Below are 257,533 nucleotides of genomic sequence, written 5' to 3' on the forward strand. Positions count from 1 at the left end.
CCCTCCAAACTGCTTTCTGGGCACCAGAACATGACCGCCCACTGCATCTGGAGATAATAATGTGCAGCTCTATGGCTGTGATGTTGGTCCTGGCAGGCCATGACCTGGGCAGCTCTTGTTGTGACACCCTTTGTGGTCATGGGTGGGCTGGTTCCTGTGGACCGATCCCCAAGATGCTGTTTTATCACAGTGTCAAATATGTTTGTTTGCATTTATATTTTTATGCTTATATTCATTTAAGAGACAAGAGTTCATGTTTATGCAGAATCAGGTGGGTGTACTTGCACTTTGTGTGTGTGAAAGAAGACTAGGATCAGGTTTTATATTGTTATGTTATTTACCTGAGTGTGTGAAGACCTGTGTTTATTTATTTATTTTTTTATGCGCATAAATTGTTCTTTTTATTATGTAGAGCACTTTGTGCTGCATTTTGCATGAGAAGTGCTTTATAAATAAAATTTGATTTGATCTGTTTATATATGCATGTAAACAAAAACCTTTCCCAGCAGAATTATCACATCCAAGATCTCATGACAATGAAAAACTGCAGTATGTTGTATAAAAGAAAAAAATCACAAATGAAAAAACAACAATATGTAAAGTGTGTAAAATATGTCTTTGTGTGTGTGTGTGTGTGTGCGTGTGTGAATTGATTTGCAACTTTCACTCCAAAAGGTTGAAGTGAAGTGTTGCTGCCAGTAAACAGAACCTTGTACTCCCCTCACCATGACAATATATGTCAAAAGCTGTGGGTGAGGAGCTGCTCACTGTAATGTTTTACTAAAGTCAGCCACATTGCAAGTTTACAAAACTGATTTTTTATCTCTCCTGGCATGAGCTACTATTAAAGCCCCTAGAAGGTTGGTATTCTTGAGGGCCACTGCCCTGCAGGTTTGAGCTGTTTTCCTGGCCCAAATCAATGGCTCATTACCAGGCTTGTACAGAACCTGAGAACAAGGTGTTTAGGAGATTTGCTTAATTTGAATTAGTTGTGTTGAAGCAGAAAAGCAACTAAAACCTGCAGGACAGAGTAGAAGAACCCTGATCTAAAAACTCAGATACAAAATGTTACTAGGGTGTATAAATGCTTACAGTTCACTTAGCTGAGCAGGATAAATAAATTGTAGGATAGCAGAATTCAAAGCTGCACTTCTAGCAGCACGCACCTGCCTTTTTCTGGCTCAAATGATCCCAAATCATGGCTTTTTAAAAAAACATCTGATATTTTCATTTACACCTTGGGTGACCTCTGAGCTCTGCAAATTTGGAAGGAGTTGTAATGAGGCGTATATTATACTGGACATCAGCTAATGGACCCCCACAAAGAAGCTTCAGTAACAGATTTCCTTCCTTTCATTAATACATTTTGAAGCTGTTTTAGTGCTTGTTGTCTGGCATGTAATTCTCAACAGCCGTTCCCTCTAATCCTCACCCTGAACTGTAGATAGTATATGGCTGTTCAGAGGGACGGTGTAAATGTGCAGGGAAGCAGGTCTCCAGGCAGACTCTGATGTGGGTTTCAGAGCAGGGGAGTGACAGTTTAGTTAATTAGACCACTTTTAATTTGCACTGCTTTGATATCTCGTTTTAGCCTTCTTCAATCTGGGAGCTAGAAGGAATGCATCGTGGTGCATGTTTATGTATGTTGAGCAAGCTTTGTGTCACCTTGTGTGGTAATTCATAAGGATTATATTATTTATAAAGGCTGAAACACAAAATAGCTGTGATTTCTTCTTCCTTTATACTTCACCTGCTGATTTTTTTGGCATTTTAAACAAAGCCATTTTCCTCATGGCTGACATTGTGCTACTTGTTTTCCTGTATCAATTCACAGAGTTTCAGCCATCTCCAGAGCTCTGGTATTTGTTCAGCTTATGATCTTATTTTATTCTTTTTTTTTTTTTTTTTTTTAAAGAAAAATATCTTCTTTTGACCAGAAATATTCCCTGCTGAGCTTATCCTGGATGGTTGGTCCCTTAAGATTTAAAGAGGAGCACATTAGATTTGCTCCTCCAGTCAAAGAGAAGGTAACCAGTGTAACCACTGACCTAATAACTCATGAGTCAATGTGTTCGCCTCTCAGCCAGCCTCGACCTTTCCACAGTGTTCTCTCACTTTGACTCTACATTATTAATGCTGTTATTAATGCTGCTTGGCCTGTGTGTGTAGCTGTGTGTGCATATGTTGCAGTAGGAAGTTGGGCCCTCCCTTTAGCAGCTTGATTTTAATATGTTATAATACAGTGGTGAGAATGTTTCTCATTATTACTCTTATCATCATGCTCTATCAAGCCGCCTTCTTCTACAGGCAGGCCCACATTAATTTGCGATCTCAGAGAGAGACAGCGAGTCTAATTCCAATTTTTTAAAAGAAGGTTATTTCACAAAGACGACCCCCTGGGGCTCTGAAAGAAATCAAAACTGTGAAAATGAGCAAAGAACTGTCTTTCTGTCCTCTTTTATCTTTCTTAGCCCCGTTTTCTTAATTCTTTCTTTCTCCTTTCTGTTTTTTTTTTCTTCTCAGTCTGTCCTCATATATCTGCTGCCCTCCATCCCTGCCGGAAGCTTCACTCTAAATGCCATGTGGAGAATGAAGGAAGGGTTATTGTTTGTGCCTGGGGAGGCCTCTTTTTTGTCACACGAGAAGCTTATACAACTATAAAGAGGAGTAGAAGACAGACTGCACACAGACATAAAAAGGCAGATATTTTGGTCACTGCAGTGACGCCTCTGACAAGCCTGACAACTTTTTGTGTTCCAAGCGTAGATGCTGGAGTAAGCTGGAGGCTTCTTGTCCGTTCCACGTCAGACTACTTTGATACAACTACATGTAGAAAGGGTAGCCCTCAACCTCGGTGTTTCAGTTAATGTAGGATCCCTTTCACCGTGAGCTGCAGCAACACCGTTTGGCTGCCCTTTTCAACTTCTCCACCGGGTCCAGAACCAACATTTTTTATTCTGCCAGCTAGAAGTGCTCTTTAATGAGCTTCCTCATGTCCATGACAGTGTTATGTGTTAATATCATGCATAAGTTTAAAAGTTCAAGAAGAAAATCATATCCCAAAAAAGTTTTATATTTAAATATTTTAAGGTTTAGATATGTAAAAGAGATCTCACCCTCCCAGCATCTATAAACACTCACACAGGCTCAATCACAGAGGGCTTCTGACGGTGTGAGTTTGAGCGGGAGATCGGAGATGCCTCAAAGGAAGAAAAATGAATAGGGAAACAGATGATGTAACCATGGAGACATACCCAATTCACCTACCTTTGGGCAAACTCACACGAGTCAGATGAGAAATAGAAGGGTAATGAAAAGACATGCTTCCTTCACACAGCAGTTTTAAGATGAGGACCACTAAACCTTGTTGATGTATTGAAGTTGTTCGTTTCAGTAGTGCATTTAATGATACAGTAGGACTGTGTTTCTGAATATGAATTAAACTGCTGTTACGTGTGTATGGAAATAATTCACCCTAAACTGCAAGCCTCAGGTCCACACTCATTGTGCCGTGAGACTGTGTCTTTGCCTCACACTCAACTTTGCTTTTAGATGAAATTAAGTGTTCAAACTCTCTGCAGTAAAGTTACCAAATCAAAACTGTTATTGCATGCTGAGCATCCCTTCTTGCTTAATAATATTTTCCCCAATGCACATATATTATAGGAAAATGCTCAGTTTCTTTCTAAAGAGCAGCTAAATTAGATCAGCATCATTTTGATTTTGCGTTGAAAGCCCCTTTCACATTACATAATAAACCCAGTAACTTCTGTTTTTTCTAAAAGTGCATTCAAATGAGTGTAGTAAGTGGTATTTATTGCCTTAGGCTCCCATTGGCAGCAATGTTGACACCTAAGCTTGTGTAAAAAAGGACTTACATTAGCTTCTGATTGCAAGGATTTTCTTGTACACACAGTCATAAGTGTAGTTGTTGTCTTCTCTTGAAACACATTTTCCTTCATTTCGCCTGTGTTCATGCACTTGCATCTCTTTCCTGAAAGCTGAATGTGTCAAAGAGAGAGGATATGCTTTTGATGCAGAACTTCCAGTAAAATAGTTTTTAATGACTTTAATTTGGTGTCAATCTATGTATCTTATAATTGCATAGAAAAAAAATTAAATGCCCCAGTGCTCTTACCATTTTATTGGTAAAGCAATCTGTAGAATTTTTCCAGAAAAGGAAACATATGCTGAATGAAGACACACCAAAGCTGTGACTGTATGCCGTTCAAGCTTTACCTTTACTTCTATTTAAAAAAAAAATTACTTTATTTTGTTTATAATCGCAAGAAATGCATGCCTGAAAGTGTCTGGAAAAATGCAAAACTGTATTTTTGTGAGGGGTCTCTTTTGTTTGTAATCATACATGTACATGCAGAAATATATGAGTGGAGCTTCCTGCGGCTGGCACTTTGATAACTGACAGTTGGTGAGGCAACGCACCAATCAAGGAAGGATGATGCTAATTAGGAGTTAAACATGGAAGTGCTTTAATCAAGGCATGACTTAATATATCAAAAAAGTGCACATAGCATAATGAAGGAGGAACTTTTATAGTCTGCTAGAGCTCAGGAATCAAGGATGTCTTTTCATGGAGACATTTAGGTGTGGAGGTGCTCTAGAAGCAGTTTTCTGTCTCCCTTTCACAATTTAAACCCACTTAATATATCCACATTCTTTAATCATTAAAGGTGAATGCTATTTTTTTCCTATTGGGTTTACAGAGAATTATATGGTGCCATTCCATCTTTTGGTGATCACCAGTTCTGTTGGGGGTCTCTGCTGGTCTTCATATCAGTGAAGACCAGCTGTTATCCTGATATTACAGTCCCAAAGCTTAATATGGAAGGGACCATAGACTTCAGGTTTTAATTTTGTCTTCTCATTACACCTTATCTGGCATATCAAAAAGCCACATTTTCCACTCCACCTCCCAAGGATTTGTGCCCAGAATTTGTAGCCTCCCAGGACTGTTTTTTGAAGTGATGTCCTTAGACTTCTCAGGCCTGTTCAGAAGCAGTAAAAGACATAAACATGTTTCTAAATGCTGAGAATCCTAATGCATATAATTTGTGAGTTCAGCACTGATGCACATCTTTAACAAACTACTGGATGTGACATAAATTTCATATTGTATAAAACAGTAGTTGGAAAAGTAGCTGTGTTTTATAAGAGGGTTAGAACTTATTTCTTGTTTTATCAGACAGTGTTATAACGTCTGCAATGTGTTGCATTGGCATGCTGCTCTGAGCAGTACACTTACCTTCTTCATGTAGAATAAAGCCGCTCATTAAAATCCTCAGAATGAAACTGGATGGTGTAACAATGTGGAAATGGCTGTGTCTATGTGTGTGTGCAGGGGGTAAGTTTTAGACTGCACTGATGTTTTAACTGCTGACAGTTTAACCTCCAAACACATCAGGCCTTTTGTTTGGCACATGACATCCTGAAATTGCTGGATAATTAGGTTTTATCAGCAAGTCTTTGTTGGGAAAAAATCATAAAGATTATTGCACAGAGAAGTGTCAAAATTGTATTTAATGATGCATTTTTTTTCTTGCCATATTGAAAACAAAAGTTTAGATTATGTTTTAAATACATGCCATGCAGATATACTGTCTGCTAAGACAGGTTTCATTAGACTGGTTGACCTAGCCTATTCAGCTCCAGCACTGAATTAAAATTCAGCAAAGAGACATCTCAAGGACACACTCAGAACTCTTCTCCTTTGAGTCAATGAACATGACACAATTTCTTTTATTGCCTCTTTTGAGAGTGAATGCTATTTGAGCTTGTCTATATTTACAGCGGCCCATGTTTTCTTAAAGCAAAATTATTTCCAGGCTGCTCTGTACATTTAGACCCAATAAGTGATCTATTGCATGTTATCACATTTAAATAATAATTAAATAATAATAATTTAAAAATTGGACCTAAATGGATCATTGTGTTTGCATGGTCAGTGTGAGCATGTCAGCATTAGCTTAAAGCGCTGCTGTACCTCACAGCTGTTAGCATAGATGTCAACTCTCGGACTTGCTCAGAGAAGTTTTTGAGAGCCTTGAGCACTTCATATCAAAGCTTGAGGAGGATATTTATACTGAAAAGATACACTTGTACATGAAATATATTTTGATTAACCAAGTGGAACAATAGATACCCCGAGCCTCTTGGTAAGGTTCGTTCTCAAATGTTTTACCTGGTAAAATGAAAAATAAAAAGGTTTATTGTCAAACGCTGTCCAATTAATTGTTTTATGCTTATAATTAGCATGTCAGCTAGGTAGAGAATGAATGAACAACAAAAATTGCTAAGTTTTTCCAACAGTAGCAAGTTATGTCACTACCCTGTATGTATGGAAGTCAAGGGTGCACAACATAAGTTTAAAATGGACCGTTTGACCTGATCAGCTTATATTTTAAGTGTGGTTTACTATTGTGGACATACTTTAACTTTACCAGGATTACGAAAGCAGAAATCTCTTACTTATAACAGAGCAGTTTACCACTGCAGCATTGCCACGTAGAAGGATTTATTTGCCTCTTCCACCACTGACTGTGGGGAGAAATATCTTTTAATTACTGAATAATTCCTTGTTGTTGTTGGCCATATATGATTATTTAAAAATAGATCAAGTGGCTTGAATTTTTTTAGACACAGTCATGGTTGATAAGGTCACATGATTTTTGGCTTCATTTTTTAAAAATAAGCTGTTGCTTTGGGCTTGTTTTCATCGATCAGGCTGTTTCTGTTTGTCAAAAGATCTGAGAACGTCTGCTCCAGTGGAATCATTGCCTGATAGGATGGTTAAGGGTAAAATGAAAACACACTTATGGAATGATGGGTTACATCCGAATAATGATCTGTGTTTTGTGAGGATCTGGATATAATAAATGAGCTGTATGATTATGTGGTAGTTAACACTGTTCCTCCAAGCAAGAAAGTTTCTGGTTAAAATCTTGACTTAGGTCTTACTGCAAGTTCACAGAGAGTATTCTTGCTCTCACAGCGCATCCAGTGTGTACCCTGCCTCTCAGTGGCAGCTGGAATAGGTTCCAGCAGCCTTGGATAAGATTAGGAGAATATGAAAAATGAATAAATAAATCAACAAATAAGGCCCAGGATGATATAATGAGAGAATGATTCATAAAGTAGGCTATGCTAATAAGGCCAGTAGTTAGAATATTGTTGTGCATGTAACCATAGCTGCCGACTGCAAAGCTAGCTTTAGCTAGTGAACAATCTTTTAACAGATATTAGTAGTGTTTGTGCTGCCGATGATTATTTATGTGTCTTAAAGTTTAGTAATTTAATATATTTTAGGTCAGAGGCTTAACAAGTTGCCAGTTTTAAAATTCAGAAGGTGTCTTTGGTTGAATGTTGCATGTGTCATTTCTGGTAAATGCTTAATTAGCAATATTTGATTTTAAACATAACTTTGTCCAAATTGGTGGACTGTGTTTTTATATGGTGGTCTCCATAAATGTGGTCTGATGGTTATAATCGGCACAATGGCAAATTATTTTATTTGTGTGAGTGGACTTAAATTAAGGCCCATTTTAGACAGATAAAACCAAAACCGGATGGAAGAACGCAGCTGATGTGAGGTTGCTAAGTTTGTGATTGAAACTCTTTTTAGATTGCTGACTTTTTTCATGTTTTCACAGAAGCATTGCTGTATAAAAAGACATCACTATCAACATTTTTTACTGACATCACTAAAAATGTTTGATACATGAATTTAGATAAATGTAAAAAGCGGTTGGGAAGTAAATGTCTATTGACTTTTTATATACTGAGCACCACAGACAACATTTAAATTCCCTCTGTTGTATTTATATGAACGTAGAAATCTTAGATCTCGACAAATAACAGCAAATTGTCTATGGCTATGTACCGGAAATACTTTTTGTGATCTGCAAAAAAGGACCCTGTGAACATTCACTCAAAAGAAATTGCACACATCTTGTGTCCTCTGACACATATGTAATTTCAGTAGGACAGGAGACAGTGTAAGGAAGGCTATTTTATTGTGCTCATATTCATTTTTCAACAAGAAAATAAAGAAAGCCTCTGAGAGATCCTATGGCAGAGCGTTTTCTCCCTCTCGAGTTCTCTCCTGCTTTCTCACTCCTGAGACATTCACTAGAAGAATATAACACAAGCTTCCTCTGAGCGCTTCCTTGCAGCGTGCTCCATTGTCATGTCTGGCCGTTGTCAGCAGGACCTCAGTTAATTTCCACTTTCTCATTGTTGTCTCAAAAACACAGTTTTTCTTCATCACGGTTCACAGAATAGGAGCACTGATTGCGGTCACTGCTGACAGGTTTGGCTCGACCGACTTCTCGTTGGTGTCTCGTTCTGAATGAGCTCTGCTACCCTCTGACACATGAAAAACTCAGGCTGTTACTGTTCATCAACAGAATGAAAAAAAACAAAACAGTTTCAATACATCGCTACATTTATGTTACTATGTTACTCAAAGAATGCTCAAGTGAGTCTTAAGAATCAAGCAATTATAAAATTGCAACCAGGAAAGTCTAAGTTACGAAATTGTTTTTTTTTTTTTTTTCTTTTCAATCTTTAAAGCAATGTTAAAGTTAAAAATATAAAAGAAAATCTAATGTTTTAAGGCTGTTTAGTTAAAGCCACAATCTGAGGCATATAATGCAGAACCAATCACAGCTCATAAGTTTTTTATGGGATCAGAGTTGGACTGTTTGCAGCAGGGGCAGAGGAGCTGTGTCACAGCTGCTGCAGGATCAGGACAGAAAAACAGCTTTTTAATGACACAAATTAATGTGGTTTTTTGGCGCTACAAACAGTTGTGGGGATTTTACCAACCCATGATTATGGCTTTAACCAGAATTAATGACTTGAGCATTCTGAACTCATTATAGCAGAGAAAATTCATTTTCTTTTCTTTCTTGTCTTTTTTTTTCCATTTACCAATACATTGTTCACCAGCTCTGTTGTTTCTGCTGTGTTGTTTAAGGTTGGAGTCAGTTTTTTTCAAACCAGGAAGCAAAGTGGGTTCTGTCTATTCAGTTTGTGTATTTTTAATAACAACAACAATAATAAAAAAAATATATATATTGTTAATTATGTAAATACCAAATACAAAACTTGCTTAATTTAAATTATCTTGACTCCATCCCTATATTACTATCTTCTCATATAATTTATAACACAGTTCAGTGTCGAATATTCTACATTACATAAGCACTGATCTTTTCTTTTAAGCCTCAAATAATAAAATCCTGCAGATATTTTAGATATAGTACACATAGTGTCTTCTCGCCACACAGGCGATACTACAGTAATCACATTTTACCATAACATTTCTCAAATAAAACACCGTTGCTATTTCTTCAACAGATGGCTGCAGTGACAGTTTGGTCTTTCATGACAAACTGCTCTTCCATGAGCATCAAATTTTTCAGTTAATTTAGCAGAGCCAATCATTTCTCACTTTTCTACAGCTCTAAAACACAAGTGGCAACCTGAAGTACGTTTTCTGTCAAATGACAGGAAACTGTTTGAGTCCAACTCGTACATCACAATCCACCTGTAAAACAGAATTAAGTCCTCGAAGAATACATTCATCTGTTAGTGGTGGTATGAGGATGTGTGAGATTGTGTGTGTGTTTATGCATGTGCTAGTGTGGTAACTGTAAGGGTGATGGTGGGTCTAAGCTGGATCTTAGTCAGGTGCAAGAGGGCTGTAGGGGTCAATTTACTACCACAGTACTTTGGTCTTAGAAATGATTGGAGGATAGAAGGGAAGCTGTGAGCCAATGATGGAGGATCAATTTGTGGAAATTGTTCGGTTTGGCAAACTGAAGTGTACTGATGTGAAAGAAAAGAGGTCTGTAAATATTTGTATTTAAAATGATTTCACATACTTGTCATTTGTCAAGTTGGCACAATGGCACCACAGTGGAACCAGAGGAATCCCAAAAAGCATAGAAACTTGAGAAGGAAATGAAATGTTAATAAAACACAGTGGAGCTACAGTATATCAGGAACAAAACTGAGAATTTTAGGTCTTTTCCTAAGAGTCGTTTTTTGATTTTGAACAGTGCAGTTATGCTTCCCTTGTGGGAATTAAAGACATTCATTCGAAGATTATTAGAATTTTTAGTTCAATTTCAAAATCAAAAACGTACCAGTGTAAGTGAGCAGGTAAGTAGCTAACTTGGGACTCTGGTCTCAGAAAAGTCTGAAAGATTTCAAAACCATGTTGTAGAAAGAAAACAGTCACCTCTGTTGCAAATATAGAACTTCTCTCTCATCTGTACATCGTTCACTTCTTAGGAGGATGAGTAGCAGGTGTATTAGGGGTTCACAAGAGAAAAGGCCAGTTTGTTTTTGGCTCAGCAGAGAGAGCACATTCCTCTCGTTAGAAAAGGAGGACTCAAATGTCTCTTCCATCGTACTGTTCGTCTCTGTTGTTGTGCACTTCTCAGCTGAGAGATTCAAAACAGTCAAAAAACACAGTCACACAACAGAGCCATGCCATATCCAAATAATAGAATATTAATGATGAGGATCATAGGAATAATATTAAGACCAGTAATGAGAATAAGAATAATGAATAGTAATAACAACATATCATACTTGTGTGTGTTTTTTTAAATGCTGTATATAAAAACAGTGGCGAGGAGAAGTTGGTACACAGTAGGGCTCTACTATCCCCAAGGTTGATTTGGCACATTATATTCACTCTCTGTTGAGAGCTACCTACTCATTCTCAGCACAGTTAAATATTACTATTGCCTGGTGGCCCATCCAGAATTAGTCATTTGGATGTTTTTGTTCTCCAAAATCACAGCAAAGTTTTCAAAATGGCCGCTGTTGTGGCTGTATCGCAGGACGCAATGCAACTCTAACCTCCCCAGCTAAGCAGTTCTCCATCATAATGTAATGTTTTCAAACCCCTGTTTTGGAGAGGTTAGTCTCAGGTAGATCAAAAACATCTCTGAGCTGTTCAGGATGGACTGTCCAGCAACTTTTAAGGTTTCTATTCTTAATGTTGATTCTATTTTTCTTCATTCAAAACTTAGTACAAATAGCTACATAAGTCTGAGCTATGATTTCCATTACATTACAAAAACTAACTCAGTCTCTATAAGTTATGAATTTTTGAGTTCAAGATAATATATTAGTTTGGTCCTCATCCATGATCTGGGAGGAAAAGGCTAAGTTTGTGTAAAGTATGAGCCTGTTTTTATGTGAGTGTGTGTGTAAACATGTATGTGCCATTTGTGTCTGTCATTCTAGTTGTGTGTTGTATGTATTTACAGGTCTTTATTGAAAAAGTCTGTATATCTGTATTAGTATGTTCTGAATGCAGTGTTGTTTTCCTATGTTCAGGGTGTGAGGGGTTTCCACATGTGTAATCAGGCCTTCTGCTGGGCAGACACTCCCTTCCAGTAGTCCAGTATGTCATGAAGATCTTCATCTTTGGCAAACTGAACCTTTCGCCTCAGCGCATGCCCAGCTGCCACATATCCCTCGTCCTCCATCGATGCCTGCCGATGCCTCTTACGGTGTAGTTTGAACCTCTCCCAGAGCCCCAGGGTTGGGGTGCATAGGAGCCCTTCTTCTTCCTCGTCTTCCTCTGGACTGGAGCAGTAGCTAAGGTTGTGGTACTGGGGTGAGAGTGGGTAATGTGATGAAAGTTGGGAGTAGGCTAGCTCACGCTGTTTAGCCTGCCTGCTGAGAGTAATGGGGTCTAACACAGAAGGCTTGCGGGCTCCTGGGTGATGGTGGAGCTCCTGCAGGATCTGTGGATGGTGTTGCAATTCCTGGAGATGCTGCTGAGAGCCGGGGTAGGAATGACGGTGTTCATTGTACTGACGGATTCTCTGGGCTTCAGCTCGTAAGATAACTGCCGCTGGTGTAACGGTTCGGATTACATCTCCTCCCCTTTCTCCCCTTTCTCCTCTTTCTCCTCTTTCTCCCCTTTCTCCTCTTTCTCCTCTTTCTCCTCTTTCTCCAGGTGAAGTTCTTTCAATATAGCGGGATTCTGATGAGTGGTAACCCCCCTCCGAGCGGAAAGAGCGAGGGCTTCTGGCAGAGCCGGGAGAAGAGGAGGTACTGGGCCTTTTGGAGGTTGGGGGAGCTTCCATACTATGGTGTCGCTGCAATGAATGATGGAAACTTCTCCCCCTCTCTTCTCTTCCTCCTCTTCCTCCCTTATACACTGGGGAAAGGAACTCACCTCCTCGTTCTCCTCTTTCTCCTTGGTCAGATAAAAGCACCAGCTGTGGCTCTGCAGTCGAAACAGATCCTCCTCCTGCAGAAGAGGGGGATTTGATTCCTTGTTGAAAGGAGGTAGACTCAGATTTGAGAGCATCTATACAGTTGTTGATGATCTGGTTGACTTTATCCACTTCTTTTGCAATGGTAGAGATCTCTGCCACTGAACCCTGGGGATTTGCTTGAGGGGACATCTCCCTTTCTCTCTCCCTTTCTCGTTCCCTTTCAATGCCTGAGCCTCTAACCTCCATGTAGTTAAGTTTAGCGGGCTTGTGCCCTGGTGTTTCTATCACCTCCTGAAGTTTGTATGGGTCTATCTCACTACTCTGGGGCAGGTAGGGCATTCTGGACAGGCTGTCCCCAGCGGCAAGCTTCTGGGAAACAGATCCTCCGCTCCCTCCCTCAATATCCCCTTCCCCTCCATACTTGAGCTCAATCAGAGTCCTCTGGATCCTGTTCATCTTTCTTTCCTTCTCCTCCATGATTCTTTTCCGCCTTAGGCAGTGGACAAAAAGACCGAGTAAGAGCAGCATGCCAAACAGACAGCCCAAAATAGTCATAATGTAGTGGGTGGCTGATGACTGATCTGGAGCCCTATCAGTTCCAGCTCTACGACCAGTGGAGATGGTCAAACAGGTATGGTTGAACCGCAGGGAATTTCGTATGGAAGCCACACAGTACGTGTACTCAGTATTAGGTTTTAAGTTCTTTAGCTCAATATCCTCTCTATGATGTTTCAGATTCCAGATGTCTGTGTAGAAGCTGTTGTTGTAAAGCATCAGGATGTACATTTTCTTGTACGGGTGGGGAATCTGAACTGTTATGACAGCACTCGAATGTTGCACCTGTTTTATTGTCATTACTGGTTTGGCATCAGAGAAAATGGGGCTCAAGCTGATTACTTCATCAGGAGGGGTCCCAGAGGCACAATCGTCTAATCCGCAGGGAGAGGCGAAATCTGGCGACTGGGTGGTAGAGTCAATGACATAGAAGGGTGTCATGCTACTACCATCATATGTGCATACCAGACTGAGCACGTGCAGAGCATTGCGCTGGGTAGGCAAGCGGGGATTCTGACTCAGCAGGTTGTAGCCAGAGAATCCTTGAGGAGAATCACACACCATCCTCTCACTGGTCCGGTTAGGGAAGGCAGAGAGCCACTGCAGGAAACCCAGTAGCTCACAAGAGCAGTTGAAGGGGTTGGTGTAAAGTTCACATGTGGTCAGTTTGGAGAGTCCAGAAAACAAATTGCCATCCAACACCTGGATTCTAAAGATAGAGAAAGATAGTGTTAATGATTTTATGTTGCTTAACATGTAAGCCAGAAGATCAATTACCAATCATTTAACCAAAAGTGACAACACTAATCTATATGGACTGAGAAAAAGGTGGAGTGGCTTGCTTGTTAGAGGTTTGCAATGTGATCTAGTGAGGATACTGAGCTTTCCTGCATCTTTTGCAAAGTATTTTTGCTGCACATCTGCCTAACATCTGTAAAAAAATTTCACAGATGTTAGGCATCTGTGAAATATTTCACATTTCCTTTTTCTCTAACCAGGTATGTTAAATCTAATTTTCTTACTTTGTCCAGTTACCATAAACATGAACAATGCATAATTCTTCAGCTTTTGCAATATGATTGGGAGTCATTTAACAAGGAAATTGTTTAGTCTATGAAATAAATGTAAACTTGAAAAAGAAATGCATTTATTAAAAAAAAACCACACACACGCACACACACACACACATCCAAAAGTGGCACTTTCAAGAAGATCTGCACTCAGATTTGATGCAGAGGCTTTTTACGTATTTACCAACTGTCTGTCACAATGTGATGTGCTGGCAGTGAGAACAGGTTGTCCTAATATAATGTGGTGTGTCTCTTTCCATCTCATTCATGTATTCAAGAAACTTGCATTTGACATTCTGTCATGTTTGCCACTGTTTCACCCATATGCACCCTTTTATTGGAAATATACCCACAGCCTGGCACATTTTAGCAAACTAGCATGAGCAGATGAATGTTGCTCAGTGCAACCTTTGTTTTCTTTAAATCTCTACAGTGGATGTAATTACTGGAAAGTTAGCATGATACTTAAAGCTACAACCCTCCTGGTAATAGAAAATATTGAACAATTGAATAGTTTTGAACAACAACTGAAGTAATTTTGAAGGTGATTTATCTAGTATATTTTCTTTGTGACGATTTTAATTTATTTTGTGCCTTTTGTGAGCTCTTTCTTTTTCGTGGTGCTGCAGCATGTTTTCTCTCTTTCATAAGATTATCATAAAGAGGTTTAGCGATTGGTTGAAGGAGTACCTGTTCATGGAGAGGTCTATATTCTCTATGTTGGGACATTCCCAGAAGGTGTTGGGTGTAACAGTCTCAATGAGGTTGGCTTGGAGGTAGAGATACTGCAGCTTGCCCAGGCCTCGCAGCATCCCTTCTGTCAGGTTCCTCAACTTGTTAAAGCCCATCTGGAGAACCTGGGGAGACAAAGACAAGTGGGATTATCCTAATCTCCGAAGTATGAATCTGCGCCAGGCATTGCTCACTACAAGCTGGAAACATACAGAACAAACAGATGACAGTTCAGAACAGCTCATGTTTCACATGGTGATCTAAGCCTCTATGCTGCGTTGAATTTGCTCAGCTCTTTCTTGTTCACATTTTACCTCCTGGCACAGCTCCAGCAGGAGGGGTAGATGTGCAAGCATGACAGCTCATTATGGCTCGGTTTTGTGAAAGACTTTTTGAATATTTCTGGAAGCCCTGAATGAGTGGATATTGTCTTTTATTTGTCTGTTTCTCCATTTTTGCACGTTACGCTGGAAAATTTAGGCACTTGTGAGAAAAAGTTGCTTTAACACATTTTGAAAAACAAACCAAAAGATTGGTTTTTGAAGTCCTTAATTTAAAATTGTTGTACTAGCTGTCTCCCAAAACTCTGTTTTAACACTTTCACTGCCAGCTCTAATGTTTAGTAAAGCCAAATTTTTAATAACTATAATGAAACTTATTAGGAATCTGTGAAAATAAACCTGCCAGAGTCATCTCTACCACTTGATTTTGTTATCTATTTCAAGTGTTTATTATTCAATTACTGTTTCAAGTTTGGACTATTTAACTGTTATTATTGTTATTAGCTGTTATCTCAACCACTTCATGTTTCTCTTGCTTTTTCCTTAGTCCTAACAGTAAGAATTTACAGATAAATAAAATCAGAATGGAGTGATCTGCAAATAATTTAAACCCCATTCATCTTAGAAATTTTTGTCTTTGGTAATTTTATTCTTGTTTTAGAAAAAATGGGGCAGAGATATATTTGACATAGTGTTTATCACCTATTTTTTAAGAACAACTGTGTAAGTTTGAGAGGACAACTGCTGTAAAATGTTTCCACATCCCTCTTAGAAAAAGATTTCATCAGCTCTGAGCCTCCTTTGTAGTATTTCTTTGTCAATTGTTTAGATTTTAATGTTTTCCATGTGTGACAGGTCTGGACTGTGGGCAACCCAGTTCAATACCTGGACTTAGTCACCATGAAGCCATGTCTGTGTGATATGTGCAAAACGGGGGTTTGTGTTGTCTTCCTGAAAAAAGCAAAAACTTCTCTGAAAGAAACATTTTCTGGATGACAACATGCACTGTGCACCAACACACCTACATATGATGTTGGCTTGCCTTCATTGATGCAGCAACAAACCTATTCCAGTTTCATGTCTTGATATGTTAATTTTGTACTATTTTCAGTAACGCATAAACCTTAAAAGGTTAGGAAATAATTACAGTCCACAGTCTTGTTTACATTTACACTGTCACAACATTTCATCAAACAGAAATGCACATGACAGTTTTATCAGCAAAAAGCTATGAAATATAAAGTTTTACATCCTTTTAAGATAGTCTTAATATCAAGTTCATATTTCTGCAGTTATATTTCCAGATAGAACTATGTTATATGCTGTTTAATTAGATGAAAAAGAATAATTAACTTTGCCTGGTTGATACAGTTTGTACTTGAAATGATTATGTATAGAAGAGAATAGAATTATCCTTTTTTTCAGGAGGGAAATTTGCATTTAAATTAGTTGCATTTTTAATTAATTAAAGTAGCCTTGAAGAATGTAATGGTGTTGTACATGTTTTGCTTACAAACTTGATGCTCAGTTTGAAATAAATATGTAGTGCGCATATGATGGCTTAAAGTGTTTAAAATCAAACATTTTGTACCAACATTATACCTTTTAGGAACGTCATTTAAATTTGTTTAATATTTTATTACTTATAAGAAACTACTATCCAAATACTGTAGCATTATGTATAAATTTATATCATGTCCCTGCTCACCTGTAGATTGAATTGTGCTGAGAATGCTCCGTCTTCCACATAGCTGATGTCGTTCTTGGTGAGGTTCAGGTAGGTTAGGTTGCCAAAGCGACTGAGTGAAGAATAATGAACCGCTCGGATCTTGTTCTCATTTAGCCTCAGATCAACAATAGTGCTGCAGAGAGATGTGTGAGGTTTGTAAATGCTTGGCAAAAAGTTAAATAAAGTATCTCTGTTACACTGTTGACCATCTTACCTGTTAATGTGGGAGGGGATGGCCTCATAGGGAGGCTGATTCATGCTGCAGATAGCCAACCACACAAAGCCTTTCTCCCCTTCGATTAGCCAACAGTCTGCTGTTACCATTGGCAGCCTCAACACTGACAGCAGGGCAAGCCAACAGAGGAAGGAGCTGGCTGTGGATGGGATCCCTGATGAAAAACCTCCGGGTGTCTTGTGTCTCAGCTGCCCTGCACTCTGGGCCATTTGGGATGTCATCGCAATAAGCACTGGAGAAAGCTGACCAGAGATGCTCACCATCTAACATTTATTCATGTAGACTAGCGCCATTGAAAAGAAATGGGGGGCTTGTTTCATATGCCTATACTTTGGGGTACAGTTATTGTTTTCTTCAGATTTGTCTTGTTGTGACTCTTTTAGGTACTGTTACAGTATGGCTAAAGTTTCTGTTTCTTTTTAACTTTTCAAACCATAAATTTAAATATGAGCAATATTAAACTGATGGACAAGATATTTCTAAGTAAAAATGAGAAAATAGGAAATGTCACTTTTCTGGCAGTATTTGTGTTTAAGTAAACACTATAATCATTTGATTATGGGGTTACATTAAATTTTTTATGTACAAATTGGCAAGTGAAAGTTGTCCTGGCGCCAGGTTGGCTGGTGTTCATGTCTTCTGTGGCCATCCGCATCTCTGATTTGATGGGCTCCTCTTCTCGTAATTCCCCACCACTGCTCTTTTGCCTGGTGTAAGGGCTCGTCTCTGGTGGGAAACAGAGAAAGAGATTGGAGGAGGGTGTCAGAAAGGGATCTCTAATGAAACATTGGATTATTTGTGAGATGCTACAAATGCAACCCCGATAAGAGTTGGCTATTCTCTCTTGTGTAACCATCTGATGCGACACACAAATTCAGAGCACACATGGATTCAACAAGCTCCTGCAGATCTTAGGAGCCTGTTGTTGCTATAAATTCACAAACACATTTTCTGCTCTTTTATTAGCCCCAGGGCCTCGATTGGCCTGAGCTAAGAATGGCCAGAGCTCTGATACTGTATCTAACTGATTTATATGCTCTAAATAAAATTCTTCCTGGGTAAAAAAAAAAAAAAAAAAAAAATAATAATAATAATAAAACAGCTAATATTTGATGGATAAAGAAAGACAGAGGGGAGTAAAAAAAAAAAGGCTGCTCACAGAGAGCCATGAAGACCAGGAGAGGGAAACAACTGGGTGTAGAAAAGCGGTGAGGACAGATGTTCAGGGGAGAAGTGGAAGATGTTACAAAGATTAAAGATTGAGGTGGACAGAGAAATGAGGCAGTCTGCAGAGGAAACTATTCTGTGAGAACCAGGATGAAAAAAACACAATGCAAGGTTCTTTGTTTGAGAAATTTGCAATAAAAAAGGCTCCTTCTTTTCTTTGAAAAGTCTCTCTTTTCAGCTCTAAGAGCACCAAACGGGAAGTGACAACAAAGAAAAGGAGGAGTGGTAAAGAGCAAAAGGTCCAGCCTCCCTGACAAGCATCTTTTGGCTGTGGCTCTCCTCATCGATTGCAGATGAACAGCAGGCATAGAGGTGCAGATTTGTCACCTCGAATCTGAGATGGAGGACAAATCAGATCAATATTTTTTGAGAATGGGATAAACTCTTCTGCTCTTTTTTCTCTGTTTATTCTTTCTTTTTTTGTCCTTTCAGAAAGCTGAAGTCCACTAGCCTCTGTATCTTGGCTCTAGCTATCGATGAGCATTTCAATTATCACTTCCTCTAAAGAAATGTGATGGGTTTCCAGGGTTTTCTTTCCTCCACAGCACTCAAAGCATTTGAGCACAGCGTTAACAGTCAAGGAAGTATCCTGTTCCTCAAATTTAGATATAACATGAACAATTTTTATTAATCGTGAGCAAATATAATGTTATCCTGTATTATCTGACAATAAAATGTTTATTTCCAGAACTAAAATGTTCAAAACCCTTGTTAATTTCCGAGTTTATTCCTAACTGAACAATTTTTACATAAATTAGTTAATATGTTGTTGAATAAATCATTTTGCATCATGTCATTAACATTTTTCTGCAAAAGCAAACATTGTCCATACAAATGTATTACACTACACATGACAGGTGAGCAACTACATGTTTCAGGGACTTTATAACTTTTTTTTTTTCCAACACAGATATTAAAGTGATTTTCATTTAGGGTTTCTGGAGCAAAACCTGTGAGACCCAGTTTAATCTCTCTGTATAAACATCAAAAGTTTACACTTGAACATGTGAATGTTTGTGTGAATGTGGATCTGGAAGGGCTTTCCCACCCAGTCAGCACAATCTATAATTGATGGTGAGACTTCCTCCCATATTGTCAAACAACAAACAACCCAATTAGACCAACAGAAAATGTATAGAAACTGCTGCCAGCCGCTCACACAAACAGGCAGACTCACGCTGGCACAGGAACAGTCTATTGTGCTGACCAAGGGTTAAGCTATGGTAAACAAATGAAGAACATGGGGTGTAGGAAGGATGCAGAGCTGGCAGGGTGACCAGCCAGTCGAGTTAAGATGCAAAGATGGCAGATTCCCACCTGAACTCTTTTTGCACCAACTGGGCAACTGATGTCAGCTAAAAAGCCACAAGACGGAAGCAGAGGAAGGAAGGCCAACAGAGAGATACATCTGCAGTTACTGGCTTGCACTCGTCCTCATTTTATAGTAAATACACTTGTAGTAGCCAACATGATACAGGCAGAAGGAACTGCTAAGAGGCTATCAGCCTCTTTTCCATTTTGCATCATTCATTGCTTTCCTTGCCTTGTTTAGGCGCGCTGTGTGTGCTCACACACAGCACTGCCTTAGCTGTGGAGAACAGCCCTGTGGACTATTCCACCACTCAGCATCATGACTGGCTTACTTTCTTGTCATGTCATGCTCAAACATTTATAGGGTACAAACCATTGTGTGAAGAGAGATATGAGGTGACTACAACCTTGCTTTACTGAAAGGATGGTGTCAGGACTTCAGTAGTTTTAGAATATATTGTGTAGGTTTTTCTGACCCACAAAAAAAGTGTTTTAAAAAACCTGGAGTAAAACTGAGCTGGAAGACAGCCCTCTGATACACAAAGATGGCAGTGCATTACCTCTCTCACACACTGTGCCAAACAGCAGGGTACTGAGCCTTGCTCTTGCACAAAAGCCCTCTTTTATTATGGCAATTCACAAGCCAAAAAATAAAAACCTTAATTGTTTTTCTTATTTAATAGATTTAGATGTCTTTAAACTGGATGAAAAATCATCATACAAACCCATTGATCACAATTTGTGAGGCAGCAGCTTGTTGGAGTATGAGAGAACATAATAAACAGGGTAGTTAATAAAAACATTAACATTTAGCACGCAATAAAACGTACATTTTTTGTCATAAAGCAGTACACATTCTGCATTTCTAAAATTCTGTTCTCCTAGACCTTTTCTGTATTACAGGATTATCCAATAATAACAGAAAAAGATCCACAGTATTACTTGGAGAGTTCTGAGGAGAGACTTAAAAAGCACAACAAAGAGGGTTAAAAGCAATAACAGATCTTGTATCCTGTAGCGGAGGCTAAACGTCCTCTTTTGTATTCTTTCGTCTTCTGCCAGGAAAACTGAAATTTTTGTTGCATTTGTTTGATGTTAAACACATTTCGGAGACATCTGCTTGAAAGTTGTGCTTTGATGCTAGTCCCAGAGAGATTATAAATAATACTTTCATTCAAAAAGTTCAACAGATGACCTTAGAAAGCTGCTGGGTATTGTACTTGAGCTGTGGTTGTCTACCTTTTTCAAAGTCATGACCCCCCAGAAAAACCAGAGAGCCATAGTTTAGCTGAGGGAAACACGTTTTTGGAGAGGTCAGAGGAGAAATGGCAGATTGGTTGGAGCTGAAAGAAAGTCTCCCACAGCTAAAATATTAAGCAAAACTGTGGTGAGCAGCCAAGCATCTCTGAAAGCAGAAGATGATGTCAGGTATGACCCCTGGACTGCTAAAAAAATGTAGTCTGGTCTGATGCGAACCAACTGTTGCCTTGTGTCAACAGTCTGTTGCTGCAGGAACCTTTTCCAGGAACTCTATCCATTTACTTAATGCTTACTGTGCTGATCATTTCTGATTGGCTGCACATTCCTCACATTTTATTCCACCTTTCTGTCTCAGTCACACTGCAAAAGCTATCTTAATCTGAGTAAAAAAAACACCTAAATTAAAATGATTCAGACTATAATCAAGTGAATTAATCTGTCCACGCAGAAAGATAATTACACTTGGTTAAAATTCCTGAAATAAGAAAACATATCTACACTTTAGACGTGTGAGAAACATCTTTAAAAAGTTGTGAAACGCTCATTTTAATCCCCTAATTAAAGTGAAAAAAATCCTCAAAACCACCCAGTAAATACTTCTCTTCAGTGTTGTTTCCTACGTTTGTCACAGCTGTGGCTGAAAATAACGACATTGTTTGGTAGTTAATTCTTCACACTTAAGATTACAACCACGCTGTTTGTAAATTAATTCACAATGTTCAAAGCTTTGGATGAACCCAAACTGAAAGAATAGCAGGAAGCTCCTTTTTGTCAAAACCAGACTTTATTTAATCTCCAAGTAGCTTTTTTTTTTTTTTAATTTTAGATAACTCATCAGATATATTTTATTATCTTTAGGCATAATTAAAATCATATGTGATTACAAGTCAGTGGAGGCCATAAGTCAACTGGACCCTCTGACATGTTCATGAAAGTAATTTGAGAGGACTTCATCAGGGTCGTTATCTTGCTGGAAGAGGCAATAACAAGGCAGGAGCACAAGTCACAAATTGGATCCTTAAATTTTATAACACCTTTTATGAATGTGTTATAAGTGTATCATCAGGAATTGTCTAAAACGTTTGTCAATTTTAAGAACTTTTTTTTTTTTTTTTTTTGATGGAGATTTTTTAATTTAATTTTTTTTTATACTTCAGATTCATCTCGTCTGTAATTCTGTTGTTTGGATTGTGTTCCAATCATCTTCTTGCCTGCCTGCTGTTTTTTAAGCCAATCAGTCTGATCTCTGTTCCTTAAAACAATCTTCTGATCTGTCGTTCACTCTCCAGGCTGCAACCTGCCTCCTAACTATCTCAACCTCCTCCTGATCCCAGAGGAGTTTTATCTGAAATGTCTGCCGTTCCTCCTCTACTCATCCAGACTCCACAGAGATGATGCATCGAAAACTAATCTCAAAATAAAATGGCTTCAAATTTAGCTCTCGTTTATTTATTTATTTAGTTATTTATTTTTACATCTTTTCAATTTATCTCTTCCTGAATGCAGAGATAAGGTGTTGCAGTCATGTCAAGGTAAAGTAGAATTTCAAAGCCTTTAATTTTTTGTAGAATCTATGCTACAGATACCTGAGGTAGTTTTGAGAGAAAATGGCGACTCTGCGTGTCGCTGTCATTCCAAATCAAATACTCAGTGAGCCAAATTTGGCTAACCCTGAAGTTTGTTTCTGATCATCAAAACTGCTTAAGTGTCTTGACGCTGGGAAAAGTTTTTCCCTGTATTGTTATGTAACTATATACACAAAACAACATCCCAACGTCCCTGTTTTGCTTTCATGGGACTGATGAGCAGCAGTTAGGGGATGGGTATCCTCCTGTGCAGGTTGTGACTGAGGCAGAAATATGAACACATTAATAAGAGACACACAGTCATATATGCATCGAGAGCCACGCACATAGAGGCATATGAAGAAATGCTCCCTGCAGATCCCCATCTCAGTGTGTAGTGGGGCGTCACACGCTCAAGCCAGTACTCTCATTACTATTCTAAACCATTGTGGAAAGCAGCAGCACCGACATAGCTGCGAGAAGCCATGATGATGGAGGTGAAGAGAAAAGATGAAAAGAAATGATCTATAATAGGACTGTATATATGTATGTGTGTGTTTGCCTGTAATTGAAATCCATACTGAAATGGAATTAAAGAAACGCCTTTTTAAAAAGAACTTTAATAATAATTATGTAAAACCTTTTCTCTGATTCTACTTGTTGCTGTGTGACACCAGAAAGCAGCATCATCTTGGTCAGAGGAAGCATGACATCTCTACAAGGAACGTTACTCAGCTGTCCTTACATGATAAATTATAGTTTCTTCTTTTATAAAACTTCGTAAACTCATGTAAGATGTACTTTTCCTTGAAAAAGTTACTGGTAAAAGCATGTACAGCAATGCTTACACTGGAATCAGTTTATCCAGTGGGTCAATGTCTTTATGTGCAATGTTATCTCATTGACACAGGGTCTAAGTTGGTCTACTGTTTGTAAAACTCATCTTTTCCCGCTGCATAACAGTGTTCATACTGTAAATTAAGTGGTTCAGGATCTGATAAGGTGGGCTATGTGTCGGAAAGTCGAACGTAGATGGTGAAAAACAAATCTACAGGTTCATTATGACATGTATAAAGAGAAACTTCACTCTTACAATTTACAACTAAGGAATGCAAGAAAGTCCTATTTCTCTGACATTAGCAAAAACTATCATAATGCTCAGGTCTTATTTGCTGTTGTTGACAGGTTAACAAACCCTCATGTGTCAGTAGCACCTGAACTCTGTTCCACCAAGGCCTGCAATGAGGTTGCCAAATTTTTCACAGAAAAAATCCAGAATATCAGACAAGCAGTTGGTTCATCAACAGCTGGTTCAACAGACATACTGTGTCCATTGAAAACCAGTTTAAGCACCATGACACAGTTTAATCCCATTAACAGCAAAGATCTGGGCGACATCTTATGTCAGCTGAACTCCTCCTCTTGCTGCTTGGACATCCTGCCCACAGGTTTCCTCAAAAAGGCCTCAAAGACTTGTATTGCTTTCTGCACCCTGCTGAAATGTTTTACGTAAAGCATTTTGAATTGTCTTGTATATGAAATGTGCTATACAAATAAATTTGCCTTGCTTTGCCGATGAAAAAAACGTTGACGCAGTGTAATAATAATAATAATAATGGATTAGATTTATATAGCGCTTTTCAAGGCACCCAAAGCGCTTTACATTGTGTGAATCCATTATTCATCCACTCCTCACTCATACCTGGTGATGGTAAGCTACGTGTGTAGCCACAGCTGCCCTGGGGCAAGCTGACGGAAACGTTGCTGCCAGTCTGCGCCTACGGCCTCTCCGACCATCACCGAACATTCATCCACACATTCATACACCAGCGATGCCAACACTGGAGGCAAGGAGGGTTAAGTGTCTTGCCCAAGGACACAACGACAGATGACTGCGGGAGCGGGAATCGAACCGCCGACCTTCCGATCATTGGACGACCTGCTCTACCGCCTGAGCCACTGCCGCCCCGTGTAGTGAATAAGTAATGCAAAAATGAAAAAGCTCTGGCTGTGCTTCTTAACTCTTAACTGGTCTGACTCCAAAATACCAACTATGAGACAGTAAATTATATAAAGCGGCTGCAAGAGCACAAACATTTTACATCTTTTGTAAAATAAACCTCCTGGTGGACTTAGCTCACCATCTGTATCACTTGACCTGTCACCAAGTGAAGTGGAGCAACAAAATGTTTTTTTGTGAGACAATATCGTGAAAAGTAAAAAGCTGTGATGCAGAAGTGATATTCAGTTTTTTTTTTCAGCACCGGCAGCGAGAAGAATCAAAAATTATTTTTAATAACTAATTCTAAAGACGAATATAAACACCATAAAATTAAATTAACTTAACTAATACATGTAATTAGCTAATACAGTAGACAGTAAATTAATACATTTAAAAAGGGGTGTGTAAATAAATGGAAGGGGAATATTTACACTCTTGCTTAGGTAATGACTGTGTGATGGACTCACAAAGGGCCAGTGACAACAAAGTAAAACAATAAGATTTATTAGGTTTGTGAGATGCACAAAGGCTGATGTTTATGAATGCTGGTTCTTGGATGAGTCTAAAAATAGATGTAGGTTAGTGAATTTTTGTTTGGCGGAGGTGATCACTTTCATGTATTTATTTAATCATGGCCATGGTGATTCTTCCTCAGGCTGAGATTCAGGAGGTTTATCCATGATGACAATCTCTCTGTGTGAGCACTGAGCAATGCACAGCCACAACACAAAGGTCAAGTCAGTGCAGAGTGGTAGCTGCATGACGAATGCTGGGCCTGGATATGCCCTCACAGCAGTCAGGATAAGAAAGGACTGAATTTGAGCTGGTCACAGGGACTTTAAATACAGTAAATAAGCTAAGCTGTTAAGTGCTGAACAAAAGAGTTGTCAAAGTAGTTGAACTACAATACTACCCAGTAAAATACTACAAAATGCTCTGCTCAAGTTTTGCTTGATTACTTTTGGTGTCTTATGTCCCTACACACTGAACATTATAATCCTTTAGTAATACAGTGGAAATTATCTTTTAAAAAAAGGGTCTTCCTAGATGATGATTTGTGGTCCAACCTTGCTGCATGCTGAGTACTGACATTTTTATTTCCGGACACCAGGGACATGTATAATCTCTGTGTTTGTTGTGTTTCATTTTAAGTTGATTGAAGCATGTAACCTGCACAAGAAAGTGTCCGATGTACAAGCAAAGATGTGTATTTGGAAGTAGGAGATGATCCATGAGATCAAACTTCACCATTGTTTTTTTTCCTAAGTGTCACTTTCTTGTGAGCTGGGAGTAACACCAGCAGTCGGAGAGTGTCAGTCATGGGAAATGCAGGCCCAGAGAATTAGCTTTGCTTTAAAGTTGTTTCTAAAGATGTTCTATGTGTGAAGGCATGGGCGTAGAATTGGTACATGTCCCTACCCTTGTCCAATATGAGCATTAGCTCTCAGAGTTATAAATTAATCTATAAAATTAATTTTAAATGTGATCAAAGACATAATATGGCATTCTGAATTGTTTACCTGACCTTCACATAATACTGTACAGACTTAAAAAGGCATTTTTGCTCAGAACAGATCCCTGTAAAAAAATGGACCATAGTAATTCTAACATAATTTTCAGTTAAAACTAGAACTATAATAATTATAATTTTAATAATAATCATGTCAAAATTAACATTTCCTCTAACATCACCAATTCAGGGCAGTTACAATGAGTCACAGTTATCACAGATAAATTTTCTTTAAAATGATTACAGCTACAAGAATGATGATGTAATTTATAGCAATGGTTTATCATTGTGTTTGCAGTTCTACCTCTTAATGGTCATATTTTCCTTCAAGGTTTCATTAAGCTGATTATTTTAAGCAGTGGTTTTCTTTTACTGTGTGAAAGTAAATGTTGGTTGATGAAAACTTCAAACCTTCTTATACTGTATGAACAGTACTGATGAGAAAACAAATATACCAACCAACGTTTTCATCTCATAAAATCACAGAAATCATTAAGAAAATTAAACCTGGATTCAGTTTAGTCAAAAAAACATAACAAAAAAAAAACACCCTGGCAGTCAATCACTATATAGAATATTTTGCATGGTAAACCTCAGCTTGTTCAGATGTCCTAGCCACTCAATTACATGATACTGAAAATAAATGTCTAGCATAAGTTCAAGATAACACTTATCTTCCTGGGGACTCTGTGGACCACCTTTATGTCACTACCAAAGTCAAAATCAAACTTGTGCCCTTGTATGAGACTCAAATTATCATTTCAGTTTTATTTTCTTGAAAGAAAGAAAGAGACAAAAGAAAAGAACAATAATAATAATTAATGAAGAATTTCAGGTCATCTTAATGTTCTTCTGGTCTGTAACTGCAAGGCTGATTGTATTTACGCTTTCTGGCTGTTCTGCAAACACTGTCATATGCAGCCTCTGTCATGCTGTATGTTAATTTGTTGGGCTATTTTAGGACTGTTACCAAATTATTTAGGTATTTATGTAACAGAGAAATATGGATCTTGGTAGTGAACAGTTCTTCCCTTTCTAGCTTTCAAGCCCTGACAGAGATTTTCATGACTTCATCGTGTAAATTTTTACGCTTTTTAAGGCTTGAAAATGTAGAAGCTCATTTCTTAGCTGGAGTTCAAAGCTTTCATCGGAGCTGCGTGAGATGAGTCCATGAGAGTTGTCAATGCTTTGAATGAGTTTGAAATTTTTGGGGGGATTCTCAGCTTGTGTCTTTTCTTTCTCTTTGTTCTCCTGTCTGCCAAAAGATAGAAAGCTATTCCCTCTCTGTCTTATTTATCATGATCTTAATCCAGGGTTTATGGTTGGTCAGGTCTCTCGTACAGGTTTTGGACTACAAGAGGTGCAACCTTGTTAAATATTTATTTAGCTTAAAATAATAGTGAATTCCTTTATCTGTTTCTACAACATAGCTTACTGATTTCCCAAGACATGGGGGTGTCAAACTGTGGCCAAGCCTATGAAGAATTAATGTTTTTTCAGCGTCTCGGGACTTTGTATCAAACCATCTTACACAGGCTGTTCTGGGCAGCAAAGTATTCCTCCCCTAGTGTGTTTACGTTCACACACAACAAACAGAGATACTTTACAGGGAACAAATGACACATGAGATTTGTGCAATCAATGAAAGTGAGTCATCTGGATTAGATTAGATTACAGGAAAAGGCTAAGTGAAGAGGAAAGGAAGAGGAAGAGGGAGACAGGAGATGTGGGAGTGAAACGGAGGAAGATCAAAAAGCTGCTCGCGCTGAGGCTGCTTCATCTGCACTTCTCACAACTAGGATACTCATGCAAATGTGCGTCTGTCTGTCGCCTGCATGATTCAGAGACATCCATGAGAATGTAATTTGTTTTGACTCTCAGCCTCACCCATCTCCTCTTGTTGGTTAAGAGTGATTGACTTGCAGAAATAAGGCTTCAACATCACATGACATCACAAATCCCTGAGGAGGGATATGAAAGCCTATGTCTTCTCACCCCATTCCCCCTTCCACTTTTTTTAGGATGGCTGGGGTGGGGATGGGGGTTTAATGAGCAGGAAGGAGGGGACGCTGAGTATAGTGATGAAGGGAGGGGTGGGAGAGTTTGAGTGTTAAGCTGACATCTTGACTTGGGGTGATGGACATTTCTGTAAGAGATATGGAAACACAGTGTGTGAAGGACATTTCTATTATAGAAATATTCCTCTTCCTCCTCCAGCCTGTACTGTAAAGGGTATCAGCTGGGACATAATAGGGGAAAAAAATCCCATCCTTGCAAGCTGTTTTACTTTTCTCATCATGGTATAATGTGTTTGGCTTATCTGTCTTCCTCGTTCTTTCCATGGCCGAGTCCCCCGTTACGTGTATATGCTTTTCTCTGTCTTTGCATGGTAGGGGTTCTGCCAGAACAATAGGCAGTTCAGATATAAATCTCCTCCATCAACCCTGCAGCGGTACACTTGTCACTCCCCTGCAGAGTGAAGTGGACATATGAGATGCCGTGGATGAACCTCTGTGGGGAAGCATTGTATGGTTATGTAATGCGTTTAGTATGCAGGGAGGCGAGCAGAAAAAGGGGAGGGCAGGGAAAAGATACGACACAGAGGTGGAAAAAGTCAGAGCTACATGACAGAGGGTTGAGGAAATAAAACTAAGAACCAGAGTGGTGATATGCCATATCATTTTGTTACCTTTGACAAAGAGGCCGTGAGTTAAATCAAACATTTCAACGATGACCTTAAAATGTGGCTGTGAAGTGCAAGTTGGGGTGGTTGATGGTGTACGTTTGGGTGGTTGATGGTGTTAAGCTATGCAAAATAATTACATACACACACAAACACACAAGCATTTTGTCAAATGTAATTAACTCTATCAACAGATGGAACATCATGGTAACTTTTCTTTGTAAACTGCAATTTAAGGCCAACAATGTAGCTTCAGCCACAACCACATGAACTGAAAAATGTCTAAAATAATCAATGGTTTATGTTTATTTAACTGACTCTACTTAGATGAAATGGGTTACTTTAGGATGTTATATACAGTTTTTTCTTAGCCCTTTTAAATTTTGTTCCTTTTACATAAATTTCACATAATACAGGAGGCTAATTATCAACAAGTTAATAACTTTACATATAAAAAATAAAAACAGCATCCTGGACTGGTTGAGTCTTTAGTGAAGAAGAGGAAGATTTTATTACTTTGTATAACAAAGCATTCAACAGAACAACTGTCACAGCCTCAGCTAACTATAGAGAATACTGAACAGACTGAAGAAATACTCATGAAGCAATCTCTCACTTGAAAGTGAGGGGCTTGATGCCATCAACCACCCTACTTTGCCCTCTTATAAAGTATTTGTGAAATGTCAGTATTATGATGGAAGCTGGATCACATTAGAGAGTGGTGGAAACAAAACATACTGGACAATTTTTTAGCCTTTTTCTGAATCAAGGCAGGAATTTTCCATTTTTTCATGAGATCATGCCGCTTGTCAACATAAAATTACCAAAGTACTTTCGATTTAATCATCCAAGGTGCAAAATTTCATTAAAATATTGAGATTACATGGAAAAATCTCTGTGTTCAATAATTTATGCAGCTCCATGTTTATTTCAGCAGAACAAACCCCATCTCTTTGGTAGAAAACTACAATAGCTTGGCTCCAGCAGGAATCACAGAACATTTCAGGCTCTAAACTACAGTAACTGGTCCCATCAGCTCCTACTTGTTATTTAGTTTTCTTAAAAGATAAGTGATGTAATTTAATGGCATAATCCTGTCACAATATGTTGATTTGATATATCTTGCAAAATATAATAAAACCTTTCAGTAGCAATCCTTTTGACACATCTTTGAACTATTTTCAATTAAATGTAGCTTTAAATGTTTTGTGATATAGTTTGCTGTGTTTTTGGTCCCAAAATGGCTTTTTTTTTGGTTTTTTTAAACAAGATTTTTGAACAGCAGCATTTTGAACATGTGTGAAATTCAGCTAAATTATTCTCAACAATTTTGTGCCACTTTAATCTTTTTGTGATCTCAAAAAGCTGTTGTGGAAAGAACAGATGGATCAGTTCCAACTTTGTTGCAGAGATTTGGTCAAGGTCAGTTTCAACATGTTAGTACCACTGTGCACAAAGCCAGGTCCACAAAGACTTTGTTTTTCTAGCTTTGTGTTTAACTGTGTGCACCAGGCCTTGAAATGATCCAACAAAAAGAAACAGACTGAGCCATTCTTTTCATTCAGCATCGGTGGCATATACCATTGATGTATGGCTGTATGTCTTCAGTTTCTTGCAACTAGAATCCACGTGGTTGGAATTACGTACTCCGACCAACATACAATATTAGTTAAAAAACATTGTGTGTTTGTGGTTTTTTTTGTGCACTGCATCCTTTAATTATGAATTAATTTGACACTTAAAACATGTATATGATGCAACATTAAGCACTCCATTGCTCAGCAAAAGCAAAAAGAACCAAGAGACTCCAGACTCTGTGGTATGAAAAATATGTTAGAAAATTACCACATCACCTGACATAGCACTTCTCCAAAAGCTGCTCCACTCCAAACAGACTCACTCACTCAAACACATGCATTCACAGGCCTACACAGAAAAACAAACACATACACAGGTGTGATAACTGTGTGTATGTGTGTGTAGACTTTGTCTCTAAGCAGGCAGTAGGCCAAAGAGGGTTTTAACACACTTAATGGGATTTCACACTCTGAAGTACACACTCATACACACTTTCGGACACACACTAATGTTGAAGACATACATGTCTGAAAGCTGTTTGTGATTCCAGACAAAAAAAAAAAAAAAAAAAAAACACACACGCAAACACCCACACACAGATGCACGCTCTCTGATATAAAGGGATTTGTCAGGCTCAAACATTGTACACATGCAAAACTAATGGACTCTGGTATCCACTCAGAAACATTACTCATTTCCAACAGACGTAGCTTTACACACCTGCCAGAGTGCAGAGACAGAAACACAGCCACCATACAACTCTGCCATTATTTGTCTGTCCATGCTGCTGTGGTCACTCTGACCTGTTTCTCTCATGGAAATGTTAAAGTGGTGCTCTATGTAAGGTCTGCCTCTTGGGCTTGAATTCTGGCTTTGAGAGGTTTGAAAAAAGTCTTTTTTTTGTGTGTAAAGGACAACTGCACTAAGTTCCGTTTATAATATACTACACTTGAAGCATTTATTGAGTTGGAGTCATTTGCTTTAAATTACAGCTATGGAAGTTAAAGCACCACTGCTGAACATGGACAGATTTTCTCACCGATGTGCTGCCTAACGACAGCTAATTCAGCATCTGTCTTTTTTCCTGATCCTCTTTCCAGCCAATAAAAATCAATTAATGTTAACTCTTGTCTCTTGGTCTGTAACTTTCTCTCTTTTATTTTTCTCACTTACTTCTATAATACCTATTTGGGTTTCTTTGCTGAATTGGTCTCATAGTGCTTTCAAAACAGCCAGGGTGTTGCTACCCAGTTGCTAACGTGTCCCAGGGTGCTGTAAAGCAATGCAAGGCATGTACGTATACAACTTAACTCAAAGTGCTTTCCATAAGACATTAAAACCATTACAGCATAGTACAACAGAAACATTAAATAGTAGAAATAAAACATCCTAAAAGTATAAAAGAAATAAAATAGAAACAGAACAAGCTAAAATAAACAAACAGAAAACAGAACACATACAGTATATAAAACAAACAGATGTCAAAGGGAAATACTTCATCATCATCTTCTTCATCATCTCCATAATCACCATCAACACCATCATCGTCATCACAAATACATTAAAAAAGACAAAGAAAAATGTTATATATTAATTAAAAGTGGTGGCAAATAAAATAGTTTTAGGACCCAATTTAAAATAACTAAAGTTTGAAGCAGACTTCGGGTTTTCTGGTAGATTGTTCCAGATATCAGGCGCATAAAAACTAAACACTGAATGCGGTTGTAAAATGATGCACTGAGATGAAAAAAGGGTTGTGAAGTGTGGTTTCTTAGCTTCTAGAAGCAGCAGGGTAATGGCAGCTCCAGAAATGTACATAATTAACATCACTGTGCCATTAAAATGAGTCAACAGCACAGAGTATTAAAGTCAGAAAGTTCTGTAGTTCTACTTTAACAATGCAATAACACAATCACACTTTAAATGGACAAAAGATATCGCTATTATACGAGTGATTTAGATCCCTGATCCCGCCTCCATGTTCTAGTTGTAGATGGCGATGCACCACATTTGTTGCCAACTGCTATAAAGTCTTTCTATACTTTTCAAACCAGTAGGTTTAATTACCACATTATATAGCATTAAATACAAACACAAACCAGGAGGAATGTGTAGGATGGTGGAAGACTGTGCCATCTGAATTATTTTATAGTTTTTATTGAATCTTTAATCTATGGATTAATCAATTTATTTTATATCCCAAGTGGTTCCTGTAGGAATCTGAGACGTCTACACTGAGTGAGTAAGAGCGAGACAAAGATTTCTTAGTAATAGAAAGCTGAGCTTATGTCCTCTGTTAAGTGGACCGTGTTATGGGGCTGTCTGAAAACTTCTACAAAGTTTGACTATGGAACTCCCCAGACAAATTACCATGGCCACATACCATAGCTGACAGACAAAAGCATCTTTTCCTCCTGATTTCTACTGCTGTGTTATTCTTATAGACAAACACACAAAAAACATACACAGCCAGCAGCAGTGGAATAATCATCACTCAGACACCTCAAGCTGTTCATTTCCTTCCTGTCCTGATACATGCAGCCAACTGTAAAATATTATCAAAGTACCATCAGTGTGACTGCTGAGCACATGAGAAAACACACAGCTCCACAGACACACATAGAGCTAAACCAAACAAACAAAAATCACTTATGACTTCCTAATCAAGACATTGTGGTTAAATGTGTTTTAAGTACTGACTCAGTAATACGTACATATTTGTTTTGTTGCATGATTGTCAGGTTCGTTTCTCTAACTCAACAAGTTTGTGAGTGACACTCAAACCTGGAAACTGAACACAAAGAAAATGCTGCTCACGAGTTTTCTTAGTTGCTGGCTTAGTGAGAACATTGAGTGGGAAATAGAATGTAACTAATGGAGCACCATGGTACAAACCATGGTACAGCTTTTTCTTGTGTTCTTCTTGGGGTCGGCAGGTTCGGTCCTAGAGAGCTGCAGTCCTGCGAGTTTTTTCGATGTTTCCCTGTTCCAGCACATTTGATTTAAATGAAGACTCACTGAGCTGAACTTGATAAGCTGTTGGATCTATTTATTTATTTTGGACTGCTGCTCTCTAGGACTTAACTTGCCTACCTCTGTTTTAATTAATCTGAACATAATACATTCAGCTACATGTTGCTGAAAATGGGTGTATTTGGAGGAAAAATTCAGTGGCTCTAGACACAGTTATAAGTCAAATTCTGGTATAAGTAGCTATGAGTTTAAAATAGAAAAACATTGCATCAGAAAGCATTATGAAGCAGGTGCTTTCGTTCTTAACTTTGTGAGTGATTCAGAAAGAATGGTGCGTGGTCGAGAAACTCAGGCAGATTTCCTTTTCTATACAACAAAAGCACCAAAAGCCACCAATTCAGCAGAATACAATAAGGTTTGCCTGGGAAGGAGTTGTCTCAACCTTCTACTTTTCCTCTTAAAGAACCACCCTTAAATATTCTGTCATGCCATCTCATTTATCCTGTGAGGCTCTGAACCTCAGGAACGGAATCATGGATCAGCATTTCTAACACAAGCACCTTTACTGTGTCTCACAGTTGGGTACCTGCTGCTAGTCATTAAATTTCAGCATATTCACATTATCTACTTCTTTAGTGGTGTTATACCCAAACTGTTTAAATGTTGAAAATCCAAAAAACTTTAACAGCAACATATGATAACCCCACGAAGGAGAAAACAAAACACAGTGTGTTGCAGTGTGTTAACTTGATGCAGGCAGTAAGAATAAACAGCAGATGTGCTGTGTGAAACTTTCTTATTTAGATAATGAGGTTAAAATAGGTTTTTGCAGTTTAGTGTCAGTTCTTTTGCAGGCTTGATTTGCAGCTATGGGCTTGCCATTGCAACCACAGCCTATGGTCTACCATAGTTTTTCCATAGTTCTTCGCATGGTTTACCCTTACACTTTATAAATTTGTGCACTGGCATTTTACAATGCTGAACACAATGTCACCATGGGTGAAGATAAACCATTGACATATTTTATAAAAATCTTTGCTGGATCAATTGTTTTAACAGGGTAAACAACATTGAGAAGCAGATAAACATTGCAGGTACGAATACCAAAACAACACAGCAAATGTTGAAACAGATTAAATTGCATTTAGTTTGAGTACTTCTCTGATGCTACTCGGCCTTGACATTTAGTTGGACAACTTGTTTGCAGGTTTGCACAAAAATCCACTTCAGTGCTTCTTTGACTCTAATCAAACATCTCTAAACTCTGAGATCAACCAGTTTACAGCAGCATCCATCATTCTCTGTGTTGACGGATCTAAATTCAGTAATGTCTTATGTATGAAGTCTTAAATCTTTCCCAAGAATTTTACAGTATAATTTTTGTCTGCTCTCCACTAAACTGCTCAAATTCTTCATTACAGTAGCTGCAGGGCTACAGTCTCAATGTCACAATGAGACAGAGGATAACATGTTTACACACAAACACAATTAAGCTCAGTGTAGAACATTAGCATGCCTTTGTGGTTGCTCTTGTGAGTGTTGTGTGTCAGCAGAAATTCTTTGCAAGGTAAACATACAGTATGCACAAAAACACAAAGACCTTAAAGAGCTTAATTTAGTCTGAATCTGTCCGAGAGTGTTCACTCTAAGAATAAACAAGTGGATTTATTTGATATGTTAAACAAGTTTCTTATTTCTTTCAAAGTATACTAAATGGCTTTAAAAAGTATTGGGCCACATTTAGATTTTTATTATGTCATGTGTTTGCTGAAGCATTGTTTGAATAAGTTTATGCAATATCACCTTCATGTTCTTGGTTCTTCTTCCTGGTACCTAGCTGCACCATGCTGGACAAATCCTCTGCTTTGCCTGTTATTCAAGACTGATACACCCGTTACTTGATGCAGTGATAATTTGCTTCTGTGTCAGATATCAGTTTTACTTTTGACTTTATTGGCTGTAATTCTCATATTCTCATATACAATTCTCATAATACTACCCTTGAGCAGACTGTTTTTCTGCCATCATAATACATCTGGCTGTAATACAAATCTGTACTCCAGTTTGATTTTTGTGCACATGGCATGAAAACCTGGAATCAGGTTCCCATCCTATACGTCCTGTACATACCATAAGAGGGTACTGTTACAGTTAAAGCTGTCACAATTCGCTGCTTGCACGTACAACAGGGCTGGGCTTTTTTAAATCTGGGAATTCTGGCTTCAAAACACATAAAATATTCATTTTTCTCATAAAATAATCAACGTTGTATCCGATTAATGTTAATGTTAGGATACGAATGATGCACACGTACTTTAAACAATCCCATTTTCGTGATCTCAAAGCACAAAAACTTGAGGATAAAGTCTTAATTTTTTTATTTCATTCCTATATTGATGTGCTGATGCTCTCAGTCAGTACATACGAGAGTCGGAGTGGGTCTGTGTTGGAAATGTGTGTCTGGATAATGGCGAGACCATGATTGATGGAAAGGTTAATCATTTCAGACAGATGGTATGTGCTGTTAAATCAGCATTGGGTGAAGTCAGAGTCTGTGTGCGTGCATGTGATGTGTGTGTGTGTACATCAAGGCATGCATGTCTGCTTAAGCTGTAATGAGTGGGTGTTTGCCACTTGATTGGCTGCGAAGAGAGGGAGACAAGCCAAGTCAGCCAACATGAGAACCAGCAGCCTCATTATTTTCACAGAAACAGAAACAGTGTATCCACCACCTAACTTAAATGGTGTGTGTGTGTCTTGAGGAAGGCTACTGTGACTTGAAACTCAAGGCAATCCGAGGTCAACACCTCATCATACCAGAGCTTCATTCAACTCCATACAAATCTACTGCGAGCATGCCAAGGTCGCTTCATTGAAACTGTGATTTCAGGGGTGTGATTGAAATGACCCTACTTGGAGAGGACGTGTGTGTATGTGTGTGTAACAAATCAGATGAGACTCAGTGAACCTTTTGTCTAAATCTCATAAAATCTGTTGACCTAAGGACATCTCTTCACTGAATTGGCCAATAAAAAACTGTCATTCACGCCAGAGTGCTCACACAGTCAACACATGTACGGTTTTAATCCACAGCTTGTGAGCTGCTGAGGACATGTATTACAACTCAAACACTCCCATTTGTTTCATACATTAAACATGATTCTGTGTAAACAAGCAAGTCAAAGCAATCGCTTGGTGAAAAATGAGTTATTACATTCCATAAACACTGAAGACAAGGAAGAAGGCTGGAAGAGGGAGGAAAAGATATATGAACCAGCCGCCGAAATATACAGTAGAAATGTATTCACTGCTTGATTTTTTTCTTAATTTTTCAAAGAGCAAAGACTCTTGAATAGGCTCAGTAATCTGTAATTTCTTTGTCGATTCCCCCATAATGTGTGAGTGGGTTCTCTGTTATATTTTTGTGTGTTTTCTGAAATGTGTTTCCAACCTTGGCATTGTTGTTGCTTCTATCTGGTTTTGTTGAGGTTTTTTTGTCTGTTCAGACACAACAAACTGTTAATAATCTGATTGACTAGTGTCGTATTCCAACACTGCCGCTGTCTTTGTTATGCCCACTTCCTCGTGTTCTCTGCATTGGGTCTCTGCCTTTGAATAGTTAGATAATGTGTATGTATTAAAGGGGTCATTCGGCACCATTTGGATCATTAAAATGCCTGCTGCTCTTTTAATACCACAACTGAATGAGACACATACAAAAATTCAGAGGCTGTTGAAGCTGCACAGCTTGATCTGCACATCTGATCAAACAAGGGCCATAAAAAGAATAAATTGCTCAAGTAATATTTCTATTAAATCTCATTAGATGTTAAATCCAAAGCCTGGTACACACATGATTTTTTTAATCTTGTGAGACTTTTTATCTGGTCAAGACCTCACATGTGAAGATAAAAAAAAATCAGTTATGATCTTACTCTGAAAATGTAATCATGGAACAACACACACATGACGATGCAGTCCAGCAACTCAAATACAATCTAGTCCTCCGAGCCGGACAAACGTTGAAACGTAGAAGAAGAACCATAGCAATAACCGGCAAAAAACAAAGAAGAAGAAACATAGTAACAATCAAAAAACACAACACACAGCATGGAAGGGGATATATAGGACGAGGGAATGATGGTGGTCTTGGGACTATTGTTAACAGAAAAAGCCAGAACTGAACAAAATAACAGACTGGAGATGGCGTGAACACGGACGATATTTACTTCCTTGCTCCCCAGCCAGCTCGCTCTCTGATTGGCTACATTCAGTGCCACGTCACCACCCACGCAGTCACAATGCACGAGTCGTCGGCCTTCTTCAGAAATCCCCACTGAAATATTAAACATGTTCAATGTTCCCAATTGTCAGCGACGACCCGTTTCAGAGCAGATGATCGGGACAAATCGGCTCATAACACACCACAGACCAAACGATGATTGGACAGGGAAATCTCACAATGATCGAGCGTTTGCCGTCCGAGGTTGGGAAGAGGCAAAATCAGGACAAAAACAGCCCAAATATTGTTATGTGTGCACCAGGCTTAAGATGTTTTGTATGACCATTTTCCAATATTTCAACCAGAATAGTTTATATATTTTTAAAAATAAACCCAGCTTTGTTTAACTTCAATGCATCATAGAAATTATATTCTTCATAGTTTCTACTTGTATTTAGTTTATGTTTCTTCTTAATTCAGCTTTGACAGCCTTGGAAATTGTGATTTTGAACAATAACCACTTTACATACTACACCAGCACATTTGAAAAAAAAAAAGCTGCACTTATCCTTTGAAATCCTTGTCAAGATTTCAAAATGCAATCCACTGTAACCGCGGTAACACAGACCACTATAAAGGGTCTCCTGCTGAGCATTATAAATCCGTCCTTCAGGATCTCAATACTGCACACACACTTACACACACACACACTGAGACACACACTTGCTTCATGTGCCAGTAGACGATCCTGGTCTTGTAGCAGCAAATGACCTTGAAGTTAAACAAGTAGCTATTTAACACACACACACACACACACACACACACACACACACACACACACACACACACACACACACACACACACAGTATATATATATATATATATATATATATATCCATGTACACTCACCTGTTTTAGTTATCAGTAGATGTGTAGCCACAGACCAACAGACTGTGTAATGTGTTGAGCCTCTTTGACTGTAAAAACACAATACTCTTTTCTACACACCCAAACATATATTTAATATGTGTATTGAGAGCATAAGTTAATCCATCCACAGAATGAATGCTGGGGCCATTGTCAGGCAAGAGGTAAGGTACGAAAAAACATGGATAGGACACAATTCCAAAACAGAGACCAAAACTAGCATTCACTCTCACAATCAATTTAGCAAATAAATAAATAAATAAAAATAAAAATTAAAAACCACCAAAATAAGCCTTATTGTCATGCAGGATAAAAAGTGGCTTGTGCCTGTGCTTAGGGAGAAAAAAAACCAAAAAAGCAAATGTACATTCATAAGGCATTAAGTTATTTTGTGTAAGCATGGGGAAGAATACAAAGAAAATAGCTACTGTAAATATGGAAATTAGACATTGTGCATAATTGTGTTTTTTTCTAGGAACATGAAACGGGAACATATTTTCCTGGCTATTGGGTTATTTCATCCTTGTGGGTACACACAGTTTTAGTTCACCAAAACTGCTGAATCCACACAGTTTTATGTATCTGGCCTCAGGTTCTTTAGCTGTTGATGATCCACTGTTTTCACCAGTTAGTCACTGACTTTTTTTTATGCCTTATAGCTACAGAGGAGGTTTATGTCACAGTGTTTTTCCATTTTGTTCTGTTTTATCTTTTTATGTGACTTCACTTTTAATACTTAATTACTGAGATTGCACCAAACAACTAATTTGTGCCCTAATATACTGAAACCTTTAGCTATAAACTCATGGTGCATACAGGGTCATATGACAATTCAGCATTGTTTTTCATATTTTCTTATATTGTTATATTGTTTTTCATATTATTTCATATTATACACCATTACACTTGATGTAATGCTTTAACAAGATCCACTGCTGCGACTCTGGTTATGGTTTTAATTTTTTCTGCCTTTGAAAATCCAAAACCCTTCAAACCAATTAAATTAGCCTGAAACACAGAAATACTTCATTAGATGAAGAGAAGAATTTTCCTTCATGAATAACTATTTAGTGAAACATTGCCGAGCACTAATTTCCTCTATATCTATTGTAGTGCTGCACATTATTGCACAACTCACCTTCTTTCTGTACCACGAAAACAACACCTTCACAGCTTATTTCTTGTTCTCTCTGCTGCAGATGAAAATTGCTTTGGATTTGAGGGCTTATTCTATTAGTCACTCTTAGTAAAATCATACACAGGAGAAGCTTCAATATGTTTGTATGTGCTGGATGGAAAAGACTTGACTAGGCAGCAGATTTACTGCAAGTTTTCGATCATTTTGCATAATCCTAGAAGACGTCTGTCTAAATCTGTTAGTCCTGCCTATAAAATTTCACATTTGAAGAATTCCAATGAGTTGCTTAAGGAGCAGACATGTGAAGGGACATTTGCAATCACATACAGTCATGGACAAAATTGTTGGTACCCTTCGGTTAATGAAAGAAAATATCACAATGGTCACAGAAATAACTTGAATCTGACAAAAGTAATAATAAATAAAAATTCTATGAAATTTAACCAATGAAAATCAGGCACTGCTTTTCAACCATGTTTCAACAGAATTATTTAAAAAAATAAACTCATGAAACAGGCCTGGACAAAAATGATGGTACCCTTAACTTAATATTTTGTTGCACAACCTTTTGAGGCAATCACTGCAATCAAACAATTCCTGTAACTGTCAGTGAGACTTCTGCACCTCTCAGCAGGTATTTTGGTCCACTCCTCATAAGCAAACTGCTCCAGTTGTCTCAGGTTTGAAGGAAGCCTTTTCCAGACGGCATGTTTCAGCTCCTCCCAAAGATGCTCAATACGATTTAGGTCAGGGCTCATAGAAGGCCACTTTAGAATAGTCCAGTGTTTTCCTCTTAGCCATTCTTGGGTGATTTTAACTGTGTTTTGGGTCATTGTCCTGTTGCAAGACCCATAACCTGCGACTGAGACCAAGCTTTCTGACACTGGCCAGCACATTTCTCTCTGGAATCCCTTGATAGTCTTGAGATTTCATTGTACCGGCACAGATTCAAGACACCCTGTGCCAGATGCAGCAAAGCAGCCCCAGAACATAACAGAGCCTCCTCCATGTTTCAAAGTAGGGACAGTGTTCTTTTCTTCATATGCTTCATTTTTCCATCTGTAAACATAGAGCTGATGAGCCTTGGCAAAAAGTTCCATTTTTGTCTCATCTGTCCATAGGACATTCTCCCAGAAGCTTTGTGGCTTGTCAACATGTAGTTTGGCTTTTTTATGATTTGTTTTCAACAATGGTGTCCTCCTTGGTCGTCTCCCATTAAGTCCACTTTGGCTCAAACGACGACGGATGGTGCGATCTGACACTGATGTTCCTTAAGCTTGAAGTTGACCTTTATTCTCTTTAAAAGTTTTTCTGGGCTCTTTTGTTACCGTTCGTATTATCCGTCTGTTTGATTTGTCATCAGTTTTCCTCCTGCGGCCACGTCCAGGGAGGTTGGCTACAGTCCCATGGATCTTAAATTTCTGAATAATATGTGCAACTGTAGTCACAGGAACATCAAGCTGCTTGGAGATGGTCTTATAGCCTTTACCTTTAACATGCTTGTCTATAATTTTCTTTCTAATCTCCTGAGACAACTCTTTCCTTTGCTTCCTCTGGTCCATATTGAGTGTGGTACACACCATGTCACCAAACAGCACAGTGACTACCTGTAGCTTATATATAGGCCCATTGACTGGTTACAAGATCGTAGACACCTGTAATGCTAATTAGTGGACACACCTTGGATTAACACGTCCCTTTGGTCACATTATTTTCAGTCTTTTGTAGGGGTACCATCATTTTTGTCCAGGCCTGTTTCATGAGTTTATTTTTTTAAATAATTCTGTTGAAACATGGTTGAAAAGCAATGTCTGACTTTCATTGGTTAAATTTCATAGAATTTTTATTTATTATTACTTTTGTGAGATTCAAGTTATTTCTGTGACCATTGTGATATTTTCTTTCATTAACCGAAGGGTACCAACAATTTTGTCCATGACTGTACATGCAAAGACAAGACATCAAAAAAATCTACTATTTATGCAATAATTTCTGTTGTGCCAAAGCATGTTTGAACTTTTACATCTGGTACCATAACCATGTAAAAAAACAAATTTCTGATGTGTGTGAGAGGGAAGAGTAAACGTTTATACCACAAATGGTCAGCTACACCTTTTATTTATCTGTTTGTCACACTGATTATCTTATTTGTTCTTTCTTTGTTGGCTGAACTCAGTGGATTGGAGGCAGTTCCGTTTCAAGCTATGCTAGCCCTTCATACAAACACATACCCAAACATTTCCCTCTTTCCTGTTCCTTATAGTTTGTCGGTGTACAAAGTGAGCCACTTCATATTTTCACTGGTTTCGTTTGTTTTAGATTTTGTTTTACTCGTGTTTCCTGTTACTACAGTTGCCACCTGTCACATCTCGGAGGCGTCGTCGCAGCATGCATGCTGCAGACAAGCATGCTGCAGACATGCACCTTGTGTTAAAGCGAGAAGAAGTTATGTGTCTGATTTTGATCTTCTTTTAGTTGTCAGAGGGCTCTGCATCAACTTCTGTCTTTTGCTCTGTCTGCCTCTCTTTCTACACCTGTCACTGTCACATTGCAGAGAGAAATGAACCATTCGGATGGTGGCAGGATCGTTTCAGAACATTTTTTTCTAGCATGCAAGTGTTATTGCTTTTGCTAAGAGACAGTCAGGATCTCTTTTATTTTGAAGAACTGTGTTAACAAATGTATGAGACTATATATCACTGATTAGGAATCAGAATCACACTTTCATTGTATTGCTGTTGAGCACAAAACTCAGGGGATGCTCCTGATGACCTTCACAAGTCATGTTTTTTCCTTTTTTTTTTTTTTTTTTAGCCTTTTGCTGCTATCGGGCGCAAACCTCCTATTTCCAAAACTGACATTTTTCAAAAAATGAAAAAAAAAACAGTATGGTTTTGTAATAACTGGACACAATGTCGTCAAACTTGGTATTGTGTTTTACATCATAAATCCTTGGTTAAATATTTGTAAAACAACAGACAGACATAAAGGGTGACCAATAGTACTGATTTATGAAGGAAAACAAAAATTATGAATTTTGGACATAGGAGTTTTTTGCCCGACAGCAACGCTTTGTTGTTTGTTCAATTTCATAAATGCCAAAAACTTTAATCACTCATGTAGAAGAGCAGGGAGATGTGGAAATGACTGCATGGCTTGTTCATAATGCAGTTAAATAGCACACCTGTCTTAACCCCGGCAGATCTCTAGAGTTTAAAGAAGAGAGAGAGAGAAACAAAGCCTTAACTAGACCTTTTAAAATAATTTTTATTCAGGAAATTGTCTTGACTGGTTAATTTTGACAGCAAATGGGAGCAAATGAGCTTTATTTAAGTATTATATTATTACATCTTTAAACTGAACAGAACATTAAATACATTCTTTTTTCAGGAAGAATTTTTTTTATTCAAGCCCGAGCATGCTGTTTTTCAGTGAAGCTAAAAATACCTAAAGACTGTCTTCTGTAGAGAAAAAGTGATAATCATATAGTCTAATAATGTGATATACCAGGAGGGTGTTGGTTGGTTTTTCTGACTGTGCAGTGGGTGCTCACTGTATTAAAAAGACTAAATGATTTGTTAAGAGGAGAAAAGTTTTCCATTCATTTAATCACAACCTACAAAAACTGATTCTGACCTTATTTTTCATCGAGCATCAATTAAATGATCTCTTTCTTATCAAAAGTCCCAATTTTTCTTTCAATTGTTTAATTTAATGTCAAAATATATCATTTTTTTTTAGGATGAGCTGAGTTTCTGTGGTCAGTGCATTCTTTTTTTCTGCCTGTTAATGCATGTTCTCTTAAAAAAAAGTGTATTTACTGCACACCAAATGATGTGACGTTATTGATATGCATTTTGGTAGTTCTTGCATATGATTACATGCTGTGTACTGTGAGAGGAAAACTCCCTTCCTCTTGTTTTTATCCCATTGTTAACCATGTGCCATGTTTTTGATACGCATTGTCATAAGATGTTCAGTGAGGCTCAGGCCACAAAGTGTGATTATCTTGAGAAATGAAATTATTGCACCTCTTTAGTTTTATCATTTAAAGTGTATGACATATTTAAAGATAATACATTAATGCCATAGGTTCAGCTAAGAAAAATAGATTTCTAAAAAGGCAGCAGAAGAACAACTCCCAATGTTTTCAAAAGGAAAAGAAGCAGGATCTTTATTATATAATGTCATCCTTTTTCCCTTTATTTATTGTGGTCTCCATCACATAACAGGCAGAGTATTAGGAGAAAAAATATTGATGTTTACAAATGGCTCATATATGCACCTGTTTAGTCAGGTAGATACATGGATAATTAGAGCGTGGTGATTTTGATGGCTGAAATGTGTCTCCTGCTGCTGCGTTTTATCAGTAAACCAAGATGGATCTGCTCTGTGAGCCTGTGTGTCTAACATGGTTTGCTATAGCCTTCACTAGGTGACTTTAATCATGTCACATCAGGCTGTGTGCAGTGTTTATTGCTCGTTTAAATCAACTTGAGCCATATTAAAAGGAAAATTCTTATTTTTATCATGGTTTCTATACAATCCATCAGAATCAGGAAAAGATTAAATGTCCTAAAAAGGCAGTTCATAAGAAGAAAGTATAAACAAATGACTGATATAATAATCTGAACAGGTGACAAGCAAAAAAAGGTTTCTGAACTTGAACTTTTGTGCCACAAAATAAGATTCTGTCTTTTCTCTGCCTTGCATCGTCAGCATTCTCTAACAACCCTGCAGCAGCCATTGCATCGTTAAGCACCATTACATACTGTGAGTCATAACAGCCCGGTGATTGATCACTCAGGAGCTGGTATAATTTACAATCTGATGCTGCTCATTTGAACTGACAATGTGTGAAGCAATTTACTTCTGGCGGAATGAATATCAGACATGTGGGAGTCACTCTATGAAGCTCTTCTGTGACCTCAAGAGTCAAACCTGTGAAAAGATTAAAAGAGAAACCTACTGGTGGCAATGCAAGGTAATAAACTGGATCATGAGTTCTATTAAGATGACACAGCCTTGGAAATTTTTGTTTTCATCCCTGCATTAATAATGTGAGAGCAAACAGTCTAAAGGAGGTAAGCTGTAACCATTTATTCCCTATCTGTTGCTGTCATATTTATCATTACTGTTCCAGGGTTTTACACAGAGATACACCTGGTATGTGCCACAGGTTTTGAGTGAAGTCTAGTCTTTGTGGAGAGCACATGTCTGTTGGGGGCATGTCCCTAAGTCATATCCAGTCAACTCCTTGGTTTTGTGCTACAAACACGTCCAAATGTTTTGAAGTTATCATGTTTATTTCATTCATTTCTGGCAGCAGTTTGACTGTTAATCCACACCTTTGCCTGTCTCCCTCTTGATATGGTCCCCTGGCGAAATCATAGGGACAGAAAATAAATCTGTTTTCCCATTCATCATCTGTGGTGAAACATATTTGTTGCCTGATGTCTTTTTCTAGCCTTTTTCTTTCAGCCAGTTAAAGCATTAAACATGTCTATCTCTTATGTTGACCACAAATGTAATTCAGTACCTGATAGCAGTTCTGGTACACGCCAAGCCAGAACGATGAACGGTTTCATGCTTTATTTGTTAAAGCATTAAACATTTTCTACTTTAGTAAATAAATATATCACAGCAGATTTCAGTTCTATCATATTATATTAACATATAGTATAAAGATTTTTTAGCTTGCTACTTTTCTGTCTCAAACTCTGAGATTAAGTTTTCTTGTTACTAAAATTAAAAACAAAATCAATGTCGAGAGGAGCCGAGCACGCACAGTGTGTAATGTTATGTGTACCGGAACAAATGCCTATCAAGACACAAGCTAACTCACTCACTGACTGATGGAAGAGGAAGAAAAAACAAACAAAAACATGCCCCTCGACTAGAGATCGAGGTGGTCTGTTGTAAAAACAGCTTGGATTATTGTTACTTAGTTTTGGAAGTAATGGTAATAGCATTATAACAATGAGTGATCAATTACATTCGTTACTTAAAAAAAGGAACGGCATCTTTCATAACACTGTTATTCCATCACTGGTAGTTTGCAGAAACTTTTTCCATAGTTGTTTTTCTTTTTTGTGTGCTTTTTATTTTTTATTTTTTAAAGTAGGCAGCCAAAAACAATCATCACTGCTGCTTCCTGTTCGTCTATCTTAGTTAGTTTACACTGAGGTCTCGTTTGACTACACAAGATTTGAAATATTGAGTGTGAAGAACCTGATACTCTGCTGAAGAATGGGTGAGTGGTGTGCGTCATGGTGCACACCACTCATTATAAGATCAGGAGAGAGAAATCTTGTTTGATCTGTCTTTCGTTATCATCAAGTGTGTGGTCAAACCCTGTAATGTGTGCCAGCCTTAAGCCTAACCAGACAATTTTGTGTTCTAAATAATTAAACTGAGGTAAAAAAATAGAATAGAATAGAATAGAATAGGGTTCATTGTCAATGTTAGTTAAAACAATCAAATACAGTTTGGCAGCTCACGCTTGAATCAGTAAAGTTACAATAAAAGTACAATGAATTTAAAAACTACTAAATTAAGCTTCAAGCTGCTTGGTGGTTGGTTTACTCACAGCAACAACGTTCCTGGTTCAGTTTTGGCTGAAGAATTTTTATGTTGACTTCATGTTCTCCTATGTGCATGCATGACTTCCTCCCACTGTCAAACAATATTTATGTTAACTTGTGACTCTATATTGACCCTTGAGGTAAGCTTGAATGACCCTAAATGGGATAAAGCAGGTATAGAACATGCATAGATAAACAGACCAGAAAGTTATCTAATAGGAAGTGGAATTAGGTATCCAGCGTATTCAAACATTGAGTATTTATTATATTATTATATCTAAAAAAAAACTAAAACAAAACACTCAGCAGTTTATGATAACTTCCCTCATGTCCCACACAGCTTTGTGTCCAAAATAGCATTACAGCAGCTGGAGATCATTACAATAAAGGCTCTTTAACGTTGCTCTTAACCTATCATCATCATGATTTCACCACTGGCTGAAAGGTGAAACTTTCAATGCCATCTCCAGAAAGAGACAAAAAGAGGCAGGGCAGTAGACGGCTGTGGTCTTTGCGGACACTAAATACATCCTGGTTTTTTTCTTTTTCTTTGTTCCTTTCCTGAGTTGTACATCAGCTATACTGCTCAAAACTGCCCTGGGGTACACATCCACAGAAGCCCCAAAAATGGACTAATCTGTGCACGTAAATGATGCAAAAGATTGCTGAAATGCTTTATATCCGTTGCGTAGAGCAGTGGTGAGGAACCATGGTCCTCGAGCGCTGTAGTCCTGCAGCCTTTCCATGATTCCCTGCTCCAACACATCTGATTCAAAGCACATGAATCCAACAGCCTATTTGAATTAAGTGTGTTGGAGCAGGTATACATGGAAAAATGCAGGACGAGGGCCAACGTTCCCCACCACTGGCGTAGAGCATTGCAAACTTAAATGTCCGTTTGCGAAAGCAATGTTGTTTCAGAAAAGCTTTTAAGGCCCAAAACTAATGGTTGAACATGGTTGACTAGGTTGGATGACTTGTTGCATATTTATAGTGTGGCGTTAACAAAGCTAAGTAAAGGATCTGTAATTTTATGGGTTTTTTTTCCCAAAAAGTACATTTCAAAGTGACATACATGTTTTAATTAATAAGTATTCTTCATTTTACTTTAATGAAGCAGCACTTCTCTATCAGACAATCAGTTCCCCTAAATGCCTATAATAACTTGCCACTCCTCTGTTCCCACCCAACCATCCCTCATTCTCCTGCTTCCACCTTTTTCTTCCTCTTTTCCTCTTTCTTACACACACTCACTGGTTAAGTGGTGCCAACTTGTTGAATTAGAGCTCTCCATCTTCTTCCCCACATACATACACAGATTAGCACACCATCGTACAAAACTACCATTCATCTCTGCAACCATCTCTCATACTGGACTCAGAGATAAGAAGCTTTAACAGGAAACTCTCTCTCTCTCTCTCTCTCTCTCTCTCTCTCTCGCTCTCTCTCACTCTATCACACTTACAATCTCTCTATGGAGGATCTCAACTCACAAATTTAATCTGTGGTCTTAACAGGACAAGAGGGCAGAAAGGACAAATAAAAATCACCTCATTACACACATGCACACACACATGTAGGCAGACATAGAAGATCCATTCACACACAACGGTAATGAAAAAGTCTTGAATCCTTGTCAAACATCATTGGGGTCTAAATACTGAAAGACAAGGGCAGGATGCCTCACATGTCTGGAGGAGCAGAGATGCTGTTTGTCAGGGAGAAGATTGGAATAATGGAGGGACTGGCAGAGATACAATAGTGTGTACATTTGCAGAGGATGAAATAATAATGATAATGATTAAACTCATGAATGATGAAGGTCACAGAGACAATATCAGTGATGAAACTGATGATAATGACAGTGTTCTTTCAGCCTTTATCTCATTTTTGATAATTGATCATAGCAGAGTGGGAGGAAACAATCATAGCTAGATCTGCAAAAATCTGCTGTTAATTTTGTGTCACAAATCTTTAAATTTGTAAGAAATGTGATAGAAAGAAGGAGGGTGCAGGAATAAATCTAATGATTTACTGGTGCATACAAATGGGCAACCCAATGCATCTCATAAAGTAGTCTTTATTGTTTGGGATCTTAAGCCTGCAGTAATGTGGTATATTGGGCAGCAGAAACAAGCTAGGAAAACAATACAACAAAATGGAAATTTATCCCATGTCTTTAGAAGCATTTGTTAGAAATGCCAACAATAACTCAGTTTTACAGACATAAAATTGTACTTTCACACCAACAAGGTGATTCCCACAGAGCTCTTAGATGAAACCTGGCATATATCAGCATGGTGTGGACACTGGACAAGTAGAGGACAAAACCAAAAGTAGGATGTTCTTAAAGAAAAAAACCAAAAAAAAAAAAAAAAAAAACAGTACAGCAGATGCCTTAACAGCATCCAAATGTGACGTCTTTAATGGAGAAAGCCATTCTTTAAAAAAAAAAAAAGGGGGGGGGGGGGGATACGATGATTTATACACGACCTGGACTGAAAATCATTGTCTCCAATGGTAAATGGTCTGTATTTATGTAGCGCTTTACTTCATCTGAAACGATACCCAAAGTGCTTTACATCAGAGGTCCCCAACCCTGGTCCTCAAGGCCCAATATCCTGAAGATCTTAGATGTCTCCCTGCTGCAACACACCTGATTCAAATTAAATGGTTCTGTGACAAGCTCTGCACAAATCTGCTAATGAGCCATTCATTTGAATCAGGTGTGCTGCAACAGGGAGACATCGAAGACCTGCAGGATAGTGGGCCTTGAGGACCAGGGTTGGGGACCATTGCTTTACATCATACATCACACCCATTCAAACACGCACTCATGGTGGAAGCTGCCATGCGAGGCGCTCAACCATGACCCATCAGGAGAAATTTGTTATTCAGTGTCTTGCTCAGGGAGACCTCGACATGAGCTCGACAGGCCGAGGATTGAACTGGCAACTCTCAGGCTACAAGACGACCACTCTACCCCATGAGCCAATCCGCCCAGTGAACCTCTATATAACTCAAGTAGTCAGGAATAACTTTGGCAGATAACAAAAAAAAAGCCAAAATCCAAAGAAGAGCTTTAAAGTGTGTTTCAAGAAGCTTGAACAACTATTGCCAAAGACTACTTTAAAGAAATTAGTGTTCAAACTGTGTTGAAGAAGAATAAAGCTGGTCAACCCAAAACCAAAGCTTGGTAAAAACAGTGTTTCCATTTACTATATGTTTGCCTGTTGTAACTATTAAATTGTCCTTGTAATATTTAAAGAAATGAGGGATGGCTCACTTTTTACATAATACTGTAAGTTAAATTTCAGGAAAATGTAGACCTTTATCCGCTCTCAGTAACTATACACGTTCATGTACAGGCAGCCAGGACAGCACTGAATGTAAAGAACTCTGGTACAAACATCAATACACTGTTAAACTCCACATTGGAAGTAGCTGTTTGCTGCTGTATTAAGGCTTAAAATGCTTCATAGTGAGACTTTAACTTTTAAAAAAGTGGAGAAAGAGGCTGTTTTAGTTTAGCATTTTTATGTATTTATTTATCTATTAATTTATTTTTATGTATTTATTTACTTATTTACATGCTGTTAAGAATCTGTAAAGCCTAGTCCACACCACAGGAAGTTATGTGTTGTTTACACTTTTCCTCCCTTTCTTATCTACATCATTATCAAACAGAAACGCCTGTTAAGCCGTTTATTTGCCACATCTCAAAAAGAGAAGAAGCAGCTGTCTCACTTTCCATTTTTGACCCATAAGCTGACCAATCAGAGAATCCTGGGCCCTAAAGAAACCGGAGCTAAAATGGTGTGTTTCTAATAGAAGGTGACAGTAGGCCCTGCAGTTATCCAGAGCATCAGAAAAATCTTGTTTATTGAACATTAAAGAATGTTAACATCTTCCAGCAGAGCTCCAAAGTTATAATCTTGTAAAGGAGCATAGTATGTGCTTTAGATTTCACTTACAGCCTCACAGCCTCGGAGAGAAAAATCCTCTATTTGAAGCATCTGATTAACTTAATTCTTATTTTTCTTCTTTAACATAGCTTAATTTTCTTTTTCTCCCTGCACTGTTCGTTCTGAAGATAAATGCTCCACATGCCTTTACCAGCTCATTACTTACTTTGTCTGCCTTGTGTTGGTCAATGAACCATTCAGTTTCTAGAAAGAAAAGTCATTTAGTTGCACCACAATAATGTTTAATTCATTTTCATTAATATTCTATTTTAATTAACTAATTGATTAATTAACACATATTTGTTTGTCACCAGTCCATCGCAGGGCCAAAACAACCACTTACGCTCACACTCACTCCTAGGGGGAATTTAGAGTGACCACTTAACCTTTCTGTTTAATTAATTTGAATTAATATTTCACGCATTACCCATCGTTACATGTGCACCCATCTGATATGAAACTTGAAATATCATCTTTCAGTAACCCATAGGCGAGTGTAGATGTTTAATTTCCAACATTGTTATTATTGTTGTTCATGTTGATCATATTAATTAATTAATTAATTTTCTATACCGTTTGTTCCAATTCAAGGTCCGAGAATAGCTGGAGCCTATCCCAGCAGTCGAGGGCAGAGTACACACAGGATACAGGTCGTCAGTCCATCACATAGAGAGACAAACAACCACCCAAGCTCACATTCACTCCTAGGGAAAATTAAGAGTGACCAATTAACCTAACATGCATGGCTTTGGAGGGTTGGAGGAAGCCAGAGTACCTACAGATAACCCATGCATACATAGGATGAGCATGCAAACTCCACAGAAAGACTGCTGTTTGAACCTCCCCCCAGTGACTCGAACCAGTGACCTTCTTGCTATGAAGCAGCAGTGCTAACAACCACACCACCATGCAGCCTGATAAGAGTAATAATTCAGAAATTACACAAAGTTGAAAAAAGGAATTAAATATCTTCTTTTCTAATATACCAGGTCTTAACACCCCTAAACCTGCAGAAAATATTCATCAAGTATTTGTGTTATTTATTGTGGAATGGCTCATTCAGATAGCTTTTCTCCTAAATAAATAGATAAATAACTCCAATTTCTTGTCTCTCTGTTCTCATTGACAGCTGCAGCTCTCTTCTCTGATTGCAAGCATAAACCTGGGTGGTGAATTGCCCTTGAGCAGGACTTTTTATTTGCCAAAACAACTATTCCAAGATCAGACGGCGATCAGCTAAACTGCTTTAGGTGTGAATGTGTGTAAATACAAACCAATAATACTGATTTCAGTTAATTCATTTACTAAAACTCTCATAAATAAAAATAAAAAAGCAATCTTCTAATATTCACAAACTTTATCCGTTATAATGTCTCTAAAAAGATCTCCAAGGTGTAAGGTGTTTTTTACCTTTGCAGATGGAGGTCCTCTCTGAACCAGCTGAACCTTTGGTCTCGGGCCACTTTTCACATCACTATCAAGAATAGGAAAGGGAATAAGAATGGGTGGGTGGAGAGAGAAGACAGAACAGAGGTTGGAAATTTCTGAAAATCGTTAAGCAGCATCTCAGCCAGAAAGTCTGCCACATCACAATCTGAAACAGGGGCAGCATCACAAAAATAAACAAGAAAAAAGTTATTTCAAAAGTAAAAGATACTCTTTAAATAATAAAACTTAGATTTATACAACACATTAATTGGCCCCTTTAAATCTCTATGTGTGTTGAAAAGTGAGGAGAAATTGACTGGGAAAATGAACATGAGCAGAAAAACACAGGGGATTGTTAAAATAAGGGCTGTCTAAAGTGAAAACAGAAGGGGATTCCCATTAGAGAGACAGATGAAGGGACGACGGAGGATGACAGCAACATCTGACAGTTGGCAAATTGATGATGGACAGAGAGGGGGAGTAAAGGGAAGACGAGCTTTTATTTCCAAGACTAATATGTGGCTCGGCCTCACAGGGAAAGCACAGTCTCACACAGAGTTTACAACCTTTGTCCTCGTTGTTACACAACTGAACTATCGATGTCAAGTAGATCTGTGTAAGTATGGTGGTGGTGGGGGAAGGGGTTATGTTGGAGAGTAGAGAAAAATGCCTTCAATAATTCAGATGGAGGACAAAACTGTAAAATGAAGCCTCTAACGACCTGGGAAGCTGCATCACAGTGTAATATTATTTTGTCGATCCTTCACCAGAATATGACCAGCATACTACAGAGTAGCAGACACCACAATAAGCCACGCTCATAAAAAATACCACAAAACAGACTAAATACCTCGGGCACATCATCTTTGCAAAGTTATTCTCGAGTATCCCTGTTGAGTTTTCTGACCACAAGATAAAAAGCGAAATAACCTGATTTTCTAAATTAGGATGACATGACAACACATTACCGCGTCCCAGCTAATTACATATAGTAATTTCTATTTTATTTTATTTTATTTATTTATTTTTTTTGCTTGTAGTTTGTGTTATATATTACCATCTTGTCTGGAAAGGTTTTATAAAACTGCATACAGTCCGCAAATGTACAACTTTCACCTGGGCGACAGACTGTGTCCTGTCTAGGATCGTTATTACTACCCATTTAAACTGAAATTAAACTGCTTCAAGGCAAGAAACTGCTCACAACCATAGTCACTGCTGAACAAATTGTGATATCATCAGAGCATGTTAATCATTTACAAAAATTTAAGCTCTTGGGGAGCTCAAGACTCACTGCAGAGTTCATCCACAACATCAAGTGTTACTACTTGAAAATAGGCGCACAGCATTGTAACAACAGCACTAGGGGAAAACATGTAGAAAGTACATAATGTATTCACATACTTTAAGCATGATAGAATAATTTTTTCTCTGAGATTTGGATTGGCCCTGTTTGCACACTCTTCCTTGCAACTTCTCCTGTTTATCAAATGAAGCTGCACAAACATAGTTCAACAAAAGGTTAAAAAACTTAGGAGTTAAATCCCCAACCATAATGGTACTAAAGGGCCATACACACCGATTTTGGAAAGTGCCACCATCCTTAAGGACAAGCACACCAACTGTTGAATTTGTCCCAAACAATTTGGGTTAAAATTAAGCCTATTATGGCTTTAATTACATCTAAAAGGACACCCTTCTTCCTTCTTCAACATGCTTCTCCTTCATTTTCTTGGTTACTGTGCTAACATTAACAGTGACCACACCAGTATACTGTGTTACAGAGCAATTGTGTTCGATTTAAGGATACAGGATGCTAAAAAGATATTAAAATTTGATGCAAAGGATGAATTGAGAGTGATTAATTCAATACTAATACAAATCTACTACAAAAAGTCTTGCTTATTTTTTGAGGCTTGTGCATGTGACACCTGAGTCTTTCAGTTGAAACCTAGTACTGCTTTCTTAAATAGTATTGATTTTTGCCATTGTGTCACAATACAAATGTATTTCTTCCTTATGTACAACTAAAATTCAGTCAGGGAGATTCATGGGCCATTTTTTGGTAAAGATAAATAGCCTCCAACTTGCTACGCTATAGCATCCTTGAATGTTCTCCACTGAAAAGAGACCAAACCCATCAGTCCACCATCTTACAGCAAACACTCAAATGTCGAAGTCATGAAGCATTACAAATCATTTCTGGTAGGTTTAGTCATGTCACATAACCCCCTAACATAGATAAATGTCACCATTTAGGTGCTTTGTGGTCAAAGCTGTGGTGCAACAATATTGCTATAAATCAGTTTTACTTGTCCTGTTAATTCAAACACCTGACAGACACACACTTTTGATGTGTGTAGAAATCTTCAAGAATATTTCAAGGTCAAAATATTCATGAGACTTACTTTTAAATCACACGTCAGCTCTGATCTGCAGTGAGTCGAGGAGTAGATAAGTCATTTGGTCTACAGTCAACAGCTCAAGCTTCTGCTTTAAACTAAATCTGTTAAATCTGCTGTTTGGTGCAAAAAAGATGAATAAAAACGAGCACCTTAGATAAACCTGAGAATATTTGACCACACAGAGACACACTCATCTTATCTATGCACTGCAGCTATATTTGTTTGTTTTTTTCTTTCATTACCAAAAGAGTTGTTTGGGGATGTAAAGGCAGACAGAACCAGCTCGGAGAGGAAAAGGCAGACTGAATGTGGAAGAAAGGGATGCACAAGAATGATGATGCCTGAGAAGACAAGCAGAATAGCACACTGTCACAGATGAATAAGTATTGAACGTTACTGACAGCTGAATGATACAACTAAAACATGTTGTCATTGTGCATTTGTGTGTGTCTGTGAAGTCCTAAGAGCCTGTTGGACAGACTACAGAACAGAAAACAGTCAAATGTTCAGTAAACATCTCTGAGCTCCACAGCTCTGATCTCTTCTGCAGGGATGATGTTTTTCAAACTTAACAAATGCTCTATGATCACTGCAGGTAAAGACGAACTGTACACCAGCACATAGCAATCCAGACGATTTAGTTTCTGAAGTCATTTTTGGCTTCAGTTCACCTGACTGTTATTTACGTCATCTGACATTAAAGACAACACAAACGAAAATCATTCAGGTGAAACAGCGTGATGTGGAGGAGGAAGCAGATGAGGTCCAGTAGGATGAAAAAAAAAAAAAATGACAGAGGAGAAACAAAGGGGAAAACACAAGGGGAGAGATGGATGAGAAGCCTGCAGAAAACAAGCAATAGCTGAAAAATGAGGTTCCAATGCAGTACTGTTGGTAAATTAGCTAAACATAGAAACTACTATGGAGCAGTCACACACACACACACACACACACACACACACACACACACACACACACACACACACACACACACACACACACACACACACACACATCACACTCTTTAGCCATTCCTAATGCATCAGCAGCTTGTTTGCTCCTCCGTAGTCCCCTTGACTACGAATGATGAGGACAGCAGAGGGATGTGCTGGGTGTTCATTGTTATCCTCACAGACTCATGCTTGTAAAGGCTAAAACCACAGTGACCAGCAAGCCCAGGAGCAGTGTGAGTGAGTCAGACTCTGCTGGTCTGCATCAACGGGAGGTCTGCAGTGTGGGTTATCTGATTTGTTGTGGAAAAAAAAGAAAAGAAAAAAAGAAAACAGGGTGGCCGCAGGCAAGCTCAGGGCATGCTGAGCCGGTCATGGCAGCCTCTGTCTGGCTCTTTCAGTGGTCATTACACTTGACTTCTAAGCAACATATGTACTGCATATGTATTTACCATGTGATATATGTTTAAAGTGTGTGTTGCTTTTTAAAGACAACCAAAGTCAAGTCAAATTGAAAAGCTGGATGAAAATACAGGAAGCTGTTCACTCCCCGCCTGGCATTAAATGGCAGAGAGATTTAGCGATCTTTATCCTTCTTTGCAGTCCAGAGCAAACATGCTCCCATCAAAACCCTGAGTGTTTGCACTTAAGAGTGAATGGCAGTCTACAGGACTCCAAATGAATGCACAGACTTAAACCTGCTCTGTGGGACATCAGAAGACTCTTCCACAGTATTACAGATTACTTCAATGTCTTTGTGGACTCAACAAAAATCTGTTCTAAAGGACAAACTCTGGGTGACAAAAGCAATCAAAACCTTTCTAGATAAGAAAAAGAGAGAACTAAAGAGGTGATCAGAGGGTGAGGAGAACACCTGCCATAAGAGGACGGAGGACAATCTGTAGCAAAAGCTTTCTGAAGGAGGCTTAAAATGTGGTGAGGACAATCAAGCAAGTAGACAAGCCAAGTGGACAGCTATCAGGTAAAATGTTCATGCAGATCACTCTTGGGCATAATGGCCCTCTCTTTTCCACTTCACAACATAAGTGTATACTCTCCTACACCACTTTGATGATTCACAAGGTAAGGTGTATGAGATGAAACTTACAAGTCAGTCATTTCTTGTCAAGGTGCTTTTCAAATCAATTGTGAAGCATTTCTATTTTAAAGGGATGGAAAACATGACTTTTGAGATGGGGATTAGCTTCTGAGTGGGTGAGCAGAAAGCTGAGCAGGGAAGAACACAGGCATACAATGTTAATGAACCCAGGCCTGATAATTGTAGCTTACAAGCAGAGAGCAGGCAGTATTCTCTTAGATGTTGTGGGGAGTGGTGAAGTGGGTGGAGTTATTTTAGGCTACCAAGATTTTGTAAGCATTGAAGGTTTCATTAATTTCCTGCCTGTGATTGGCAGCCCCGGCGTGCCTTAGGCTTGAATGTGTATTAAACTGTCCCAGTTGTACTGTCAGTACAAAAATGAGCAACTGTGCATTTGAATATCAATTTCTTATTTTGGGGAGCTCTTGGCTGGGAAATATTCAAACAACTCATCTTACAACAAACTGTGGTGCAAGATGAGGTGCACTAGAAACTTAGTAAAACAGCTTTCTGTTAGATCACTTGTGAAAGCACAAGTCATGGAGAGGCCTTCTCTGGATATTCTGCAACTGTGATCCACACATCTGGTACCAAATATATAATTTTTTTCATATCCTTAAACAGCGCCCATTGAAGCATCCTATATTTGGCAGGAGGTATCGCACATGTCAGACATGAGAGAGAATTTGTCACTCTTAAATACATCTATAAAAGCATTTCAATAATGTGAAAACGTCATCTTCTGGTGTTTCATTTAATAGGCCGCTAAGCCCTCGTAACCTACAAAGAAGCAATACTTTTCAAGAAATGGTTAAAATAATGGGTAAATATACAATAACAATAGAAAAATGGTCAAAACTTGTGTTGTTTTGTTCTTTCGTGATGCACTTTGTGATTTTTTTCCTTCAAGGGGCTATATAAATAAACATTTACTTACTTTCTTACTTAACTTGCAACTCTGATACCCATCCCGAATGACCGAGCTTCTCATTTTATCTCTAAGGGAGAGTCCAAGCCACACTATGAAGGAAACTCATTTTGGCCACTTGTATGCGATCTCATTCTTTCTGTCACTACCTACAGCTTGTAACCATAGGTGATATGTACATTGATCAGTGAACTGAGAGCTTCAAATTTTGCACCAGCTCCTTCGTTACCTCAACAGACCGATGCAGAGTCTGCATCACTGCAGAGGCAGCACCAATCTGCCAGCTGATCTCCCACTTCATCCTTCCTTTACTTGTGAATAAGACCCTGAGATACTTAAACTTCTTCACTTGCAGCAGGACCCCATTTCCAGCGAGGACAGTCCACCCTTTTCCTGCTGAGGACCATGGTGCTCATTTAGAGGATTTGGAGGTGCTGATTCTTATCCCAACTTCTTCACACTCGGCTGCGAATGACTCCATCGAGAGTTGGAGATCACAACCTGATGAAGCTAACAGAACCACATCATCTGCAAAAGGTAGAGATCCAGTCCTGAAGCCACCAAACCAGATCCCCTCATCACCTCAGCCGAGTCTGACAATTCTGTCCATAAAAGTTATGAACACAATTGGTGACAAAGGGCAGCCAGCAGAGTTCCACCGTTACCCTTGCAATTTATAAATTTACAAGAAAATCTGTAATTCAAAACAACAACAGTAAAGAACAGTTTTATTTGACTTTGATATAAATAACAGTACAGTTCTAGCATCAGAGCTTAAAACAGAACTCCCATGGTCATGAAGGAAGACATAATTGTTTTCAGTCATTGCTTTCAGCTTGCTGTGCTGGGTCTTTCTCTCTCTGGCAAGGCATCAGACTTGCTTCTGTGGGTAGCCCAACAATGTTTTGCTAGGCATCGTAATAATGTTTCCTCAAACAAATGGAAGAGGCATTCAGAAGCAACTGTACATATATTGCACCCACAGCCTGTCAGCATGCACAGTCACGACAAAAAGAAAAATATCTATTTCCTGCTAATAGTGGCACTTCCAACACATGCTGACAAGCCGCTGCTGCAAACTGGGCAAAGTAACAAACATATCTTCATTTACACACACACCTAAAACACACTGCCTGAAAGCTGAATGCTGATTTGCTAATGAGCTGTCATGGTGACAGATACTGCCATTTAATTGGCTGGTAAAGGAGGCAATTAGAATTCAGTGCATCAATGCACATCAGAGAGTCTGGGCTGAAGGTTTCTGTACATTACGTTTGAGAATGTGTGCTTCAAAGTGAGACACAGTTGAAGGCTGCAGGCATGTCACTCACTTCTTTAAATTATTAATTCATATGATCCTGTTTAACTGCTCTGTGATCTTAAACTCAGTCTGGATATAAGTATGCACGAGTAGGTGTATGTGTTACTTTCCATGCAGGGTGTTTCCCTCTGCAACTCTGCCTTTCATTTCAGTCTCTCTACTTTTATTATAAAACCACTTTCATCACTCCTCCTGCACACCTTGTTTCTCTTCTTCATCCTATACTCTTTATGTCCATGTCTCCCCCCTTTTCTCTCTCCTGTTTTCCTTCCAACTCCACCATCTGCCTGCTCAGTATGCAGCATCTGTGCAACAGTTTACTCATCTTTCCTCAGTTCTCATTCTTCATTTTCTTCCTGTTGTTTTCACACAAACATCTTTCTTTCTTCATATCTGTCACTTTAATGCCATTTGTTGATCCTCACCATTTTATCTATCTATTTCAGATCAGACTGTCTGAGTCAGAGTGTCATGGGCTGTCCTCTTGTTGCTTAGTTGGGAGTTTGATTTTTCTAAAGGCACTAAAATCCCAAGCATCTCTGGCTTTACATATCTGTGCTGCAGCCATTACAGTGTGAGCACCTGCGTGAAAAGCAGGTGCTGTCAAGCATATTCTAAGTAAATGAGTGCAGACCCAACCATCTTACATTCCTTGTGGCCATCATAATGAACTACTTGGCATTATCTGCTAGGCATGAAAGTACAAGCTCAAAAATAATGTCCTTCTCTTTTCTCTTGTCTTTCTTTGTATTTGTCTCTTGTTTTTCTTACATATGGCCAAAAACTATTACCCCAACTCTCCTAAATAATTTAAAGTGTTTTCAAAGTTTCCATCCATGTGTATTATTGTATTTGTTTATTACTGGTGCAGGTGAACGAGTATTTGTGTGCAGGGTATCTTGTAGGGCCAAGTGTGGATCAGTGACCTTCGCAGTGCTACATTTTTAAAACAGGGTGTGAATAATAGATTAAGTTAGAACAAGTTAGAATAAAACAGTGAAGGAAGAAATATAAATTAAAATAATCTGATTTACAGAGATGGGGACTAAGGGAGGGAGGAACAGATAAAGGAGGAAAAAGGATTCGACAAAGTTCAAAGAGAAGGGATAAGTGGACATAGATGAATGACACTGTAGAGGAATGCCTTTTACAAAGATGTGACTATTACATTATGTAATATTACTTGTTAAGCAGTTAATCCAAGACAACAGCTACTTGGCAACATCCGATTTTTAATTGTGAGTAAATCACATTCAAACCACTGTCATGCACACTTCAGGTTAAATGCTTTTAACTGAACAAACCAAAGGCTCACTATGGAGTAAAAATGCTGTCAGTAAAACCTCCTACAAACACAGCACATAGAGTGATATAAAGTTAAAATATTATTTGAACTAATAAACCACTCACAAAAAGCTAAGCAAATGTATCTGTGAATATCCCATGAAAAAATTAGAGTTATGGAAGTGAGATTGAAAATGTATAATTAACAGAGCATAAAACAGCCACATTCTTAATGTGGAAAGTATCATAAAATGTATTAATGGCTTGGCGGAGGCATGCACTCTCTCAGTGCTTCTAGTTGTTTCTAACTACTTATTTGAAGTGAAACATTTTGTATTTCTAATCCAGGAACTTGTGTCTTCATGTGGTGCAGTGTATGTATAAAAACGACTTTACCGAGCAATAATTGAAGATGAACAGTGATGGCTTGATTTGATCCCAGCATTGCAGATTATTTCCATGTGTAACTCATTTGCCATTTTTAACTCAAAGTCTTGCTTTTTTATTAAAAAGTTTGTGTTATTGGAAATACATTGCTTTCCCTAAAATTCTGAGGTCATTATCTTACAATAATAAATTCTGTATCTCAAAATTATGCCTTGCTATCTCACAAATAACAGAAACGATCATGTAATGAGATTCTTTTTTCATAATTATCGAATTGTAATTTGCTAATTACGAGAAGAAATGAGGTGATTATCTGTCACCACTGAGAAGACAGAACTGTGGTAACACTTTCTGATTTCATTTGCGTTGATTTCCCTTTTGGTTTGGCATTTGAAAACATGGATATTACTGGGTAATGCTGATGCTAATTTTACTAGTCTGTTTTATCATTTGTGTGAGAAACTAGTCAGACATCCTGACAATATAATGTTGGAATGGAAGGTTAATGTCAAAGCTGGTATATCACACATTCTGCAGACTTTGATGTACAGCAATTCCCACTGAAAATGACGTATAAGCATAACCATCATGTAAACACTGTGCATGCACCATATTAAGACCTTGTTCCGACTGACATGAAATCCTGATGCTTACTACTGATCTGCCTTGTAAATGCTCTGACCTGCTAAATCAGCACAGAGTGCTTCAAAGGTGTACATCAAAAATGCACCCAACTTATCTAAATAGGTTATCTTATCTTAGTATTATGGCACCGTAAGGCAACAACAGTAAAAGTAGAGCAAGAGATAATGGTTTAATAAAACAGTTCCTCATAAGGTCACAGGAAACAGCTGCTGTCATCAATTCTTGTTTTAGTAGGAGAGTAAGTCACAACTTTCTCTTTCTTTTTACAAATGCAAAATGTTTCATTTTCTTTCTGGCTTCTACACAAGTTTAATAAAAATGAAAAGAACACAACAGCATTACATCAATCAGCCACAACATTAATATCACTGCTACAGGTGAAAAGCATCAGTTCTATTACAAAGACATCTTCAGCTTGATGACTTTGCCTCCAAACTCCACAGATTCCCGTCAGACAGCTTTACTGCAGGACATACTGGACAATGTAGACCATTTCCTTGCTACCCATAGGACCTGATACATCTTCTACCATCCCAGTGCCAGACTGTTGTGGCAATAAAAAGAGGTTTTTCACAATATTAGGCAGGCTGCTTCACTGCAAGCTGGTGGCTTGGCGCAAACTTAACCGGTTTAAAAGTTCTGATAATGCTTCTGCACAAACAGAAACTGAGTATACTCGCAGCCAGTTGATTAGATTTCTGGGGATTGATGCTCACAATGCAGCACAAACTCTTGGCCTCTCTGACTTCCACCTTCCTTTGTGAGGACAGCTTTGATTTGACATTTGGGGAGAATGTCCTTCTTCATCACTCCTGCCCATTGTGGAGATCTTCTGTCACTCCATACTATAGAAAATCTATCGAAACTCTCAACTTTGAAGTCCTCCAGATAACAAATGATCAAAACAAATGAGTTCCCGCTCATCAGCAAACCATCGACTACTCTGCTGCAGATGCTCATTAAATTCAGAGATAGTAAAAATGAGCTCTGAAAGAAACAACCTTATGGCTGCTCTTTGCCTTGTGCTGGTGCAGAGAAATGAGAAAGGAAGTACACTTGGAGAGAGGCTTAAAGGTGGTTTGCTGACAAATCTCATGAGAGACAAAAAATCATCGTGGGACAGGCAAAACCTGTCTTCAGATAATTCATGTTTTTAGCAAACTTAACTTAGTTTTGTTGGGTTAGCTTCATACAAACAGTCTCCTGAAAAGCAAGAGAAGCTGCCAGCCACATCATGCTCTGCTCAGTCAATAAATTGGCCAAACACTCAATCAGTGAATGCATTTGCACCATAAAAGCTCACACGAACAGGAGCAAACAACACTGGCACTTCTATGGTCTACTAAAACAGAACCTTGGTCATCGTATAATAAATTAAACTCACCTCAGTGTGTGGTAAGACGCTCTGCTCCTCTGTGCCTTTGTGCTAATATTGATGACATCTTTCATAAATCATGTAATTTTTTTATTGTGCAGTGAAAGATACCATCTAAAGAGCCGGTCACCAAGGAGCACCCACAGGTGAAAGATGGCAATTTAGGTGACAGTGAGGATAAAATGTATTTCACTTCTCATTGTCCTAATTGTGGAACGGCCTCAAAGAAAAAATAAAAAATAAAATGCAAACCATAAGACACATCCCTTTTTATTACTTACTAATGCTGAAGAAGAAAGGTTCGCTCTTTAGAAAGTTACAGAATCCTTTAGTGCTACTATGAAAACAAAGCCTTTTAACTAAATGCTATTCCTCTATGTTCTATTAAAGATTACAATATGTTTGTAATTACTCACTAAAGGATATATTATAATGAGGTTATGTGTTTCTACACAACCACCAGCATGTATTCCCTCAGTCAGCATTGCATCGCTTGTTTTTAGTAAAAATAAAGTATAGGGATATCATTTCACTGTGTTGCAGCATGGATATATTAAGGTATAATATGTTTTAATTTAGATGTTGTTCAGGAGAAGTGTTTCACCAATGTTCATTTTTCTTTCTTTTTATCATTCAGATGATTTCTCAAGTCATTTGTTCTACTAGTATGTTCTGTTGCATGCGCTGCAGGAACATGAGAAACAGTTTGTCGTCAGCTTGTGCGCAGTGGGTATGTGTGTGCGATGTGTGTATGGCTGCTAGTTTACGTGTGTGTCGTGGTCACTTTGCATGTCCTGGCTGCCTCAAGAAAATACACATATTAAATTTTTTTTTTTTAAAAAAGCAGTGTGGGGTGAATAAAGTTGCCAAAATTGAGAGTTGAGTCCAGTCTACTTTAAGGGTGCAGCAACTGTAGCTGTTAAAGTTGCAGGTAGCACCTATATTCCCCTATGTGTTAAAACATCTCTATGACCAGTTTTTGGTTTTTCTATTGTAGACTACAAAAATGTGGTGGGACAATATACTATCTCCACTTACAAGTTTAAACAGGTTAGAATTGTATTTTATGTCAGTGATCTTTATGGAACTTCAGCCACTATAAGCACCAGTAATGCTTCCTGCAAGCATGAATATGGGTTTAGCCTTCCAAGCTGATTTCACTGCCCAGCAAAAATGTATTTTCTTCTATTTATCCTTTAAACAGACAGATGAGTATGATTCTTTTTGTTAGTTACATAAATATTGAATTTCATTATGATCCATAGATAATTATACACTCATTATTGGATTGTTTTAAGTGTTTTTAGAAATAACGAAAATGAATCAAGTATCTATATTTAAAAAGAAAAAAAATGTGAGTTCATCTCATCCATTTGAACAAAGACTTAACTTTTAAATTGGATAAATAGCTAACAGGAAATTGCAGGTTCTTTTGGTAACATGGACCCTGTAAATTGTACACTACAGTCAAACTCCACTTATTCAGACTAGACAGATTTGATTGAATTTATTGTCTCAATGCCACTCCAATGCATTATGTAGTTTTGTTTTCTAAACCTAACAAAGCAGCCATTGGAAACAAAATTAGAAAGATCTCAGAAACACAATGAGCAGTGGCTGACAACAAGAATAAGAATTAAATAAAAGTAACAAAAGATGAATGATAGTAAGTCTCAAAAACTTTACAAAACTAAGTAAGATGAAAAATTAGTTAATTAACATCACACTGTGAAATGAAACTAAAAACTTTTCAATAGAGAAGTCCAGAACCACATACCTCGATCTCTAGCCCAGAATTCTAAGGCCATGTTCACATGGGGACAAGTTTAGGAGTAACCACTAAATATTTTGTCATTGTTTGGAGTTTTGCCCACATGGAACCAGCCTATTGGGAGCCCCAAAACACAACGTTTTTAAACCAGGTCCCAGAGGTCCACATAAATGTCTTCTGTTTAGCTTGAGTCTTTGACGTCTTTTTCTTTTTATGCTTGTTTACATCATGAGTTTTTGTGCACGTTCCATGTCTCATTTACTATTTTTGGTGTATTCATGTTGCAGCATTGCAGTGTTACTTACAGGCCTGGTATATATACGACAGTGTTTTTGGTGGTTTTGTTGTACCAAGTCAAATTTACTGTTTCTCAGCATTTACCAATATAGAACTTACTAAGTAAATTCATTAGCATTAGAACAGAGGTAAAAGCCATTGGTTAGCCACAATATGACCATAAGAAGGAGAAAAGGAGTAAATATATAGTGTAGTCATCTGTTCTGTTATATTGTATTTTTCTTTTATGACTGTTTCACTGTTAATGAAAAAACAAAATGTGCCATAGGCTGTCAACTTGTTCCTTTGTACTTGTGTTTTTCTTCATGTTACTTTTTCTTTAAACTCGAAGAGTGTGTATAAAGTTCACTTCATTTTGAAAATCCTTCATAAAATATGTTATAAATAAGAAAAAAATCTCAAATGTTCAGTATACTTAGTCATCTAATGTGTCTTCTTTATATTATTTTGCAATCTAAACTTTGTATGCTTATATGTACACATCATCTTTTTAGAGTTCAATCATCTAATTGTTGGTAACATTAGTTTATTATTAAAAGCACTATTCACTTGTTTACATTTCTATTTGATTTTAATTTTGGGAGGGTTTCACCTTAACCTATAAAGAGCCTTTATTTGGTTCTGCATACAAAAGAGAAAAACAAAGCCATTTAGCAATTTTATCATTCTTACTGTAAAACTAGATGGTTAATTATATAATTAATGAGGTGGTTATTTTTATTTTTTATTTGATGATACATAAAGTTTGCAAGATTTAAATACTAACTAATTCAGACATTAAGGGCCTTTAACATGGGAACTGCAAGACCTATATGTGTCATCAGGACTTAATGGTTTAAAAGGGGCAGTTATTTTGAACAAGGACAGGGAAGTAATTTCCAGCAGAAATCAGGCTCCTTGCACTTTAAAGGTGATGGTACAATATCTTATGACCATCTAAACTTCTGAGTACCAAGTTTTAAAATTGTGAGGATAGAAACCAGAGGAGAAGGTGCCATACTTTTTCCCCCACTCATCATATTTGTATTGGAAAATAATGTAAAGGACATCATCTGTTCGGGCTCTGAACAGGTCTCTCTTGTATCTCTCCTGCCTGTCTCGCTCGAACACTTTCTTATGCTCTCTGTCACAGGAACACACACATGTACACACCTCTAACCTCACTTCACGTCTCATCACCCCCATGACCCACATAGACCAAGAACTGATACAAACAGCCCAGAAAGAGATAGAAAAAAAGAACACGAAATGAAAGCCAGGGATTGGAAGACCAAAGGAGGATGACAGGAGGCAGAGAGAAAGCAGGAAAGACAGCAGCTGCAGTGGGGATGCTGAGGGCAAGATGTGAGGATGAATTTGTGGGAACGCAGGGCGAAAAAGGTAAGAGGGAGGAGAAATGGAGCTGGATGATGTAGCTGGTAAGTGATAGACTGAGCAGTGGGAGAGGTAGAGTAAGGTCAGATAGAGAGATGGATAGAAGGAGAAGAGAGGAGTGAAAAGGAAATGTGGGTCGACGGAGTGCAGCTGCATCGGGAGAGAGCTGAGATGAGGAGGGTAAAAAGGGGGAGAGACAGGAGGCAGGAAATCAGTTGAGCAGACAGAATGTAGAGGATGTGTAGAAAGGATTAATGGAGGGGGTGAAGATGAGAGAGAGGTAGAAAGAGAGGAGGATGAAGGGGAGAGATGCGGCGTAACAGTCATCAGTATTCCAGCCTTGTACTCAGTTTCCAGCCAAGACAAATGCAAGCCAACATCAGGGAGGAAGTGGATCAGCTGAAAACACATCAACCTCTCCCTCTGTCACCCTGCTCCCCTTTCTCTATTTTTCTCTTTATCTCACCCCTAACCCCTAAAAGAAGAAGGACCTTATAGCTGCAGTAGCTCAGAGTGTGGACCTTCCCCAATATTGTGCAAATACACAGACATAAAGCACCATAAATAAACAACGGAGTGAGTCATGCTCAACCTTTACCCAGGTTATTTCAGCAGCATAGGACACATGCTTTGAGACAGTGAGAGCATAAGTCTAATCCTCCAAAGGACATATTACAGGTGTCATCAAGTCAAGATTGTTTATTGTCATACTTTATTAATCTCTAAGCCTTGTGAGTATCAAAGGATTGAAAAAATACTAATTTATGTGTTAGTTTTTTTTGTTAAAATGTGCAAAAAATTTACTAAATTACAGGCTTAGATTAGCTAATCAGCTTGACACAAAGTACCAATCTTAAAATAGATTAAATATTAACTGTCTAATTCTAAAATACTAGCTTCAATCCAAAATATAATATTACTGCCATCTCAATTGCTGCAGGGGTATTCTACATCCAGCCGCTAGGGGGTGCTCATCACTTTGGTGGTATTGGATAGAGCGAAGTCACACAGGAGTAATAAACCTTGCTGTATGAAGCAAACACTAGCTCAATATGTGTGTGTCTCCTTTTCGTGAGAAAACAGCAGTTTTGCAAGCGGATTTGAATAACGTGGAGTAGTGTGTGTGGAAAGCTAACCCAAAACAACTGAGAAACAAGTGGACTTACTTTTAAACTGAATTCACTTTGCACCTTACTTCATGCAGTATGATATTTTCAGATGTATTGTCAAAAGTTAAGGTATCTTTTTGGTTGATACCAAACCAGAACAAGCACTGATTTCAATTGTGGTTGGAACAGTCAGTTAGGTGAGGTATTGCTTAAGTTTCTGTCATGGTTTTGGGTTATTGTTTACATTGGTAATGTGGGGCTCTCTGGTTAGCACATTCTCTCTACAACCAGTTGAGGCTGTTCATGGCATTTAACTCTGTTCTATCTCCACAACCTGCTTAGTCACTCACTGTGTTGATTGCAGAAATGTTTGATTCCTACTTCACAAAAAAGATTGCTACCATCAGTAATTCTCTGAGCCTGACCAACTCAGCCTACCCAAACCAGCTACTGGCGCTTCACTCTGCTCTTTCCGCTCTCTAAATGAGGACGAAGTCTGTAAATTTCTGGTCAACTCAAAACCCACGACCTGTCCCCTTGAGCCTGTCTGTACCAACATCCTGCAGAGCATTCTACCTACAATCAAATCTGCAGTAACCCATATTATCAACTCTCTTAAATTCCTCTTCAAGCAAGCTCGGGTTACCCCGCTGCTTAAGAAACCCACACTCAACCCAGCCCAGGTTGAAAACTACCGACCAGTCTCACTGCTTCTGTTCGTGTCTAAACTACTAGAGCGTGCCGTCTTCAGTCAGGTCTCACAGTTCCTCCAAGACAACAACCTATTTGATCCATATCAGTCTGGCTATAGGCAAGGGCACTCTACTGAAACAGCTCCCCTGTCAGTTACCGATTCCCTATGGCCTCCCAGATCCGCTGGTCAATCCTCAATCCTTACTGCTGGACCTGCCCATTGCCTTTGACACAGTCAACTATCAGATCCTCCTCTCCACACTCTCAGAGCTTGGCATCTCAGGATCTGTCCTCTCGTGGTTTATGTCCTACCTCACAGGAAGATCCTTCAAAGTACCTTGGCAAGGGGGAGTGTCCAGATCACATGGGCTGACAACAGGAGTGCCTGAGGGCTCGGTGCTTGGCCCTCTTCTCTTTTCACTAAAAACCTCCTCACTCGATGGAGCTTTTCCTACCACTGCTATGCAGATGACACTCAGCTTTTCCTTTCCTTCCCACCTGACGACACAATTCTCCAACAAAAAGCAAGAAACACACCAGTAACTCATAAACTTTAACCCAGAATGGATGAACAGATAAATGTACATTCTTAAATAAAATGCAGAAAAAAAACTTCTGTGTAAGACCTCCAACTTTAGTTTTATCAAGTCTTGTTGAAAAGAATGTTGTAATATACAGTCTCCTGTGGGATGCAATACTCCATCCCATACAAGACTGCATAGAAAATTATCTTTCAGCTAGCAACAAGTCATTTAACCCCAGCTGATGCAATGAGTAGCTTCTGATTTCTTAAACATTTATGAAAGACAGATCCTGTGTGGAATGGAAATGGAAAAGATGTTAGTCTGTTTAAGAAGGGTCAAATCATTGGCATGCATCAAGCAGAGAAAACATCTAAGGAGATTGTAGAAACTACTCAAATTGGGTTAAGAACTGGCCAACTCATTATTAAAATCTGAAAGGATAGTGGAGAACCATCTTCTTCCAGGAAGAAATGTGGTTTGAAAAACATTCTGAAAGATGGTAATCAGCAATCACTTAAACTTTTGACAAAATTAAATTGAAAAAAAAAAAAAAAAATTAAAAAACAACACCAGAACTCTGGGCTATTTTTAATGGAGAAAGTAAGAGCATTTCCACATGAACAATGTGAAGGGAACTCAAGGGATTGGAACTGAACAGCTGTCTAACCACAAGAAAACCACTAATAGTGAGGCTAGCCAGGGAAAAAGACTTCAATGTGCAAGGGAAAATAAAGATTGAACTCTGGAGCAATGGAAGAAGGTCATGTGGTCTGATGAGTTCATATTTACCCTGTTCCAGAGTGATGGGTGCATCAGTGTAAGACAAGAGGCAGATGAGGTGATGCAGCCATCGTGCCCAGTGCCTACTGTACAAACCTGTGGGGACAGTCTATGATCTGGGGTTGCTGCAGCTGGTCAGGTTTAGGTCTAGCAACAATATGTACCCAAATAATATGTACTGAATAACCAGATTTTTCTATCAATTAATTTTTTTCTTCTCTGATTGCAGGGGCATATTCCAATATGATAATGCCAGGATTTATCTGGCTCACGATGTGAAAAAGTGGTTCAGAAAGCATGCGACAAATATGGATTGGCCACCACAGAGTCCAGACCTGAACCCCTGTTATGACCGGGCCCTGCTAAGAAATATTAGGCATAACAAGGAGCCCTGCAGATGGGTGGTAAAAGAGCTATTGGAATTTTATTGTTGCAAGGTAGCAAGAAGGAACAATACAAAAGGGTGGAGAATCACACGTTTGGATTTGTGAAGCTGCTTAAAGCAAAAACACAATATAACCGCTATGGTTCACAATCACAACCACAAGAGTTCAGCAAGCCAAGGGCAGACTGTCTGGGAAAACAGTGGCCGATGAGTCCACAGCTGCAGCTGGGTTTTATTTCCCTGAGTGTAGCTACAAAGTTGACGATAGGCCAGGCAATTATCCAACTAACTGATAGGAGGCGAAGGTGTGGTAGTGATGTTTTTTTTTTTTACTATTTCTAGAGCTGGAGTCACATGACTTCCAGTCTTGTCACTACCCATTAACATGGTAATTCTGGGAACGGGAAGTTCAGGACAGGTGACAACAGGAAAAAACCCAGTTACTGGATCAGAGTGGATGAAGTTTGATGCACCTGGTTGGGCTTCTATCCCATTTCAACCCCTCTGATTACTAAATTGTAACCAGAGGACGAGTTATCAGAGAAAGGCAACGCATTTGTAAGCTGCGGCTCCAAAAAGGGGGAGTAAAGGGGAAGGATTCTAGGGGCCCATGACTGACAGGGGCCCAGAAGGGCCCTCAATAATATTGTAATACTAACAAAATTATCTAATACTCAATGACAAACTTATAATCATGCAAACATTTTAGTTACAATGCAATGGTATCACTAGGTTTCTTTGTTTTGGAAACATTTAAAAAAGCTGAGACTGAAGAGAGAACAGAAGGGTCAGTTAGTTCATCTGATGGAAAGCTGTGGAACATCAGCTTGTTGTCTCTTCAAAACTTTGTTCATATAAGCTAGCTCACTTTGCTCCCATTTTAGCTCATATTTCTGAAGAAAACTATGGATTTTATTCACTTCACTGTTTTTTCAGTCAAACAATTAAAGCAGGCAAACGATTACCAATCTGCTCTGCTAAAAAAAAATGACGCATGTTCCGAACAGACACCAGAGCAGCCGAAGCACGTTGGGCTTTTGGTGAAAAAGGCTGAGCAAGGACCAGTGATTGTGAATGAGACTGCAAGAGCTTGACTCAGTAATAGTGTACCTTTAACACTCCTTGATATCTTATTATACAAAGTTCTACCTTTTAAAATGTGATTATTTATTTTTAAAGACGGCTCCCAGCCATTGTTTGGCTGTAAATCTCCACAGTGGTTTGCTTGTGGCCGTATTACATTCAGTTCATATAATACAATAAACCATGTGAGGTCCTGCTTTGTTTTTGTTTCTGAGCCTACCTAATTTAATTTACAATTTGCTGATTTTATTTATTTGTTTATATTTATTAATTATTTGTTGCCTCTTGTTCAGTGATAATGTTCAATGATAATGCTTACAACACAATAAATCATAAAAAAATGAGCGGCCATTTTGTTTTTGATGTTTTAGCTGAGATTTGATTTGTTTCTCCACAGATTATAAATGCATTTCATTTTCATGGAAGAGGCTATTTTGTATTTAAGTTTTGTATTTTAAGTAATTGATCATGAGATAATTAATTGTTTAAGTATTTAAAAAAAAAGTATCTGTCTTGCAGCAAATAGCTGAATCTAAATAAACTTTATTGTATTTTTAGTGCTTCCAAGAAGCCATGTTTTTCTTTTCACAAATATAGATGTCCTGGTTTATGACAGTAGAAACACTCTCTAGTTTCTTCTGTTACTCACGGTTTAACAGATATGAAAATCTTTCAGAGCGACATACGTGCGAGTCAACTCAGCAGGTTTTGACATTTTATGAGTAAGGCAGTACTCATCTGCCAAGAATGTGGCAGAAGAAAATGTTGTTACTTCCTGTTCATTCAAATAAAGCACAATATTGTCAGGAACACATTTCTTAAATTCCTTAACCAAGATGAGGAATTTGGCAAACAAGGGTTTACATGCAAAATAAGAAAAGCATTAGGCAAAATGACAGGCAGCCGTAACAACCCCATTGAGAATTTTGGGGAAGTGCTGGAGAAGGCTTTGAGCGGTGGTCAGACTTTTCCATCATCAATACGAGGTCTTGGTGAAAAATGAATGTAACACTGGATGGAAATAAATCTTGTGACATTGCAAAAAGTCTATCGAAAGGAAAGAGGAAACCAAGGAAAGATGTGAGAGCTCTAAAACTCGTAAAGATTTATTAAGTACAATCAACAAATATTAAGTAGTTTCACAGGTACACACAGCTCACACAGACTATCAATAGCAAAACAATGTTTTTATAATCCAGTTGTTCTTTGCTCTGTATAAAAACCTTAGGTTTCTAACTGTACCTCATACAGTAGGTTGGCTATATATGTAAGATTTATAGTAAGTTTATTGTAGCTTGTTCTTATTATCATTTCACAGTTCCACCTGAAGTGAGTGTGTGAGGATGTTTTCTCCTTATTAGGACCAAAAAAAAATCCCAATAATATAGATTAGGTTAAGTGGCAGGTTTAACGTTTAGAATATAGATTCAGGCCATGGTTTGAGAATAAATCTTGGATAATGTAACGTCCTCTGAAGTTATGGATACATAAAAGTGTGTTTGAGTGTGTGTTTGTGAGGGATGGAAAAATCTGTGTCTCCTCATTTTCTGTCAGAATTGTGCGTCCCTCTCACAGTGGTTTTGGTTTTTGTATGAACAAACAGTAATCAGAGCAGGAATACCCAATGGGGGTTGGGGGGGCAGAAAAGGAGTGGGTGGAATCATCACTGTGTGTTCTGCGGTTCATGCTGCTCAGAAGCAGAGGGTGGTGAGGGATTATACTGAGGGGATAACTCAACACTGATTGAAGGCAATGTTGGGGCCCAGAGTATGAGACTGTTTCCTGTTTATATATGGTGTCGTCAAGATCAAATTATTATTATTATGTTTTTCTGATATCCTTCAATTGGCAAAGTTTCTAAAAAAGCATGTAATAGAACTGGCAACACTGTCTCATCAGTTTCTGCACATAAATGCCAAATGCTTCATGCTACAGAAGGAAAATTGGGTGAATTGGGTATTAATGCAGAGTGGCTGTAACAGCACAAACGGGAGATTACATTGAGGTTATATTACAGTTTCTTGGATACTACAGTACTGGTTTTAGCACCACTGTCTCACAATCCAATGCAAAAATGGCCTTGAACTCCTCATAGTAAGCATATTTGAAAATGTAATTTTTAGCACATTTCTCTGGCAGAATCCACCTGACTCATACCTATTAGATGTCCAACTTTATCCAGACACATTTATAAAATAGGGCAAAAAACTACAGAAAAACTCCAGAAATAGAGTATTTTAACACTATTGTGTAGATTTTGTTCTTTACCCTCCCTAAAACCATAACATTGCATGTTATATCAGGGTTATGTATTAATAAATATAAAAGCAGGAAAAATTTGTCAGACTTTTGCCAATTGAGTGGAAATGTATCTTAACTGAAGTTACAAATAACCACAGTACAGTTATAGGTGGACACAAATATATTTTAGTTTTGCTAGTGTAGCAGAGTTTTTTGGTGTCATTATGAAATGCTGGGGTTATAAGACTTTCCTTCCAGCTTATACATCTGTTAGAGGGAGGAATCAGACTGTAAAAAGCCATTTTTCTATTGATCCAAAGAAGGACACTCTAGTATTAGTTTGACCTAATGTGTGCCCCGGTACATAATTAAATAAGCTAATATCGATTTCATGTTTACTAAGTTGCTACACAAATGTAGGAAACTAGTGAGCAAAGCTGTCCTGGAAGGACAATCACAACACCAACGGATCGGAGAAGCAATGTTTTTTTTTTTTTTTTGGATTTTATGTTAAAGTATTACAGTTTTGAAAAAAGATTAAGCCATTTGTTGACTTTGTGGAAAGGTAGTGTCTTACTCTCAAATGACAACAAATACACACTCCCTTGCTGGCTTGCCATCCAAGTGAGGCATTATATATAAGTTAGTGAGATGTCAGGTGTTTAATGTTGTCTGACTGCCATCTGTTCAGCACTGTCAGTTACAGCAGGTCCCTTGCCAGAGGCTTGTAAAACTCAAGATAGTAACATTTACATGCAAAGATATGCAGACCATCAATATTGTTTCAGAGAGCTACTTCAGGAGGATATGATGGAAGTAGAACTCTATATCCCAATGCTGCCTCATCACACCTGGTAAAGCTGTGCAGCACCATAAAGGAAAACATTAAAATAATAAAGGATAAATGTTCTAGTCTCAGACGGATGGATATTAGTGGTCACATATGGTTATGTGACAGCCATAGCTCAGAGTATTTTAAACTCATGGGAACTTGACAGTTACAACTTGTATATTAAGGAGGTGAGATGACATTTAAATATATTGTAAGAATTGTATAGCTATTTTAAAAAACCTTAACTTTAATTAAAAAAAAAACTGACAGCCCTAACAAGTTAGAAATCATTGTTTCTATAGTCTCTATAGAGATTTTTTACAGCTATTTTAACAACATCAGGATTACTATATCAGTGTTGTGAGAGGTAAAGGTGTCCTGCAGTTTATTAAAATCCCTGCTTTGAAAAGAAGTGAAAAGAATAAGAAGTTATTATATTGCAGAGCTCTCTCAAGCGTTACTTGGCCTCACAGTTTCAGGTCATATTGAAGGGGAACAAAATGCTGAAGACTTAAAGTGTTTAGCGAATAACGAGTCTAATCATACCACAGATGATCCCAAGAACAAGACTTGTCATGTCAACATTGAACTATTTGCCTTGGGAGACTTCTGCACTCCACAAATACCTCACTTGTTATGTTGTTTTGGTGAATGCCACCAGTAACCAGACATTTGTGAAGGTATTTTTTTGAGCATCAACTTTTGGATCCCATCCCATGAGTTGTGTCCAGTCAGCATAATAATAATATTTATTTACTGGAAATGTTATGGCCTTTTTTTTTTGGGGGGGGGGGGGGGGGGGGGGGGGGGTGTCTTTAATAGAAAAACAAAAGAGAGAGAGACAAACATAGAGTTTTTAGAGAGTTTAAAACAGACTACAGCAGTGTTACTTTCTGAATTTTCGTGAAATTTCTAGATAACGAAGGAAGTGTAGTTTTTTTTTCCGCCAGTTTAGTGTAAAAATTGGTGGAGTGGTACACAACTACAAAACTAACCAGCTACTTGATAAACTGCCATATGATCTTGCACAGATTTTCATGTTAGCACCGCCAGGTTGATAAATCAGATTTTTAGAAAAATACACTCTTTAACATTCACTGTTTGAGCACATTCTTTATATCACATTCCTCTCAAGAAGAATTACACACCATTTGATGGTCTAACTTTTTGTTGGGTCAAAGCTGTTACAAACATGTAAGCCTTCATGTCAAACATCAGGATGTTACAGTTGTCATTATGAGCATTTTAGCAAACTGATGTGATTATTTACTACAGTATATCTCTCACATACTTTTGCTGTCTGACTTCCGCTCTAGTTTAAATACATAATTTCACAAGTTCCCACTTATGATGACACCCATCTTGCTGCCTCTGGTTCCATTTAACAGACTGACATAATCTCAAATCCCAAAAATAACATTTTTAATCAAGAAATATGCCTACAGGAAATTGCTCTAAGCATTTATTTAAGTCTCTATATTTAGACATTAATTAAAACGCTGCAGCGGGGTTCTGCAGAGAACAACAACTCCATAGTTATTACAGCCTGTGTATTGTCCTTGCTGTTTCTTTCTTTCTGAAATAAACCACAAACACTAACACATTTGCACATGCACATGTTTTCATGGAGTAATAACAGGAATAAGATAGAGGAAACCAATTGTCTTTGCTATAGATTATTTGTACCAGCAAAGATGAGCAATCAAACAGAAATTAAATGAAGTGGGGGGAAGGAGAGGGAGGATGAAGCAGAGAGAGAAAAAAAAGCTTTAAGTTGAATTTAAAGTGCTCTAAAGAGGAGAAGCAAGTAGGGCAGTTGCAGGAGGAGGAGAATCAGGAGGAGGAGAAAATGGGTAAAGAGGGAGAGAAACAAGATGGGGAATTGATAAGTAGATTATTGTATGCATGCCCTGCCTCTTCTCTTCGTCTTTCCCACATCTCCAACTACCCCCTCCACCCCTCGACACCACATAAACAGAATTTCTAAGTCATCTGTTTATTGTAAATGAGCCTAAATAAGGGCAGAACACAAAGGACTCACACAAACACAAAAAGTTCACACACCAAACTGTTGTTCTGTAGAACGTCTTTTTCTGTTTCATGCCTTGTTTGTCTTGTCTTTTTGCTCCCGAGCATCCTCTGCAAATGAGCTTCTGTGTGTGTGTACTCCAGGTTTTGACAGGACTCATGGCTAAACTCTTAAAAACGCAGCACACACACACACATATACAAGGTCCACAAATTCCTGTGACATGTTGCTTTTCTAATGGAGGAAGCAGGCTGGTGTTCAACTGTATGTGAGAAACAGTGAGACAGGCAAACAGCGTTCACTGATTCAATACACAAACCCCATACAAACAACCTGTCGATGTAATGACTAGTAGCACAACAAAGGGAGGATGACATGTAAACGGCCAAACTGTACCTTTTTCCTTAATCTTAGCTTGAAGAAATCTGTCAGTAACTTTTTCCACATCTGCTGGTATACTTTAACACTGTGCACATCACAAAAGCCTCTGTGGGGAATTTATACCTGTGAGCTGTAAGGTAATATTAAAGCTGTGGCTTTTGACGGTACGATGTGTTTTAGGGGATTAGCGCATTAACTGGATTATCTGGTTGTATAATTCTGGTTATCAGAGCTGCAATTTTTCACAATTTTAGTCAAACCAAACATCTACTGAGTCACACACTAATTATGTTTTACCTGAACAAAATATTCTGGTTTGACAAGACCCCTGAAATCGTCATTTTGTAAAAACAAGGCATTTAATGCCACCTATTCTCTGCTATCATGCTCCCCTGCAGTTTGAAGCAGAGCAGCAGATTGTTCTGTCACAAAGATAGCTCAAGTATGGGCTAAATTACTTTTCCTATAAGGCTGTGATAGAAAATAAAACTTGAATGCAAACCATTATAATAAGTGAAAGCAGTCAACCTGTTTAAGACAAACAGCACATTTTAGAAGAGGAAACTATGTTAAAAAGAAGAAAATTATATTTGAAACAGCATAACCTTTTTTTTTTTTTTTTGGTCTATTTTAAGTTTTGCTGGTACAGATAATGAACCAACAAACTAAATTCAGAAGTTAGGGTTTTTAGAAGGTTCATTTGTTTTGCCTTTAAACCAGAATAGTTGTTTATCATATTAGCATTATATTTCTTATGTCTTAATTTACATTACAACAGAATCTAAAATTTACAGTTTACGGTTACAAATTAACGTTTACTAGAATTCTTAACAGATAAATCAAGTTATTAGCATTAAATATAAACATGTGTTAATTATGTTGCATTCATATAGATTAAACTAAACTAAATATTTTTTTCTGGTTAGTCCTTCTAAATGATCTAAATGATCAATAAGAAGCATGACACCTTAAGAAGGAGCTCTGGTTATGGCTGCAAAAAAACACACTGTATAGTCTTTTACACAGTTTTAATAATTACATTATCAATGTTTACATGGATAAATATTTCATCTATCCAGTTGGAATCAATCTGATCATGTTTACATGGAAGCTAGATAAAGTGATCCCATCAGTTGTATTTACATGATGGGCAGATTTAATATGGTTATAATGCTTTTGACATGCGCAGTGCCCACTAGTCTGGAAGAAGAAGTGTTTTCTTTTTTTATTTTGAACCTTTTGACCATCGAAATGCTCAAAAACCCTTAGCTGTTTTAGCTTCTAACAAAAACGTTGTAACCTCCACTGTCCCGTTCTGTTTTGCTGCCTCCAATGAGTACATACATGGTTATTTTTTTCCTGCTGATCCAACGGTGAAAAGGTTTAAATCACACCTCTCGATCAGATTGAAACATGTTTTCGAATGAGGCCGACCGGATCAGCTGACATGTTTACATCACGCATTTTTATTCTGACTGGATGTCTGATCAGATTAAAAGTGCTACATGTAAACATAGCTAGTGTTAGAAATATTATTTAAAGCAGCTTGCTAAAATAATATTAATAAAAAAAAAACACACAATGGAAACAACCTCTATATGTCCTATCGCTGAAACTGTATTTGACCATCGCTCAGAAATATTGCCAGTTTGTAAACTTTCCTGTCCAAGAAGGACATCAAATGTGTTATTCATGCTTATATTACTTGTACATCTGACTATTGTCAGAACAGCTTTTATTGTAAAATTAAAATGTTTACTGATGCAGACCAGTGTAGTTGTTCCACATTTTGATGTAAGGAATTTATCAATAAATTTGAATTTGAAGAACTCTCTTTACCACGCTTCATTGATGCTCTTCTTTTTCAATTTTAAAATACATTTTGAGATTTTTTCTTTAGTTTAATAAACTCTTAATAACCACCTCTTAACTATTTACCTGAAATGATGATCTAGCCCTTCTTAATCTTTATGATTTCAATCAAAATGTTGTGTAAACATATTGTTTTATTCAAATTTTAACTTAAAAGACCAATTCAAGTTTAAAACCCCTGCTTTATTCATTGATCACTTCAGCTGGCAAATATACTGCAAACACAAAAGAAGGGTGAGCAACTTCGGTCCTCGAGAGCCGTATTTCTGCACGTTTTAGGTGTTTTCCATATTCAACACACCTGATTCGAATATGAGTTACTGAGCAGAACTTGATGTAATGTTGGGTGCATTTCTTTTGAATCAGATGCTTTATGTCCACCTAGAATAATGATCAGTTCTCCTGATCAGACCAGGAGGGTTCCACTCCCCTAAGTCCAGACATAGACTTGTTCTTGTTTTGTAATGCGGATCTCTGCACAGCTCTCCTGGATGTGTCAGCTTGCATAATCATACTAATATTTCAGTTTGTTTCCTCATGTAAAAACAGCAGGGCTTCATCTGGTAGGCACTGCTCTGAAAATATAATGGGCCAGGAAGCACAAAACAATCAGACTGAATATATGATCTCTGACATTTTGCTATGGATTTTATTTATTTATTTTTTGATTTATTTATTCATTTTTTTATTTTTTGTCTCAGCTGTAATACGATTATGAACCTATGTAGGGATGCATCACAGAGATATATTATGATAGCTTTTTTTTAAGCAAAAAAGGCATTAATCTCAGCCTTAATTCACTGGTCTTGATTAAAATATCTGCAGATAAATGTAGATTTTTTTTATGCAGTTGTAAAAATCTTGCTTACTGCACTTTTACACCAATACAGAAATTACACACTGTTTTCATACAAATTTTCTTTTCTTTTTGCCTTCATTACATTTTTTATTTTTTTTTAATTAGGCCGTAAAAGCTATACAGCATGTTCATTTTACACAGCCCTGCAGATGGCTCTTTACTTAGCAAGCAGCTAATTGTAATGGTAATTACTGTTAACAGTCATAAATTACACTTGTCAAGGTCTGGAAAAAAAGAAAGAAAATGAAAAACAAGAAACATCAGAACAGATGTCATAAAGCAAATACAAGTATATCCCTGTTGGAAATGAATTATTGAAATAGTATCTTTTATAAAGCCACCTGTTGAGGTTGGCAGAAAAAGACCATTTAAAGCAACATGCGCCATGTTTGCATTTTGAGTATTCACTACATGAAAGAAGCCTTTTTGAAAAAAGGGCATTTTGATTCCCTCTATCATACCTGATATCAGGGGTATTCCCTGATATCACTGTCATTGCACATGTAGGTATATGAGTAGAACTGAACTGGTAATGGCTGTAATTTGATGAAAGATATCACCAGAGGGGACAACATTTCCTCATTGGTCTGCTTCTTTCATGCTGCAACCCATGACCAGGCGTCCAGATCATGTAGAAACCTACTTGGGGAAGGGAACATCTCAAGCAGGGGTCTATACTAAAGCTAACTTATATAATGCATTGGACAGTTCTTTAAACAGTTTTAGTTTCAGCAATGTCCTCAGATGTTTTCTTTTCTTGATGCCAATAATTTGACTTCTCTTCTAAAACAGATCAACATATTTCCCATAATGACAGCATGTGTGTTCTGACAAATGAGAAGCTGCTCACTGGATCAGTTGGGGTTAAATGACTTGTTGCTGAAACATAATCATACATCATCCATGCTGTAATTAGCCAATGAAGCTTTTACCCATTTGCTTAGTTTATTTTGGACAGGTGGAGTATAACATAAATTATTGCTTTGCTGTTCTATGACTTTTGTTTTTAGCTAAAATTAAATAGCACTTATAAAGCTCTCAAAGGTTTTTCTTTATTTAGTTACAACATTCAATCCTTAAGCTCTTCCAGCAATCATTTATTCACATGCATTAAGTTCCATGACTAGAATTAGCTTAAAAGCACAACTAAAAAAAAAAGTAAACCCTCTGAAGTCTCCCTGGGTGGTCATTTTTTTGTTGTTGTTACTGTGTTTAGAACAGGACAACGGAGTCAAGTGTCACTGCTTTCAGTTTTATCTAATGATTGTTTCTTTGGTGTAAAATTAAATTGACATTTATCACATACTATAACTATTATGTACTGTCTCAGTTACCGCTTGAACCCAGTACAGTGCAGGCAGTATTTGTCCATACAGCATTTTATTCTAAACTTATGTTTTTTCTACTGTGAATAAAAACCAAATTTTAGAGGCTCAGTTACACCCGAGTCAAAGGATATAATTCTGTGGGTGTACATTCAGTGCAGTTTTAGCAATAGTGAGATTTACATATAGCGATCTTTAAAGGCTTTAAAAATCAAGCACAGTATAGTGTGTGACTCAGCTATCAGTGATCACAGGGACAAGAAGAAAAAGTAGAGAAAGAGAAATCAGAGAAAGGACTGGTATTGGAGTGAATCTGAAACTGACCTGTCAAAGAAACACAGAATTTTTGCCAATAGTAGCTGTTTGTGTCAAGTTAATAAATCCTTTAAAGCTGATATAGATAAAATTTTATTCTTCAGTGTGTTTTTTTTCTTTCTAATATTTGGCTTCTGCTCTTTATAAGGGTGTTGAAATGGGACAATCAGAGGAAAAACCAGCTGAACCCCAGTTCCTGCAGTGTGTCAGTGTAGTTCATATTGTACATGAAAGCATTAGTGCTCATTCACTTGCTGGATGTCATGGAAACCACTAAAGACAGGACAACATCCATTTTTACTCTGCATCACTTCTCTGCTTACCTTAAGTACTTCAAACATGTTTTTTTAAAGACCCGTGAGCTTCTCTGGGGAGAGATGATAAAAAGTACAGCTGATGGAACAAGACGGTGAGTTTGAGGAGATCAGGATGAAATATGGCTGTGTTCACCACAAGCCTTATTTCTATGATTAGCAGTATAAATATGGCTTTGATTTAAACCCCAGGCTAAAGTATCACAGTATGTGGATTTCGGAGCAGCCCACGTGCCGTATCAGTGACTCTGAACACAGTTCATTTTTCTTCTTAATGTACAAGCTGTGCTGTCTCATAACTGTGAGCATACACAACTTTTGCAGCTCACAGTATTCAGAGGCTCAAGTTTGCAAACATCTGTCATCTGAAAATGTAAAGTGGCTTGATGTGGTTTACAGTGATGGACAAACAGAGGCAACCAGAGAGTGTTTATATAAGAATTTGAGCATTGGATGATTCAAGATGCTAAACTGGGCTGACTTCATTAATATTCTAAGAATAGGACGGCTGGTGTGGGGGGGCTGGTCAAGTTGTGTGACTATTTATACATCTAAATATTTTTAAAAGGAAAAAAAAGTAATCAGCACTTCTGTTATAATCATGCCTTCAGCATTGCTTTTTTGTCTAGAGTCTAGAGTCAAACACATAACGCTGAAAGTGAAGCTGTGTTACAGCAAATGCTTGTACTGTACCACAATGAAAATTATGCTTATTCGCATTAATAATTTAAACCAACTACAAGATCTGAGCTAGTTCGCAATCAATATTGAGGTCTTTTACTTTCTGATAAAAAAAAATCAAAATTATAAGTGTGTTAGTTTGTGACCAATAACTTTGTTGAACATTTTCATGACTTTAATTTGAATTAGGAACGTAAAATTGTTTGCAATTTATAAGCTTTTACGTGTCATATATGGAGCAAAAACACATCTGGATTCTAGCTGATCTTCAGTTTATGTAAGGAAAACATGTCTACAAATCCCTTTCTTTAACTGCATAGCTGTTTTCACTTTGATTAGCTTCTTATTTACAAGAAATCTGTTTGTGCGCACAGATTTTAACTTATATGTAAGATAGCTTTCTGTACAATATCACAGAGGGGCGTGGTGCACAACTAAAGGGCTGAAAGCAATGTTCATTTTGGTTTGTTTAGCAGAGCAAAGGTCCTTAACAGAGATGACAGGCAGTTAACTCTACCCACGGGCAAAAAAGTGGATGAAAATTGTTTAATATTCCTGGGGGACCACAGCCCTTTGCCAAGAGCTGAAGAAGATTGTAGATTCAGGCCAGTAAAAGGGCAGACTTTCTCTCATGATTCCCAATAGCAGCAAAGTCTCTGATCATCAACTTGCATTTTTAAATAAAAAAACTTTAATCTCATGTCATAAGACTTTATCTCTTGTAGCTACATAGAAAGTTACTTATCATGGATATCTTGCAGGTTTTCTTTTGTAAATACCATGAGCTAAATGATACATTTCTGGTCATACAATCACTAGTGATTTATCTCTTCTCTCTTTTTTGTAATTTTTAACCTTAAAAAAAACATAGTGTTATGATACAGCCTTCTCAGCATATTTTTATAACAGATTTCTTAATATAATTTGAGGAGTCCACACTAATGACGACCTGCCCCACATAGCTGCCACTCAAATCTTTTACATTTACAGCAGTTTTAAGTTCATTTTAATGTGGCAGTAATATTAAATAATATTGTCATGAATAGATTGACTGGTTAAACCCAATTAAATTAAAATTGCCACCAAGTTGCTGAAAACTGCTAAACAAGGCAACAAACACACTCCCAAAATCAAAAACCGGGCAATAGGATTTAGAAATAGTCAGCTTGCATTTTCCAAAAGTCTATATCAACACTTTAAATTATGAGATTAAATTAATTTCATTGATTTGAATTTCAAACAGGAAAATTTACAGGGATAATATAGTGTTTTCAGTATATAATAGTTCTGCCTCATGAATGTGCATGCATCGATTAATGTGTTTAAGCAAGAAACATGTACTGATGTATATTGATAACTTTTAATGGCCCATCAAATATAAAATAAATTCAGTTTTGTTAAACATGAAATCAAAAATTGACTTAATGGTTATCATTGTATCCATGATATCAAAGTGCTTTGCTGCACACACGTGCTGCCAGGCGTGTGTGTAGGAGGGCTGAACGTGAATGGAAAAAGGACAGGTTGCAGGTGTCTTTTCAGATGCTAAGAGATAGCTGGCAATCTTACCAATGTTCAGTGAAATCTGCCAAAACTAAGTATTTTTCTGATGTCATTGTCTCTAACAGACATAACCCCCATGTACTTTTTAAGGTTATTGACTCGGTTCTTTGTGCACCACAAACAACCTGCCTGGAGAACTCAACCAAAATGTGTGAGGATTTTAAAAACAAAGTGGGAGCAGTAGGGCCCTGATCACCCCGCCCTCTTGTGATCCCTCTGTTGCAACTTCAGGCTCTGCTCTTTCACCAGTTTGAGCCTGTTATCCTGCAGTTTCTGGCTGATCTAGTAAGACATATGAAGCCTGCTGGGTCTCCAAAGGATACTATTCCACCAGGGGAGTTTTCTGGACCTGGGAACATTGGGGGCTGAGCCCACACCCTCATAGAGGAATCTCGGTGAACCAATGCAGTACAAACGGCTTTCATTTAAGCTTTCTTGAGCATTGTGTCACCTTGTTTAAACTTAAACGTGACAATGTAAACAAGATCTCTAAAATCAGTATTAAACTTTTACTTTTCCAGACATCTGCTGTTTATCTCCACAACTTGCTCTTTAGTGCACATCTTCTGCAACAAAATAATGAACATGAACTGTTTTCAATCAATTGCAATTTTGAGAATAAAGATCATGCTGTAGTATTTACTGTACCTCTCTATCATCTCATCTGTCTCTTCCTTCTTTCCCTACAGGCTTCATAACTTGTTTTCCTTCCATCATTTCCCTTCTTTCCTTCTTTCACTTGCTGTTTTCCATCTTTACCACTACTACTTTCTCAGTAGCATAACCTAGTTTAAACTAGTGGTATACTCTGATTTTTCCTTCCTAGTCTCGAACACCCCTGTTCCGAATTAACACACACATTATATAAGTAATGTAAAACACTCTTTAACAGCTGGACTTTAACTATTGACCAGCCGGTGACCTGGAGGTAAACAAAAACATCAGTAAATAACATAATGAGCTGTCCTTTTTGTATCTATATTTGAAATATAGCAGCATCTAGAAACCAAACATCCAACACTAATGGGAAAGCCGTTTTCATCTACTACAACACAAACGCATGCACTCGGGTACCTGTTTCGTGTGTTGGCCCAGAGTCTTGCTGCACATTGGCAGCAACCACAACTGAAGAGTTGTCTCTCTTCTTTAAATAAAAAAACGTCTGACCTCCATCTTTGACCACTGATGATGACCGCTCAAAATAACACCAGAGTTCAGATTAGGGATAAAACAACAGGCTGTCAGCTAGTAAAACACGGAGGATTCCCTGTTTCCATAAAATTCCTCTGTAATTGGTCATATTGCTGTACCTGTGTTGCAGTCACAGAAGCCAGGAAATTACAAAACTAGCATCTTCTTTAATGTCAGAAGGCAGCTCAGAGAATGTAAACTTATTCCTTCTGGGGTGACAAAGCATTCGGGGCTTGATGTGAAATGTTTGGGGCTAGAGCCGGGAATACCCAGGCCAGGCGACGCCCCTGTATTCCACCCCGTCTTTTTAAAGAGGTCTTCCCCACCTTAGCTCCTTATGCGCTCCATATCATCAATGGCAGCTTAACCTGTGGGAGTTTACCTGAGAGTTTCAAACACGCAGTGGTTACACCACCTATATTAAGAAGCCTTGCCTGGACCCTTCCATCCTTTCAAACTTCAGGCTGATCTCCAAACTTCCTTTTATTTCCAAACTTTTAGAGAAGGTTGTGTATTCCCAGCTGCATTCTTTCCTGGAGAAAAATAATGTTCTTGAAGTGTTTCAGTCTGGATTTAAAACATTGCACAGTACAGATTCGCTTTTGAGGGTTTTTAACTATGTTTTTATGTCCACAGATTCCGATCACTGTGTGGTGTTGGTACTGTTGGACCTCACAGCGGCTTTCGAGACAGTGGACCAGATCAGTTTTAGTGTCCAAATTGGGGTCGCTGAGTCTTCTTCTGCTCCTATTATGTGTGAAGTTCCTCAGGGCTCCATTCTTGGACTTCTTCTCTTTTTTGCTTTACTTGCTTCCTCTCAGTACAATTTTTAGAAAGCTGGGCATCCCCTTTCACTTTTATGCAGATGACAATCAGATTTATTTCCCCCTGAAAAAAAGTGCACCTTTAATGAAACCATTACTTGATTGTATAGAGTAAGTTAAGACTTGGATGTCTTTTCATTTTCTTAATTTTAATGACAGAAAGACTCAGGTGTTGCTACAGGCCGATGCATACAAGGGACAAGCTGACTTGGGGTTGTTGACGGATTATTTGAAGCCTACAGCAATAAACTCGGGGTGTGCTTGGATGGTAACCTTAGACTTGACTCACAAGTAAGATCGGTGGTCTAGTTTCTTTTAGCTAAGACAACTATCAAAGGTGAAACGACTTCTTTCTCAGCATCATCTTTAGATTTTAATCCATGCTTTTATTTTTAATCGCTTGGACTACTGTAACGCACTCTATGCTGGGCTTGGTCAGGCCTACCTTGATCGGCTGTAATTGATCCAGAATGCAACGGCTCGACTTTTAACTGGTACTAAAAAACAAAAGCATATTTTTCCGGTCTTGGCCTCCCTTCACTGCCCGTTTGTTTTAGAGTTGATTTTAAAATCCTTTTATTTGATTGGAAGTGCCTTCATAGTCTTGCCCCACAATATCCGTCACGCTCTCTCAGATCGGCAGACAGGTCACTCTTAAATGTCCCCCCAACCAAGAGGAAACTTAGAGGTGACCGTGCCTTTTCTGCAGTTGAGCCAAAGCTTTGGAAGCAGCTGCCTCCATACATTAAGGAAGCCTCTTCATTATCTGTTTTAAAATCACTGCTTAAAACCCATTTTTTCTCTTTGGCTTTTAACACTGCTTGAGATGTTGGTTTTGACTGAATATTTTGACTGTTTATTTTGACTAATGGCTATACATATTTACTTTTTGCTGTTTTATTGTATGTTTTTTTTTTTTTTTTTTTTTTTTTTTGGTGTGAAGCACTTTGATCAACCGTGATGTTTTAAAAGTGCTATATAAATAAAGTGGAGTTGGAGCTGTTTGAAATTTTTACCAGGACCAATTTTACTGAAAATGACTCTTCTCCTGACTCAAAAGATCACATTTCCCTACTGAAAAAGCATATTTTTAATTCAGTCAAGTGGAATTGATGAAACCTTTGATAAATAGGTGGAGAACCTTGACAACATGCTTACTTCACTGTTGGAAAATAAAGGCAAAGTTTTCCATTCCATGAGACTATGCTCATTAAGAGGTAAAGGAACTTGTATAAGGAAAACAATAAACATACATAACTGGTACTTAGCATCTCTGTTGTGTGGATGTACAAAGGTAAGAGAAGAAAAAAAAACTTGCTCAGTGCTCACCAATACCTTGCAAGCAAATTGAGGGCTTTAGTGTATAAGCTTGCTGCTTTAAAAGTGATTATGAAAAGAAGAAAAGCACAAAGGGATGTTTGCTCACAAAGCCTGAAGCATAGATTTGTTTCCTTCTGAGCAATAGATGGTTTCATGTATACCAAAAGCACATTATAAGGTTTGCGATGTATTGTCCATTCTCACTTGAGTTTCTATTTCTCAAAATATATCATGAAATTTTTATTAGATCTTTGAGAGAAGAACATAACATCAGGATCCCGGGCCAAAACAGGACTCATGGAACAAAAAAGTCTTAACGTTTCTGCATTTCTGAATACAGCCTCTGTATACAGTATAACAGTAAAAGCTGGGAAACACAATGAAAAAAACATGTGATAATTAAGTGAATGACTAAAAGGGTTTGCCATACAGTAAAATATAATGAGAGAAAGCATATGTATATGCAAAACTGCAGTACTGCAGTGTGTTTTCAAATACATGCAAAGGCAAAGTCATCACCACCTGCAGAGGTGAAAAAGTGTGTGTCAGGAGTTTTTAAACACACTCACTCTTTCATATCCATATACATATTCAGTACCACTTCACTCACTTACTCCTGAGCCATCTTCTCCATTTCAAACCATTCAATAATTCATCTTCTGCAGTCAATGTGCTACTAAATGTCTACAAGACAGTGTGTGTGTGTGTGTGTGTGTGTGTGTGTGTGTGTGTGTGTGTGTGTGTGTGTGTGTGTGTGTGTGTGTGTGTGTGTGTGTGTGTGTGTGGATCTGTGTTTGTCTAAATTTGTGTTTGGAAAGGAAATCTGTCTGGTTGTGTAGGCTTAGTCCACAAGGTGTTGTGATGCATCTGGTGCAATAGTTGGAGGGAAGGTGCATGCCTCCTTTCCATTTGCTTGCTACCTCTTGCTTCCAGAACTGCTGCTGGCCCTTATGGTGAACAGAGAAGCAGCTCTTCATCAGTCTTTCCTTGCCAGAACACAGCCTCTCCATCACCAAGACTCCTGCCAGACCTCCTCATGATCACACATGGTAACTGGGGCTCTGCAGTCTCTGGCTAACTTGGCAGGGGATCTGGGAGCAGCAGCGGTCCCCAAAGACACAGTGTACAGGCCCACCTTGGAGGACCTTGCACAGGTATCCACCTCTGCCTTGGTGAGATCAACAACTGGAAAAAGTGTGGTGGCAACAGGGTTTTCTGGGCATGGGAGCAGGTATGAATGTGCTGGAAACTTCTACTCAGAACCCAGAACCAGCTCTAGACTTCAATGGGCCCTAAGCAGAATAAGTTTTGGGGGCCCTACCCCTTTATGCTATGAACAAAGTTTTTATGTAGATGTGACACCCTAAGCCATCGTATATTGTATGTTAACTTATTCAAAACACTCTAGGACACTATTGTGCAACATTATTGCATATGAAGGGCTGTTAATTAGGCTCCATAAAGCTGTAATAACATGCATCTTTATTTAACATACAGGAAAATATATAACAAAATACCATATGCACACAACTTAATTATTGCACAATTAACTTAGTTGACTTAGTTAGATACTGTCTAATCACGTGGCAGTAGCACCAATAACTAAAGCAGATGTGTTTGTGTGGAGCGTGTGACAATGAATTTTTAAAATATAAATTAAATACATTGAGAACTTAATGTAACTTTTAAAGTTAAGTTATGTTTTAAAAATAAGTGTTTTCTCTAAACAACATTTATTTATTAACTGTTAATCCATTAGTCTGACTTTCTCTTTAAATTGACATATATGATATTTATAAGGCTGATACTACTGTATATTAAATAAATGATCATTCATTTGACTTTAAAAATTCATCGTCCTGAATTCCGGACATGGCTCAATCATGACATGATGTCCCACACTGGAGTATCGGATGCAGAGGATATTTTAAAAAGGCGTAAGTGCTGTGAGCAGCGCAGGTATGTGGCATCTGTCTCTAGGCAACCGTGACTGCAACACACGCACGAACAAATTGCGTTCAATATGGACCGTCCCTATTGAACTAATAAAATGTTGGGAGGAGACATTTAATTGTCAAATAAGGAACAATTCCGTATTTTACAGGACGGTTGGCAACCCTACTGCTAGCTTGAGCTACAACTGCTTTGATGGCTAACGGTACCCAACCAATTGCTAAACCTGCTGCTAAATCAAAAAGTGCTGCCACATGTCTAATCATCATCATCACTAGACTAATACCTTATTTTACAGTATAACTGCAAAAGAAATTACCTTGTCCTTGCACAACTGCTTCTCCAGCACCCCCCCCCCCCCCCCCCTTTTTTTTTTCTGCCCCAAATGGATCATTCCTCTTTATAATGAAGCCCATAAACCAATTACTGAAACAACCTTTTTCTGTAGAGGGCCCTTAGCGGTGCGGGGCCCTAAGCGGTCGTTTAGTCTGGTTTGTGGCTCTGTCAGAACCCTGCACACCAGCGGCACAGGGCTTTTCATCATAAATTTGCAGCTGGAATTGAGTGGCAGCTGCTTTTGGCAGACCTCTGTGTGACTAAGCATCCCTATTCAGGACTCACGCTGCTAATCCCAGTTGGGGAGGGGCCTAAAAAGGTTGCCTAAAAATTGCCCACTCAAAACATCCTGGATAAGGAATTGCACCTATCAGGACATTCCATCAGGCAGTCGAAATAAACAAAAGAAAATGATCCCTCTCAAACTGGCTACATGGAATATTCAAACTCTCCTGGACACTGATGCCTTCACGATAGGCCTCAGAGGAGAACTGCACTTATTGCAACCGAACTTAATATGTTGACATTGCTGTTCTTAGTGAAACTAGGTTTTTGGAAGAAGGCTCCCTGAATGAAGTAGGACAGGGATATACCTTCCTTCTTCTGGAAGGGAAACCCAGCAGGAGGACAGTGTCAGCTTGGTGTGGAACTATAAATAAAAATTAAAAAAAAAAACACTCCTATCAAGACTCCCAGAAACACCGATTGGCATAAGTGAAAGGCTCATGTCACCTAGGATCCCTCTGGCCAAGAAACGATATGCCACCCTTCCAAGTACCAACGCTTCCATCGAAGGATGACGTGAAGAACCATTTCTACCATGTATCATACTCAAAACAAACAAAACCTTCTTGCTGGGTGATTTAAATTCCAGAGTAGGGCAGGAAAGCAAGATGTGGTTTGTTTCAGTTTTTTTAAGATCAGCTAATTAACAGATTAGGTAATCTTTTTACAATCTTTAATAAGGTGGTGGGTCTGACCTGCACACTGGCCTTCTTAACACCTTTTGATTTTGAGCCATGCTGCTTTAAAAAATTAAGAATTTGGGTTTGCATTTTCTTGCTGAAATAATAAAGGTTTTTCCTAAAAAAAAAAAAAATGTAATCTGCACAGCAACATTAATACTGCTTTACAAATTTTCAAGTTACCCTTTTGACAACACAAATGCTCGACCATCATGGATCTTGATTTTTGAACTGTAAGCCAATAGTCTGGATAACATAATGTCCATAATATCTAAAGATAATTTAAAATTTTGATCAGTAAGACCACAGGACAATTTTCCACTAATACTCACCCCAAAAAAGGTGCCAATATTTCGTGATGTTTTAAGTTGTAGTTGTGGGTCCAGCAATGAACTGTGTAAACTGTCACCTGCTTTAAAACATGTTCCTCTGCAATGTTACAATATCTGTTACAGAATCATGTCTGTTTTAGGAAGTACTGTACTGTTTTTCTTGTATTGCACTGTATTTATTTATTTGTAGTGTTTTGCTTCCAGTCCTATTTTTTTTATGCAAAGTTACCATGTACTTTCTAAAATATAACAACAACTCTTTAAAATATTGGGTCTACACATTTGTAAAAAAAATTAGTTCTGTCCTAGAAAACAGAGCTAATAAAGACTAAATAAAATAAAATAAAATAAAAAGAGTGAATTTGATATGTAAGTAGTTCAGATTTATAGCACAGAGCATTTCTGTTCATGTACAGCACACCAGAAAAAAAACTAATCTCCTTTAACATTATAACTGCCTTGTAATGTACGGGTCCCAGGTCATAGATATGACCTGCAGGGACAAGGTTGTGGGACCCCTGGGCAGCTCTTTGGGTGTCTGGAATCTGGAGTTAGCAGCAAATACTAAAGGTCATGTAGGCTGCAGAGCAGGAAGTTTAGAGAGCAGGTCAATGTTTTTGGCTCTTTGTCATGTTTCCCAAGCTGCTGGAGAGCATATTCTACAGTGTAGCAGGGGTGTAATGTCTTGCTGGGTGAGGTTGCTGCTAGCTGGGAATAGCATTGTTATTAGGGTGTGTACTTGGACTAATATGTTTAAGCATGTGAGTGGGTTAAGGGTGTTGGAAAGGGATAATTTCTATGAAAGCCAGAATGAAAGGATTCCCAGGTGAACATGTCTTTGTAATAAAAATTATTATTGAAGATCAAACTGAAAAATTACTCATGATAAATAATACTGAAATTGAAAGAAGGTCTGAAATAAAATTCTGTTAAGTAAAAGAACAAAAAAAAAAATATATTTAAATTACATCAATTTAAAAATATCCAAATAAATGGCAGTTCTGCATAAAATCAAAGATGTTTTAAGCAAGTCGTCATTGTACATTTCACAATGTTCTTTCATACTACCGTGCATGACTTACTGTGTTAAGTGTGGGGGAACTCATATAAGACAACAACAAACAAAAACAGCAAAAAGTCTTTCTTTTTCAAATAAGCAATGAGAATAATTATTAAATCCACTCATACAAAACCAACAAACTCACTGTTTGATAAACAGATAAAACTAAAATTTGAAGACCTGGTCAATTTTAAAATTGTTCAAATCATGTAGCTACTGAGTTAAAAATGATCAATTGCGAAACATTATTTTAAAGTTTCTCCAACTGCGGGAGAGTAAATTCAGTATAAGAGGAATATACATGTTCAAAAAGCCAGCTCTGAGAATAAACACTAAAATTCACTGTATCTCTTCAAAAGGGGTCCAATTATGGAAAAGCTGCAGAAAAGACATGAAAACATGAGTTTGCATGTACTCCCTGTGTATGCGTGGGTTCTTTTTAGTTCTTCAGGTTTTCCCCCTACCTTCCAAAGACATGCATGTTAAGTTAATGGGCCAATATAAATTCTCCCTATAGGAGTGAATGTGAGCGTGAGTGGTTGTTTGTCAGTGTTGGCCCTGCGATGGACTGGTGACCTGTGCAGGGTGTACCTTGTCTGAATTGGAATAAGCGGTATTTAAAATGAACTTTATTTTTATTTATCATTTATTATTCGGTTTTTATCATCATTTTGTATTATGGGCTGTTATGTGCTAAGTATTTTGATGAAATGCTGTGATAGTTTCAGTTATTTTGGACAAAAGGGTTAAGACTAGAGAATTATTTAACTTCTATTTAATTCCACACCCTATTTGAACTGTGATAGCTTTGATTTTGTGAATTAAGTGTTCACTGTTTTTCACTCTTTAAAAAAATAGCTGGAGATAAAATAAAAATAAACAAACAAACTAAAGTTTCAATCAGTTCAACCTGAAAGTGGTTTTAATGTTGTGTATTAATGCTATAACATCTTGATTGCACAAATATGTTATCCATGTTCCTCCCTCCCACTGCACAGGAAAGCATTTTCTGCAGTAGTGATAATTCACAATCATTATGGTTTCCCATAATAATCATACAAGCTGTAGCTGCCAAGCAGAAGCCTCAATAACCCTCTAAAAGCCCGCAGTACTCGAGTGGTTTAATGAACCAGGTAGACCTCTATGATTCCGTCTGAGAACACACACTGACAACAAGCTGCTGAAAATATGTCATCACATGTAAAACCCAGACAGAACGTGCAAATGCACAAAAAGAGCATTTGTACAGATGTGTATCTTTTCACTTTCACAATGTCAAAATCAACATTTGAATCATTCACACACAGAGACACACACATTCACAAGGACACCAGTGTTTATTATTCTCATATTCAACATCCTGTTACTGCAGCTGTCACTTCAGAAATGTACACACAGGTTAGCAACTGTCATTTGAAAACACCTCCACCTTGTGTGCTATGATCATCTTTCTTCCTCACACACACACATACACACACACACACACACATATTTTCACTCTGCTTTGTGACTGATAGACCGTGTTTGTGTCATTTTGAGAGGCTGAGACATTCAGGTGAAAAAGTATGTTCTCGCCTTCTCAGTTTCTTACCTCATCCTTCATATCACGCTAGTCATTTTATGTTTCTCAGTCCTTTCCTCTCGGCTCTGTGTGTTTCATTTTGAGTGTGTGAACACTCGCCTGGTGCAGCTCCCAGCATTTCATTGAAATGTTATTTAGCCAACCAATTAGATGTTGAGAACAGCAGGTGAGCCCTGAGCTCTATCCAATCAATGACCTTAATCCTCCTTAATCAACCAATTAAGATTCTATTATCGGCAACAAAATCACACACAAGCATCACACACAGGCATACACAACCATGCTGGAAAGGCTGAAATGGGGCAATATACTATATGTTTGGAATAATAGCCAATTACTCTAAACAGGAATATGGATATGGATACCTCTGAAAATAGAGAAAGCTATTTTGCTGCCATTATTTCCTTTGAATGCCTCTTTTATTATAAGAAATTATAAATAAATGAAAGTATGCTTGAGGGAATGAAATACTGCTGAAATAAATATCTTGTAGAGAACGCGTTTTGAACAAAAAGGTTTGGTGTCCTTAGCAGGCATGTTTAGTTAAGACATACAACATATACCGTACATTTATTATTAGTATTTTCTGCTCCATTCACCACCACCCCAACACACACTTTTTCTCCATCCACAAAAAGTCTCTCCACATGAAAATGTTCAACCCTTTTTAAAGCTCTGTCAAAAGTCCAAACCCTTATAGTGCATATGTTTTCACATAGATTTGGTTTCATTGATAATCTTGATTTGCATGTGGGTTAAAATAAAAAAAGCATAAAAAACATCTGCATACATGTGGACAAATTAAAGCCTTACCTAATAAGCGTCAGTCAGGGCATAGGTGCGAGTATATATGACTGGTGGCAGGTCCAAGGCGTACCTCACCTCTTGCCGAATGTTGGGTAGAACCTACAGGATAAAGCAGGCGTGGTCAATAGTCAGAAAGTTTGTTTTTGGGTTGAAAAAGAAGAATTTTTTAAGCTATATGGGGTGATTCTGATCACTTTAACTAGAGGAAAAAATGAATAAATAAAAAAAAAAAACAAGTTTTTAATAATTTCATTAATTAAATTAACCAAATTTGGTCAACTTTTGATGTTGCCAATTTCTTCTTTCGCCCTGACATAGCCTGCTCATGCAGTTCTGTCAGGTTTAATACCGTTACTTTTTCTTTTGCACCAGAACATGAACACATTTCCAAAGCAAACTCTTTATATTGTCCCCCTCCTCGCTGTATGGTCACTCAGTTTTTAGGACAAATTTTATTTTCACCCTGCCTGGCACTCATAATTCATGCTATTGGTGTCCCTAGAGCACATTCCACTTCTTGCTGTTGGACCATCAAAGGGTTAACCTAGTTTAACATAATGAACATCCCTCCCCACACATACTCTCTCTTTCCCTCATTTCTACGCTTTAATTTATTCTGGCTAGAATAAAAGTAAGGCTTGCCATAAATGTTTTATGTAATTGCACACATGCATTCTCAAGAATCCTGAAGAGTTTTATTTGCAATTTAAATGTTTCCTACTTTTTAAAAACCCCTTCCAAGATCTGAAGAATTCCTGTTGGGAAAAGAGCCTGAAATGAAGGTCACACTGACTGAGGGATCAAGATGGATTATTTAAAACAAACATAAATATGTGCAAGAAGATAAAGTCAATTTTTTTATTTCTTATTCATTTATTTTTTTGCCCAGAGATACTAAAAAGCCCTTTATTGGAAGGGCTGTGTGTTGTCTCTAGTAATCCACTAGAAAACAGTTTCTTTCTCCTCTGCCAGTAGGAATAAGTTTAGGAATTAGATGGGCACATATAATTGTGAGTTTGTATGAACAGTATATGAATGCAAGGCACAAACGACAGACAAGGTTACTCTGATGCTCAGCAGCAGCCACATCGTCTTTGTATACCTCTTATTTCGTTTTTTCACTCGTCCCCTGCTCAGCCACACCACATTTCTGTAGCAAGTGTAATCCCTACATTTATTCAGATTTATTTTAGTTCAGAGTATCTCAAACAAGGCAAGTAATTGTTTGCTCTGAGCAATAAAATGTGAGCGGAGGGGGAAAGGATAAGGAGATAGAAAGAGAGGCAGGGAACTCAGTAGAAAAACTAAAAATGGACAGTAGCATGGACATCTTAGTACAGAGACATGCAAGAAGTGAATAATTGGATGAAAGTGTATTTTAAGTGTGTCACTTATTCTTTAAAAAAAAATGAGTAGGGAATTGGAGGACGAGATGTTTCTATTTTATCTGTGAAAACAGCAGCTAAGGTGGAAAACATTCATTACGCATCCATTACTGACCAATAAGAAGCTTCCGAATTGAAATTTTTCTTGTTAGAAGTGGCTTTTTCTGCAATTTCTGCAATATTTTTCTGCAGGAATTGTCTCTTTTTTTATTTTGCTCAGCAGAACTGCACAATTTCAATTCTAATTATGGATCAGCTGGAACAAAAGCAGCTTGTACTACACAATAAATCCAGCCCATTTTATATATATATATATATATATATATATATATATATATTTATATATAAATTTTTAAAATCCCAAGACACAAACTTTGTAAACTGGTGGTGATTGTGTTTTTTCTTGCAGGGACTGTATATTTTGATAGGATGCATTATTACATGATCTCATTTAAAACAAGGCATGATGTTTTCCTAAGTTATACCTTATAGACACGCCCCCTAAAAACAGCTAATCCGGCATCCATCTTGCTTTCGCCTTAGGATCTTGCTTAGGGTCTTAAGGACAGTGCTTAGCAGTGGCGGCTCCAAGAATGTGCATAATAAATGTGACTGTGCCATCAAACGTGTCAGGGAATGCATTTTAGGTTGCATTTCAGGTTGAAAACTTACATAGTACATCTTGAATACATATAACTATATCATTTATAATATTTTGGGTTTTTTATGCCTAAACCTAAAGAGGTAGTCTGTAATGTGAGCGACTAACGGTGAGCAAAATACATTTTAGAATGCTTGAAATTATTAGTGCTCAGCACAGTACTCAACCTTTTTATTTAGACTGGGTAGGTGACCTCTTTCTGTGGACACCTTTTAAAATTTAACCAATCAACCAGCAGGGGACTTGTTATTATTTGACAATTTGTTTTATGTCCCAGAGTCATGTTGTGTGGTATGTGGTGTTTTTCCCTCCCTGTTAGAGATTGGTGCTGCCATGTTGTGGTGTCTGTGTGTGTGTGTGAGTGTGTTTGTGTTTGTGCTCTTTTCTGGATGTGTTTTTCAGATTTTCCGGTGGGTGATGAGTATAGACACTGATGGCATACACTTAAAATTGTCTGCCTTCGGTGCCAACTTTTGGTTTTATCTCCCTGCAGGCCCCCAAATCAGACCATGCTGAGCCAGACTGTTGCATGTGCAATGCTATGCAGAGGCTGTCAAAAACATGGCTGTTGAGAACATGGAGAGTTACGTTGTAAATTAACAACATAAAACTGGCAACTAAAAATAGTTCTTCAAAACTCATGAGTAGAAAAAAAATGTGGAGTCAAAAAGTCTGTCTGAAGACAGCAAGGTGCAAGCAGGCTGCATTTTTTGAACCAGTAAAGAAAATACAGGCAACAAATGAATGAGTCAGGACCCGGGAGTCCAGGCTGATTTTACTCTCCCAGGGTGATGTTTTTATCCAGTTCTTAGAGCCCTGCCCCCTAATTTTTATGCATCCACTTCATGGGGCTGTGCCCAGGGGATGGTCAACCCAGACTTCTCCCATGGGGCAGTCCCATCAAGGTTTACTTTCACTTTTCTAACTGGACATCAATTCACTTCTCACTAGACATCATCAACAGTATAATCTCACAAGTGGTTGTTTACTACACAATACAAAGTAAATGCATATAAATCAATCATCCAGTGTATATATGCTACTGATTATTGGCTTGTTATTAGATATAGGGCATATAGCCATAACAAACCACACACATTGATGTGAACAGTAAACCAGGAAAGCGATAAAACAGTGGTACAGTAGGGTGAGGGTGATGTAACCACAGGTGCTGGGCTCTCTTATCAGCAAGCTGCCAAAGTTGTCACCAGACCACTCTGCGGCCACCTGGATCCTTGAGCTGGGTTCAAATGTCGGTCATGGAGCCCAAAGCAGCAACACACCACAGTACAGATAGACCAGTAAATCTTACGCATACACAGTAAGATAACAAAAAGAGTGCCATGCTATAAGTAGAGCTTTTCTTTTGTGGTTTTCCAAAATATTACACTATAGTTGTTTGTTGTATATGCAATGTTTTACAAAAGAGAGGTGTTTGGGTGGCAGTGGAGCGAGAGGCACATTAATATTTAAATTGTTTTCTCCTGTTAATATTCAAGGACTTATGTAAGATCCCTGCTTTTTCTTCTTCTTCTTCATAAACTTTAAAATCATATGTGAACTGTTTTGGCCATGCTCGTTCTGATACTGAATCCGGTTTTTTGTTTAATAAAACTGCTTACTTCTCAACTCCAGGCTGGACATAACAGCTGTGACTCTGTGTTCCTCTAAGGAGATGTTGTAGTGAGCAATAAGCATACAAACAAAAAAAAAATTAACAAACGAATGAATGAATCAACTTCTTGCGTCATGTTTTACCATTGAACAGGGTTATTCTGAGAACATGCACTATGGCATTGATGAGAACAAAGCTTTTGCAACCAATTTCAGCTAATGCTCAGTTTAGTCGTGACACCTAACAGCAGGGCATGCGGGGGACAGAGTTTATGGAAGCACAATCAGCAATACATGATGTAAAAGTTTAGCTTTGAAAATCACTATTTTGTGTATGCATATTAATGTCTCCCAGATCACTGATTCTGTTTATGAATGTGGTGCGTGTCTCCACAATGGCAACAGAGTCATTTACAGGCTGGGGGAAAAGAATATGAAGCAGCAACTCTTACCAGAATACACACTCTCGCCCAGTAAATCCTCTGAAAAATTAACAGCTACATTCGCACACTGTCTCACACATGATTTTGCAGAAATATTTCTAGGAGCTGGCTGGAATATTTCTGTTCTCACTTGACACCCCTCTAAAACATCTTTTAAAAATTTTAGAACTCAAGTGCATGTGTGAAAACAGTTATATTGGTGCCAGCACATTAGCTTTTATAGCCGTTTATGAACATGAAGGGTTGGTGTTATTGCTGCGATTTTTAGCTGAAATTCTTAATGCCAGCAGTTGGTCATGGATGTCGGATACCATATCTTGGCCAAGCAATTGGCAGTGATTAACTTCTGGCACTGTTTTATCACTGACAGCACACTGTTACTAATCTACAGCATAAAATTTGGATCACTAACTACAATGAAAAGTGGAACACTAACCCAGTCAGTCAGCAGTTACCCCCACTGTTGTGATGTTATAAAATCGGAAACAACTCATCTGGAATTTTTGTTTAGTTGTATTACTGTCTGCCACTGACCCAGTGGTTCTACTAAATCTCTTTAGCAAAAAGGTTTTGCTCTTTTACACAGAATAGTAAAACCTAATTTGTCTGTGACTGTTTTCTGCGTTGTGTCCAAGCTGTCTGACAGAAGCCATTTCATCATGAAGCTCTCCAGCATGCCGCCTGTGTTGCCATGACATTCTTGTTTGTACACATCCTATAGTTCAGTGAATGTTTTAAGCCGCATTATGTAAGACCCAAGTTTTTTTTTTTCCTTTTGCTCCCTTTGTATTGTGTGTATGCATGCATGCAAATTACTGAGAAATTAGAGAGACTTTGCCTTTAAACAGGGAAGCACATGATGAGAGAGGGGAATGCGTCTATACGTCTGCCATTGACTTGCACTCAAACATAAATTAGTCCACCCAACCAGCTCTACACTTTCTGCGTTGCATGTATGCAATAGGCAAACAGATTTAAAGCTTTACTTTTTTATTCTTCCCTCGTTGATTTCCTAACATTCCCATTTTCCCATAATGTCTAGTCTTTATGTCAACATGTCAACTTCTCTCTTTTACAATTAGCCTCCCTCGCAAATGAGCAAACTTTAGATATTGACTTGTAGTCTTTTTATTCTGTCTATCAATACTGGTTATATTTAATTACATATTTCAATGTTACAACAATAAGCCAATTTTAGAAAGAGATGGTTCTAGTTATTGGTTGTCAGTAGACTCAGAAACAATCCCTTTAATATTAGTACCATAAAAGATTTTTCTTTGGTGAAATAAATAGCTGTAAACCAATAAATCTTCCGATCTTTACAAAAAAATAGTCTGAATATAAGGTTTGATTGCCACTGTTTTGCCTTAATACCTTATTGTAACCTTAATTTACTCTTTCTGATAGCAAGAAACCTAGTTTTTTTTTTTTTTTTTGCCCGACAATTTCTCCAGGAATTCCATGTTAATTCCTATATTTGTATATGTCATATAACTACCTTTATAGTGCTATATTTCAGCAATTACTTATGGTTAAATCACAAGACAAGTAGCTTTTTTTAATCTGCCATCTAGAAGATCACTTCAAACCTGAAAAAATCTTTGAGCATAATGAGCTGAACTGAGTACAAGAGCAGGTGCTGGTGTGTCTGCAGACCTGCTCAGATTATTGGGACATGAAGCTATCAGACCATTGATAATTGGACACCAAAGGGACTTCTCCTATGTGAAAATACACAAGTGTGCAGGTGACACTATGTTGCCTTATTGAGTTTCAAATTATTTCTATCCACTATTTACACACAGGTTACCCATTTAACATAAAGGCTATGTGTGTTACACATATCAAAAGTCATTCCTTTGCAAATAAGCTTACACTGTGAAACTGAAGTTCCCACATAAACACTCTCACTGAGCTTTGCAGATTTTGTTGCGTGCCTGGTTTCCATGGGGATTTGAATATTTTGGGATAGAGATGAACACAGGCAGTACTCAGACCATATGGGGTGTAGCTGTGTAAGGTGCCCACTACTCACATCTTAAATTTACATAATGCTTTTCCCCAGGCCAAAAAGCACCGTGCATAAAATTAAAAGGCAGATAAGAAAGAGGCATGCAGTGATTTCATATTTCCCTGAAATTTCCAGAGATGTCATTAAAAAAGGCAAAACATTATTGTTAAACAAACTTTTACTTACAAAGACAGTCTAATACAACTTAATACTCCCAGTGCCAGCAGTGCATATAGCTTATAATTTCAGTCTTCAGAAGACAGGCATAGGTCTAACCATTGGTACACGTTATTAACCAAAAGGAGCACACAGACTCTATGGCAACTCAAACACAAAAACGTCTCACTGCATACAACGGAGCCTATGTTAAAGCAATTTATTTGTCTAAAAAATACAGAGAAAAAATAAATAAATACAATTAAACTAGACTCCAAAATGAGTATATTGACATGTAACTCAAGAAATTATTTTCAAAACATTGTCAGTACTTACAAAAACCAAGCATCATTGAAGTTTTTTTCTTTCAGTTCTAAAAACTGTGATGACGGCTTAAATAGATCTTTGTATTCCTCTTTGTTTTATTTTGTATTCTGTCTACATCAAAGCAGCTCTGTGAATAGCATAATTATACTCAGTCTGTCATTCTGATTATTGTTCATTACTGTAAACTGTTTCCAGGCTGACTTATTATATTAGTATGCTAGCACTCATTAAGCAATGACTCGTCAAAAAGCATTCAACTTCATATGTCACCAGGTAAGAGTACCATATGTTGATGATTAAAGATGAAATCTTTAAGGACACTAAATCCTTTCCAATTTATCTTCAAATAATCAGACCACTAATTGAATTGAGGTATATTCAAAGCTAGGCCTTTCAACAGATGCCAATCCTTAAAGTTCATTTCATGTGTGTGTCTCCTCAAATAACATCACAACATTATGACTATAGCTACCACCTGCACGTCATATTATGTCATATAACGAGTTATTCTTATATGACAAAAAAAGAGTGAAATATGACTTATGTACATTTCCAAATTTGAGCAGATGTCATTAAATCAATCATTTATAAAGTCATAAATGTACACATAAGCAGGGAAAGAGGTGGGGGATTGAAAGGGCAGCTGTAAATGCAGCAACTTCAATGATGAGTCTTGTGAGCTCAAGTCCACACACTGTACGTTCCATCAGTACATTTAAACCCTTCCTGGTGGGGTTTACACGAAGATTTCATTTTGGCAAGATTTGAAAACAATTTTAGTTTGATTTACAAAACATTCTTTTTTACAAGTTACCATGGTTACATGTAAACATAGTTGGGTCCCAATTCAAGGTCTAAGCACTTTGGAGTGCACAGATAACGTAGGTTAGTGGCCTACGTAGTCTGTGCACTCTGAAGCTGCTTACTGTCCGTTAAAAAGAGACAGCCTGCCTAGCCATGAGAATTTCCCTCAAACGTAGGACATTAACCGAAAACCAAAAGCTAAAATTATTATTATTAAAATTAATTAATACTAAATTAATTATTTAATTAATAATAATAAATAATTATATAAGATTAAATTTATATAATAAAAATACATCATAACAATATACTATAGAATGTTGTAATTATACTCATGTAACAATTATAATTATTATATTAAATTAGATTAATTTTAGTATAATTATACCATGTTCTTCTCATTTTTATTACTACTATTATATTACTTTACTATTAAATGAACATGATTAATTACTGCTGAATCTGAATCACTTAAACTTCTGAAATTCCAGTGTTCATAGGACACTAGTGAACATTAACACCCACCGAGTTTGTTCTATCTTAAAAAGCATTTTCTGTTGCAAAATCTCTCATTTTAATCTTGCTTTGACCGCGTATGTCATATCGTTGACAGTTTCATTTCTAAATTTACATCAGAGGTTATCATTTGTTTTTAGTCAGTAGAAACTTAAATAATCCCTTAAAAATGTATAAATAGTCCACTATTTTAATGCCACAGTTTAACAAACTTTTTTTCTTTTTTTTTTTGTATTTGGTTTTGTCACATTTCCACTTAGGCGAGGTAAATGAAATCCTCTTTGGTGCTTTGTTGCTCATACGTCACCATCTTGTACAAAATAAATTCTGTGAGCACAGAGGTTGCTAAGGATCCCCCACTAGTAGCCTTCGCTGCATGCCAAACAGTTTGTAAGGTTGATTCAGAGGGGCCTTCCAAGCGGCACAGTGCTTGGCGCGCCACTGTGACGCATGTAGCTGATGAACCTGCACTGCGAAGGTCACCCTGAATTGGGACACAGCTATTATAATAAAACATTTAAATTTCCTGGTTGGCTTTCGGTCATAACCTGGCTATGGTTAAAAAATGTTCAGCCTTAGGACCAAAATACCTGCTTCCTACAACATTACCATAACTGTTATGAATGTAATTTTTACTTTAAACATTTTTCTTAACACTACCAAGGGTCCTAAATTCTTTAAATGTAATTACAACTTACATCAATGTGCAACATGGACATATTTTGCAGATGAGCACAGTCTCAACATCCATCAAGTAAGATAAAAGTTAATCATGCGCATAAAAAGTATAACATGTTTACCATGTTATAACAGGATTACCAGGAAAATGGAAATTTCTGCAAACATGTCAGTAACATATTCATTATTCAATTACTTGATAATTCATGTGTCAAATGCTTGCACTGTCATCATTTTTATGTATAAATAAATAATAAAAAAGATCTAATGTTTCTTCTTATGTCTCCTTATAAACACATTTGTTGTTGCAAAACTGGTTTTATATAAATTTAATATCTTGTAAAAAGATTTTTCTAAATCGTCTGACGCAAATGTCAATGCACTTACCTGTATATGTATAGAAAGTAATATAAGAAATGTTTCATATTCTAAATATTCCTTAAATATAAGCTTTGAAAAAATGTTTCAGCAATACAAATCCCAGGCTTTTAATGATTCAGAAGTTAACAGAGTGAAAGGCAGATTCTTGTATTTTATTTTATTTATTTATTTATTTATTTTGCTCACTGCAAACAGTCCTACAAAATACATCTTCAAAGAATAAATCAAACCAGCTTCTCTTGCAGGAAGAGCAGCAACAGAGCACAAGGCACGTGTCTTTGTTCTTGAACAGGGTGTCTCACGTTTTCTTGACTAGAAACTCTCACTCACGGGATTCATAATCCACCACTACATACAGATTTCATACTGGTGTCTCACAAGGAAATTGCTAAACTGAACTAAAAGCACAGTGGGGCTACAAAGAGAGTAAATTAGAGAATTTGAGAGCAGACAGTAATAATTCTTGGATTGTACTTAGCTTCAGATCCTAATGGCTGAAAATAACAATTCAGCAGTCTCTGAGGGGTCGGCTCTTTTTGAATTTCACTTGCCCATCTTATTATGTGTAAAGCCTCTGCAGCAGCAGCGTCTCTCAAGTCACTTGGATCTGTCTTTTTTTTTTTTTTTTTTTTTGCAAGTGTCCAAAATTTCACATATTCATTTCTCAATTATCTGCCGGATCTAGTTGAATCTATTTTTTAAATTGCAATGTATAAAGTTTTCTGTGAATTTCCTGTGTTAAATTTTAATTAACATACTAGTAACAGAGTGACACATGGAAGAGCAGGATGTGAAGCAGACTACAAATATGCAAACATTACACAAGTTTTAGAATACCATGCCATAAGAAATGATTACTTTACCCCTTAAAATCCTTCAGTTTTTGCCTAAAACTGTATTTATGGATAACAGACTTATTATAGACCAACTATGTTACTGGACAACTTTTACTGGCTGCTGGCTGATGTAACAGAACCAATTTCATCCAGACCACCAATGGTTAAATTTTTACTTTTAACTGTCTTTTCAGGATTTAGTCACTTTCTGCTTGCACTTTCAGTCCCCGTTTTACATATTAAAAACTTCCTGTTTTAGGTTAGCCATGAAGAATTTACAGTGTTAAGGTTAGTGTGACATCATAGCATGGGTTAAAACAAATCTTCTAATAACACATAATTTCAAAATATCCTTTGTCTGGAATACTAGCTGTTGAGTCCCACCTCATCACCTCGACACACACACCGGTTTCCACTAAAACCCAATACTTTGAACGTTGTACTGGGTGGGGTGAAATTTGTGTAGTTATCAGCACAAATTTTTTTTTTGATTTTCTAGTTTAAGCTCACATTGCATATCCCATGCTATTTTTTTTTTTTTGTTGTTGTTTTTGTCAGGTGTTAGTGTTTGTGTTAGCGTTAACTAACACAAACAAGGTCTTCTTCGGGGTTAGCATTTGCTGTGGCTCACACTCCGGTGTTAAATTTCACTAAGTCACCTCACACTGGGTAGGAGCTGGGTGATAGCTGTGTTGACCCACTGCACCAAATATTGTAGTTTTACAATGAAAGGCTGTGACAGAGAAAGTAAAATGGAGCTTAGAAGATGTGGTGAATGTTATGAATAGGTTAACAGTCTTGTTATATGGTAGCACACAACAAAAAAAAAAAACACTTAAAGGCATAACAGAACCAAACATAACTTATATTTCCACCATCCCTCTGAACTTAGGCTAGAATTTATTGCTTACCCTCTCTGAAAAGAGAGTAACTCATTACCCAGTTGTAATTACAATTATGAATACAAGGCAAAAAGAAAAAAATAGAGGACAAAATGTAGTGCTGTGGGGTTTACAGTCTTCAAAGTGAAAGTGACATGCTTTGCAGCAAGTACAGATGTAACCATTGCACATTTTATTGTGATATTGGGCTTGATGCACTCACAAACAAAATAAAAATTAAACATTTATTTATTTATTCATGCTCCCGATTTGGCATATCTCTGCTGACAAACACGAAGACAGACAGACAAATAATAAAATTACTTGTGAAAAAAAATTTCTTTCTTATAAGAGCAAGAATATAATATAATACTAGACATCAGGGCAGGGCAACAGTCTCAACGATTAAATGTAGATGAGATAAGGCTTAAATTCTGTTATGATTCTCTGAGGAATGAAAATGTAAGTATATGATGTATTACTCTTATTGAACTAGTTTGACAAAGAGAACAATTTTGGAAAGTAGTTGTTTTGGTTAATAGCAAGAAGATGGTTAATATGAGAAAAGCTGTGTATGCAATATGATGTATATTCGGAGTAATGTAGTGTTACAAGATGTGGAAGAAAAAAATTTCAACAAAATCAAAGAGGATGAAACAGTAAAAAATAGTGACTGCAACTATTGGCAGTACTTCTACCAATCTGTGACACTTGTCTTACGCTGTACACGGCCTCATAAATGTGCATATACACCTACTGTTCAGAGAGAGAGAGCTATGCAATATGCACTTTGTAAAGATATAAGAGGAGCAGCAACTAATAACATCACCACCTCAGCTCCCTCCTGTGTTTGTGATGCCCTTGATGTGCAACAACTGCACGTCTACGAGTTGAGCGATATACACCAAAAACTGACTCAAGCTATAAAACAAAATGAGCCAAACAACATTTGATTTGATGAAATTGTAGAGTGGAAATTTCACAGGCAGATTTCTTTCTTTTTTTTCCCCCAGTGTTCAAAAAGCCAAACGAGCAGCACATGCCTTAAAGCATGTGCTGCATGACGTTCCGTGAGGAGCAAAGCAAAGCACTTTGATTCACTCAGTTGGAGAACATGCACATCTGCTAATGTTCTTTTCTAATTCTAACCTGAAACCACAACACAATCTTTAAAATGGCATATGGACAAGCTCAGGGCCTGGCTGAGAATCCCCCCAGCAGCATCATTTAGGTCTGCTCTTAGAAGGCATAAGGAACAAGTAGTGCACAACATGCGGAGTGGATGCCTGTTGCCTTCCAGCCTGTGGCAATACATTAAATATGTAAAGTCATTTGGTCCAACATGACTCTAGAGTGCCAATACTGGAACAGGCAGAGAGAATGCTATAATAACTCTTTCCATTCCCAGCAATGATGCCACATCTCTCTGGGCTGCAGAATGATTTGGACCTTAATGTGACCATCCATATGTTGTTAAAGTGGAGCTAATAAAAAGTACAAAAATATGTAGACGCAAGACATACACTACCTATTTTGCCACTCACAGTCATTCTGTAGCTAAGAGAGCCAATCAGCAATGCACTGCTTTTTCTTTTTTTTTCTGGACTTTACATTTGAGTACAAAATGAAATGGTTCCCCTCAATGAATAATTAATGTCTAAGTGTTTCTCATCCTCATTATTCTCAATGAATGCAAAGGCATTCCCCAGTTAATTAGCACACTCTCATTACTGGAAAACAAACAAAAAACAATGGCATCTATTGTGTTTGATGTTGCGAAGTAAAAAGTGGAGCAAAATGTCCTCAAAACTGTGAAAGTTCAGTCTGAACTGTGAGTTTTTATAAAATCCTTCCCCAATTTGTCTTTACTGTTCCTCCTATTCCCACCTCCGTTCTGTGAAATATATTGCTCATAGCACTTGAATATGTAGCCGTCCTGAGTCAGTTGAGTGAAAAATGGCTTTCATTTCGGATTTGAACTAAAGCAAATTACCCCTCTGGTGGTATAGATCACTTTTAAAGAGGCTGGATACCAAGAGTAAGAGAGAGCAGCTGAGGCGAAAGTAAAGCACTGGAAACGTATTTTAAAAAAGAAAAGAAAAAAGCACAAAAGACTCAGGTGCATTCGTCAAAGTGAATAAGCTCAAAAATTAATGAGAGAGAACAATTTAGTCTTCAGGTATTTCAACAATATTCAAGTAAACAACACTGGCTGTCAGGTTTTGTAAACCTAATGCAAACATCATTCTGACAGGAGAAAATCTACTTCCATGGCACCTGGGAGAAGAGTTGTCTCAGCTGGTCAAACAACATGGATTCATTTATAAACAGTTACAGTGTGAAGATCTTTTTTGGCTACTGAACTACTTATTTTTTCTTAACTTATTTATTTTTTCATTTTTCCAGCCTTAGGGGAAAGGACTTCAAAAAGCTACTGTCAGACCAGCCTATGTGTAGAATTTTTGACTTCAAAACATGCCAGAAACAAGATAGAGAAAGACGATTAAAGTAAGAAAGAAAAGGAAATTAAGTAAAAGAAAGAAAGAAAGAAAGAAAGAAAGAAAGAAACCATGTTTGGCAGATATGAGAACAAAAGAGCAGGAAAACGACAGCCAGCACTGCCCTGAAGTACATTTCTGTTGCGTTACACCAACAACATAGGCACAATTATCTTCTAGAAGCCCTCTGTCCCATCTCACCCAGCATATCAGTTGGTCTGGTGTTGACTCAGTCTTGAGACACATGCACACCACACAAGGGCATCCATCAGGTTGTAGTGATGACAATGAGTGAGGTGGCAGCAAGCGAGCAGGGTGATAGGTGGGGATGACAAATGTTCCTGTCAGCACAGGCGTCAAAATGACATCTAACTTCCTCTTTATCAAATCCTCTGACCTCTCATATCCTCTTTATCATATTTTACTTTAACTCTCACCCTTCCACTAACCCTTAACAGTGTTATAAAATTGTAGTTCAAAAGTGTATTTTATTGTTGACAGAGCTAGTTCTCTACTTAGATTGGAGTGATGGCTGGTCTAGGAGAAAGGGGAGGCAGAGCTACACCTAAAATCTTTAGGTGAGAACTTTGTTGTCCTCAAGGTGGCAAAAACAAAATGATGTAATTTTGTTCTTAATGCCCTGGCTTGGGAGTTCTTGCGGCTTGTTCTTGGCACATCAGCTGAGCAGAACTTTTTTCTTGTGTGGGGTCTGAGAACAGTTAAGATAAGATAAATAAGATACGATAAGATAGTATACAATATGATAAGATATGACACGATACGATACGGTACAATAACATAAAACTTGATTATTCCCACACCTGGAAAATTTGTGTGTTACTACAGCTCAGCTACAAAAAAACAGAGTCAGAAAAGCAAATTAACAAAAAATAAAATACAAATATTAAATACAAATGAAATAGAATAACAACTATTTACAACTGTTCTATGTTCAAGCATACACAGTGTGTATTATGGAGGAAGGGTTATGGAAATATGCAATTAGGAAGTATCTGTCTTTATTTGTATTGATGATGGGGGTTGTCCATGACGGATGTCAGCTTTGCTAACGTCATCCTCTCACCCACAACCACCACCACAGGCTCCAGAGGACATCCCAGCACAGAGTTTGATCTCTGTACCAGTTGGTCAATCCTGCTCCTATTCCTGCGGGTGCAACCGCTCCCCCTGCAGACCACTGCATAGAAGAGGGCGGATGCTAAGATGGAATCATAAAATGTCTTTAACAGAGTCCTGCAGACTCCAAAGACCTCGGTCTCCTCAGCAGATGGAGTTGACTCTGGCCCTTCTGATAAAGGACATCTGTGTTTATGGCCCAGTCCAGTTTATTTTTGAGGTGAACACCCTGGTCATTCCTGTCTGACACATCTCCAATAATGGCCATATCATCCGAGAACTTGTGGCAAAGGTCTCTTGCATGATTGGTCAGAAATTTGAAGTGGGAATTTCCCACTAGGAACAAATTATATCACTGTACAAGATAGATTAACACTTACTGTAATGAACAATATAATACTGAATAATGTAAGACTTTCTTATTCTTTGGCCACTTGCATATGGTAGTATAAAATATGTATTAAAAATTTTTAAGCATACAAAATATAAACAAAAACATTTAAAGTGTAATTACACACCCTACTTTTGCGTAACTCCACCCACTGCCAAATTTGAAAAATGCCTGAAACTGCAAGAGCTGGGGTGATCAGTAAGCAGAGAGTGGGCGGGTTGGCATATACAGGCAGAAATGATTGACAGACAGCAGCTCAGCTCACTGGCAAGAGGCAAAGCGAGATTCACATAGCACCTATGCCACAGAGCGGTCTTTGAGGTGAACGACTTTTCCCCTCCAAAATCTCTTTAGCTACACATGACAAGGCGGTCCTGAACCGTTCAAGTCTGAGTCTTTATCGCTTCAGTCAGAGTCAACAGCTCCAGCAGCTCTGGAAAGTTGTGGAGACTCGCGGCAGGTTGTGGCAGCTGCAGGAAGTGCTGCTGTAAGGTGCCGCTGCTACAATTTGAGCTGCTGTCTGTCACCAGATGAGGATCAGCAGGTAAAGAATAAAGTCCGGTGTTACTTTTACACCCCTCAAAAGCACAAATCTGTCCCATTGCAGGGATATTTCATCAGAAACTCTATGAAAGAAAAATATAAGTTCACATCCCTTCATATGTGTTGGTGGGCGTGGTTTTCTACCCATCTGTTTGCAAGGTGGGGCTGTGGGGTTTTTAAAATGTTCTTGTGACATAGATAACCTCTCTATGTCATGAAAAACACAATCTGGTTATGAGTCATTTTTTACCCACAAAATCCCACTTTTAAATAAATTTAAAAAATACAAATTTCCTTAACACTATAGGTGTTTTTCATCACAATTAAGTAATACTGTGTTGTTTACAGCTCAAAAAACATTTATGGGTGCACTACCCCTTTAAATAATGTTCAAATGGCTCCTAGCCTTGACTGACACATGAATTTGACAAGTTCAAAAGGAAAAATTGCACTTTATCTTTGATAAATTTGGAAATAGTTTTGCTTTAAACAAACACATCAAAATAATATTTTAAGAAATTATACATCTTTCTATTGAAAGATTCTTGTGTAAGAAGATGAGTCTGTCAACACTGTCTGATGCAAGGCTAGAGTGGTTTGCACTGACAATGTCCCCAGCTGTGGAAAAAATTCTCTCGCTTGCAACTGAAGTTCCTATAGGACACAAAAGTGATGTTGTTTCACTTTTGCAACATAGAGGACATTGTTCTATTTTTTTTTTCCACCACATAAAATGATCAGCATCAACATCAATGGAGTCTGCTAATCTGTATGAAGCAGCTTCATCCTCAGCTAACTGGGAAAGAGGCTTGACCTGTTCTTGTTTTTTGAAACATCTCTAAATAGCTCTGCCATAGCTGTCTTCTTTGGATGGGTTGAGGGGTGGAGGTAACCCATCTGGTTTGAGTACTTCAGTGAGTTGTTCTCCCATGTTTTGTTCATCATCAGTCAATATTGCCATATCTTTATTGATGTGACTCCTAACTTTTTGTTCTTTGTTAATGCGGAGTAAAATGCAGGCTGCTGTTCTACATATGACAACATACCGTGCTGTGTTCCACTGAGTTATAACATCATTAATTGACTTGTGCTTCGGTAAGTTGAACACCTCTTGTTTCACAGTCAGTGCATGGTGGGCTGTGATGCTTCTGTGAAAAAAGGTGACAACTTTCCTAACTTTCTCAAGGAGACAGGACACCCCATTGATTGACACTGCCTTACTGACTGCAAGAATTACGATGTGAGTAAAACATCCAATTTGCTGTCCCAGTCTATCAGTTTCATTAAGTGCATTCACAACATTTGCTGCGATATATGTGGCAACGGGTCTAGTCATATTTGTCTGCTCCGGCTTCCACTTAGTCATTGCATTTCTCAACTCCTCCGTTAAATATTGCTTGTGTAGCTTTCATACAGAAGACGAGTCTGCAGTACAGCCATTTCATATGCCATTTCAACATGTAGTAGACATGTCACAGCTAAGTCTTATGACTCTGTTCCCTGAGAGGTCCAACTGTCCATGGTCAGTGCTTGCTGTTTTGGTCAAATCTTTTTCAATGGCTTTGCAGTCTTTGTCATACAGACTAGGAAAGACAACTTCACTAAAATGTGTATGGCAGGGCATAGCATGACATGGGTCTAACATTTTGATTAAATGTCAAAACCCCATATCTTTAACCATAAAAAAAGATATTGAAGCTCACACTTCCTCTGTGATAAACCATACCTCCACCACCATAGACAGTGTCACAACGTGTCTGTGTGTGAGAAAGGGTGGAAGCACAACAGTGATTGGACATTGACTTGGAGGGGCAGCCTTTCACCTGTGTGGAAAAGCAGACATACTTAGTGGCTTGTAAATAAGTAAATAAAGCACTAGCGCAAAATCTGTTGCAAAACCAAATTCCCGCCTGATGGGAAGGCCGATTGTCCAGTGCACAGCGAACCGATTAGTCCATTATTTTACTGACTCCTGTTGCATCCCTAATAAAGACACCACTGTGTGTACAACCCCACCTTCCCATAAACTAAGTGCTCCAGTTGTACATTGCATATACAGATTAGAATGATGGAAAAGAGTGACTAATCAAGGTTGTTCAATGAAAATGTATACAACCACGAGATTTAAATGCCATGGTAGGTGGTAGCTGCACATAAGACATTATGAGTTCTTGATATTTATAGCTTTAACACATAAATAATAGAATAAAACCTTAGGGCACCATCCTCGATAGAGGGGAAAATGATATAACTTGGAGCGTTCTTCTTTGACTTGCCCTTAGGACCACACAAGGAGACAACCAGTAAAAAAATATATTTATTTAACTAGTCTACATACTACATAAGATAAAATATGAACATTTAATGAAATATGATGTTCATCCAAAATTTGTTTTATGAAGTGGAAAAATGTAGAAAAATTAATCATGAAGTAATTAAACCATGATGTTAATTAATTAATGTTCCAGGGAATGAAGAAAAGATCTGAATCTGACTAAATTCAATTTGATGTGCTTCTTACAAGGAGGGTCCATATTAATGAAATTAATATGTGAATTTCAGGAACAGGGTCACACGTCAACCACACCTCTAATCACAGAGCATCCCTAAACTCTGCTCTATTGAGTGCCTGATCATGCTTTGTACCTCAGTTATTGTGTTCTTCCCGGACATCGACTCCTCTCCACTCCAGTCTGGGTCTCCTGATCAATCCATTCGATTCGGGTGATGACCTGTTCGAAAGCAGCACTTGCTGGGCCGTTGGAGTCTCTCAACACTCCGACCACAGCCCGGCCCTACACCGCAGTCACCTCCACCGTGCACGTCCCTCATCCTCATGGACTTAACCTTAGAATCCATGCTCTTGACTGTCAGGCAGTCAAAGAACATGCTCAGTACAATCCGTATTGGCTCTGCATCCACCGCATCCAGACTTGGCATCTTACACTACACAATCCAGATTCTCAGATGCTGGTCATCACAAGTCTATTATTCAAATATTTGCAATAACCTCTCTAATATTCACCAAGCTCATTCCCTTCTCAGCTCAAACCATGCATAAGCTTGGGGGTTCCGTACCACTGGTCTCCTGAAGATCCAAGATGCTACCCCCACAACAACACTCTTTCAGTTCCTTTGTCTCCCTTCCTCTCTCAATCTCCTATTCTTTGCGTTATCTCTTGTTTAACTCCTCACTCTGAGTTCTCTCTGAGTTTGAACTCGAGACCAGGCCTGCAGGGTGGTTTGTTCTATTCAGCCAACGGGAGTAGACAGAGTCTTGCAGCTTTGATAGAAGATCCGACCAGCTAGGAATTGAATTTGAATATCAGTATTAGGATTTGTGTGTCATTTGTGCGTATGTGTATTTTTATTTGCTTCCCTTCCTGTATGTCCGCACACCTGGTTTATTTTGCACATTTGCTTCACCTGCTCCTCATTAATTGTCCTCAGTATATATACGCCTTGGTTTCAGTGACTTTTTGCCAGATCGTTGTCATCTTTTCCCAGTTTTAGTCTTTGTAAGTCCATCAGTTCTTGTCATTAAAACTTTGTTCCTGCACCCATCTGCCTCTCAGTTCTGCATTTGGGTCCACTTCCTCCACAAACTGTGACATAATGTTTCTACGGTGGCCCAGAGGTGTCACAGCAAATAAAAGCCGCAACACAACAAAATAAGTCACAACACTACAAATAAAAGCCGCAACACAACAAAATAAGTCACAACACTACAAAATAAACCGCAACACAACACAATAAACCACAACACTACAAAATAAACCGCAACACAACACAATAAACCACAACACTACAAAATAAACCGCAACACAACACAATAAGCCACAACACTACAAAATAAACCGCAACACAACACAATAAGCCACAACGGAAGTTGTCTTTTTTTTTTTTTTTTTTTTTAGATTTTACCACCGGAAGTTAGCTACACCAAGTTTCAGTCCAAACAGATGGGAAGTTGGAGATTTTAGGAGGCAGCCGGAGAAGTAAGTAAAATACTGTTTGTTAATAACGTTTATTAATTTCGGCATGCGCTTTTATGAATGCTTTTAACTTTTATGTGTAAATTAAGAGTCATTGCATGTTCGATGTATGCACACGGACGAGGTACAGTCCGTTGCGACAAAGCAAAGCTGCAAGACAGTGCTTTATTAAATGCAATTGTTAGTAACTTAAACCTCTGTTTCTCTCCCTCTTAAGATAAGTAAGGCCTTTTCGTTTGGTGTTTGTCTATTTATAAAGCACGTTAACGTGAAAAAAATATTTAAAACAAAAACACACCAAAAAGAGAGAGAGAGAAATATGTATTTATGCAGACTGATGCGAGCCCCCAGCACTGTCTTGCAGCTTTGCTTTGTCGCAACGAACTGTACCTCGTCCGTGTGCATACATCGAACATGCAATGACTCTTAATTTACACATAAAAGTTAAAAGCATTCATAAAAGCGCATGCCGAAATTAATAAACGTTATTAACAAACAGTATTTTACTTACTTCTCCGACTGCTTCCTAAAATCTCCAACTTCCAATCTGTTTGGACTGAAACTTGGTGTGGCTAACTTCCGGTGGTAAAATCTTAAAAAAAAAAAAAAAAAAAAAGACAACTTCCGTTGTGGCTTATTGTGTTGTGTTGCGGTTTATTTTGTAGTGTTGTGACTTATTGTGTTGTGTTGCGGTTTATTTTGTAGTGTTGTGACTTATTGTGTTGTGTTGCGGTTTATTTTGTAGTGTTGTGACTTATTTTGTTGTGTTGCGGCTTTTATTTGTGGTGTTGTGACTTATTTTGTTGTGTTGCGGCTTTTATTTGCTGTGACACCTCTGGGCCACCGTATGTTTCATTTCAATTAAAAAAACAATCAAGCTTCAGGCCTTCATTAGCCTCCCTCAGTTTAAAACTCTTGTCACAGGCATGTTAATGGGAGATGTGGGGTCGTGCAGGTGCTTTGCTGTATAAAATGCTGTGACATGGTGAATTTTCTGTGTTAATATTGTTTTAATATTTTAATTTGTGCTTTAATATTGTTAGGTATTGTTAAATGTATTGTCCTGTGTAATTTGTGGGTTGTTTGGGCATTATTTGATTTAAGAAACAAACACATTAACATAAAAGTGGAGCAATGGCAAAGTAAGATGTTTGTCTTTTCTTATATCTAATCTTCAAATCTTCACCAGGTCTCATCAATAGACTGCATAGTAATTTTTGGGAAGAATCCTCTAATTTTCTAATCTTATCATTATGGATCTTAGAACCTAATGACTCATATCAAAAGAAAAGTCTGATTCAAAATATTAACGTTAGCTTACTTTTATAAGAATCTAAAACACCCTTTTCGGTGTTTCAAAGCACATCTGAAATAATAGTTGAAGAAACCAGTCTTTGTAAGATGGTGGGAGGGAACATATAACAGAGGGAAATAGTCATCCTGTTACAGCTAAAATGTTACCGTTGTATTGACTGTATGAAAACAAGGTGATAAAATTTAGAGAAACAAAGTTCCGCACCCAAGCCTTGTTAGTAATTGATTAAAGCTTGGGTTTGATAAAAGGAATTTTTGATTGCCACACTGTGACCGAGATGAGAGAGCTCAATGCTCAGCCTAACAAAATCATGCCACAGAGTTTCAGAACAGCTACAGTGTGTGACAGACACGCTATGCACAGCAGACCAGGGGCGGCCGCTAAGATACTCTGGCTAGCCTGATAAGATGTGACACATGGGCTCCCAAATGTCCAATGCACATGAAATCCAACAGTGAAATCTGCTCTCCTCAAGGATTCTTGCAGCTCAAGGCACCCCGCAGGTATTATCACTTCCCCTTCCACTGAGCTGCACACAGAGGTGGACTGACTGACATCACCTGTTGTTTTAAACGTCTATCTCTGTTCTTTAACTCTGACTAAACTCTCATGAATGCTGGGAACAAATAAATGTAGGCATATTTGGTAAAATCTCAACACACAAGCAGAAAAATATTTAGAAGAAGAAGATTAGAGACCTGAGGCTGATAGTCACATCAAAGACTGATCACTCTTACATGTCTCCCCTCCCTTTCTCTTTTCCACTCTCTTATTCTCCCCGTCTCTCTGTGACTTTCCCTGCCTTTCCTTCATGAATGCGTGGGTGCATTTGGTTCCTATGGCAATGCCAGTCTTTCTAAGCTCAACCCTTATGTCACCTTTTTCAGAATATCACAACTTCATTAATTACGGACACATATGGACACAGACAGTAGTGTTACACTCATTTATTAGATCTGCATGTTTTGTGATTTGTACATGCCAGGCTCTTCAGCAACATGTAACATCATCACTTTGAAAGGTGATGATTTTACAGGCCAGTGTGGTAAGCAGTGAGAGAGCAGTCCGAGAAACTAATACATTTTTTGTGTGTATTTGAGCATCTCAGTGCTTCGATAAGGCTGATAAGAAAAGACTCTTCAATGACAATTAAAGCAGATATTCATCATCAGCACATCAGGGCCACTGATAATTAGCAATGATGCGACACTCTGTTTATCCCTCAGGGGAGCGCCTCTTCACACTTGCCCTGCAGCTACTGAGCAATGACCTCATTTAAAACTGGAAGGGAGTCAGATTATTGCTCAGGGATGTTTCGGCAGGCTGGTTATCGCCATACAGTCTCTTTGACAACCAGGTGAAAGACTGCGGTAGAGGTAGATTGGCACTGTGATCAGCCAGTGACAACACGTGGCCTTGGGTGACCCAATCAGGAGATAACAGTGAATGAAAACCAGTCACTAGTGGAAGCATTGGAAGATTGATTGTGATCTTAACATTTAGGAAATTTTCAGGGAATTCTCTGACCTTTTCAAAATAATGCACATGCAAGCTAATGTAGATAGGCGCACTAACAGAGTCACAAATTTGTTTGTGCGGCTCATCTGCTGAGTCCTGCAACATCTAAATCATCTTAATATCTAAAGTTTGAGGTTTTTCCATGATTTACACTTACATACTTTCTTCTGCTACTCAATGCATGTGTCAGGACATTTCACAGGTATGTTTTTCAGCTGTAAGTGTTGTAATACCTACTCCAATTAGTTGGACTGAAAAAACTAAGCTAAAAATCAAAAACTGACATTTTAAACATTGACAACAGTAGTTTACTATAACTGCATGATTACATAATGGGATAATGAAGATTGGTGTAATTATTATAATTAATTTGTTAATTAATATATAAAAAATATTAATTAAACAAAATTACAATTGAATGATGTTTTACTGCTTCTGCTCTATTAAAACAATGAGCTTATTATAAACCTTTAGTCCATTTAAATGCATGTTTCCTGAGCTCTTAGTGTATTTATATTTTAAGCCCGGAGACCCTTAAAGAAAATCAAAACGCCTCAGTGGCTTATTGAATCCCGTTAACTTGATTATTCGCCACAGTGCCCCTGGTTCAAAAATATACTTTGATATTATTGCATTCAGCATTTCCAGGTTTTTCCCAGACAATAAGTCTTTGAACCAAGCAGAAAACATGACTAAAAACAGCAGCTGTTTCTGGGAAACTTCAGTCTGGCATGAGATAATGGACAGTTGATGATTAACATTTCCCTCCCTCAGTCTGATAATCTAATGAGCAAGAGAAAGCAGGTTTTTGACTATATAAACTGTATAAAAACTGTATGTACACTGCTCAAATTTGAGAATATTTATGTTAAAATCCCTTTATACTTCTTAAACAACATCAAAGGGGAGCTTATAGGAAATGCCAAAAGTATTTGTCAAATATTTCACAAAGAAGCTCATGATGCAGCGTTTATCCCTCTAAAGATGGCAGCTCTCATGAAGCAAATAGTTGTTTGTTATGTTCTAATTGTGTTTATTATGACATATGACTCCCTGATTGCAATTGTCCTGAAAACAGTCATATTTTTCACATTTGTGTCATTGATCCAAATGTCTTGACAGTTTTCTACTCTTTTCTTTTCTTTTGTAAATAGTTTTTGAAAAGTTTGTTACCAATAATTTGTAATAGGTATATGTACTGTGTGAAACATAAAGTAAAAAATTCAGAAGAGCAAACAGACATCCTGAGCAGAATGTGGGGGAGGAGGTTAAGGTATTTTTGGCTCAGATTGCTGATGGTTCTCCTCGTTACACTATTACTTTTTCTAAGAAGGCCACTACTTCTCCTAATCCTTGTCTTTTCCCGGTGTCTTTGATGTCTTGCAAGCTCATAATTATGAAGCTGTAAGCTGTCCTCTGCACATCCATTTACATTTTTGATGCTTTAATATCCAAACTCCTGTATATTTCTCATTGTTAAATATTTTCTGACTTGGCAGCATTGACTCATGCTACTTCACTGCCAAGCTTGAGTTTACAAGCTAGATGTCAGCAACAGATATGGAAGCACATCAAAAACCTTATGAAACCCAGTTACACCTCACTTCATCTACCATTTCATCATCTGTTGAAGACAGAGTGAACATGTCGCTCAGATCGAAGAGTCCAAAGTCTAAGTATTTGGCTTAAAGACTGGCTTCTGGTTGGAACCAGCCGACTTATGAACAGCTGCTCACATCAAAGAGCTTTGAGGATGGAAGAAAAAGGAGCCAACTATTCTGACTTTCACTTATTCTGATTGTAGAAAATGGTGACTGAGGAACAGTAATAAACTCATCACAGAGAGCTTTTTTCACACATACACAGAACACAAGTGCACATACAAAGACCCCCCCCCCCCCCCCCCCCCCCCCCCACACACACACACACACACGTGTAAAACACAGTTGTTTGCAACTGAACACTTTCACACATGTACACATCCCAAAGGATCTCATTACTGTGATTGGCTTCAGGACCTTTTGCTGATCAGGACACTCCTTTATGTTGCATTTGCATCTTAAGTAAATAAAGTGCCTTAAATGCATGTGTGTGTGCAGAGTGAGCAGCAGGGAACATGTGTGATCGTGTGCATGAGATGATTGGTTAAGGGCTGCAGAGCAGCTGAAGCCAATAGAGGGCGAGGAGAACAGAGGAGATGGATGGAGGGAAGAAAGTAAGAGTAGAGACATGCATGGTCAGAGAGGGCAGACGTGAGCTAAATAGCTGACTTGGCAACTGTAAACCAGAGAGGGAAGAGAACGATGGGTGAGTCACACTGCTGTGTGATGAGGTACAGTGTAAGGACATTGAATATTTTTCTCTTTCTTCCTGAGGCTATATGTTCTCTGTGGCTGGAAGTCTAGTGAGCTTTATGTCTGCTTGGTTGTAATGTTTAGTCTGAGTTTCTTTTTTTTACTCTATTTTCCATTGAGATGTTTTATTGTCCAATCTGTGGAACAATCTCCAATCCAATGGACTTTCCACAAGATGTTTCAGTCTGTCTGCAGGTGTTTGCTTCAATTTAGCTTCATGAAGATGGTCCCTAATGCAGAACAAAAAAGCTTTACTGTTTTCCTTAAATATGTCTCAATAGCCAATAGACAGCTGGTTGAATTCACTGGCAGCCCAAATTGTAAACACTTCATTTTTAACATCTTCAGGAATAAAAGCAAATGAATAAGGAAAAATAATTCAGCTAATGTCCAGAGGTATCCAAAGGTAACAAAAATGCTTTGAAAAACTGAATTAGGAAATAGAAACGTAAATTTTGCCACAGACATGGTTACTGGCAGATGCTACATGTTTGAAACCAAATGTTTTGACAACACTAATAGCCAAAAATGTCTCCTGAAGCCACCTAGAAGCTTTTTAAACCTGCCAGCTAATAGTTTCTGCCACTGTGCAGTAACTCCTCTCATCTTTGCTGAAGCGTTTTTTTGTAATACTACATGCAGAATAAGGATTTTCAGGGGAGTTTAGGTTGGAATCTAATACTGGACAGTTTAAAATAATTAAGTTCTTACTTTTCAACAATTCTTTTTTGCTGTTGAAAGTGTGTGTCAGGTTATTGTCCAATTTAAACCCCTCCTCATTAAGCATTTTTTTGGTCGATAAGATTTCTTAAAGGCGAGACTTTCTTTAGGTCACATGCAAACAAATTGTTCCATGACTCTATTTTGGTTTTGTCTGTGCACAGATTATTTCAGAAATACGGCCTTATTTTTTTCGTGGTTAGTACTATTGCAAAACATTTCGTTTCTTCTAAGGGTAAGTGTGAGTTTCACTCTGTATGTCTGTGTTTAGGCACTGTGATGGACTACCAACCTGTCAAGGGTGTATCTCGCCTCTCACACATACATCGCCTCTTACCTCTTAACCCCCCTTAAATTGGATAGGATATTAGATGTAGACAATGCGTGGATGCTTGTGCCATTCTTATCCTTGTACTTGTCCTTGGTTCATTCGTTCAATGTAAAGGCAAAGATCCCCCGTCACTAGATCAGCTTGAAGTTCTTTACATGTCTTGCAGGGTGAATTTTCCACAATGAAAAATAAACAGGTATTTAGATCATATGTGATCTTTTTATGACAGTCTAAAAAGCACAAGTCTAATTTTATTTTCAAATCCCACCCAGGTCCCTTACGTATGTTGTACTAAATTGGATTCATATCCGATGTTTTTCAAAGAGACTTCGGTTTGAATAGTAGTGTTGCACTTTAAATAACTTTTACATCAGTGAGAAAGATATTACAATTCTGTGCCAGATTTAAAAAAAAAGAAATTCTGTACTGGAGGAGGTAGGAAATAACAAGATCGAATATAAACAACGGACTGTCAGTCAAACTGTAGGGACTGTAAACTGTTCATACTGGAGTCTGATGGCAGCATAAATTAAATTTAAATGTAAAAAACTACAAGACAAAAATCAAATCTCAGTAAAAAAAATCAAAATCGAGCATTAAAACCTGAAGGGTGGACATAGCGTGACTGTCATCTTGCCTTTAAGACTGTGAAAAAATTCTTTAAACATTCAAAACATTCTAAAAACATTCTAAATGTAATGAAATACACTGACAAGTCTCAGCAGTACAGAGACCACTAGGGGACACGGAACATTTTATCTCTTGCTTTAACTCGCAACATTTTTGTGTTGTGTTACTGCTCCGTACTGTATTTAATTCAGAATTAAGACTCTTAATTGTGTCAAAAATACATAATAATTCACAATGCTGGTTTATCTTGTGGCTCTTCTTTATTAAATATAGACTATTCTGCCTGCACTCTTCCTCAGAAGCGTCATCTGACCACTGTAATATGTTGTTTATCAGCTGTTGTTCATAGGTGTGGCCAACCTGATGTACCTGGTAGATCTGCCAAGCAAGGACAACACTAAAATCATCACAAACACAAAAGATGGATTAAGGAGGCGATAGAAATCAGAAAGCAGGCAAAGGACACCATCAACAGGGATGAGGAAGCTTTTATGCTCTCACACACCTGGGACTCTCTCCTCCAGAGACCCTTGGGCAGCGGGGGACAGGGCCAAGCTGAAGAGTCAGTCAGGTTGGATCAGTAATCTGTGTCTGTCAGATAATCCCTTTATGCAAGGGAATGCAAAAGTGCTCCAAGGGAACACAAAAAAGATAAAAAAAATCTTCCTGTGTCCCCTATAGGTCTCCGTACAGTTGTTAAATACCGGCATTTAAAAAGCTAATTCAAAGTTATAAAAAAATTAACATTATTTGTGTTAGGGGTATAATTTTGTGTGCCTTATTTCATGTCATTAAATCATTCCAAGCTGTTATTGTTGTACAATTTATAAATAAAACAAGATGTTAAAAAAGTGGTTTGCTTGGATTTTCTGAAGATATTCAAGTTTTGTGCTTACAATTCAAGGTCTTGACATATCTATAAGACATGTTGTCCTTGTGTTCACACTGTTCAAACAGAGATCCTCCTTAAAATAACTCTAATGTGAAAGATCAGGTTCAAGGCTCAGGGACTACTGTATTGTAAATCTTGGAAACTGGAGAGCAGCACAACATCTTCCAGAGTAATAAGAACATAAAAAACACTGCTCCTAAGCTTCCAAGTTGAGGATTAAAAAAATATGTTTTGGTCCAAAAAGCCTGAAACTGAATAATTCCCTCTTGGTTTGTGTAACTGAGACAGCTAAACCTCACAATTTTTCATATTAGGAAGCTCTTGTACAAACAGTATTGCAAGAAGGCACCACTGCAGTGAACAACAGTGTTTCAAGGTACATGCTAACATGTTACCGACGATAGGCAATACAAATTATAAACCTGGTTTTCCACACCATAACACAGAAGAATGTTTTTATGTGGTTTGTTTTGTAGACAGGGTTAAAATGTTTACCCTCTTGCAGGATTAAGAAGCTTTATCTGGATTTACTGCCCCAACATCCTTGCATGTTTTTGGACTGTGGAAGGAAGCACACATGCATGGGCAGAACATGCACACTCCACACAGAAAGGCCTGAGTCAAGGTTTAAACCAGAAACTTTCTTGCTATGAGGTGACATTGCTAACCACCAAACTACCATGCCAACCCCACTCTAAAGCCACCTATGTTGAAGCCATAGTGTAAACAATAAGGTATGAATGTGTGCTTATGTATGTATATGTACACATTTGTGGCATACATTGTCTGTAGGGGAATACAGAAGGATTTTGTTAGTTTATAAACATGTGTAATTTGTGTCTCATTTATTAAAGTTTTAAATTTTACTTTCTGAAAAGTGGTGTCCACATACATCTGCTTATGTCATGTTTCAGTTTTCAGTGTGAGTGCAGGAAATTAAGTGCAGCAGCTTTGTTCACAAAATCCTCTCTATGCGTTAGTGTGGCAGAAGTGCATGTGTGCTGGGTGTTTTTAGCATGCTTTTTGTGACGTACATGCTGGTAGACATCCAACACACATGGTACAAACTTGTGTGTGATACTCTGAGTTTACACATTTCTGTGTGTCCTTGACTGAGCGTGCTATGAGTGACGCACAAAGGAGCTCAGCATTCTGTAAAGTCCCCAACGCTCACATCTCTGTTTGCTTTCTCTTCTTGTCTCTCCCCACCCAGCAATCCAGTCTTGGTTCTAAGGAACATATCAGGGCTTTAATAAAATTTGGAGGGGAAGGAGGCAGAGAGGGATGAATGATATATTGACTTCTATATAAGAGCAAGGCTGGGGTGGTAATCTCATTTTAGGATGCTGTGATGAGATTCTGGCCTGTTTTCTCTCCAAGATGATGTGACTTTGGTCCTGACAACATCATGCTGCTGCTGCTGTGTGTGTGTGTGTGTGATTCATGATCATGATATGCTACTCTGATTTTATCAGGAAGCTTAGCTAAAAACTATGTATCGCTCTATTTTTGTGTGTGTGTGTGTGTGTGTGTGTGTGTGTGTATGGCACAGATAAAATCTTTTCTCTCTTTCATTCTCTATCTCTTTGATGTCACTCCTTGTTTTCCCAAATTCATCTAAAAACTATGTCCAGATCATTGCTAGAATTTAGGTGGAGAAATAGTCTGTGGTTTAAGCAAATATATTCTCATCCTAATGCCAGAAATATTCATGAGGAAAGCAGAATGAAGGTCATATAAAAGCACATCCCTTTTTAGGGAATACATCATCAGGACTAGATTTAATGAAGATGTCTTTTCAGCAGAACTTAAATTATAATGTTTTTTTTTCTTCTTCAAACCAAATGTCAGTATCTTCCTCATGCTGTTTTTTCTTTCCTTTTTTTCTTTTTTTTACATACAAGGCACTCTGAAGCTAAATGGATTTAACTAACTTACCAGTTGTATTCAACTCCCTTTTTTTCTTCAGTTTCTCCGGTTCAAGTACAACCCTACCATGAAAATGGCATTGCACTTCAGCCTACATTGTGGTTAACCAGTCGTGTCTCCTAGCAACAAGTAAATGTGTGCAAATTAGTTTTTGTAAGATAAATGAAGTTATATGGATTTATAGTTTCTTTTCTGTGGTATGTCTACTATGGATTTTATTTAATTCTGTTGCCTTATTCAACAATTATCTGACCCATCCATCTGTACACGTCCATCAACTATTGCCCCTTTGTCCTATTCAGTGTGGTAGGGCGCTGGGGCCTGTCCCACCTGACACTGGGCACAAGATGAAGTACAACCTGGCCAGACTGACAGGGCTAACACAGAGACAACCATGCTTACAGGTATAGACTATTTAGAATAACTAATCACCACCTAGCAACACACGGAACCAGTTCCGCAGCAGATTCTTCCTTTGGGGTGACATTGCTTATCAATGCACCACCATGCTGCTCCAAAATATTTTGTGTGTATATGTGTGATTTCAAATGCATTTTGAATTATGGACACATAACATGGGTTAATATGGATAAATATGTCATCAGGATTTATCCAAGATATTTTAAGTGAGTCATACAAGCTTATATAAAACAAGAGTTATTCATCCATTTAATTTTTGTTCCAGAACCACTTTGCAAACTAGGAAGTTTATTGTTTCTGAGAATCTTGTAATGTGTTGTTTAAATGCCCCTACTTCACTCCAACAGTTACTTTAGTCAGTCATTTGCACAGACTGCATGAAAGATTTGCTGACCCAAACTCGGCTGATGAAGACTGTGATTTGAGTGAAAGCTTCAAATTTGCAGCTGTCTGAGATTTTGTTAACTGCTGTTTAAGGTTAAAGAAAGACCTTTCACTCCTAATAAGGTTTCAGATGTAGGTCCGGGCCGATTTAATGACTTGTTGGCATTTGCTGCTCGGCACCTGAGTCGGTGGACCCGCTGTAATGCTTAGGAGGACTTGGTGTTCCCAAAATTATGGCAGAACAGGACGAATTTATAAGAAATGAATATGTCACAATAATTCTGTTCAGTACAGCTGATGAAAATACATTTTTTCCAGTACATACAGCTTATTATAGATCTTTTCAGAATTGACAAGTCAGACTGAAATGGGATCTTGGTGACATTTTACAGTGTTTCCTTCTATCACGAGCACATCGCCTGCTTAAGCTCTACAACACTGAAACAGCTGAGAGAATTTGGTAGCGCTGCTTGTTTGTCGTTATCCATGATTCTCTGGGTTGCCATGGTAATGCATGTCTGTGGAAGACCACAGTAGGATGGAGAAATAAAGATGGGAATGGATTCAACACAGAGCAATTGTGATACATGCATAAATGCTTTGCCTTTGTTAGGTTCTTTTCATTAGGTCTGTCTCAAAAGCAACACATTTATTAATAAGATACAGTATAAACCTGGACTGTTGTTTGAATATAAACTTTTTATTAGTGATAATCATTTTATGTTTTGTATGAACAATGTCTTATTGCTATACCAAAAAAAGTTGTTTAGTTTTCAACATTGCGCAATGTGATAATAATGACTGGCAAAGGTAACTAAACATGTTAGGTTTCTGTGAGAGGGGGCAGAACTATTTTTAAAACTCAACATATCTGGACTACAAAGACTCATGGGAGATGCGTATTCAGTAGAAATTGGGCTTTTTGTTATTGATATGCTATAAATTTGAGTTATGTGTTTTACTTCCTGTGTGATGTTTACATATAGACAATTTTTTAGAAAACTCTGTTCTGTTTGAATTTTAAAATTGGTACCATAAGAGAGAATGACAGTACAGGTAAAGAAACCCACCACCACCACAATCATAAATCTATTTATAACCACAGGGGGCACTCTGTGGCCATTTATAGATTTAGCAAAGGGGTTAGCATCCGGTTTTATTGGTGTAACGTCAGGTCTAATAACATAACTATAGACATGTGTGGTATCCACAAAGAGTCCAGAATCTCAGCTAACACCTCAGTAAAACCATTTTTATGAACACGAAACACTGTTTAGACAACAAACAAACAAACAAACAAACAAACAATTAAAGACCAGGTATGCAAAGCCCAATATGTAAAAAATGTAAATACAAATTATGGTTCCCCGTGTCCGCCCAACGGCATGAACACGGACAAACAACTCCTTTACTGAAAGCACACATCTCATAGATTCCAAAACTCTAAGTTTCATCTTGCTATGACCAAGATTTACCAAACCAGAGGCAACAGAAGGCTCAATTTATGCTTCACGTTTGTAAAGTAGGTCATAAAATGTAACACGTTAAGTTTCTGTGAAAGTATCGGTATCAAAAATCTGGAAGGACTTTGGTTTCTTTGACAGCAGTAGAAAACTTAAGCTGTGGAAAAAAAACTATAAATAAATAAATGCTGAATGCAAATAACACAGACCTTTTCTTCTTGAAGATTGCCCCTGTCTGAGACCTCTTGCTTTGCATTGATTCCCTGGACGGGCAGAAGACGGGGACTTTGGACATAAGTGGGTCAAGAATATTAACAGATTTTATACCCAACAACAGCAAAGTTTCGGTGAAAAGTTGTCAATCTGACACTAAATTCTGCATTTCCATGTTGCTGTCAAGCTTAACATGGCGCAATAAGTCATAATTATTAAGCTAGTTAGTCCTAATGGACAAAGAGACAAGGACCTGCCCTGCTGCTGAGAGTAAATTTACTAATTTGGGAGATACTGTGAAATGTTGGAACGTGACACTTGAAATGTATTTATGTTTTTGCCTTTCATTAGGGAAACAGAAAAATGTCTAATTTACAAAACCTGATGAAGATGTACTTTATGCTGGGCTGAGACATGGAGAGATTCTGCTGTTACACCTTGGATGAGGCAGTGATCATGGTGACTTTGGACCCTTAAATCAGACACGTTGGTAACTTTATTCTTTACACAGTTCATATAAATAATTTTATTCTAGTTTTCAGAAGACAGCTATGAAATTGGCATAACCACTGGTACATACTCAAAAGTAATACACACATGCACGCATGTTTTACTGTGTGCAGGCAGGTGACGTTCCGAGACGCTCATAACTGTCCCACATTGCTACAACATTTCCAAAAATAAATCTGATTGATTAGGATCACTGGTCTGCAGTGATTGACTACAACTAAATCTAGCTAGTCCAGTATTAAAGTAATGCGATGAGGAGGAATGTCGAGTGGACTTTTTTCCTGTTTGTCCTTTCTCTATTCTGGTTATTTTCATAACCAATGCTTAACTAACACAACAAACAAAATAACTTCAAGATGGACAGATAAGATACCTGCATGAGTAACTGTGGGCCACTGCCTAACGTTGTCAGTCCAGATATTTATTCTGCTGTCAGTGTCGGCAGATGGCAGCATATACAAGGTTTCCACCGCAAAAATGGCTCTGTTGCAAGATGGCGTAACACACAGCCGTTCAATTTGTCTATGTGCAGTCGTTTAAGTTGTGGTCCTCCTGGCTCCTAAAATGACTGCAGAAGAAACTATTTTGGGAAGCCGATTGTCTGGTCTCAGTCAAATTTGAACTTGAGGCTGAGGTGGGGTCCACCAAGTATGCACGCTAGGGATAAGCCCATTACAGATACTCAAAGGACTGCGCATATACTCATAGAATCTGGGCTTACAGTTTGTAACCAACAGTTTGGGCTTTGTCTGAAAGAACTAAACAATTTGACTAAAAATGAATTAAGAGCGTTAGGTAAAACAGCTAGGGGGCATAAAGAAAATTAGTTAAGAAAACTAAAGGTTTTTAGTAAAAACTAATGGTTGCCTCTGTTGATCCAACTTAACCTGTTCAGATTCAGCATTTGTAAAAACTGTGGTTTAGGGGAATGGGCTTCCACACAAGTTTCTAGTAAACTCAACTAATCTGAGATTACAACATATCTGCAGTTTTAATGAACAAAAGATGCATATTTTTGGATTCAAGATTTCGATTTTTTACACATTTTGAGAAAAGTAGCGGCTGTTGTCATTAGTTACCTGTCCAGTACCAAGATAGTCGTTTCCTTTTTTTCCAGGATTGTTAGATTTGCTATACAGATATGAAACTTTTATTCCTCCTTGACAAAAAAACAAAAAAACAAAAAGCTATATAAACATGAAACAATTCTTTTATGCAGTATTTGGCTTATGGTAAAGTCATTATTCTGAAAATAAAATATTTATTTTAGTGTCCTGCTTTGGAGCTCTCTCCATAAAAAAAAGAAAGGTTGAATCAAACAGTCAATTAATCAGATCATGGGTCAATAGTAAGTTAATTGCAAACTATTCCACTAATTAATTAATCCCTCACTGAATCCAGCTTCTCCAGTGTGAGAATTAGCTGGTTTCCGTTGTATTTATTTTATTTTATTTATTTATTTTAAATTTCATGTCTTTTGATCTTGTGGGTCAACTTTTTTTTCTAGTTTTCTCTAATGCCTTATAAAGCAGCCAACTAATTTATCAATGAAAAATAAACGGCAGACTAACATCTCTGAGCAGCAGGTTTTTAGCTACTCAGATGAGATGAAAGTTAAAAAAGCCCAATATTTTGTGAGGAGCTTTTTTTAATCAAACTAGGGAGAAAAAGCTTGAAAACATGTCACATCCGAACACAGTGACAGAGCAGAAAAATGACAGGCTGAATGCCGACAGCCATTATATAATTATATACACCTAATACTGCTTTCAACCACACATTCAACACACAGCATATGTCTGCATGACTCACTTCCAACACTGTATGCTGCCAACTGTTGTCAGATATAAACACTGTATTCATGTTTCCTTTTTTTTCTGATTCAGCTCTCAGACATGTGCACACAGTTGCTCCCTTACATAAACACTCCATGCACATCAGTATGCCTGCAAGTCAGCTACAAAACCTCTAAGAAGACAACATTCTGAAAAAAGCATCACACAAGGAAAGACATTTAGTTTGACTTAACATATTTGAAACAATTTTTCTTCCCACACTTCTTCAACTGACTTGAAGTTGCAAACATGACCTCTGACTTCCTTCAATTGGACTCTCATTCATACATTCATGCTCTTATCAAGTCAGAAAAAACATCAATGTACACACACACACCAAATCTACATGTCTGCTAGGCGCTATTTTCCCCTGGTGTTAAATCGAGTGTTAAGGGCTTGTATGGTTTAGTCCATGTTGTGATTGCCAGCTGGGTGACTTCACAAGGCTTAAACACTGTAAAATGCACAGAAACATCAATGAAATGAACCTGAAAAAAACAGGCATGAATAAAAATCAGATTGTAATGTCACTTCTCTCATTAACTATCTGTATCCCCATTCATCTTCCCATAAGCCCATAAACAGCAGGCAATGATTTTTTTCCACACACACTCACATCATCAGATCATCAGACGTCCTCATTAGATCATTAATATGTCCAAAAATGCCAGTTATTAGTTGATTTTATGAGGAAAACTTTGCTGTGCTAGTTACATTTTAGTTTGATTTTATATTTGTTCATGAATAGATAGCTATTTCCCTTTAATTAGTTCTTGTTATAATGGCCTGTGCCTCATCTTCACTGGTATTATAATCTTATTATTTTTTTAAATATACCCAATTTCTATAGCTTCTCATATATGGTTGCAGTGCTGGATTTTTTTCTAAAGAATAGATTGCTTGAAGGGCTCCAGAATCAACCCTACTGTAGGAGTAAATTGGTACCAATTTGACATTTATAGAAGCCGCTGATACATATAACTTTATACTAACCATAAAAGCAGCCCCACCCACTTTATTTCCACTCTGTTAGAAATGTGCTTCTATTAAAAGTGAGATTTTGTGCCAACCCAAAATCTTTTCTAGACCCTAATAGCCCAGTAGTTTTGCTCCTTAAACCTAATCAAACGGTAAATTACGGTGGGTAAAAAGTGACTGAGATAGTTTGCGGGACACAATGGCCACGATTACGTTTTTAAATGCAAAATTAATTATTCAGAATTAAATCATCTGGTGTTCTCCTTTGTGTTTGCATAGGAATCGCAATTTCGAATTGAGGTTTACATGCAAAACACGTTTAATCACTTTTGTTTAATTCTGCTTCAGATCTGGGGGTTGGGTAGAGTTCTGACTGGACAGGGGGTGGAAAAAAACTAACTTCTGTTCCTGCTTCTTTTCTTTTCATTTACAACATGGTAGACCACATAATAAGAACCATTTTTGCTCCGATTTTGCAACGCATCAGCAGTATTACCAGCTGTACTCCAGCAGTGTGACTGTTTAAGGTTCTCCCTGTCTAGCCTATGCAGGTTTTGTTGCAAGATCTCCCTGGTATTTCATATATTAGGTTGCATTTATTTTTTGTGCTAGTTTGTCTTTGGGATGAACAAGAAGCTGCCGTAGTTTTGTGTGAGGTTGTTGATTCTGTATTTCCTCATGATCCTTTGTACTGGTTCTTTTATTTTTCCGTATGAATGGTATGGTTACTCTGTGTTTTTGTTTTCAGTTTGCATGTGTTCAGTCTTCCTTTCTTTTTGTTCTTTTTCCTTCAATTTAAGGAAAAAATAATGTAAAAAAGAATATGAGAAGGGAAACAGCCAGACAACTCACTAGAACACAGAAAGCAGGCTAGCAACTCCATAAAGCAGGACGAGGGGGCGTACATGCTCTCACACACCTGGGATTCCCTACTCCAGAGACCAGGTGTGGTGTCCCAGCAGATCTGATAGATTTGCTTGGACAGTTACACTTTTGGAAAACAGCTGCTAACATGTTAGCAACATGTCAGCAATGTGTCAGTAGACGCTTCTGAGGAAGGCTGCAGTTGACAGCCGAAACATGTCAGATATGTTAAAACATCCTACTATTAGTATCTGAATAGAAGAAAAAAAACTCTTATATCATTAAGATAAGAAGACAAAATAAACATCTTTGAGTTATGAAAAGAGTGCAGTAACTTCCTCCATTGTTTAAACTTCCTCATCTGTTCAGTTTCCACTACAGTGATGGTGTTGTCCTCAGTGACCCCTCTCTTTCTTCCTTTAACAATGGGCTGCAGTCCACACATCAGTGGCACACTTGAGGTTTTCTAATGCAGCAGCAGAGGAAGAAGAAGTTCTGCACAAGTTTGATCCATTTTTTATGTCCTGATTTTTTTTTTTTTTTCTTTTTCTTTTTAGAAAGTTTGAACTCAGAGCTGCTGTTACTTTGCATCCTGTGAAGCCTGTTGAGGCAATGAATAGGATATAAAGTTGTAAAAATAAATCTGTCTTGAGATCACTTGACAAACTGAAATAAAGAGAAATATGATGCTTAGTTACCCAGTTGACAAATGCAGCAACAATGAACAATGCCACAGTGATTTCTTTTAATCTTCTATTATAACACCACAACAAGCAAAGAAAGAGTCCTCAAGTTTGGTCTTTTCAGGATTTTAGTATTGCTACGTATGGTTTTCTCTAAATTGACCAAGATGAACCGTTCATCCCCATCAGCCATATTACAAACACACACACACATACATTTATATATATATATATATATATAAGTATATAAGTTCACTTTTCAATGTACTGGCATTGCATTGTGGACTTGTACTACCATGGTGGTGCATGCACTCTATAAGTGGACCAGCTCTGATATTGATTAGATATGATGATACGGGCCAAAAATAATTCATTCACGGGCCGGATGTGGCCCACACGCCTTGAGTTTGACACATATGCAGAACACAATGGCAACTACATTAATCGTTTCTAAGTAATGTGTACTTAATGTCAAACGGACAAAAGCAGATCTTACATTTCTTCTTGATCTTCTGTGACTTCAAAATGTAATAATCTGTTCTTAAGCCAAAGAAAGCTTTGAAGAATGTCAAGGCTTTGGCTTTATAATATCTTAATTTGATTCATTATCCAACACGGAGCTTATAGAAAGGGATTTATATATAAAATGTGTTTGAGGTCTATTGTTTTAAACTTTAAGAGAATGAGCCAAATGGACATATCTCAGGCTAAAAGAAAAACATATGAAGATATGGAGTATTTGTTTTTTTTTGTTTTTTTTGTTGTTGTTGTTTTTTGTTTTTTTTAAGAAAGCACATATCTTTTATGCATTTAATATTAGATCTAATACTAACATGCCCCCCTTTTTTAACCTTTAGAAAACAAGAGAAGAGGTTTCAGGCTAAGATTTAATCAGTGTGTTTGGTATATGTAGGACTATCCAAGGCTACAAGTTTAGGCAAGGCGAGGCAAGTTTATTTGTACAGCACAATTCAACAACAGGGTGATTCAAAGTGGTTTACAGAGACATTGAAACATCAGAAAATAAGAAACATAATTTAAAAATTATGAACAGAATAGAAAGGAAAAAGAAAGAACATTAAATAAAAACAGTATTGAAATATAATCAAGTTTAAAGATTCAAGCTTAAAAGAAAGTGCAAATTTGGAGTTTTAAATAAAAACAATTTGAATGCAACAGAGAACAGGTGGTTCTTCAACCTGGATTTAAAAAAACGGAGTGTTTCAGCTGATCTGAGGCTTTCTGTTGAGCTGGTGTTTCAGTATTCTAGTCCTTTCTAAATGACTTTGTTTAAATGTCATCAGCCCATTAAGTGTCTGTTATTATTTTGACTCGGATATTTATGAACTATTGGCCAACATAATAGTTTGTCAGAAGGTATCATCCATTGTGCTTGTTTTATTTAACTGTTTTATCTTGTTTTGTTTGTTTGTTTTTAACAGAAGTAAACCGTCTAATACAAGCCAATGAAAGCATTTTTATTTCATATATTAGCAAAGTTTATCATCATTGCTCTGAAGGCTACAACGTAGGGAGCAGGCATGGGGATGCAATTACTGTATTTTACAGATTGTATTGGACTACAGTTTCTGATAATTAGGCTAGTTTACTACTTTTGACTAGAAATTGGACATCTGAGGTTAAGGCTCCAGCTGTCTTTAAGGCAGGTTAAAAAAAAATCAATCAATCTCGTCCCTTTATGCCAATATTTTGTTGCTGTCAGTTTCACATTTGAGACATAATTGCATGTATTTGTGGAAAGACAAAGTGAGTACTGCACATTTTTGGTGCCTTGACCATTGTATCTTCAGTGAAAATTAGTGTGAACACAGTGTGATTAAACCTGTGGCTGCTGCACAGTAATTTGACCTGGGACTGAATGCCGATTAAACACTTTCACATTCCAATTAAAAGCCAAGCGTTTGTTGGTATTAGTTTGTTTTTAGTTTTTTTTTAACAGTTATTATTATTATTAATATTATTTTATTTTATGTTATTTTATTTTATTACCATTTTGAGTAATGTATAAAGGGCTTTAGAAACAGACAAGAGGACATAGGCCACGGCCTACTGTCAGGTAATTAGGGGATTATATAATGCTGGAGTCATTGTTGGGTGTACCAGTTTAACCCAAGCCATGACTTTTACCTAAACTGTATATTTTCATTGGTTGAACTTAGCTTACATGTATGCCAGAGACAGAGACCCACCCACCACACCCAGGAAAAGGCCCCGCCAACCACCCAGAATGGCTAGGCTGCTCCAGAAAACTACCCACTGTGGGTGTGCCCCTGTAATCAGCAAAGTCTCTGCTTTTATATGGCACCTTGTTTATGTGGTTTGCTTGAAGTGGAGAAATTAGCAGAAGCTCTAAAGTGGACAGTGCTGTGTATCGTGTGCTCCAATAATCTAATCACAGAACAACACAGACATAACGATGCTGTCCTGCAAGTGATCTACAGTCCTCCGAGCCGGACATCACACATGACCAAACGTGATTTAACAAAAACGTAGAAGAAGAAACATACAGTAGCAACAATCGAAAAACACAACACACAGCATGGAAGAGGGAGTGATGGTGGTCACTATTGGACTATTGTTAACAGAAAAAGCCAGAACTGAAAAAAATAACAGACTGGAGACAGCGTGACTGGCTACATTCCATAACACATCACCATCCACGCAGTCACATTGCATGAGTTGTCGGCGTTCCTCAGAAATCGGCTCTGAAATATTGAACATGTTCAATATTTCCGATTGTCGGCTATGACCCATTTCGGAGTGGACTATCGGGACAAATCAGCTCGTAACACACCACAGACCAAATGATGACTGTACAGAAAAATCTTATAAGAGTCAGGATAATCGGGCGTTTGCCGTCCGTGGTTGGGAAGAGGCAAAATCGGGACAAAAGGCAATTAAATTCAGTAGGCTTGTTATGTTAGAAATAAAAACAACTGTAGATTAATGAATATTCCCACTATAGTAGATTGTATCCACATTTTTCAAAAATAAATCAGGGATGGAGAACCCTCGTCCTCGAGGGCTGCTGTCCTACAGGTTTTAGATGTTTCCCTGCTCCATCACACCTGATTCAAATTAAATGGATCCAACAGCTTATCAAGTTCAGCTCAGTGACTCTTCAAAATGAAACAGGTGTGTTGAAACAATGAAACATCTAAACCATTAGAGGACCAGGGTTCTGCACCCCTGCTATAAATTAAACAAACTGTTACTGGGAAAACTCCCAGTTTAAGAGCCCTGCCATTTCCAGTAAACAGAAAGATGAGTTTCTTGAATAAAAATTAAACTTGGTTCTGCTTATGGTACGGCTCTGAGGATTCCTTATAGAATTAAGAATTATTCCAGGTGTTACACTTTGCACATTTGTTGATACATGAATATTCAGAAGGGTCTGTGTGTCAGTAACGTCATCAGTGGGTGTAAACAAGGCTCTCAGTGGCCCACATGCTGGCCATTTCTCATGAACATGAAGACTTTTTGTGTATTGTGCCTAAAGAAAATGCCTCAGTAAATGTCATTCCACTTCACATGTATTGAGTTCTCCCTCCAAGCATTGTCCTGTTATAAGAACAACTGGTATTTTTTTATGATTGTTCATGACAGTTTCTCTTATTTCCTGTGACAGAGCCATATCTGTCAACCCTATATAATAAATGGTTTTAATAAAGATTTTTCTAAGGGGAACCTTAGGATTTTTCCAGGCTCTTAAATATGAGCCTGTTTTCAATAACAGAGAGAATCATCTTTGCCCTTCTTCTCTATCATTTCCTCTGTCAGGGTTTCTGTAGAAATATTTCAAGCTACAGGAAAGATATAGATATATGATGTCCAAACCCTACAGAAACTTGTCACCAGAGAGGGAAAAAAACACAGAGATAGAGAAATGCCTAAAAGATAAGAGGGAGGAAAGACCAATCAAAAAGCAATCTCTCAGTTCCTCTCCTGCTGCTCGTATCTCAGGGTATGAACAACAGATCTTTGTCGGGAAATGGAGGAACAGCTTACGTGCTGTTCGCTCAGGAGAGGTAATATGATTTCAATAGTCCAGTCTTTGACAGTTAATGGGGCCACTAGAGAGTTTCGCCTCTTAGCCCTGGCAAGCTCCTCAAGACAAAACATCAGAGGGGTTTTTAAGTCTCTGCGAGGCCATAGCATCTCCAGACTACTTCAGCCACAAAACTGTGCTATCTACAGAAGAAAAGGCAGTGGTAGCAAAACAACAAAAATGAGCAGGAGGGAGAGAAAGCAAATTTCTTGAATTTTCTCCAGCTTTTCCAACCTTTTGTTACCCTGCCTCTTTCTTTTCACCATGTGGCATTTCTTTCCCTCTGTCTATCTCTCCTTTTGCATCCAAAACATCAGCCTCCTCACCTTCCTTCTGTCCACCCTGCTTCCTCTCCTTTTCTCAGCATCCACGCTGCAATTTTTCCTTGATTTCCAGAGAGGGGTGGTATAGCAGCAGCTGGCATACAAACTAGCTGACTCAATACACACATTTACACACACATCTATACACAGCCTGCATGAATAGGGTGTGTGCAGAATGGTGGTATGGAAAGATGGAGGCGGAGATGGCGACAGATAAAAAGAAAAAGAGAAAGGGGAGGGAAAGTGTAATGGGAGGGGAATAGATGAGGAAAATGAGAAAGTAGAAGATCTTTGCTGGAGAGTTAAGGTTGGGATTAGCTCTAACTCTGGCAACAGCAAGATGTGCGTCAGCAAACATTAAGCAGCTCATTCATCATTCACGCTATGAACATGAGGTATGAGGTCACTATTTGGTTGTATCTTCGTTTTGAAACATAGAGCTCAGGTTAATAAAGCCAGCTCTCAGGAATCTTTAAACTAAGACTTGAGACCCAAAATGATTCCTGTTTGAAGGATAAGAGGCAGATTTTCAGCAGAGTCAGAGGGAAGGGCGGTGCTCACAAACTGGAAATGGATGGGGTGTCTTAAAAGGGACAAACAGTAGTGTATATTTTCTCTCATGCTGTCTACACAAATTTGTCTTATTCATTCTGGTTTCAGTGGCTATAGAGCTACAATAAAATGTATATCTCTATCATAACTCTATATTACTTCTTTGGATTATCTTTGGTATAATCCCTGTCTTGTGAAGGAACACATTTCAGATGGTTTTAAAGTGATATTCAGATTTAATTTGTTCATTGTTAGTCATTTTAAACAGTAGAAAGCATTTGGCACACAACACATTGGTAAGTAGAAACAATGGACTGCCCCCCTTCCTTCTTTTCTTACCATTTGCTTCTTTGTCTGTGAATGTGCTTTTGTGCTTATGAGGGCGTGTATGAGTGAGCTGCAACTTGTAAGAATAACTTCCTAATTACAGTTCCCCAGTGTTTGTGCAATCTTCCTGAAATGCTAACTAGGCCCCTACAGGGACTGTGGTACATTATTAATCCATGTGCTTGCTTGAGCGTGTGCATCCTGGGCTGGGAAGTGTGCATCACACACATGTGCAGTTTTGTGCATGCATATGTCTGTGTATCTCTGCACACTCCTTTTACCATTTTATAAGCTCATATTATGAGCTGCTGGTGTGTGTTGGTGTTTTATCTAATTTACACTGTTCAGAATAGTGGGTCATATGTCAAATATGTAAACAGGGAGTCGACCTGACCCCTAGCTTCAGCCTGTGCTAGATGTCTTAAAAGGTTGCACACAGGTCACCCAAAAGTAGAAAATGATTCCCCGCCTGCCACAGCCAGGACAGAAAAGATGATAATGTCTAAAGTATAACCTTGTTTGGGCATGCTATAAGCTCTGCACTTGGACACCCTGTTGAGCAGGAGAATTAGGAAGACAAACGCTGCACACTTGTATCTTTTTTTTTTCTCTTAAACTCTTGATCAAGCTTCAAAACACACATTTGCTTTTCACACATCCTTCAGATCTTCTGAGATTTGGTTGTTTTTTTCTTTTTAAGTCAGTTTTACTTTCGCAGGAATTCCATCACACTATACAGAACATCTTGTCACAAGCATGAGGGTGTGCTTGTATAGAGAAATATTACAACATCTGATAATACAACTGCAATTTTTTTCTCTAAAATGGAAAATATCTAAGATCAGTGTATAAAAAAATGTTGTCACATTCATTCCCAGCCAGTAGAGAGATGTCATGTTCACTATGCATGCAGATTTGCTTTCACACCATGGGGCATTCCTTCTCAAGAAAGATCAACATTATGACAAGAAATACCCCTAGCACTGTGTGCACAAACGTGCTTAATATGGGGAGCAAGTTTCTGCTGAAATATGGATGATTTTGACAAATAACGACTGATGGGAGTTGATTCTGAAATTCAGCCAGGGATTTCAACAGATATGTGCTGCATGCTGCTCTCTTACAGTGGCTTCCAAGTGGGTGAAAAATACAGTTATAGGATGAGAGGGAGAGGCGGGATCTCTTGTAACAGCAGTGCTTCTTGAGTATTCCTGAATAACTTGCCCCATAGTGATGCCTTTGGGTATGAAAATTGTATTAAGGAAGGATAGCTCATTCTTGACGACTACTGTAAATGTTATTAAAAAAAAAAAAAAAACGTCCTTCACAACTTTAGAGGAAGGTTGGGAGCAAAGCTACATCACAATGACACAACCATGCGGATGTTAAACCCATCACTTTTCATCCATTTTGTACTTGCGGACAAGCTGGCAATTCCTCTCCACTAAAGCTGTCACCTTTCATTACAGCTGATTTTTAATATTTCCACCGGCCTTATTACAGATGCAACCATCAGAGCCTCACCATCATTGACACTTCTGCTGTTACAGCACAAACGCTTTCGCTGTGTAGCTACTCGCTGAGAGACTTTGAATGGTTTTATCAAGCCTGACTTTTAGTGCTCAAAAACTGTAAGGTTTAAGAGCCCTTTTATTTGGACCCTATCAGGACATAACTTGTGTGACTGCTACAGAAAGTACTGCAGTACTAATGCAGGATGAAAACAAATCAATGAATTTTCAAGACAAATAAAGACTTTGACAGAGGATGTCTGACTCTGACACAAACAGTCAATCATTTCTTGATCCTAAAAGTATAAAGTCCTAAAATGAGTCATTAGATCTATGATACTGGAATTCTTTCATGTCTATTTAGGATGCTAACAGTGGGAACTTGTTCCCATCTCCTCCTTGCTTCCTATCTTGTTGTATTCCTTTTTATTTCCTTCTCTACCTCTGTGGCACTCAGCCAACAATTGAAGTCAGCCAGTGGAAAAACTCTGTTAGTAGTCCATGCCCTATGGGACAAAGTGGCAACAACATTCGTTACAACAGATAGTGGAGCAGCCAAAATTTAACTGGCTGAGTGACTTTGTGTCTCACATGTGCATCCAATAGGTTACCGTGTTTGAACAGCACATCAAGACTGTAGGAACAAGCATGGAGTTGGGCTGCACAGCTGCATTTAACTGGGTAATGCGTTTGCAGTTATGTCAAAGTTATGACATAAATTAACTATGGTTTGCTCTTCTGCGAGGGGATTTTAATTAAAAATAAATAAATAAAATAAAAATAAAAACGAGCGCGGGGATTTCTTCTGTCGCTGTCCGGGGTGCTGAACACTCAACCCACTGAACTGCAGGGATCTGCAGGGATCTGGCACCGCAGACTGTCCCGGGACAAAGACCACATTAGTTTAAAGTAACGCAAAATATTATACATGTCAGACATATAATTATATGATGAACAGGTTCAGGTCAAATATGCACAGTTACGTGCTGCACAGGCTGGAACACATCAGCCACCGCGCACAAATCAGCAAGACCCAATCGTGTAAATCCAAATCTATAAATCTGCACCCGCATTATCAATGCACACACGGTGTATGAGATAAGACCCCAGTGCGCCCAGCAAATTCCCTTCATTCAGCACGACTGTGCATAAACACACACACACACACGCAAATACACAAACACAGAGAGAAACTGATTGATTTCAGAATCGCATGCATGCCAGAGCTGTTTGCATATTTCAAAGTTGCCTACGCAATGCGAGTTCGGCCATAGCAAGGAAGGAACATGAAATGAATCCAAAGCTGTGTGCGCAATCTACAGATGTTTGCATGAGGTTTTCACCTTACCTGCTCCAGATGCCAGCTCCCCAACACAACTATCCCTTTCTGTACGTGTGGCTGTGTTGATTTGTGTGGATTTCTTTTTTCACAGTCTCTCTCCGTGACTAATTTGTCCCAGCTTTCTCCTGTGGTGTCTGAGAAGAGCTGTGACCGGGGAGAGGGCTCGGCGATCACAGCAGCAGCCGATGTGGCGATTGACCCGCGTCAAGATTTTTTGGATGTAAAACGGCGCCTGATGCGATATGCTACCTCCTCGCCGCTGTCTCTCTGTAGTTCTCCTTCTCTCTTCCCTCAGTTTCTGCCTCTCACACTGCGTCAGGCTCCACTCCTCCTCCTCCTCCTTATCCCCCCACCTCTCTCTCTCTCTCTCTCTCTCTCTCTTTCGCTCTCTCTCTCCTTCCCTCTGTTCCACTGACTTACCTCTCTCACACGGGAACAGACGGTGATTAATTCGCTGGAATTCAGTTTATCTCTCTGCCTCTTTCTTTCTATAGAATCGCGCTTCAATCACCCACAGCCCGTCGGTTCTCCTCTGAACTGAAGCGAGCGTCAGCCAGCTGTTCCGGCAGCGGAGAGCGGATTGCATTGCACTTGGAAGAGCCGCAGTCAGTCAGTTAGATGGTACTTTTCCATGTGGAGTGCGAGATGGCCCTATCAAACCCAATCTTTGAAACTTTTTGACGAAATTGTGTGAAATCCAGGCAAGCATAACTCTTTGAGAGAGTGAAGCAGTCATGCAGCTGAGAAATAGACTCGACAGCAGTTTTGGAGTTCTGAGAAGCCACGGTGCTATGTGTTTCTCCACGTGTGGTGGATCCATCAAGTCTTAGAGGAAAAAAAAAACTATACCAGACTGGGTGCTTTATTACCATTAAGTTTGGCTTTTTGCCTGAGTGCACTTGCCTATATACTTGCCAGCAAACATGATCAGATTAATTTCCTGTTAGGCAAACATATACAAGATGGAAAATTGGACAAAAAATGAGAGAAATAGACTTAAATGAAAGGGATAAATCCCAGTTTTACTGTTGGTGTAATAAGTTTTTTTTTTCTCTGCTGCTCTTTAAGTCTTAAATATAAATATTTTATGCACTCACACAGCCACCAATGTGGTAAAAGTAAATCCTTGACACATCAAACATTGAGAGGTTGTAAAGGAAAACTAGGAGGAGCTCTGAATGTTCATCAGATTTTTAACAGAATCTGATGAATATCAAGCTACAAGATGTCATTTTGTCCATCTTTGATAAACACCCAACTCAGTGAATGTGTATTTCAAGTGTTATAATGTTAGGGAGAGAAACTGAAAAATCCTTGACTTTTATGGGGGAGTACTCATTCTTTAGCACTGACACTCTCCACTCTGAACAAGAGTCTCAAAAGATCATCTGAAAATTTTAATCAACTGGAATACTGGTCAACACCAGGACCTAGCTTAGTGGGACTATCCACCCTATTTCAAGCTTAGAGCATCTTGGCTTGGGTGTCATTATCTTTTAATTCCTAAGGATAGGAATCAAAGATAATGACACCCCCTCTCTTCACCTCACAGATTCCAGGGAGGTTGAGAATTAGAAACCAGAACCAGGCAAAAATAAAGTGCTGTGCAAAGGTTTTGAGCCACCTGCCCTTGACACGCTTTCAGGGGTTTTGTTATGTTTCTGGTTCTGTTTTATTGTCACTTCATTGACCTGACTTCCATTATTTCTGTTAGGCTTTGAGTTCATGTTTGGTTTTCTGTTTTGTTTTCTTACTTGTTTTACCCCAGTCTGTCCTTGAATTCTCCCAGTTTGTCTGTTTTTTACTCTGTCCCTTACATCTGGATTCTACACCTGCCTTTTGTTTGTCATTAGCTCACTTATTAGCTTGTTCTGTTTACCATCACATTTCTCTGCTGGCTGTCAACCTTATGTTTTCACCTTTTGGTTTGTCTGAGTTTATAGCTCTTGTATTTCCTGCCTTGGCAGAATTTTTGTTAGTTTCAAATTAAGTTAATTATTTTTTCCCCATCTGCCTACCTCCTGTCTGTGAGCATTTGGATCCACCTTCATTCACAAAACACTATATGACACTCCTTCCTTTATACTTTGCTTCCAAGCAGTAATATATTAAAATGTTCCCTAACATAGGCTGATTTTGCACTCATTTTCAGTCCTGTCCAAGGAATTTGTTTTTTCGTCTTTTCTTTCTTCTTCCAGGCAAAAAGAAAGCACCTGACTCAAGGGCTGAACCAGTGTTGTCTCTACACATGGCCAACAACTTGGCAAAGGACAATTTTCAATTATGCAGTCTAGGACCTGACAGTGGAGTGGAGAGAAGGATCTGACCCTTCAGATTACACATACTGTTCAAAGCAACCTGGTAAGGAATGTTCTTCATGGAAGGGAGGCTATCATGAATCTATTATTAGAGTTATTTGGCTAATTAACGAAGGACTGAGCTGATAATCAGTGGCAAAAGGTCTTGTGAAGTGATGAATCCTCCCAGAGCCTGAACCTCAACATTATTGAAGCAGTGTGGAATCATTTTTACAGAGAGAGGAACAAAAGGCAGCCAACACCCAAAGAAGAGCTTCGGAAGAATTATACAAGAAGTCTGGAGAACTATTTCTGAAAACTACTTTAAGAAACAATAAGAGAGCTTGTCTGAGAAGGTTAGGGTTGTGCTAAAGAATAAAGGTAAACTAAATACTGACTTCTAGTGAGTTTAGAATTCTATAGATTTAATTTTGCCTTAAAAACTGAATTTCCATTCATATTTGTTAATATTTGCTCATATTTCAATAAATAGTTGCACATACGTTCTCTTTTTCTGTGACTATAAGGGGTGGTTCAAGACTTTTGCATATTAGTGTAGCTTAAATTGGCATTTTACTTTTGAATTTAAAGATTTATTTATGATACTTAATTGTACTGAATACTGCTTTTAGTTTTTGTAAATATTGACTAAGGTACATTATCTAAATTTATTGGGGATAACCAGTAGGAATGCACATGTTAAGCAGGTGAATTAAGCAGGGCATAGACCATTATAAGCTGCATAAATACCTCAACCCAAGCCTATACTATATGATCTTTTTTTTTGTTTAGTTTTTTTTAGTGGTTTTAAGGTTCAAGTAGTTTCTAAATCCATGTAAATAAATAGATTTAGAACTGACATTTGGTGCAAGATGTTAGTCTTATGACCACAGAAATGTGGGTAGAAAAGTTGATCAGCAGTAAATATATCAAAGCATCACATAATGTCTTAAAACTTCTTTGCACAATCCTCCATTTACCTCTAAAAACTCACCAGATTGTAGGGAATAGTAAGTTGCATTAGTAGAGACCTTAACTATTTATAAATCCACTACTCTGCTGCTATATGACTGAAGCAGCTGACACTGAAGTGAACCGTACACTGGTGGTGACCCTGATAATGAATGACTGAGTAATTAGGAATTAAGGCGATGGGAGGCTGATGAGGTCAGGGAGTAATAAAGAAGAAAGAAAGAGAGACCTAATCAATTCACATAAATCCTTCTTCCTTTCTGTCTCTGTGGACATTATGTGGACAGAGTTAAATCACACAGAAGTGATCTGAGCTACAGACCATGGTGATCTGTCTGTGAATTACATGTGAAATCATTTGCATCTGCTGCTGAAGTAGCTGACCTCTGACATGACCAATGACCTGTTTCTCTAAATGCAATGAATGTACAATGAATTACCATATTATCATTACTGATAGAATAAAAACATCCCTTGACTATTTCTTTTATTAGTCTCATCACTGTTGTTTTCATATAAGCAGTAGATTTCAGCAGAAGAGCTCTGAGGAGCAAATTGTGTATTCAAAGTCTAACTTATGCTTCAATGTAAGATCAGCGCTGAGTCTACAAACTACATTTTCACTATAAAAGAGGGAAGATGTTAGAGCAGACGATGTGTGTACGAGTAATACATGTAACAGGCTGATTCCTTCACAGCTCATTAAATTTTACACTGATGTTGCACAGGGACATTACACTGTGTGTGTAAACACATACAAAACAAACCAATCAGTAGTTATGCTCTGCCTTGTTGGAATAGTTGGTTTAATTGCTGGTGAGGTGCATCATGAGTGGATTCAGGATTGATGTACGAGGGGGCACAGCCTCCTGCTGAAATCTGATTGGCCCCTGAAGAGCCCCCATCCAGTTACTGTTAGCCTGAGTCTTTATAGGCAAATAGTTTAAAGAATTGCCAGTTTTCCTTCTTATCACTTCTTGTGGAAATGGTTTGCTTACATGTTTTAGGGAAAATAAGACAATAAAGAGAAAAAAAATCCAGCTTCGATGTTATTAAAAAGGTAATTATAAGTGTGAAATGCAGTAAATATCAATGAACTGGAAGACAGCGTAATGATGCATTTCATTTCAACACAGAGGATGGAATTTGCTAGTTTCCGGTTGGAAATGTTTTTTTTTTTTTTTCTTTAGAAAATACTTAAATCAAATATTAAACTGTGGTCATAAACAGAGAATGAATGATCACTTTACGAGTTACTATGGATATGCACGATTGGTCAAAACGGTACACTATTTTAACAATCAACTGTTTTGTTTTGAAGGAGAGTCATGTCTCATTGCACCAACTAACGCTGAACTGCTTACAGTGTCGTGTTAAAAAATAGCATGGTCCCTTTAAGAGTGAACTACAGAGAGTGAGAGAGAGATGTGCAGCACATCCGTTGGTCCGGCACACAGTGCAGGTCTGAGTTGGATTGAGTCAGTTGGAGTAGAAAAAGTTAGCTGTGAGAAATTGCCTGTTTAGCAGTGAATGTCCAGTTTTTGCTACAAGCTTCAGCAATAAACACTACATGGCCCACCTGATTACAGTAGCGCCCTGTCTGCTTTACCACTGATGTGTAAAGTGAATGGCGTTCACCCTGAATTTAACTGCAGATTCAGCCCAAGAGGAATCACCTCACCTCCTCTCCCTAACTTTGGTTTAGAGACAGAAGTAGGAAAGTTTAACAGCTGCTGCTTCAATTGTGGTTGAAGCAACAAACCAGAGCAGCAGGGTTTCTAAACTGTCATTAAAAATGTTGCACTTCAAGAACAAGTAGGCAGGACAAAAAGATGACAAAAATATAACTGGTTTTGTTGTAGTTGAAAGCTCCTGTAGACACTGTGTTTAGTTCACCTGACATAGCAGCAGTCCTTTCAAGAGAGGCTACAGCGTCTTGATGCAGCCAGCTCAGGTTCAAATCCTGGCATCCCCTACCTGCTGTACAAGGACAATAAAGCCCGCAAAATGTTAAAAAAAAAAAAAAAAAAAAACACAGTTGTGTGTGAAACACAGACATTCAATCAATTTTTTTTTTATAAAGCGCTTTACAACAACCCTAATTCAACAAAGTTATGCACAAAGATAAAAGACAATAGAAAATACAGTACACTTACAAATTATGCATATCAGTTTTTTTCAACACTCAAGTGTCAAAGGCTGATCTGAAAAATTAGGTCTTCAGTCTGGCCTTAAACAGGGGCAGGTCCATGATGAAGCGTAACTCCAGAGGCAGAGAGTTCCAGAGTTTCAGCCCCTCCACTGTAAAGACACAATCACCCAACTGTTTGCATCTGGACCTTGGGACCACCAGCAGCTGTTGTTTGGAGGAGCGCAGGGCTCTACTGGGCTGGTGAGGGGTCAGGGTGTCACATAGCTAAAGAGGTGCAAGGCCATTGATGGAACAGACAACAAACAGCAGGATTTTAAACTGAACCGGGAGCCAGTGTAGAGAGTACAGGACAGGAGTGATGTGGTCATGTTTACAGGTGTTGGAGAGGAGTGGGGCAGCTGCATTCTGCACGAGTTGTAAATAGTGCAAAGTGGCCTGGTTTACTCCAGTGTAGAGGGCATTGCAATAGTCCAAGCGTGAACTGACATTATAAAAATAACATTGCACATGTATTTTATAATTTCCTTATGGGAATAAAGTATTTTTCATTTCAATATTGATGTCACAATAGCATCATGCCTAATCGATTTTGATTTGCCTGACTAGTGAACTTCAAGAATCACTTAAAATGTCCTTACCTACTAGTTACACGTTGCTAGTACCAGGATGAGCCCCTGTTTGATTTCAGAGCTTCCTTTATTTTTGTCGGGATAGATTGAACAATGTGTTGGAAACACTTCTCAGAAAATTTGATCCATGTTGACATGATAGCATCACACAGTTGCTAAAGATTTGTTGGCTGCCTATTAATGAAAATTTTTCATTCCAGTACATCCTAAAAGTACATTGGATTGAGATCTGGTGACTGTGGAAACTATTGCAGCACAGCGTTCAAAACATTAGTTTGAGATTGTTTAAGCTTTGTGAAATGGTGCATTATCCTATTGAAAGTAGCCATCAGAAAACGGTACATTGTGGTCATAAAGGGATTTACATGGTCATTGCAGCTTCGGCGGTCACTAAGGCAAAAACTCAAGCATGGCAGGAGTTTGGAGAGGCCATGGAGAAAGACTTCTGGATGGCTTCAAGGAGATTCTGGTCCACCATCTGGCGGCTCAGGAGGGGAAAGCAGTGCTCCATCAACACTGTGTACAGTGGGGATGGGGGGCTGCTGACCTCGACTCTGGACGTTATGAGGTGGTGGAGGGAATATTTCGAAGACCTTCTCAATCCCACCAACATGTCTTCCGATGAGGAAGCAGAGTCTGGGGACCCTGGTATTGGCTCTCCCATTTCTGGGGCTGAGGTTGCTAAGGTGGTTAAAAAGCTGTTCACTGGCAGGGCCCTAGGGGTGGATGAGGTCTGCCCAGAGTTCCTTAAGGCTCTGGATGCTGTAGGGCTGTCTTGGCTGACACATCTCTGCAGTATCGTGTGGACATCGGGGACAGTTCCCCTGGACTGGCAGACTGAGGTGGTGGTCCCCCTCTTCAAAAAGGGGGACTGGAGGGTGTGCTCCAATTACAGGGGGATCACACTCCTCAGCCTCCCTGGTAAGGTCTATTCAGGGGTGCTGGAGAGGAGGGTCCATAGGATAGTCGAACCTCGGATTGAGGAGGAGCAGTGTGGTTTTCGTCTCGGCCATGGAACAGTTGACCAACTTTACACCCTCTTCAGGGTCTTTGAGGGGGCATGGTAGTTCTCTGAACCAGTCTACATGTGTTTTGTGGATTTGAAGAAGGAGTTTGACCGCGTTCCCCCGGGACTCCCATGGGGGTTACTCTGGGAGTGCCGGAAGTTGGAAAGAGCAAGACGGTGCACCCAAGTTATTCTGGCACGGAATTCTAATTTTGAAGGAGAAAATCTTGACAAAGACATTGCTGATGTAGGAAACAGATTGCTTCAACATTTTTCCAATCTTCTATTATCCAATTTCAGTGAGTTTTCTGTTCTTAGCTGACAGGAGTGGCGCCTGGTGTGGTCTTCTGTTGCTGTAGCCCACCAGCTTCAAAGTTCTGATGCTTGGTTTTAAACTTCAACAAGCCATCTTGACCATGTCTAAATGCCTAAATGGCTTGAGTTCTTGCTGTGTGATTGACTGATTAGCTGTTTCTGTTAACAAGCAATAGAACTGGTGTACCTAATAAAGCGGACTGTAAGTATAGCTTACTGAAAAAGAATTGAGTTGTGATACTGGACAAATACTTGGCTCCTCTGAATTCATCTCCAAGGATGAATCAGAGCTCAATCAGCCCAAACATATCAGCAAGTTTGAGAGCAGTCTTAGACTGATTAATACCTAAAGGCATCTGCTTGTATCCAGGGAAACATTTAAACAGAAAACATGAATGCAGTTGCAGACTAAGTTTCCTGAGAAATATGCTGGTTTGAAGAAATACATGAATTGGTAATATACAACAGCAAGCAACTGAATAAAGCTTTTGTTTATCACTGTTCATGACAAGGAAGCTTTCATTAATCAAGTCAACATGGCACTAAAAGTGAAAGAGAATGGATGAATAACCACACTTTAAACCTGCTTATAAGAGGAACAACAGGAAAGAAGGCCTGTTTTAGCCGCATACAAAATGTATTTTCTTTTTATTGTGCTCTTGAAAATGAAAATTCCAGCTATTCACAAGGAAACAACTGTTACATAAGTTGTAAGGATATCAAAACATAGAAAATGGATTTGGAAAGCCAGTAGAGCTGTCACTCTGCTTGTAATCTGCCCTTGGAAAATCTTAGGCCATCAATTATCTTTAGCATTTCCCAATATATTGTATCTTGATAACAAGATTTAATAATTAATGCAACCATTCAATCACTTCGTCAGTGGATCAGTGCTAAAGGTATGATAAAACATTGTCAGTTTGTAAGTTTTATTTGCAACAGTTATCAGTATAAAATACTAGACATTGTAAGTCTAGCCTAATTCTTCTTTCACGAAGATGTCAAACCAGAACTTTTAACATCACTGATAACACCACTACTGCTGGCACAACTACAAATATCTCTTGGATATTATTACACTGACCTGCCCAGTGTGCACCTTGTCCCTGTGAAAGGTCCCAACCCTGTCAAAAATGGATAGATGGATGGATGGATTATGACACTACTGGACAGTGTGATAATTAAACGTTTAAAAAAAATGCATGAAATTCAGATGATGTAATCTGATTATTGAGGTATCACTTCACATCTTAACCAAAAAATAATTGGTATTTCTGAAAATCAAACAATCTCAATCCATGATCCAAGAAATTAATAAGACTGTTGACATTATCAGAGATAACCAGAGCAGGAAGTAATGTTAATTTCTTTTTTGTTTGGCAATGCCAAACTCCTAAAAAAAGAGGACAAAAGAATAAACTGTGACAGCTAGCAAAAAGATGGATGGAAATTGTTCAATATTCCAAGGGGATCATAGCTCTTTTCCAAGGGCAGAGGAAGAGTATGGATCTAGACTAGTAAAAAGGGCGGACTGGAGTCCCATGAGTCCCAAAGGCTGCAAAGTCTCTGCCGTACTCACATCTTGTCTCAAAATGCAAAATGCTCATCTCATCTTGTAATAATTTATCTCTACTACATCAAAAACATAAATCTATCTATATAATGATTCATATACCTACACATATTTTCCTTTGCAAAAACAGAGCCAAATGAAACCAATCAAATCAGATTGCAAAGATGTCTTAAAGAAATAATGGCCTGGATGACTTTGAATTTTCTCCTTCTAAATTCAAACAAGACTGAAGTTGTTGTCTTTGGACATGAACGCCTCTTGAAGACACTCCTTTGAATAGCAATACCTTATTGGAAGGAGAGATCACAATCTTGGCTTATCTTCAATCCCTGTTAACTCTAGAACTTAAAATTAATCTACCTCTTCAGGACCAGACCTCATAGATCCATATTTCCCCAACAAAGCACTTTTCTCTCAGACTGCAGGTCTGCTTCTGGTTCCTAGAGTACCTATAAGTATTATGTGAGACAGAGGTTTGTCTTATGGAACCAGCTTAGAGTTACAGTGCTATAAAACTCTCTGTTCTCACCACCCCCGACTGGTTGAGAAAGATGGCTCTCCTTTCTGACTTTATTCCTGTTTAGTTTTCCTTCCTGTTAACAGAGAATTTTTCCATTCCACTGTTGCCTACCACCCCATGCATGCTCAGGATGGGAAATTAAATCAAAGGCTACGTTCAAACTGCAGGTCGTATTGCTCAAATTTTAATGACATTTTTCATTTCTGTGCGACCTTCACACAAAGTGAGAATGGTATGTGGCCCTGAAGTAACACTCATGCGCAGAGGATAACACGACGTCATAGTAGTGCGTAGTATTTAGGGATGTAATGGATTTGTCACGTCTGTTTATCAATTTAGAAGTACTTGCCCACTGACCTGATAAAATTTTGCCCAATTGACGAATGAAAGAGTGAGACTGAGAAAAAGGAGAGCACAAATGTTAACAACGGCCGTTGGTGGAGCAGTGGTTCCTACTTCTGTATAGAGGCATGTAAAGACAATGCAGCCGAGTTTGTCTGTGACGAGTTCAGCACAGGTACAATTTTACCAACCCAACCTGACGATGTAGGATATAAAATGCGACCTAACCTGTACATTAACACATAGTTGTAAATACAAGCCCGTTCCTCCCTTTATTGCATTACTTAGCTTAATTCGTTCGTATATATTTAAAGTGAAAGCTTTTGTTTTGTTGTTGTTTTCATGTACAAAAAAAAAAAAAAAAAAGACAACAACACATTAAAAATTGTGAAACAGCAGAATCGTGATGTTTGTCTGACTTCTGTGATGTCATAGTCGGATGAAATGTGGCATGTCCGTTCAGACTGAGCTTGCTTCCACACAGATCGGATACGTATCAGATCTTGGGCTAAATATGAAAGTGGCCTGGGTAGGATTTTAAAAAATATATAAGCCATATAATGGCTTTCCTTTAACTGGATTATACTTGGACTACAGTTAACTACACTGAATACAACTGTATCTTTAAAGTGATTTTAAATTTTGTTGTAAATTGGCGCATTACAAATAAAGCTGAATTCAATTCAATTCAATATATCCCACAATGGGACCATGCAGAAACTCACTTGAAAATGTCCAACAATTTAATGTCAAGAATGTAAATGGAATTTGGCAGATGTCAGTGTAAGTGAAAACAGATTAAATGATATGATTAGTGCTGTTTAAGTTACCAAAATAAGTAGTTTCAGCCATTCTCCCAGTTTTCTATTCTATATTACTTAACTGATTTAACAAAGGCAGGTGTGATGTGATTTCTTGATGTGTTTTTATTCTTTGTGTTTTCCATCCTCTTCATAAAGAGCTACTCCGTTCAACGGAGTAAAATTCTGATGATGGACAGTTTGTGGTCCAGTGGATGGTGCAAGACAAAAAGCAGGAGCTGCTCTATGTGTGTGTGTGTGTGTGTGTGTGTGTGTGTGTGTGTGTGTGTGTGTGTGTGTGTGTGTGTGTGTGTGTGTGTGTGTGTGTTTGTAATAAACCTCACTTCTGAAACTTTCAACTTTAACAACCTTCAAAATGTCAACACTGTTCATAAAGCAGAAACTCCACAAAACTAGTTAGAGAGATGAAAGAGAAAGGTGCCACAGGTGGGTGAGGCCGACTTTTATCTCTGTGTATATTGACACTGCCAACCGCAACCAGAGAAAAGCTCCAACTGTGGCAAAGTGGTTTGCTGTTTCTGTGAACCGAAACAATATTAAGCAAGTGTTTTAAATGTGGTGTCCATAACTCTTTTTTGTGGTTATGATATGCAGACATAGTGTGCAAACAATTACAATCCCACAATCAGAACTGTCATGCCAGCACAGGCCAATAGAATTTGGTTGACATGTTGACAAAGCTGGCAGACAGACAGACAGGCAGAGGAGGATGGAAGCAGATGGAGAGTTATAGATGAGTGATATTAGGAAAGCAGAGGAGGATGAAGCTGAGAAGGAAGTCTGTCAGGCATTGTCTGGTTCCTTTCACCCGTCACTATGCAGCTGTCCCAAGTGCCACCTTTGTTTCTGTAGCAAATGTATATAGATTCATTATTAGGATTTAAAGAAAATGAATGAATGAATGAATGAATGAATGAATGAATGAATGAATGAATGAATGAGGATTAATATATCCATTTTTACCTATGCACATGCAAGCAAAGTAAAACAAAAGCAGTTTAACAACATCTGCAGCAAATGCACAGAAGACTTGCAAATCCAGGAATAAGATTCGAGCACAGATGATAATAGAGGTTGTTCCACTGACATAAAACTGTTGTAGTTTTTCTTAGCCTTTTATTTCAGCTGCTAACAGTAAAAATAAAGCAAAATTTAAATGAGAGCTTGTATTTTGTTTAACTAAGCACTAATTCTCAATGAAAAAAAATTATTATTATTATTGTTATTGTTGTTGTTGTCGTTGTTGTTAATAATAAAAATAATAATAATAATAATAATAATATGGGCTCATTGATTAAAAATGATCATATATACCTTACAACCTGTCACATTTGGATAGAAGTTAATCTTCTCAAACACAACCAATCATTGTTATTTTAGCATATGCATATAGGGTCAGTCAAACTAACTAAATAAATAAAATAAGTTAATTCTGAATTCTAATGCAAGATATGCAATGTGCAACTTTTTTTTTTCTTGCACCGTGACTAAGATTTTAACTTGGAACTCATTTAGCTCTGTGCCAATAAAGAGCTAAACTGAATGTATCTTAGAATTATTAATAAGGTATTCAATTGTAAATGAAAACCTTGTGTGACATCATGATGCACATAAGAAAACCTAATGTAAATCACCTGATAAAATTCCTGATTAATGTATATGAGGCTCGTGTGCATGTACATTGTGTGTTTCTGTGTGTTTGTGCATTACTCTGTGTCAGTGTGTGCCTGAGTTTACAGCCCCACAGGACTAAAGTCCTCTTTGATACAGAACGAAAGGCCAGCGGTGCCAGTGAAGACTAGCAGAGGCAAGAGGAAACATGAAAGCAGCAGCCATAATTATGCTTAACCCTCAACCCTTGAGGAGATTTGGTGACGCAACATCAGTCTGCCTTCATAAGAGAACATAAGCACTTCACCCTACCTTTTGTAATGCTAAAAAAAGAAATAAAGCACAAAATTACAAACTCACTTGAACCTGTACATTTTCTGGAGGACAAAAGGAAGTAAGAAAAGTTATAAAAATTTGTCATTTAAATCTTTTGAAGGCAGCATTTGTTATCTGCCTGTAATTATATCCAACCCTTCAGGGTGGGTTTGGACATATAGCATCTCACCTCCTCCATCACACTGTTCTCACACACATAGAGATATGCAGGCACTCATTTATCTCAATGCGGTAATAACACTAATGATATCCCATGGGTATTTCAAACTATAAAGTGAGTCTGAAGAAGGAGAGTGGGAGAGTCAGAGTCTTTGTGGACTGTATGCTCTCATCTCTGTTGGCAGGAACGCCATTTGTGAGTCTGTATGATGTTTAAATAGAGACAGCAACTGACGTGTGCTCACACATGCTCTCAGAAACGCTCACACATAGGCACAAAGACAAGTGTGTGTGCTGACTAGAAGACAGAGACTCGTGGAATGAAGAAGAAAAGAGGATTTAAGAGACACTGGCAGGCTCTCACACTGTTTTTAGGTCAATGACAAGAAGCCTATTCAACACATAGTCACATGCAGACTTACAAATGAAAAGTACACTGATGCTCTTAGTGCTGAGCACACTCAAACAGATACTTTCATACACAAAAGCTGTGCATACATGCAAAGTACAGGAGCATACTTAGCTGCATTTACTGTTGGGTCTTCAATAAAGACTCTGCAGATTCAAAAGAAGATAGAAAACATTCTCTCCTCAATGTCCTCTCCTCTGCTTCCATCTTTCCCCTCTACATGTAAACAAGAGTTTGTTGATGCTGCTTTCTACATGGACCAGTTCCATCTCATGTCCCGTTTGGGCTCTGTGTTCTCCTGACCCTCCGACTTGGCCAGGGTTCAAAGGGACAGTGTGCTTGATTGTGGGAGTGTGCATACTGTATGTATGTGTTTGTGTGGTGTTGGGGGGGGTTCAGTAGTAGCAACACAGATCAAAGGAGGTTGAAAGCCGTCTGTCATCCCTGTAGGAAGTATCAACTCATGCATATTCACCAGAGTATGAGTGCATGATCATGTTCATGTGTGTCAGCATGTGTGCTTGAACAAAGCCCAGTCAGTAAAATATACATTCAATCCTGCCACTTGCAACTTCAATCATCCCATTTTTCTGTACGACCGAGACGAACATCATGTGAAGCTGTTAATTCCACATGTGAACTTTCTCATATTAAAATGAAAACAATTATATTTTCATCTCAAATCCAGAACATGAACCACTTATCTGTTGATACACTTCACTTGCAATGATTATAAAGCATGAATTGTTTAAAACAATTAAAACAAAGTATAGCACATATAGCACTTTTTTTCTGAATAAGAACTAAATTAGTGTTTAAGCTAATTAAATTTAACACATTGAATTTTTCTATATTCATGGACACAGTTAAAAAGTGGAAATTACTACAGTGGGAATAATAACAACAACATATAGATTGTTGCCTTTTCAGGTTAAAGAAAATCATTAACAGAACATGAATAACTCAAACCCTCTAACTCTGCTAAAAAAGAAAATACTTTTATTAAAAGGAGTAAAATAGACAACAAAATAAGTAATGAATGGACAGATGCTGGAAGAAGGCTGGGGACACTTTTGAAATGGGAGAAACATTTAGGTCGATGAACAAACGGTCACACAGTGTCGGTGGCTAATGAAAAACTAAGAGAGAGAACAACAAAGCCAGAGACCTACTGTACATGGTCCCTGTTACCTTGGGTTAAATGAAAATATCCAGTAAAGCGAAAAGGAAATGTTGAAGGTAAAATCCAAGCAGAATAAGGTGAAGATAAAAAAAAAAAAAAAATCAATCATGGTCACTCTAGGGATCAGCACTCTGTCTAGCAGCACATGGCCGCCCATGTAGAAAATTCAGCTGGTGCTTTATACAAACTGGCACTCACTATTTTTCCCAAAATGTTCCTTTTCTTCCTGTTCTTGTTTCTTGTTTTTCTTTTCCTGTTCCTGTGGGTTTTTTCTACTTGTTTACAGGGAGCAGACATGACGTGCTGAAACTGGATATGATCTTTTTTTAAGAAGTATCTCTTTTCACCTTGTTCCTCTTCATTTTGATTTATTTGAAACATTTTCCCCCTCACATTATCACAGGTGTCACTCAGGTATTCCCTCTCCTGCCATTCTTTTAATCCTTGCTCTCTCTTTTTCATTCAAACAACTTTGATGAAAGTGCCCTTTTTGGTGTGTTGCTTTACCTTGGCCAATCATTTATTAGCCACAGAAATGACTGGCTTACTCATTTATTTTCTCTTATTTTATTCAGAAAGGATTCAAAGATCCAAGTTGCTGGTCATCTTTAAAGGAGCTGGCATATAACTTTATATATACAGATAAAAAGGAGGTTAAAGTATAACATAATGTTGTTCATGTATAAAAACACTGTGCATGGCATTGTTGCCCTAACATATTGGCTGCAACAATATTAAATGGCGTTAATAGTAACAAATGCTATTTCTCATGCAAATAAAAGTTGCTTATTAGCTTATAAGTCACTGTCTAAACACTAGATTTTGTTTACAAGTAAAATCAAGTGCCCAGGGTGAGTGCTAATTCATTTCACACTGGATCATTCCTTTGGCAGAAACCTTTTTAACATGGACAACAGTCTTACACGTAGGTAGGGTAGGTAAGGTTTTATAAGGTGGTGGATTGAAGCCTTTTTTTCATATTTGCCAAAAAGATAGCTAAGTATAGTAATTAGAGATGCTGACTTTTAAGTAGAAGGGGCCAAGATAAAGATCAAAAAACAGCATATTCTCCTTGTAAATACCTAATAGAAGTAACCCCACAAGGAAAAAGTAAAATAATTAATAAAAAAAAACAAAACAAAAGGAAACAAAAGGAAAATAGATAAAGTCTGAGCAGTCAAAGCCGGATTTGAGCTGATTTTAATATAAGTGGTGTGCAGGCTTAGTAGTTATTTTTAATGCTAACTTAAAATAAAGAATGTTTTGTTTTTTTTTCTTCACATCGGTGGAATGAAACATGTTTAAAATTATCCTCAAACTCCCCATTTTTTCTCCATTAAATCACACTTTAATGTTGTGTATTAACACAGAAGGTGATGTAAACCTGGTGTCTACTGGAGTCCATATGGATGTATGTCAATGTCAGTGCAGGTAACAAAAATCATCATTACTTGCTGAATTTTAAATTGATCTTTTAACAAATGAAGTGCTTTCCAGCTGAACATGTGCTTTAATATCATCTATCCATTCATTGGCTATAACATAGGGCACGAGGGATTGATGCCTATCCTAACTGCTAATAGGTAAGAAGCAGGGTATATCTTGGACAGGTCTAGACAGTTTTGTTTTCTTTCCTCCTGGAAATATTTTCCTGTGATTGACCATCTGATGCAAACTTCATCCATTTTATATGAGTGCTCACACCACCACTTGGAAAACTTGGCTTTACTTATTAAATATATAACCAGCTTAGCAAAATCTCCATTGCTCAGTTAAACCTGATCAGTTGAACCTGCTTCATAGTACTGACTAGTGGACTCAGACAGGACAACCAGGAAGAGGCAGAGTCTCGGGTAAGATTTTCAAGCTTTTTTTCAGTGTCATTATAAAAATATAAAGACAGTAGTCTGCTGTGCTAGCTACTATGTTTGGTAGTTCTGAGTATGAAAACCCCTTTTTGTTCTCAGAGACTCTGTTCTGGTTTAGTGAGAGGTGTAATGATTAGAGTCAGAGGAAAAGGTTAAGAGTTTAAATTAATACAATGGCCCTGTGTGCACTGAATGATGATAACCCTTTTGGCAGCAATAGTGTCTCCCTCAGTATTTCCTCTTGAGAAATGTTTCTGTATATTTCCCTCGTACCATCAACACAATTTTCTACTTTGTGGATGGCCCATCTTCTGTGACATTAGTCTTAAATTGCTGAGATGTGGTGTCTGGTCACAATATATTTTCTGAAGACTTTTTGGGAAAAGTATCTGAGATTTTCTCACAGAACCAAGAAAGAGAAAAGCACACTTTTGAAGACAGGCAACCCTGTGTTCATAACAACCACTGATCCATCCATCCATCCATCCATCCATCCATCCAGCCATCCATCCATCCATCCATCCATCCATACAGCCATCCATCCATCCATCCAGCCATCCATCAATTTTCTTTCACTTATCCAGGGTCAGGTTGCAGGGGCAGCAGCTTGAGCTGGGAATCCCAAACTTCCCTCTACCCAGCCACTTCTTCAAGCATGTCCTGGAAGATCCTGAGGCCTTCCCAGGCATGTCCTCTGTCTTCCACGGGTCCTCCTCTGTGAATCAGTACCTTACCACGATGAAGGGATTTGAGTACCTCCATCAACCTGAGGGCTGTGTTGTCTGGGGAATCAGCTCCAGATAGTCTTCCAAGGCAAAGTGTTCTCAGGGAAGGGGTCCGACTCAGAGCAAATCAAACACCTTTATGAACCATCACCAGGATACATTTGACGCCTCACCAAAAAGAGGGAAACCAGTGTACCTTCCTGGAGCTAGGCATAGGATGGGAGTTCACAAGTGAGTGCTTGGTGGTTGAGCCTTGGCACCTTGGGTTCAACCCAGTCCAAGAAAACAACAAAACAAACACAAATTGGAAAACTGAGGTCAGGCTGGGTGTTGGCTGAAGGTGGTTTCCAAAGGCAAAAACCTTGGCGGCGTCTTCCACTACTGATGGGCAAACTAAACCCATCAGGTGAAATGCTTTACAAAATAACTGGAATTTCTTTTAAAACAAGAGTGGGATGTAAACATCTGTGGATGAATATATATATTTTTAGTCTACATGATGCTCCAGAATAATCTCATTTTATTTGTCTGAAGATTTGCTCCATCCCTTTTTAAGTTGTATTTAATGCACAGTGACACGCATGCAGAGAACTTGCTTTACAGAGTTGTTTCTGTCATTCGAAATGGATCTGCTTCTGAATTTTAAAGCATCTATTCTAAGCATAAACACTGAAATGAACCATTTCAGCGACAACAACTGGAACCAATAAGCAAGAAATACTTTATGTAAAGCAATAATGGCTGCTTTAACTCACTTGCACTGTTACATTTCCCTTAAGACCTTGGCTCTCTTTAAGTACCGGTATGTACAACTAGAAGCGTCACACTGATTTATCTCTTGTCAGACAACTGCTTTAAATTAGTGTATTTAATGACCTCTATGTTCCCACGCAGGATTTTTCAGAGGGACATAAGTGTGAACCATGAAAGTATTTATTATTTTAAAAGATTAAAGTAACTGTGCTTGCACACAGGTATAAATGAAAAGCATTTAGAATATTTTCAACTTAGATCTTTTGCACTAATCATGCAGTGCACAAGGTTGTGATTTAAGTGTCAGCCTTTCGGGCTTCTCCTATGAGGCCATCCTGTGGAATCACTCCTCTCCCTGCAAAATGGTGCTTGCTGGTAACAATGGACTTCATTTGAATGCTTGTGCTCTATATCTGTGTCCATGTCCCTTGCTTTGTGTGTCTTCTCAGATATTTGCGTGCAGTGTATGTGTCAAGGACAGCAGTTCCTTCTGTTTCTTAGCAAGGCTTCAGGCAAATCCCCATCCAGTCTGTCCAAATGCTCATTTCTTCAGGGGACAGTGAGAGACCGTCACCACTCTTTGCCCTCAATAAATCCTTCCCAGCGGCAACCAACTCAATCTGAAACCTCCACCGCTTAAAATTCCTGTTTGTATAATTTTAGCGCTGATACCCTTGGAAGTTATAAATCTAAAATTGTCTCTCCCTGCACACGCCAACCACTCCTCTCTGCATGTATTGAACAGTGTAAAGTTTGCTGGACACATAAACTGCTAACTACCACCTAGATAAATTATCAATCAATAAAACTTCATTTAAAAAAAGCACTTTATCAAACAAAACAAATTGCAGCACAAAGTGCTTTAAATTAAAACAACACACACACACACACATAAAAACCCAGCATAAACCGGAGTCACACATACACCTACATACATGATATATACTCACACACAAATATAAACACACACACATACATATACATAAAATAATATTCTCTACAAGCACTGTCCTAACCCCTCACCAATCGCACTGATGAAATTAAAACACTGGGAATTTAAATAACAGATGTTAAGCTAACAAAAGTGTAAAAATTATAATAATAATAAATAAATATAATAAGATTAAAAATTATGTAAGATGAGTAAAACTAAATAAAATAAAATAGGACACTAGAAAAATGGGTTAACTATTAAAACAAGTTCAATAACAATGTGCAAAATTATGAATGTGTTTTAAAAAAGCAATTACTAAATAAATCAGTAAAACCAAATCACAAAATAATAATAAAACCAGGTTTAACATAAGCGACTTGCAGAGAAACAAATGTAAGTGAAATAATAATTATGGAAAATTAAAAATCTATTCAGTATAGTAAAGGTACTTCTTGAATCCCAGCAAGTAATGAAATACAAACTGTTTTGTGAGGAGGTGGATGGGGAGGTTAATGGATTTAACTTCATTAAATATAATAATATTTACAAATATCTTGCTCAGGTTGAAGTAGTCCTCCCTGGAAGTCTGTGCAGATAGTAATAGTCATCTGAGATTCATCCGAAAAATGGCTCGATCCCTTTCTTTTGCGGTCCAAATGTCCTTTAGCAAGATAATGAACCCCCCAATTTTAGTGTGTGTATGACAGAGGGGAGTCTTCAATATGTAGAATCTGGCTTGTAGTGAGCTTTGAGACAAGAAAGGCATAATATAAATGCTGTCCATTTTCTGTTCATCATATGACTTAAAGCTGCTTCTTAGTCAACTGGCTGTATACTCTGTATATACTATACTGTATATAGTTGGCTGGAAATTAATTAGGAAAGAATGTACACGCCGTCAAGGAGCAGTTCTGTCACTCTTTCAGTCCAAGTTGATAAAGTGACAGACTTGATGAGTGAGTAAGCGAAAGTGAGAGACTCTGATAGGCTGCCTTTCGCTGGGAAATAAAACATTAGGAGTGAATGAGAGGCTGCCCTCGCTAATGGCTCGGAGGAATGTTCCATGGTCATGTGACTTACTGGTGGTATTTTGCATAACCCTTGAGGTTATTCATGCAAACAGTAGATGATGAAGCAAGTAAAACCAAACAGTGAGCAGAATCAGTCAAACTTAGTGTATTTTAAAAGAAGTCTCCTTTCCTTTTGCATCAGGCATGTGAATAATTTATTTGCTGTCATGATAATGAAGCTTTGCCAACTTTTCTGCTTCTTTTTAACAGGACTGCAGTTACTTTTAACATGTAACACATATGTTAATTCAATTTCTTTATTTCTCTTCCAGTGTCTTTGCTTTTTCTTTCTGGACATTATATTTTTATGAACATTTTTTGCTCAGTCAAACTCTTGGCAAAGCAATTTAACAGCATTTAGGGACACTTTTCTTATGGCTTGCAGTGGCCTTCAAGTTATGCATATGTCCCTGAGGTTTCTTGCTGCAGCCTACACACACATGCAAAGAATCTCATAAAGGAAAATGCTGGGAAAGACAAATGCCCACCTTCTATATGTGTAATTTGAATATTGTAAATTAAACACACACACAATGATGTGTGCATGTCCTCAGGTAGCAGTTACGCTTGTGCACAAAATGTTTAGTCACATCAGGAACACTTCCCTTCCCCCCAAATGAAACATGTTAATGTGCATCACCTATATTATTCATTTTCTCTACAGAAATGCAATTAATTTTTATTTTTCTACTAATTAAAATTAAGGTATGTCTCTCAAGCCAAGACTTTGTTTTGCATGCATGCCTCTATGCTGACAGCGGTCTATCATTTACTTAAGCTGAGGAGTTCTACATTACACTTACGTCTACTTTAATACAACTCTGACCTTATTTGCTTCACCAGGTGGTCTTGAATAGAGCACACCGACCAGCTAGACATCCTATTTACCTTTGGCTGAAAAAATAAAAAAATAAAAAAATAAAAATAAATAAATACTAATGATATTCTAATTTTTTTTTATATAAATTAAATTTAATCCCAGTTAGTGCTGCATAGCAACAATGATAGAGTCAGGCTTACAAATACAAAATCTGGATGAGTTGTGAATGTGGTGATTTATTATAGTGTATTATAGTGTATAGTGTAGTAAACTGTATTGTGACATGGTCAGATAAACAGCAAGGTGCGTACGGTACAGCAAGTTCAGCCCCAAGGCATTTTTTTTACTGTAAAATGATAACATTATTCTCAACCATCCTTATCACATACTTCATTACAAATCTCTTTACTGCCTTCAGGACAAGGTTACCGGACTCTCAGAGTTAAAACACAAGGACTCAGTGTCTCATTCAGGGTTCAAATTACACTGGGGCTTTCAGGGGAGCCTTCTTTTTGGGTGTGAACCGCAACTTCCCAAGTAAAGTCGACACAAACAAATATTTAATGTAATAAATGAATAAATAAAAAACTGAAAATGACATGCTCTTCTTTTAATTTAAGAAACGCCAGGAACCTTATGGAAAATAAAAACAAATATATCCAGAAATTGGATCATTTTTACAGCTCTGAAGTGTCTTTAGGGGAGCTCATCTGCTTTTTAGGGGAGACAAGCTCCCCCGTAAACCAAACCACGATCTCATTGAATCATCAGTGTAGCTTTAAATTTTAAAGCTACAGAACAGATTTTTAAACTTTGGCACTTCCTAACGATACGATACGCCTTCATTGTCAGACACGTCTGAAGTTTGTTTTGCGTCACATTGGCAGGATGTTTACACAAAAAGATATTTTGACAGAAATTTGCTCACAAATACACAATATTTCATGGATTACACACACAATGGATTCCCCAAAGTTCTAAGTTTAGTTTTAAAATTGACTGATGCGTAAAAATGTTTTTCACTCTGACTTTATTGAACTTTGGAACCCGGTATCTTCTTCTAGATGGTAGGAACTCTCATTATGTGTTCAGTACATGCTTTGGCTTAGATCTTATATTCTTGGCTAGTCTCAGCATAGATTTCTGATAAAAAAAAAAAATTTAAAAAAAAAAAAAACTGACAAAGGTTAGTTTGGCATCCAACCTGCATACCGTCTCTTCATCCAGCTCTCTCTAGCCAGTAAAAGCCAGTGTTGTCTCATTTCATCCTCTGTCACATTCTCTCTTCCTTTTCCTCACTTCCTTCAATAATGTTCTCTTACATTTCATTGCTGAATTAGCCATGAAAGTGAAAGAGAAGTGACCTTTGCAGGAATTTATTGCTTGGATGGAACATACTTTAAGAGACTTGATACTCTTTATTTGAAAAAAAAAAGTATCTTCCAGTGTAGCAGAGTGATTGGCAAAACAGGCTTCCACTGTGACAATAAAAACAGGAGAAACACAATCCAAAAAAGTCCTTATGGCTTTATAGCTTTTGATGTGGAAAGAAGCCGTAAAAATCACCTTCTAACTCAATCTGTGAGTCATGTTGCATTTGCCTGTGTGGTCTATAAGCACACAGTGTGTAGCTTAAATCCTGCAGCTACAGAAGAAAAGTGTCAATTCACTGTAGTTGATCTGCATTCAGTGTCAAACCCATAGAATTATAGTTCGTCACAACTTCAGGGTTTATTTTATTCAACTTTTAGGTACATGGTAACTTTGTCCTTGAAAAGAACCTTTTTCAAAGATTGTATTTCATCATTATACCATGCTGTAGAGGGCTGTTTCTTCATTTTATATTTGTAAGAGGCTTAAACTATAAAGTTCTGCTTATTTGTTCAGGAATTACATGAAGATGATCTTGGGTTACAAAAGGCAGCACTCAAAGTGTATATCTATCTACGTTTTTTAAATATCACATTGGACTGTTCATTTATAAGTCCATGGACAATTCTTCTGTTTATGTTTATATCTGAAGCATAGCTGTTAGGAAATTAGTCTTCAGAAGACACACACAAGGAATCAATCAAACAAAATATTTGACATAATGAACTGTTTGTTTGCTGCATGTGCTGGAAATATTCTGTTGCATGAGTTTATATGATGCAGTCATAGTGAATTAAATGTGAAGGCCAAACTGGGCTTTCTATGGATTTAGCTGTGTCCACAGTCTGCATCCTTGAGGTTGCACTTGAAGGCAGCAATAGTACGATGGAGGCAGCTCCATTTCAAGGACTCCCTCAAATAAGACCTTCAAATGTTGCCATCTTTTGAAATAACACCCCCGAAAATTAATTTTACCCCTGCATTGCAGGTGTGTATCTGTACATGTAACAAGATTCTTTCTGGAATTGCAACACATTTCAGTCAACTCAAAAACTAAAGATTCACAATATTAATGCAGATATAGTCAATATTAACCAGTATAATTTATTCATCATGTGTCCTCAGGAAGCATTTCAGTATCAGCAGATATCCTGTGGACAGAAGTAATTTTGAATGACATTTATTCTGTCATTGGTGGTTTAGGTTCTTGTTGTGTTTTTTTTTTTTGTTTTGTTTTTTTTTGTCATGTTTGGTTCTGTTTCCTTGTTTGTTTTTGTGTTATGTGGTTCCTGTCTTTCTGGATTTTTGAAATTAAATAATTTGTTCCTGCATCCTGTCTGCCCCTAAGTCCTGCATTAGGGTCCTCACCTCTGCCGCACCGTGACAGTCATTGCTTTATATTAGCTAAGCTAGTAGGTGTCTCAGTCTGTATTGGTATTTATTGTTTAATTGTTGAATATTTAATATATTTATTTGTCGTGTCTTCCAATGACCTCATGAGTACTGTGTACTGATTATATCTGACACATTGCACTTTGAAAGCTGACTGGTGTCTGTGATAAGCTGCAAATGAATTGCCTGTATGGCATAAATAAAGTTTTCTGAATCTGAATCTTAATCAAGTATAAATAGCATTTAAGCAAATATGGCACTAATTTGAGAAACAAGGACAGAAATCATAACATATTCTGTATACTTATTTAATTATTTGAGAGACAGTGAAAAGACAGCAAACGTTTTTAAGACTGCTTGTCATAACTTATGGTAATGACACTGGATAATTGGATAACCGTGCTGCCCTATGTACAATGCATGGTTTATTATCCGTGTCCAATTGGGCTGCTGCAACTACATGATGTATGCATGGGTGGTACTTGTTGTGTTTATCATGTTTTATTTTTATTTTGAAGTAGCCCAGAAATCATCCTTTTCCTGGACTGCGGTGCAAATGTTCTTCTTGCTTCATTTATCTATTTTAACCTCATACAGAATTCTCTTTTCCACTGCCTATAATCAAATATTTTTAAAGCTGCTTTAAAAATTTATTTTCGTTATGTGCCCACTGTTTTTCAGCAAACAGTGGTGCTATTGTATCTGAAAAACTCAGCAAATAAAACTCCAGATATCCATATGACTCAACCTTATTACCTCATAGAGCTGAAACGCCAGAAAGAGACTGCAAATCACCTACATCTATGGGCAGCTTCTGTCACTTGACAAGCATTTCATAAACACAAACAAGAGCTGTGTCTGACAGTGAAATAATATAGAATACACAGAGGAAAGATGGAAGGCATCTTACTGTAAAGGAAAATGATAAGAAAAGCAAAGGAATTGTGAATTGATTTTTGGGATAATGGTTTAACCTGTTATGACTAATGAAGCAAACTATACACACAAAAATAATTAATAAAAATAAAAGTAGTGTTCAATAACCAATTATTATTAATGCATGGAGAGTACAGACTGGTGACGGTTTAGGACAGGGCTTTTCAACTACATTGTCCCATGGCCCAAATTGTTGGAAGGCTTTAGCCATAAGGCCACACGTTCCCCTCTACTGTTGCACTTATATTAGATGCACAATTAACACAAAGCACCACTATATTTTTCTTTAAATCACAGTTACTCGAAATCACAGTAACATTATTGGCTTTTACTGAAAATAAGAAAAGTAAACATAACCAGTTTATGGTTTTAAAACTCTATAACTATCAATATTTTTTATTGTAGTCAAGCTCTCTGGCTAAGACAAATCAAAAACACACACATCATTTTTGTGTTTAACTGCAAAAAGAACTTTGCTGGTAATGTCAGTGTTTATTTATTTATTTAATCTGACAAGTGTCTGAGCCTGATGGATATTCATTGTCAAAATTACCATGGGTCATCTTGAAGTACCTTTGCACATTATATTCTTTATTCATTGAGCAGATGCTGAGATTGCCCTCATATGCACATGCACACACACCTCAGCGTCTATTTATCCCCACATTTACAATTATTCAGTTATTCACAACAAATGAGAGTTATTAATGTTATTCTTTATCTTATTGTTAAAATATTTTTTCAATTTATTTTTCTTTAAAACTAACAATTGCTGTTTTATTCCAAGTATTGAACAGTTTAATGACAACTGGTCTAAGTAATGATTTACTCATCAGATAACTGTCGATGTGACTGGCTTTAATTGGAAATAAGAAAATAGTTTGCATGTCCCTATGGTAAGCGGAAGAAGAAGTAGTTCCCACCTATCCTGAAAGTTTAGTTATGCAGCTCACCAGGAATCCTCCCAAAACCTCCCAGTTAGCTACTCCAGCATTTTGTGCATACTTATCAGTCTAGCTGGATTTGAATTATCTGTTTTTGCTGTCTATGTCTTCTTTGAATGTAACGTTTTCATAAGAAGTTGGTGTCATCGGCCTCCCATAAACAGTGTAAATGGCAGTACTATGCTGTGTCCCAAAATATATATAAAAAATATAAAATCATAAATTTAATATTTATGAGTAGATGGGCAGTGGGCCAGTCTAAACAGACTGATGGGCTGGTTCTGACCCATGGGCCACCAGTTGAATAGCACAGACTCAACCACCTTTTCTCCACCACAAAAAAAATCTCACTAAAATCTCATCAAAATATGTGAATTGAGGAAACTACAGCCAGTGAACACAGTAAAGTTTAACTATGCCCTCACTGAGAAAAACAAACCAAAAAAAAAAAGAAAAGAAAAAACTGTAAAATCTTTTCTTTGCTTTTTTCAAACCCCTTAGAGCAAGAAGAAGAGGAAGAATCATTAGAGCTTGAATAAAGGCAACTGGACTTTCATTTCATAGTTCTTGAAGATGTTTCAACTCTCATTCAAAAGACTCTTCAGTTTTAACCGGCTGGTGGGAATTTGTGATTCATAAGCACTGAAGCAACATTGTTAGCCCAATGATATAAGAATGTTCCTACGAAGATGGAGGGTAAATTCATGAAAAAAAAACACAGAGGCCCTTCAAGCTGTGCATCCAAATTGAGTATTCATTAAATCAGCAAAAAAGAAAAAAAAAGAAGACATTTTATTCTAATGTTCAGCACTTTGGTCAGTGGTTGCTCTTTGTAAAGTGCTTCATAAATAAAGTGGCTGTGATGGTCCACTGTCTTGGTTTTCTTGTGCCATTGTTATCTTGGAAAAATTAGATGTGATCATGTGCTGCACCTGCAGTGGTGGGAGCTTACAAAAGTCCCTCTCTCTCTCTCTCTCTGGGCAGCTATTTTCCCTCCATCTGGTAACCATTTGTCTTCAGGTTTGTTTTATATCTTTGTATGACATTACACACACCATTTCACCCAACCACTTATGGCACTTCATACTAACTTTACTCATTTGTAGACTTCACTTTAGCTTTTTTTGTTGTTATTCTTAATAAAGTAAACTGGGCATTAACATTTTCGTTGTGTAGACTCCTCTTTTTGTTACCAAGGCAAGCCAAGCTGGTAACAAATAGGGGCACATTTGAGAATTATTTAAAACCCTTTAAGGTTTTATGTTGGTGCATTATTTGTTTTTCAGTGGTCTGCTTTTAACTGGTAAGTCACCTTCACTTTTCTTATCCTATGATAACATTGGTTAGCACACTATAGCTCGCAGCTCCCTGGAGGAGATACCTGATCAAGATCCCATCACTTCAGCTGGTACGTTATTTCATTGCCTGAGTCATTCTACTACGGTCGTTCAGTTTCTCAACTATGTTCTTACGTCTACAGAAGAGCCAACTGCCAAGGACCCGATATAACTATCCTGAGACACCTACCTGAGCACAATAAATTCTCATTCATCCAATCCTAAGGTCTCTGATGTTTCGTGGGTCCTATGTGCTTAAAGTATGGTCTTATATTTTTTGATGGCCAAATGAAAATCAGGCAAATGTCTTCATCATGACAAGGCAAGGTTGGATATTTTATTAGACATTTCTCCACAAGACGTAGAACTTTATTTGGAAAGGCTGAGTTTGCAGGCCCGTCTGCATGAAGCTTGACTTTGAAAAACATGAACAGGAAGAACAGGCGTCTGTGTCTGAGAAGAACAGATTGCCATGTTTGGATCTTCTCCAAACACAAATCCTAGGACATTCCAAGTCACACAACACCCTCAGACACAATCTGAGTAGCATCGTGTACACAGTATAACATAACATGGATAGCTCAGACATTTTATATAGGTGAGACCAGGAAAAACCATTACATAGACTCATGGCACAACACAGGAGAGTAAAGCTCCACAGATCAAGATGTAGCAGTCCATCTGCATCTCAAGGATACTCTTAGAACAATAAAGTACACATTTTGAACAGAAAAAATAAATTGTTTGAGAGAGGTGTCAAGGAAACCATGCATATTAAACTGAAAAAAAAAACATCTCTGAACAAAGGAGGAAGCCTTGAATTCACAATAAATGTTAATCTTCTTTGTTACTATTGAATAATTGCTGACAGTTAAATGCACAAAGCTGAAACTTCAAACGTTATATTTCTGGTCTGATATAACTATCCTGAGACACCTACCTGAGCACAATAAATTCTCATTCATCCAATCCTAAGGTCTCTGATGTTTCGTGGGTCCTATCTGCTTAAAATATGGTCTTATATTTTTTTGATGGCCAAATGAAAATCAGGCAAATGTCTTCATCATGACAAGGTTGGATATTTTATTAGACTTTTTTTCCCTTATTTTTAAAAATAAAAATACATAAAATATTACTTTGGAAATACATTAGCTGTGCTAGATAAGCACTTCTTTGAAGATGAATATAGGTCTGTAACAGCGGGCAGTAGCCAGTCTCCTTCCTGTCAGACCCATGATATACGTCCAACACACCATCCATAACATTACAAAATGTAATGCCATCAAGGGCACACATAAAGGACACATAATTCGCACTGAATCTTGGCATGTTTTTATAAAATAGTCTAATGTAAAATGAGAAATAAGGGCCACAGGCTTAAACTCCATACCACACATTGGTAATGAAAACATATTACTGTGGCTTGAGTAAACTGAGCCTTTACATTTCATACCAATCAAACATTATGCAAAATTCATGAACAAACACATCTGGCTGCCAATTGTCAGAAACAGATTGTTTAATTTTAAGATACATCCCTGATTTTTTTTTCCCCCCCAAAAAAACCTTTTTCTTAATGTGCAAAGTCTGAGCCACTCTGTGGTTAGATACTGCAGCCTGGTCATAAAAACCTCCAATCATTTCATCCCGATCTAATTTTTCTGCACTGGCTGTGAGTCCTTTGACACGTTGACACCGGAGATTCAGAACTGCTTTGCATATCTGTTCAAGAAGGAGCTCTCATCTCTTTCTTCTTCGATTTACAGAAATTCAAGGTTTTATTAGATTCATCCACCGCTATTCAGCTGCACATGTGGTACTGCACAGGCTCCTCTTTACAAACTATTACAATGGCAGCTCTGTGGGTAGGCCACAACTACTATGGCAGATATGTGAGCAAAAGAAAATGAAAATACTGTATTTTATTTAAACTGAGTCCAAAGTATTCATGAGTCCTTTTTTTCCAGGTATTATCATGTATGACTAACATCAAAAACCATTTTAAAGACAGTTTTGCATTGAGTAATTCTTCTTTATATACTGTTGACACCAGTACTAGAATTTGAAGGTCATGAATAGATTATTGATGGACTATTGTACCAACTGCTCTTGAATATCTGAATTAGGTCATACACATATACAGCAGGGGCATTTATGTGAGAAAAAAACAGAAATAGCCTGTATGTGTAGCTCATACATCAGTGCAACTGTTGAAGCTATAAATGTCGAGGAGAGGATATATGATCTAGTTTTCTGAGGGTAATGTGAGGAAGGGCTGCAAAGAGAGGAGATTCCCAGAATATACTGTAGCTAAAGCGATCTCATCTGGGATTTAGAAGCAGACTGCTATGGGACTGCAAACTGCATAGCTCACCTTCCACTCTTATGAACAAGGAGTGCACAGTGTGTGTGGGTTGAATTAAAAACTGCCTTTTAAAGTGTTTGTGTGTTTCCTCACAGGCTATGGTTTAGCCCGCTCTTTTTACAAGCATGAGTGGTGTAATAATTAAGAGAGGCCTGGCCCTACTGCTCCAGTCAGTGTGCCTATTACTGCTTCAAGCTGTGAGTTATGTCTGTGTCAGTGGACTAAGCACTGATTTAATCAGCTAGGAGAAAATTCATCATTTCACTTTTCTGTGATTTATTAATTCACACTGTTATTTACAAAATTAGGTTCAAGGAATTGTGTTTGTATATTTCACATAGATCAATGGTTATTCCCCAGTTAACTTATCTGGTCTTGATTGAAATGCTTTTCATGAACAAATCAGAATTTTTCAATTTCAAATCTCTTTTTGAACATTTGATATTGGTGCTGCAAACAGTGTGGGGTTAGATCTCCATTCCTACATCAATAACATCTTTTAAATAATTCTACTGCACTTTCACTCAATAGGCTTCAGCTTCTTCAAAATTCTGATCCCAACACAGCTGCTAACTCACTACTAAACTTGACTATGAATGAAGCAAAACTCATAAGTGTATGGTTATAAAGTCCCTGCATCAACAGAGATATTTTCTCTTATTTACTTATAACTGATTAGATCACTGCTTCAGGTTGAGTGAAGCTAATGTGATATAAAAATGATAAACCACACTACACATATCGGTAACAATGATCTAGGTTTAATTTGTTTCATCCTAAGGTACCTGAGGTACAACAGAGCTAGAGCGATGTGCATTAAATGCAGGAACTGAACTCTAAAAATCAGTCCCTCATTTATTTTTTCATGGTACAGTTTTCTTTTTGCATTATTGTCATCGAGTATGAATCACATCACAAATTTTCCTATCATGGTTTATGGTTTCGGTTCTGACTTGTGTTTAGCTTTGGTCATGTTTCTAGTTTTTGTTCTTGGTTTTTTGGTATTCAGGGCTTCGTTTTGTGTTTCTTTGGTTTCTGTTCGTTAGTGCACCTTGTCTGATTACTCATGCATGTCTCCTGTGTTTAATTTGTCAGTGTGTATTTAAGTCCTGGGTTTTCAGTTTCTCCTTGTCAGATCCTCATTTAGTTTATACCTGTCGTGTGTAGTTCCCTGTCCTGAGTTTAAGGAAATAAAATCACTTGTGCAGGTTAACGACTCATTTATCTATATCAGGTGTGTTGCAACAGGAAAACATGCAATTTCTGCATCGGTCCTTAAGGACTGGAGGTGCTGATCCCTGGAGTAAAGTCTGGTACAGCTACTGTCTCAGCTGCACTCAGCAGGGATCAAGTATTTTCAGTAGTCTCCTGAATGTCTTTCGTGTTACATAGCCTGGGATGCAGTGACCAAATGATCCTGAAAAAACCATCCTGCAGACCCGACTGGGCTATCCGCCTGAACAACCGTAAAGTCCTGAAGTGTCGCCACAAATTCGACAAACTGTACCAGTCACAGCTACATAACTTAGAAACAAGAGAATCTCCCAATGAGTTAAACTGAATGAAACTTAACAACTTGGAGGAAACCGAAGCATCTTTAGTAGTAATCTGTCAATAATAGTATACAATAGTAATGCTGACATCATATTATCCTGTAAAATCAGGGCTTTTTTGGTTAATTCAGAACAACAGGCCTTTTTTTCCAAATAAATGCAATACACTTTAATATTTTACTTCTGTGACAAAAGCAACTGCCAAAAGAGGCCTTTGTCACTTGAGCACAAATATAATGGGATCAAACTAAACTTTAGACTGAATGCAAAGAATAGATCTCGGCAATATGATCACTGGTGCTATTGGTTTGTAAAGCACCATTCTGAAAGCTCACATTTTATAAATAACCTTGGTGAAATATGAAACATAGATGCTGACATTTTTATTTTTTATAGGTAATTTTCAATCAACCATGACTAGCAGACAGCCTAGTGCTGTAGAAAGGTGAAAGGTTTTGGCCAACACTGAGTCATATTAGGCTCAGACTTGGTTCTTGTCTGAGAGTCTTTGGTTTAATATCACCTTCCACCCTCTCCTACCTCCATAGAGTTATTATCAAACACAGATGTGCAACATCATGTTTGTGACTTTTTAACATTGTGCAAGCAGCTAAGCTTGAAACAAATTTCAAAGAAAAACATTGATCTGTAAAATTTTTGCAGCTCTAAATGTTATGTGATTTTACATTTTTTTTTGTACAGGGTACATGACAGCTTTATATAATGAAAAACGTTGGGATAAGATTGTAAAAGGTTTGGCTTTGTAGACAGCATATCACACATTCTGGTGTGAGACGACTTTGTGGAGTGATCCTTTGAGAGTCAGCATATACGTGTACAATAAGAAATTATTCCATTCCCTTTTGTAAAAATAGAAATAAGTAAAATTTTTAGTAAAAGCTACATTTCTATATACAAGATTACATAGATTAGATTACAGATTCACAGAAATATATTTGTGTGTAGAAATATAAATGATAAAATACACATATTGTGCGTGCTTGCGTTCTTGCGTGCGTGCGTGCATGCGTGCGTGTACAGGTAAATGTTTAACTCCTGAAACATGCATACTCAGACCACATCTACACATTAACCTTATATAGGAAAACCATAGAAATGTATATTTGCGTGTTTCCATCTGTGACATATTGAAGTAGAATAGCTTAAAAACTTTACATTGTCCCCTTCACAGTACTGACTTTCCCTTTTCTCTCCTTACTTCTTCATCATTGCTACTCTTTCTCTTCGAGGCTGAGCTCAAGCTTCCTCAGAATCCTCCAACACAAGGCCATGTGAGATTAAATGTGTGTGTGTGTGTGTGTTCACTATAAATTCGCTCATCTTGTTCTTTCTCACACACAAAGATAGAGAAGGTTATTTGTATGTGTTCTAAACAGATGTGAAAAGTGTTTTATCTGCTCTTTGAAAAATCAAGAAGCTAGAGTGATAAAAAGGATATATTTTAAAAAGTAGCCTGTACGACATATTTTTATATTTGTATAGGTAGAAACAGCCCCCATATCGCCGGCTAATTCGGCATCCATCGTGCATCCTACCTGTACTGTGATATCTCTCCAGCAAGCAAAAGACTCTGACTCTTGTTCTGACCCTTTCTTTCTTTTACTTTTGCCTCCGATAATATCTTCTTGTGTTTCTTTGCTGAATCAGCCATGGTCCACATTCAAAACGGTTAGCATCTGTTTGCTAGCACGTGAATCAAAACTTGGCTGCAACGTCATTTGACGTCCCAGATGAAAATGCTGTTTAGTGCAGTTTCTTGGCCTTGGCACGCTGTTGGGCAGCGACAGCTCCAGAAATCTGCATGATTGATGCCACTGTGCCATCAAACAAGTCCAGAACGCAGAGTTTTAGGGTCAGAAAGTTACATAATGCATCTTCAATGAAGTGATTATTATCAAGAAGGGCAAGAGGGTAATCTAGATTCATTGAGGAGGTTGGCTGCTGTTTACCTGTCTATTAACCTGTAATAACCACCCTAAATAATGCACAAAAAAACAATTGAGAGTATTAATAGGGTCAAATGTATTACAAAACATATGAAATGTCAACAGCAATAGCAATAAAACTTATAAAAGGCACAGGTTTGCTTTTGGACTCTGTTACCAATTTTACTAGTAACAAGTTCAGATAAGCCGAAATCCAACTCTCTGAGATCTCAGGGAAATCTGAAAAGTATCAAAATAAAAAGGAAAAATACGTTCAAGGTTCAACAAAGAAAAAAAGAATAAAATTAATTAATGTTAAAAACAAAAATCAGTGCGGTCAGAATGGCCTGCCATCCTCTATTAAAAATTAATGTCCGAGGAGGTTGTTGCTGCGGAGATAGATGGTGGTGATGTGGATGGGTTCTTTAATGAAGGGAGAATGAAGGTGACCAGGAAAGGGAATGGTGTAGATGGACCAGGGCAGAAGAAGGTGAATGGACCAGACTAAGCTCCCACCAAAGGCTCCACAAAAAAACAGCCAGCACAAATGGGCAGGAAATTTATTTTTCTAAGTCCATAAAAAAATGTCATTTTACACACTTACTCATGAATGGTAACTGCTGTAGTCATTGTCAAAATTAACTTATGTGACTATTTTGTAATTCAACATAAACTCTCCTTTGACCTGCAGTTCAAATGACCACAATTATATTTATTAGCCCAGCAGTGTGAAACAATAACTACATAATCACATACACCCATATGCTAAACAGTGAAAAAATTACATGCTGGTATAGCACATGTGCACATTTAGCAGGCTAGCACCAAGTGGCTATAAGACATTTCACTCAATAAATCGCAACAATACATTCTTAAAATAAACTACTAACAAAAACTACAACTGTCATCTCATTTCTCCTGGTTCACATCTTACCCTGAATGGTTTTGATAAAAGTACCATGGTATACATATAAAAGGTTTTTAGCAGCATATAACATTTATGCTAACATTTTAGCATGCTAATGTACTGCAGCGAGGCTGCGGTAACTCTCTAGGATTTCAGTTTTACAGAATTCAAGTAGTTTCAATGTGATTAAGAAATAACTCAGAGGGATTAAACTACCTGGTTACACATATCACTTTAGAGGTATTGTAACACAATTTTATGTACAGAAGAGTTTCAACTCTGTTGATTTCATCCCATAAACTGTTCATTTCAGACCCTTTTTCAGCTTTTCTATTGCATTCAAGAAATACTGCATAAATACCTTAACGTTCAGCAATTCTGACTCGATTTGATGGCACACTAATTCACAAAACACATTCCTGGGACCATCATTCTGCTGCAACTTCCCCGGGCTAGAATCCGTTCTTCACAACTTTGGATACATTCATACTGCAAACGGTCTGAACAGCATGAATCAGATTTCTTTCAAATCTAGCCCAGACCACTTTCTTATGTGGTACTAAAATGGAAACATATCAGATGTTTTTAAAAGCAGCCTCAGTCTGAACAGTCATGTTGCATTTCAACCGACTTTTACATCATTGAAGTAATACAAACATCATAATACTGCGCCATAGGAGGCAGCATGCAGCACGCGTAAATTATAGGCAAAACAATATTATATCATAATTCTGTCAGCTCCAATTGCACAACCACGACAGTCTCCTGCATCCTTTACGTGCGTTATTTGGTCTGTTTGCAGTGAGCTTGCTGATACGTCCCCTGATGCAGAAAACAGAGCAGTACCACCAGAAACTGTGGGGAGAATGCCAACTAATATAGCTCTCATGCAACCAGTGAAGGAGCAAAGAAGAAGCCTCAAAATATTTACACAGACCATCACTGTCTACTGCGCTGCCTCTGTACCAAATAGCTTGGTACCAAATACACGGAGGGCATGCTTGTAACTTATTGGCATAAAAAATCACCTGACAGGACACACAAACTTCTGCGAGATATTGACATTTGCAGATGGCTTGGAGCTCAGCATGCAGGCTGGCTGAAGAAAAATTACACGTAGTACCTAATAAACTCAGAAAACTATGCAAAAACCTACAGCTACAGCTCAAACAATGTAGCTATCACAATATAGGCCATGCCTTCAAATTTAGAGGCACATAAAAATGATCAACATCCACTCAGTTTATTTAAATCCAAGTTAACCACCCACCTGTTCTCTGCTGCATTTCAATAGTTTTTATTTAGAAGTCCAAATCTTTTTCTCTTAAGCTTGAATTTTTCAACTTGACCATGTTTTAATTCTGGTTTTCCCCACACTATAACTTTATTTCTTGGATTTAGTCTATGTTATCTTAGCTTTTTCTTTCTTTTCTTTTTAATGTACTTTTTAATGCACTTGTGATTGCTCACTGCTGTAATTCTTTTAATGTTTTATGTAAAGCACTTTGAATTGTCTTGTACATGAAATGTGCTATACAAATAAATTTGCCTTGCCTTGAATAAAACAAGGGACAGCATAAACAGTCTAAGAGAGAAAATTGCAGAAGTTATTCTGTATTGTTTGTTCCACATTTTGTAGGACTGGGTGATACTGTAAATTTTGGTATTGATTTAATACCAATTAAATTCTGGGAAAGTCTGAACTGAAAATTTTAAATTTAAGTCTTTTTTATTTGTAAACAATATAAAATAACAATGTAACAAAATAATTAAATAAATGTTATTCCCTTTCATTACACAACTGTTTGAGAAAAATAAAGTCAAAATATGCAAATTAGCTCAATAAAAGCAGAGTCTACAGTTGGTTGGCTCTCTTTGACATTCTTTGGCATTTTGCCTCCAAAGCACTCTGTAAGAAAAATATCGATCTCATCACGCTGGTCTCAATCGATACGATACTCGCCAATACTAGTCTATCAATTCTGGCATCGATGATATCAATATTTGTATTGATCTACCCAGCCTGAACATCTTGCATATTTCTTTTAGAAACCCTCTTATTACATGTACATGCACTTACTAAACAGACTCAAAAATAACTGGTCAAGATAATAAGTTTATTATACATTCATTATACATATATGCTCATATCCAATGAAATATCAAATTAAATACTAATATAAAAAAAAAAAATTAAATTAAAAAACAAAGGAGGGTGGTGGTGGGCCAAAAGAAAAGAAAAGAAATTGCTGAAGCCACAAAGCTGACCAGAGACCAAGTTATATATGTCAAGTTTACAGGAAGAAACAACAGCAGATACAGCAGCTAAAAACCACATATGACAAGATGTTAGAAGCTAGTTGAGACTAGCTGCAACATATTTCATTTAATACTGGGAGAACTAATGGAGTAACTGGGAACACACATATGTGTGGGCGGGAAGATCTGGAAGCATCAAGAGGATTGATGGGGAATGGCACATCTGGGGCCAAATTAGCAAAATGAAGATAGGAATAGGCCCGGAGAGAAGAATTGTGTTAAATGTTTCACTAATTTGTTCTGAAAATATCAGGCAGCACACTCGTTTAAGTTGATCTGAACTGTAAAGTCAGGCCCACTGGGTTTCGGGTCTGTTGTGCTGTCTGTTGTTAGTGAAATGGTCAACCACTTGTAAGATTGTAGGTAAGATTTTCAGTAGTTACACCCAGTTATATCTGTGAAAAATTAAACCGACAGTTACAGCTCTGGGCCACAGTCACTGATATACAGAATAACTTGATAAACTTCTCCTTGAGTGCCTGGCTGGGATTGGCTCCTAGCTCGGTCACCTGAGGCCACCATCTGATCCACTGCCCATCTCTGACAACTCATTGGCTGGTATTCAGCCCTTTGGGCCAATTCTACCAGCCATTGCTGTCAGAGTGGCTGCATCTTGTGTGCAGTTCGCCTCTGTTTAAGCTTGTAAATTCTGTTAAGCAACAACCACTTATTTTTTATTTTTGTCATTTGCTGAAGCCTTTTGAGCTAGTAATACAATTTGTATGACTTTGTTGTTTAGAGGCTGTGCCAGGTTTTAGTTTTGTTAAACACAGATTCACTTACCTGTTGTTTCTGTTTAGTAATACAGGTTTGGAGGTGCTACATCCTGTTGTACTTTGGTTTTGGCTATTAGGGTAGACAGCCAAGATTTAGTTTGTTGGTTTTGATCAAACTTTAGTTAGAAAGCTTTTCTTAATAGCTCTTAATAAGTTAGAGTCTCTTTACATTTTGATTCCTTAATTAAGGGATCTAAAACTCCAGTCCTTGACGACCACTTCAGGTTTTAGGTGTTTTCCCTGCTTCTAAAACCTGCAGGACATTAGCCACCGAGGGTCAGATTTTGAGATCCCAGCATAGTTTGATTTGAATACCACTAACCATTTTCTCTTCTGCTTATGTCTTCTGTAAAGATTTTCTTTGTGCACTTACCACTGTCAATAATAAACTATTACAAACCTTTGATTAAAATCTTGGCATTCTATATTATGTCACCTCCCACAGTCTAGTGGAGCTGGGAAAGAACACAGATCAAACTACACAATTGCAACTGATCAGAGTTGAAGACATCAACCTCTATGTGGTTTATTAGCCCACCTGAAATTATTTTAAAAAACAAGATTATCTTGCATTTTCCCTGCTCTCTATTGAGGGGTGGAAGTATTAATGAAATTTCACGATAAAAATGGATATAATGAAAAATGCATGGGAATTAAACAAATACAATTATGAACATGGATGTAAGCTTAAAAAAACAGAGTGATTGTTTTCATTAAAATCTAACAAACATAGCTTGCTCTAAGTATTAAATGATAGATAATAATAACAGACAGAAAAATAACTTACAATAAAAGAAAATTGTGAAACACTTAAATAAAATTTCAATCAAAGTTATTACCTTTATCAACCTTTTCATTATTGTGACTAGTTTGCAAACATTTTAATTGCTTAATTTTTTATTTAATTTTTGTTAGTTCTACTCTTGATGCAACCTCCTCAAAATGTTAAATTCCAGGTGTTTTGTAAATGATGAACTCATCACTGGTGATGAAACACTGCTCTGTTTTCATCATAAAATAATCAATTTACTTGATGATTTATCCCTGTTTTTTTTATGTGCACCCATTTTGACTGTTCCTTTATAACTTCAGACCCTCATGTGTGTTTAACCCATGTCTGTTTCTCTCTCTCTTTCTTTTGTGAGTTCAGCTTTTTATCATGATCTGCTCAGCTGCCTGCATACCTGATTCACTCCCTGGATAGAGATATGAGAGGTACTCTGACTTCTTATTACTCTATTTTGATCCACCTTGTCTCCTCTGTGTTCTTGCCATTGACTTGCACATTGTTCCCAGAATGAAAAATGTCTCAATTTAAAAAATGCATATGCAGGAGGTGTACTGGATGCACTATGAGTGCAGACACACACTTCACAGCCATTTCAGCACAGTGATGTATTAAAGGGTCATGCCACATTATGCCACAATGTAAATTTACAGCCCAAAATCAGAAAACCTGGAGATGTTATGAAAAATGCAACACTGTTATCCTTACAAAAACTTTTAATTTTATGGCATTGCAGATATTTCACGCTTTATTTTGTTATCTTAACTTTAGTAAATGTTTTCTTCTCAGACCTGAAACACATTCCTAGACAAATAAGTCAGAGGAGCAGGGAATTTAGGGCTAGTAATGCAGTAACAAAGAGTTTGTTATTGAAAACAGGTTACGTCAACTGGTGATTTGCAATCATAATTTGACACTAAGTAATATTTACAGCTGAGCATTCTGGGAACAAAGAAGGTCTACAGGTTTCCAAAGAAAATTTAAATGAGATTTACATACACTGCACATGGAACACATAACCATTACCATGTAACTCAAAGTCAGTCACACTTCTGGGATATCAGTCTGTCCAGTAACAGTGACTCTCATGATCTATGTTTTTGGTTTTGGTTTTTATGGTCTTGTCATGTTTAGTTCTGTTTTGCTTTCTGCTTCCTGTCATTAGTACACCTGGTTTGATTTGGCTCATTCACTTCACCTGTCCCTCGTTAGTCCTTGTGGGTGTGTATATATACCCCTCAGTGTCATTTAGTCTCTGCCAATCCATTTGTAGTCTTCATGTCTCCTTTAGCCATTATATTCTTCATGTGGTCTCACAGTTTTACCTTGATAGTGTTTTGTTTTTGTAAAGTTAGTTTTTGTTCAGTGCAATCTTATTCTGCATTTGGCTGCCTCCTACTTTATAAAGCTGCATTTGGGTCCACACCTTCCATGCCTCAGTCCTGACATTCACCTCCTGTTGTATAAATAGAACAAACAGGTGGGAATGAGAGGCTATTAGCAAGAAAGGAAATAAAGGAATGATCCTGCAGGTGGTGGCCAAAGACTATTTTCCTTGCTTTATCCTTTCTGGCTGACTTTTGGTCACGTTTGCATTTTGCCAATGCACCTCTCTACTAGAGATAATATGAGGCGGTATCTGGAACCCACAGAAGTTGATCAGGTAGTGCAGCTCAACCAGGATGGCACATGAATTTGCGCTGTGGGAAGAAGGTTTGTTGTGTCTCCCAGTGCAGTGTCGAGAGCATGGAGGAGATACCAGCAGATGGGCCAGTATACCAGGAGACATGGAGGGGCTGTAGGAGGACAACAACCCAGCACCAGGATCGCCATCTGTTCTTTTGTGCAAGGAGAAACACAAGGAGCACTGCTAGAGACCCACGAAATGACATCCAGCAGACAACTAATGTGCTTGTTTCTTCTTAAACTGTCAGAAACAGATTCCATGAGGGTGGTATGAGAGCTCGACATCTACAAGTGGGGCCTGTGCTCACAGCCCAACACCGTGCAACCTGATTGGCATTTGCCAGAGAACACCAGGATTAGCAGATTTATCATCAGCACTCTGTGCTCTTCACAGATGAGAGCAGGCTCACATTAAACACGTGACAGACGTTAGAGAGTCTGGAGACGGCGTGGAGAATGTTCTGCTGCCTGCAACATCAAGAATGACCACCAGCATGACCGGTTTGGTAGTGGGTCAGTGATGGTCTGAGGATACATATCATTGGAGGGCTGCAGAGACCTTCATGTGCTAGCCAGAGGAAACCTGACTGCATTTAGGTACTGCGATGAAATCCTCAGACCCATTGTCAGACCATATGCTACTGCAATGGGACCTGGGTTCCTTCTGATGCATGACCTCATGTGGCTGGAGTGTGTCAGCAGTTCCTGCAGGATGAAGGTATTGTTGCTATGAACTGGCCTGCCTGTTCACCAGATATGAATCCAATTGAGCAACGCTGGGACATCATCCTACAGACCACTGCACAGACTGTTCAGGGGTTGAATGATTACCTGATACAGGTATGGGAGGAGTTCCTTCGGGAAAAAAGCCATTATCTCATCAGGAGCATGCCCAGATGTTGTAGGGAGTGCATACAGGCACGTGGAGGCCACACACACTACTGAACCTCATTTTGAATTGTCGTGTTGAATTTTCACAGAAGTTGGGTCAGCCGGTGATCTGATCTTTCCATTGTTATGATTGTGGAGTGATGGGGAGTATAATTCTGAATCCAGACCTCTATGGGTTAATGATTTTCATTTCCATTCATCATTCTTATGTTATTTTGTTCTGAACACATTCCACTATGTAATGAATAAAGATTTTCAACTAGAATATTTAATTCATTAAGATCTAAGATGTGTTATTTAAGACTTTCCTTTTTTCAAGGTTTTCAAGCAGTGTATTTCAACCTGAAAATCAAATACTATCTTAAACCTTCCTGAGTAAAAGAGGAGCTTTACATTAACTTTGTCCATTGGTAGAGTTGACTTCGCTGTGCTCAGGGGCTTCTGGGATGGATCATCACACAGTGGAAACGTATATTGTGGTCAGACAAACCAGTTTTCCAGATCTTTTAGGGGAAAAAAAGTCCTCTATGTGCCACATGAAAAGGACAATCTAAACTGTTTTAAGTAACAATTCTACCAGCCAGGCTCTGTGGTGGGATGTGGTTGTATCAGCATAATTTGTAAAGAGATATTTCATTATTAATGCATTAAAGAACACTGAGATTTTCAGGCAACTTGTGTTTCCTTAAAGAAATCTTATTCGGGATCATCTATGTATTTTTTATAGTGAGATCATGAAATCATATTTTATAGACCAGGGATCTCAAATTCTAGTTCTTGAGGGCTGGCGTCCTGCAGGTTTTAGGGTTTTCCTTGCTCCAACACATACAAATGAACCCAGCTTGTTATCAAGTTCTGCATAATGGCCCATCAATTTCAGTCAGGTTTGATGAAGCAGGGAAAAGTTTAAAACCTGCAGGATGTGGTCCTCAAGGACCAGAGTTTGAGATCATTGCTGTAGACATTATAAAGTCTTTAGAAGAGGGTGCAGGTAGTGGACTCTTCTGCTTCAGTCCTAACCCATATGCAATAGAAGATTATTAGAAATGTTTGGAAATGTTTAGATATGACTATATCAAAAAAACTTCCTGTGTATCACAAAATGCATGAAAGAACACATCTCTCCAGTGTTTCATTCATGTAATCAGTGAGTGAAGTCTGAGTAATTAAACTCCACAGGCCCAGTGGAACCACTATACATCAGACTGTAAAGTTCAAGCTTTTAGTAGAAGCTGATTGGGCAGTAACACTTGAGGACACTGATGAGACAGATGGGAGTTCAAAGAGAAAATAAAAAAGCGGTGTAAATTCATGATAAAAGACTGATTAGAGATTCGAAACATGGACAGAGAAAAATCTTTGCAGGAGATGTAAAGGAGGTGAGGAAAGGATGGCAAGTACAGACTAAAAGCAATGTTTAAAAAAAAAATAAAAAGAAAAAATTAAGGACCCGAGGGATTTTCAAATCAGAGCATTTCATGCCGTGCTTGTCATGATCTTGCACATAATTATTTTATTCATTTCTCTACTCCTTATATCAGCTCTTTGATGATTTTGCACTCATTGATTTGATTTTCCTTTACTGCTCCTTCATAGGGATGATTTAACACTCAAACAGTACTGTAAGTACTATGTGCTTTTTGGAAGAATGTCTTTAAATCTATATTTTATCATGTTTGACAGTAATACATTGAAAGTATGTAATCAATGTTATATTTCACCATGCAAAACTGACATATTTGGGGTGCTGTTTGAGCCAAACCACAATCTTTATCAAATATTTGCTTTTAAGCCAAAAGTTTTGGTGTATGAAAATGGCCAAACAGTGAAAATAAAAAAAAATAAGACTCAGGGGGATGTGAAACAATTGGGAGGCGCACTAGTCTGGTAAGAGAATCAAAGTCCTACAGCTTTCCATTGCTGCCTCTCTTAGCTCCTTGTAAAGTCAAATTTTGCTTCTTGATGAAGCAGAGCTGTATAAAATATTGCAGCAACTGGTGCATCACATCAAAAGAACACCTTGTGTGACTCTACCGAATTTTGTTTGGCTCCTCAGCTGGGAATGCGAACATTGTGACTGCCAATCATTTAGTAGAGGTGTGTATTTCCATCAGGACTGTTTTCTTTTTCTACAGAGAAAAAAAACATGCATCACACCAGGTTACTTATCCACATCCCTGTTTGGTACGGTGACTGAGAAGTGCAAAACACATTTACCTTTTAAAAAGCACATTAACAAATTAGAAAACAAAACTACATTTTGGAGTTTTTGCATTAAACATGCTGCATTCAGTTCCTTTCATCAGAGAACCGCCACTAACTTCCCGCCTGTGATTGAACGTCAAATTATTTGTTTGTACTACACGATTAGGTCATTGCTGCGTCACTTCTGGTATTTAGGACATCTCCTTTGTTGTCTCTTGTTAATTTGTTTCAGGATTATGTTTTGCCACATGTAGATTTGTCTTGCACAAGTGTTTAATATGCTGTAACTTTGTTTCCTAACGTGTATATTTGTTTTCAAATTTGTGAATGTGTTTTATAAAATACAAATTTGTTTTTAAAGTGTAAATGTATTTTGCACTACTCAGTCACTGTAGTTTAGTGCTCAATATAAACACATTTTTTTATTAAAGCATGCCAATATTTACAAAAGAGCTACAGCATAAGATGATGAGAATCTTACAAGATCTAAATGTAAAACTGTGTGAAAAAGAAACTGCACACTTTTCAAGCTACCCAAAGTGCTTTGCATGGAATCCATTATTGATTCTCTCATTATTCATACTTGGTGATGGTAAGCTACATGTGTAGCTACAGCTGCCCTGGGGCAGACTGATGTGGCAGTTAATCCACACCAATGGCTTCTCTGACGGCAACCGAACAATCATACACATTCAGCGACTGGAGGCAAGGAGGGTGAAGTATCTCGCCCAAGGACACAGCAACAGCTCGACAGGGGGAGTGGGATTCAAATCACCAACCTTCTGGTCATTGGATGACCTGATCTACTGCTTGAGCCACCAGTGAAATTACTGACACATTACTCACAAGAAGATTGACTTGACTGTTTTCCATGTGTTAATGATCTTTCTCACTGCAAAGTGATGGGGGTTGGTGCCCCAGAAATACAATGTGACCAGTAGATTGACTTTTTTACTAATTCAAAGTCCAAGTGCTTTGTATTCTCCTCTGTGGTGACCTCCAGTATTGAGCATTTTTGCTGCATCATGTTTCTGTCATTGTTAGCAAGTATGTACACAAACATAGTGGAACGTTGACGTGTACGCATTCACAGCAAGTATATCCCAGCATTTTTTCAGTTACGTTGCTCACTCATCCTTTAATTCCCACGAAAGCAGTAAGGATGCACTTACTTTTTTTCTCCTTTTTCCACAAACTGCTTCTGCATTTTGGCTTACTTTTGGTTCGGATGGACATGGTATGTTTAATCATTATTCAGTTAATGATTAAACATGCTGCTGTTCATATGAAATTTATTCATGTAATTCTAAAAGAGGTCAGATGGCTTTTTTTTTTTCTTCTTCTTCTTCTTTTTACTTACGTCCTCATATGTTTAACTTTAAAACTTTAAGTGGATGGTGCCACTAAATAAAAATTGTGAAGATGACTAAGTTTCATGAGATATCCTTTGAGATGCTTCAATTTAAAGCAAAGCCATGAAACAACTGACAGACTGAATTTATCGTCTCTGAAGCCAGCTATTACTAGCATGGCAGAAAAAGAACCAAGCTGCTGTGTGACTTTGTAAGTGCACCACTGGTGAATAACTTACACCAAAGGGACGACCTCTGAGTAGATATTTATGGTGCTGCTGAGCTCATGTATGGACACATTTAAAGCACAATCCAGATCATGTATGGCAGCAATAATCGCAGGTAAGTCAGATTTAATTTTTTTAAAGAAATTTGATAACTGTACATTAATTAATATAATAAGAGTAAGTAAGTATATTAAACATCACTTTTGTAACCATGAAGTCATTTCTACTATTCATGTGTTATGATATCAAAGTTAATGTATAACCTAAATTTCTTCATGGCTATCCCTTAATATATTCACATGGATAATGTAGAATCATCAAACTACTGCATGCAGTGTTGCCCTTATGCTCAACCCATTAACGTTCTGAAGATAATTCAAGTCCATGACACATAGAAGCCTAAGCACAAAATACATTTATGCCTTACAGATAGTTTTTAGTCTTTGGCATCAACATTGTGGTGCTGTATGAGTTACCATACACCATCACAATGTGAAGGTGCAATGGACAAAGTGTCAGTATTGAAATGAAACGCAATACTCTGACATAAATCTAATTAAATCGATACTTGAAACTACTAATAGCCATGTAAAAATATATTTTATTCAGCATTACTCTAATAATGTCATTGTCTTGAACTGAAGAATCTCAGGATTAAGTCCTGTTTTCAAAGGGCATCTGCACCGTTTATATGCCTTCATCTGTCTATGTTTCTTTAGACTTTATATAGTAAACGGATAGGGAAGGTTATTGATCCAGAATAAAGGCCACAACTGCAGGAAAAGCCAGTTATCTCTTAATTACATACAGCTGTGCGATCTAATGCAATGCAGTGCCAAATATCCTGCTACGAATCCCACTTTTGTGAAGCTTCAAATCAGTTTGTCTTTGAGCTTCTTAGGCTGTGTACATGTAAAGAGAGACGAATGGAAAATGGGGAAGTTTCTCACATTTAGTAAGTGTTCACATCTCATGACAGCTTTGTAAGCTTGTGTGATTTCAGAGTGAGTCGTGTGAGGGTTAAAAAAATGATAATGATAACAGATGTTTTCAAAAACTCAGATTAATTGAAGCTGTAGTCAGGTGGTAGTTTGGTGGAATTATAGAAGAAACTACATCATGTCAACAAACTCTTGATAATGATAACGGTAAATGTCATCTTGAGTGAACAAACAAAGGACAAGTCATAGAATCATATTTTCTCTCGGCACATTGCATTGAATAGTCTAATTTGGAAAACACAAGTTAAATTTGGGTTTTGAAACAACATACTTTAATAAAGCATCTGTTTTAGGTAGTGTTTGTAGAACCTCAATATCAAGTCCTTTCTGGGTCATGCAGCATTCTGCTGTGTCAGTTTAATGCTTTCATGAAATTCTCTAATATCCCCTACTTTGGGGGATTGCTTATCACATTCAAAATAATAGTTGCTGAAAAATCCAATTAGATGTGATTTTTTTGGGTGGGGGGGTGTACTGGAAAACTCTGAAAAGAAATCCAACTCTTTTAAAATGCAAAGACTGCTATGACAACAACCAAAGCAAATGATCTCTTTGTTGACAAGCCAAATGAGAAACACGTTTCGGACATTTACAGACTGCAGCGATTAAATTATCGTTGCAAATGATAGTTAGTTGTACTTATTGGAAGGCAGCTTATTTATAAATTATAAAGATAATGATCTCATGGTTTGTTCTTTCTCATTTCTCTTGGTTAACATATTATTGTTGATGTTGACTGAAGATGTTATTCTTTCGATTCACTCTCTCTCTCTCTTAGCCAATGTCTACCTATTTACCAGCCTTATACTGTTTTAACATTGTTTGTCTGTCTTCTCTTTAGGAAGATGGGAGGGAAAAAGTTTTATTAATTTGGGTGAGCTGGCCCTTTATGTAACCCTGGGGAAGAGGTGGTTCAGTTTTGTTGAAGGGGAGAAAATATGCCTCTTTGAAGCCTGCAACCCAACAACAGCACAGTGCCTTAAATAATTGTTAGCTGAATGGCCATGTTGTTCAGAAAAATGCTTTATTAGATGATAATTTCCACAACAGAATAAAAGAAAGAAAGACAGACAGACAGACAGACAGACAGACAGACAGACAGACAGACAGACAGACAGACAGACAGACAGACAGACAGACAGACAGACAGACAGACAGACAGACAGACAGACAGACAGACAGACAGACAGATAGATAGATAGATAGATAGATAGATAGATAGATAGATAGATAGATAGATAGATAGATAGATAGATAGATAGATAGATAGATAGATGTTAAGCAGTGACATGAATAAGGACCCAGGGACCCTGGCTTGTTCACCAGGGTCTAGTCGCCTGTGGTGGTGGATGAGCAGTGTTAGCAGGAGGCCAATACTTTGGATGAGACTCATTGGGCACCATGAAAAGGTGGAAATAGGGAGGAAGAATGTCACACAAAGACTGACTGTAAAAATGGAGAAGAAAGTGTGTGTTTTGTTTTGTTGTTTTTTGGGGGGCTTTTTTGCAAAAAAAAATTAACAAAAATAATTTTTGTATATTTACCATTATAGTTCATTATTGTATTAAATTAAACTTTATTTATAAAGCACTTTTCATGTATGAGAGCATGATTAAACTGTTTAAATAATAAAAACACAAGCACACCCAAAATTGATCACAAAACTAATCAAAGCACACACACTTAATCAGATTCTCTCAGACACAAGCTAAAGGGAGATTGAGTCCCACCTCCCACCTCCCACCCCTTGACCCTCTAAAATAAACTGTCTCTAACTAAAGAATAACAGTATAAACAAAAATGGCTCCAGGTGAGGAAACAATAAACTAGGGGTCCATCCACACCAAGATCCAACCCAACCCATGACCACAAAAGCTGTCACCATGGGAATGACCCAGATCAGGGCAGACTGGGCCCACACCACAGCCATAAAGCTGCAGTGCAGGGCCCCGACTACCCCAACAAGTACAATCCCCATGGCAACACACACGCAACCAGAGCAGGCATCACTCCCAATGCAGAGAACCCCTATGTGGAAAACATTTGAGTGGAAAAAAATAAATAAAACAAAGCTCAAATCATTCTAAAATTAGAACAACAAATAAAAGTATTATTGTTGTATCCACCAGTGGGCAGAAGAATATCAGATTGTTTACAACAGGGTTTTTACCACAAAATTATGCAAAAGGGTTTAAAAAAACTGTATGTATCAAATATGATACAAACAGCATTATAGGGTTAAAAAAACAGCGATCAGGCTGATTCGCTTGAACAAAAGCAGGCAAGAACATTGAACCCCAGTGGTAACTTCAGAATAAAGAATAAATTTGACAGTGGGGGTGAACAGTAGCAGGAGAAAGGTAAATACACTCCAAGAATAGAGCATGTTAGATGGAACAAATTATCCATATTGAACTTATGCCTTGAACTTTTTCGCTGGTTCATGAGTTATAATGATTCATCTTGCTACACTAATTCATGTTATCATAACCTCATGGTTTCTGTCTGTGGCCATACTTCTTCTTTTAAATTATTATGTAACCTTTATTTAACCTGGAAAATAGAACTCAACATTTAAAATATATTGTGTGTGTATCCTGACTTAGACAAACAGCAGCTCAATCATTGCACACATAACATACACACAGAAATTGTATGTGGCCAACATAAATAAAGAATGAAGTTTGTTTTAGATCATAAATGTGAAATAGATGAATGCAGAATTATATTAGGTAAATAATGTCAGTGTGTAAACAAAAAAATGTATCATTAGGATTAATGTATGTGTTTTAGCATTGGTGGATATATGGGGATATGGGAAAAATCGCCTGCTTCTTTTTTCCATCTGCCTGTGGTTGGAGAGATAAAAAAAATTGTTGTGTTTGTTTCGGTGATTCATCATTAGATAGCAAAGCTCTTACCTTTCCAAAATTTATTCAGACATATCACATCATAACGTCCTCTCTAGTGCCAGCTAACTGCAATCATTAAATGTGTGCCAGCAGTGCAAAATAATGATCCTCTGAGACATATAGTCTAATCATGCTGTTAGCATGATGTAAGCCATCTGCCACTCCTGCTACTACTGTGAAGAAAGATGGGATTTGGCAAAAGTAAAAGTAACATATCCATTTGCTGTAAGCTGGGGCAGTATTATTTCACAGTATTATCATTAATTTACTTATAATGGTATCATTATAGTTAAATAATAATTCTTATAAAAATTAGTATTAAAGGGCTATGTTTCAGCTCTCATTTTGAGATCCAAAGAGTGTGAAAAGAAACCAGAATTACACACACACACAAAAGTCAGATTTGGATCACAGAAACCTTATTCTGTGCAACTGCATTGCAACTACTGTGTTGTGATGCAAACTAAGCAAATACAATCACAACAAAATCTTTAAATTTACTTTCTTTAGACTCATGTATGGAAAACCATGCCCATAGATTATTCTGTCCTCTGTGGAGGTGCACAATCCAATTAATGAAATTGTTTTGTAGGTGCCAGAAGCTAGGCTTAGAAAATGTTATCAAACCACACTGTTAGCTTCTAAAGATAGTTTAATGACTCTTAAATTGCCTTGACATTGCAGCCACATTCTCCTGTGGCCATGTTATGTCACTTTGATTTCTGCATGCAATAAGACAAGATACTGAATAATTATAGTCTAACATGTCATTGTCCCCCAATTGAGCCATTGTTTGATAAAAACTGAATATGCCACACATATGTCTACCTGAAAAGATCTGATTTAGTTTGTTATTTTATAAATGGTCACTTGAGAGAGTGAAAGTCTGTTTAACCTTTTGGAACCCAAGTTCATGGTATTACAAAGAAGAGAAAATAAACCCTAAAGCAAGCCGTTCATGTGAACTTATGACCTGCAGTTAATTCCCTGCAGCCTGTTTTGTACACATGCTACATTTTAACTGTTTATGTCAACATAACAGAGTCATAGTTAATAGCCTAAATTAAAGATGGCATTTAAAATACAACAGAAATTTACTACTACAAAGCAATTTTCTTCTTGCAGTGATGTACAATCTTTTAGTGGCAAGAGTCAACAGTTGTTGACTGCCGCAAAATCTTTTTTTTTTTTACGACATGACTATCATGGCTAACCACATTTGTGATAGCAATTTTATCCCAATATAAATTAAAAACAACTTGAACAAAGCAAAACAAAACAAAAGTGTTTTGTTGCTTTTTTAAATGAAATATTGTCAGATTAGGATGTATGGTTTTTGCATTCAATATTGTTTTGATATGATTGGTCTTTAACTTACTGCCCAGATTTTTGGTTTGTCAGCCATGAACACAACCATAAAATAAAATTTATTGTAATTATGAGAATGCCAAAAAGAGAAGAATGGTTGCTGTGAGAGAGGACATGTAGGTGGTTGGCATGACAGAAGAGGATGCCGAGGACAGATGGAAATGGATCTGCTGCGAAGACTCTTTACAATAGCAGCCAAGAGAATAAAATAAATGATGCCATTTTATTTCCCCAGTTTTGGACACATAAATTCTGAGGTTCACCTCTGAGAGCAAGTTTTCATCTTCCATGTGTTCACAGCTGAGATTCGGTCTAGGTCTTCCTTTCATCTGCTGCAAACCTTTCATTCTTGCACAATTTCTTTTTAGACAAAGAACCATACCAGAGCCAGCCAGCCAGCAAAGCTCCTTTTCCCTAAATTGCCATCAATTTATTCTTTGTTCTTTCTTATCTGTTACACTTTCCCAACTCTGAAAAACATTTATTCCTCAGCTACATTCCGTTCTTCCCTCTTTTACACCTCACAATTATAACACACACTTCTTCATTCCTCTATTTGGCCTGAGAGCAAATCAGTCTCATTTCACTAGAGGACCGGTTGAAACAATATATGTGTGTGTGTGTGTGTGTGTGTGTCTTTGTGTCTGTGTCTGTGTGTGAGTATGCATGTGTCTCTGTGATGAAATGGCATAGTCAACAGCAGGTTTTTGCTTGTGTGTTGCCACCTAATCTCACACATCATTAGGAGACCATTAACACAACTGTCTGAGCAGGTTACAAAAATGTTGCGCTAGCTTCTCACTTTGTGTCTGCATGTGCGTATGTACGCCTTTATGTGTGTGACAGGCAAGAAAATGGTTATTGAACCACTAAATGTCACATTACAACCAGACTCTTTCTTTCTTTTTCCCACCTGTGCACCGTCCGCCGTTGTTTCATATCTGCTAGATCCCAAATCTCTAGCACTGACCTTCATCCAACATCCTCAGTTCTCCCTTGTTACCTCCTCTGTCCCCTGTTGCCTCTATTCAATTTCTTTGTTCTGAGAGAGGTTGATTGCCTAGATGTCTACCATTTGGATCAGTAAACAATGGACACGCTGACTTGACTGATGCTAATGGTCTTTTCTCTGTGTGCTTTAATTCTTAAAATGTTGCTCCCCATTTTGTTTCCACACTTTCTGCCTCACTGCCTAACCTCATCCCTCACCCCAACTGGATTTCATTCTTTCATTCACTTCTGGACGGTGCCCACTCTGTGACTTCTCCATTGTGCTTCTTTGGAATATAAAAGATATGCTGTGCTTTGGTGAAAAAAAGAAAAATCAAGGCAGCATAAAGCTTTTATAGTGATCCCAAGCAACCTTTGTGTGAGTGCGTGTGTGTGTGTGTGTGTGTGTGTGTGTGTGTGTGTTTCTGTCAATAGAGACTGTCAGCTTTCATCTTCTGGCCTACAGCACCCCCGTGTGGTAGCAATCTATATTTTTATTATTTAAATCTATCTATCTATCTATCTATCTATCTATCTATCTATCTATCTATCTATCTATCTATCTATCTATCTATCTATCTATCTATCTATCTATCTATCTATCTATCTATCCTTTCAGCAATGTATTTTAACCTTTTTCTTTATGTTGTTTCCAACTAGAACAGATATGTTAACAGATAAATTAAATAAAAATCCCTTTGAATCACATTATGACATGGGTATGAGTAATTTTGGGCTTAATTGTAAATTCTAAATGGAGCTTTTCTCTGGTGACAAAACACTATTGTCAGTCCAGCTTTGATTCTCTGCATACTATTTCTTTACGAAACAGTGAGTTAGAATAATCTGATTAGCTGGTTGTAATAGGGTAGTAACCTATTAAAGTGATGGTCCGTGTTTGTTTGGGCTCTGTAATACTGTACTGAGCACAGCTTTGACCAGAAAGAGACCAAATATCACTGAAGGGAAGGCAGCCTGAGTTAGTTCTGCCCAATGGCCAGGTGAAGAGTGCTTCCTTAAACAATGTGACATGGAGCTTTGAGGAAAAAGAAATGAAGTAAAAAAATAAAATAGAAAAAACTACAGTCTACTACAGTCATCCATGAATCTTTGATCTTTGTGTGGAGTGAGTAGGGTCAATGAAAAAAATTGTGATTTCCACTTTTTTTTTTCAAAATGGAAGTGAAAACAAAATCCATACCAGTCAGTATGTCCATGACTCTTTAAGTTCAGCTGATGCAACTATAAGGTTCAGACATTTTTCAAATACACAGTTTTACCGTCAAATCTTGAAATACAGTTACAGACACGGACAAACTTGTTGGTACCCTTCAGTTAATGAAAGAAAAACTCACAGAAATAACTTGAGTCTGACAAAAGTAATAATAAATAAAAACTCAATGAAATTTAACAAATGCAAGTCAGACATTGCTTTTCAACCATGGTTCAACAGAATTATTTAAAAAAATAAACTCATGAAACAGGCCTGGACAAAAATGATGGTACCCCTAGAAAAGACTGAAAATAATGTGACCAAAGGGACATGTTAATCCAAGGTGTGTCCACTAATTAGCATCACAGGTGTCTACAATCATGTAATCAGTCAGTGGGCCTATATATAGGGTTACAGGTAGTCACTGTGCTGTTTGGTGACATGGTGTGTACCACACTCAACATGGACCAGAGGAAGCAAAGGAAAGAGTTGTCTCAGGAGATTAGAAAGAAAATTATAGACACGCATGTTAAAGGCTGTAAGACCATCTCCAAGCAGCTTGATGTTCCTGTGACTACAGTTGCACATATTATTCAGAAATTTAAGATCCATGGGACTGTAGCCAACCTCCCTGGACGTGGCAGCAGGAGGAAAACTGATGACAAATCAAAGAGACGGATAATACGAACGGTAACAAAAGAGCCCAGAAAAACTTCTAAAGAGATTAAAGGTGAACTTCAAGCTCAAGGAACATCAGTGTCAGATCGCACCATCCGTCATGGTTTGAGCCAAAGTGGACTTAATGGGAGACGACCAAGGAGGACACCATTGTTGAAAACAAATCATAAAAAAGCCAGATTGGAATTTACATGTTGACAAACCACAAAGCTTCTGGGAGAATGTCCTATGGACAGATGAGACAAAAATGGAACTTTTTGCCAAGGCACATCAGCTGTGTTTACAGACGGAAAAATGAAGTATATAAAGAAAAGAACACTGTCCCTACTGTGAAACATGGAGGAGGCTCTGTTATGTTCTGGGGCTACTTTGCTGCATCTGGCACAGGGTGTCTTGAATCTGTGCAGGTACAATGAAATCTCAAGACTATCAAGGGATTCCAGAGAGAAATGTGCTGGCCAGTGTCAGAAAGTTTGGTCTCAGCTGCAGGTCAAGGGTCTTGTAAAAGGACAAAACACAGCTAAAAACATCCATTGATTGGCTAAGAGGAAAACATTGGACTATTCTAAAGTGGCTTCTATGAGCCCTGACCTAAATCCTACAGAGCATCTTTGGAAGGAGCTGAAATATGTCGTCTGGAAAAGGCTCCCGTCAAACCTGAGACAACTGGAGCAGTTTGCTTATGAAGAGTGGGCCAAAATACCTGCTGAGAGGTGCAGAAGTCTCATTGATAGTTACAGGAATCATTTGATTGCAGTGATTGCTTAAAAGGTTGTGCAACAAATTAAGTTAAGGGTACTTTTTGTCCAGGTCTGTTTCATGAGTTTATTTTGTTTTTAAACAATTCTGTTGAACCATGGTTGAAAAGCAATGTCTGACTTTCACTGGTTAAATTTCATAGAATTTTTATTTATTATTACTTTTGTCAGATTCAAGTCATTTCTGTGACCAGTGTGAGTTTTTCTTTCATTAACCGAAAGGTACCAACAATTTTGTCCACATCTGTACATAATATTTTCACCAGGGTGAATTGTATTTTGCCCATGTGGTACCATTGTGCTTTTCATCTCATCTTCAGATTATTCTCATTTACAGCAGTTGTTTGATCCCCTTCATTTTCTGATTTCTGATATTTAGGCACCAAAATGACTTAGACATGTTGTTGTGTGTCAGCTGTGTTGCAACTTAAACCAGATGGGAATCTTTTGAACTTTATTAAATTCAAACACAATTTAAAAATGTAAGTCGCTTTGGATAAAAGCGTCTGCTAAATGACTGTAGAATAGAATAGAATAGAATAGAATAAAAAATACTTCATTGATACCAGAGCAGAGCCATACTGCCATTTTGTCAGAATAGGATGAGGAATTTTATTTTAGAGTTGATGCAATAAAGCTCTTCATATGCTCCTTTTGAATTTTTTTTAAACATCAGGCTAGCAATAAAATCTGCATGTTAAAGAACACTGACACAAAAGGTCTCAAATTAGTTTCACAAGTTTAAGTGTTATATGTTCTATTTTCACATAAATGGTTAAATTCACTTAAAATTTATTCTGTGTGATTCTTTCCATTTTCTATATCCACTTGAACCAAGTCAAGGTTGCAGGGAGGCCGGAATCTATCCTAGCTGACATCAGGAGGAATGCAGGGTAACCATACAGGTCGCCAGTACAACAAAGGGCCAACACAGAGACAAACAACTCAAACTCACTTCTAGGGCCAATTTATAATGACCAGTTAACCTCTGATGCATGTTTTTGGACTGTGGGAGGAAACTAGCTCCACACAGCTGAGGTATATAACAGGAACCTTCTCGGTTTGAGGTGTTAGTGCTACCCACCACACCAGTGTTACATGGGAAACCTATAAAGATGTATTCAGTTTAATAATATTCAGGATTAATTTTTCCTTAATGCCACTGTTTTAACTGCTCTAAAAAAGAATATGTATATATATACTATATATAAAGAGTTTATTATTGCTTACAAGATTGTACTGATCGCAGATGAGTGAGGATTCAGAAGATATTTTTTCACAGAGGTTCTCCAGTTTGATGCTTAGCTGTTAGATATGACATTTCTGTTTAACAAACTTTGTAATGGCATTTTTTTTCATACTTGAGAAAGTAACACAACACAAGCTTCACCACCTTACCAAAGAGCATATGAAGTAGAAAACAAAATGGCAGTAAATGTAAGATGACACCTTCAAGCTCATTTGAAAATTGAAGCATTCTGGTGCTTCTCAGTGCACACATGCTCCCTCCAACTGTCTCACAGCCACTCATCAGCCGTGTTTAATTAAATCTGTTTGACTGCCTTGTCATGCATCTCCTTTGAGAGTATTTGTCACCGTGTTTGGCTCAGCTTTAAGTTTTTTCCATCTCACAAATCTTTGAGTCATGGTAATATTTGCTTATTTTGCCTCCTTTTTTCTTTTTCCCCCCATATTCTTTATCATTTTAGATTTTTTTTTCTCATCCTTGTTGAAATTTTATCAATGTCCCATATGAAAAAAAAAATTTATTGTGTTTAGCATGTCCACTGGCATTTGACGGATTTTTGTCCAAGTGAAAGATAACACACATTTCTACTGGGTGTTTAAATTTGAGGGCAAGAAAAGATTTGGTATTCCTTAACTGTACCATTCTGTCAAAAAATGTGTAATTCCAAAGCTTTACACCCTCAGAAAAAACATCACATCTCTGTATTGAAACCTTTTCTTTCTTCCCTCCACACAAAATGAAAAAAGAAGTTCTCTTCTCCATGCTCTTTGAAATGTCATCTTTGCATTTCAATTGAGAAATCAGCTTCTTGTTTCTTCCACTCTTAGGACACCTTCCCTTGAAAACATATCCTTTATATTCTTCTCACTATACAAAATGTAGATGAAAACTGCAGGAACTGATCTGAGTATAAAAATTCAGTAGTAGCACTGCCAGATTCTTGAGTCTCTACCCTACAACACACCAGGAATTCACTTTAATAAGTGCAGTAGATGTAGTCATAATCCAGAGGATTAATCCAGATCAATAAAACCTGTTCCCATACTCTTGTTGCCTCTGTGGATTTTAGAAAATTGAAAGACTTTCTATGTACAACACCCAATGGAGCTAATGTGTTTTGCTCAGATAATAGAATAGAATAGTTTTTTAAAAGAAAGTTTTGATTTTTACATGAAAAGCATCTGAAAAACTGTCAGAAATAAGATAAGTCAAAAATAAATCTCTATCCACTATGCATGCTTAGTCCAGCACAGAGTTGTAGGATGGTCTGGAGCCTGTCTCTGCTAGAGTACAGCCCATCACGGGGCCAACACCCTTAATACCCTCAAAACTGGGAGACAGACAGGGGTATTCCTTGGGTCATTATAAACACCAGTTTACCTAACATACATATTTTTGGTACCCAGAGAGAGCCCACGTATGGAAAAACATGCAAACTCCACACAGAGAGGTCCAAGCTGAGATTCAAACCAGTACCCATCTTGTTGTGCGGCAACAGTGTTTCTACCACCACACAGCACAATGGTAGCACTCTGGAAAAGAAATATCCAGAAAATATAGGCTATGTAGAATAACTGACTAAGCCAGTTGCTAAAAATGAAAATAATATCTCATAATTAAACAACAGACAAGGAAATATATGGAAATTTAGTCAATTCTGTCCCACATATCTGTGTAGTGTTTTTAAATAAGATGTTTTATGACTAGTTAATTCACATCTTTAAAAATAAGTGAACTGTGACACCTTGCTGGCATGAATCAAATTCAGATAAAGTAGCAAATAAATATCAAACAATAGCTGAACATGGATGATTAAGAATAAGAAAATAAAATGGCAGCTGCACTAAATGCTATCTAAAAAAACATGTTTCATTTCCTCATCACTCCTCAATGAATGCTCCACCAGGACATGGTTCAATATATTATTGGATACATTTATTGTAATGTATGTGGTTTTATATTTTTAATAAAATGCATTTACAATAAAAGAGCAAAGATTCTAGACCATTACTACGGATGTAATGTAAAAGAGATTATTTTGGGAATTTTAGTTTTACCTAAATCCTTCCACTATTTCCTTTTAATATTTGCTATTGTCATGTTAAACTGCGATAATATTAAAAAAATAGTGGGGATCACAGATGCTCCCAGGAATAATAAGTAGTGTCTACGGTGGTTGAAAATCTAATCAGGTCACAGAATTTAGCGCTACACCGGAAGTATTTGTCAAACCCTTAAAAGCCAGTTGACAAAGGCTAGCTAAGGTTAGCCGTCAGCCGGGTTCCGTCGTTGTGTAGGGATGGAGGTTACACGCAAAAGTAAGGAGCCAGACAGCTCATGCAATCAGACATTCTATAGCTTCCTATAAACATCATGACACTGTACAACAGAATAGCAAACGTGGCATATATTTTGAATAGGCAAGACTGAGAATGAGCATTTTGTGCTGTTAAAAGATATTGCTAGCATGCTAGGTAGCATCAGTGGTTAACGTGTTGAAGTGATGGCTAGCACGCGCACATGCTAATATTAATGTACGTTTTTTTCTCTCCCCCTCTAGATTTTAAAGACTGTTTAGGTACGGTGTATAGCGCAATAGAAGAGGCTGACTTCCTCGCAATTGATGGAGAATTTTCAGGTAATCATATCGTAGTGGTAGCAGAGTTAAGGATTGAAATGGTCACCGCAGTGTGTGTAAATTGGCATGTGTTTTGTATTTCAAGGGATAAGCGACGGTCCAAATGTCAGTGCACTAACCAACGGACTGGATACACCGGAAGAGCGGTATATGAAACTTAAAAAGGTAAACATAATTTATTTCCGATGAAAACTACAGTACTGCTTTTCCACACCAGAGTAGTTGAGACCATTTATTGCCCTGCAACCCAGCAGCACTGTTAATGCACACCTGTGATTTCAAAAGGTATAGTTTACTGTCATTTTAAAACTTTTTTTAAAAATTTTTTTTATCCCCCACTAGCATTCCATGGACTTCCTTTTGTTCCAGTTTGGATTATGCACATTCAAGTACGACCAGACAAAGTCAAAGTGAGTAATATGTGTTTGATAAACACACACCTGTATAAGTTAAGGTCAGACAAGGATCAGGCCAGGTTTGTCTACAAACATGATTTTACCACCAAAATGAATGGAAACTGGTTCCATTTCTCACAGTCTATCCCCTTTCTGGCTCCTTTCCTCAAGGGCTGTAATCCTGCAGGTTTTAGATGTCCAGATTTTAGATTCTCCAACACACATTATTATAATTAAATAGTCCTCAACAGCTTGTTGTCAAGTTCTGCCCAAGAATGTTGACGCATCAATCTGATTCAGGTGTGCTGTGGCAGGAAACATCTAAAACCTGCAGGACAGCGGCCGCTGAGGACTGACTTTGGACACCCAAATCCTCTGGAGTGCTCATTTAAAATGAAGCTATTTTTTAAGAAATAACACAGGTCACTTGATTTTTGTGTTTCTCATCTGTTTACACATTTAATACCAAGAAAATAAAACTCATCAGTGTGTTCTACGTTTACTGTTCAGTGGGACAAAACCTTGTCGATGAGAGTATATAGTTGTAGGTAATACAATGTGGATGCATTAAGACATTTTTTTAAACAGATTTTACAAGTAATTCAACTTAGGATTCAGTTTCACTTGAATTCTAACTCATTTAATCTGCACACAGGCGCATGGTGGTGCTCATACACAACTTGCAGCTTCCATGCATCACATATTCGTCAATACTCATGCATAAATGCAGACAAATGCATGCAATAAAATGTGCACCAATACACAAAATAATAATTCCAAGTAGAAAGTGTGCTCGCCATTGATATGGCATATTATTGGGCCGTATGTTAGATACTCTGCTCAGATCCAGAAGCACAAACATCTTCAACAATGTGGTTGATTAAAAAAGCATCAAGGTTGTTTTGATGTCATTAAGAAAGCAGCTTTACAGATACACCCATGAGTTTTTTTTTGTAAGGGTTACTCATTCAGTCTTTTAGCTTATCCAAACAATGATATTATTAAATATTAAAACAAATATAAATATATATATATATATATAAACAAAAATCTTTAAACTTCTCACAAAGAATGGAAGCCATTTGTTTTTGTATGATTTGCCTGCAATGTTACTGTAATAAAATCCTATAAGAAAAATATATTTACAGTTGTCCTAATTTTTTTTCTGTTTTGTGTTGTCTATTTTTGCAGGTATATCACAAAGCCTTTTAACTTTTATATATTTCCGAAACAGTTTAATAGGACATCTCCAGATGTAAAGTTCATCTGTCAAGTGAGTGTGGCTTCTTGTGGTTATTGAAAATCATTGTAAACAAATTTATACTGCCGTCATGCTTTTTGATTTTTTTTTTTTCCTGAGTTTGTTTTTGATTTAGCTAGCAGAATTATTCAAGGGCATCAAGAGAATTATGTATTTTGTAATTTCAGAGTTCCAGTATTGATTTTCTGGCCAGCCAGGGGTTTGACTTTAACAAGGTGTTTTGTCATGGTGAGTATAGAAAAAGTTTCATGTCAAATGTGTGTAATTAGTTACATTCGGGTTTACTACTAAAATTCACTGTTTTTTTGTTTTTTTTTACATTTAAATGAAAATTTCTTTTGAAAGATGTATTGTGAAGAAAAGTTAATTCTTTCCAAACCACTGCTATAACTCAGATTTTACATGTGTACTGTTGCTGAAAGTCTTTAAATACTGCGGTCCTGAGAGTCTTGTGATGTCACAAAATGTGAATCAGATTTTTAGGGTCATGATTCAGTTTAAAAATACTTCTGGATTCAAACTAATTATTTATTTAATATAGAAGAGTACTTATTTTCAGTCTATCATGTCCAGGTGCAGTTTGTGTGTACATACATGTTGCATTAACATACATTAACCATTATCCAGCCATGATAATCAGGATCCGAATTGCAAGTTAAAATATGGGAATGGATCTTGCACAGTAACCTGACTATGAATGTTTTGATGAATCATATTAAAAAGTCACTGCACAGAATTAAACTAAGACTCTCTTTCTGTTTTTTTAAGGAATCTCGTATCTAAAACAGAACGAGGAAGCTCAGCTGAGAGAGCAAACGGAGGAGAGGAGAAATCAACACGCTAATGGTCTTGGGACACCATCTTATATCTCCCCATCCTCCAAAGGTCCCATACATGTACCTGAAGAACATAAAGACTTCATCAACAGAGTGATGTAAGTGCAACATGTCCACCTAGTTTTCTTTTCCCGTTGTAGGGCAAAGTACTGATGGAAATTTGTAAGAATTAAGGTTGTTAATGTGGTTAACAGGTTAGCTATTTTTTAAATGGGATCCAAGGATCTTTTACACAGTGGAGGATTTGTGGTCAAGTAGGATACTTTTGTGGGTTTATAGTACAACATAAACTATTTTCTTTACAATCATTATAACAGGGTTCCCATGGGGTCTTAAAGTCTTAAGTCTTAAATTTGCAAATATGCATTTAATATCTTAAAAAGTCCTTAAATTAGACAGTTTTGTCCTTAAATTTATATGGTAGGTCTGAAATTACGTCAACCTAAAGTTGTACGCAGTGTTTTGCATTAAAATGTGTCGGAGAAATGTCCGAACTGCAAAGTGACAGAAGTGAAGTAATTTCCTCTCATTCCAACCTGACCGTTAAACTGAAATTAGGAACCAATTATCGCTGACTGTGCAGGGAGAAATGATTGAGGAACATTTAGCCCAACACACACGAAGCCTTTATTTTCGTGTGACAGTGATTTGAGCATTTAGTGGATTCTGTGAGTCAAATGGGAAAGTGTAAAAGTAATATTACATGGCTGGACAAAGGGTCATTCTCAGCCTGGTTGACACCGGTGGACCCATTCGAAGCTCGGTGTAGAACATCAAACTGAGAACGATGGGGATCAAGGCTTTGGAGTCACATGAGCAATCAGCGAAGAATATCGCCGCCTCATAGGCGAAACAGCAAATTCCCTCTGTGTTTATGTCTGGGCCGTCAGGTACCTCACAGACACCATCTGGCAGTGTGACAAGTTCAGCAGCAACATCAACTAAAGTCGACCTCCGCACGACGTTTGGCTGTACCCCAACCCTGAGAGCTGAAGTACTATGGACATTAAACACTGTTACCAAACACGTCGTACAAACCAACGACAGAGTCGCAGAACATGGCCCAGTCAGGCTTAGCAGTTCAAATTAACACAACATTAATCTCTCAAGTGAACAACAGACCCTTCGTCCTGATATGTGACAACAGTTTTAGCCCAACCATAAAAACCAGGCAGCTGGATGTCCACGTTCGTTTCTGGGATGAGGGACATGTTCATTCAAGGTACCTGGGGTCTCATGGGACACTTGACAGCACAGGACCTGCTGGCCAATATCAAAGTACCTAATTTATTATTATTATTATTATTATTATTATTATTATTATTATTATTATTATTATTGGTGTTGGTACTACAGCTTTCCCCCAGGTTTACAGCCTTGGGAGGGCTGGCTTAGTAACATATAGGCTTAACAACCTGAATATAAATATCAACCACCTTAAAATCAGTACTGCTGAATTATTCATGAACTCTGGAACAGGTAACCTACCCATTACAGCATTACTGTGTTAACATGACACACGTGGTAATGACTAAATCATTTTAAAGATCATATCACAGCTTGTTGTGAAGTCACGTCGCAAATTCCGAACTTCATCACTGACAAATTTTCTATAAATGACTGAAATGCAGTGAAAAAACTCTCCAGGCAGAAAAAATGTTACTTGTTAAATGTCCTGATTAAACTGTTTTAATTCAGCCGCCGCACATATTCTTAAAGTTCAGATCTCAGAAAACGTGGTGATGTTAACAAAACCTGTAAGGAAAAGTGAATCCATTTTAAGCCGTAATACGACTTAGAAATTAAAACAATGACGGTTGATTCAGCCTGTTCAGCCGTGCACGGCTTTATCGACGTAACACCGCAGTGAGAGAAATACTCCGGTTGCTCCTCGATGGAGAGCAAGTGTTTCACCTCCTGGTAGAGTAAAAACCTTTGTGTGTGATTTTCAGGTGGTAGATGACTGTATGTGGTGCTGGCAGACGTCTCCTCAGCTGTGTGCGCTGGTCTGTGTGCAGTCGCATCACGACCAAACTCCAAGAGCACGACACAGAGAGCAGCTGACGTACTTTAGACTGTTTGTTTTAATAAAAGAACCCCTTCTATCTAAAAACCTTCTATCTAAACTAAGACTATAAATAAAACACTGTAGTTTTCAACATTAGCTCAGCACATTGTGTTGTAAGGTGCTATACACAAAGGAGTTTTAGTGAAGCATTGCACTTTACATGCACACCCAGGTCATGGTAATAATCACTACTAATGTAAATATATGCATTTTCTTAAATTCTAGGAGTCATTAATTTTTGCCAGTGTGGCAGTGTACTACAAGCCTCGTGTGTTGTGACGTTTGGTTATCGCTTCATGGAGTTGCTTTTGTTATTATAAGGACTGTTGTTGCGCCATAGGCAGACCCAGAGTCACTTAGTTTGCTTTGGGATAGCTCGATGTTCCCATAAGGTTTCAAGGAAAATAAACTAGTTTCAGTTATTTATTTCAGCCCTGTTGTCTGATATTTTCTGTTCTGTTTCTACAACAGAGAGAAGGTTGAATCCCTCTTCAGTAAAGATGAGAAGACTTTGGATTTGGAGCCATGCACAGGGTAAGTTGACGCCTCCAAAAACAAAAAAAAAACACACCCACTCTTAAATCTTTACTAACAATGTAAATAATGAATTTTGATTTTCTGACCAGGTTCCAAAGAAAGCTGATATACCAGACTCTGAACTGGAAGTGAGTTTTTCTCAATTATTTATTTGTTTGTTTGTTTTTTGTGTTTGTCAAAAGGATAACATTTGTTTTGTTCTTACAGATTTCCCAAAGGTCTCCATGTGGAAACCATGGAAACAGAAAAGGTACGCTTTATTTGAGCTTGCGTTATCCGTTTTGATTTTAAGTAGAATCATTGATGCGAGTGTTGCATCTGTGCAGAAGGAGCGATACATCCAGGTCAGTAAAGTTGATGAAGAGGAGAGCAAAAGGAAGAAACAGCAGGAACTGGAAAGAGAGCAGGTGAGCTTGATACTATGCATCAAATTGTGTGAATGTAGGACTGCACAAGTTACATACATGATTTTTGAACGTATTGTTTGTTTGACATTTCTGGTGCTTCCCCAACAGGAGAAACTAAATGATGCTGTTGGCTTCTCCAGGGTCATTCATGCCATTTCTAAATCTGTAAGTCAACCTGTGATCTCTCACATAAGTTTTTAAATGGCAAAAATAATAATAGATATAAAAGATATAGTATGAAACTTTGCTTACATTGTTACTTCTTTTATCTAATGGCATCCTACATATGAAGTGGTTTTGCTTTCTGACATGCAGGGTAAACTTGTTGTTGGCCACAACATGCTCCTGGATGTGATGCACACAATCCACCAGTTCTACTGCCCCCTGCCAGAGGTACAAGAAGAACCTTGTTTTAGTATGAATCCTTTTTAAGTGTGTTCTGTCCTTTTTTTTATACTTACACTCTTTTACCCTAGATCCTTCAAGATTTTAAAGACATTACAATGTGTGTCTTCCCAAGGTAATTCTCTTTTTCTGTAAATATACCTTCATGCCTTCAAATCACATTCCTTTTAGTCTTTGCATTTTTTAACACTTCTGTTTTCTTGCAGACTTCTAGACACAAAGTTGATGGCCTCCACGCAGCCTTTTAAGGTGTTTTTTTTTGTTTGTTTTTTTTTTTTAAGCAAAGGATACCACAAGCTTGTTTGCATTGCTGATGGCAACATCAAGAATGTTGAGATTAAGCAAAAAGCAATAACTTTCATCTGTACAGTGTACTTATCAATCTGATCCAACCTGTAATTTTGTTCTGTAGTGTAATTTTAATTTGCAGTTACCATTTAAATGCCGACACATTCACTTTAGGGCTGTCAAAAATAACACTATTGATCATCGGTTATCTTAGTTAAATTTTTTTGTCTAAGCTTTAAATTAACATCTTTGTTTTCATAATTTTTCTTGCAGGAGCTGATCACTAATACATCTCTGGCAGAGCTAGAGAAACAACTGAAAGAGTGCCCCTTCAAGTCCCCACAAGTTGGTAGGTATATACACCAGAGCAGGGGTGCCCAAGTCCAGTCCTCGGGATCTACTATTCTGGAACTTTTAGATGCACCCCTTCTCCAATACACCTGAATCAAATGGCTCGATTCCCTCATCCACATGTCATTCAGCTCTGCAGACGCCTTGAATTGTGTTGGGGAAGGGTTGCATCTAAAAGTTGCAGGACTTGGCACCCCTGCTCCAGAGCTTGCCTGATAATACTGTTCATGACTCTAATCCTCAAAAAGCCCTGCTAAAACCATTTTTTCCCCCTCTGTGCCGTTAGAAACAGCTGAGGGGTTCCCCAGTTATGACACAGCCCAGGAGCAGCTTCATGAGGCGGGTTATGATGCTTACATCACTGGTCTGTGTTTCATCTCCATGGCCAACCATCTGGGTAATGCCTCACCACACTGGTTTAGCAGATTGCTACAGATTGAAGCCTTGGTGGTTTGTTGGCTCAGTTATTATGTGGGCTGCATTTTGCTGGCATGACTTGGGTCTGCTTGTCTTCAAAATTTTTTGCAAGTTTTACCTCCATCTACTCCATTTGGATTTGTTCCGGTTGTGTGACTAAAATCTAATGTATCTTTTTTCATTTTCTGGCTGTACATTAAAAAATTTATCTTTTCAACTCATGTTTGATCAACTTTCTCTTTACAGGATCTTTCTTGACGCCACCCAAAACCTACATCTCAGCCCGCTCCAAGCTAATAGAACCTTTCTTTAACAAGTAAGTCAGAGTAGATTCGCTGCTCTTTTTAAATGGTTATGGTCTTCTATTTTTTTGTTTGTAAATCCCTTTTGATGTTTTTCTAGGCTCTTTCTGATGAGGATTATAGATATACCCTACCTCAACATCACAGGACCAGATTGTGAGTTGGTTGACGTAACAAAACATTGCCTATGCTCACAGCCAGCTGACCTGTATTGGTTTAAACCTGCTAGAGGTTTAAATATCTTCAAACATTTCAGCATAATGGAAATGTTGATTTATACAATGTTGATTCTATTATTTGGAAAATAAAAATGTTCAATGATTTGTAAAAAGCTGGACAGAGCTAAACACATGGTTTTTCTTTTTTGTTTCATGCTTTACAAAATGGTGTTGCCTCTTCTTATCTTACAGTGCAACCCAAAAGAGACCACGTTCTGTACGTCACCTTCCCTAAAGAATGGAAAACTAGTGATCTCTACCAGCTCTTTAGTGCCTTTGGTGAGACATGATATTGGGGAGCTTAGGGGAAGGCTTTTATTTATTTGTTTTTGTTTGTGAGACATGATATTGCATGGTAATTATACTTGCAAACAGGTATTACCCATTTATCACTTTTTCTTTTGATCTTGTTATCCGCTCAGGGAACATCCAGGTGTCATGGGTAGACAACACATCAGCCTTTGTGTCCCTCAGTCAGACAGACCAAGTACAGATAGGTGAGTCTTGCATGCCAGCCTGTAAACGTATTCTTGAATGGACAGTATTATTAGTGTGGGACACTGTGTTAATATAATTTCCCATTACACAGCTATGAACACCAGTCGCTATGCAGAGAGCTACAAGATCCAGACATATGCAGATTACATCAAAGGCAAACAGCAGGAGAAGGAAAAGCTCGGCCAGACAGCCAAAACCTGGGGCGAGGATAGCTGGGTGAAACCTCATTACACCTCTTCCATTACTACTTCTGGGTTTGGTTATCCCGGGTAGGCCCGCCTTCTGAAACATTACACTTTTAAACAAAAAACTTTGTATTTTCAGAGGTTTCTAGAGGTTTGTATATGCTATGTTTTTGTTTTTCTTCCAGGATGAGGAAGCGCAGCATTGGCTCTGCTCAGGGAAACCAGGGAACTGAAGAGGCTGTAATTGCAGATGGCTGGAGTCACTATGACCCTGACAGCCCAGGCAACAAGAAGATGAAACTTGGTGTGAACACATAAATTCATTTATACTCTATTGCGAGTGTGTTGTTGTATGCAGTAGGTTTTACCTTAGGGAAAGCAGAGGTAGCCCAGAGGAAGGGGACATGTTGGGAATAAATGTCACAACTACTGTAAAAACATAAAATTAAACAGGCTTAGAAAATTAGTGTTACTTTCATATATTTTCGTTTAATTACATCTACTACAGAATAGAATGAGATGCTTCTTTGTTTATATCAGGGAACACAATTAGTGGTTCTGCTGTTTTGAACTTTTTATTTTTTGTATCTTTATTCCACAATTGAAATTATGATTCAGGATGTGTTGGTTTCCTCTTAAAATTTCCCCAGCTCCCCAAATTACCATCTCATCACGTTCATATATTTTTTTTTTTTTTATTTTGACCTGTGTTATTTGCGCACTGTTTGTCAACCCCTTGATAAAGGTAAACAATGCTAAAATGCAGTGTATGCTCCCACTGAGCTGGAAAGTAAGGGCACAGTAACTAGGTTAAATACATGGTTCTGGTTGGACTGTTAGCCGTGTACCGTTCAGTGAAAGACTGCATATAACGTTGGCATTGTTGGAGTTAGCATTGTTAAACTTGCATCAACAACAAAATGAGATGTAATTTTAAGTTTGACTTTTTCTAGATGTAGGTGGACAGGCAGGTGACGAGGCTGTCGAGAGCAAAACCTCAGAGGGATGGCTAAAAACGACGTAGGTGAAAAGCATTCATTTCTGCTGTTAAAGTTTTCCTGTTTGCTGTGTTTTAATCTTCTTTTGCTTTTCTTTTGTAGAGATGCATCATTTTCATCTGGGTCGAGTCCAGCTGCTGAAGAGAAAAGTCCTGAAGGCACAGATTCAGGCAGTAATGTTGACGGGACAGTTAACTGGCAACAAGCCCCAACTGTCCCTGGGATGAAAGGTCAAAAGAAGAAAAAAAAGAAACCTGAAGGTGTGTTTACCACTGAGAGTTATTCTTATCTATTGGATTCAATGTCATTTCACTACCTGAGCTCTGGGGAGAGCTGTTCGTTTTAAAAGGCTAAACTAAATGCCGATTCATATCGGACCATCTGTGAGGTTGGTTTGAAGCAAATAAAACTTGCAGTCTGCACAGAGGTGATTTTTAAAAAAAAAACCTTCCAGTCGAGATACTAAGGAGGTTGTTTTTTGTTCTAATCTGAAATTCTCTTTACCTCTTCACACAGCGGCAGAGTCTGCATCATTGTTTGAAGTCCCAGAAGTCTGGTAGCAAGAGCTGATGAGGAGCAGTGAGGCCCCTGTCCCAAACTGGGCTTCTGTTCAGGGTGTCTTCCTAAGCACTTGGGAGCGCCCTCAACCAGGGTGTTAGAGCACTGGGACTGCTGTGTGCTCTAAATGTCATTCACTCACTCACAGCTGTGGATGCAGTATCCAAAGCTACCAGCCAAGCTACCTGACTCCACTCTAGTGAGAACACAAGCCATAACCGCTGCCATATTTTCAATCAGGCAGAGGAGCAGGCACCTCCTCTGGGTTAGCATATATAAATACTCTTGTTGTAAATCTCAGAAATAAAAATTACAGAATTTTTCACTTATTCTTTGATGTGTTCAGACTGGACTCTGCCATCCACAGCCATGCAGTCACTTTGGATCTATTCAGAAATTTTATTGACTCCTCTAATCAGTCTTACTTTTTTTTTTTTTTTTTTGAGTGAGAGTTGTGTGCGAGTTTGTGCATGTGCGAGAGATTTACATGTTCTCAAGTGTTCCCTGTAAATTGGTTTCGTAAAACAAGATAAAATGCCACTGGACAAGTCCTGTACTTTACAATGTCAGGGTTATGTAGTATTTTAATACAGTAATTTTTTTTCCCATTTTAAAAAAAGTTGACAGCTTCTACTGTTTTAACACACACATTGGCTCATCAATGACAAGTTGATATTTATTGTTGGTGGCATTTTGACCCTTCATAAAAGGTGCTTGTGTGTTTGTTTTGTTTTTTTTTTTTGTACAGAACCGTTTTTCTTTACCTTTTTCTGTTCAGTGTTTTGTAACTGTGTCAACCTGTGACAATGTCAGTCTGTAATGCAAAAGGTGTACACGTTAAGATAGATTTTTGTATACAGTTTAAAAATCCTTAACTATTTCCTTTTTAAATGGGGAAAAAATTAAAGAATGTTTCTTGGTTATTTGCTTCAGTTATTTCTGTTTCCAAATATCAAAGTATGTAATTGTAATAAACCCCTTTTTTTCAGGGACCGACATGTATATAAAAAATGATATAAAAAAAAAAAAAAAACAGCTGTTTTATAATTTTATAGATTATTTTTATCACTCAAAAAGAACCTGCCCTGGTTTTAAATATAGACTTTAGGCATTTTTTTCCCTTCACCTCAAAATCGAGCTGCATGTTGCAGTGTTTTCAATGAAGCGAGTTTTCAAGGATATAAGAAAATTTGGGGCCGTATTCCTAAAGATTTTATATGCAAAGATTTGCTCATAGTGGCCAAATTCTAAGAAAAATCATAGAATCATGTTTTCTTAGAATTTCCCCTAAAAGTGAAGAGTAGATCCTAGTAAATGCAAAAGATTTTCCTCTGACCAGTTGGGTTTCCTGGTTCTGTTCTTCATTGCTGTTCACTGGTTTGAGGAAGATTTAAACACCAAACAACACTTATAGAACAGTCAGCAATCCAAGTCATTGATGGGAACTGAGCTATTTTACCCTTGTTAATAGAAAATGGAGCTGAAAAGTTAAAAGTACAAAAATGACCAGTGTAGTAAATAAATGTAAGCAAATAAACTGAGTATGTGAATACTGTGGAAGTGGGTCCGAGTTTCCGCACATTCTGTAGGATCATTGTAAAGTATAGTTTATTCATTTAACATTCTTTTTATGTAAAATATTTTTAATTCTGTGATTAAGTCCATTGATTTGGTAGTCCATTATATGCCTACTATAACCAAAGGTGTATTTATCTAGCGTTTAGGATCAACCAATCACAGCTTTTGAGATGACTCATACCTAGCAATGGGGATCAACCACACCTCACTAAGATGGGAATTTCTGTCCAATCCTTGCTCGGAGTTCTCTGCGAAAGCTTAGGAGTGATTCCAGAACAAAGACTCCTTGCTAGGAATTTTTAAGGCTGAGTAAGGAGCTCTCTGAGAGCCCTGGTATAGACACAACTGACTTCTGAACAGCAGTAATAGCCATCTTCATACATAGGACCAAAAATATAAAAGCTCATGCTATCTTAAAATAATCACTTTAATAAAACTACATCATTTATGTTTGATTTTCAGGGTTTGCATCTTTAATTTCTCTTCCTGTACTCTGAGCACGTGTTTTGAGATTGTTTCCAGGCAATAAGAACAAATACAGTGTATAAAATATTAAATACTGCACTTGGCTCTTTCAATGAAAGGCTCATTTTAAAAAAAATATTGAGAATATCCAGTTCCAAGCAATTAAAGAATTTTGGATCTGGAAGACCACAGTTCTTGTTCCTCAAGAAGCTTGTTTAATTTCCAACAGACATAAACCAGGATGGTGGCAATTTGTGCTGCAAAAAAAGAAATAAGAGGGTTATAGTACAGAAATATTAAACTATGGAACTGGCTATGCCAGAGAGAGGCTGTAAAAGTTCTCACCTGGTTTGTCCAAGCAGCAGTACCACAGACAAGGTACCATCTGGCAGGGACTTGAACACTTTTCGCAGTCGCCAGTCCAGCTTCTTCATCATGTGATGCATTTTCTGATCCTAAATATATTAAATCATTAAATAAGTGCTGCATTTCATGTATTTCTTCAAGCAAATCACAAAAGATACATGCCAGTTTCTTAAAGGCATTATTCAAAATGAACTGATAAAAAATTTTCTGCATGTAATCATTATATCATAAAACTATCCTGTGCATGCTGTTACTGCTGCGACTAGACCTAAACCACGAGGATTTTTCAGGTTCAGGATTTTATCAGGTTCTCTTGTACTTTGCATCTTTGTAGAGTACAACAGCACTACAACACAGCACCCTTGTGTGCAACCCCTTCACTACATCTTTAATCTTGTACACTTCATGTTAAACAGGCAAAATCTGCTTAAAAAGAAGAAAAAAAAAAAAAACAGTCCTTTTTCTTTCCAAAAGCATTTAGATCCTTGTTCAAACCCTTTTGACCACCATTGCAGCTTCTTCTTTACTACAGATTTTGCATGCCAGGATAAGACAGTTTATCTAATTTCTCCAGACAGATCTGCTCCAGCTCTGTCAGACTGAATGGAAATCACTTTTTAACTGCTATCCTCAGGTCTCTACACAAAGTCTGTAGCTTGGAAACTCAAAGACAGACAGACACTCCAGTGTTGATATGGCCATATGCTCCAATTTGCTGATGAGCTTTATATCCTGGTGAGTCCCAATTAAACCAATTTTGATATCACTGTGCTTCTGTGAACAATCACAACTTTGTAATCGTCAAACTCAAACTAAACCAAAAGGTTACAAAGAGGATCTGCATATATTTTAAAAACGTATATGAAATGTATACTTTTCCCTGTCTGTCTTACAAGAAAACATGTCTCTAAAATAAATGTAATGCACAATAACTTTTATTTTCATCACTGTTTTATCTATAGGTTGTAACAAGCTTTAAAACCATATAAAAAATTACAGAGAAAAACGTGTAAAAATTGTGTTGCTATGAAACATAAATGCCCCAAATGACTTTTTAATTTTCAGACAGATCTACATTTTACAATGTGCAACAACCACCAGGAATCAGTACAGTGTAGTCTGTACCTGACAACTGTTATTCACATGGTTTGTCCTCTGTTCCTCTGGTGACTCCCCACGTACTTCTGCTGCAGTCACCACTGTTGTCATAGCAACCCATGAAGGTAAGTGAGGAGGAGTCAGGGATGGACAAATTAGGTAGTTGTCCTTCAGCAGATCCCCAGAGGAGTTGAGGGCTGCATGTTTGCCAGCTGAACTCTCAAACTCTGTCAAGCAGACACACTTAAGTTAGAGACTTTATTTAAGCTCACGCTTACTGAGAAACGAGAAAACTCATAAGGTTTTACTCACTTATGCGTGCATGCCTTGCATGTTTTAGAGGGTTGGCGGGCAGAAGGATGCTTTCCACCACACCAAAATGACCAAATGTCTCCATGACGGCCTCCTCGGACAGTTTACAGGCAGTGCTGGAGAGCTTAAACACTTCACCATTTATTTTAGCAGGTGGTAACCCATTTGTTGTCTTACCATCAGCGACACTTGAACATTTTGCATCAAATATATGTCCCTTAAACTTTATGTCAGCCATATGCTGACTCAGTTTAACAGCATAAAGGTAATTGGTGTTGAGAGTGTCGCCCATTAAAGCATCGAGATTCAGATCCAGGTCAAGCATTGAGTCATACACAGGCCTCTGCACCTACAATATAATGAGGATATTCATACAACAATCAGCAGAAGTGTTGTCATAATGTTGATAAGAAGGGACAAAGGGAGGAGAGCTACCTTGATGGGTTGGCCTAGCACGCTGAGTCCATTCAGAGTTTTTAAAGCTAGCATTGCTCCTTCCAGCAGCTCAAACTCCACCTCCGCATGAACCTGAAGACCAAACATGGTCAGAACTTATAGAAGAAATGAATAAAACTTATTCAATAACACAAAAAAATCTAACAGCTCTAGTCTGACGTCAACCGGAGCTGTAATTATCACCATATATGAAGAGGTTTAAACCCATGACAGAAATACAAAGAATAGATTTTAACATAAAACAGCTGACACGTACTCTGATGTTTGTGTTCAACATTTGGATTTTTCTAACAGGTCCACAGCAGCAAAAAAGCTGCTTTACTTCCCTCTGTGAGAAACCTGCAGGGAAGGGCCCCGCAAACACAACACACATATCCCGAAGATTTGGACACACCTGTGAAACAAACATCAACAGTAAGTTGCAAGTCTACACAACCCTATTTATAGAAAAAAAAAAACAAACAAAAGAATCCTCACAGTCTGATACAACTGCTCCTGATGAGGGAAGCACCTCTTCAGATGGTCTGAGAGGGAGGAAAACTGGAGGACAGAGAGGAATGGGGACTTTGTCCGTCTCCTGAAAGATGCCAACACCTGCAGAGTTGAGGGTATGGTTGCAGAGATGGAAAAACAAGAAGGGAGATTAGTGAGGGGAAATAGGAGGGGATAAAAACAGAGGAAGTGACAGAAAAAAAAAACATTTTGAAATATAGCAACAGCCTGTTGCTTCTGATTTCATCACAGATATCCTGGTGAGGCAGCAGATTGACAGTGATGTATATTTACCTATAACACGGATAATAAACCCAAGAAAAACTAAACTAAAGAAAACAGGTCATCCAAGTTCAGGCAAGTGAATTTGTTATTATAGTACTCCAGTTTAAAAACTTTGTGTCTTACCTCTCTGTCAGAGCTGTACCACTGCTGATTGGACAGAGCCAGCGCGATGTCAGCACGCTTTCCTAAAAAGGCTACAGACAGACCAAGTGCCTGCAGGATGTCAGCAAACCTGAAACAAAAGAAGATGGAGGATATATGGAATGTATCTGTAGCTGGATGTTCAGTAAGGTGGGTTTCACGTTGAGAATGAGCCATTTAATCTTTCCATTAATCATTTAGATTGAGGCAGAAAGCAGTTAGCTTCTGCCAACATCAGAGAGGAAAACAGCCAACCCTGAATGGTGTGAAAATGCCATTTAAAATTTTTTTTCTATTATTATTATTATCATTTTGTCTATTTTTGTCCATTGTTTTGTTTTTACCTAATATTAAAGTGGTACAAACTGAAAAAGAGAACAGTGATTTTAACTGATCCACAGTTAAGAGTTAGTTTAACACTTTCTGTCTTAGCACGAATGCTAAAAACTCGGAGGAAGGATGTTTTACTCTAATTAGGGTGGGCATTTTGAAGTGCATGTTGTAAGATGTCAATGACACAAGCAGTGTAGTGACTGTACGACATGATGTACCTGTGACTTGGTGTTGGTGCAGATGTGCAGTCAGGTGGCTCCTCCTCAATTTTGTATCCCCAAAGCTCCTCCAAATGAAGCTCCACAACCTGACAGCAAATAGCAGAAAATAGTTAACAGTCAGTATGTGTGTGTTTATGTGTGTGTGTGTTTTTAAAAAAGAGATTTGCTACCTGATGAGGTCCTGTTTTGATGAAATACTGGGCCAGCTCCAGGGCTGCTACAGCATCCTCGATGGGATTGTGACCGTTTTTCTCTTCAGTTTGGATCTGCCTCCTGGGGTGTGAGAGAAAAATCTAATTACTACCCATGCTGGGCGAGAGAGACTCACACAGAGAAAGAAACTCACTTCAGCACAGTCTCAGCCAGAACCTTCAGCTTAAACTTCTGTCCAAATTCTCTCTTGTACAGCAGTGAAGTGTCGATTACATGTTGGTGGATGAGCTGCAGAGACCAGAGAGAGACAAGGTTAAACTTCAAAATGGTTCTGGGTCTATGCTTAAAGAATCAAAAATAGTATTCATAGAATATCACTACTGTGTGAAACGCCTGGTCTTTACCGTATGATAACAGCAGAGAATTAAAAACCTAAGTTAGGTTGATAAAAGTTATGTTTGACCTAAAATCTCATGTCTAGACTTTTGAATGGTGATCTTTTTTCCTTTTTACCTGCTGTAAAATTGTGAAAAATCAAAAATAATACACTATTCTTACTTAAACATACAGTAGCTGATCCTGACTGAGGGTTAGCAATATGTCAGAGTCACTCACTTTCAAAGCTCTGAGGTCATTGTTGAGAGAATGGCCCACCAGAACTGCATCGCCTGGCAACAGCATCCTAAGCTTTGCTTGAACATCCCGCAGGGTGGTTTTGATTGGTAGCAACATCGCTGCAGTGATACCAGAGAACCTGTCAGGAGGCGCCCAGTAATGTTGGGAACAGAAATGTGTTTTAAAATTCAAAAATGGTACATGATGTTGTTGTTGTTTAGCTTTAAAATCAATTAGCGTGACCCCATTAAATGCAAGGAGGACCATAAAGCTTCATTTTGCATACAGTGGTTGTATGTGTGTGTGTGTGTGTGTGCGCGTGTATGTACTTGGTGAGGTAGTTAAGGACACGATTTGGAGGTTTCACTAGATCATCTAGTACACAGTTCCCATCACTATCCACCAGAGAAACACGAGTCAACTCGTACCCCTTCTCTGTTAGGCACTGAAAAACAACAAAAACATAAAGACAAACAGTTTGTCTCGGAAGGAGTGGAAGGAGTATAATAACTCAAAATATAAATATACTAAACATAATAACAGCTGTAGTAGATGCTGGTCTGACACAGACTGGTTTGACTATTCGTATTGCTGTACAACAGATTTTAAATGTAACATCTCAAAGTGCAGCACAGACCACCTTTAACTGCCACAGCTGTAAACCAGTCAGGTCTGTGATTTGTCAGCTCAAACAAATAAGCATGGCTTAAAATTTACTATGAGGCACACCGTAATACTAAGAACCAGTGAGGAAAGAAATGAAAATCTTACAAAAGATGCTTTAAGTCTATTTGATCAGTTTAGTCACGTTTGATTTGGATTTTAAAAAGTCAGTGTGTTGCCATACTGATGACCTTTTACAAAAAAGATTCAATAAAAGTGGGAATGAATCAAAAAAGTGAGGGCATCTCACCATTTCACAGTCCAGACCATACAGTGGACTGCTGTCCGTAACACAGTCAGCACTGTCTGTACACACAAAATCCTCAAACCCTGGCATTCCTGTGTAAAAAAGAAACAAAACAAGAGGTGAAAGAGTAGAAATCATGTATATGTTTACAACCAAAATCTGATAAATAAAATAACTTGCACAATGCAAAGCTGCACACTGGAAACTGAGCTTATAGAGTGAATAAATGTAATAAAAAAGGCTGACCATTTCAAAGAGAGAACCCAAATAAAATGTTCACATAAGTAAGTACATACATGTGAAATATTGTGGCAATAAAAACACATGAAAGAATACTGCGATTTAGTCCCAACCTTGGTTCCCAAAACGTAAGCTAAAATTTCCCTCACCCTTGATGGGATAGTGGTTTTTAATCATCTGTTCTAGGGTGAGAACATAAGCAGTTAATCCTCTTCTTTGTGTCCCAAACGTGGTGATAACTGGATGGTATTTCAATGCTGCAACAGCACACAAGAAAACACAATTACACAAGTGAAAGAGCAAATGTGCAGAAAGGAAGCACAAAATCATTTGAGAGAAACTCCATTTTTGACCAAATACCATGCTATCATGATGTTCAGAGTATTACTGAAAAAATTGCGAAAAACATTCTGACTAATAGACGTAATACAAATACAACATGAACATTAGTAAGGGCAGTCATTGCTAATCACACAGTCAGAACATGTCACAGTTTTTACCTCTATGTAGTTTCTTATCTGGTTTGCAAACAGATGAACAAACCATTTTAGGAACTTCACTGCTGAAGATTTCCGAAGCTACTTTGTTGCAGGATGGACGGAAGGTGACCCTCTGTAACAGTCAGATAACAAAAATCCAGAACTTTTAAACTATGAACTGAATTTATGTCTTTACACAATCCATGTAAATGCATTTACACTCACTCTGGTTACTTACCGTGGAGTAGCTGGTCCTGAGGTGCTCCATGGTGAGGTAGTTCTTGTAGAAGTGACTCTGAGTTAGACCTTCCACAATCACAACATTTAAACCTTCAACCTTTCTTTGACTGTGCAGGTGGCACCAACTGATGGAAACAGGAGGACACAGACAGGAAGACAAGATTCAAGTCCAGTTACTGGAGTATAGGGACACAGTCTAAGTTGTTTACAGAGAATTATAAAATATGAGATAATAGAACAGAGAAGACATTACTGTCACTTTTTATTACCTGGGCTGCTTGATGCCTCCTCTCGTCCCCAGAGCAGCAAAATGTAGCAGCTCTGTGAGCTCGCTCAGTGTGATTGGTTGCTGCAGCCGGTCAGGACTCAGCGAAATCCTTGAACCAGAGGGACGTCCGCGCTGCAGTGCCTCATCACCGTCTGGGTCTGTCTTTAATCTCTTAGCCTCTTCATCTTTTGTGTCCACGTTGTTTTTTCTTTTCTTGCTGTTGTTCTCAGCTGCTGATGGTGAGGAAGACTCCATGTTCAAGCTGAATAATAATTTAAAAAGCACTGTAGTGTGAGAGTACAAAGTAGCTACACTCTTGTCTGGGCTGGAAGCTCTCTGTATCAAACTAAACCAAATCTATTTATTACTATAATTTAATAAATACATTCATATTTACTCTTGTGTGGCAGTCAACAACTGTCAAGTTATTTTCTCGGGATTTTAAGAGTGTCCTTGATTTTAGCAGTGTTTAAGACTAAACACAAATTGAGCATTTTATAAACACAATTTAAAAGATGCAAAGTAATTAATAACAAATAGCTACCTAATAGTTACGCATCCCAACTTGTGTAACTGCCTGTGGGAAACTTTAACAAAAATCAGATAACATGGGAAAACTCAAAGCTAACACTTCGAAAACAATGCTAACTTTATACGCACATTTATAATATATTATACATATACATGCGAGAATAGTTAAGAGCTATTCAAATACCAGTTGTTATCGGCCCAGTTGAGTCCATATCAAAGTGTTTCTAATAGTGCTGTAGGTTGGTAACACATTGCTAAAGCACGTTACAGTATTTTTGTGTAAAGTTTAGAAAGTTAGTAGCTTTTCCTTTTGGTAACTTCAAAAATAAAAATGTAATGATTTGTAGAATGAGGATGTGGTTGAAAAAATCAGATTGTATGCTGTTTTGTTTTATTTTTTTGTCATTCTACTATATATTAATGTATCATTGTCACGGTTGTGCAGTCTTGTAAGTTCTACAAGAAAAATCTAAGGTTGAGTCGAGTACAGTGAGCTTTTACTTTGAATAACACGACAAATCCGGAAATCAGCTCATCTCCGTGGATTGCATTGACGCTTTGCTGTGATCGACTTTATTGACTTGCAGAACAAGCTAATCGAACTCAGAATGATTCATGTGCATTTAAAAAACAGCGCGAGTTTTTATTGTTTGTTTGTCTTTGATTTTATGCCGTTTGAGGCAAGAATGTGTTAAAATAATAATAGTAAAAATCACCGAATCCAATTCTTGTGACAGCTATGTCTACAAAGAAACTGGCGAAGTAAGTAAACGAGCCTGTTTAGCTAACAGACGTTAACCAGACAGCCTGCTAGTCCGAACAATAAAATGAAACTTCTCGTTAAAGATTAGGTTAATCCAGGTTAAACAATGTCCGAGAGTGATTTACACTTTAGGAAGTACAATTTATTTAGAACATCGTTGGAGAAAACCATATATATTTTAACGTCAGTGTTTTAACCGAAAGTTTTCCCTAGTTAGAAAGACATCTTTTACATAAAAAGCTTTAACTGTGCCTAATGTTGACTCGTTAAATTTCACAGAAAATTGGGATTATTGAGGCAACGAAGTCAGTCATCCTCCGAATCAAAGGAATCTTTGTTATCAAGTAAGTGTGATATTTTTTTCTCATCTTCCGTTTAAAATTGAGTCCAATTCTTTCCATATGAGTAATTTTTTCCCTTCTTCTCTTCCCAGATCAAACATTTTCTTACTTAATTGTGATTGACTTTGAGTCCACTTGTTGGCGAGAAAAAAACAACTACAGTCAGGAAATTAGTAAGTAGTATGTTTTAAGACTGAGTTTTTGTCATTTGATTCTCCCATATCTATATCCACCCACAAATGCACGTCTTTTTTTCTCCCTTTCTTTAGTTGAATTTCCTGCTGTTCTACTCAACACCTCCACAGGGGAGGTCGAGTCTGAGTTTCACACTTATGTCCAACCACAGGAACACCCAGTTCTGTCTGAGTTCTGCACTGAGCTGACCGGGATTACACAGGTTTCTGTGCTCAGGCAAAACTCTTTGAGCACAGATGCACGGACAGGTTATAATTTTATGTAACAGTCTGGTTCTTTATCCCACAGATGCAAGTTGAAGCAGGGATACCCCTTCAGATCTGCCTCTCACGGTTTAGCCGCTGGCTGCAAAACCTACAGCTTGAAAGGGGTGTGGCGTTTCCCAACAAACAGCCAACATGTTCAGCTGCTTTACCTTCCCAAAGACTGTGTACTTTTCTCACATGGTCAGGTAAAAGCTGCAGTTATGCTCTGCATCTTCTCAATGGTTTTAGTTATTGGCAAACCACGCAAGCCTTTCCATGACAAAGGGTAGAAATAGTTGAGACTAGCTAGATTAAAAAGAAAAAACAACATTACCTGAAATAGTATTTTACATATAATGTAGTATTTTGTTTTTGTAGTGTAGTTTTTATTAATGTTGAAACCACTGGGGGAAAAACTAATTGAATGTGCCTCCCTCTGCATTGCGCATTAGACTGGGATCTTGGAGTTTGTTTGCAGTATGAGTGTAAACGAAAACAGCTTCATAAACCCGATGTTCTCAACAACTGGATAGACCTGAGGAGCACATACAGGGTAAGTACTGGCTTATTCACTGCACCTTTTCTTTTGACCTCTTCTTTCATTTATTCAACTTTGTGTTTGTGGTTTTTATATGTTCTTTTTTTTCAAGAAAATCTTTCTAACTAACTTTTTGTATCTCCAGCTCTTTTACAACAGGAAACCAAAAGGACTTAACGGGGCACTTCAGGATTTAGGAATACAGTTTTCTGGGAGAGAACATTCTGGTACTAACAAAACCGAAAACTCTTTGGTCTAGATGTTTCTAAATATAAAGCACCTTTACCCTAAACCCTATTTATCACCCTTCTGTATCTGTTTCCGCCTCAGGCCTGGATGATGCCCGAAATACAGCTCAGCTGGCAGCAAGAATGATGAGAGATGGATGTGTAATGAAGATCACTCGGAGCCTAGAGAGGGTGAGTGGTCGACCGACAACATTCTTAATGAACCCCAATTCCTGAAAATCAAGCTGGGATTTTTAAAGTTGAACCTTGCTCTTTTGCAGAACAGTTCATTTTGAGAAGCTTTCACAGTTTTGTGATTATGCAATTTTAAAATTTCAATAAATAAATGGAAAACTACATTGCAGTTAACAATAAGTGGTGACCTTCCTTTTTGAACTAGTTTTATACTTTGTTTACATTTAAATTTACATAAGTTATAAATTCTGTCATTTTGTTTGAGATGAAATGATTTAAATGGTTTGTGAGATTGTGATCCTTTAAGAAATTTCTTTCATATTTGTACATACATATGACCTTAAACAATTTGTTATATATATATATATATATATATATATATATATATATATATATATATATATATATATATATATATAGTGTGAACCCTTTGGGATTTCTGCATAAATTGGTCAAAATGTGTCCTGATCTTTATCTAATGCTGGGTTTGCACCAATTGATTTTCACTGTCGCAGACTAAAAACTACTAAACTACTAAAGTCTTTAGTAAATCTAGGAGACTTGCTGGAATTTCGGCATGCTCCCATAATCTTGATCGTTAGATTTAAGGTGGTAATCTGTGCAGTTTCATGTCAGTCTTTCCCTAGTCTTGGGTCTGCAACCATATCAAACATGTTTAATATTATTCCAAGTTGCCGTGACGTAACACAATCAACGACCAATAGATGAGCTCTGACAAAAGCAGAAACAGGAATTCTGACTGTCAGAGCCACAAACATACATAATAAAGTCATTATTATAACAGACTTATAACATTAAACAGACTAAAAGAGAGTTAAAAAAAAACAAAGACGAACGAGAACCAGTGATGAAACGTTGTAGGTGGACCGTCCAGAAAGAGGAGCGGATAGTGGAGCTCATGGCAGATCAGCCCTGTCTGATATGAACTGTCCAACATATTAAAAAATGCTTAAAGAATCTAGTTGTAGTCTTGTAAAAAGTGACCCCACAAGATTCACAATCTTTGTAAAATCTGTCTGAAACTAGGCACATATCGTTAGATAAGCGAGCTGGTGTGATCTGATCATTTTTTTGAGTCCTTTACAAATCTTTTGAAAATCTTCTGATGTAAGTCCAGCATAAGTCACAACAATTGACAAACTAATACAGCACAAAAGAAAAAATAATAATATTTGCATTTTTTTTCTTTTAACACTACATGTAAACATTCACAGTGCAGGGTGTAAAAGTATGTGAACCTTTGGATTGACTAACTGGTTGACCCTCCTTTGGCAGCAATAACCTCGACCCAATGTTTCCTATAGTTGCAGATCAGAGCTGCACAACGGTCAGGAGGTATTTTGGACCATTTCTTTTCAAAACTGTTTCAGTTCAGCAATATTTTTAGGATGTTTGGTATGAGGTTACGCCACAGCATCTCAATCAGGTTGAGGTCAGGACTGTGACTAGGCCACTCCAGAAGGCGTATTGTCTTCTCTTGAAGCCTCACTGTTGTAAGTCTTTGGCTAACCCACTAGGATTTCACCTCATTGAGCGTCCTGCTCTGTGCTCTGGCAGTCATCTTTAGAGGATGACCATGCTGAGGGAGAGTAGCAACAGTGGTAAACTTTCTCAATTTGTTAACAATCTGTCTTGGGGGGGATTTTAACCAACACCTCCAACCTCATCACTTTGGTTGGACTCCAGGCTGGCTGACTCCTGGCTCCAATTCTTTCTTTGAAAGGTCCCTATCCCTATCCTAGGGGTTCAACATACTTTTTTCACCATGCACAAATGTTTAAATGTTGTTTTCAATAAAAACATGCAAAACTAGAATTTTTGTGCGGTATTAGTTTAAGAAGACTGTATTTGTCTATTGTTGTGACTTAGATGAAGATCAGAACAAATTTTATGACCAATTTATACAGAAATCCAAGAAGGCTCATAAAGACTCTAGTGTGCATCATTAACAGCTGCTAACAAATTATTTAATTAAAGTTAATAAAAGTCAAAGTTTTATTTTTGAGTTACTAATTACATATTTCCTTTTCTCCTCATAGACCCCACCAATGGTTAAATCCATGTTTAGAAAAACCGGGTATCCTGCAGAAAACACGAAAGAAAAACTGAAAATCAATAAAAAGGAAAATGTTCCCACTTCCAGCAAACCCTTATTTAAAATTCCTCTTAAAGTTTGTTTAAAACACCCGAGTCCCGAGGTTATCACAAGGAATTCAATCATGGAGGATAAATCGCTTTCAGTTAAAAAATCCGTTCAAATGTGCCAAAGCCTGGTTTCACCGAAGACGCTGCTCAGTGGGACGACAGCACCGCTTTGTGGACACAGCAGCAGGTCAGTTCCAGCACAGGCTGCTGCGAACCTTTCATCCTCACTTATGATAAACTGTACCCCATCACACAGAAGCAGCAGTCATGTTCTGTGCTCCACTGCTGTCAGCTGTGTTTTAAATCTGCCTCAACCCAACCAGGCCTTCAAAACAGGACTTGAGGATGCAGAACTTGTTGTGGAAACAGAGAGGTGTGGTTCTTATGATGATGTCATCTTGGAAGGTGACAATGTTTTAAATGTCATGGACAGAGACCGTGATGCTGAGTACGTATCGGATTTTGACAGTGGATCTTATGAGTGGGAAGAGCCGCATACTTTACATTCACAAGAGGGTCGTGTTATATTGGAGGACAACATAAAAACGGAGAGGACTGGACACAACTCTGAAATGCACAGTACTACCAGCAGTTCATTAATAACCTGTAAATCTGTGAAGACACCAAATGCCCATTTTACTGTCTCTAATCACACAAAGGAAGTGATTCAGCCTTCATCAAACTGGCAGTCAGATACATATTTTGCTGTGCCTGAACCTGTTAAGCGGAGCAAGTCTAATCAGTGCAAAGCAAGTATTAAAACCTCTCCACAGTTTCAGCCACAGTTGCACAGGCTGCATCAGAATGATAAAACATGTTCTCTTTCTCCTTTCAAGTCTAAGCTTTTTGTGCCAGAAAATACTTCTACCCCAAATACCTCCTCTTCCAGACCCAAACCAAACATCACAAACCACACAAAGTCTCTTAAATCATCTTTTACCATCTACTCTGAGCCAACAAATCACACTGCAGGGTCTTCCAATCCTTCATTTAGTTCTCTGCGCACCCCCAACAATGTTCTCTCCTCTTTGTCAACCAACAAACCCTCTTCTGCCAATCGTTGCTGCGTTTCTCTGACAGCTAAAGGACCACCAAAGATTACCTCCCCTCTTTGTGCATGCGGTCGCCGTGCAAAGCGACAGGTTGTGTCAAACGGTGGGCCAAACCACGGACGGGGGTTTTATTGCTGTGCAGTCCGCCGCTCAGGAGACAGAGGCAGGATGGAGAAAGGGTGTGATTTTTTTAAGTGGGAGTCGGCTCTGATGAGGAGCAGTTCAGTCACTGCTCCTGCTGTTAGATCCTCCGTGTCACTCTGTCACATTAACTCCACTCTCCATCACTTTCCAACCCACCGAGTGCCACTGAGAAAAAGCTATTGACTATTTAAAGATGTTGTATCATACTTCTGTAAATGTGAATTTCAGACACAAAAGGCTTACAGTGTGCTGGGTCTCTGGCGTGCAGAGTTAAAAAGGAAAGAATTTAATAACTTGATGTGTGCGCCAATGCGGATTTTTGTCACGTTGGGTTCATTTACCAATGGTATGAGAGGAACGCTGCTTTGCTCTCAAACACATTACTAACCAATCAGAAGCTGAGCAGATCCTTAGAAAAGGTAAAGTTTAGATCTTTGCTATCGGCTCTTTAGATACGATGGAGCAGAGATGCTGGTGAGTACTGTAGCTGTAAACATCAGTACCTCTCTCTGTCTTTGCACATGAGCACGTGACCATGTATACAGTCTGAAACGACATGCCGTCATTTAAATAAGGTAAATAACAACAGGCCGTTTAGTTTTTCAACTCCCTATGAGCGTGGAATAAATGTTCAGAGCCTGACGTTGATGAAGCTTAAGATCTGTGAAAAACAAAAATGGCGAATCTACTGCTTTTTGGGGACCCAAAGTCTGGGTCCCAGACCACATTAGACCAGATCCTGCTGAAAAACTACCACTTAAGATGTTCTGTACTGAATTATTCTACAGAGCATGAGGATCCACTAACACACAGTTCAATTTATAATTGTGAAACATTTTATTCTCTTGATGAAAATGCAAATAAGGGTAGTTTTGTTTTTGTTTTCTTGTTTGTTTTCTTTCTGTTTTGTTTTTGTTGTTTTTTTGTTTTGTTTTTTTGGCACACAGAGCACATTAGACCAGGTCCTGCCGAAAAACTACAAGACTTGGAATGAACACCTTGACTGAATTATTCCACCAAGCTGGTCGATTCGTTGAAATGCTGTGTCTGATATGTGAAACCTTTGTTATATTTATGAAAATGCATACAAGTTCAATTTTTTGCATCTAGACCACAACAGCCCCCCCCCCCTCCAAATTATTTATTGACATTTCCAAGTCAATTTAAACATTGCCAAAAAAGAAAATTTGTATTTGTTGCCTTGTATATCGCATCACTGTAATGTACTTTGGCATTTGTAACTTTCATATATTGTGGAAATTTATGAAGTGAGTCATAATAAAAAAAAAAGACTTAGATGTTTTTTTATTAATTTATTTCTTGCAGTAAAGCGCCATCAGCTGCACAGAAAGTTGTTTGTTAGTTCTGCAGAATGAGATTAAACTGCTGATGCAGGAAGTCATTTATACACATAATTTAGATGCTACCCATGGATGAGTGTAATGACAGGAAATAATTGGAAGCAGAAAAACAATGTTACACCTCAGAACAGATCAGAATGAGAAAAACTTTTAAGTGGTATCTGTGCAGATTTTCCCATTACATACATATAACATTACACAGTATTGTACATCTGTAATACATTTATGTTTAATAAGGAAATCATAGATTCAATAAAAAATATAACTGTGGTCGTTCAATATGCGTTGCTGTACAGTAAATATTAATTTAAATCACCTTTGGAACTCATTAATTACTTAATGATGATAAAGTCGTTTTTACTTCATTTTGCTTTTTGGTTTGGCCTCACTTATTGTCCTCTCTGAGACGCCGTACATGACACCCAACAAACGTGCAATGTTGTCTTTAATCGATCCAGCGACACATGAGAGGGGAGGACAGTAAGCTGCTCCAATCTATGAACTTCTCACGATTTTCACATTTCAGACGCTGCTGCTTTCCGACTTAGCTTGAATCGCTGAGCTAACCGCTAAAAAAAAAAAAAAAGCACAAGGAAGAAAAACAAAACGAGGACATAACCGGCTGTTAGTGAGCTCAAACTCGCGAATTCGATAGCATATCTGCTCGAAAGCGTATCTGCAACATGTCAGCCGTGCAGAACGAGTCTAGGAAACGGAGCAAGAAGCGCTATGTGGCCAATCAGCAGAAGAAGCGGTGGAAGGGTTCCCGGGAGCTGGAGGTGGGCATGCAGGGAATCCTCATCACATGCAACATGAACGAGAGAAAGTGCACGGCGGAGGCCTTCAACCTGCTCAATGAATACGCCGACAAGATCTATGGGCCAGAGAAGGTGAGTCTGGAAGTGAATGTTTTCATTTTTCAAGACGTACTGTGTTTGAAATTAAAGTAAAAAGCCACAATTAACCCAGATGACTACCAACTTGTATACCGGAAACAGAGACTAGGAATGTCAAAGGTTAAAAGTACGGACGAAGAGACGGCTTGTAGAGTTTGCGAGGCACTTGCCCTCCTTGGCAAAGACTTAAGTTCTAATAATAAAATCTCGTGTTTTTATTTGCAACTACATTTTGTAAAGTTTACTCATGCACTTCTAGAAATTCTGCATCGACTCCAAAAGACTACAGCAATAAAAGTGACTTAAATGCGTTAGAAAGGGAAAATACCACACAGGATATACATAGTTGATTGTTTGAAATGTAAAACTCTCAAGACTCAGAAAGCTTAATATTAGAACACTGCTCCTGATTATATTTGATCAGTCAGCATGGCAGCCATGCCGGTGTGTGTGTGAGGATGACCACCAAATGAAACATCAGTTTCCAGACAATCCGATTGCAGCTGTGGGGAGAAAACTCAAAGAGAAGCAAAACGACAGCCCACAGGGCCCAGAAGATAAGTTGCTCATGTCCCACCTGGCACCAGAAACTCCACACCTTTCAGTGAAGTTGCATTTGTTCAAGCAAAACACATCGCTTTAAAAGTAAATAAAAGGACTCAGTTTCCAAATCTGATAAGACGTATTTGTTCAAAAGTTGTGTCAATAATTGCATCCTGCAGCTTCTTAACTTTTTCATTAACAGTTACACATGTGCAACATATTTGTTTTTAGCTAGACTGACAAAAACAGTTACTTGGTTTCACAAATTTTTATTAATTTATTTTTCTTTTTAAAAAGCTGGACAGTTACCATCAGCCTAGTATTAACAGTATGTCACTTTCCATCACAGCTGTCAGACAGCAATGGAAGCAGCAGTGAAGAAGAGGAGGCTGAAGAAGAAGATGTTGATGTTGCTCTAAAGAAGGAGGTTTCACAACTGCAAGCATCTGGAACTAAACAGGAAAGGCGCTTCCAGGCCCTTGACAGTGGAGCAAACAATGTCATCTTCATCAAAACTCAAAATCTGGGTAAGAATTTAAAATGTGCTGGAAAAAAAAGTACTGCCAGATGATTCAGCTTTTGTAGCTATTGTGTGTTACAGGTTTTGTTTTCTGTCCTAGAATCTGACAAACTGGTTCATCACATCCTGTCTGATCTCCATACCACCAAGAAGAAGAAGTCACGTGTGATCCTTCGAATGCTGCCAGTGAGAAGCTAAAATTCACTGCAGTTTAACACTGATATTTTTAATGTCGTTAAAGTAAAAATTTCATCTTAATTTTTGCCTTAGAGTGAGATCTTTATGTCTACAGATGATGTGAGTCCATGCTGCATCACTATGAAGTGTCCTTCTTGCATGTTTCACATTTGCTGTGGCCACCATAATTTCTCATATATCACTGGGAGGTCAAACTGGAAGCTGGGATATTCTGTTGGTTGCAGTCTGCAACTTCACTACTAAATCCTGTCCACTGTACCTTTAATCCCTAGACATTAATATATCTAGGGCTTGTGTTATTTACCAGAATAGATCGGTTTCTTATCTGCGTTTTTGTTTCCACCAGGTAACTGGAACATGCAAGGCTTTCCAGGAAGACATGGTGAAATACCTGAGCACATTCTTGGAGCCTTGGTTCAAAGCCCCAAAGTGTGCAACCTACCAGATTGCCTTTAAGGCTCGCAACAGCAGCCACAACAAGAGAGATGAAATTATTAAATCTATTGCAGGTAAGACTCGCAGCCCATGTTATAGTCAAGCATTTCATGTCTGTTGCAGTCCTGCTGGAAAGAAGAAAGAGACAGAAAAACTGACCTTTCCTTTGGATTTGCAGGTCTGGTGGGTAAGCTGAACCCTAAAAACAAGGTGGATTTGACAAACCCTGAGCTGACAATCATTGTGGAGGTCATCAAGGCTGTGTGTTGCATCAGTGTGGTTAAAGACTATACACTGTACAGGAAGTACAATGTTCAGGAAGTAGTAAAAGAAGATGTTCCCAAGTCTGATGCGATCGCAGCAAAAACAGATACAAGCACAATCGAGCAAAAAGCAAAATGCAACGGAGGGGAGACAGAGAAGGAAGTGCGGAAAGATGAAGAAGAGGAGGACAAAAGTGTGTCACAGGACAAGGAGGTTGTTAAGGGAGATGGTGGGGGGGGAATGAAAGCCGACATTTAAAGAATTATCCTGTTAATTAGACGTCAACTTACAATGTTTTATGTTGTAGTGCTGTTGATTTTTTTTTCTTTTTCTTCTTTTTGGACTGTAAACATTATTTTTCAAAATGCTGAGGTTGACATGAGTCAAGAACACTTTTTTTTTCTTTTAAATATATGTTCATGAAGATATCTGTTGTGCAAAGATAACCAGCTTCACAGAGTTGTCCATTTCTGAAGCAGTGGTTTTAAATGAACTAAACATATCAGCATTTTCCAACATACCACAAGTTGTTTTTATTTTTTTTAAAGTTGTATTTTCTTTCAAAACCCTGAATATAAATTTTAGATCTAATATCACTCTAATTTAGATGTTTTTGCATTAAGAAAAAGGTACTTTTCTCAGGTTAACGGGTGTGTCACATCAGATGTGTTATAGGAGAAGACAGCCCCTTAAATAACACTGAATAAAAATCCATGGATAATTCTGTCATCTCACATTCTTGATTTTGGTCATATGTAATAACTTACTGCTTTTTGTAACAGTTATTTTCCAAACCAGTCCTTGATTAAAGCCACCTGTGTGACTGACTTCGCTCATGTTCTTCACATATATTTTGGTGTCATGTTGTAGTGACTGAAGTAGGGAAGAAGAAAGAAGTCTTAAAATTACATTTGAAAAAAAATGTATATATATATATATATATATAAGTTTATCAGCTCATTCTTTGCTTTGCACTTTACATACTCTTGCTTTATCTTGCTTTACATGGTGCTGAGTTTCCCAGGAAGCATTAAAGTGATTCTTTTTTTCAATTTGAAACAAACATTCACAAAAACCTGGTGATAAAACTATTTGGAATTTGATATTCAGTTTTACTCTGAAATCACTTGTATAAACAGTTTATAAACCACAATTATGACAAAAATGTACACAAATAGTAAAAATATAAAAAATAAAGTAATGCCTTTTATTTTGAAAGGTCAAAGGTGAACTGTGCTATCATGACACACTGCAGAAATATTATTCTGGTCATTAGACACCAACCATGAGACTGATTATCGGTCTGTGCTGACATATTGAAAATATTTCAATCAAGCATAGTTAATTGTAGTTTTAGTTTATTCCACAAGATGGTGTTAAAACTACATTTTTCCTGGAAATGCTTGTCTTAGTATCTACTGCATATATTTATGGGTGAGCAATTTAACAAAAAATGTTGAATAAATCTGATAGTCTATCTCAGTGATTTTCAAACTGGGGGTCACCAGATAATTTAAAGGGGTTGCCATATAATTTAAAATTAGCACCTACATTTTTAACACATTAACTCATAAACAACAAAGTTAGTACACGTCATATTAAAAATCTGAATTCGACATGTATCATGAATTTGAGAAGCTGATTTTGGGTATGTAGGTGTCACAGCGGTAAACCAAAAACCACTTTATCCTCAATATTTTTGACGATTCTGACAGTTTTTCGGTCTTACATTTAGAGGATGGCTGCAAGATGACCCATTTGATCCATCACACAATAAGTTGTTGGGTGGGGGTGGGGGTCGCGAAGACCAATGCATCTTATGTTGGGGGTTGTTTCTGAAAAAGTTTGAAAACCCCTGTTCTATCTAGTCATTCTAACCACTTCAGATACTGCACTATTGACAAATCTGAACATGTCAGGCAGGTATTTGTTCATTTTGAAAAAGGGGTTTTAAATTTAATGCCTTTTATAATTTCCAGACTGTATGACTGTGAGGTGGAAATGTGCAATTCCAGATTGAAGCGCATGTAACTGGAAAACCACTGATGCAAAAAGCACAGCACTGTTTTTCAGTGGCAGAGCTAGACTTTACCAGGGGGGCTGTATACTAAGGAAATTGTTTTCTTCGCTCTAACACACACTCACTAACACTGCTGTGATAACTATCTCTACAACATCACTCAAAACATTTCATAAGAAACAACTCTTTTCATCTGAGGATCATTGTTAAACTCAGAACAATTTTGTCAAAAAGTGACTGTAGAGATGATAACACATGTTTAATCTCTTCAAGATTAGAGATTGTAGGACTGGAGGAGACTGATATTTCCCAGCAGTAGTTCCCAGACTGGAATGATCTACCTTTATCTTTATGTAGTTTGGACTCTGTGGATATTTTTTAAAAGCAGCTGAATTTATTTTTATTCCTCAGCTATTATGAGCCTTTTTTTCTCCGTGTATTTTATTTTGTGAATTTTAGGTTGTTGTGAATTTTATCTGCTCACGTGAAGCACTTTGTGATGAGTGTCTGTGAAAGGTGCTATATAGATAAAGCTGGCTTAGTTACTTAAAAATAATCTAGTAATACTATAACTAGATTAGCACTGCTACTGAGCTTCAGGCTAACATCAGGTTAATATGCATTCAAAACATGTACCTGCACTGGGAAGAAAAATCTCTTCTAGAAATGTGCAGCCAGATGTCAATATTGGTTCAAGTTTGGGGTGTAGCGCATGTTTAAATCAGAATATGCATTACAATGCAATACCCAAAGCAGCCATTGTTTGTAGGTTTATGGACAGACCAATTAAAATTGAATGTTTATAATGAAGAGAAACTAAAATGAAAAAATAGGGTCTATTTTTAACAGGCTGCAATTCTTGGATACACTGCAGCGGTGGTAATTAATATTAAGAACCTCCACTCCATGTTGTCTACCTCTGTCACGTAAACACACACACACACACACATGCATTAACTGATTTGTGAATCCTTTTTCTGCTCATTACACTCTGGCTGAACTGTTGTTGTGACCTGCCAATCATTATCTCCTCCACATTCCGCTAAAACTCGCAAATTGCGTTTCTGCCAGCTCTCAGGTGGCCCACTCACTACGACCTGCTGACAAGCCTGTAGCTCCAATGCAAAGGGAAAAATCTCAGCCTCAGTGTATTATTAGTAAAACACCAATTAGAGTGTGTAAGTAGCCTACTTGAACACTAACACACAGCAATGCTTTTAATGATATGTCTGTCGTCAGCTGAAATTCTCATCCTGATAATCTGTTTATTCATACACACACACACACACATATATATATATATATTTCCATGTGTCTAAAAGTTTAGAACTCATAACGACAATTGAAACTTTACAATTAAATCAAAAATACTTTTGGGGGGAGGTTGAACAGAGTTTTTAAAGTAATAGCCAAATGGGGTTGAGTACATTCAAAAATAGCCTCTGATGTTTTAATTTCCCCCCAAGGCAGTGACTAATTAAACCTCTGTGGGCATTAAAGTACTCTAGTTTCCAGCCAAAGGTGTACATCACGTACACACTGTTCTGCCACACAGGATTGTACACTCAGGTTTAAATGTCACAGCCTTGTGAAACAATTACATCCTCAGGCGCATGTGCACACAGTCCCTGGGGTCAGGATTAGCATCCATTGGTGTTGCTCCATATCTGACCTTTATGAGTAGCTAAGTAGTGCTCTCCTGGGTCTCATTTGTCTCACTTCAACCAAACAATGGCCACAATCCCCTCACAACTGTGGCTTCCGTACTCAGTTCAGAACATGCTGAGGCTCAAATTGCTAAGTTTTGGAGCTCGTCAGCGATTGGAGGTCTACTTCCACTTACTTACAAGTAGATAAAATATTACAGCCCCTAAAATTTGTTCTCAAAACGTATGAATTCCCTTTAACAATATATTCATAAGTAAATGTAATCCTTATTCCAAAAAAAATAGCATAAAATGTAACTATAACGTTTCTTTATAAGATTTGCTGATCATTGCATTCTGTTTTTGTTTACACTTTCCACAGAATGCCAACTTTTTGGAAATTGAGGTTGTAAATCAAGCAAGAATAGGGGGAAATGACACAATAAAAACCTCAGTTCCCTGACAGTTTTGTTACTTTATAGTTAATGCAACACAGTGGTAAACATGGTAAAGAACGGTTTCTAGCATCATGATAAAAATTAAATAACTGTCATTTAAAAATATTAGTTTTGATATTTGTTATGTAGTCCTTTTTGCTATCAAATTAAACCACTGTTAAGGAAATATGATTGTACATCAGTTCTAAGCACATGATATGTCAGCAGTTCACACAAAACAAAAAGATTTGTGGGACTGTTTGCAAAGTGGCAGCAGAGCTGTATTTGTTTGGTAATTCATTAGGTCTTCGCTAAACAGACTAACGTCGACACACTAAAACACACTAAATGTGGTGTTTGCCTGATAGCAAATTAAAACCTCAAAATTGACCACTGAGTTAAATCCATGTGTATGTCTGCTGCAACAAAAAGCAACTGTAAGCCTTGCCAAACTGTAATTTTAATGCACAGCTATTGTGCACTGAAGACTTTTCTTTAATTTTGTCCATCCCCTCAAGGTATGTCTCAGCATATAAAATCACCAGATGTCCCCTCTATTTTCATATGCGAGGTAAACTGATTCACAAATCAGTAGGTTATTCATTTATTTATATATTTATTTCTATTGTTTGCAATGACGGCATATATTTTGGAGGACATCTGTTTCTCTGAGAGATTGTGTGTGTTTGTATGTGTATTACATGCGTGGCTCTGGCTGTGTGAATGCGGTTCAGTAATGAGAAATGCTTATCAACCCTCAACAGGCTGTCAGCTTGCTGCTATGAGCTGTCACCCCAACAATCTTACAGGTAGGCCAAGAGTGCTCATATTGATTCCAAACATTCCCGTTTGTCTTCCCAGAAGGCGAGCAATCAGCAGACGGATTTAGTTGATTGGGATTATGGGAAGTAATTTGTGAAGGAAGTAAGTGGGCATTTTTTTAAGCAGAGCTATTAATTTTGTGAAATTAGTTTCCTTAATACCTGCAATGGTGTTGCCGTTTGAATGTAAATGACTTATATGTGATTTTTATGTGGATGAGAGAAAGAAGTGTTGATTTTATGAGGAAAGCTGAGGAACAGTTTGTGGAGCTGATGAGAAAAACCACAATGGAAAGAAGAGTGTTTTCTTCCATACACACTTGTGTATGCTCAGTTGTTACCATCAGTCTTATAATCCTTGCTGAAGGTACTTTCCATATAACTGAGCAGCTTTTTCAGTAGAGAGACGCTTTTAAGCATAATAGTAACAAGAACCTTGACAATTAGTTAGACAGGGGAGGCGGTGTGGGGGCAGAGAGGCAGAAGGGCAGCGCTCAGAATGACAGCGTGAATAGAAAACAGAGGGCAGGCAGAAGGGCAGCAGTCCTGAGAGGAAGCATGATCTGGACATCAACTTTGTGACTACAAACCTTAATTGTCTTAAATTCTTTTGTTATTTCTCTTAACTAGTCCTCAGGCGGAAGCAGATCAAGGCCGCATTAATGAGACTTGTTTGGTTCTGCTGTTTGGGGGGGTAATTTTATTAACCGTAGTTAAGCCTAAATGAGCTGTCATGTCATTATTAACACAAATATATAACTTCTGGTTATGTAGAATTTTCATTAATCAGCTTTTTAATTTACACAATCAAATATAGCTAAACTATACAAATTTAAATTTCATTTTAATAAAGTAAATGATGATGCAGATCTATGAATGGAAAACTAAATGTTTTCTAAAACATTTTGTTTTTTTAATTATGTGTAAAAACACAAATACAACTTTTTGATTTGTGATTTATTTCACTTTAAGGTTTTCTGCTGAGCTTTTTCATTAATAGATTAGGCAGGATTCACCAAGTAATCAAGGAAATTAAGCTTTTTAAAATCGCTCCTTAGTCACTCAAATATTGGTCTCGCTCAGCTTTCAGTCACTGGGTCATCATGTTGTTTCTGAAGTCTAACTTTCTCGCTGTTCATCTGTTTATGTCCCCATTGTTCTTTTTACAGATTTTAGCTATGTTTTCTGGGTTTCCCCTTAGGTTTCCTTATACTTCTGGACTTTTTACTGTTTCTAAATATTGCTTTGTGCCAACCACTTGCCTATTTTATTTGATTTGCCCACTGCCTTCCTGTGCAGATTTGGATTGGGCTTTTACCTCTGTCCATATATCCTGCCTTTGAATCTTTACTTCTCTTACTCATTCCACCTAATCAATTGGATTTTATGACCTAAATCTAATCAAAGAATGAGTTTAAGCTTAATGTTTAAGATTAAACACTATCTTGAGTTGGACATGGATTTTTTTTAAAAGAAATATGTGTGTTTTTCCACCGCTCTCCTCCTACAATGCATTCAGTCTTTCCTTCAAATTTTCCCCAACTTTTCTAATTCACTCCTGTATGTGATCTTTCTTGTGTGAGTCTTTGTAAGTTTGAATAAATAAAGCATACTATAATACTTATGACCAAGAGATGATGATGTAAGCTAGAGCAGTAGAAACTGCTATGTGTGGTTTGAGTAAGCTAAAAATAATTCACATTTAAAACATCATGTAAAATAACAGCTTACAATCTTACTATCATGAAGTGTGCTGCTTAGTTTGAAAACTTTAAAACATTTTCTTTTCCCAACTTCACTGTCACTGTGCTTGTGGTTACTACTGTGAATACAGTAAGTGTTATGTAAATGCACTGTGTGTCACTGACATGTTGATTAGAGTAGAAGTTGCTGGTACATTCAGGTTGGACAAAGACGCTTCATTCTGTTGCTAATCATGTGTGTTTTTTGAAGGAAGATCTTATTGGACTGGATAACAGCTGCCACAGAGGATTGAGAGTGTGACAGTGAAACATGTATATGTGATTTTCAGGCAGATGTCAGACACACAGAAGGGTTCCCTAATAGGACATACAACTTTAACAGGATTGGAAATGGTACTGACCAGCTGTAAGAGGTAAGACAAAGCAGGGGATGAAAGTTAAAAGCGAGACTAAGGAGGGGTGGCAATGCAAGGGGTGTTGTCTTTAGCCAAAAATGACATTTTTGTTTGCTGCAACAGCTTGGAGAGATGGATAAGAATGATGAAATAGACATGGAAGAACAGGGCTGAGCTTTGGGAATGAATGAAGCTATTTAAATACGTCATCAAACACTGCAGGCACAGCAGGGGGCCTTGAGATACACCCATCTAAGAGATGGGTGGTGTGGGTGTGTGCGTATAGTTTTGTATTGGCCTAATACACCATCCATCTGCAGGGAGAGGAAAGCAGTCGATGTGAGTAGCAGGGGGTTACAGCACTCTTTTTGCTCCATATTTACACCCCTTTCAAATGCACAGACCGACAGGCACACAGTCCTGCCCAGAGGTTCTTTGATGCTTGTCGATAACGCTGCGTGATGATGTCATACGGCAGAGAGCAAGGGAGGGAGGCATGATCAAAGGAAAGAGGGAGGGATGAAGACGCAGGAGAGGATATCCAAGACAACAACGGGACAAAGATGGCGACTGCTTCTGCAATGGGACGTCCACTGGCGTCCATACCTCCGAATCACCAGGAGAAACCAAGGCCACGCAGCAAGTGTATTTCCTTCCCCCATTCTAAAGGATGACCATCAGTACTACATAGTGGAACCACCACGCCAACCTCAGCCATCACTACCGTCGGGCTAACACGGTAAGCTCTCCGTCTACCTTAGTCTTTCCTTCGCTGCCGTTAAACCTTCCAACCCTCAACACCCCGATGTCTGGTTACCATCACTCCATCCGAAGTATTTATCACGAGTTGCCATTCTTTTTGATATCACATTTTCTACCCATTTTCCTTCTTTTTCTCAGCCCTTTCATCATGGTCTTTTGGCTGTTAATATAGGCCTCTCTTTGCCATCAAAGGCAGCACATCAATTGCCTTGACTCCCAAGTGTATGTGTGAGGGTGAAAGAGAGAAAGGGAGAGGAGAGAAAAGAAAAACACCATGTATCAAAGATCAAGGCAAGCTTTCATGCCTGTTTTGGCCTTAGTTGGGTTTTGCTTTCCATCATCTTTCCATCGTCTTTTTCTTCCTCTTCCAGTGCTACAGATGCTCTCCGAACCCACTGACAATTTCACCAAATCCTCAGTGGTCCAAATTCCACATTCGCTGAAAGATGAAATTAGACGCTTTTGTGGGAAAATGGAAGCAAAGACATTTTTTCTGGCTTTCTTTGACAATATTCTGTAGCTTGTGGGTTCCTGGGCCACAGCTCTGCCCCTATGATGACAATACGTGAAACAATATTTGAATAAGCAGCAGGAGGGCAGCCAGCTAATCCACTGTGGCTAATCCAGTATTGGTGCAGGCCATATTGGTAGCTGGAGTATTCAACTCCATCACAATACACATCAGCAGGACGCCATGGCAGATATACTGACACTCCTACTACAGGCATGGCTGGGAAAGGCCAACAGATGGATGGATGGATAGATGATAACTAGATGGGCGGATGAAAATACTGATCATATATTTACTTAATTTCTCAGTTTTAAGTCTACTTGTATAACCTGAAACTTTTTAAGAAAACTAAGAACAAAGATGTCAGACAAAATAAGGGTTATAGACATGAACTGTAACTCTGATTGCCATTCACGGCTTTATTATGATGTTCACGTCTAATTAACCAATCCAAAATGTGCCTACTTATTATATATCGAACACATAAAATCCACTGTACAAGTATTCTTGCCCTGTGTTTTAAATTTTTTTTTAGTAAACAATGATTGTCCTCAATTAATTTTCTTAAAGAGCAAAATTCTGTTTATATTTCAAGAGGTACATAATGAAGATTTCACTCTCTGTGAGTATCTAAATGGGTCTTTGTGCTGGGAGGCCCCCAAGAGATAAGCCTGTTTCTGACAGGCCTCCGTACAGACGTCCAAATCTGCTGTGGCAGCTGCAACAAAAGGACCCCTGAGCTGGACCAGTTCACTGACAAAAAGCCCCATATCAGTAGTCCAGGGGGCCTGGCTCAATTTAAGAACTGATGAACTACTTTTATCATCACTGGAAGTTATTTTCATCACATAATTGACAGAGTTTGACGAGTTGAATTGTGGAAGCAGCCTCGTCCCTCTTTCATTGTACCAGTTGAGCTTTAACAGCAGCAAAAGAACATGACTGTTTATTAGTCAGATCAGTGTATGGTGTGTATAAAACCATTAAAGATGCAGAATACCTCGAAAATTCTCAGTAGACTGGATTTTAAATTACAATATTAATCTGAGAGCAATTTAAATTGATAAAAACTCAAGATGGTTTCTGTTTTAGGTTGTTCTTATGCTTTAGCAGACTGAAGCACAAACATTCAACACACTTTGAACTGCTGCAAAACTAACCTGATGACTATTGACAGTTTTTTTTTATTAATTAAATAATTAAACATGACTTTTTTCAATGCATTTATCACCTGTATAAGTGATGTTTTCAGTTTGTATGTCTGTCTGTCTGTCATGGAGCATCCCTAAATCACTTCTATTTTTCCTCTAGTTAAAAGAGTTTCTGACTTTATCTACGCTGAATATAGGCTTTTTTCCACACACATTTAGGCATGTCAGAGCTATAAAAACTCAACTGATAAAAAGAATGAGAAAAACTCTATTAAGCTAAAATAACACCTGCTCTTTCCCTGCTTTAATAACGTACAAAAGACCTGTGGTTTAATATTAACCAGAGAAAACCATAAGTGTCTCTCATTATTTGTACATGCCCAATCTTCCAGAAGAAAAACAAATTAACACAGTTGAACAGAAAAAATAACAGGAGCACAGTGAAGCACAAACACCTCCTCATAAAACACCTGAAGCTATTCAGCACTTACTTTCTCAAGTATAAAGACAAATAGATGGATAGATAGATGGATGCGGGGTGAGGGCCAGGTGTATAGTGCCCCCCTTGTGTGATGACCTTTCTTCAGCTAAGAGCTCAGACCTCAGCAACACACACACACACATACATTGTGGAGATTCATTATAGATTCATAAGTAGCTACATGCCCCCCACACCTCCTCACCAAGACATCGTAAAGGTCAAGTTCATCTTCGTCAGTATTCTCTCTTTGTCTCCCTCCCTCTTTCCTTATTGTCTCGGGGGACACTGCAGCAGCCGTAACAACGCCAGCCTGTTGCCACAGGAAGCTGTGCATGCAGGTGCAGCGTGTATATCTGTTTATGAGTGTGTGTTGACTGTTGAGAAAATTGGCCAAAGTAATGTGAATGCATTTCCATAATGAAGCATGTTTGGCTCGACTGTAAAGTCTGTTTATCAGGGATGTTGTCATTTTCTACACAACCTGCTGGCCGTCTTCATTACGTTACCCTGAAACTCATCTCTGGATCTCTGGCTGAACAATTTCACTCTAATTATCTGTTTAAAGACATTTTAATTGCTTGAAATGTTTAGGGTTAATAGAAAATGTGAAGATGGAGTCAGTTTGTTTAGATGCCATACTGTATTTGTGCTCCGATACAGTCTTCTGTAAGCACAGACCCTAAATTCTAACTTCAAAATACAATCACCCAATAAACTTAAATTTTAGTCCATTTCTTATCCTCAAAACTCACGGCTAAAGATAACTGTCCACTGTATGTAAAAAAAAACAAAAAAAAAAAACACATTTTAAGGAGATTCAATATTAAAGCACATCTGTTTTTTATCAATATAGTGACACATTAACACTAAATGTGATTCTAAAAAAATAAAGAAAAATATTTCTGTGTTTATTTTGAACTATAGTTTATTTGCTTAAATAAATTTGACAAAAAAAACAGGAGTCCGATTTTTCTAGGGATCAGATTTCGGCACAGCATCAGCTTGTTAATTAGCAGATCTTGCATTTACAGATGCAATTTATTTACTTTAGGTCCATCATCATTCTCCTTTTTTCTTTCTCCACCTCTTCATTACTCCACTAGATTTGACCACTTTTAGCCAGAGACAACCAAATTTAACCAGGCACAAATGGTTTAAAACTGAGGTAATGGAGATTATTCCTAACAAGACAGTGCTCTTGTCCCATCATGCAGCATGGTGTAGTGTATATTTATTATTTCTGTATTGTATGTGTTTACAAGGGGAAAAATATTGATCTCATAGTATTGTGTATTCTTAACCAACTAAGATGTTGGCCAAAATTTTTAAATCTTTATCAATATGTGAAAATATGAGATGACTGCTGTTGCTCTTAACACTGCCCCTGAGGTGCAAAAAACAACTACAGAACCAGATGACAACAACAAAATGAGGAGCATTATACTTCACAGCACTTAACATTTCAAAAACATCTCATTTATACTTTGACTCTCCAACTGCAAATCACTTAAAGTCATAAATACTGGGTAAGATAATGACATTATTATCACAGGCTCAAGAAAAACTACAGTATGTCACTGTCACCTACATTTTTTCCTCCATCAGGTCAAGGTTTAATGAACATATAAGAAATATTGGTATTGCGCATATAAACCCTGCTGAGTTCCACTTTATTTTTGCCTGTTTCCAGACAGACCTGTCATCTCGTTGTACTTCATTTCAGTTGACTCTGTATAGTAGATAGATTTGAAGGTCTGCACCAGTGCACATTTACATTTGTAGCTTCACTGAATTAAAATTGAGTTGATGCTCTTTATTTACCCATTGCCATGGTGACTCATTTTATTTCAGCTCCACTTTTTTTTGTTCATTGCCCACGCATTCACTTACCTCAGAGTGAGCATACTCAGAGCTGATTGAAGTAACATTTGAGGCCATCAGCTCATAGCTAAGGGGTTACCCTCATAGCCTGTATGTAAGAAATAGACAAAGTCATTCATTGTCAGATGTAGCGCTATTGTGGAATTAACCTGAAGTATAATATCACTGACAGCAGCTAGGCTTTGTTTCCAAAATATCTCTGGTTCCAGCTGACATTCAAATAGCATCAATTTCTTTGATACATACGGTTCAAAAACTCAGTAAATTTCATAATTCCTCTGGAAATAATTTCATAGTTAAATAAATATTATTCCTCAAAAAGGGTAATTTTGTCTCATCAGCTTTCAAGAATCCCTTTCTAGCTCAACTCTCTTGTCCAAATATGGACACAAAGACGGCCAACGGCTGAATTCAAGGCATAAAAATGATGATTGCACAGTGGATGTGAGTATTTCTTAATTACAGACCTAGGTATGAAGACTTTGTTAGAACTCTTATTGTCCACATACACAACAGAAACTGCAAATATGCAACAGAAACATCATTTCACAAGACATAGTAACAAAACAGAAAATACTTTTCAGAAAAATTTCATTTCAGAAACAGCCTAGTCTCAGGGAAAATGTGACTTTTAAGGTGATGTGTTTCTGTAGGACATGTGGTTCACGTGTCTAGGTACTTATCAGATAGTAACCCAGCAAAAGGATGTTCAGATGCAACACGTTACTACAGCAATATAACACATAAGCCATGATGGTTTCCTTTTTAACTCCTAACATTAACCAGTTATAATGTAATAAATGTGTCTGTGGACATGACTCAGTAGAAAAAGTTTAGGTGCCTCTTGTGACTTACGAATGGATCAAAGCATTCAAATATTCATAAAGCGCAACAACAAAACAAAGAACCCAACATTTATGAAAACACAGTTCAGTGAACTTTCAGGAAACATTAATAGAAAAGTAGACCTGGGCTCTGCACCAATAGAGGAATGCTGTCCCCACATTTTGTTTCATGTAAAATGTTTTTATAATTTGTTGTCGTGTCTTGAAATTTGCTGTTTCTGACATGCTTTTTGTCTTTTTTTATGTCATTGTGTTTTGCACACCAGGGCCACAGTAAATTTGAGGCATTAAAACAAAAGAAAAGAAATGTCGAACAGAGAAATGTGCACACAAATGAATTTACTGTCCTTTTCAGGTCAGTACAGCAACATGTATCCTTAAATAAACCTTAAAGGATACATTTGTGCTACATCACAGTAATATTGGAAAATATTAACTATTATATTGTAATATACAATAAATGCTAATGTGTATTCTACAGCTGACATTATGCACTATTAATGTACTACTGAATTATTAATTATGTTATTGTAATTATTGCTATTAATAATAATAATTAATTATTAATAATTATTACTTATTAATAATAATTATTATTACTCCATGAAAATGATCTACATCACTGATGTAAAGCCAGAAAGGTTTCTACTGCACAGTTGGCTCATTTTTGTGCACTGTTATTATTATTGCCATCATTTCCTAGCTTCGGGTTGCCATGGAGAAGCAACCTATCCATCGTCGGATAAAGATGAGGACAGGTGACTGGATCTCACCTGAGCCACCAGATCCTGACCTTCCCCGCTTGAGATTACTGTCCTGACACAAGGGATGGTGAGTTACAATGTATCATGTGTTTCAGGGGCAATATTCTCCAAATTTATCAACAGTAAATACACTATAGCTACTAATAGCAGACGTAGCATTAATAATAATTATCATGTTATTGATAACTTTGATTCTGCAAATTTAAGTTTTCAACACACCCAGATCAAAACTAGATAAATGTCACATTTAGTCACTGATTAACTGTCAGAGTTTAAGCCCAACACTCAAGTTGTTAAATCGGGTCAGGCACTGGGCACTGGTATATTGCTGCAGCGGTTGGATCTACAGTTTTACAAGAAGGGTTTGTGCTGGTTTTACTGCTTTTAATATAAGGCACAAAATGAATGTTGTCTTAGTCTTTTAATTAAGAAAAGAGCCCTATAAGTAAAGTTTCAATGTTGAGCTTGTAAACAGTCAATTCTAGTCTCATAGCAAATTAAAGTTTTAACATTTTATTCTATGTCAATTATTTCAGATATCTTTGTGGTTTCCCCAAACATAATATAAAAACATGACATTCACTTTACATCTCCGTTCATATTAAATGGCTGTCTCTCCTCCCTTTCCCTCTCTCCATCCCTCCCTCAAACACACACACACGTACTCGCGCACACACACACTTACACTTACACAATCCGCTGGCAGCTCGTGCTCCTGAATGACTGACAGCCCGGTGGGGGAGAGTGACAAGGAGGATGCTCAGGTGTCGGCAGCGGCGTGCTCCCTCTGTCCTGTCAGCCTTTCTGTCTGTGGATACAGGCTTTTGAAGCTGATCACCTGCACAAAGTTGGAAAGGTAAGTCGCTTTGTTAACATGTGAGTTGCTTTAGATTTGTCTCGCGTTCAGACCAGTTTAAAGAGCGAAGAGATTTGTACCTGCTTAAGATGAATATCTACTGTTGTATCTTGATGTTGTATTTATTTAACAAAAGCATCATTCTTTATTCTTCCGTTTAGCAATATGTGGTTCATTTAGCTCAATATAAATATAATAACTTGTAATTAGTGTCTTTAAAGGCTCCGTTTATATGGCAATGTCCTTTACTTTGTTAAATTGTGTAATGACCTATTTTAACCACCAGGGTCGCTCTTGGGCGTATTTTTTGCTACACTAATATAGAACTGTGAGGGGTAGAACCGCTATGATCGATAAAATCCGTTTAATATTTTATCTAAAATAATGACAGCCATTGAGGGTAATACCAAAATAATTTCGTTTTAGTAAACATTTCAAGATACTTGCATTTCAAGGAGGAAGAGAAGAAAGGGGTGAAGAAATTTGTACTCTGGTAAATTAATCTGATGGGTGGATTTGTTTTACTGATTGAAATATTACATACTTTTCTATTCAAATATGACCACTGTATACATTAGATCAATTGTACACATCAGTGGACAAGCAATAACAATCCATCTTACTGTGTAATAGTATATTGGCTTCTTTGCCATCTGATGCATTTGATAATAAAAACCTGTGTGATCTTACTTAAAAGACCTGGAACCTGGGATTTTTAAATGTTGGCATTTCTGCATAAGCCCGCCATGCACAACTGTAGTTCATGCATGAATCTAAGTATATGTTAGTGGAAGTAAGCTCTTAGAAAATGTTTGTATGAAACACAAAGTTAGCTGTCAGAGCTTGCTTATAACGTTCAAAGCTCTTAAGCAGTGTAATTTACAGTGCAGCCTTTTTTTTAGCAGTTCTTCCTACATTTTAAGCAGCTTTTAAGATGTATATTTTGGAGGTAAAAATATATTTAACTATTTATTTAGATTTATGACTACATGTGTGTGACTTGTAGCTAGTTACTTTGGACTGTAAAATCCCCAAAAAAGAAATAAAAAACACGAAATGTTTAGCAATACATTAAATAAATAAATAAAAACATTTAGTGGGATAACTAAAAGTAGCTCCACTCCATCAAGCTTCAATTTTAAAAAGCTACTTTAATTAAAATGATCAGATGATTTCAATTTTTCATAAACGATATTTACTCCTTAAGATGTATGTAATATAGAATAATGTGCAGCCTGTTATTATAACCACCACAGATTACATTTGGAAAAAAAAAGCACAGCTACATTGTCATATTACAGATTACTTTCAGGGATTACTTGAATTAATTTTAATATTGTCCTTTAAATATGGCAGCTTTAAAATGAGGACGCTTTTGCCAGTGATAACCAACTGACTAGTTGAAAGTTTATGCTAATTTAGTACATATTTGGATTTGCGCAGTTGTGATTTATTGATACTAGCATCTTCCGTTTATATTGACACTGAAAATCAAGGATGAACATCTGGAATTAGTACGCTTTTTGAGTTATGTGATGAATCTTCACTTTTAATCTAATTAAAAGCAGCAGCTATATTTGCATTGAGATAAAGTGTTTTTATGTAGTGCAATATTCTTAATGCTTAATTTCCAGGTTTTCCTCTTAAGAACTTATTCATAGGTAGTTATGTATATTTTGGGATCCATTGTATTATGTTTTTAATACACAAAAATAAGACAGAATTTCTATGCATTAAATTGCCATTTTTCGAAATATTCAGGCAAAGTCTTAAGTTTAAGAAACTTGGAAAGAATACTTTCCCCGGCTGAGTTATTGACACTTTGTGCTTGTAGTTTCTATGTCTCCCTGTTCTATAAACGTACTTCTCTTCGCACGTTGTCGGCGTGCACGCACGTAGTCTCTCGCTCTGTATTATTGCTCTGAAACTAACCACCATGGGGAGTTAAGGGCAAGGCGAGATTTTTTAAATAACGTAGTAACTGAAGGCTTTCCATATGCTGCGTTTTGGGACACATTGTTCGCGCCAGTATCCCCAATGCAGTGGATTACGGGGGACAGGCTTTCAGAGACGGTAGGACATACACTTTTGTGAAAACACGGGACGTTAACGTACCTAGCTAAGCTAGCCAGCTTGTAAGCTAACAAACTAGCTAACACACCAAAGCTAGCTGGTGCTGCAGCCACTGGAGTGGAAAACGTGCCCTCGCTTTCTTGTTTCGTTTGATCTTACATCACTCGGTTTGTTGATGTTAATCATTTAGAAAGTTGACGCTGTTTCTGTAGGAGTTTGCTTCACACGAGAAAATGTGAACTTTACGGTTGTGTTTAAGTGTTTTATACGCAGGCCTGTCTTGTGTGGCTGTAGAGTTTGTTGCCATACCCATCCCCCACCGTCTTTGCAGGCCAAGATGAATGAGACTCGTACTTCAAAGCATTGGCATTGCTGGTGGCATTGCTACAAGGCTAGCTAGCTGTCTTAGCTTGTTAACACCAGTTGATTGTTAGGAAAACGAAGTCTAGTTGCAATAAGTACGCGATATTAACGCTGTTAGCACTAGCAAGTAAGGGTATTGTTAAACTACCAATAAAAAAACTTGATGGTGAACTTCAGCTTGGAAATTTACATACACAATTTTCAGTTGTTTTTAGTCACTCTGGAGCTTTATTTCACCGTAGTTGGCGGTATGTAAGACACATTTAAATTTAGTTTAAAAGGGGACAAACAACAATACACATTTAGTACTCTAATTGCCATTAGATAAATATGTATAACTTTATGAGACGGTGTCTTCCTTAACCGCACTTACCAAGTTCTCTGCGTTATACCAATTATTTTGTTTTGTTGCTCTTGTTATTTATATATTCATAACACGTATTTATTTGTTAATACGTGTGCGTGCTTATTTTAGTGGCCTGACGCTGTGTGAAGAGTGACATACGAGTTGGTCATCATTATAATTTTATTAGTTATGTTTATTTCTGTTGTGTCAACTCACATTGCAAAGCTAACTGATGTTCTTATTTCCATTCTAGGGTGCATTGTTTGGCAGCAAAATCATTGCTAGAGGGGAAGGTCTGACCTCTGCCTTGTGCAATCAGAGACATGAGTGTTGTCAGAGATGGGATTGGGTTCAGGGGTGGTGGAGGGGTTGTGGCCTCTCTGAGCGGCCCTACCCACTTTACAGAAGATGCCCCACGTCCTCCAGTCCCCGGTGAGGAGGGAACTGACTTGGATCCACCGGTCCAGTCAGTCAACACCCGTCCAAACACCCTTTCACAAACCCCAGGCTATCCCCCGTCTTCTAAAATGGGGGATCCATCAAGTTATACACCCTCCTCCTCGTCTGCGACCCCACGACGCCCTGACCTGGACTTGGGGTATGAACCTGAGGGCTCTGCTTCTCCAACTCCGCCATATCTTAAGTGGGCTGAGTCACTGCACTCTCTCTTCGATGACCAGGAAGGTACCCAGCTGTTCAGAAACTTCCTGAGCCAGGAAGGGTGTGCAGATCTTGTTGACTTTTGGTTTGCATGCTCGGGCTTCAGGAAGACCAGCCAGGAGAAGAAGGCAAAGCTGGCTAAGGTCATCTACAGGAAATACATAGTAGATGGAAGTGGGATTGTTTCTAGGCAGATCAAAGCAGCTACCAAGAGCTTCATCAGAGACTGCGTGGGAAAACCGCATCCAGACCCTGCTATGTTTGAACAGGTGATTATAACACTCATTACATGGTATGTTAGTAAAAAGTTCCTATATGTTGGGTAACATAAGCCACTTGAGGATCATGCCTATATTATGACCACTGAAATAGTTTAGGCTGTTACATACTCTGTGAGAATTGAAAACTTTTTTTCTTGTTTTTGAGGCCTCATGAACAAGATGATGTCTTTTTGTTTTCACTGATGTAAATGGGGACACCTTGCAACTTGTTCTTGACACATCAGCTGAGCAGAACTTTCTTCTCATGGGGCTCTGAGAAGTATTGTGTCAGACATTTGAGGTGGCCATTTTTAACATGGACAAGAATGAAGCCGAAAATTGTGACTTTTGCATTTCCCCTGATCCAAGGTTGAACGGATAGTTTAAAGGAACAACTGACTGAGGTGGTGAGAAAGTACATAAATGTACACAACACGTGGGATTTAAAGACACGGACACCATGAAGCTTGTCGTGGAGTATGAAGTGACCAGAACAATACAAACTTTTTTTTTTTTTATGTTCTTGCGACCTCGAGAACAAGAACAAAGCTTTCGCTTCTCACGGAGTATGTGACAAGCTCTACTGTGCAGGGCTGTGCTTAAGGGCTGGAATTTAGGTTGATAAGATGGTACCCAGATGAATCTGAAATGTGTCTGCATGGTCATGCAGGACACCACAAATGTTTAGGTATTGTGATGGCTATGTGGATTAAAAAAAACTGTGTAAATAGTAAAACCCAATTCCTATAAAGCCATCATAGTTATTTGTCACTAGCCACAGTTACATGATGTTTTTGTAGTTTGGAATGAATTTTTAAGAGTTAAATAATTTGGAATTAAAGTATTCTTCATTACGTTTACCTGGAAATAGTAATTCTGAATTGAGGATTACATGGAAAACATGTTTAATCACCTTTATTCTATTTGTCTTAAGATCTGGGGATTGGAGAAGGGTTCTGATTGGACAAGGGACGAACGTGACATATTTGAATGACAGTATACACTATCAAGGACTTATTCATTTAGGATTTAAAATCAGAATAAACCAGCTTCTTACTTTGGATTTAAGTTTAATTTGGAGTGACCATTTCATTTGGAATTAGGTGTTTACAGTGGTATTTTAAATCTTTTTAAATGGGATTAAAGTTTTATTCAGAAGTAAAGGGGAATTACAACTCATGTAAACGTTGCCACTGTCAGTTTAGGTCACGAATAGTTCTATGATCAGTCTTTTAACAGGCCTGAAATGTGTATACAGATGATAAAGCAATGTTTCTAAAAATGACAGGTACATTTCTTTTGCTTATGTGTTAATTTTCCATTAAGTTAATTGAAAGAATTCTCATATTAGCTGTTTTAAGTCGTGCTGCAGAATAGTTTTTACAGTCTAGATAGATTTGTATTGAGTGTTGCTTCATGACTGAAGAGATTTTGGTTTTTATTTAAATGAGAAATTTAATAGACCTTGTAATAAACAGGTATCGGATTGGTGCAGATGCCTTAACCCCACTTATTGGAATTGGTATCAGGACAGGAAAAGAATGGTATTGGAAGATTCCTACAAAAATAAATAAAACAATATAAAGTTTTAGTTTCTCTTACTCTTCCTCTGTGCCCTCTTGTTAACCTCTGGATCACTTTCATTCTGTCTTTGTTTTCTCATTTATGATGCAGGAACTATATCCAGTTTAGTCTTTTAGGGAGTGTCTTCTTTGAATGTCCATTTTGACTGCAGGAGGCAGGGCTTAAAGAGCTTTGGGGGGGAGAAATTTCACCCCTAACGATGATCGTGGTAGAAAGGTTGCGTTGTTGAGAGCATCTTGAACCTTTGAGGTCAAGCTTGTTGCGATGAGCATCACTAACTGATCGAATATTCTCAAGCTGTATGTCTCAGTCACCTCAGGTTTAATCTGCACAGTGGCTCATAAAACCTGGTAACTTTTAGTTGTACCACAGGAATAGTTGTTACGGTCCTTAAACACAGTACTGATTGTCATTCATACCAAATTCAATCAACTGAGGGAATACAGGTGCACTACAGGCTGAGGTGAAGGGAGCTTCAGAATGAATGTGGAGAGGGGGCTGAGATTGTGACAAGAAAGGAGTGAATCTCAGCATAAAATTTTAATATTTGATTGTTTTACAGTCACATTTAAAGAACAAAACAAACACCCACAAACCATAGAAGGGTTTGACATTCACACAAGTTCAGCTGTTTAATCTACTTTCAGTTGATTTAATTCACAATTTGTTGCTTTTCTGTTATAATTAGTTATGACAATCTGATTAGGTCAGACTTGGTAACGTTGATGGATTTCAGGATGACACAAGTCTGAATTTCTGACATCATTTGGTAGTTACACACACTAGGGGCAGATTTTAATTTGGCATGACCAGGGTGGATAATTAACTTTTTACATTGGTTCTACTTGTGCATCTAACTTTTTAATTTGGATGCACCAACAAAAATTGAGATGCTCTCAAATTCTCTCAGCACTACATTTTACAACATTTTAAGGATTGTTATTTAATCATTACCCATATACGTATTTAAATTACTGTGAACAAGAATGAAGTTTAGTAAAATGTTTGTCTTTATTTAGAAAAAAAAGCCTTATTTTTAAAAACAAAGTTAACTGAATGAAACTAAAACTTTGAAATGGACCATGAGGCTGTGCTGCTTCTGGCAAATTTCTCTCCTCTTGATTTACATTTAATCATTTCTTTTTATTTACTATTATCTACGTTTATTTAATTTTGGTGAAAAGAAGCTCCTTATTGGCTGTATTGTATTCCACATCTATGGTTGCCAACCAGTGATAAAAATCCTTTTTTTCCCTTCTTTAGGCAAGGCAAGTTCATTTGTATAACACAATTTAACAACAGGGTGATTCAAAGTGCTTTACAGAATAGAAGAAGCATAATTTAACATTAAAAACAAAAGGAAAACGAAAGAACATTGGATAAAAACAGTATTATTGCCTAATGCCTGTCTTATGCATTTGGAATTTCAAACCAGCACACAACTCGGCATATGACTGTGGATCAGAGCCAGTCAGAGGCTTTTGCCTAGCACTTCCCTGCAGATAGAAATTCGGGGAGATTAACAACACCTCAGTCTGCCAAATGTTAGATGCACCGGTCCAAACAAGAAAAAAGCTATTCACGATTGAAAAATTGCTTACCATCTAGAGCCCTTATGATCCACGTTTGAGAGGAATCACACTGATCATATCAGGAAATGACACAGAAGCCATGGTTTTCCTAACAATCATTTAGAGCTGCTCCGTCACACATGCTTGCACACAAACACACAAAACAAGTAATTAGTTGCTGTGCTTATTACTGTAATAGGAGTAAAAAGCTTAAGAAACCAGTTGCAGTCCTGTTTAGCAGCACCTGTTCAATTATAAACTTCAACTAAAAATACATTTATATAAATCTTAAATATTTTCAGTTGGTTCCATCCACCACCTGTTTTTTTCAGCCACAGTATGCATGACATGTATGAATTATGGCAATATGACAGGTTGATATTAAAGATAAAACTCACTCTAGGGACTTTGGGGTTAGAGTGAGTTGATGTGTTGTCCATTTTGCATGAAGGGCAATTACAGTGTGCACTTTGGCTCTTTTACTGAATGAATGCATGAGGATCATTATCGTTAAAATGACCAATAACTGAACACACACATCTTTGTCTGTCTGGATATGCTGTGTAGTAAGTTGTGTAAATTAAGTTGTTCTACATGTAATTGCTTCAGTCTTTGATTAGACTGAGATGTTGAGAAAAATTAAGATGTAAGAGGTATGTCAACAACTTTGTGTTCATCTTTGTTTTAGTTGGGCATTAACATCATTTTTGTATTGACTTGCTCTTAAGGTTCAGGGTTACTTTATTAATACCTGTGGGTAGATTTGTTTTGCCAAAACAGTTCTAGCATTTGGCATTCATAACAAAACACAGACATATTCAACCTGACAGACGCTTGATTGAGTGAAAAGTCAAAACAAAACTTTGACAGAACAAAACTTAAGTCCATATATAAGATTGTGTGTGTGTGTTCCAGGCTCAGACAGAGATCCAGGCCATGATGGAGGAGAACACTTATCCTTTGTTCCTCAAGTCGGATTTGTACTTGGAGTACACTCGGACAGGAGGAGAGAGTCCCAAACCTAATCCTAGTGATCAGAGCCCTTCATCAGGGCCAGCCAAGCCTGTGCCTGGGTACTTGCCTACACTTGCTGAAGATGAGGAGTGGAGGTGATACAAGTTTGACTCTTTGCTTTGCACTACAATTCTTATATCTTAAATAAGGTCTGTGTTTATTGTCTGGAATAATTAAACAAGAAATTTCAACTGACTGTTTTCAGCTGGTCAGTTTTCAGTTCTAACTGCACCAGTATCAACGTTTAAACGAGTTTTCATAGTGTGTTTTAAAACTTCAGTCTTTCACCGTTTAAGGAGTGATGGAATGTATCTGTTTGAATAACAGATATTAATCTGGTCTTAGGTGTGGAGGAGGTGGTGGAGTCAGGGAAGAGGAGGAAGAGAAAGACGAGTGTGGAGATACACCAGCTGGTAGGCTGACGCATAGCCTGCTGATGCAGACGGCACCACAGAGAGCTTCGACCAACAGGAGGAGGCAGGACAGCAGAGAGTACAGGTGTGTGTTGTTGTTCATGTTTCAGAAGAACCATTGTGAAAAGGAAAAATAAACATGTCCGTTCATTTTATGTTTTACTCCAAATAACCCCTTAAATACCGAAACAGAAATGCATTGATGTACATGTCACCCAAACAGTTTATCACATTCACTTCCAGAGGAAAGAAGAGACATGAAATGTGTTTTTAGAAGCTTTAATATCCTGATTTGTCATGTGTAGTGCGCATGTTTTTAAACAAAAATGAATTTTGCTAGCTGGATTTGAACATGTAACACATTCTTGTATATTTAATCCTTTAATGCCTCATGTGTCATATTTGATACACAGTTTATGTGGCCCCTGCAACACTTACATTATCAAAACTTCTTTAAATCCTGTTGCATACAACTCCATAGATATCTTTTGCCCGCTGTGGACTTTAATATTCTGCATTAAATAAAGTCCTTAAGGAGTCATTTTCAAAGTGTTGTCCTAAATCTTTCTGTTTTTTTTTTTTTTTTTTTGGTTGAGTTTTGTTTAAAGATCTAATTATAAGTTCAAATGATAGAATTTATATTTTTCCTGTATTTTATATTTCACACTGTAAGGGGTTAAGACAGAAAATAAAAACATTTGAAATCAGAATCAGATTATATTCCTTTTCATAGTTGAAGCCTAATTTGTGTGGAAGAAGCTGAGTCACAATATCTTAATCCTTCACCAGACCGTGGAGAGAGCCAATAAACCCGTACTACGCAAATATGGGCTACGCTCGTGCTCCAGCAACCAGTGCCAATGACAGTGAGCAGCAGAGCATGTCAAGTGATGCAGACACACTGTCATTGACCGACAGCAGTGTGTAAGTACACACAATGACAGCAAGTGATCATGACTTTTCTTACAAGCATATTTTGTTTTACTTGATGTCAGTGTGCTAAATGATATTACACCTCTGAATTATGTAATAAACATTTTAAATCTTTGATTAATTGCTCTGTGTGTGTGCAGAGATGGTATTCCTCCGTACAGATATCGAAAGCAGCATCGTAAAGAAATGCATGAAAGTGCCAAAGCCAATGGCCGTGTGCCCCTACCTCATATACCTGTGAGTACAGACACAGATCGTTTAGCCTTCTGTCAGCATTCGCAGCTGATGTTGTCTAGCATTACACATGCATGTGCAAAGGATTAAACACTCAAAGGCTGCTAAAATGTGTATCTACTGATTAGTTGTATATATCACAATCCTGAGTTAATGTGTAAGTGTGAGCATCACTTCTCCATTTACAGCTTGTTTGAGAGTCAGCTGCTCCATCAGATGTGGATTCTAGCCTACTTTTTATTAATGGCAGTGTGACCAAGAAACGTCACTCAGTTTTCCCACTCATGTTTCAACACTTTTCACTAGTGTGGTAAAAACAGTAGTTTTCCAGACAGGGGAAATAAGTGTGTGTCTGGTACATGGATGAGTTCTGTAAAATCCAGTGTACACCGGTATGTGGTTCAAAAGTTGTTCAGCCAACTTTTTTGAAATCACAGCTTGAGCAGAGAAAAGGAATAAATATTTCTATAAACTATTTTCTGTTTCTATTCATTTTAATCAATTTTAAGAAATCTTAGCGTTTAATTTGTGGTCATCAGAAACTAAGTTGAAAGAGCACTTCTTAGAGACTGAGAGCACCGGGTGGTCACTGAGTGAGAAGTGACTTTTCAGACCCACCTCATGATTTAAATGAAACCATTAATCTTTTTGAAGGATAAATATACTTTTCTCCAACTGAAATGTGTTGGCTAATTTTTAATTTACAAGCATGACATTTAAATCTTGGCAGCAGTGTTGTGTATTTCTAAAAATAAATGTTTTTTCTTCCGCTTTGTTTTTATAAAGCGCACACATCGTATGCCAAAGGACATCCACGTAGAACCGGAACGGTTTGCAGCGGAGCTCATCAGCAGGCTGGAGACTGTTCTCAGAGAAAGAGAGGCTGAGGAAAGACTTGAAGAGAGGCTGAAGAGAGTAAGGCTGGTGAGTGTACAACTGCTGGTCAACTTTAAAGTCACTTTACTGACTATTGGTTATTGATTCCCAGTCTCGCATAAGATGGAAAAATAGTTTTCCACCATTTTTCCAATACATTTAGTCTGGACACTGGTTATGTCACTTTCTCATATATTTAGTGAGAAAGTGATCTGATATGTGCATGTCTAGAAATTAAATGTTTGTCTTCTGTTTCCACCAGGAAGAAGAAGGGGAAGATGCTGACATCTCCATGACAACCTCCATATCCTCTCATAACATACCACTCCCTCTCCCGTCATCATTTCCACCTCTATATGGTGCCCGTTATTCAGAGACCACTGCTAACACGGGAACAGCCACCACTTATGGTGGCCTGGTTGCCATGGAGGATTCCCATGACGACGACCCAGAATCTATTTTGGATGAGCATGTACAGCGAGTGATGAAGACACCAGGCTGCCAGTCGCCAGGAGCAACAAACAGCACCTTAGGAGGAGGAGGAGGTCGACACACTCCTCCCAAATCGTCCCGCTCACCTGATGGAGGAATTGGGCCACCTCACTACCGGGGCGGTCACAGTCTGCCTGCTGCTGGAGTCAAAGGTAAGAGAGTCTTGGCAGGACATTTTCGTGGGACCAGATGTAGGAGAGTGTGATCAGTCGAACATGTCTATACCTTACATGGTGCATCAAAACATCAGCCTTTGTTGTCTGATGGGCATAAACTATTTGTATATATTTTCACATTTTCTATGGAATAATATCTTCTGGGTTTACTGGTTGGTGTCTCACTGGTGACTACAGGATAGTGTGTTCATCATGCTCCATAAATGTGTGACTCGTTGATTTAATGGAATCTGACAACACTTGAGTTTTAGAGCACAGAAAGCACAGAAATAGATGTATGTCAACGTCAGGAACCTTTATTGTGAAAGCTATGGGGGATGAGCAAACTAGCGAATCAGACAAAACTTTACACTCTGAATGTTACATACTTGTTGCTTTATAAACCACAAATTAAACATCCATTTCAGCAGTCTGCTGTAACCAACCACGCTGCTACTTGTTGTGATTACTCCTGAGGTGTGTTTCCACCTGTGCTCTGTGGTTTCTTTGCTGGAAATTATTATCACATCACAGTAAAAGGATGAAAATACAAACTGCTGAACAACAGACTGCTACTCATCTGGCCAATGACAGACCAGTTGTAGGAAATGCAACAGAGACTTGTGTGTTTTCTAGGACTTGGTGTCAAAATGCAGTCGATATGTTGCTCTGATTACATATAGGATAGTTAATTGTTTTGTTTTAATAGAATTAGTTTGACTATGATTTATAGTCCGCTTTAAAAGGGGGAGATACTCAGAAGTTCTGGTAATAATACAATTATAATTCAAATTAAGAAATTAGAATCACCTGTATTACAAATGCTAGATGGAAAGTGTAGCTACAGATACAATATTATTTGGATTTAAATGCAAGACATCTTTAAGATAGGCTTTCCTGAATGACTAACTCTTGATTTTCTTTAGGTATCCATCACCATAAGCAGCTGTACCACCATAGAGGAAGAGAAGGGCAGGAGGAGACGGGCTGTAGGTCTCAGGCCAGCTTCCTGTGGAACGGAGACCAAGCCAGTCAGCACACAGCAAGAAGAAACTATGCTGACGGAGCCGGAGCCAGTACCATTGATGGGATGGGTTACAGGTACGTATAAAGTTTTACATAAAGTAAAAATATTATAAACAGCATCCCATACTGTTCATTATTTGGATGGCTTCAACTGGATTGCTTGTGCGTCATGTTATCTTCTGCAGTAGCAAAGGTAGCACACTATCACGGAGAGGATGTAAGAAAACAGAAACATCAGGCAAAGGCGACGAGAGTGGGCGGGGCCTGGAGTCCCAAGTTCCACTGGAAGATCTGGAGAGAAACCAGAAGATCATTCAGTGGATGATGGAGGGAGACAGACAAAGGAAGAGTTCTCATGGGTAAGTAATGTTTTATCATTTATTGTTTATTTAAACATATCGAACCAAGCAGCTTGTATGGGGTAAAGCTTAGAAGATTTTAAGTTATTATATTTTCTTTAGTATTTTATTTAATTTATTTCCTTCTATAATAAAATAATTTTCTGATTCATAATTGGGAAATTTTGTCCGATGTTTTCTAATTTTCCCAGTGGCAGCACCAGTAGCTCTAGGAGGACAGGAACCAGCAGTGAGTCTCCACGTCCAACTTCAGTGGAGCGGCCCGGAGCTGTGCACCCCTGGGTCTCAGCCCAGCTGCGTAACAACCCCTCCTCAGGTTCCACAGCTATCCCGGGCTCATCTTCCACCCAGGTCCAGCCTTCGCACCCTTTCATCCAGGACCCAGCTATGCCCCCCAACCCAGCTCCCAACCCACTCACCCAGCTGGAGGAGGCTAGAAGGAGACTTGAAGAGGAGAGGAGGAGGGCTGCACTTCTGCAGGCTAAGCAGAGGTATTTGTCAACATCTTTTTATAATTTAAAATCATATTTGCTCCAGTGGTTTCTTTGCACATATTCTTGTTTTGATATGATTTTAGAAGTGTTTTACTCTGTGCTAGGCATAAGTCTGGGAAGCGGCAAGTATGTGAGAACATGACGGTTGCGTACTACTTTTGTGGAGAGCCAATCCCATATCGAACATCAGTCAAAGGCCGTGTTGTGACTTTGGGCCAGTTTAAGGAGCTGCTTACCAAAAAGGGCCACTACAGGTTAGTACACATGGTACATTCCTTTTGAAAATTTAATAGTGTGTGTGAAATAGTTATGTTATCATTTGTTGAAAACAAACAACTAACAATCTTACGTCTTTATGCAGATTTTACTTCAAGAAAGTGAGCGACGAGTTTGACTGTGGTGTGGTGTTTGAGGAGGTTCGTGATGACGATGCCATCTTGCCTATATTCGAGGAAAAGATTGTCGGGAAGGTGGAGAAGGTTGACTGAAATTTGGGAACAGGAAAATGAAAGAAATGATTTTCTTTTTTTTTTTTTAAAAAAAAGTTCAGGTTGGATAAAAATTCACCTGCAACAAATCAAACCTGAGGAAGTAGAAAGATGGACAGAGCAATGTGTAACAGAAGGGAGATTGTGCTTCATAAAAGCTCAAGTATTAAGGAGGTGAAATTTATTATATATTTTTTAAATTGACATTTGGATATCTGTGTCAGCACCTCAATCACACCAACATAAAGAAGGTCAGCTGGATGATACATATGTGGGGGGGAGGGGGCAGAATATTTCACCCGTCGTTTCTCCATTACCGATCTTCGAGGAGAGCTGTAAAATTATGTCTGACCAGTCTTCCACTTCTACTGCGATGGATGGATAAGGGTGAGGGGACTTGTGGAAGGAGAGAGGATGAAGTTGTCTTCCACTTCTGCTCTTGAGGAGTCTGTCCTCCGCAGACCATTACAATGCTGCTACATTACCACGGAAACTTCAATCGGTGCTTCGGACAGTTAAGAAAGCGGTTTTGTTCCTTTCGGGAGTCTAGCTGCCTTTTGCTGTCTCTGTTCCTCATCAGCTGGTGACAAGGGGAGAGGACTGCAGAAATTGGGCAGGGGAACTTTCAGCCTGCTTCTCCTCTTGTTGACTTGATGGCCTCAAAACAGAGAAACAAGCCAACCCTCAATATGTAGGCGTCACATGGTGATTTCTCACATCAACAAGTTCTGACAACAGTTCTCTGCATAACTTGTTTACCAAAGCTACATATTTTTGATAAGACAAGTATCCTCACTACTTGTTTTCATTTTATTTGAATTGTCTATGTACAAGGCAGGTACTATTACTTATTACAGCAGCTTAATTTTTTCATATCTCAACTTAATATTGTATTATTGTGTATGTTTTAAAGATAGTTTATTAGTCACATCAGGGCAGCCAATTTGTAACTCTTCATTAAATCACATTACACCACCTCACTTCTGTCCTTTCGACCTTTGAGTGGGGAGCTCTGTTCTCCTGAAAGATGAGTTTTAGCTACTTGTTTGTTCTTTTTGTTTACCATCAGTACTCTCAATTGTCCTGTTTTTCCTCCCTTAAACAGGTCTCCTCATGTGACTGAATTTTTCTGACTTTTTCTGTTCAAAGCCTGTGTACTTCAAGTTCATTCTGGGTGCCTGCCTGCTTACCTGCCCGGCCAGTGCCATTACTCTAGAAGCTTGCTGTGAAGCTTGCTGTTGAGTGTGTAAGCTTGTGTCCCTTTTGTATGCCTGAACTCAGCCAAAGAGCATAGTATGTGTCATATGTTTAAATGTGTGTCTGTGCAGTCCACAAGTATGAAAAGTTTGTTCCTTTCCATCATGAGCTGAAGGGAAGATTCTTTGTGCAGAATCCCAGATGTAAAACAATGTAGAGTAAGATCCAGATTGAATGTAGTTTTTTCATCTTGAGTCATTAATTTAACATTTTGAAACAGATGTAAAGTTGATACAACTCATACATTCAAAGCCAGCAGTGGTCAGTTTTTAGGAAAACATGGAAATGGGGAAACAGCTGGCATATTAATTCGTCAAACCGTTGGCAGTTAAAAGTTGTTTTCATTGTATTTTCTTTAAATGTTGGTTTATTATAAATGAAGTGATTTAATGATTGACCTATATAATCTCCAACCACAATTCCCTAGACCCTAGTGTCTAAAAAACAGCCTCTCTGACAAACCATCCTTCTTAAAGTATTAGTAAGAAAAAGTTTCAACTTAAAAGCTGGAAGGAGAAAACATACCCTCTTTCTTCTGGGGTGATTGTTGCAAGGCTCTTAGCTCCGGCTCTGCAAGCATAATATTAATAAAGAAAAATGAAAGATGTCTGAACCAGGCTGTTTCCAGCCACTATTGTAGCCTCAGTTAATTTGCTGCGTGTTGTGGCTTCATATTTATTGTACAGACATGAAAGTTTGAATTGAATAATTTCATTCAGCTGTTGTCAGTGTCAAGGAAACAAAACACATTTTTAAAAATGTATAACTAGTCCTTTAAACTGCTTGCGTCAGTACCTACTGCAGTAAAACCTTGATGCCGGGAAATCATAAAACAGTGCAGCAAGTGCACTGATGCACACCAGCTATGTAAGCTGAATGTTTTTTTTAATTTTTCCCATATCCTGAAAGGATTAATTGAATTGATCACATCGTGTCTGTCTTCAATATTGATCTCAAGCTATTGGCCTGATTGTCGCGTGTTGTCTATGTAGCTAGTTGAATGTGTTTTTCAAGGAGATCTTGCAGGAATGTCAAAAAAAATTTGTCCAGGCGTCGGCCCAGCGAGCAAAGCATAAAACCAGAAAACGTTTGTCCTTACAACCCATTATGCCTTCAATATGGAATATAAAATTTAGATATGTATTTGTTTATAATAAAAAAAATAATCATGAGCATGTTCTTTTAGGGAATGGTTTTGGATGAGTTATTTTCTTTTAATGTTTCTGTGCAAACTGCTACGGCCCTCTGATATCTTCTCTGGTTAGAACTTACTGACATTAAAATGATAATCCTCAAAAGTTGTTTCTTCTAATTCTGATTTGATGAACAAAATGACTTCATCTGCTGCAATGTTGATTTGTGTGAAACACAGTGCCTTTTATCACGTTATCGTTCATGTTTTATTGAAGCAGTCCATGCTTTTAATGCAAGGTTGTGTTTGTTTTTTTTAACCTGGTCACTCCTTGTGTACTTTTAGACAGTCATGCCTTTTCTCAAACCTGTTTGGATCAACCCTGTGCTGTAAATATGTACATTATCATTTCATACGTGTCTTTAGACCTGCACCACATGTCCATGGTGTTTCTGTTTTTCAACGCCAGATGTCACTGTGCTGGTTCCACTTGTACATTTCTTTTAAAAAAGGTACTTCATAATAAAGACGTTGAAAAAACCTTTCTTCTGCGTCAATGTTCAAACCAAAAACACATCCCTGGCACATCTGTTGAAACCCTCTCTGGCATGTTCCTGTAAACAGTGAAGTTACCGCTTTGACAGATGTTACTGATGATGACTCCATATGTAAACTCTGACAGGGAGACAGCATTTATATTTGTACCTTTTCTCAAGCTTAATTCATCTTTATATTTTATATAATTAGGGTTGGATTAAAATTTTACTCTCTCCACTTGGTAATCTTTAACAGTTGAAGTTAGCAGAAAGTCTCACACAAAATGATACCTCTAGAAACATTATTTTAGTGGGCGTCACAGAAATATACATACTGAAATAAGCTACATATATAGTGGGGCGGCGTGGCTCAGCAAGGCACGGTAGAGCGATCGTCTTGTAACCCAAGGGTTGCTGGTTCAATCCTCGGCCAAGTTGAGTTCATGTCGAGGTTTCCTTGGGCAAGACGCCAAACCCGTAATTGCTCCTGATGGCTCGTGGTTGAGCGCCTTGCATGGCAGCTTCTGCCATCAGTGTGTGAATGTGATGTGTGATGTAAAGCGCTTTGGGTATCACCCCAGGTAGAGGAATGATCATTTTTCCTGTCACAGAAGACGTGGCCATTGTCTATGAAGATTCTCAGTCACGCAGCAAAGTAACAAAAACAATCTTTACATATGTGCCATGGTAATATTAATACTAACTATCTGAATAAAAGGTGTTTTTTCACTCAAAACAAAAGGTACTTGAAATTTTGTATGCACTGCTGTGAAAATTTCAAAAGGAAAACATTTGCTTGTATTGAGATGATTTTTATATCCACCTAATGCTTTTTTAGGGGCAGATCTAGAACTTTTTTTTTTTTTTTTGCTATGAAACTTTTTATTTTGAAAAAGAACAACCTATACAAGCTGCACTTTTCTGTTCATATGTCTTATCATCAAACCAGATAATGAGAAAATAAAATTCAAATAAAAATAATTATGATAAAAATAATACTAATGTACATATTTACACATACAGTATACATACACACACACACACACACCTAACCATACATGTCCACACTCACAAATACAGGTCTATAAATGTCAATGTTGTGCTTATGCAAAGTAACAAAAACAGTCTTTATATATGTGCAGCATTTAAATCCACTATAATAAATCCCACCTGAATTCAGAACCAGAGACATTTTGCCTGAGCTGCATTTGAATTTGTATTTTTCTGAGTGAGTTCACTAACTCATTACCATTATGTATTATTACAATTAAAGCTGGAGCTGAAACTCAATAATCATCATTCAGTGAGTAGCCTGCCTTATTATTTCCTACAGTCTTACACCATGAGTGAAATAATCACAAGGTGCTGCTATCCAACAGCAGAATTTCAACCTTTAACAGTAAGAAGCTAAATAACCACAGTAAACACATCCCAGTTCGTTCTCTCATTTCATCCTCGGAGTTGAGAAAATCCACATGATTGGGCCAAAGTAACTAAATCCTTTTTGACTTGACATATAGCATATTGATCTTTTCAATAATAAGCCTGAAGTATGTATCTGAGGTTGATACACAGTTATAAAACTACAAATACTTTTACTTATTGATTGTATAAAAACTAGGTTGTTTAATTAACTTATTAACAAGCACACTTGTGTAGTTTTCTAAATCAATCTAACTTCTCATTGAAAAGCTCTAAAAACTAAGATTTAAACCTTGTTAACATACAATTGTTTTTTTTTGTTTTTTATTTTTTTTTTCATGTCTTGCAGGAAATGCAAGAAAAATAAGCCATCAATACAGTCACTGAGGATTCTGTTTATCTGGAGACACCATAGTGTCCCAGTCAACACAGGACAGCAATTCTTATTTTATGAGGTGCTCCCTACAATCAAACCATCACAACAGCTCTTGCTAGACATCACCTCTGACAAGGTAAATGAGAACTGAGACCATTGATGCTGTGAGCTTTACCACTACTGTCCATAACACAAGTGAAGGTAACTTTACTTAGTATCAGTTCTTCCTCTTCTTCAGACTTGCTCTCTGGTTCAAACATTTATGGCTGATTTAACTATTAGAACTTGTTATTGAACTGTGTGGTGAAGAAAGTTAAGGTCCGTCTCGTCTAATGGTGAGCAGAGCCAGATTTGCATAGATCCCTATTCTGTGAAAGAAGGAAAAAATACATAGTAATACCTGATCATTTTTTTGTTGCCATGAAGAGTGGATTTGTTGTTGTTGTTTGCAGTGGTGTAGTCTAGTTTATTCTAGTGGGTATACTCTAATCCCCCCCCAACCACCCTCCACCCTCATACATCATGTCCTGGTGTAACATCTGTCCCCCAGCACCCTTCCCAAAAGCAGCAACTGCTCATAAATGTATACTTTGCTAATGAGCACCACAGTAATTATTAAAGTTTGCATCCACACATAACTGAGATCATGAAAGACTGGTTATGTTATCTAAATGTAAACAACACAAGATGTATAACAGCCATTCCTTTCCTCATGGGGAAACCTTCGCCCCAGGAGATTTGCCTGCTTGGACTGGGGGTTGTTGCCGTGGTGATCGCCCTTGTCCCAGTGGCTGGGGGTACTGCGCTGCAGTCCTACAGCTGTGATGTGGACTCTGGCCTGCCCTGATCTGGGTGGCTGCTGTGCTGGCCTCTGTGGAAATGGGTGGGCTGGCTCTTGGTGTGATCGGTTCCCCAAGATATTGTTTCCTCACAGCGGCGTCAAGCCAGATGTTTATTACTTTTATTATTTTTGCACTTAGAAACAGAAACTGTGGAGTTCTTGTTTGTGTATAATGTAGGGAGGGGAGAAGGCTTTTTTTGTGCATATATGTGGATGTCTGTGTGACTGTGAGAGAGACAATGATGGGTGTGTTCTTAAATTGCTGTCATATAGTGTGTAAAGGCTTGTTTTACTTTACTTTAAGCGGGTTAAACAAACTGAATTTAAAGCGCAACTCTGGGTTGACCAACTCTGAGTCTTCACTAAACCCGCTTTCTGAAACGTGGCCCAGGTTGACAGCGTCAGGCTCACCTCCTCGTCCGTAAGTGTGTAACTGCAGTGTCCCTCGAATCGACAGTGGAAACTGAACCAGTAGCAACACACTCACTGACACACTGAAACAGTGTGATTTGACTTTGTTTTCTTTTCATGTTTTTTTCTCTGCATTCCCTCTCCATCGTACCGCCCCAGAAATCTTCTTCCTCTTCTTTTTCAGCTGCATCTTCTTCCTCTCATCCGCCACTCTTTAATTCGCGCTTGTCTAGCAACCAGCCACCAGGCGTTAAGGGACGCAGGTCAGGATCAGGACAGATGGCCAAGCTGCTTTCTCTCTGCGGCGGCTCAACGCCACTTTTGACGGAATACCTCATGGTCTAAACGGGCCGGCTTCGTGGCTAATTTATGACCGGGAAAGTGAAAGTTATGTCACAAAAGATGTTGATACGCATCTTTGAGCAATTTTTAGTGGTTATACGGAAATTTGTGATCTTTTCTAGTGGGTATACGGCGTATACCTGCGTATCACGTAGACTACACCACTGGTTGTTTGTGACCAAACACTTTAATATGTTCAATTATTTGTAACAGTTGAGCTTTTATAGGATACACGACTGTGTTTTAACCTCTACATCTTTATTTATATTAAAAAAATACAATGGAATTCCTGCTTGTAGTCCACCCACCCTCCATAGATTTAATTTCAAAGACAGTCTTCATCATAGGAAAAGAGTTAGCTATCTACGATTACTTTATGTCACTTGCATCATTAACAACTTTGCAATAACGGTGCATCATGATTTTGTTTTAGAGGAATAAACTTGGATGCTTGACTGGTTTGTCATCTTCCCTAAGCAATCAATTAAAAGTGCTCAGTGACATATTCACAAGCGATTATACTGGTGAATGAATGTATCTTATTCTAAATGTGTGTTTCTGAACAAAATACAATATAACCCATTTATATCCAAAGAGGTAATAATTTTCTAAGCGTACTTGAACGCCACCATGTGGATTTGTTTTCCAGAGTCGACCATGGATGTATTATAGAACTGGATAACGGACTGAACAATGGCGGCACGCCGATTTTTCCCAGTGGCCACTCGTGGTACTGCAACAAAAAATCCCATGGGGCCCAAAAAGCATTTTTCCCATAGGCCACAATGGTAAAAGACACGGCTGTAAAACTGTTGACAGGACGTCTTCAGCTTTAAACACAGCTAATTACTAATCTTTCTATTCAATATTTTTAATTCATGGACATTTAATCCGTCAATTATTTTTCAAAAGGCCATAAAAGCCACAGAAAAGTCTCTATTTCTCCGGTGACGTCACGGCTGTGCACATGCACTGCCGAAGCGCGGTCATGCTGTGTCGGGAGCGAGGAGGACGGCTGTTGACTTCAATATGATGGGAAAGCTGTTCGTAAAAGTTAAGTTAAAGTTAAGTTTCTTTTTTCTGATATCGAGTAACTTAATACATTTGTATTCTTAATGTTTGATATTACATGCATGATAGTTCCTGTTTTTAAACGTATTGTGACCTAAATCCTAATTAGCTCTAGGTTGTAGTTACGACCACCTGTTTAAACCACCTGATAGTGCGTTTTACTGGTTTATTTTATGTAAAGAGAGATTCAGCCCATGAATAGATCGGGGAAAGTGAGGGTGGCTTTTTTTTTTATTTGTTAATTTCTTATATTTTGGTTCACATTAGTTCACTTTTTGTTAAGTAGTTTAATCACACTGTTCACCCAGAGGGCAATAGAATTTTTTTTAATTAAAATATTTTGTCTTATGAGCTGCTATTCTATTTTCGTTAGTTCAAATAAAATATG

At 37.9% G+C, this 257,533-nt stretch overlaps 6 protein-coding genes across 11 annotated transcripts; 4 read left to right on the top strand and 2 right to left on the bottom strand.

The window, feature by feature from the left end:
* Nucleotides 1–8,013: 8,013 nt before the first annotated feature.
* On the bottom strand, nt 8,014–137,129 carry elfn1b (extracellular leucine-rich repeat and fibronectin type III domain containing 1b). 2 transcript variants are annotated; one of them, XR_006010115.1, is made up of 8 exons: nt 136,864–137,129; nt 92,444–92,536; nt 51,228–51,291; nt 16,851–17,597; nt 16,616–16,769; nt 14,585–14,751; nt 10,265–13,533; nt 8,014–9,972 (listed from the first exon to the last, which is right to left on the bottom strand). XR_006010115.1 is itself a non-coding variant. In XM_041984092.1 (7 exons), exons 4-7 carry the CDS (start codon nt 17,132–17,134, stop codon nt 11,403–11,405), a joined length of 2,736 nt encoding a protein of 911 aa, XP_041840026.1. In that variant the 5' UTR covers nt 17,135–17,597; nt 51,228–51,291; nt 92,444–92,536; nt 136,864–137,129; the 3' UTR covers nt 8,014–11,402. The 2 variants fall into 2 exon arrangements, 1 of the variants encoding a protein (XP_041840026.1); XM_041984092.1 differs by having other exon boundaries at nt 8,014–13,533.
* A 55,606-nt stretch (nt 137,130–192,735) lies between these two features.
* On the top strand, nt 192,736–203,800 carry parn (poly(A)-specific ribonuclease (deadenylation nuclease)). 2 transcript variants are annotated; one of them, XM_041982545.1, is made up of 26 exons: nt 192,736–192,833; nt 193,076–193,153; nt 193,239–193,318; nt 193,496–193,563; nt 194,740–194,821; nt 194,977–195,037; nt 195,578–195,743; nt 198,185–198,247; nt 198,340–198,378; nt 198,458–198,500; nt 198,577–198,657; nt 198,766–198,822; nt 198,973–199,050; nt 199,134–199,177; nt 199,269–199,311; nt 199,624–199,699; nt 199,988–200,098; nt 200,365–200,434; nt 200,521–200,576; nt 200,831–200,917; nt 201,061–201,135; nt 201,228–201,405; nt 201,507–201,625; nt 202,275–202,341; nt 202,422–202,579; nt 202,836–203,800. In XM_041982545.1, exons 1-26 carry the CDS (start codon nt 192,815–192,817, stop codon nt 202,877–202,879), a joined length of 2,043 nt encoding a protein of 680 aa, XP_041838479.1. In that variant the 5' UTR covers nt 192,736–192,814; the 3' UTR covers nt 202,880–203,800. The 2 variants fall into 2 exon arrangements, with proteins under 2 accessions (XP_041838479.1, XP_041838481.1); XM_041982547.1 differs by having other exon boundaries at nt 202,839–203,800.
* A 991-nt stretch (nt 203,801–204,791) lies between these two features.
* LOC121638089 (RNA exonuclease 5-like) lies at nt 204,792–212,331 on the bottom strand. 4 transcript variants are annotated; one of them, XM_041982540.1, is made up of 20 exons: nt 212,245–212,289; nt 212,074–212,116; nt 211,531–211,791; nt 211,260–211,386; nt 211,043–211,154; nt 210,692–210,799; nt 210,306–210,394; nt 209,722–209,837; nt 209,393–209,531; nt 208,971–209,065; nt 208,795–208,897; nt 208,622–208,710; nt 208,053–208,161; nt 207,630–207,746; nt 207,409–207,546; nt 207,132–207,224; nt 206,697–207,045; nt 206,412–206,611; nt 205,266–205,375; nt 204,792–205,177 (listed from the first exon to the last, which is right to left on the bottom strand). In XM_041982540.1, exons 1-20 carry the CDS (start codon nt 212,270–212,272, stop codon nt 205,123–205,125), a joined length of 2,481 nt encoding a protein of 826 aa, XP_041838474.1. In that variant the 5' UTR covers nt 212,273–212,289; the 3' UTR covers nt 204,792–205,122. The 4 variants fall into 4 exon arrangements, with proteins under 4 accessions (XP_041838474.1, XP_041838475.1, XP_041838476.1 ...); XM_041982541.1 differs by lacking the exon at nt 212,074–212,116 and having other exon boundaries at nt 211,531–211,762; nt 212,245–212,331; XM_041982542.1 differs by lacking the exon at nt 212,074–212,116 and having other exon boundaries at nt 211,531–211,759; nt 212,245–212,323.
* A 106-nt stretch (nt 212,332–212,437) lies between these two features.
* On the top strand, nt 212,438–218,358 carry eri2 (ERI1 exoribonuclease family member 2). The gene is made up of 9 exons (XM_041982544.1): nt 212,438–212,822; nt 213,103–213,167; nt 213,257–213,337; nt 213,434–213,561; nt 213,648–213,810; nt 214,057–214,157; nt 214,288–214,369; nt 214,473–214,561; nt 216,625–218,358. Exons 1-9 carry the CDS (start codon nt 212,800–212,802, stop codon nt 218,107–218,109), a joined length of 2,217 nt encoding a protein of 738 aa, XP_041838478.1. The 5' UTR covers nt 212,438–212,799; the 3' UTR covers nt 218,110–218,358.
* Nucleotides 218,359–219,691: 1,333 nt separating this feature from the next.
* thumpd1 (THUMP domain containing 1) lies at nt 219,692–222,970 on the top strand. Its single transcript, XM_041982548.1, has 5 exons — nt 219,692–220,177; nt 221,076–221,253; nt 221,347–221,432; nt 221,791–221,953; nt 222,058–222,970. The coding sequence occupies exons 1-5, from the start codon at nt 219,971–219,973 to the stop codon at nt 222,399–222,401; spliced, it is 978 nt and encodes a 325-aa protein (XP_041838482.1). The 5' UTR covers nt 219,692–219,970; the 3' UTR covers nt 222,402–222,970.
* Nucleotides 222,971–238,290: 15,320 nt separating this feature from the next.
* Nucleotides 238,291–249,851, top strand: LOC121638323 (axin-1-like). The gene is made up of 13 exons (XM_041983039.1): nt 238,291–238,489; nt 239,452–240,127; nt 244,189–244,382; nt 244,633–244,785; nt 245,490–245,624; nt 245,774–245,870; nt 246,654–246,791; nt 247,006–247,387; nt 248,317–248,491; nt 248,602–248,775; nt 248,967–249,266; nt 249,374–249,523; nt 249,631–249,851. Exons 2-13 carry the CDS (start codon nt 239,522–239,524, stop codon nt 249,755–249,757), a joined length of 2,631 nt encoding a protein of 876 aa, XP_041838973.1. The 5' UTR covers nt 238,291–238,489; nt 239,452–239,521; the 3' UTR covers nt 249,758–249,851.
* The last annotated feature ends 7,682 nt before the right edge of the window (nt 249,852–257,533 follow it).

The sequence above is a fragment of the Melanotaenia boesemani genome, chromosome 4 (assembly GCF_017639745.1).
Source record: "Melanotaenia boesemani isolate fMelBoe1 chromosome 4, fMelBoe1.pri, whole genome shotgun sequence".
NCBI classification, from domain to species: Eukaryota; Metazoa; Chordata; class Actinopteri; order Atheriniformes; family Melanotaeniidae; genus Melanotaenia; species Melanotaenia boesemani.

Excerpts from the sequence above, each read along its gene's own strand:
- elfn1b (XM_041984092.1), bottom strand. The coding sequence starts at position 17,134 with ATGGTGAGCATCTCTGGTCAGCTTTCTCCAGTGCTTATTGCGATGACA. Across the intron at positions 14,752-16,615 it reads CAGCACAATTCAATCTACAG|GTTCTCCAGATGGGCTTTAA; the intron begins GTGAGCAGGGAC and ends TTGTCTCCCCAG. Across the intron at positions 13,534-14,584 it reads ATAGACCTCTCCATGAACAG|AATCCAGGTGTTGGATGGCA; the intron begins GTACTCCTTCAA and ends CTCTATCTTTAG.
- parn (XM_041982545.1), top strand. Across the intron at positions 193,154-193,238 it reads AATTGATGGAGAATTTTCAG|GGATAAGCGACGGTCCAAAT; the intron begins GTAATCATATCG and ends TTGTATTTCAAG. Across the intron at positions 202,342-202,421 it reads GAGGGATGGCTAAAAACGAC|AGATGCATCATTTTCATCTG; the intron begins GTAGGTGAAAAG and ends TTTCTTTTGTAG.
- LOC121638089 (XM_041982540.1), bottom strand. The coding sequence starts at position 212,272 with ATGGACTCAACTGGGCCGATAACAACTG. Across the intron at positions 209,066-209,392 it reads ATGACCTCAGAGCTTTGAAA|CTCATCCACCAACATGTAAT; the intron begins GTGAGTGACTCT and ends TGGTCTCTGCAG. Across the intron at positions 206,612-206,696 it reads TGCAAGGCATGCACGCATAA|AGTTTGAGAGTTCAGCTGGC; the intron begins GTGAGTAAAACC and ends TCTGCTTGACAG.
- eri2 (XM_041982544.1), top strand. The coding sequence starts at position 212,800 with ATGTCTACAAAGAAACTGGCGAA. Across the intron at positions 213,562-213,647 it reads AGCTGACCGGGATTACACAG|ATGCAAGTTGAAGCAGGGAT; the intron begins GTTTCTGTGCTC and ends TTTATCCCACAG. Across the intron at positions 214,158-214,287 it reads ACCTGAGGAGCACATACAGG|CTCTTTTACAACAGGAAACC; the intron begins GTAAGTACTGGC and ends TTGTATCTCCAG.
- thumpd1 (XM_041982548.1), top strand. The coding sequence starts at position 219,971 with ATGTCAGCCGTGCAGAACGAGTCTAGGAAACGGAGCAAGAAGCGCTAT. Across the intron at positions 220,178-221,075 it reads AGATCTATGGGCCAGAGAAG|CTGTCAGACAGCAATGGAAG; the intron begins GTGAGTCTGGAA and ends TTTCCATCACAG. Across the intron at positions 221,954-222,057 it reads AATTATTAAATCTATTGCAG|GTCTGGTGGGTAAGCTGAAC; the intron begins GTAAGACTCGCA and ends TTGGATTTGCAG.
- LOC121638323 (XM_041983039.1), top strand. The coding sequence starts at position 239,522 with ATGAGTGTTGTCAGAGATGGGATTGGGTTCAGGGGTGGTGGAGGGGTT. Across the intron at positions 246,792-247,005 it reads GGCTGAAGAGAGTAAGGCTG|GAAGAAGAAGGGGAAGATGC; the intron begins GTGAGTGTACAA and ends TGTTTCCACCAG. Across the intron at positions 248,492-248,601 it reads ATTGATGGGATGGGTTACAG|TAGCAAAGGTAGCACACTAT; the intron begins GTACGTATAAAG and ends TATCTTCTGCAG.